The sequence below is a fragment of the Chanodichthys erythropterus genome, chromosome 5 (genome assembly GCF_024489055.1).
Source record: "Chanodichthys erythropterus isolate Z2021 chromosome 5, ASM2448905v1, whole genome shotgun sequence".
Lineage (NCBI taxonomy): Eukaryota > Metazoa > Chordata > Actinopteri > Cypriniformes > Xenocyprididae > Chanodichthys > Chanodichthys erythropterus.
In genome coordinates, this window is record NC_090225.1 from 11,689,680 (window position 1) to 11,963,748 (window position 274,069).

At 37.0% G+C, this 274,069-nt stretch overlaps 7 protein-coding genes and 1 long non-coding RNA gene across 22 annotated transcripts; 3 read left to right on the forward strand and 5 right to left on the reverse strand.

The window, feature by feature from the left end:
* Window positions 1–5,964: 5,964 nt before the first annotated feature.
* sdccag8 (SHH signaling and ciliogenesis regulator sdccag8) lies at window positions 5,965–51,247 on the reverse strand. 2 transcript variants are annotated; one of them, XM_067385190.1, is made up of 18 exons: window positions 51,060–51,247; window positions 50,574–50,714; window positions 50,305–50,393; window positions 49,639–49,755; window positions 49,342–49,467; window positions 49,032–49,121; window positions 48,872–48,936; window positions 48,291–48,482; window positions 46,655–46,793; window positions 46,370–46,522; window positions 44,756–44,890; window positions 43,842–43,958; window positions 43,567–43,709; window positions 27,920–28,047; window positions 26,089–26,197; window positions 21,583–21,714; window positions 8,346–8,472; window positions 5,965–8,176 (listed from the first exon to the last, which is right to left on the reverse strand). In XM_067385190.1, the coding sequence occupies exons 1-18, from the start codon at window positions 51,121–51,123 to the stop codon at window positions 8,168–8,170; spliced, it is 2,076 nt and encodes a 691-aa protein (XP_067241291.1). In that variant the 5' UTR covers window positions 51,124–51,247; the 3' UTR covers window positions 5,965–8,167. The 2 variants fall into 2 exon arrangements, with proteins under 2 accessions (XP_067241291.1, XP_067241290.1); XM_067385189.1 differs by lacking the exon at window positions 5,965–8,176 and having other exon boundaries at window positions 8,199–8,472.
* Window positions 51,248–51,606: 359 nt separating this feature from the next.
* cep170aa (centrosomal protein 170Aa) lies at window positions 51,607–101,272 on the forward strand. Of its 4 annotated transcripts, none has more exons than XM_067386076.1 (20): window positions 51,607–51,733; window positions 65,032–65,173; window positions 68,758–68,847; window positions 70,961–71,039; window positions 71,721–71,779; window positions 71,943–72,114; window positions 74,662–74,799; window positions 78,968–79,426; window positions 80,114–80,131; window positions 84,285–84,826; window positions 86,439–86,540; window positions 87,258–87,393; window positions 88,478–89,974; window positions 94,754–94,994; window positions 98,034–98,214; window positions 98,317–98,493; window positions 98,744–98,832; window positions 100,540–100,633; window positions 100,713–100,764; window positions 101,006–101,272. In XM_067386076.1, the coding sequence occupies exons 2-20, from the start codon at window positions 65,069–65,071 to the stop codon at window positions 101,257–101,259; spliced, it is 4,485 nt and encodes a 1,494-aa protein (XP_067242177.1). In that variant the 5' UTR covers window positions 51,607–51,733; window positions 65,032–65,068; the 3' UTR covers window positions 101,260–101,272. The 4 variants fall into 4 exon arrangements, with proteins under 4 accessions (XP_067242177.1, XP_067242178.1, XP_067242179.1 ...); XM_067386077.1 differs by having other exon boundaries at window positions 98,055–98,214; XM_067386078.1 differs by having other exon boundaries at window positions 98,055–98,214; window positions 98,317–98,484.
* Window positions 101,273–102,965: 1,693 nt separating this feature from the next.
* dync2li1 (dynein, cytoplasmic 2, light intermediate chain 1) lies at window positions 102,966–109,555 on the reverse strand. 2 transcript variants are annotated; one of them, XM_067386081.1, is made up of 13 exons: window positions 109,415–109,555; window positions 109,161–109,293; window positions 108,507–108,541; window positions 108,350–108,419; window positions 108,157–108,245; window positions 107,848–108,028; window positions 107,695–107,763; window positions 105,003–105,080; window positions 104,718–104,797; window positions 104,547–104,617; window positions 103,772–103,869; window positions 103,604–103,696; window positions 102,966–103,105 (listed from the first exon to the last, which is right to left on the reverse strand). In XM_067386081.1, exons 1-13 carry the CDS (start codon window positions 109,426–109,428, stop codon window positions 103,043–103,045), a joined length of 1,074 nt encoding a protein of 357 aa, XP_067242182.1. In that variant the 5' UTR covers window positions 109,429–109,555; the 3' UTR covers window positions 102,966–103,042. The 2 variants fall into 2 exon arrangements, with proteins under 2 accessions (XP_067242182.1, XP_067242181.1); XM_067386080.1 differs by having other exon boundaries at window positions 109,161–109,296.
* A 389-nt stretch (window positions 109,556–109,944) lies between these two features.
* Window positions 109,945–124,876, reverse strand: abcg5 (ATP-binding cassette, sub-family G (WHITE), member 5). 2 transcript variants are annotated; one of them, XM_067385192.1, is made up of 13 exons: window positions 124,674–124,876; window positions 121,319–121,440; window positions 120,421–120,557; window positions 118,389–118,487; window positions 118,048–118,180; window positions 117,307–117,446; window positions 116,179–116,308; window positions 115,509–115,722; window positions 115,000–115,205; window positions 114,211–114,349; window positions 113,867–114,052; window positions 113,597–113,709; window positions 109,945–110,448 (listed from the first exon to the last, which is right to left on the reverse strand). In XM_067385192.1, exons 1-13 carry the CDS (start codon window positions 124,826–124,828, stop codon window positions 110,273–110,275), a joined length of 1,950 nt encoding a protein of 649 aa, XP_067241293.1. In that variant the 5' UTR covers window positions 124,829–124,876; the 3' UTR covers window positions 109,945–110,272. The 2 variants fall into 2 exon arrangements, with proteins under 2 accessions (XP_067241293.1, XP_067241292.1); XM_067385191.1 differs by having other exon boundaries at window positions 109,946–110,457.
* A 151-nt stretch (window positions 124,877–125,027) lies between these two features.
* Window positions 125,028–170,291, forward strand: abcg8 (ATP-binding cassette, sub-family G (WHITE), member 8). 8 transcript variants are annotated; one of them, XR_010895198.1, is made up of 17 exons: window positions 125,028–125,166; window positions 125,602–125,703; window positions 127,876–128,023; window positions 128,119–128,357; window positions 128,465–128,597; window positions 131,282–131,551; window positions 131,632–131,794; window positions 131,905–132,003; window positions 132,080–132,279; window positions 132,353–132,429; window positions 134,083–134,350; window positions 134,439–134,566; window positions 134,642–134,692; window positions 136,668–136,783; window positions 156,789–160,825; window positions 160,934–161,216; window positions 161,468–161,600. XR_010895198.1 is itself a non-coding variant. In XM_067386085.1 (15 exons), the coding sequence occupies exons 1-15, from the start codon at window positions 125,101–125,103 to the stop codon at window positions 170,113–170,115; spliced, it is 2,178 nt and encodes a 725-aa protein (XP_067242186.1). In that variant the 5' UTR covers window positions 125,028–125,100; the 3' UTR covers window positions 170,116–170,291. The 8 variants fall into 8 exon arrangements, 6 of the variants coding, with proteins under 6 accessions (XP_067242186.1, XP_067242187.1, XP_067242188.1 ...); XR_010895197.1 differs by having other exon boundaries at window positions 156,789–161,216; XM_067386085.1 differs by lacking the exons at window positions 156,789–160,825; window positions 160,934–161,216; window positions 161,468–161,600 and adding an exon at window positions 169,998–170,291.
* Window positions 137,499–204,231, reverse strand: lrpprc (leucine-rich pentatricopeptide repeat containing). Its single transcript, XM_067386083.1, has 38 exons — window positions 204,020–204,231; window positions 202,221–202,429; window positions 202,000–202,122; window positions 201,795–201,916; window positions 200,562–200,620; window positions 200,338–200,424; window positions 200,137–200,263; window positions 199,411–199,555; window positions 198,956–199,113; window positions 198,731–198,836; window positions 197,392–197,499; window positions 191,902–192,020; window positions 191,735–191,828; window positions 189,177–189,246; window positions 186,862–186,889; window positions 186,713–186,770; window positions 185,508–185,614; window positions 184,625–184,702; window positions 184,398–184,460; window positions 184,197–184,310; window positions 183,437–183,567; window positions 181,648–181,733; window positions 175,003–175,210; window positions 165,631–165,755; window positions 164,621–164,727; window positions 156,447–156,515; window positions 156,268–156,358; window positions 156,048–156,190; window positions 155,644–155,809; window positions 154,518–154,644; window positions 151,136–151,224; window positions 150,812–151,013; window positions 146,154–146,284; window positions 145,527–145,642; window positions 143,057–143,131; window positions 142,830–142,914; window positions 140,258–140,400; window positions 137,499–137,982 (listed from the first exon to the last, which is right to left on the reverse strand). Exons 1-38 carry the CDS (start codon window positions 204,196–204,198, stop codon window positions 137,911–137,913), a joined length of 4,320 nt encoding a protein of 1,439 aa, XP_067242184.1. The 5' UTR covers window positions 204,199–204,231; the 3' UTR covers window positions 137,499–137,910.
* Window positions 204,232–235,188: 30,957 nt separating this feature from the next.
* On the reverse strand, window positions 235,189–241,370 carry LOC137020473 (uncharacterized). Of its 2 annotated transcripts, none has more exons than XR_010895200.1 (2): window positions 241,235–241,370; window positions 235,189–237,306 (listed from the first exon to the last, which is right to left on the reverse strand). It is a non-coding gene; the product is annotated as an uncharacterized lncRNA (long non-coding RNA). The 2 variants fall into 2 exon arrangements; XR_010895199.1 differs by having other exon boundaries at window positions 235,189–240,672; window positions 241,235–241,367.
* Window positions 241,314–268,773, forward strand: ppm1ba (protein phosphatase, Mg2+/Mn2+ dependent, 1Ba). The gene is made up of 6 exons (XM_067386091.1): window positions 241,314–241,692; window positions 260,922–261,791; window positions 261,893–262,010; window positions 264,514–264,625; window positions 264,881–264,938; window positions 268,500–268,773. Exons 2-6 carry the CDS (start codon window positions 260,937–260,939, stop codon window positions 268,527–268,529), a joined length of 1,173 nt encoding a protein of 390 aa, XP_067242192.1. The 5' UTR covers window positions 241,314–241,692; window positions 260,922–260,936; the 3' UTR covers window positions 268,530–268,773.
* The last annotated feature ends 5,296 nt before the right edge of the window (window positions 268,774–274,069 follow it).

Sequence of the window (274,069 nt, forward strand, 5' to 3'; positions counted from 1 at the left end):
AATTCACGCGCTTTGGGCAGAGACGGAAACAACGCACAATATAAATGATACAATATATATGGTAGGAAAAATGTCAAACAGCGATGGAACAATTAGTTTCATTCTTACCTTTATAGTTTGAAAAGTTTACTCAGAAAAACTTGATATTACAGTCAGCAATGTGTAATATGAGGACACGCAATGCTAGACAGGGTTGCCAGGTTTTCACAACAAAACCTCCCAAAACTAGCCCAATGACATTTCAGGGGGGGTCCCATGATAAAATCACATTCCGGGGGGGAAAATTCGCGTTTTTGGTGGGGCTCCCCTGGTAAAATTTGCATTCCAGGTACTAAATATCACGTTATTTTGGGTTAATTCAACCTGCGGACATAAAAAACAACCCGCGGCAACAGTGTAAAAGTTACCCAATTCTGCAGGAAAACTGATAACTGATGCTAGAAGACGTGTCACTCGTATTGTTTTGAAAGGGAGAATGGCGGAATAAGTCCCGCCTTCTAAATAATCACCGACTGGTAAAGTCATCGCGTCACTTCAGCGGCCGTTAGAATCACCGGTTTCTATAGAAACAGTCAGACGCTCGCCTCCGAAGAGATGCGCATTTAGGTCTGCGCATGCGCATTAGTTTGATCCAGCCTGGAAAATACCGTTTTTGAGAATTTTTGAAATGAGAATTTGATGTTTCCCCATTCAAAGATGCCCAAAGATGCATGATGCACAGGATGCCCGAGAGGCGTTTCAAAGATGGCCGCCGAGTGAAATAACTTGTCTTAAAGGGACTTTGCCTTTATGTAAAGAGGTCACGTGCAGCGTTTGTCCAGTCAGTAACACTGACACCGCGGTGGTTTAGAAATGTGCAGTGTTTAACGGCAGCTTATGAATACCCAGGATTAACTGTTAACCGGTTTAGAATGACCCAGGGTTAACTATTTCAATTGTGAAAAGCCCTTATAAGTAAAAAAAATATTTCTGGTTGCATTTTTCTGAGGATTTACTTGAATGAAGCTTGATAGGATAGTTAAGGGAACCAGGACAGTGATGAATGAGTTCAGATGGACAGTGTTCTTTAAATGAGATCAAAGGGAAATATAGAGTAATAATTTGATATATGCAGTACATATCTTGATAGTGTTCGGCAATAAAACAGTATGTGGTGTTTATTTTCTGAGTGTAAAGATGGCTTATGTGCATGTTGCTGTTGCATTTAATGTGTCCTTTTAATTTGGGCAGGAATGGCAAAAACTTAAATTTATATTTGCCTTGAAATGTGGCCCAGTGCAGCTTCTGTATGAGGTTGGAATGAGAATTTTCGTATTGAGGTGGGACATTAATAAAGAGGGAAGTGATATACTAGGAAGGACTGTCGCTAAAATGATAATGGTGTTAAAGGATTAGTTCACTTTTAAATGAAAATTAGCCCAAGATTTACTCTCCCTCAAGCCATCCTAGGTGTATATGACTTTCTGATGAACACAATGGGAGAAATATTAATAAATATCTTGACGCATTTAAAGCTTTATAATGGCAGTGAGTGAGGATCAACGAGTAGGAAGCTGAAGAAACTGCATCCATTATAAACGCACTCCACACGTTCATCAGAAACTCATATACACCAAGGACGGCTCGAGGGTGAGTAAAGCTTGGGGTAATTTTCATTTGAGAGTGACCTAATCCTTTAAAGGTGCGTATATGAAAAGTGAAGTAGAGTGAGGCGTCTGAACTGGAGTTTCTTGTATGTGTGTTAAGGTCTGATGTGGATTTGATGACGAGTGGTTAAGGACGATTCAGAAAGTTTGTCCACATTCCTCACAGAGCTTTCCGCCAAAATGCCTGCATTGATTGTGAGCGTTGTTCATTTTTCAGTGGTGTAATGTGTGATGCTGTAGCATGGTACTGTTGCTCTATTGCCAGATTTTTGTTGATTTAAAACTGTGATGTCCAACCCAATAATGATCTCTGATAGCACAGCTGTGGTACTGCAGGAAGATTCGCTGTTCGTGTCATTCTGTCTTCCAACTTAAAAGTTTTCCTTTAGATCATTCCTTGCCTATTCCCCCATTCCTTTTTCTTATTTTATTTATTTGTTGTTTGAGAGAAAGAGAAAGAAAAAGCGGTTAATGCCACTACCTGATAGAATTTAATAGGCTTGTACTGCTGACTGTTTAGTTTTTTTTGGTGTTCGGTTTTGTTTGTTTGCTTGTTTTATTACTTTTTTATTTATCACAGAATAACTTTTTGTGTCTTGTTTTACATTTTCTGGTTAGGTAACATTTACAATTTAAAATGATATTGAATAGGGAGATGAAAGCACTCGTTTTGTATTTTTTATTTTTTTCCTCTTTTATTTTTGCTTTTTTTAACTTTAGACAAACTGATTTGTGGTTGTACGACTCTTTATTTAATCATACTGTGATGCTGTTCATCCATCTTTAATATGCACTTGTGAGGGACCAAAGTGTTTTCCTCAAGACATGGAGAGGCAGAGAATGTTGTTGTTCATTGGGGCGGTACCTTGCATGTGAAATACATTCATTGGTAATACTTTATTTAAACAGCAGAAGGGCCTTTGGCTTTGGCCAAATCAATCACACACTTTTGTAACTCCATATTTTAACACTCGGCTTTGTATCTGCCTGTAGTAGCACTTTCATACCCATTGCTCTTTTTATAAAGCTCAGCATAAGAAAATAAGGTCCCTGCTTGGGGGGGGAAAGAATACAGGAAAATAAACAAAAGGAAAAAAAAAAAAGAAGAAAATACTTGAAAGCACAGATTCGCCCTCATAGACCTCATGCTCATAGATTTTACTTTTCTGAGTGATTGCGCTCTGTAATATGTAACAGCGTGGATGCAGATAGACATGAAATGCTGCCAGGAGACACAACCTTTGCCTGGTGACACAGACAGACTAATGTTTCCCAAGGTTTCCTAATGCTCTAGTGTTTTAGAAAAGCTGAGCTGTTCCGGTGTCACCACTTCAAGAGTTTCAGAGGACAATAAACCCAACCCAACCTAAAGTCATTATTCCCTGAATACTGAACTAGTGTGAGGAAGGGACCCATGGAGACATGGGCGGCACGGGCTCCATCCCTCCTAAGCGCACCTCAGTGTGCCACTGCTGCTACTGTTTGTACTGTCTACAACAGATTTTCTCTATATCGCGCTCCTGGTAGTGTATTATGAATGAGCATGAATTGTAAAGTATTTATTTAAAAACAAAAGACAAATCTTAAAAAAATGACAACAACAACAACAACAAAAAAAAAAAAACATTTTATGTCCATGTAGCTTTAGAGTTTGTGACATTTCTTGACCTTGCTAGCTCTGTCATTAGATCCATGTTAAGAACTAGTCATGTGGTTAAGAATTTTACATGGAAGGGATTAACAAAAAAATATTTTAAAAAAATAAAATAAAGAACTGTATTACCATCCTTCATCTTAAAAAAAAAAAAAAAAAAAAAAAAGTTTATTTCCTTAAATACAGTATAGGGCCCACACGGATGCGGGAAGCTTATCTGCAAGAAACTGTTTTTGTACACTGTACATCCTAGTATTTTTACACGTAAATGTATATGATAGGGATGCACATTATTTTCCTTCTTACAGACTGCTTAAATAAAGCACTGTCAATCTGCTTTGGGTTGAGTCGTATCTGTTTGACTTTTTTTTTCCAGACAAAGCATTCATGATTCCTTACACACCTCAAAACCTGTTGATGAACTTACAATCAACATTCAGATGTTAGGAAATCATTTATAGATATTTAATACAGTTTACAAAAAGTATTTAAAAAAAAAAACACACCATTAAATCTGTCCCTGTCATACAAAAACACATTAAATAATAATGGCCCCTGTTTTGGGGGAAAAAGTATAAAGGAAAATAAAATGAGAGGGGAAAACAAAACAGATAAAGGTGAATATGGTACATTTTTATGACGTTGGTTTTTATACGCATCACCCATAGGTATCACCACAGTTCTGATTTGAAATTTCTTCCAGTGAGTGGTGCTAAAAGTGTAGTGCTTTATTGTTTTTTTTAAAATAACGTACCACCAACACTCCACCTAAACCTATAGTGTTAACAAAAGCAAATGTGACATAAAAAGCATTCGTTTGAACTTGTTTTGATCTCTCATCTTCGAGCTCTTTTACCGCGACTCCTTTTTCCCTGGATTCGTACCCAAAGCTTAATTGTCCTAATTCAAACTCCGTACCAGCGGAGCTACGGAGCAGGCTTGTCTAAATTATATCCGTTTACAAATCGTACACTTTTGTAAAAAGCGTTTTTAAGTTGTAATAGTGTGCAAGGAGACGTAAAAACGTCTTTATTAATCCATAATCTGACTTTGTGATCGTAACTGTGTATGAAGATTAAAAGCGCTTGCTGTTTTACTGCCTCTAGTGTTCATTTCTGTTGGAAACTGCAGTGATATGTATGTATAGAGTACCTCAGAGATGACGTGTCGTTGTATGCAAAACCCAGAAGCGAGTTAGCATTTTAGGACTTCCGGTTCCATCGCCCTAAAGTCTATGGGGTTTTTGAATGGGTTTTTACTAAATCGCCTGAAATAAGGTCTGTGGTAACAAAGCCTCTGAATACTTTCACGTTTTGATCTATGACATAAAACACACCAGTTATAACCTGCTTGTGATTTTTTTAAACCTTTATCTTAAAAACGGTGGGACTAAAAGGGACTACTTCCTTTAGCGGGACTTTAGACGTTATCATTAAAAACGGGACATTTGGACAGAATTTCTCATAAAAAAAAAAGTGGATAAGTATTCATAACAGCACAGATCAAAATCAGCGAGCATGTTTATAAATAAAGTTGTTTTCTAAATAAAGTTTGAGGAAGCTTGGTGGTGACGTTGATCCTCGTCCATGGTGTGCTGTAGTCCGTTTATAGCCTACTGTTAGCCTTTTATATCTGAAGACTTTATTTAGGCTTCAAAATCTATAAATGTTGTGTTCACTTGTAAAGATTATCTTGATAGACAAAACATGTAAGTGTCATAACCCTTTGTTAAACACAGAGCTTATTTTCTGCAATTTTCCAAAAGTCTATGAGAAAAATGCATAGGCTTTCAATCGATGGAACCCGTGCGCCGCTAACTTCCGGGTTAGACTACAAAAACACATCATCCCTGAGGTACTCTATTGGTACGTATTCTTGTGAAAACGTTCCCACAGGTAGGCTACGCGTCTTTCCATGAGACCAGGTTGACAACTTCAACCACCCTGGTATCTTTGATGATAAAATAAAACATGCAATACAAGATTTAAAAAGGAATTATTAATTGTTCACAAATATCAGTAAATACGTAATAAAACGAATGAAATTGTGTAGCATGATACAGAGGCTCAGCGCTCTTAGTCATACAATCATGCGCCACATACCTTCATAAACTTATTTACTTTCTTAAAATAAGTAAACTTATAAGTCAAACTGAAGCACTTCACTCATTACTTTTAATTTTGTGGATATGTGGAATGTATCACGTAATGATTTAAGTAAACTTATGGGAACAGCAGTGATCACATGACCCCATGGAAACGGCCCTCACGTGGTCAACTTGTCCATTCTTTTCTCAACATGCATCTGGGGAGATATTCTTCGAGTTTTTCCGGCGGCAAGGGAGAAATATAGATGAAATATAGATTATATATATATATATATATATATATATATATATATGAAATAATAATAATAATGAAATGTGAAATATTTGTAGCAGTAATATTGCTGTGAATTACATGCTTTTCAATATTTGTTTTTGTAATTCAGTGTTATAAAGGTACATTAGTGTTAGTATTCTGAAGTATTAACTGTCCATACATTGCACAAAAGAATCTGTTGAGAATCTTGTTGGTAAATAGAATATATTTTTTGGAATATATTTTTTCTTTGTATCTGTCAAAATACTACAAGATTATCCTACAATATATGTGACATCAAATAAGGCTTAGCACAAAAGTAATCTAAATGTAATCCAAAAGTAGTCAGATTACATGACCAAAAATGTGTAATCTATGAGATTATATTACTGATTACAATTTCTGTCATGTAATTTGTAATCAGTAACTGATTACAATTCATAAGCAATCTACCCAGCTCTGACTATGATTGAGACTCAATAAAAAACACTGTACCACTGCTGACAACCACTAATCATCTCAACAGATGATGAAGAAGAACCACACTGTCTTCTGTCTACTGACACTTTCATTTATTTCCTATAATTCCTAATTAGCCTTGTATAATCATCTCTCGCAGTCTGAAGGCTTCAGTGTGGCGGTCAGCGAGGCAGCATGTGGGTGTTCTTAGACAAATGCTCAGAGGGAGAGTCTGAATTACTAACTCGTTCAAATAACAAAACAACAGCATGGTAGTATTAACAGAGCCGAAAGCGCCGGCGCTTTGCGGAGCATCACTCCATTTGCAATAATCTCCAACGAATGTCAGCATTCGGCGATTCGCTGTCTGTTGCTGACGTGCCTCTAGCAGCAATCTGGATGAGCATCTGTGGGTGCCTAGTCTAGCGTGATGTGCAGCCATGGCTACCAGCTGCTGTGGTGCTTGTGTGCACTTCTCTCTCTCTCTCTCTCTCTATGGGTGAATCTCGCAGAACCAATACAAAATCAAAAGATTCAAAAATATTACATCCAGCATAAATGAACTACTACATTTTTGGGCATTGTAACCTTTTTCAATGACAATTTCTACCTAAAATTCTCATTACCACAATGCATCCAGATAATTCACTTTTTTTTTTAAATTTCTCCTTATTCTCAATGATTATTCTTATCAGATTTCTGTAATACCGGTATTTTGCACTATATGGCGTTAAGAAAATTGTATTACAACATCTAGTTTAGATAATTCAGACGATGAGACGACACATGCTCTCATGCTCTCGTGAACACGCATCGGAGACTGATGCAGAAGAGAGGAAATTGTTGAATAAAGTTGTATTTTTGGCGCACAAAGTATTCTCGTCGCATCATAAAATTCAGGTTGAACCACTGTAGTCACATGAACTGTTTTAAATTTGTTTTTACTAACTTTCTTGGCATTGAAAGTGTAAATAAACTTGCTGTCAATGGAGGACTCACTGAGCCATCAGATTTTATCAAAAATATCTTAATTTGTGTCCTGAAGATGAACAAAAGTCTTACGGGTGTGGAATGACATGAGGGTGAGTAATAAATGAGACTTTTTGGGTGAACTAACCCCTTAAATCATCAACAATCGCTGTACTACCATCATGTATAAATACTTTACAAATAACATTAACTCTTTCCCGACTATTGACAGACTTTTCTGTAATTTATGACTCAACGCTTCCGTGTCATTGTGTTTTCACTATTATTTGGTAGGGGGCGCTGTTACACATCTTCTGAAAGAGTATAGAATCTCCAGATAAAAAAACAGGTGAAGCAGCAGAAACAAGCGATAAAAGCATTGCTTATGCACATCAATGTGATCTTCAGTCATCAAACAATATATAAATAAATAATTGCCTAAAGTTACGGAATGAAATGTCGACCCAGGAACAGGTATAGTACTGTTCAAGACAAGCTTTGTTGATGGACTCAATCTACTCATGTTTTGAACATCTTTCTGAATCTGATCCGGGCAAAGTCTACGACAAAAACACGATCTTCTCAGGGTTTTGTTAAAAATGTTGCTCTCTCTCTATAAGGTTTTAACCTTTTCTTTCACATGAGAACAACAACATAGAAGGACAACAAATGTGCTATTGAAGAATTTTTATGACATTTTCAAGGCTAACCTTATTTTAAGCTTTTACACTATTTTTATCTTCTATGCTGAGTTTAGTGTTTTCTCCACTGGCTTTAAGACAGATAGTGAAATAGGACAGATGACAAGATATTTTTTTTATTTATTTAAAAAAAAACAATAATGTACTTTAATCAACATTCATGAATATAAATTGGTAGTCCCTTTGACAGATGCTATTAGGCATAAAAAAAGAGAAAAATAAATAACAATATAATAAAACCAGAATTTATAAACAACAGTTATACAGCACATATGTTATACAATAAGTTAATAAGAAAAGACAAAAAGATTAAGAATTATGACAAAAGAAACTGATCAAGATATGAAATGGATTGATTTGAACCTGCATTTCCGTGGCTCAGCATGTCTGAAATATATAGCATACGATGTGTAAGTATTTTACAAATAATATGTAAAAGATATTTACAATAATGGGAACAATCCTTTTTTTTTTTGCATTATAGTAATGTGACTGTTGGTAGAGCAGTTAAAGCAGTTTCAAATAAGTTACAGGAAGTTCTGTAGCAGAGACTGACCTGGACTTGCAGGTTGTGCATGTCCTGCGCGAGCTGCTGGCGCTCCTGCATGAGCTGCTTCTGTCTGCTGAGGAGCTGCAGCACCTGCTGAGAGCTGGCCTGACAGTGATGGTCCAGCTGCTGCAGTCTGACAAAACACACACAGATGAAACAAACTCTTCCAGACTGAGCTACACAAAGGTTTTCTTGGCCTGGCTGTTTTTCAACAGCATGTTCTGAATTTTGGGATGTTTGCTGAGAGAAGTGCAGAATTGGTCAGCGATTTCACAGAAAATCTGTCAAAATCTTTTGTCTGTTAAGGGATCTTTTTTACAAAGTGAATATTTAACAGATTATCACTTACTTAAAAGGGACAATGCACCCAAAAATGAGAATTTGTATAATTTCTGGCATTGTTTATTACGCTGATTCAAACATATGACTTTTTTTCTTTGTAAAACATAAAAATAGAATGTCTAAGTTGATTTTCCATACATAAAATGTAAATACTGGAGCTAATAATGTTCCTAAAGTGCCATAAATCACTCATACATTTACATTTTCCAGGGAAATTAACCTATGAATGCCATACTCTGTCCACATTCAGCTAGGGGTAGGAGCAAGTACAGACCTAAGTCAGGTTAGACGGCATATATAATTTTACATGAAACGAAAACAATGGCATGCACTGTATAAAGTCCTAGATCACGTCATTTTCACAACTCACTATGGTTTTATGGAGTTTTGGAAAGTCTTTTAGAAAGATGTTTCATCAGCTGAAATTTACACACATAGTACACACTTTAGTATGTGTCCATGTGCTACTGTACAGGATTCAAACAAAAGTGAATATGGAGAACATGGGCCTCCAGCTTCTCTTGTTGATTAGTGCCAGAGCCATTTTTAAAGGCTTTCTTTTTGTCTGTCTGGTGAAACAGCATTTCTGCCTTTCACAATAATTGTCATTCACCTCTGATTCCTTAAATCCCATCCTATAATTTGGGAGTGTGAGCAGAATAGTTCTGCTGACTGCACTAGACAGCTTGTTCCTGTCCTCAGGCCTCAGTCTCTTCTGCTGTCTTGATCGCTGTTGTTCTTTTGTCTCCCTCGCCCTCATCCTTTTTCTTTCCTTTGATTTCTCTGCTGGCCTTCCTGGCGGGAGCTGGACAGGGCTGATCATAGGGCTGTGGTGGGCATCCTGTCCCATGCTCCGGCCCTGCTGTGTAGGGAGCTGGCGCCACTGCTGCCGCCCACCTCCAGAGTCTGGCAGCGCGCTGACACTGGCCCTAACCTCCTCCACACACTTCTTAGCTCCAAATGTTCTTCTGTATTAGTGCACTCATCCAAACCTTTATCTACAATTTTTGCTGTTCTTCAGGTCTTTCACAAAGAACCATTCATCTGCCATTGTTTACCAAAAGAAGAAATAAGAAATAGAAGAATAAGAAAAACTTAATAAGTGAGAGCCGCAAGAACATCTCCATTATTTGTAAACCTGTTTAAGCTCTGTTAGTGGACCATCTGCTTTTTTGACACAAGGTTTTCTTTTCTTCTCGAAATGCACGAGTTTATTGTTTGATACTGATTCAATATTAGTAAAAAAAACCCAATAATTTATATGTAGCTACTGTATAAAAACACACCGTAAACATTTAAAGCATGCATGTATTAACTATGTGCAGACATATGGCATGACTTACTGTATACATTTCTGTACTGTATATGACATACAAGTTGTATAATGTATATGACTTTGACATCTATGACTCAGATAAAGATTTTTGAAACAAAAAATACAGCAAGCTTATGGACCCAAATACATGACTTTAAAGTCCCCTTACCCCATACTGTAAGTCCCCATTTACCCCAAACTTTAAAAATGTTAATGTTAATAAATGTTAATATACAGTACACAAACTTTCAAAGTTTGTTTGAGGTCAATAATAAATATATATATATATATATATATATATATATATATATATATATATATATATATATATATATATATATATATATAATTTAAAGAAATTAACATTTTTATTCATCAAGGATGCATTAAATTGGTCAAAAGTGACAGTAAAGACACTTAAAAAAAATATTTAAGCAGCACAACGGTTTCAACACTGATAATAATAATAATAAATGTTTTTTGAGCACCAAATCAGCATATTAGAATGATTTCTGAAGGATCATGTGACACTGAAGACTGAAAATATTCAGCATTGCATCACAGGAATAAATTACATTTTTAAATATATTCAAATAGACAACAGTTACTGTAAATTGTAAAAATATTTCACAATATTACTCATTTTACTGTATTTTTGATAAGCCATGGTGAGCATAAGACACTTCTTTCAAAACATATTTTAAAAAATATAACGATTCCAAACGTTTTGTTATTAAACTCATACTAACACTAGCGTATGTGTCTAATAATATTGGAGTATTTTTCCAAGCAGTCAGCAATTAAACATTGTCATTATAAACAAGAATTAATGGAATGACTCTTAAAGGCACAATATGTAATTCTTAACCACTAGAGGTCGCTTATTCAAAACAAAGGCGTAGCTTGATGACGCTTTGATGTCAAGGAATCATGGGAGGTGCCGTCTTCACGTCTACTGCTGGTGGAAAAGAATCCGACGGGACTCGGGCTGAAATCCACTTCTTCCGGTCAAGCGTATGTAGGTGTCAAGCAGCGCTGTTTATCACATTAGATACATTTGTGTGTTGAAAGTTGTTATAATGCTACTCTGTGCATTCGCTCGGCGGCTGCTATGAGACACTTGTTGCACTCTGCAGTAAGCTAGATCAATATTAGGCATGGTAAAACATGGTACTCGCTGTAAATCAAGAAAACAAGATTTAAATAATAAGACGTACTGTGTTGAGCTATATAACATGATTAGTTTTCTGTCAATGAATGTATCTAAACAGTTGCTCAGCTGTCTAATAAAACATATAATATATTAAAGCGTCTTTGGTGTCCATGGTTTCTTAACGTGGGTAAGATGTCATTGATAGACCGCACGTGGACACGGTCCATGTCCTGATTAAAATGACTTATTTCTCTGGATTTAAACATTCTTGGAAACATTTGGGATAATGTAAGTACACAAGTCAACAAAATATATAACATTGTTCTAGTGGGTTTTGCATATTTTAATAAAAAAATCTTAAATATTGTGCCTTTAATACTTTTTCATGATTCAGCAAAATCAAATTATAAGCCTGACATAATGTCACTAAAATATTCCAGAGAAATTAATAATACATATTTCTTGTTGAATCTAAAATCAATGTTAGATGTTTATGCTGAGAGTGTCAGTATGTTGAAAGTCCAGTATAATCAGCTCTGTGGCCTCAGCCAGTATAATGTCAGGCATCCTGAAGCATTTAAGGCAGGTTGTGTAATTCAGCAGCTAATTCCCTCACCTCACACACAAGCCATCTGCAGCACCTTTGCACCTCTGGAGACAGACATGCTGCATTAACCTATTATACAATCACACCACCCCTTAATCAGCAAATGTCAAACGCCTCTCAATCTCCCCCATATTTATCTGCTTTACCATCCAATGCGCACGACCCGTGCACTTGTTCAGGGTCGTGTTAGTTTGTTTTTGACTCCCATAAACTGTCCCAAAGAAGAAAAAAAAAGAAGAGAGAAAACTCCCGTAGTCATCTCTGAAGCTGGACTCACAACGGGAGTCTGATTAAATTAGAAGGCTGTCCAGCAGCTAAGGCTGCAAATCCAATAACCTCCCTCCATTTACTGGCACGCAACTTAATTAGGTTTTTAATACAGCTTAGTGCATGGAGCTGGGCTGAGCTGGCCCGGCCTGGACACTGCTGCCTCTGCCCGCTACTGAGAGAGCTGGAGAAGGGTTTTAAGGGAGAGTAGAGCTTCCCCGCTGACCCTGGTGAAAGGACACCATCTGCTGGCTCCCAGGCTAACTGAAGCCAGCGCAACGCACAGACACGGCTAACCCGACCGCTGATGCGCTGAGAGAAAAGAGCGGTCAGGTAACTGTATTGGCCATTTGCATATTTATAAAATGCCAATTAGTTAAAAGAATCTGGGTTTTACATTTTAAAGCAAATATATATATATATATATATGTGCATAACACTGACTTACTGGGGGTAAAATGAAAAAGGTGAACGAGTAACACTTATAACTGTTCCTGCAAATAAAACAATAAGATGTTGCATTTTTAGAACAATTTGAAAAGCACAATCTTAAAGTTGAGGCTCTCAAATGGCTCAATCTGAGGACCACTAGTGGTCCATGAAGGATTTCAAGTGGTCTGTAATTTGAATGGTTTTAATATAAAAAGGCGTTATGAATAACTGTAACTGAAAAATTCCAAAAAATAATATACTAAACCTACACTATTGTTCAAAAGTTTGGGTTTGGTAAGAGTTTTAGTCACCAAAGCTGCATTTTTTTAAATAAAAAAAATACAGTAAGAACAGTAATATTCTGAAATATTATTATAATTTAAAATACAATTTTAAAATGCAATTTATAACTGGTGGCAAAGCTGAATTTTCAGCATCATTACTCCAGTCTTCAGTGTCACATGATCCTTCAGAAATCATTCTAATAGGCTGAGAAACCTCTATTATCATTTTTTTTCCCCAGGATTCTTTAATAGAATGCTCAAACAGCATTTTTTTGAAATAGAAATATTTTGTAACATTATAAATGTCTTTAATGCATCCTTGATGAATAAAATTATTAATTACTTGACAACATCGAAAAAATCTTACCAACCCCAAACTTTTGAACAAGTGTAATTTTATGTTAACTGCTTGTGTCACCATTATATTTATGAAGTGCTTTTATTGTAACATAAATCACTGTTATGCGTAAGTGTCACTGACTAAATAGCAGTCCAGTAGTTAGTTCCAATTAAATTAAAACTAAAAACAAAACTACAGTCTAGCTATGGGTTGGCGGCTCAAGATACAATTGGTTAAAGAAAACAAAAAACAATCAGACCTTCAAATGATAGGTAGAAATGTATATTCCATAAAGGAATATTCTGGTAATGTTTTTAGTTTTTTTTGTGAATGATCTGCAGGTGATGAGGCGCTCTGTGAGTTTGTATAATAAACGGTACGAGAGCGCGAGTGGCCTGCAGTGCTGCCACCTGTACAGCTGATGGACTGGACTGAAGTTCCTCTGCTCATGTGGCCTGCTGTGGCCTCAGGGTATGTGATTTTTGTGAGTGATGTTCGGTGCTTAGCATCTGTTTAGCGTTGGCCAAATGAATTGGCAAGAAGCAGTGAATATACTCTCAGCTCTTGCGAAAAGACAAAACAAATCACAACTGTCAAATTTTGTCTTTTTAAACCATAGCTGACATACAGAACCCCCAAAAATCCATATTATATATTATATATATATATATATATATATATATATATATATATATATATATATATATATATATATATATATATATATATATAAATTATTTAAAGTAAATTAATTCAATTTAAAATATAAGAAATACCCTGGCAGTCAAATTGTTTTAGACAAATTATTTAAATCTCATTTGTGAAAATGGTTACTGAACAGTGCAGCTACACAAATAAAAACCATTTATCTGTTTTAGGATAACAGCAACAATAGCAGTTACTTAGTTCAGCATATCAGAACAAATGAGGCAGGTTTAGTTCCTTCAATGCACAAACAAACCAATAGAAAAAGATCTCAACAAATGGAACGACAAATCACTAAATCCAGTGAATTTACGAGGCTCCCATCAGCAGCATGCTGCGGATAGTGTCGGGAAAGGGGTACGCGAGGCTTGGAGGAAGGATAAGCAGTATAGAATATATGCAATCTGTCTTGGCTTGCCTAGTTAAAACAGGCCTGTCAGCGGCAGCGAAGACGCAGTCCCTCACTCCTCCATAAACCCTCCTGCTCTGCCAGGGCCAAACACAGCTCCACTGACCGCAGGCCTTGGATCTCACAGCCCTAACCTGACAGACTCGCCAATGTCTATTGTTGCACATGATCTCGGCTCCCTCTGTCTGCGTTTTTATTTACAGAACTGAGGTTGGACTGTATGTAGATATAGCACTGGTTTTAAATATAAATGTTAAGCATTTATAGATAAATGTTTTTTTATAGATAAATAAACCAAATCAATCATTTTCATTTATAATCAGATTTTTTATAGCTAAAATTAAGGCTTTAGAATAAGGAACACAGACTGAAAATGAAGTGGTTATGATTACCATCTTTTCATCTTACTTATTTGGCTTGTGCAGCTCAAGATAGGATCAATGCTACAAGAATCTGCTGTTGAAAGATACAAAAAAAAATAAAAAAATACATTCAGCTATACAACATATGTGATGTCAGTTCTCTACAAACATCAAAATTTGTTACCACCATCAGCTTGTGCTTTCTTGCGAAAACTACATACAGAGCTTGTGAAAAGAGCTAAGTGAGCACTTTTTGATGTTATAAATGGGGTCTTAGCACTGGATAGGAAGCGCTTGGATGCACCACGAAGCGTTTTACAGTTCGCATGCCTTGGGATGTGCCCAGCACCCGCGTAAGCAGGAGCAGTAGAGCCACCGCTCCACAAGGCTCTGTCAGCAGGCCATGGAGCTGTTGCCCCCAGCAGTGTGGGCCAGCTGGCCGAGAAAGGGTAGAGGAAAGAGGAAAATTAGGGTGGAGAGGCTCCCTGCTGCCCCCTAGCTGCAAAACGAAGAGTGCAAATATGTATGATGTTACACCATGGCTTTTAAAAATAGAGCATGATTTGTTAAAACTGAATTGAATGTGTCAGAAGTATCTACTGAATGTTATCAGAGCAATCACTGATTAGAAACAGATCAATAATCACTGAGCCCAGAAAGTTATGAGTGCTTCTGAAAATGAAAGTGTCACTGTGGGATTAGTTTGAAGTTCTTACTGTACACTGCCGTTCAAAAGCTTGTAAGTTGGTAAGATTTTTTTTTTTTTAAGAAATGAATACTTTTATTCAGTAAGGACGCATTAGATTGATCAATAGTGACACTAAAGCAATTCATAATGTTAAAAACTATTTTTTATTTCAAATAAATGCTGAAAAATGTATCACAGTTCTCAAAAAATATTAAGCAGCACAACTGTTTTCAACATTAACAATTATAATTTCTTGGGCATCAAATCAGCATATTAGAATAATTTAGGAAGGATCATGTGACACTGAAGACTGGAGTAATGATGCTGAAAATTCAGCTTTGAAAAAAATTGTAATAATATTTCACAATATTACTATTTTACTGTATTTTTGAGCATAAGACATTTCTTCCAAAAGCATGAAAAAATCTTTCCGACCCCAAATTTTCTATTGTGTTTTTTGTACTGTATGATGATGATTATGATTATGATCAACAGGATAAAAGAGAGATTAAATAATATCCATCTCCTGATATACTCTGAAGAAAATGTTAGCAGAGTTTTCACAATAATGAACATTGTAAATCTTTTTTCAAACACTTCTGTTAGAGGGTTTCTACTACAGCTGCTTTGGCATTGTTCTCCTTTCTGACTGTCATAATCCATCTCTCTCAAATGAGAAAGCAAACCTAATATCTGCTATGGTCTCCACTATTGAAGTTTACCCTGCTAAACACAGAAATGTGAAAAGGGTCCATTGCACACCTCTGTGCAACCAAGCGGCACCATTTGGGGCTTCATTCATGTGTGTAAGCTTTGAGGTTTGAGTTGGATGTTGAAATTTAATACTTAGGTTAGAGGTTTTGAACAGTTGAACAGTTCTGTTTTAGAAAATACAGCTCAACAATATCAAACATAAATGACTAAAGAGAAGCTGGAAAGATATGCTCCATATACATTATTACAATATTTGGCCTATTGGGTCTGTCAGCAAAGTTCAGATTTATGGTTGTAATCTGTTGTGCTTAACTACCCCCTATTATATTAAATAATGCCACTTGAAGCACTATTATTATAAAAAAAGATTCTTGTTTGATTTGAAGAGGAGAAATAAATCTGACCTCTTTTCATGCAGACTGATTCAAAACATGCTAAAGGTACATCTGACCCAGAAAAGACAAAGATCAGCATACGGATGCTAAAGAAACAGTGACAAGCATCATCCACATCACACATGCCATCTCCTTAACTCCTTGCCAACTTCATTTGCAAGTGAAAAGTTTACTAAGCTTTTTTGCTTTCGGGAAAAGTGGCGCACACACACACACACACACACACACACACACACACACACACACACACAGTCTTAAAAGCGCGTCTGTGTGTGTAAGAGAATGATGGGGTGTGCAGCAGGGGTGGGTGGCAGGGAACCAGATGAAGCAGCCCTCGCCCGAGGCCCAGCCATCTCCCCGGCAGCAGCGCGGCTGTTCTCGGCCCCGGTGCAGGCGGACATTTGTTCCATTGCACCATCTCCTCCAGCCTTTTCAGCAGCGCTCCAGCTACCGCTACACATGGCTCTCCATCCACGCTCCCCTCCGCGCACATCCACACGCCACTACCATCTCTCTTTATGCCGCCATATGGCTGACAGAAGCCTGTAGATTTAGGCACACATCTGCGTATACGCTACAACACTCCTTTAAGGAACAGGAGCGTGTTTGCTTCTGTGTGTGTTGGTGAGAGGGAGTGATAATTGGTAAAGACGCTCATTGGCAGATGCGTGTTTGTGGGGCTGAGTGGAGATGAGAGAATCTTTGAGGAGCTTGTGTAAGCAGGGACTCGGAGCAGGTGAAATTTTGGACAAATAATCTGATATCAACTAAATGACCCAAAATGATTCTCTTTTAATCAACAAAAATACTTTTTTTTAATGTATAAGTGGATGTTTTTTTAGGTACTGTAACAAGTCTTTTTTTAATAACCTTCTAGTAAATAACTTTACTAGTTCCTAAACATAGTTTTGCGGTGTGACAAATAAATTCTAAAAAGCACAAAAAGTATGTCTCTCAAGTAATATGTTCATAAAAGCAGCAAGCATAATAATTATAAAAGAACATGCAAAATGCTGTTTAAAATCATTTAGCCTAAGTATGCCACGCCGCAGGACCTGCCATCTTACTAAAAGCTTTTCATGTTAAATGTCCTTTAATGCTCTCTGCAATTAATTTTGAATGTCATTATAGAAATGTCCATGATTTCCAAGCGTGAAAAAAAAAAAAAAAAGACTTCCATGGACACCCTGCCTATTTATATCATTTTTGTCACCCACAAATTGTGACAAATTTAAGCAGCAACAAGAATTTACAAAACTAAGAATTCACAATACATGATGTGCACCCTTTATGAATAATAATAACATTAATACTATATTTAATACTAAAGGCATACTTATCTATGGCTCAAATAGCTTATCAGGTACATTCATTCAATTAAAATGTAATTATAAGAACAGTATTTTTACATTATTTACAAAACCATTTTCTAATTACATTCTTCATCAATACACTCAAAAATAAAATTTTGCATGCTAATGATTATCTATGTATATATATATATATATATATATATATATATATATATATATATATATATATATATATATATATATATATATATATATATATATATATATATATAAACTCTGATTACTACATCCCAAAGTGGCTTTTACCACACTTCATCAACCATCTTACACAGCAGTGAAGCGATGCCCAGAATGCATTTATGAAATAAAAATAGGATTGATACGCATATGTATTATTGATGTTCTCCATAAAGCCGAGGCTATTACGCACAATCGTTGGCCAACACACAAGCCTTTCATATATCACTGGCCCTAATCTCTAGGCAGAAAATATGCGAATACCACGTGGAAAATAAATAAATAACTTGCAGGAGTGAAACATTGTGTGCCGAAAACCCCTGTGTTGCTTGGCGTTGGCTCGAATGGTAAAAATAAATCAAGCTGATTTTCCAAATGTTTCATGCGTGCCACGCTGTTGCAGCTCTTCGCAGCACAGATTGTGTGCCCGATCAAGAATATCTGAGGTGGGGCCCCGGCTATTTGCATGTACGCCGAAGCCATTTGCACCAACTTATTAACACGTACACCTTAACCCACGGGCGGTGGGGTGAAGTGCCCTACAGAGCAGAGACACCCGGGGCACTGAAGACGCGGGAGGGACCAGACCTCTCAGTCTCTTACTCAGAGCCGAAGGCTGAAGTTTGGCTCCAGCACCTTCTGTCTTACATACCAACAGCAGGAGAAATGTGTGTGTCAGCGTTGCAATAAACAAAGCATGTAAACAGCGAGAAAGGAACGGTGTGATCCGGTAAACTCTCACAAATTGATTTTTCTCTATTATGACCAGCACACAAAATTGTTTTATTTGCCTTCTTGCATAGTGAAACTTTATCTTCGTTTTGAATTCTTCTCAAAAGATTAGCTATAACATTAAATCCACTGAGGATGGTTCAAGAAAGGCACAACAAAAAAAGATTTAATTGCAAAAAAATCGTTTGACGATCTCTAGCTTGTACGCAAGTCAAATAAAAATGCTGTATATTCACTATGGTAAACATAACTATATATATTTCACACATATAGATTCTTTCTAATCGCTCCATCTCACCTCTGAGCTCGGTCTGTGAGCTCTTGTGAGAAATGTTGCGTAATTGCAAAGGTGACAAACCATTTTAACAGCTCCAGTTATGTGAGGAAAGCTCACTTACATGCCCACACTGCACAACTATCTAAAAACAACATGCTTTTCATTACGGGGCGGCAGTGGAAATGTAACTTTTCTTTGTATCTGCTTCTCTCTGGTTCGAGGAGGTGGATATTTGCTAATATGTAAAGTTGTGGAAGAAACAGAAGGATGTTGTGCTCCCAGCAGAAGCTCAGTTCAGGCTGGAGGTACTGTGGATACACCCACACTCACTCACTCGCCCACATGCTGGCTCGGGCGGTATGCCAGACGCCCCTCAACCCTACACTCAGTGGCCACATGTGCCCCTGCCTGAAACACGCACACACGCAGTATGAAGAAGTGTTATGAGTGCACTGCTCACATGTATTAGATATAAAAATCCAGTATCTGATTCCAGTTAATATTAAAGACATATTGAGAGGTTACAAAGCTGCATCCTGCAAATCCAATCAATGGCTTCATGAAGAGCCAGCCTTATTTCAGTCTGAAAAAAAAATTATTTCCCGATGAACAACATACATTACTGTTCAAAAGTTTGAGGTCAGTAAGATTTTTTTTTTAAAAAAAAGAAGTGAATACTTTTATTCAGCAAGGAACCATTAAATGGAGCAAAAGTGGCAGTAAGGACATTTATAATGTTACAAACGATTTCTGTTTTAAAACATTCTATTAATCAAGAAATCCTGAAAAAAATGCATCACGGTTTGCACAAAAATATTAAGCAGCACAACGGTTTTCAACATTAATAATAATAATAAAAATGTTATTTGAGGACCATCATGTTAGAATGATTTCTGAAGGATCATGTAACCGGAGTAATGACTGCTGTAAACTCAGCTTTGCCATCACAGGATCAAATTTGAAGAGTTCCATTGAAACAACCTCTCTGACTCTTTTAAATGAGCATTTTTTTTTACCATGCTCCTATGTTTAGGTTCAGTAATTCCAGTTTAATGGCAATGAAAAGGTTATTAGTCTGTTATTGAAATGGCTTATTTTCAAAAATGTCAATTCATTGGTATTTAACTTTTCTTTTTTTCCAACTCTTTGGACAACAAGACATAGTAAAATGTCCATTTCTGTCTGTTTTACAGCAGCAAAAGGAACACTGTTGTGTTCACTTGCTAATAGGGGTGTAATGGTACACAAAATTGATGGTTCGGTACATACCTCGGTTTTGAAGTCATGGTTCGGTACAGATTCGGTACAGAAGGGGGAAGAAAACTAAACATAAATTTTTGTTTTTTTTATTAAACAGTGGTTTACTGAACAAATTGTCTCTGTCTTTAAATAAATTAAATTATAACTAAAAGGATAAAAACAATTATCTAACAATCTGCTAATGCTGTAAACTATATAGGGAGCCCTTACTTGAACATTACTATAATATTAAAGGTTCAGAGCCAAAATATTAGACTAAATTCAATTGATATTTATTTTTAGATATAATAATCAACACACAAATAAAAAATTGCATGCAAACATGTAAGCTGCACATAAGGCAGTTTTTGCATTAACTTCTAATTATACAAATCTTTTTAATTAAATCTAATGATAAAATTATGTTTTTACTCCAATTCATTGTTGAAATATATTTATACACAGTGGCTATCATTTTCATAGCAGAATTATTTAAACATACATCACTAACAGGTTAAGAAAAATATAATGAATATATAGGCTAATATTTAGCAAAAGAGTTAATCTCTCTTGATAACAAGCTGTGGACACTTATTGGCTTTTTTGAGGTAAATGCTATGTGACATTGTTTACAAGCTGTTTTATTGATGTTTTTCTGCCGTTGAAACACTGATTGAGCGATTACACGAGATATTATACGTTTCAGTAAGTTGTACTGTATCTTCCAACATACCTTTGAATGTTCATTCTTGTTTATTCTGTAATTATATTTTAAATTATATATTTTAAATTGTAGTAATATTTCACAATATTACTGTTTTTACTGTATTTTTATCACATCCTTGGTGAAAAGAAAGCATTACAAAATCTTACCAACCCCAAACTTTTGAACAGTAGTGTATTTCAACTTGTTTTGTTCATTATTCTTTCACTAATTCATTGACCTTGATCTAGTTTTTGATTCTTTCTCATGCCTCCCATAAGTCTTTAAAGGGTTTGTTCAGACAGGCAGCAAAAATCTGATTTTTTTTTTAAATCGCCATATCCAACTAAAATCTGGTTTTGTTTTTTTGTAGTTAGAACAGCATAAACAAACATGAAATCCAATGTTAACAAACCTGAACAAAGAGATCAAATTTCACCATATGCAAAATGACAAAGCCAAACTGGATTTGTGTGCCGTGTGAACAAAGCCTGAATCTTAAAAAGTTTCTGAATTGAAATTTAATTGAAAACCTGTGAATCATGAGTAAAATTGTTTCACTGACACCCCAAAGATTCACACCCCTAACTGCTGTTGGTTTTAACTACGTCCCTCATTATGCAAATGTAGTGATGACATGGTGTTATAAACTACACAAGATCCAATAGGGACTGTACATGTGATACTAAAGCAAGCAAGACTTGAGGTCAGTGCTGCAGGTGTGCGTACCTCTGCTTCATACGCTGGTGCATCCTGCCATGCTGCACACACTGCTCCTCCATCTCCTCACAGCGACTTCGCAGTTTCTCAGCGCTCTCCTGCAGGTGCTCTCTCTCCAGAGACAACTGCTCTATCTCCGCTCTACACACACACAAACACATGCTTAAGTTTTAAAATCCACATTTTAATACTGTTAAATGAAGCTACTTTAACTCTAATAATACTTGAACTGACATTAGATCATTCAGACCACAAAAACAGAGTTTAAAAAGCAGCAGCTTACAGGGCATAAACAAAACAGCACACTTTACTAAAACAGATGGATCTAAATACACAGTATATCAGTACTATCAGTTATCAGCTGATATAAATATTATAATATGATAAATTTAGATTTCACTCCTATATTTAAATGCAGCATGTACAATGGCCTACCAGGAAGTGGCAGAAAACCATTTTCTTCGTTTGTTTGTTTTTCCACTTTTATCAAAAAGAGAGTAAAGAAAGTAAAGGAAAATATAGCCGCAAGCAGCAATCATTGAGGTCCAAGCACTAATGTATCTTATGATGTAGTTTTAAAAAGCAAAGTCCATCTTGATGCTTCGCTGAACGTAAAGGTTTAATGAAACGGGACACAGGTGTCAAAAGCAGCAATTGACTTTCAAAGGAAATCACTCCCTGTTACTGTTAGATTAAAAGAAAAGTAAAAAATACTCCTGGATAAAAATGTTTACTGTTGTAAGTCATATGATCATAACGTATGTTGAGTAAGTGTGGACTCATATTCAACATTTAAATTTAGATTAATCGCATGTCATAGGATGCCAGATGACATTTTCAAATGAATGCGAATCTCAAAATCTTATTTATCTGAAGCATTTATCTTAAGGCTATTTTCATTTTTCTAATTTATTTCTATAATACGTGTCATAGTTATACAAATGAACTAGATCAATGCATTTATTTCCATTCAAAGGAATGAAAAAAAGAAAGAAACAAAATAGGCTTAAAAGATGCTTATCCTGTGCCTCCTTCTAGTGGACAACATAATTATCACAGCCTTCATCTTTCATTTGAAATGGCTGCTAAGCATGTTCAGAATGACCTGTTCACCATATGACGTGCACACAAGTTATAGACATAATAGTCATAATGGGTCAGACCAGGCACATATAAAAAATGTATATGCTAAACAGTTTAAGTTAAGTCAAGATCAAAATTCATTTGATAACTTTATGCCAGAATGATGTGTGGTGAAGGTCTGACAAGCAGCCTAAGAGGAGTTTGAATTTATTTATTTTTTTTAACTAATTAGTATGGTGGATAAAGTTTTTAGATAATCATAAAATTCTGAATTATTTAATATTGTTCTGGCTTAATCCAAGGATTTAGAAGAAACAAGAAATTTGATTCTGTCACACACAGTTGCGGAGTAGCTAAAACATAAATTTGCTTATTATAGCGCCACCTTTAGGCTCATTTTACAAATATATCCATTTTTGTAATGGTAGGCCATTCATATTTGATGTTATTAGCCATTGAAATTTGATCGGCTGCTAGCGGCCATGTTTTTTTTTTTTTTAGTAACCGATTCATATTAGAGGATATGTTGGGATATCGTCCACCAAAGAAGATGCATACCAAATTTCAACTTAATGAATTGTACTGTTGCAAAGTTAGAATTGTTTTTAGTTTTAGCGCCCCCCACTGGCAGAATTCTACAAAACTTTGTGTGCATCCTCACAATGTTCTGTTGTCTGTGTGTCAAGTATGTCAAATCATAAAAATGGGCATTGCCTCACCAGTGAATTAATTTATATCTTTGCAATGCTTTGATGAATCAAAATTCTTTTAATAAGTTTTTGCCAGCACCTAGCTGCTGTCTGCCAATTTTGGTGAAGACCAGACCAACGGCCTAGGAGAAGTTTAAAAAAGGTTTTTAAGAAAATCCAAAATGCCGAAAAGATTTACATATTGTAGGGCTTGATTCAAGGATTCTGGGGGGGAAAAAAATTAGAAATTAGTTTGAAGCCCTCAGGGTTCCAAAGGTATGATCCAAAATGCAAACTGCCTTATTACAGTTTTATTATCTTATTTTTTTTATTTATTATTATTGTCAGACAGGTGTGTGTCTGTGTGCCTAAGTAGTGGTGCACGATTGGGACCATTCTGTCGAGTTTAGATCTCTGACGCCTATGCAGTTTTATGGCAGGAAAATAAGGAAGAAGAAAATCAGTAAACGCAAAAGGAGAAATAAGGAGGAAACCGGGTTGAGATCACTGAATGGGTCACATACAGATTTGAACTTGCTCTAATCACTTTGCAATGGCTCCAATGACAGTTTCTTAACAAGACCACTCTCTCATTGCACCAGAAACACCTGAGCACTCTGCCATCAGGTATAGCCCTGCCAAGTCAACTCCATTAGCACTGTAAACACCCCGTTCTCCAAAGTTACAGAGCCTACACGGAAGACATCAGCTTCCAAAAACATGTCTCTGATTTAATGTGTAAACTTGTTTCATGTGCTCATATAAGTTAACAGTAGACGTTCTAATGGGTCATACTTGATCAAACTGTTAAAGTAACAAATAATTAAATCCACCACCATGACTCGCTTGGATGTGCTGCATTAGACACAAGAGCAACCTTCACCTGAGTCTTATGCAGAATGAACCTTTTCGCCAGCGTGCTGCGTGCTCATCTGCCTTTAGGTTTAAAATACAACACTGAACAGAAGGCCACACTGTCACCGGACATAAAACAACAGGACAGGGAGATTGGTAGAGTGAAATGAAGTGTATGAGTGTATATATACACAGTCCATACACTGCTCTTATTAAATAACATATCATTTCAGTTTTTTATTTTAGTACATTAAAAAGCAATGACATTTTTACAAACCTGTCTGTATTAAATATATATATGCTACTAGATTACATTAACACTAGACTTTGCTGAGATTCTGTATGTCTGCAGTTGATGATTAACACTCGAAACATTTCCATAATAAGGTTCCATTAGTTAACATTATATCATATATATTCATGTTAACTAATGTTAACAAATGTAACCTTATTTGTAAAGTGTTACTGTTAAATTTTAACAGTATTACTTGGTGTTACTGACCAAATTAAATCTAAATTAAAGAGGCCAGTCACTATTTCTACATTTTTTTCTACATCTCACTTTCTTCTTAGATAGTAAAACAATTGTAACTTATTTCATGGTAATTTATTTATTGCTATTATTTTTTTGTAATAAATGCAATAACGTATAGTTGCAAGATGTATCACAAAATAATCCCTGACATGATGATCAAGACCCTGAGGCAATGCGAACATTATCCCTTATGTAATTTACTGTATGTCAACAGCCCATCCTTGTTTGTTTTAATCTTTTATACTCATTTCATTCACCTTGTTTGCAGAAGTTGTGCTTTTCTTCACCTTTTGTGCTTCTCTGTGGTTCACTTAAATAGTCCTGTAGTGTGACATTAATATTTAGAAGTACATATTCCATCAGGTCATAAAAATATGAGGTCAAAAGAATAAGAAAATGTTGTAAAGTAAAATATGTCACACTGCAAAACACTATCTGGCATTTGTCAACAGCAACTGTAAAACTACAGTATGATCACAAATATGCCAAGATGATTCGCCGCATCCATCTTCTTCAGAGGTCTTCTTGAGTTCAGCGTGCGGGCGGAAGGGGGAGGGCGAGCAGCAGTGGCCTGTACCTTCCCAAGCTGGGCTGACTGACCATGGCAGATTGCAAGCTGCGATGTGAGTAATGCGCTTTACACTGTTTTAACAGCTGACTACCCCAGAGGCCTGAGGTGAGAGGCACATGTGATGGGCAGAGAGCAAAGCCTGCACGGAGGACAGGCTGGCGTGTGCCAGGGTACAGTGACAGCTCCCTTACTGGGGCACAGACTAGAGCAGTATGGCACGGAAAGGATGCCACGCTCTGGATAACACACCACGAGTGGCTCTGCGCTGAAAGTCGGACTCCGCGAAGATACACAATTCACAAAGCATCAACAAGATCAAACAGTTGAGAAGACGATGTCAGGAAATCTGCATTTCAAACATGGAAACTGATTTTCACTGATTTCACTGCAAGGAATAGCACAGTTACAGTGAGCACTATGTTTAGTTCAGCTCTAGATATGCTAGACATGAGAGTCATGACCAAAGAAGTCAGCCTTAAAGGCAGCCAGAGTTCCCACATCTTTAGACCAGTGAATTTCCACTTATTTACCAATTTTTGATGATTGCTTTAGCCATTAATAAACTAGCAAATTTCTAGTCAATAAAATATTTCAAAGCTGAGCAATATAGAAAAAAAAAATGTAAGACTAACCATTTTAAAACTCAACAACTTGCCATTTTCATTACCATAGGAACCCTGGACACAAAATGGCCTGAACTTGACTGGGTTTGTTGAGTTTGTAATGAATGAAAAAAATAAATATGGTATACATGATCTTAAAGGACTGAACGTGCTACGTGCCTGCTGCTCTGGGCCAGTTCCTCCAGCTTTGCTCCAAGTGTCTGACACTCCTCCTTCAGTTTCCCAATCAGGCTGTTCTGAGCACTCAGCAGAGTGTCTGTTTCCCTGACTGTGAACAGATAAAGTATTGACTCATTAACAGAAAACACATACATGTGCTAAAATATATAACACAAGTAGAGGAAAACAAAACAACATCATAAATTATATTCTTCCTGGGTCCAAAGATTAAAAAAAAAAAAAAAAAAAGTATTGGGTTCAGTGTCATGTGTCAGAATCAGAAAGTGGTTATTTGATGGATGGACATACGATAATCTGCCACTAACAAACAGAAATCTTTGATTTGTCTTTGATATGTGCTAAACTTTTGTTCAAAACACAAGACTATAAAGAGCGACCTTTTCAATTATTCTTCCATTAAGATTTTCATTTTCATTGATGACTGGAATTTTTTATTATTATAATTATTTTTTTTTTTTTTTACTTAAAATGCTTTAATTTATTATATTAATTATTTTAATATAATAGATGTATCTATATATTGTAATTTATTTATATATTTTAATATTTATTTTTACATTTTAATTTAATATATTAATTATTTTAATTTTTATTTATAATAATATGCATATTAATTTATATTAGTGTTGTCATTTAATAGATTTTATATATATAGAAATACAATTTAATATGAACATTTTCCCCAACATGATTTCAGATGATCCAAAGAGCATCTTCAATGGAAGAACCTATGGGAAGAACATCTGACCATACAGAGTCACATGATTAATGTCACACATTTACTTATTTGAATAATAACCAAGAAATTGTGCAAAACCTGAAATATTTTTTATCCATTTTATGTCATAATTAATGTTTTATTTACGGATATTTAAAATTCAAAATTTTCAATGTGGTCTCAGATTTGGTCTGGGACCCCACTGTATATTCTGTGTATACATCTGAGCTACACAAAAGGAGACGGACAGAAAGCAGGAAAGTAACGACAACATGGATTGCGGTGTTCATTAAATTTAGTTTTCATCAAGTTCAAAAAGTTCAGAAGCTGTTGAAAGTTCACCAAAAGAATCCTACTGCGTTTATGCGCTTTGAAACTAGCTGGGCATGTGCAGGCCACAGAGACACCACACACAAAGCAGGATAAAAGAAACAAACTGGACTCTAAACAAACAGGGCAGTATTTAAAAAATAATAATAAAAAAAATGTTATCATCTAGAGGCGATTCTGTCTTAACTACTTATATCAATCCATTTAGAGATAGAGAGACAGGGAATGGGGGAAGCAGGACAAAAATAATTAGCTATCGAGAGTGGCCATTATTTGCTTAGAGAGGGAAGTGGTCTGTGGTATTAAAGGACTAATTCCATAAGCCCAGAGAGCTTCCTGCTGAGCCTCTGATGCCATTTCTCTTTAGACAACATGTGTGCCGTGCAGCCGCGCCAAAAAGAAGCCCTTTGTTTTCTCTGCGCTTTGTTCTGGCAATCAGCATGCCTCAAGTTTCTGGAAACACAGGTAAATAAACTAAACTCGCCCATCCAGATGGTGCAACAGATGTGAGAGCAGCACTCTGAAATCAGCAGACAGTGGGCAGCGCTGCCCGCCCCCCCATTTTTAAACGCTAACTAATACGTAGCGCTGAAGCTCTGGAGCGCTGAGCATCTGCTCCCTTCGGCCAGCCAAAGGTTACAGGTGTTCCTGATGCCGTCCCGCACAGTGTGGCTCACGCCTGGAGCGTGTGGGGGTGAGGCAGGCGGAAGGGCGGGTGAGGCGGTTGTTCTGGCAAGGGGCAGTGCACCGGTGAACACCCACCACTCCTCTCGTGCTGCGCTTCCATTTGCTGGAGCGTCTGTGTCAGCTCACGTTCGCGCCGCTGTGCCTGGAAGGTCAGAGCGGCCATGTCCTCGCCACAGCAGCGCTCTACCGCCTCCTTCTCCTGCCTGCAGAGTGAGAGAGAGAGAGAGAGAGAGAGAGAGAGACACACATGTAGATCAGTGATACACATGGTATTTCTGTGTCACTAGCATCACCAAACGGAACTGCAAAATGAATGTTTTCAAACAGGTTTCCTGATCACTCCCCTCTGTCACTGGTCAGACAATCAGACAGTCCCGCCCCAAATTCACAGCACTGGTTGAGCCAATACTGCTGTGCTGGGCTGGATAGGAATGCTCATATAGACAGAACAATGTTTTGAAAGAGCCACAGAGTCACAGTGTTCATTCAGTTTTGGGGGAAAATTACTAATAGTTGTCTCTGCATATTTACAAAGCACATTTACGCAGTAAGATTGTGAAATCTTATTGAAAAATTTCAAATGAAAACTTTTAAACTTAGAAAACTTATTATCAAAAAGCCGTGCTATGCAGAGCAATGTGCAAAAACATAACAGCACAATAAAAATGTTACAACACAATTAAATATTAGGTCACAAAATTTCACTAAACTAATAAATTAGGTTAGATTAGGTTAGTTCACCCAAAAATTCTGTCATCATTTACTCACTTTCATGTCGTTTCAAACCTGTATGACTTCATTTTTTCTGTACAACAATGTTTGAGAAATGTCTTGGGGTGCTATTTTAACGATCTAAGCACATGGTCTAAAGAGCATGGCGCAAGTGCGCTTAGAGTGTGTCCGAATCCAAGTTTAAGGACAGGCCCGACCAAAAGGGCAGGAAAAGTGGTAGGCGCACCCGGCACATGGTCTAAAAGGGTTATCCCTGTTCTGAGTAATGGGTGTGTTTTGGGTGTAATATGCAATAAATCAATCAGAGTCTCATCTCCCATTCCTTTTAAAAGCCAGTTGTGCGATTTACATGGCGGAATTTGCAAGCCGAAAAACTGAAAGCTTCTCTAGTGAGAAAATCTACCGGAAAAGCAGGATTCCACCAAAGCATTTTTATCTTTATGCACACAATAATAATCTTTTACATTGTAATCCTTTTATTTTTAATATTTGGCATGTTTGTTTGCTGCCGCTTGTCCCTGTGTGTGTAATAAGCAATAATATAGGCGCATGTTGCTAACGCGCTCTTTAAATAACAAAATAAATACCGCACCATTGACTTTAGACCAGGTTTCAGTTTGTTAATGGGGCAGTCCATTTCAGTTGCCTCAAAATAATAACGCGCCAACAATGCACCTGAACACACCTCGTTTTCAGACCAGCACACCCATGAGTGCAGGAATGGGCGCAAATGCATTTAAACAACGTGGCACAGGACGTGAAAATAGCAAAAAACACTTTTGATAGGGCCCTCTGTGTTTTTTGTCCATATAATTGTAGTCAGTGGTCACCAAAACTTTTTGGTTAAAGAAAGACATACAGGTTTGGAACGAACTGAGTAAATGTTATCAGGTCGTTACAAACCTGTATGCCTTTCTTTAAATAAATATTTGAGTGAACAATCCCTTTTAAACTATGTCTTTTGTGTCAAGGTTGATACTACTCTGAAAAATCTAAATCTAGGACCAGAACTATCATACTGAGGTCCAAAATTAACACTCATCAAGCACCAAATGAGAGTACAAGTTGGCTTAAATAAAAAGTTAGCCTACTGGCCATTTGGCCAGTATTAGAAAAGGCAACAAAATGCATGGAAAGATAATCTGAGGCTCGCTGGTACTTTATCTGCCTAATAATGATAGAAGTGTTAATATGTTAACGTGTTAATACAGTTTACACACAGAGTCCCCCTTCTCTGATCATGGAGCTCCTCTCCCTTTGTAATTACTGTAGGTGAACCCTTTTTTTCTCTGGAGGTTTATTTGCCAAACATTTGACAATATTCCTTGTATTAAGCCACTAAAATGTGTGTATAAATGTTTTTAAGAAGTAGCATTTTACATACAGTACAGAGTGGTGAATGTATGATGCTGCGAGTAACACAATGATCTTTTGCCACAAATATGCAAGGATAAAAGGTAATTCTATTGACTTAGTGGCAAATATATATTTTTTTAAATGGAAAAAAATATATTTTTAAAATCAAATTTACAGCACAGTTGCTAAGAAACATTTGGCTGATAAATTTACTCAGTTCACCTGGTATTGGCAGGTGTGGCAACAAGTTTATTTTGAATCTAACGTATAGACTATACATTATACTTCAACACATCACTGTGTCACACTACATCTTGTCACTTTACAATATTCACACCTGACATATCGCTTCATTTATTGCACCCTCCGTTATTTTACTGTTGATTTCATTCACCTGTGCTACGCAATTACTGAAACGCTCTGGCAATATTGTAATCCTTCCTACAGATATGCAAATAAAGCTTTGTTGACTCTGACTCAAACAGAGAAAAGTGAGAGAAACGTGCAACATACTACAGAATGATATCGGAGATCAAATATGAAATTGATCAACAGATCTACGTTAAAGCACCTCAAAGCTGGAAACAAAAGCAGGTTCTTTACTCAACCGCCAGGTTGAAAAGCGTTACGTTAATGATCAACATGAATAAAATAACTAGTCTACACTACAAAAGAGCAGACATAATGCAGGCCAAAGAAAGTAAGACGAGAAGGAAAAAAACACCCACAAAACTCAAGTCAAAGTGTGTTAATTAACAGTGAAGCCTGAAAACTTTTCTCGCACACTGGGTTTGGAATGTAGCTGGAGAAGTGACCGTCTCTGCAGGCCTGCTGTCGTCTGGAGTGTGAAGGCGCTCCGCCTGCGAGAGCTGTGTGAGAGAGAGCGAGCAGGGGGAGAGCGCTCGGCCCCCGCTGTGCTTGAACAGCGGCCTAAAACACCATCCACACCAGCGCTCAGCAGGGGCTCACAAAGGCCTCACAGCCAGCCATTTGTTACTGTGGCTTTCCAGGGGGCCCAGCCACTCACTGGGGTGCGGGGGTGTGGATGGAGTGGGGGGGGGTCGGGTGTTTGTCGACCAATTAGCATGAGAGAGACCGCCAGAAAGTTACCACGAGCACTTTAGGGAAAAAGTTGGCTGAGCGAGAGGCCTTCGAGCGAGATACTGTGGACACCAATGTGATCGAAACTTTATGTATCTAAAGACGAAGAATATTTAAAGTAGCATGTGGCTAGCAGAGGAACAGAGGTGTTATCATGCATTGATTGCTAAGTACACAAACAATATAATTTGACATTTTCACAGACCGAATTTTTATACACTCAAGTAGTATCAATGAAATAAATGCCTAATATGAAATATCAATAAAATGTCATATGTAGATTTAATAAGAAATTGTGTGCACCAAGAAAAGTATCAAACACAGCTATTGCTAAATTTAGAAATATATAGCGGCGCCAACACAATTATATTTCCAGAACTGAGTTTGCTGACTGAACTGAATGTGATGAGATAAAAATACTGTGTACCACAAAATAACAAACATAAATTAATCAAAATACATATGAGAAGTGTATTCCTTCAATGAATCACTAAAGCCTTCATTGAATTGTTCAGTGAACTGCAAGTCATTACTGTCAACTACGTACAACTCAAAATTAAGCAAGAACATATTTGAGTACTTTTCACCCAAAAATGAAAATTCTGTCATCATTTAATAACCCTTGTGTTGCTCTAAACCTTTATGACTTTCATCCTTCTGAAGATATTTTGAAGAATGTCAGTAACCAAACAGTTTTGGTCACCATTTACCTCCATATTATGAACAAAAATAAACAGACATTTCTTGAAATATCTTCTCCGGTGATTCTCTGAAGAAAGAAAGTCATACAGGTTCGGAACAACATGAAAGTGAGTAAATAATAAAAGCATTTTCATTGACAGAATTTTCGATTTTGAATAAATATATTACTTTAAGGTTTGTAAAACTTTTTTTAGTTCATCAGTGCTCACCAATGTCACATGTATTTGGGTGTGTGTGTGTGGGGGGGGGGGGTCATCATTTTAATATGCTGATTTATATTTTTTTTTGTAATTCCTTATTATTATCAGTTTATTATAATTATCAAAATATAGGCCACCAAAAAAAGCATTGTTTATATAATATGTATGTTTGGGTAAGAACCACTTCTGGATGCATTTTGAATGAATACCTTAATTGTTTCATTTGTGCCAACAAAAATCTGAAATGTCATCCGTTTCGAGTGTTTGCTCGGGTATGAACTGTTTCAAAGCCAGGTCAGACAGCTCTGACTCACCTCACACCCTCTCTAGCCACCCCACAATGGCAGGTCAGTGAGTGTTTGCTCACTGCTGGTAATGATGTGAGCGAGGCCTAATGTCCTCCGGTTAGGAGCCATAGCCGGGTTGGTCGGTCTGCCTGGTAGGGAGCAGCGTCGAGCCACGGAAAATAGTTTCCGTAGCTGGGTGCTGGTGGAGCGCGAGGGCCGAGGGCTGCCTAAGTGGGTACTATTCAAGCTGTTGCCCATTTGATTTGGACTACCACAGACCGCTCGAGCGCAGAGTTTGCAGCACCCTGTGGTGCTCCGTGATCCCACGCCAAAAATGACCAAATGCTACCGTTCCTAAAATGTGCGCAAATTGGAGTCAGCCGTTTGGCTTCATGAGCACTCAACAGTACACAAGGACACTTGCCACCGTTTGTATGTTAATATATGTGCGAGGAAAACTTTCAAAAGTAAAAAAAAGTACAGGTTGCACTGCGGGGTAAGAACGGAAATGGACAGAAGGCGCTAATCTGGCATTTTAACATTCATCCCGATTTTGTGATTAGTTAGACGGACTTCAAGATGACATACTCATCTCTCATAGGCAGTTGAAAAAGTACAATTCAATTTAAAAGGATATGAAATTATGCTCAAAAAGTTGCGTAAAAAAGTATGTTTTGCTATTAAGATATTGAAGAAAACTTTGCTGAAACACTAATACAGAAACTCACAAAGCTCAGATGTTTTATAGCATTTATTCAGCTGCACTCATTCAGTGTCAATCGCACTCCTATTTCCTGTCTCCCACTGACACACTCGCCCCCATCCCTCCAGGAGCGAATGAAACGGCCCAACCTGAGCCGCCTGTGTCTCGTCTGCAGTACTTGCACACTCTATATTTACACGACATCCAAACCGCTTCTATTAGCGTGCACGTCAGCCTCTCCATCGCTCGCCCTGTATCGCCCCCCCACCCTTCATTTATCCCCCCCCTCGCTGCTCCCTCCCACCCTTTTTCCTTTAACTAAACTGGCTCTGGCTCCCTCCATCTGGTCCCCTTTCCTTCAGCAGCCCCGCACCTGTTCACACCTCCTCTCCTGTTGGACCGCATTGAACATTTCCTCGGATGCCAGGGCTATTCTGGCACTCGCAACCTCTCTGTCATTCAATCCATCTGTCAGAAGTGAACTTTGTTTACCGCCAGCTTCTGCTTTCTTCTTCAAGAAGCGCAAAACCCCCTCAAGGTCAGAGGCAAAACGAATTGCAGACGCCACCAATTTACAAACAACCCCCTCCCTTTCTATAAGACACCCCTATCAACAAACCAACTAATCACGATAATCATTTTTTTCTTATGTATCCGTAGAGAATCTGTTGTGATTTGAAGACGCACACAGAGGAAGCTGAGATGTGTTCACATATGCTGAATAAATATCCATGTTTTCAGAGCAGGTTAAGAAATTGCAGATTTTAGATGTGTTTTTATGATAATGACCATGATTTAATTTGACAGGAATATTAAAAAAATGTAGGAATTTTGAACAGCTTTTTTGAAGAAAAAAATCATCCAAAGTTCATCCAAAAAAAAAAGAAAATGTCATATATGTTGTCATATACTTACCCTCATGTCATTCCAAACCAATCTGATTTTCTCATATCACTCTTTCTCATATGGAACTCAAAAGGAGAAGTTTAACAGAATGTACAAGCTGCTCTTTTCCATAAAATAAAAGTGAATGGTCACCAAAGCTGTTTTCAGTGAATAACAAAAATAACTGAGGACTCTGACTGAGTAAATGATGACAGAAGTTTCATTTTTTAGGCAAATATCCCTTTAAACGATCCTAGTATGAACTACACATAAGTTTAAAAATATTTAAGAGGCTTCTGTAATGTGCATTTTGGGAAAAACACAAACTGGACAGAAATGAAAGCATAAAGATGAGAAGGAGGAAGAGAACAAGACAGAGCGCTATCCCTGGGTGAAACAGCCTGCGACAGCGCTGTTGAGGCTCGCACTCTGAGCGCGTGACGCATTTCCACAGCTCGGGCTGACCTGGAGGGGCTTGTGCCAGACCCCCCACTGGTGTCACCTCACACAGGAGGCCCAACTAAACCATGCTGCCTTCATCATCCCTCCATCACACACCAAATACGCTCTCCAAAAGACGAACGTGCCCACAAAAAGCGCATGGCCAGCAAAGCGCATAACAAACAGCGCTTTTAACCCAATAGGGTGTCGGGCTGCCGGGTCTTAGGGTTGTGCCCGTCTCTTCCATCCCCGTTTCATGGCAGGTTTTTGTGGGAGGATGCCTGCTTTGTGATGGACTCCTTATGCCATCTGGAGAGTGGAGTAGATGGGGAGAGAGAAAGCCATGAGGATATGGGCCTTTCTACAGTATGTTTAAGCATGTTAATATAAATTTACTGATAATGAATTTGGACCTAACAAATGGCCTACACAAAATAATGCATTCTGGGTAAACAGAAGAAAGACACTTGATTAAACCTTCTCCAATAGTGAGAAGAAATTCAAATACAGCTGAGCCAGTGAGCCGAGCACACTAGAAAAATATGGCACCATTAATCAAAAATCAGCACTCTTGCCCCCACTACTGCAAATATGGAACCTATTGGAATAATAATAGATAGAAGTCTATTATTGAAATTGCACTTGTGGTGACCAAAAAAAGTGCCATGGAGACTTAGAAAAGAAGGAGAACAACCCAGCTTCCAGAAACAGTAAGTAGGGCACTTTCTCTGGGCAGAGTTGGCCCAAGTGAGAACAGTTGCACCCGACAGATTTGCTCCCACTTTGCCTGGGGACTGGCAACATTCTGTCCTGTACCATCATGACACAGAGCTGGGCCACGGCACTGGAGCAGCTCTCAAGACACACGGACATATAGTTTTAGTAGGACTGGGAGTTTCAAGTTGAACATTTACAATGAAATCAGTTCTGATCATGAATATAATGAAGGGCTGAAACTTTCTGACTATAATTTCACTGGTAAAAGTATTTGCTCTGACAAATAGTTTGATTTGCAAATCATGCTTTTTCACAGAAGGATAAAATGAAGAATGTATCAAATACACTACCATTCAAAAGCTTGGGTTTCTTATGCTCACCACAGCTTGTGAAATACTGCAATTTAATTTAACTGATTTTAATGTATATTACTATTATCAATGTTGAAAAAAGTTGTGCTGATAATATTTTAGTGGAAATACTGGAAATAAAACTGTGATAATGTTTTTCAGGTTTCTCTGATATATAAAGTAAAAAAAAAGAAAAAAAAAAGGCATTTATTTGAAATAGAAATCTTCTGTAACAAAGACTTTACTGCCACTTTTGGTCATTTTAATGTATTCCTGCTGAATAATAGTATTAATTTTGAGCCACAAACTTTTTAAAAGGTTTATTTGAAATATTGAATTCACAAAACACAATTCATATTCATGTTTACAAAAATATCCTCAATCCATGAAATGTAACTGGAGGGACAAATTCATTTTCTGGATTGTTACAAATGAAAATAACTCGATTATTTATTTTTTTAAGGAATGAATGCATGTGTTACCATAATTATGCTATATTGGGTATTATTATAAAAAAATTATAATTGACCATTACATTCTGAAACCACTTTAAATTTTCATCACTGCAATTATCACACACCAAAATAACAGTAACAGTAGTAGTGACGTCATAGCTGTTTAACAACATCCAGTGAAACATTTCTACTAAATATGAAGAATTCTTTAATTTAGCAACTTTACAATCAGTCATTGTAACTGTCAATGCTCATCTTTTAATGGAAAATGTGTCATGTTTGGACATATTTTCCCCTCTGTGCAAATTGCACAATGTTTCAAACATATGCATTCTGTTGGCAAACACAACTAGCTGTAGCCGCAGTATTCAAAATGAGAGTGTGTGTTCTCTTGTGTACACTACATTGTCCTCTTAGGGGCCTGTAAATAAATGACACATATGTAATTGCCTTGAACTTGGTTACACTGTTAAATAATGGAGCAAACTGCTGGCAATGAGTTGAGGGCTTGCTTGGTTGAGGGGCATAGCCTCTGGCATTGCATCTGGTCTTATAGGCCAGTGGAGAAACATAATGCATGGACAAGAAGGGGAGGGGAGAAATCACTGCTGATCGATGCAAATATTACACAAACACATAGAGTTTGGTATTCATATTCTACATGCTTTTCAATAAGTTCTTTTGTACTTTATTCTTCTATTCTAGAGTGAATCTTCAATTTTTAACTTACTGGCTTGTGCAATAAATTATGATATGATTTTCACTGAGAGATTAATTAATTTGTTCATAAAATATGTTAAATTAATTTTGGAAAAAATGGATAAGTAATTATGTTTTCCAATTGCAAAAAAGATCAGGTTTTAAGTATGAGTCAAACATACAATATAGCCAAATTTCAATCATAAAGTATCACTTGATTTCTGATGGATCAACTTCTAGACCATTTAAGCTTGTTACATGGGTATACCACGTGACCCAGGTGAACTAAGTCTAACACTGCAATGTCGTCTCTAAGACATTGAGAATAACAGAAGACAAAAGCCCTCTTGCCCTCTGCCGTGTGAAGTGGAGGAGGAGCCGGAGGCCAGCAGCCCTGCCGGCGAGGCGTGAAGACGTGGCAAGGTCTCATCCCAGGCCAACGGGCACACCACTGTCAACATCATGACACTCACTGGGCGGCTCGCCGGCACTCTCCCGCATGGCCGGCAGCGGTCCCAGCTGCCCCATCCGTTACTGTCTGATTAGTTCTGCTAAGCAGCCCCTCCCCTCCATGCCCCATCGCCATCTGCTCCCCCAACAAGATGGCTGCCGCCCAGCACCGTGCACACCGCCCCGCTACCTGCCAGTGCCCGTGCCCGCACTCACCCCAAAGCGCTAACACGGCTTCTCGTGGCTGGCGGCGGGCCTCATTTCGTTCGCTACTACTTCTGACAAGGGGTGGCGGGCTACGCTCTTTTATTTGCTGTCGGATGGTACATGTGCTTCCCGCCGACTTGGTTTGCAGCAGTTTGGTGGCACGGCAGACTTTGCTCACCGCGGCAGCCTCCCTCTGGCGTGGGGCTGCATCTGCTCACTCTTTTATTCATTTTCCGATTCTCCACCTTTCAGGGGATTGTCATCCTCCACGTGCTCACACTCGGCCGAGGGAAAGCAGGGAGGCGTGCAAAGTTTAATGGAATTCTGGGGTGGGATGAACAACTTTTTTAATGCCAACACTGCAGTTGGTCTCACGGTTCTTGTTGGTTAGTTTGTACAAGAACTTAGCGAGAGGACGAGTCAATGACAGACCCCAAAATCCAGACAAGTTCTGGGTCAATGGCATACAAGACTGTCCAAAAAAAAAAATTTAGTTAAAAAAACTTGCTAAGTTCTTAGAAATATACTCTTTTTTTATTAATGTTGGTTTCATGAATAAAAAAAAGTTTGTTTAATTAAAATGTGTTGTAACCATCAAATAAAAAGTACTCAGAATTTACTTACATAACATGTGAGTGTACAGATCTTATTCTTTTTCAAAATTAAATATAAATATATAAAGTTTTTAATGTTTTAAGGTATTTTCTAATAAAAAATAATGAATTATTAATTTTTAAAAAAGTAAATTTTTGGGGAGTCACACAACATGACACTTTACAAACTTGCCCTAAAAAGGCTAAAGTATCTGATATTTTAAGACACAGAAATTTCAATCTTTTTTTTTTTCTTTATTATGATATCAGAACAGTTGTATCACCCTCACATTTTTATCTTTATGCCCCTCAATAAAATCAAAATGAAAATGCTTATAATCGAAGAGGGGCATTCAAGCCCTTGTTTTTTTTTCTCACTCTCTTTTAAATGGTTTTTGAATGAATTAATAGAGAGGACAAAAAGCACCAAGTCACTGAAATTCTTACAAAACAAAAGTTAAAAAAAAGCAAAATGTCTGGAAATGTCCAGTCTTCCTCTGTGCTACAGCAATAGCACAGATGTCAATATAAGCCAGATTCCCTCACAGCTCACAATGAGGCCTAACTGATGTGGACACTCAAGCACCATCAAGCCTTTTGCTCAAATAATTCCACTTCACATACAAAGATAAGCCAAAAAGAAACAAGGCTGATAATTTCATATCCCCAAAAACTTCTAGCAGGCTTTTTTCTTGTAATTCTCTGTCTCTTGCAACAGCGCCGATTAACCAATCACTAGCCAATATGGTGGATGTAGCTTTGAGTATGAGGGTTTACTCTGCGTAGAGGGCCAGGTTCTCTGCTAAGCTCTCGACAGAGAAGTTGTGAATATTTCCTACTTTCAGATCCATACTTATGCCTGAAGGTTCTCCTTTACAAACCGCAACATGGTTCTTGTTGGATCAAAACTTCAAGCCCCGCTGCCAGCGTCGCCGCTTGCTTGCGAAATTTTGTGTTGCTGAAGAAGAGAGGGAATTTGGAACAAAGCGAGCCCCTGTGTCATGTTCCAAAACCACAGTGAACTCCAGCAAACACAGAAAAGCAAAGGGGAAAATCTGTTGCGGCTGGTAAAGCGGCATGGCAAAACAACACAACTTTTTTTTTATATCGTCGCACATTTTTCTCTCTTTATTTTCACACCCTATGGGGTCTGCCGAATGTTGGAAGAGGTGGGAGGGTGGGTGCATGAGAAGGAAGGAGTGGGGGAGGGACGACAAAAAGGCACGAGCGCACAAAAGCAAACAAACAAACCGAATAAAGCCTGGGCTCAAAGCCGTCAGAAGGCAGAGAACAGAGCGGCAGGATTATGATAGATCCTCTGCTGCCCAGCGCACAGCTGGCTGATGATCCAATACTGGAGCCGCCGGCCCTCCCCAGCATGTGCACGGGGGGCCTGGGGGCCAGAGCGAAAGAAAAAACTGAAAAAACTGAAAAAAACCAAAAGACAACTGCTTTGCCCATCCGTTTGGTGGGAGCTGTGATCATCCAAGCTATGAGACAAGTACGGGAAAAGTCAAAGTCTGGCTTCAGAGGGTCTGATTGTATGAGCACCCACCAAAGGAGAAGTGACACAGAGAGGGTGCCCACATGACCATCCCCTGGTCTGCTCAGTCACAGGGTCCCCCGCAGGTCGGTACATGTGTTTATGTACAAGCAAAGGTGGCGTAAGAGAGTCAAGACAATGATGGGAAAGAGAGGGATTAGCCTCAAGGAAAAGAAAAAGAATGCACAGATGTCTGCTGCATCTGTGCACAACGCCTGGCCCAAAGAACCTGCCCTGGCAGTCCACATCCACACCATGCATACAGTGGCTAAAAGACTCTCTGCTGCCAAAAGCAGGGCCTGTCAGCAGCTTAACCACTCTGATCTTTAGCAGGCCATTTTGTTGCCTCATCTAGAAGAAGCAGAGAGCGTTTAAAGGCCAGCATCCTGCCCGAGCTTTTTTTAATGCTAATTCGGCCTCATTTAATTGCCTCAAAATCTTACATTTCAATAATGTTCTGATCAAAAAACAGAATTGTGGACTGCACCCCTTGAAAGTGATCCGCCGTAATATATTCACACACAAATTTCTTCAATAATTTAACAACAAAAAGACAACCAAATCTCTGATTACACCATAATTAAAACTTAGATAAGCATCACATGGATGTTACAAGCAAATAATCTGTTCATCTCTGTCAGCCTCCACGGCAGTCAATAAAATGATAATAAAATCTAGTTCACAGTGCTTGTGTCAAGTACATAGAATTGTGTTTCATATATTAAAAAAATTAAGTAAAATACATATCCCATACATATGAGAATGTACACAACCTAATGACTATTTTTCAAACATGTTAAAATGTATTTATTTACATGCTGCATTATGTTTTCTTGTTTTCTTAAAACTAGACTTGCCAAGTCATGAAGAGGTTAGATTATACAATATTTTGCAAGACTTACAGACCTTCGCACAAAGCCTTAAGGGTCCTTTTATTTTATTTTTATTTTTTTGTGAATTTCTTGTCACATGACAGCAAATGGCTTTCTACTTGTTGGTTACACCAAAGGAAGTCTTTTTGACTGACTCAGAGAACAAAATTTGGTGAAGCATGTTCTTCTAAATACTATTAATATTGTAAATGAGTGAAAACTATTTTGCTACCACTACCACAATCTTTTATAGAAATAATAATACAAAATTATGTTTACATCATATAATGTAAAAACGTCAAACAATTTCAGACTTTTTTCATCATTGTGACCACAGGGTGGTTTTAGCTTGACATTTTTGAATTTATGTCCAACATATCAAAAATAAGTTTAATTGAAAAACTGAAAACATAATCACAGAAATTGCATTTTCCTTTTTTTTTGAATGAATTAATAGATCAAGACACAAAAAAAGTGCATAGCGTAGGCCAAACTACAGTGTCTACATGATAATAAATGTACATTAAAAACTTGTACTGAACTAACAATGCAGGACTACATTCATCTGCTGTGTAATAACATCAAATGCAAGAGTTTGTCTAGACCTGCTGTTGCAAATAATCTATACTCCATAAAAACCATCTGGATCGTTTTCATGCACAGTGGTACTTTTCCAAATGTAAACAAATGACTCGAATTATTCACTAATATTTCTGCAACAGCATGCATCTTTATGGTAATTTATAAACAATACATGACCGAGTCTTAATACTTAAGTACCGAATTCCCTTGTGAACAGATGCTGTCCCTCCTCTGCAGCTGTGCGGCTCTGTGGCAGATGCTTTAAAATCTCCACTTCCTCCAGAGGAATGGAGACCCCAGTGCCATTCAAACCCACTGAGCCTTCAGCACTGCCTACGCTTACCGCTGGGGTAGGACACATCCATGAAAACATGGAAATGGATGGCTTCATTGTGGGTCATCATTCAATGGGCATAGAAATGTCAAAAAGAACAAACAGGCAATGATTCCTAGTAGGAGCATATATACACCAGGTTCCAGGGGGTACTTCGGGGCAAGAATTCGATTTAGCTTTGTCTGTAAACCAATAAATATATATTGTGTGTGGGTAAGCTTGTCAGTGGATATAATATATATGCTAATATACAATATAATATAAACTAGTATCTTTCAAAATTTGGGGTCTGTGAATTTTCAGCATCATTACTCCAGTCTTCAGTGTCACATGATCCTTCAGAAATCATTCTAATATGATGATTTGCTGCTCAAGAAATATTTCATATTATTATCAATGTTGAAATCAATGCTGCTTAATATTTTTGTGGAGACTTCGATACATTTTTGAACAGCATTTATTTGAAATAGAAATCTTTTGTAACATTATACGTCTTTACTGTCACTTTCTATGAATTTAAGGCATCCTTTCTGAATAAAATAATAATTTCTTTAAAACAATTACTGCCCCCAAACTTTTGAATAGTTTTATATTATATATATCTCAATATGACATCTCTTTGGTTAATGGAGTACTATCCAGTCTCTGAATAAAATGCATGGTTATATATACAGTTATTTTCAGCATAATTTTACTTATTGTAAAATAGGTGACAACTTAATCCTTTTGACTGGTGACTTTAGACCCCTCCTCAGGTCAGCATGACATACCAACTGAGCCTGACCGCACCACTGCAATCACTAGTACAAGACCAGAGGACGGACAAATAAAGTTCAGTACTATTGCACCCAAACTCTGGAATTCTCTCCCCCGCTCACTCTGTTGTGTTAATCTCTGAATTTAAATCATTACTAGAAAAAACTCACCTGTTGTAATACCTGAATGTTATACCTCTTGATTTCATTAATTGATTGTTCTGCATTATTACTAATATTTCTCTGAATGTTATGTTATGTCTCTTAAGTCCTGTTTTGTAATTTTGTACTTGACTCTATTGTTCTGTATACTTCCATGTCCGTTATTGTTTCTCATCATTGTCTATGTGTATTATCTCTTCCTTGTTATGTACACTTTAAAGCATCCTTGAGCTCTGGAAAGGCGCTATATGAATAAAACTTATTATCATTATTAAAGAACAAATAAAGGCTCAATGTAAAAGTTGAAGATAAGTTGAAAATGTTATTCATGTTATGCTTTAAAGTTAAATACTATAAATGTCAGGATTCAAATGAGTAAACGGCAACATAAAATTATTGTAAAGTTGTATAGACAACTTCTTCATACATTCATACGTTCTTCGGAACTGACTTCATACATCTACTAAAATCATCTTATTGACACCTGTTAATTAAAAGTAACTGCAAAAATGGCAACAAAAAAAAAAATAGTTCTGAAAAAAGGATCTAGCATGATTGTTTGCAGATGTTGTTTGAAATTTTGTATCTAATGCAATGACAACATTTTTAAGTGACTAAAGTGTCCAAATTCTTTTTGGGGCCACTACATATAGAGCAATTAAAAAAAATTTAAAGATAAAGAATGTTCCTTTGGGCTTTGCTGGCAGTAACTCTAATTTATAGTAATGATCTGTAAACTGTTAAATTGCATCTAACGGGAATTTAAGTGTCTTTCTGTGCCAAAAACTTTCTCTCTCATATATAATAATAAGGGAGGGAGGTGTTAAATGTGATCTATTCTTCCTAATCTGGAGCTATAATCTATTTGCTTTCTAATAAGCTGGGATTAGTTGAACAAATGTTACTGAAAAACACTGTTTATTCCCTTATCACCTTCTCTGGTACAATTTTCATCAAAGTTTGAGGAGATTTTTACAAGACGCGCATAAAATTCAAAATTAGAAGTCCAAAGCTTGATCACATGAAAACAAGCATTCAACACAAAAGGTGGCGTTGATTCATAAGACAACATCTTTGCTGTAATATTTTCAGAAAAAAAAAGAAAATGGTGATAGCTCCACATAGAGGGTCTGCTTTTGATTTAATTAAATGGTGTGAATTTAATTTAACAACCAAAATATATTTATATTTATGTTTAACGCCAGCTCATTATCATGGATACGAATAAGAGTGAAATGTGTACATATGTGGAAAATGTATAAATGTATGAGATGCCACATATGCACTACTCACTCCATACTGAATTACACAAATAACGTCAGATTATTAATAAAGTTCTTAAGAGAAAACCTATCAGAAGTCTTAAGTGATTTCAGCTTTACTCCCCGCTAAATTGAGTGATGTAATCGACAGAGACAGTATGTGCCCCTCTCTCCGGCCCTGTTCTCCTGGTGCGTGGTGGACTGTGGCGGTGGCAGCCGGTGGCTAGTGGCGATTTAATAAAGTGCGGGTGCCCTCCTGCCGGCGTGCTGGCACTGCACTGGGGCCAGTGGACGGGCGCAGTGTTGTGGCATGTAATAGGATTAAGGGGGTTACCTGGTGAGGTGCAGTTGGCGCTGGGCGCGGCTTAGCCCCTCAGCCAGGCCGGCTGCCTCCGCCCGGGCTCGGCCCTCTGCCCTCTGGGCCTCCTCCAAACGCTGCCGGTAACCGCTCAGCTCCACACCCAACTTCTGTACTTCCTGAACCCCATGAGAGGAGAGAGAGACCAAGCGATTATTCACTTTGGCATTAAAACACTTCTATATCACTTTTAAAAATGACCAGTAACACTGTGAATTGCAAACTTTTTGATTAAAAAATGTTTCTCTTACCTGCTCAACCAGTTCTAGTTGGCGGCCCAGTTTAGAGCTGATGTCCCTCACCTCTCTCTCTGCCTCCTCTTTCTTTAGCTGGGCCTGGCTCAACAGAAAACGCAGCTCCGCACATACCTGACACAAGCATACATGCGACTTAATGCAAAATCCAAGGTAAGTTTCAATACTCCTGTCCTCTTTTCAGGAGAAAACAGTTAATTCACACATTCTATACTGATTAATTGAGGAGATGTTCGCTGTGTCTTTCTGTCGGCTCCATAAACTTCTACTAGAGCTTTTGCTGCATCAACTTCATTAACTTTGCTAATAATATAGTTCTACTGCCATCTAGTGCCTAGACATTTTCCATACAAAGATGACTGTACCAATTAACCTATATGAAGTAAGATAAAATATGGCATTAAAATAAATGTAGAACCTAAAAGCAAAATTGACACCATTTGCTTTCTTAATGTGAATCTTATTGTGAATGATTTATCAGGTGCAAGTTATTCTAAAGAACAAAAAGTCCTGTACTAAATTTTTTCCTTGTTAAATATCTTGTTTTACTTAAAAATAAATAACATTATGTAAGTGAAATTGAAAACTAACTCTCTCTGACTTTAACAAAAACATTCAGTGGCTCTTTTGCTTTCCCAAATTGCTTGGGATCAAATCTTAAGCTCAACGTATACTTCGGCTGTCCGCGTTCCATGACAGTCCACATGACATAATTTATCATCAGAAGGGTTTGCATACAACAGCGCATGTGTGAATTAAGTGCTTAAAAAAACAAAATCCACTTGATGACACAGACATGAAGTATACCCTGGCCTTTGGACTCCCTAAATAACACTATCACCATCAAATAATTTGAAATTCTATGCAATCTTTGATTGTTGTGGGGAAGGTTTTTTGACAGTGGGCTTTACCTTGCTGCTGTGCATTTCCTGTGCAGTGAGCTTTTTATAAGCTTCCTCCAACTGGCCGTTGAGTGAGTTCCGGTCTCTCTCTCCCCTCTCCTGCAGACCCTCCAATTCAGCCACTCTCTGAGACAGGCTGGTCACCTTACAGTTTGGAACAATAATATTATATTTGCATATTAGTGATATTAGCTATATTATAATATAATGGTTTAATATATAATACAATGACAATTTTTATACAAGTGTGGCTTGAGTCTCTAAAAAGTTTGGGACCACTGTATAGGACTATTTATACACTTAAAATGAGTATAGTGCTCAAAGCCCAGAGACCACACTAAAAATCCAAGTTTTGTAGACATATTTAAATCTAAAAATGAACAAAGTGTTAAGAATGTGAAAACTGTCAAACAAAAAAACAATTATAAAAGGCACTAGAGTTAATAAGTAAAGTTTAGATTCTGCACTATTTCTAGATCATTAATCAAATAAGTTAATTGATGACATTGATCATGTGACTCTTTGTGCAGACAGCCACATAATTGAAGCTCAAGATGCTCTTTGGATCATCTCAAATCATGCTGGAGAAAATGATCAACTGATTTTACACAAACATCTCGAGATGCTGCTGAGGTGGTGCGGTCCTTAAAGTAAAAGGGGCACAAACCAAATAATACAAGATTCTGAAATACAATTTTCAATGAAACTTTTCATTCAAATTGTTATGTAATTACTAATTACTAAATGTTATAACGTATTGAATTAGAAAAAAAAGAAAGTAGGCTTGTATTCCTCATTTGTAAGTCACTTTGGATAAAAACGTCTTTCAAATTAATAAGTAAATGTAAATATAAGAATGCAAAACAGTGGTCTCACTAGTGGTCTCAGATTTTTAGACCCCACTACAACAAAAAATAAACCATATTTTGAACAATTCGGGGGTTCTCTTCAGTTTGGGTTAAACATGAAGCTTTAAGCGTTCTCATAATTAGTAAACAATAGTGCAAAATAGAGTGGTGCAGAGTTGATGTCAAAATCCAGAAAATTAATTTGCCGCAGGTTCCCTCTGGATTTTCCTATGGGTTTTTATATTTATGAGTAAAATAAGGTCTGTGGTAAACATAACTTGATGATACTTGGATGTTTTGATTTACACACACCCATATTGGAAATTTAAATTTTGAAGCTGTTATGTTTATTTTTTAAAAATGTATGTTTTTAGTAAGTTACTAGATTAAGAACATTTGGGGTGTGAGTGTGTGCAATTTACACTGTAGAACAAAACATCCAAGCATCGTCAAGTTATGTTTAACTTAACACCTTATTTTACTTGTAAATTAAAAAAACTCATTATAAAACACCATAGGAAAATCTCAAGGGAACCAGTGGCGAATTAATCTTCTGGGTTCTAACGTCATACCTGCACCACTCTATATGATTGGGCACTGAATCTGTCAAAATTGTAGTTGTGTGCCACAGTTAACATGACACTAGAGGGCAGCATAAACTAGCTTTGTCAAACAATCCAATCTTTGTGAACATAGACAGTCATAATAGACATTTGAATATATCAGCATACATGTAAAGTAAGAAAATATTTCTTAATATGGTAAGGCAACTAACAGTCTGGGCAAGCTCTTCTTTCTCTTTCTTGCTCTCTGAACGCGCTGCCTCCCTGGCCTGAGAGATCTTCTCCTGTTCAGATGCCAGCTCTCTCTCCAGCCTCTCCCGCTGTCTAGTCAGCTCATTGTGGAAGTGCTCACACTGCACCAGAGCCTGCAGGTACACAGAGACAGACCGAAGGTCAAGGTCAATGAGTATATCTATCTCTGGTCTACACAGTACTCCATAAGCATTTATGATCATGCAAAGCAGTAAAACTCATATCCAAATCATTTTGGCACATACTCTTGTCTTCTCCAGGTTTGCCTCTTCTGCCATCTCCACTGCCTGTTTGACCTGCTGATAGGCTGCCCACTCTCTCTGCTGGGCCTCAGTCTGACTGGCCCTTAGAGAGCAGAGCACGGTCATCAGCTCATCCCGCTCTCTAACAAAGACACAAACACGGGCATCTCATCAGGATACCGAAAACAGGCATTGATCTGACATAATCAGGAAAGCAGCAGATTGGCTTTATGACCTGTCAAGACTTCTTTCAACCTTGCTGTGGGGAACAATAATTGACTGAATCAACAGAGATCAATAAAAGGTGGTCAAAGAAGCCTACCAGAGTTCATTAACCCAGATGCTTGGCTCCAAGGCAGTTACTACATCAACATTTCTCATGTAAAGTTATTCAGTATGGGTTTGAAAATCAAAATGTAAAACAGGTTTATAAAAAATATCAGACTGCAACTAACAAGTATTTAATTTTTTAATTAATCTGTAAATTATTATTATTTTTTTTAGAATACAACATATAAAATACTTAGAATTTTGTTCAAATAATTTGGGGTCAGTATGTTTCTTTAAAGAAATTAATACTTTTATTCAGCAAGGACCTATTAAGACCTATTAAGAATCAAAGGTGACAGTAAAGACATTTATAATGTTTCAAAAGATTTCTATTTCAAATAAATGCTTGAACTTTGAATTCTTAAAAAAAAAAAAAAATCAGTTTCCAAAAAAATATTTAGCAGCACAAATGTGACAATAAACATATTGTCACGATCACCGTCTGTTCCTGTCAGTTCCCGGACTACACTTCCCACAATCCTCCCTGCCAGTCACATGTTCACTCTACACCAATCACTTGTCGCCACATACAGCCATGCACACACTCCTCACTAATCACTACACCCAGCTGCAGCTTGTTACCTGGACTATAAAAAGGACTCTCACTCACACCATCCAATCGCGAAGTCTTGATTACTCCTGTATCATTTCTGAGCATTATTATTCCTATCTGCCTGTCTGTTACCATTACTGCCTGTTCCTGTTTCTTGACCCGTTGCTGCCTGTCCTGACCCTTGCCTGTTATACTGTTCTGTGAATGATATCCGCCTGTCCTCGATCTACTGCCTGTACTCTGATTACGACTCTGCCTGTTCCTTGCTGTTCCTGTTTACCCCGGATCGACCCAGCCTGTACGACCATGCTCACATTAAATAAAAGCTTGCAAATGGATCTTCGCCTGAGTCCCGCTTCGTTACACATATATTTCACTAATGATAATAATAAAAGATTCTTGAGCACTAAATCAGCATATTAGAATGATTTCTGAAGGATCATGTGACACTGAAGACTGGAGTAAAGATGCTGAGAATTCAGCTTTACCATCACAGGAATTACTTTTTAAAACATTAAAATAAAAAAATATATATTTTAATTAATTGCAATAATATTTTCAATATATTACTGTAATTACTGTATTTTCAATCAAATTTATGTAGCCTTGTTGAGCATGAGAGACATCTTTCAAAAACAAAATCTCACCAACTTTTTTAACATTCAAAAAACGAGCTAACGGATCTAACGGAATGACATAATTATTAAAGGTTTCAGACTCATACTTACATTGAAAACACTAAAAACATACACTTACTTAGTGAGTCTTTCAATGCTCTGTACATGGACATTGGAGTGCGTCTCTGCCAGGACTGCTTCATGCTGGGCACACTTCAGACACAGACCACCCACATGCTGACCACTGCCCGCCGCCACAGCCATCGCTTCTTTGTGCCTCAGTCGTTCTTTCGTTTCCTCATATTCCTTCTGAATGCTCGCCAAGTCTTTCCTACACAAACACATACAGATTGTTATATTATGCATATATGATGACTGATCATATGACTGTTTCTATTGGGGGACAGCATCAAAGTATAAATTATGTAGATGCACAATAAGTACAATATCTGTTGTTAAGAGCAAAAGACGCAATATGAAACACATTGACCTACACTCCGGCAATCTACTTTTTCAGCAAAAGGCATTTATAATTAGGGAAGTGCTTTCAAATCACAATGCATGCTAAAATTATATTTTATGTGACATTTTGGTTCCTTTTGGCAATGCAAATTAATAAAATGTGTAATTCAATAAGATTGTAAGAGTGTATTTTAGTGTGGTCTGATTCAGTGAGAGAGAAAATATTTCAGGCTTGGCCACTGATTGAAGCCCACTTACTTCAGGGAAACCACTTGAGCCTCCAGGGTCTCAGTTTGTGCTTGATAGAGACACTTCAGCTGCTCCTTAGAGAAAGAGGTGGAAATCACACTTTTGGTGCATATTCAGTCCGTTTATTCATGTCACATTTTCAGCTACATGAATGTTTAACCACAAATACCATTTCTTTCTTCCACTTGTGGTCCTCAGCTTGATTAATGGAGCCAAGTCTTTGCTTTGAAGTCTTTTCTGGTGTGTGCTCCATGTTTAACTGAAAATTATCAAATATAGGACACAGGACACAAAATAAAAATCACAGTATATGAGACATAGAGACAGAACTCAATGCATATATTTAAAAACAATACAAAAAGTCTATATTGTATCATGTGTATTCAGACTGCAAGCTATTTTCATAAATTGTGCCATTATAGTGTCACATTTGCCATTTCTATCAGCACAATAACGAAAAGCCTCAAGGAAAAGAGTACCGTGCTGTCTACAAATGTGTATTCTTTAAGAGTGTCTTCAACCGCCTTTGCTTTAAGCTCCTCATGTAGCTTCTCATTCTCCACGATTACCACTCTCACTCTCTGTTTCATTCCAAGGAGTTCATCCTTTCGAAAGGAAACAACACAACCACACAATTACAACTACCTTAAAGTTGAAGTGCAAAATAATTGCAATCACATAACCAGTTGAAGACTACTTGATTTATCTGGGGAAAGCCCCCATTATCAAGCCACAGGGTTCACTGATAATATCTCATGTTAATTAACAGGACTGACCTTGCAGAACTTGACCTCAGCCTCCAGGTGCTGAATGTACTCAGATTGATTGTGGATGATGGGAACCAAGTCATGAACACCAGGCAGACTACTACTGCCCTCATCTGTGATTTTTTGCTAGACATCACAATTAAATTGGTCCCATATTAGATTTTTAAGTACATTGAAATGTTAACATTGTGCAAGTTATAAATAAGAGCGATAAAAATAATGAACAAAAGCTGATGGTTCTTATTACACATTATAATTATTAAACATATTACAAACTAATATAATATAATATAATATAATATAATATAATATAATATAATATAATATAATATAATATAATACTATATAGCATGCAATGACAACATAAACATTTAAAATCATTAGTGGTTTACCCGCCAAACTCTTTTGACCGGAGATATTTAAAGTAGCCCCTGAGATTTTAAGTTAAAATTTCAATAATTTAACAACATATTCGCATGTTCACGGTTCTTTGGTGTCAGTTAATGGTCACATGAGAAATAAAATTTTAATGCATTTTTTTGCTAAGTTTTATTTTGATTGTTTTTTTAACTTAACATAATTATTTATTTTAATTTTACATTATTATGACTTAATTAATAATTAGCTTTTCACAAATCGAACCCTGAATTAAGCAATAAAAAATAACCAAAGTACCTTTCCTGCCAATTTCCTCTTAGAAGGAGAAGGTAATTGAACATTTGCATCTTTGGACTGCTTTTGAAGCAAGGAACGCAGCTGATTGACTGGGGAAAAAAACATGAACAAAAAAATTAATAAAGCAGTTGCACACAAAAATAAGGCTTCTCATCCAGAAGATCTCTGCATAAACTGGATTTTAATACACAACTAAAATCAGCAGGATGGCAAAAAAGTCATAATGATGATTTATCAGAAAAGCAATATTCTTCCAGCATGATCTGTACCTGCTTCACTCTGTTGAACTGGCATACAGAGGTTTTGCAGACTGAGCATCTCCTGCTGTTGCTTTGGTTCTGAAGACTCAGAGTCAGAGCTGTGGCTGGCCAACATGCTGGAGAGGTGCTGGATACTACGGTTGGCTCGCTCTTAAATATTTATATCACACAAATACATTCATTTCATAGCTTAAGAATACAGAAGAATATAACATGACTTAAGTAGTCTATAATGTATCACATGTGTAGTAACAAGCTTGAGTATTTGTGTATCTAATTGTGTTATTTTCTGTGGTTTACTAAGTTATATTACACAGAAACAAATAATCTTGTTGCCAGTGTTCAATACCCTGTCAGAGGGTCACTTAAAGTGTACATAATCTGGTTACGTTGCATAATTTGCCTTCTGTAGGATTATTTTCAATATAACAGCTTTGTGTAGAGCAACACTTGACTGAAACGCAGCATCATCTGTTCTATCTATACAGACATCACCTCTCAATGTCTTCTGTAATGCTCCTAATTCCTCCTCCTCGTCTGAGTCCAAGGACGGTTTCATTGTTGCCTGAAACGCGTAATAAAGCCAATATTTATTGGTTTAATAATGCCAATTTCTCAGGCTCAGTGTTACTGAAAGTGTAGACTAGTATCTTATCAATGAACGACGTCCAAAAAGACGTCAACGGTTGCATGTCAGAAGTGCTCTTCCGTAAACCACGCAAAGACAACCGGAACTTGTAGTTTTTAAAGACGTCTAATAGGATAGGTCAGTGTAGTAAAAAACTACAAGACGGGCATTTCCGTTACCCACGATGTAATCGTACTGATCGTTTACCGTCAAAAAATATTATTATTGTGAAAAATATATTTACGTCCAAAGTACATTCTAAATAAACAACAACAACAAAAAATAATCCATTAAATATTTTATACGTCAGTAATTGTACGAGGACACGCCCACCGGACTGTGTTGGAACTGCAAACGCTGTCCTACTTGCCTGATTCCAGGCTGCCGTATGTCGCCGCTATTTGTTAGGAATAACGTTATTGCTGCTGAGCAACTGAGGCAAATAGGAGACGTGGGGATACACACTGGGCTGGGCTACAAAAACCGTTTAGCTACTGCATTGAAGCCCGGGATAAAACTGACAGCAAAAAGAAGAGCAAGGGTGAGTGAGCATTCTTATAAAGAGCCATTCTTATATTTAGTGCACATAACAATACGGCATTTGTAATAAAGCTAGCGTATAAATCCATATGTTCGTGTTAAAAATTTTGCACGCGTTTCCTGTGATCTGATCTTATCGTGTGGTCAGGAGGATACCGTAAATGTAAGAGCAGGACACTGCTAGCCAGTTCTGTCATATTGAATGAATTCACTAGCACGAACACCGCATGTCGTTATGTGTGTTTTTGCATATGCTATGCGTCTTAAAGCTCGCGTTACTTCATTGATATTCGAATACACGGAGGTATTAATTTTTTGTATTAAATATAATCATGAGTTTGACTATGGTGCACGAAGAGGACACGAGCACTGGTCACCAGTTTGCCCAAACGCATGGCATCTTGCTTAGTATCGTAATATTTGTTCTTAAACGCAGCGAACCATCAAAAACAACAATAATTCAGTACTGTAAGTCTGATGTGTAAGAGATGTGTATGATTTACCGGGTGCTGCTGTACACTCTGAAGGGCACTGCGCAGAATCCTTTGTTTTGACAAAGGCTCTTGTTTTGTTCTGCTACATCTGGCCTACATATATTTTGATTACAGTGTTAATGACACTTTTTAATGCTGCAAAATGTTTATACCTTGTTATTGAATGTTTGCTACATATAGTTTTAGAGGAAAACTGTATAGTGTCAGAATAGCCAGTTTTTTTTAACAGTAAACTGTCCTATGTAATAGGAGTTGTTAGTAAATGATGTAAATTAATAGCTGAACAAGGGGTTTTGTGGTATTTGTTTCTTCCCCAGAGTTTGCTATAAGTATATTATTGAGACTAGAAACCTAAAAGAGTCTGTCTCTTAAAACCTTGTGAGTTGAGCTGCCTACTTTGCATTTTTGGGTATAATATTGACATATTCAGTCCATAAATGTGAGCATTTCAGTTGTTATTTGAATTCATAAGCGTATTAAATGAATAGCTGTTTTCCTTGCAGTCTCCATCTCTTGCTGCAGAACCAAAGTTGGATGCCTTTAGTTTGACCCTGCTTAACTGTTTTATTATCTAATATCTGTAGAGGAACAAAAGAAATAATTGATTTGACAAATTAGTCCTTTTTCTAAACTGCTGTAAGATTTTGCAACTGATTTATTGAATCATTTAGCTACCCATACTTAATTTCAATATCAAAAAATTAAACAGAAATTACACAAAATTAAGTTATGGGGAGGGTGTGTTTACTTTTACCCTTGTCGTCTTTTTAGTTTTTGGGTGTAACTGTTATTGCATTGCACATTTCCTCTAGTGTATTTTGATTGAATAATCTGTAACTCTCCCCTCAGTATTTCAATCTAGGCTATGAACCAGCTGTTTGTAGTCCAGATCCTGTTTTCAATCCATCTTTTTTGGGTTCCAAAATGCAAAGTTGTCACTGTAATGCCAGAGCAACATTAGTAGACTCTGTGGCAGGTCTTTTTTGTTGTTGTTGATGACTGCATAATTTCTTCTAGATATAATAAAACAAAGAAAACGCTGAAACAAAGAAAAACAGATACTTGAACAGAATTAATTTAATATTCTTATGATATGTTTTATGGCTCATAAGACATCAGGGTATGTCTGCTTCAGAGCTTAAATCCACTACAAGAGAAAATGCAACAACTATCCTAGACCCAGACCAAAACATATCACTGAGTCTAGGGCTTTCACAAGAAAATCTTTCTTTTGTGAACCCCGGGCCCCAAATCATTAATTATTTATAAGTCAGCATCACATCCTCAGTTGGATCATGTTGACTGACCAATCCAGTGAGCTTCCTGTTGTTAAACGGAAGTACCAACTGGATGTGGATTTACAAAGTACACAGAGAGAATCACATGCTCGCAGTCCATTCTATTATCAGAGAATTAGTATATAAGTGATGATTCTTAATAAACCTTACAAAATGACCATGCATTTGTATTTTTTAAATTTAATATCGTAAGCTTTTTGCTGGGACTCATGCTGTCAGCGCTACATTGTAAATCCATATAAATGGCTGTCTATGTGTGATGATCAGACTATTGTGTCATCTTCAGGCCAGTCTGGATCCTGTATGCCCACTGGCTGGCTTAATCCTGCTCTTTAGTTGTGACCTGTATTTGTGCTCCATTATTTGTTGTCCCCAGCTTATATCTGGTCTACTGATTGTAACTGGTAATTGAAGTGCGGTAGATGCCTGAAGGTGTATAGAGTAAACGTTTCTGAACACAGTTCAGTATACAGTAGACACAGTGGCAAAATGGGCTTTCAATAAAGTTTGTCTGCCTATGCATTAGAAAGGCAAAAAAAAAATTGTTTTATTGTTATATCTTTCTTTTTGCTGAATATGTAGGAAAACTTCAACACCCATATTGCACTGGGCACTAGTCTGCTATGGATATGCAAATACCACATTGCTTTAGTGGGAAATACTAAATGAATAATGGTGTTTATTGTTCCTGGGTGCAAGAATTCAAAGAGTAAACATCAGGAGTGAGTTATTCTCAGTTCCCGGTGAAGGATCCAGTGAATTGTAGGCAATGGCTAAAGGCTGGAAACAATTGGGGAGAAAATGCCACGATTGAAAATCTGAAAAACTTCTGTGTTTGTAGTCAACATTTCAAACTGGATGACTTTGAACACAGTGTTTTGAAGTGTTTCTGAAGGATCATGTGACACTGAAGACTGGAGTAATGGCTGCTGAAAATCAGCTTTGTCATCACAGGAATAAATTATATTTTAAAATAGAATTTTAATGTTATTTTAATGTTTTTTACTGTATTTTTGTTCAAATAAATGCAGCCTTTGTGAGCATAATATGTCTTTAAAATACATCAAAAACAAATCTTACTGACCATTTAAACAGTAGTTTAATTCACAAAATAAATATAATAATTCTAATTTGGCGTCTGAACATGCTGCAGAAATTCCCCTTAGTCAGAAATATTTATTAGTTGTCGATTTGCATAAGTAGGTCTGTTGGGTCAAGTATGTCATTATGTATGTTTATTACCACCCAACGGACACATTTTGTTGTTTCTGATAGGTCTAGTCACCAGTGTATTAGATTTGGATTAATGATGGATCTTTCTTCCTGCTGCCACACGCTGATGATGTAAATGAGATGTCTGCTTCTCATGGCCATATGGTACTTCTACAACATCCCCAAATTTGCTCTCTCAGCGTTTTACTGCTTTGGCCTCATTTCCTGCCCAGAGTGACCGTAGCTTTGAAAATTAATTTTATTTATATTTCATGTTAAAGTAACTGAACTCTACTTGTATTTTGTATAATGTATATGTAGTAGGACTGCCCGACGTGTGAACGACGCTCGGGACAGTAGACGGAAAGGTCACTAGCCCGATCGGGACAGTGCTGTAGGGTGTGCGATATATATCGTAATTGTTGATTTAACGATCTGATATTATCGATTATGTCCCTCACTTTACAAAAAAAAAAAAAAAAATACCCATTGAGTGCACGCATACACTACGTGACGCGCGTGCATATTTAGATGCACGCATTAACTGCGTGATTTAGTCTATTAAAATACATTTAGAATGCCCCCAGAATTCAAGATAAGGGGCAAAAATGCCCCTGTATATATTTCATATTTATATAATTTAATATAGTTAACCAATATTACACAAAGAGTGCGGTTTTTCTCCAAATCAGCATGATTAAGTTATAAATGTGATATTGATTTTATTCAGCCTAACGTTACAGTTTAATGAACAAGAACTTAATATCAAATGACTTACATTTTACACACCAAATCGTCTGTTTCGCTGTATTTCGGCAACGAAAATAGTTTCAAAGTCCACAGAATTGTTTTGTGTCTCTGAGCAACACTTCCTGAATGAATCAGCCGCTGGAATGAATCGGTTGACTCTGATTCGCTCATTAACAGTGATTCACTGCCACCTGCTGGCGGGTTTAATTTCGCATTTCATTTTTTTTTTTTTTTCTTAAAGGTACAATTTGTGATTTTTTTTTTCCGCTAGAGGTCGCTAGAAGCATATTCAAAACAAAGGCGTAGTTTGATGACGCCAAGTTTTAGAGCGGAAACTTGGGACATGTGGTCTCCATCTCAAAGGACGGTGCAAAAGAATAGGGATTGGAGTCTGGAAGAACTCATGTTCGTGGATGCGATTATTAACGTTACTGTAGTATGAAGCAGAGCAGGACCGAGTGTTGTGGGAGCTGAACGAGGAGCTGGAGCGATTGATCAACACACGCCTCACGAGCAGCGGGACTTTTATTATGACACAGTCGCCGGCGCCGCTTCCGCTTTTCCGGTCATGAGTTTACGGGAGCTGTCCTTGTCGACAGAACCAGCGGCAGATGGTAAACAGTAATTATGTTCCATAAATAAGTAACACAATCCACCATAAAACGTGCAAGAAGTAAATAAGGAACTGCTTGAAGCAAGCTAGTGGTTTGCTGGACGCTAGACACTACTTCCGCATTTGTCCACGGCACTATTGTCATGTGGTTTCTACGTCAGTAAAGGCGGTAACAAAGGTAACTGACGTCATTGACAGGCGACTGCACTGCCCCGTGTCACGGTTTAGAATGGGAATTTTCTCATGATTTACAAGTAGTTGAAAACATTAGAGACATTGTTTGTAATCAGCTGGACAAAATATATAACACTAGCCTAGTGGTTTTTGGATATTTTACTGCAAAAATTTTACATATTGTACCTTTAATTTCAAGTAACAGTATTTAACGTTTTATATTTTCAACATTAAAAACATTTTTATGCATCTGTAACTGCTCTTGACTGATTAACTTTAATAAAGTTTAATCTATAGTTATATATTTAGCTATACATTAGATTTCAATTTCTGTACCTGAAAATGTAGTTTAAACCTACATGAAAAACTTGAAAAGCACAATTTATTTCATTTATATTTTTGTTCTGTTGTATTTATTTGTGCTATTACTCGTAATTTGATTATTTGTTTTTATTTTATTACTTACTATTTATTTGTCTAACAATATTTAAAATATAAGTGAGTTAATCTAATAGCTTTTGGTGTCATAAACCTATTTATTGAGGTTAAATGTAACAAAGACAATGAAAACAACAATCCGACCGGGCCAGTAGAAAAAATCCTTAGCGTTGAGCCCAGACCAGGTGTCTGAAAAGGACAAAAAAATTGCAACGTCATTGAGGAGAGACTACAATGACAGCAAGAAACTAGGGCTGTGTGATTTTAATGCATTTCTTTCCTTCACAGTGGAGCTCTTTCGTTCCTCCCTAAATGCTGAAACTTAACATCCAAATCAGCTAAATCAGTGATCGTCGTAAACTGCAGTCTACTGTTGCTAAACTGCAGGACGTGCTCGATAATACAAAGAGTTATTAAAACTGCTTTAATCTGTGAAAGATATACTGTTCCTCAAGCGGTTTTGTGCGCATGCTTCCGGAGTGGAACACAGACAAGCGGAGTGTAATTTGGGCTTCAGGTTTGTGCTAAATGGTCTAATACACACAGAAATGTCAAAATGCCCGGCTTGGTGAGTATTCGCTTAAACACAGTCGGTTATGCCTTAAAGGGATGGTTCACCCAAAAATGAAAAATTTGTCATTATTTACTCACCCTCAAGTGGTTCCAAATCTGTATGGGTTTATTTCTTCTGTTGAACACAAAAGAAGATATTTTAAAGGTGCCATAGAACGTCTTTTCAAAAGATGTAATATAAGTCTAAGGTGTCCCCTGAATGTGTCTGTGAAGTTTCAGCTCAAAATACCCCATAGATTTTTTTTAATTAATTTTTTTAACTGCCTATTTTGGGGCATCATTAACTATGCACCAATTCAGGCTGCGCAGCCCCTTTAAGTCTCTCGCTCCCTGCCCTACCGAGCTCTCGACTATAAGTGCAGTTATACAGTGCAGTGCATAAACAAAGTTCACACAGCTAATATAACCCTCAAATGGATCTTTACAATATGTTCGTCATTCATGCTGCATGCATCGATTCCTGTGAGTATAGTATTTATTTGGATGTTTACATTTGATTCTGAATGAGTTTGAGGCTATATGCTCTGTGGCTAACGGGCTAAATTTACAAAGAATGAAGTTGTGTTTAGGAATTATACAGACTGCAAGTGTTTAAAAATGAAAATAGCGACGGCTCTTGTTTCAGCGAATACAGTAATAAACAATGGTAACTTTAACCACATTTAACAGTACATTAGCAACATGCTAACGAAACATTTAGAAAGACAATTTAAAAATATCACTAAAAATATCATGTCAGTTATTTTTGCTCCATCTGCCATTTTTCGCTATTGTCCTTGCTTGCTTACCTAGTCTGATGATTCAGCTGTGCACAGATCCAGACGTTCTGCCCTTGTGTAATGCCTTGAACATGGGCTGGCATATGCAAATTTTGGGGGCGTACATATTAATGATCCCGACTGTTACGTAACAGTCGGTGTTATGTTGAGATTCGCCTGTTTTCCAAAGGTCTTTTAAACAAATGAGATTTATATAAGAAGGAGGAAACAATGGAGTTTGAAACTAAACGTATGTCTTTTCTATGTACTGAACTCTTGTTATTTAACTATGCCGAGGTAAATTCAATTTTTGATTCTAGGGTACCTTTAAAGAATGTGAGTAACTAGAAAGTTGATGGCACCCACTGACTTCCATAGCAGAAAAAAAAAAAATACTATGGAAGTCAATGGCTACTGTCAACTGTCCCAACATTCTTTAAAATTTCTTATTTTGTGTCCATCAGAAGAAAGAAACTCATACAGGTTTGGAACAACATGAGGGTGTGCATTTTTGGGTGAACCATCCCATTAAGTAAACATAAACATTTGGGAAATAAATGGCATGTGTATCAGGATTGGATCTGTGCATTAGGTCTTAAAGTGACAGCAGCCTAATATACTTGCTGCCGTCGGTGTCCTTGATGTTAATCAAACAACAAAAGACAAAGAGAAAACTACTCACTGTTCTTTAGTAGATTTAGTAGGATTACTCTATATTTAATTAAACAGTGAAGACTATGCAGTGTTGTTTTAAATTTGGTTACTTTCTGTTGATAAAGATTCTGTTCTGTTTGTTCTGTTGTTGTTGTTTTAATTATTTATTTCAGAGGAATGCTATATTTGTTAAGGTTTGAAGCCTTCGATTTATCATTCAGTATTATTTATTTCGATGATCAGTATCAGGCATTGGTATCAGCCGATACTCCCTCCAGTGATTGGTGATCGGCCCCAAAAATCCTGATCGGAACATCCTTATTCATAAGAACAATGTAGTAGCATTTAAATAACACCATTGTGGAATATAGACCATCACGATAGTCCAACACCTGACATCTGTTTGATTAGTGAAGTTGACTATTTTTTTTTTCTAGATTTTTGAACATTCATATGTTTTTTAGTTTATTTGTGAGGGCGAAATATTTACTTATGCAGATTTCACTCATGTTCAAGTTGGTCACATGAATTCACTATGCTGACCAACAGAAAGCTGCTTGGTTTGAAAGTGACTTCTGTGTGAGCTGTACTTCTTATATTACTACACTATTGATAATGAACAATGACCTGAATTTTGGACTGAAATTTCGCTAATGTGACTGCACCTTTAGATAATTCTTGGAAAGTTATCATCAAAATCACCCATTTAAAGGAATTCTGCTAAAGGCACAATGCATTGTGTCGCATTTATCAACATCAGAAGGATATGCTCTGTGGAGAGAGTGCATGTACTGTAGTAAGGTGAATGGCACATGCATTGTTCACACACAAGACACTAAATCTATTCTCTTCCAGTACAAACATCAACTTGAATTATCTGAATGAAAGTCCACTGTTCATTCTGTCAAGCCCACTGGCTGTATTCTTCCCAAGCATTGAGGATGTCTGTGGATCGATTTACCTCCTAACATTAGCATATAGAGATGCACTTAAAATAGATTAGCGTATACTGTCTGGAGAGTCAGAAATGTAGTTAGATGCCTTGTTTGAGACAGAAGGCTCAGATGCCCTCAGGCTTATTGTTGGAGCATCTGTTTTTGGAAATTAGAATAAATTTTTTGATAATGCAAACCAAATTCTTTGTAAGAGAAACTGAATGAAGAAGATTTAATTTCTGAGTGTGGTAAGATAAAAGCAATGAACCGAGACAATAAAATGAACAGTTTGTGATGCCTCAGTGAATACTGATGGCAGCAGTGAGGACTTTGACTTTTTCACTCACTGTTTTAACAGTGTTGTTATAATTCAGTGTTTATTTTCCTTGCTACATCATATTACCTCCATTGACTTGTAACCTTAACTTGGCATTCACAGACACGAAGACATCACTGTATTGTGAAACGTTACATTTCTGAAAGAGCGACATTCATGTCACATTACATCAGCTGTACCTAAACCCTGTCTGTCATGAAGTGTTAATCTCACACAGTAAGTTTGAAAAGGATAGTTATCCCACTATGCAAATTCTCTCATCATTAACTCACCCTCATGTAGTTCCAAACCTGTATGACTTTCTTTCTATTGTGGAGCGCAAAAGATGCAAAATATTGCTATGCTGTTTTCCATATACCATATTTTTTTGGAAAATAAGTTGCACCGGGTCAGAATTGCACTGTTGAGAGAAAAAACACTGATAAGTCACATTTTCAGAAATAATGTAAATAGTACTTTCCCTCACTCCACAACAAATCCTTTAAATGTAAGGGTATTCAGTACAAATTTATTGAAAGCAAAGGAGATGCACTTTACAAATAACTTTGGCTCATGTAGGCTACCTCTCTCATTCTGCACAAATCCAAATGTGTGCACTTTGTTCATGGTTTGCATGCTTGCCATTAATTATGTGTCATTTATTGACTTGTTTGTCAATAAATGGCAGAATTTGAATTTTGGATGAACTGTTCCTTTAAGAGTGTCTGTTGGCTAGACTGGGCTGCAGGAGAGATGGGTCAGGCTAGTACTCATGGGTCATGATATGAGGTCAGGGGAATTAGGGAGGACACTTACACGGTTGTGTCATCATCTGGCTGGAGATCTCATTAGATGGGTGTAGACTTGCAGAAAGTCATGCGAGAGCTTCATACTTGAAAAACCCCAGTCTGAAAATGTTTTACTCTTGTGTGTAGTACAACAAAAACATCATAATCCATCACATTTTAGTTGTTCCAGTTGTTATTCCTTATTAAATGGTGGTTTCCAGCTTCGCTGCTTCTTTTATTCCAGAGTGAGTCAGTGCCTTATTCCTCTTAAAGATGACAGAGATTCAGAGATGAGCAGGAGGAAGCGTTAGCAACACTTCCTGTTCATTTCAAACTCACTCAGTCAACCCAAAACAATCCATCTCTTCAGACATTGAGGCGGGAGGATGCACTCACAGCCAGCATGGTGAAATCACCCTTTCACCCATTAAAAACACCATATGTCGCTCAGTTTGGAAGAAGGGGGGAGCTTTTGGGGGCACAGAGCTCGTTCAATAGAAAGTGATGTGTCTATTCGGCGACTCTTGAAATCTTAAGCATGCATGTGCCTCTAAGAAGGTGAAGCTCACTCTGAGTTAAGTCGGCAGATTTGCCTTCTCACTTTAAGCTTTTAAATGAAGTCTTTAAGTATTTTTATTCTCAAGATTGTCTCAGCAGCCATGCAGGGTTTGTGATGGGTTTGAAGATTGAGATTGGTTTGAATGCACGTGTTCATCAGAAGGTACTGACGACCAACATTCTCCAGCTTCCAAAGCTCTTTCATGTCTTATAAAAAGAAAAGTTTTATATCATGCCACATCAGAGTGCCACTGCCACGTTGTGCTTATTCCTGAATTCCGTGGGTAGTTGACGGGTATAAAGGCTTTCCTGTGGTTGCTCGATTAATGCTTGTGTTCCAGAAAGGAGAAAACCCAGCTGCTAGTGTTTCAGCTATTCCTTGCAAGCTCCCAAGATATAATCTAATCTATTGTAGGTTGTCCCAAACCTACAAGCAATATCACAACTCTGTTGCTGAATAAAAGCACAGACATGATTAGGTTTTGGAAATTTATTTTTTGGGCTTTTAAAAAGAAAATACTTTTTTTGTACTTGTGTAAATGACAAAAGATTACACAATGTAAATGACAAAAGAGTTATTATACAATAAATGTAAATACATTCTTATTTTCCCCTTTATTTTTATTATACAAAAAAAGTTATAAAAGGAAGAAATATAGACGAAAACATATAACGAAAGTACATATTTGTCAAAAAGTACAGAAAATACACAAAAGTAAATCATTCTCATTACAAACTTGAAAAAAAAAGAAAAACCCTAAACAATAATTTATTATTATTTATATTTTTGTAGTAAGTGTGTTTATATTATGTAAATTTAAAAAATTTTGGTTGCATCTACTTTCCATCCATAAGTGGACCTTTAGAATTTGTAAGTGGAGGTCAGCCTAATTGGATTTCAGTGAGTGGATATTGTGTTCCAGCTCCTCAAGTTTTATAATCATAGTGCACTCTCAGCAAATATGGGGCCCATTTATCAAAACGGCACACATTATTGATCAAGATGTTGTCATAGTGATTTGCTTTAAAAAAAAAAAAAGAAAAGGCTTTCACTATACCCAACGTGAAGTAGCTCTAGCTGCTTGTGAATGTTTTATGATATTAGTGGTGAGGGTCTTCCAGGTGACACAGACATGCTCTCAATAATAATTAAAGATGTCTCTGAGATCTACTGTTTTTCATCTGTCCATCTATGTTTGAGGTTGTACGTTGCTGTAAATAACTTACAGACTACACAAACAACAACCTCCATTATTTTTTTTTGTAGACATATACAGCAATGTCCATACCAGCGTGATGAATCCGATCTTCAACTAGATGAATCTGGATTCAATATTTTGACTGTTGCAATCCCAAATCTGACTTATGACCTGTAATGCTGCCTGAATCGTAATCATGCACTGTTCGTTGTTGGCCAGAGGAGAACTGGCCCACTGACTGAGCCTGGTTTCTCCCTAGGTTTTTTTTGTCCATTTTGTCACCTGTTGGAGTTTGGGTTCCTTGCCGCTGTCGCCTTTTGGCTTGCTTAGTTGGGGACACTTTATATTCAGCAATGTTTTTATCTGCCTGCATTGACACCATTGTATGCAAACTGAACTGAGCTGGACAATGACATTACTGTTTTCTCCAGAGCCGATGTATAGATTAATTAAAGGGTTAGTTCACCCAAAAATGAAAATTCTGTCATTTATTACTCACCCTCATGCCGTTCCACACCCGTAAGTCCTTCGTTGATCTACGGAACACAAATTAAGATATTTTAGTTGAAAACCGATGGCTCCGTGAGGCCTCCGTAGGGAGCAATGACATTTCCTCTCTCAAGATCCATAAAGGTACTAAAAATATATTTAAATCGGTTCATGCGAGTACAGTGGTTCAATATTAATATTATAAAGCGACGAGAATATTTTGGAGCGGCAAAAAAAAATGATGGCCGATTTCAAAACACTGCTTCAGGAAGCATTGGAGCACAAATGAATCAGTGTGTCGAAACTGCTGTTCGGAGCGCCAAAGTCAAATGATTTCAGCTGTTGGCAGTTTGACACGCGATCTGAATCATGATTCGATACACTGATTCATTTATGCTCCGATGCTTCCTGAAGCAGTGTTTTGAAATCGGCCATCACTAAATAAATCGTTATTTTGTTTTTTTTGGCACACCAAAAATATTCTCGTCACTTTATATTATATTAATATTGAACCACTGTACTCACATGAACTGATTTAAATATGTTTTTAGTACCTTTATGGATCTTGAGAGAGGAAATGTCATTGCTCCCTATGGAGGCCTCACGGAGCCATCGGATTTCAACTAAAATATCTTAATTTGTGTTCCGAAGATTAATGAAGGACTTATGGGTGTGGAACGGCATGAGGGTAAGTAATAAATGACAGAATTTTCATTTTTGGGTGAACTAACCCTTTAACTAAATTAATAAACAGTGATTTTTACAAAGGAATGAATCAATACTGAATTTATTTAAAGGGTTAGTTCACCCAAAAATGAAAATAATGTAATTTATTACTCACCCTCATGTCGTTCCACACCCGTAACGCCTTCATTCATCTTCGGAACATAAATTAAGATATTTTTGATTAAATCCGATGGCTCAGTGAGGCCTGCCTTCACAGCAATATCATTTCCTCTCTCAAGATCCATAAAGGTACTAAAAACATATTTTAAACAGTTCATGCGAGTTCAGTAGTTCTACCTTAATATTATAAAGCAATGAGAATATTTTTGTGCAACAAAAAAACAAAATAATGACTTTTCAACAATATAGTGATGGGCCGATTTCAAGTCAAGTGATTTCAGCAGTTTAGCCGTTTGATAGGAGATCCAAGTCACTGATTCGATTCGTAAGGGTCCGAAGCAGTGTTTTGAAATCAGCCCATCAAAAATATCTGTGTTCCGAAGATGAATGAAGGCCTTAAGGGTGTAGAACGACATGAGGATGAGTAATAAATTACATTATTTTCATTTTTGGGTGAACTAACCCTTTAAGCTGGACAATGACACCATTTTCTTCTAGAGATGCTGTGCAGCCAAAATTATTTGCCAGTTATCACTGTAAAGCTGCTTTGATGCAATCTGCATTGTAAAAAGCGCTATATAAATAAAGATGACTTGACTTGACTTGATATACCATTGAAATACTATGTTTTTGAACATATACCATGTTCTACCATGGTATACTTTGGAGTACCATGTATTTTGTCAAATAGAAGAGGTTCAAGAAGAGTATCACTGGGTTACCTAGAAGGGGCAAGTGGGTTTGTATGTCAGGAGGATACATTAAATTCCTCTCCCCAGACCATTTGCAGCTGTAGCCCGGAGCAGCTGAATGTGACCTCCTTTTCATAGAAAGGAAAAAAAATCCCAGAGCCCAGTAGGGTGTACAGCCAAGTTGCCTACATCACTTCCTGCCGCATCTGGCAATGATCATAGGCAGCGAGGGAGGAGGGAAGCGTCCCAGGCTTCTGTAGCTTCAGAAAAGAGTCAGCATGCAGCAGATTTCAGCGCGGTCTAACGGATCATTCTCTCTCCCTCCACCCACATTCCACTGTCGGTTCAAATTTAAACGTCTGTGTGGGACGGACATGATCTCTTTATAAAAGTCCACTGTTTTTTTTTTTTGTTTTGTAAAAGTTTAATAAATATTTGTATGGGGTGAGAAATGGAATGTTATTGATAGAAAGTTTTTCATAAATGTCCCTCTTTCTTTATCTGTCCATCAGGATGACGTAGGGACTGAGGCTGGAGAAGAGTGCAGAGATGAGCCTCACGTCCTGGTTCCTCGTGAGCAGCGGGGGTACGCGGCACCGGCTGCCCCGTGAGATGATCTTTGTGGGTCGTGATGACTGCGAGCTTATGCTACAGGTCAGGAAGAGTGTCTCTCAGTGTTAAAACTAAAACTATTAAACGGTTAGTTCACCCAAAAATTAAAATTCTGTCATTAATTACTCACAATCATGTTGTTCCACACGTATAAAACCTTCATTCATCTTCAAAGCATAAATTAAGATATTTTTGACGAAATCCGAGAGGTTTATGAGTCGTCCATAGACAGCAATTTAACCACCACTTTCAAGGTCCAGAAAGGTACTAAAGACATCATTAAAATAGTCCACATGACTGCAGTGGTTCAACCTTAATTTTATGAAGCAACAAGAATACTTTTTGTGCGCAAAAACAAAACAAAAACAAAAATAACAACTTTATTAAACAATATCCTCTCTTCATGTCATTCTCTTACGCTGTTTACGTTCAGTGCTCCCAGGTTAAATGTCAGAACACTGGCTCAATATTGACCGACACTGTTCAAACTTCTTTGGAATTAAATGTGAGTTGAGCGCTAATTGCATGAGTTGCTTCCTATGTTGAATGTACCAAATCTGTCCCTTATTAACTTTTTTGTTTGGATACTGCCTATGTAGCTTCCCTATGTAGGTATTAGACAACAAGGTTTTGGAGAGCTGTTACACTTCCGTTTGAAAGTCAGTACATTTTTTTCTGAAAGAAAAAGCCAGGATGCATTATATTGATCAAAAGTGACAGTAAAGACATTTAGAATGTTACAAAAGGTTTCTATTCTAAGCAAATGTTATTTTGAACTTTCTTTCATCAAAGAATCTTGAAAAAGTATCACTTTGCAACAAAAATATTAAAGGTGCCCTCGAATGAAAAATTGAATTTATCTTGGCATAGTTAAATAACAAGAGTTCAGTACATGGAAATGACATACAGTGAGTCTCAAACTCCATTGTTTCCTCCTTCTTATATAAATCTCATTTGTTTAAAAGACCTCCAAAGAACAGGCGAATCTCAACATAACACCGACTGTTACATAACACTCGGGGTGTACGCCCCCAATATTTGCATATGCCAGCCCATGTTCCCAACATTATGAAAGGCATTAGACAAAGGCAGCCATTTAACGTCTGGATCTGTGCACAGGTGAATCAACAGACTAGGTAAGCAAGAACAACAGCGAAAAATGGCAGATGGAGCAATAATAACTGACATGATCCATGATAACATGGTATTTTTAGTGATATTTGTAAATTGTCTTTCTAAATGTTTCGTTAGCATGTTGCTAATGTACTGTTAAATGTGGTTAAAGTTACCATCGTTTATTACTGTATATTTACGGAGACAAGAGCCATCGCTATTTTCATTATTAAACACTTGCAGTCTGTATAATTCATAAACACAACTTCATTCTTTATAAATCTTTCCAACAGTGTAGCATTAGCCGTTAGCCACGGAGCACCGCCTCAAATCCATTCAGAATCAATGTAAACAATATAACAGTATACAATACTCACATAATCTGCCGCATGCATGACGAACACTTTGTAAAGATCCATTTGAGGGTTATATTAGCTGTTTGAACTTTGTTTATGCACTGTTCAAGGCAAGCGTGAGCTCCGTGGGCGTGGAGCAGGAGAATTAAAGGGCCAGTAGCCCTGAATCGGCTTATTTATAATTATGCCCCAAAATAGGCAGTTAAAAAATGAATTAAAAAAATCTATGGGGTATATTGAGCTGAAACTTCACAGACACATTCAAGGGACACCTTAGACTTATATTACATCTTTTTTTTTTCTAGGGCACCTTTAAGCTGTACAACTGTTTTCAACATTGATAATGATAAGAAATGTTTCTTGAGTAAATCAGCATATTAGAATGATTTCTGAAAGATCATGTGACACTGAAGACTGGAGTAATGATGCTTAAAATTCTTTGCCATCACAGGAATAAATCACATTTTAAAATATTACTTTTTTTTAACTATATTTTTAATTAAATGAATGCAGCCTTCATGAGCACAAAAGACTTTCAGAAATATTTCAAAAATCTAATCGAACCTAAATTTTTGAATAGTAGTGTACTTCACAAGCTCTGTGTAATGATCATAGGAAGGATGGAGACAGATTAAGTCATACCCAGGAGGAAAGTTGTGTTCCAGCTAAGTGGCATGACTGTTACTATCTACCTCAGCATCAGTATACACGTGTTAGTCATGCTGCTTTATTAATAGAAAGTGGGGCAAACAGCTCAAGGGGTACTTTTAGATGTACTACAGTTTTGAACTACGAGATCATACACTGTAACGCCAAACATTGAGGGAGAGAGTGTCATTCGTGTCATTGGAGAGATGAGTAACCTCGTCCAACTCCAAAACAAACTTGACGTATCACAACACAAACTCTGCAAATGTAATATAAGCCACTTGAAGAAAAGCTGTGTACTGTGTAACTCATAGAATCATTAGCAACAAGGCGCTAAAACCCTCTCACAACACATTAATAATTGCATAGCAACTCTGAGGTGAAAAGGGCCTTCTGAGGTATTGAGGAAACATTTTGGTCAAAAGTCTTTAATGGAAATATCAATCTGAAACAATAACAAAAAGCCTTGTCTTAAATCCAGTTTCTGGTGCATAATGAAACAGGCTAGCTATAGACCAGCCTTTAAAATGGTGAGTATAGTAGACTGTAGATGAACAAACTGACTCAGGCGTTTAAACACTAGTCTCTGGTAGACATAAACAAGGCTTTGTTTAGTCAGGAAACCCCCATTTCCCTCTTTTGACCTTTCCATGTTAGGGTCAAGCATAAATCAAACTCGATCTGATCATGTGATTGCGTTACAATACGTTTAGTGGTCACATGGTTTGTCTCAAAATAGATTGGTAAAGTATTATATTTCTCTTTTAAAATAGATCACTGTGTTCATGTACACTCATTTTAGGTGTTTTATCATCAGCACATATAGGTTCGACTACTCATTAAACTTTTGTGTTTGCTTTTATTTGCATTTATTTGTTCACTTGTCATTATTATGTCTGCAAACAAGAGGTGTAGAGATTGGTCTTTCCTCTAGTGGATCATCGCATTATTTAAATGAAGATAAAGTGCCTTAAAATTAAACAATTCATTCTGACATTTAACATTAAACATTTACCACTTTGGTGAATTTTCATGGACAAAATCCAGTCATTTCAATTGGAATCCACTCGATAAAGAATTTCTCAAATGGGCGAAAGACTTCCCCACTAAGATTTTGCAACTTCTTCAAGATGGTCACGTGAATTTACTGTTTTGACCAACAGAAAACCGCTTGGTTTGAAAGTGAGATCTTTGTGGGCTGTGCTTCTTACATCTCTGTTATTGACAGTAGACAATGGAACTTTTTTTGTCCACAAAATTTCGCTAATGTGACCAACTTGAGGCTACAACCAATCTGCAATACTTGTGTAAGAGAATGTTTCTCATCAGATGTCTGGTATGTTGAAAACGTGAGATGTCACCTTCAAATTCTGTCATTGCTACAAGGTGAAATACTTATGTGACCACATATAAACTAGCTCCCAAAAATAACAAATCTATGAAGCGATAATGCTAAGTGCAAACTGTCTCAGGTTTGTAACTCCTGCTTTTACCTGTATGTGATTGCAGTCTCGCAGTGTAGACAAGCAGCACGCTGTTATCAACTATGAGTCCAGCAGTGACGAGCACAAAGTGAAGGATCTAGGAAGCTTAAATGGGGTGAGTAACAGCAAAAGTGAATGGAATGGTAAAAAACTGATAAAAATGGTACATATCTGATGAATGCCACTGACTTTAAAGAAACAAATTGTGAAAAGTTCTACATAAAACACAATAGTATAGTAAATTATAGTAAGTAAATTATATTAAATTAGAGTAAGTTCAATAATATTAAATAAATAAATATTTATTGAGGAATAAATAAAACCTTTTTCACAACTCTCTAGAATACTTGATTGGGATTGGTCAGTCATGCCATTCTGATGACCAGGCAGCCAGTTTTCTACATAAATGTGCTTTCTACATAATGAAATAATTTCAGTTTAAATGAATCACATCCATTTACTTTGCACTTAGTCAGTCAGTGTGTAACATGCAAGATAATGTACAGTCAACCAAACGTTATTGTGAAAAATAAAGGCTAGGTTCTTTAAAAGTTTTTAACTTCCATTTTATGTATATTCATCCTCTTGCTTAATCTCAATAGATTCATATTTCCTTGCTAATTTTAAATAAACTTAAACTTCCCTTTTCATACTTGAGTCTACTACTGTGTGGTAGTTCTAAAGCTTAGTAATATATTGAGGTGCAGCCTGCTTTTCCTGAGACTGTGCTATGTGTTTGTTTTAGATTATGTCTCTCTGTTTGAGGTCAGTAGAATCTCTGACTAAATCAGAACTCATGGGGCCACTCACACAAATTACAACCTCTTCCTGTTGAGTCATGCTTAAGAATTCCTCTTCCTGTCCTGTTTTGGCAGGAAATGACTATTCTAGTGTGTGCAGCACACAGAATTTTAGCAGATTCAGTACCATTTACACTTATGTTGATCCATTTTCAACAAAACCCTCACACAACAAGCCTAGACATTGCATAAAACTACCATATTCCTTTAGTTGAAGTTGGCACATGTTGAAAACTGCACAGAATGAAGGGAAATAACGTACAGTCAGCCAATGCACAAATTCCCCTACTGTGACCCCACATTCCAGCAAAATATCTTAAGGTCTTTGGATATTGAAGGAAGGACAGAGGAGATTGATTTAGCTTTTCAATGGAAATTTTAAACTTGAATGCTGTAGAAAGTGCTTTGTCAGTGCGATTACCTCCCCCTCTTTGTTGGGCTTTGCAGGAAGAGGGTGATATTTGAGACAGAGCAGACCTTACAGCACATTATAATCACCCTGAAGGTTTTCAAACTTTGTAAGGTGACTCTCAATGTAGTGAGATGTTTAGAGGGATCTGTAAAACATTTGTTCAGGGAACTTTTGAAGTCAAACTCATCAAATACACAAAAGCCTTGCTGCCTTAATGAATGGCAGGTTAATGGGGTGTAGTGTATGGTGATCTTTAGGTATAGGTACAGTCTTATGGGGATTTGGAGAGCAAGGAGATTTTGAGATTAAAGCATGTCATTATTACTCAATTTGTAAAATTTTTAAGTGGCTTTTGAAAAAAAAAGGCCAGATTGAGCTGTCTAATCCTTTGATAATTTGGAAAGTCTTTGTTTGTTTGTTTTTTTTTTTTTATTCCTGTATAAAATACCCAATGCAATATAATTTATTGTTTTGTGACTTTTAGTTTGTGTGTGTTACCTTTGAGATCATTTATAGTCTATATGCTTCTAAATACTTCTAAATGTTGACAATTTCCTCTTAGCATACGTATATCCGCATTTTAAAATTACAGTCTCTTCTGGGGCAAACACCAAAAATATTGATTCGCTCATCCTGCACTACACAGATTTTTGTCCAATCAAATGCTCTGTGAATGAGAACATCCTTCCCTCTAATACAATCTGCCTACTTCTTATAGTACAAACAATTAAAAAGCCTTTATTAAGGCTCCATAAAGGCTTTTTAAAAAAATTGTACTAAGTGCTTTGGACATTTGTTTCTAATGTTTTTAATTGACATGGTCTTTAAAAATTCAATATACAAAACAGTTCATATCCATTCTCCAAACCGGTTTTCCTATGTAGGGTACAGTACATATTGTGGACTACAAATTAACTTCTGTGTCTGTGATTTGAACTTTTTACATAAGTATTTCAACCAGTATCATTTGAAAAGCCCTCTAAAATGTAAAATTTATTTGTCTTTTTTATTTTCAGACATTTGTAAATGATGTCAGGATCCAGGAACAGATGTACATCACTTTAAAGATTGATGACAAACTGAGGTTTGGATATGATATCCTTCAATGCACTTGTCATCAGATATTTCCTTTGAAAGCTTTTAAGGTCTAGGGCCAGATTTACTAACAGCTTGCGCCAGCACAAACCCTCTTTTGGTGTTAAAAAAAAACTGACCTTATTGCATATGCATAAGAGTTTCCCTCTCAGACGCATTTAAATAATCATGCAGCGTAAGGTTTGGGGTAGTCAATTTACTGGTATTTGCACCATAGATGAGGCACAACAGAGAACAGAGAGCACATGGTAGAAGGAAGAAAACTTATTTGGAATGCCAGAGGAAAATATTATCTGAACAAACTGATTACCAAACCACGTTATTTTTAATTTGCGCTGCTATTGGTAGATTGTGTTGGTCGCAATGAAAATGAGCTGGCTTCGTCTGTGTTTTTTAATTTACTCATTGTATTTCTTAGTATTATCCTTATGTGATTTATTGCAATTTAGTTAGTTAATTCACTCATAATTAGGAAGTTTTGTGTGTATGTGCATGGCCAACAATGAAATGTAGACCTAGACGTAAATGGTTTCGTGGACTAGTATTTGCGGGTGATGCCCACATGTGAACATTGTCTAAAAGGGTGGCAAAAAGTTAATTTTGAACCCTTTTGTGTGAATGTGTATGGACATTCAGTATTTTTTAGCTATTTGTGATACCGTCTTCCTTAACCTGACTCACATACCAACCTGTTCACTGTGGTGCGAGGAGAGCTGCACGTGCCAGAGGAGGCTCTGAAGGTAAAACAACCACTACATCTTTATGCTGGTTCATCAATTTATAAAGATGTTGGCACTTGTATTATCAGAATTGCACGTGCTTGTTTTATGTAGTTCATTTTCCTGAAGTAATGTCAGATGACAGGTTTCTGGCCCTTACTGTGTTCTCCCTCCTTTCTGTCAGCATGAGAAGTTCACCAGCCAACTTCAACTGGGCAAGAAGCCCACCTGTGCAGAGCCCTTAAAAACACCCAAGTCTTCCCCAGACAAAGCCAAAGTGAACAAACCCACAGAGCCCATTGCTGAACCAGCAGTCAAACCTGCAGAGGCTAACAAAGGAGATGACAAGATTCCAGGTAAAAACCACCTTTGTGATGTCAGGGTGTAAGTTATGGATAATTATATTAGTGTCTGGAGCTTTTAGACAACTTTGTAGGTGATGCAAACCATGTTTCATCATTAAATAATGTGACTCTTTAAATGAGTAATACTGGACTAGCCACTGCTCTGCCCCATCTGACTAAACCATTGTCCCTTTTCACCAAAGCAAGGTGACATAAATGAGCTTGGTCTATTTTTATCAAGACACACTAGTAGCAGGTGCATCTGACCTTCTGTCATCTCATCTCAGGTCAAACACCAGGGCAGGATTCAGAAAAAAACCCATTAATTCTCCTCACACAGTAGCAACACAAACATGTGACACTTGTGAAAGACAAAACGGCCCTCTGGCTAAAAAGAAGATTGCATCTGATTTTTCCTTGTAATGGAAAATAGATAAAAGCTTGTCACATATGGAAAATTAAGGATAACATTGTCAACTCTTAATGGCTTGCACACATGCATTGATGGTCGCACCATTTGTGCTGTGGACATGAATGAGATACTAATATAATGTTATTTATTACTCACCCTCATGCCATTCCACACCCGTAGGACCTTCGTTAATCTTCGAATGCAAATTAAGATATTTTTGGTAAAATCCAATGACTCAGTGAGGCCTGCATAGCCAGCAATGAAACTTCCTCTCTCAAGATCCATAAATGTACTAAAAACATATTTAAATCAGTTCATGTGAGTATAGTGGTTCAATATTAATATTATAAAGCGATGGATATTTTTGTTGCGGCAAAAATACAAAATAACGACTTATGTAATGATGGCCAATTTGAAAACACTGCTTCAGGAAGCTTCTGAGCATTATGAATCTTTTGTGTCGAATCGGCAGTTCGGAACGCCAAAGTCATGTGATTTCAGCAGTTTGGCGGTTTGACACGTGTTTCAAATCATGATTCGACACAAAAGATTCATAACGCTCCGAAGCTTAATGAAGCAGTGTTTTGAAATCGTCCATCACTATATAAGTCGTTATTTTGTTTTTTTTGGCGCACCAAAAATATTCATTGCTTTATAATATTAATATTGAACAACTGTACTCGCATGAACTGATTTAAATATGTTTTTAGTACCTTTATGGTATTTGAGAGAGGAAATGCAGGCTATGCAGGCCTCACTGAGCCATCGGATTTCAACAAAAATATCTTAATTTGGTTTTACGGGTGTGGAACGGCATGAGGGTAAGTAATAAATGACGTTATTTTCATTTTTGGGTTAACTAACCCTTTAAATCATGCAGCTTGATGAGGAGAGGAGTTCTGATCATATCAGAGAGTCATATCTAGGTTTTAGCATATTAGAGAATATAATTGAGATGGGCTCTTTTGACCAGTAAGCAATCACCTAAAAACATGATAAAAAACCACTGATAAAACCTAAGCAACCACATAGCAAGACCTTGGTAACCACCCACAACATTCATAGTATTGATGGTGGCGAGTTTAGCGCCCTCTAGCACCACTCATTTTTCTTCAAAGTGTGTAAAAATATATTATAAAATGGATAGTTCTGGCCCTTGGTTATGATTGGCTGAGCAGCATTCAAAGCTGTTGTAAAATACTCTATAAACACGCATCTGTGACCTCATTACATCAGTATTATTGCGCTTCTGCTGCTCTGTGTGTTGTTTGGCGACTGTTCTTCTAAACTTTGCTGAAGAAATACATTGCTTTGCAGATGAATTATTATTTGTTATCAATAGATTAGTACATTTTTGTTGCTTTGTGTTTATTTATGAAACCTTGCCAGGTATATGTAGCATCATGCCCTTATTAGCTGTTCTAAAATCACTGTAAACCACAGCTTAATGGGTTTTATTTGAGACTTTAACCCATCTGAACACACATGTAGTTTATGTGTTACTCTATGTAATTAGAACTGTGGTTCAGCCCTGTCGTGAAGTGCTGGGTATTTAATAATAGAGAAGGGAACAGCGCTACGCCCATGCCTGTTTTCCAGCCATCAGTGTTTCAAGGGTGGGTAGCATTTATCATGCGCTCTTATCTCATTGCCACCTGGTTATTTCATCCTGCTAATTGTCAGGCTTGTTCAAAAGTCCCTTAACCCCTGCCTGTTAAAGTTGCATGATGCATCTGTGAATAGCACATGAATAAAACTACTTTTAGTTCTGTAGAGACTCTGCAGCACTGAATCAATATTATGAACAACAAAAGCATTCTTCCCAATTCCTTTGATTTAAGAGTGATCCTGTGCAAATGGAAGTGTTCTTCCCTCCACAGATCAGGAACAGACTTATTAGTTTCTACTTTATAACATTAAGGTTCAGATTTGTTAACTAATGTTAACAAATGAAACCTTACTGTAAAGTGTTACGTTATTCATTCATTCAAACATGTTGTGATCAGTGACATACTGTATGTAAACATACACGTGAATGTATATGTAATAAATTGTGTATAATGAGAATTGTGTACTGTATACTGTATGTACAATAATTCTTGTGTCTTCAAAGCAAAGTTGATATTTTCTTCTCTATAACGATATAGGCGATATAGCTGCCATGCACAGGGGAACCCCACTGTATGGACAGCCTTCCTGGTGGGGCGATGGGGATGCAGATGATGAAAATTCCTTTAAACAGGAGAATAAAACATCTGGAAAGAAGCAGGAGAACAGTGGGACAGGTAAGACATCCCTGAATCCTTTTAAACACTTCCTGTTTACACAAAATATCTTTTTAAATGGATTGTTTTACTGGAATAGTTTGTATTTGATTTTGCATATAGTTCAAATATCTAGTATTTGGCCGCATGTTTACCAAAGCGTTTTTAGCCACCTGAAAATGCCAGGCGCACTCCTGCGAATGCCTAGCTTTGGGCACTTGAGACAGCTTCAGCAGCGCATTGTTTTTTTGGGGGGGTTTTTTGTTGTTGTTTTTTTTTCTTCCCAGTTGAGCTTTGCTTGCTTTAATACAGAATATCTGCAAGAGTGTTACTAGTACCTCATTTCACAGATAGTTTGTTTCTGTATTGTTTCTATATACAAATGCAATGTAAAGTATTCTATATATGTTTCTATATACAAATACAATGTAAAGTAAAGCCCTCCTCCACTGTGATTGGATGGCTATGTAAAAAGTGACAGTGATGAGCGCTGTGTTTTACCCAAAGTTGAACATTCTTCACGCAGAGCGCTCAGAACTCATCTTGAAATAGACGCTCATGCTGTTTTAAAAACGCAGCGCTCCCGTTCAAAACAATTGGAAAAATACACTAGCCTTGGAGGAAAAAAAAAAACGCTTTGGTGGCCTTTATGTCTTGTTTTTTCATAAAAAAATTATAATTTTGTCAAATGTCACTTAAAAATGAATTAAATTTATAAAATTAGATTATTTAAAATATATTTTTTTAAATAATTTACGCTATTTTAAAAAGAAGTCTTATGCTTTCCAAAGCTACATATTTTTTAAATAGAAAATACGGTAACAACAGTAATATTGTGAAATATTATTAATATATTATTGTTATATATTTTAAAATGTTATTTATTCCTTTGATGGCAAAGCTGAATTTTCAGCATCATTTCTCCAGTCATCAGTGTCACATGATTCTTCAGAAATCATTCTAATGTGCTGATTTTCTGCTCAAGAAACATTTCTTATTATTATCAAATATTGAAAACAGTTGTGCTGCTTAATATTTTTGTGGAAACCATGATAGATTTTTTTCAGGATTCTGTGATGAATAGAAAGAACAAAAGAACAGCATTTATTTAAATTAAAATATATATGTCAATCTTTACATATACGTAAATGTCCAGAACATTTCTGATTAGTCCATATATGGACGAGAATAAGTCATCAACACAGTTTGAGCAGATGTAGACCAAAAAGGACGGTTGTCTTAAATGAAGCGTTTTAATGCTGTTTAATCCAAAAAGAGAGCATAAAACATGCTGCCGATTGAAACTGGCATGTTGTAGTGTGCTCTGATCCAGAGGTCTGAAATCACATTAACCTACTCCGTATAAGAGTAATGGGATTGTAGATTACTGAGGCTTTACCACAGCAGGACATCACACGTTTGCTATAGACACTAAACCAGACAAGTGCACTCAAAATACAGCAAGAAAAAAAACATTGTGCACTTCATCATCATACCATTTTGGTTTAGCTCGGCTTCGTCCAGCATGTAAACATGGCCAGAGGTAAAGACAGAGGTAACAGGTAAAGTGTTTTATCCATCAAATATTTGTTCATATATACTTAAACAGAGAGTTAGTCCATGTAACCCACTGTAGCTTGATTATAACTGCACATGTAAATGTACTGAATGAGTGCTACATGTCTAGATTATGAACAAGGTATAATAACAGTTATTAGACAAAGATGACCATAAACATGAGGTTTTTAGATTTATTTCTTTATCATGTGTACAGCATTTATCATTGACCCCAGAATACACCATCAAAGATCTTAAAGCACTTGTGCCCTTGAGCCCTCTTAATTTAATTCACTCAAAACAGCACCGTCTCTGTTCAAAGACACAAAATCTACTCCCAGAAGAAGCCTTGTTTCTTTCTGAGGGAATGTTGGGTAAATATATCTCGAAGGGGTAGTGTTGGCACACTGAATGGCATTGTTTGACAAAACCTTGCAGTCTTGTTCAGGCAATGAAGACAGACTCAGGTTCAGGAGACGGCAGAGTTGGCAGAGGCTCCAAATGAATCAGCATTATTTGTTTTAGACTTGATAAACCTCAGTGCTGTCACAGAGAGAGAGAGAGAGAGAGAGAGAGAGAGAGAGAGAGAATCATTCATGCAACAGTCCACCACATCAAAGTTCCAACACCTCCCAGGGCTATTTTAGGCGGCAGTCAAGGCTGGTTTTTCGAAGGCAGGGACTCACAAGCCAGCGTAGGAAAGGAAGAGGAAGAGAATGTAAAGGGAACCGTCTCCCTTAAGAAGTGAATAGGTTCATTTGTAGACAGGCCCAGCCCCCTCCATCTCCATTGTCACGGAGGCGTGTTTGCTTTCTCCTCTGTGACACCAGCGCCGTTCATCACAGAGGCAGCCACATATGCTAGATGTGTAAGTATTTTGAGTATTTAAGTTGTTGTGCTTTATTAAGCATAGTTAATTGTATGTTAACTTGCTAGAAAACCTTTTATAAGACCTTGTGCCTCTTTAAAAACGTTCTTTGGTTCAACTAAATAGATTTCACAGTAGGTAAGTAAAGTAGAATTCTAATTATATTCAGTGCTTTTCTGTTGACTGGCTAGTTTTCTGATTTACCAGAGATTTAATTGTTAAAGAGAGGATAAAGAGAAGCGTTTTTGCTTTTGGTTTAAAAGAGGAAGTGCAAAGTATTTTTAAAAATAGGAAGTTTCAGCTGCACTCTGATAGGTTGTATCAGTCAGAGGATTAACTAGACATAAATGTTGGGGTGTAATTGTGGAACTGATTCAGATGCATTTCTGATGACATCATATTTGGAAAATGTTGCTGTGCCTGTAAATGACTTGTGCACCTGTTGCTAACAGTAGAGTATTTTCTAAAGTACTAATATTTCTTTAAATTGAGCTTTGAAATCACACCTCAATGAAATGAATGAAAAATTGACCTGTAAATATATAAGTTTAAACCAGTGGTTCTCAAACTTTTTGCTCCTTGACTCATTTTAGGAATAATGTACTATTTAGTAAATTCCATTATTAACTTTTTTTTCTTCAGTGTCTACATTGGAGCTGTTTTTAGATGCTATGTCAAGTTAAAGGTAGTTTGCTCCATTCTTGAGGTTTTGAGCACATCCTGTGTGAATGACCCTTATTAAAATGTGTTGAAATCCTTTTTTTTTTTTTTTTTTAGTTTTAATGTAGAAAAATGCACTAAATGCTGCTTTGCACAAATAAATACAGGCAGACAGTACTTGCAATTTAAGTCAGAAATTAATACTTTTATTAGGCAAAGATGCATTATTAAATGCTGTTCTTTTGAACTTCCTATTTAACTTCCTCAAAGAATCTGGAAAAAAATATATTAAGCACTATTATATTGAACTGTTTTCAACATTGATAATAATAAGAAATGTTTCCTGAGCAGCAAATCAATTAGAAAGAATCATGTCACACTGAAAGACTGATGCTAAAAAATCAGCTTTATCATCACAGGAATAAATTACATTTTTAAATATATTAAAATAGAAAACAGTTATTTTAAATTGCAATACTATTTCACATTATTACTCTTTTTACTGGATGTTTGATCAAATAAATGCAGATGTGGTTAGCCTAAGAGAAAAACATTTTAAAAAAATCTTTAAAAAAACTGTAGTGTACAATTAATATTTTTTATTTTTTTATTTTTTAAATATTTTAAACACAAGAAGCTAAATATTTAATACTGTATATATAGGACTAAAGTACAGCTCAAAAATAAAACATATTTGAAAATTTTGCCTTGATGGGGATCTCCATCTCTGGCAACCCTTGGGTTGAGAACCTCTGATCTATATATCAGACACTGTCATTTTTTTCTTAAACCAGCTAATAGAATGAAAATTGGTAATATGGGATAGCATTTATCATACTGTTTGTCATTTCCATAATTTAGCACCATGTCTAGAGTGTCAGAGCATCTGTCCTCAGCCAATTAAGTTGTTATGGTGCCATTAGCCATCCCATTAATTCTTGTCATGTGACAGAAATTTAACAGTGGCTTTGTCCTGACAGTGATTCAAGTCCACAGCCTTGACATTTATAGCTAGCTGATCTGATTTGGTTCCCTTTGAGGCTGTGACCCTTAACTTATAGAAGATGCTTATTTTTCTTCTTCCTTTTTTCTGTGGCCCCACAGAGAGCAAAGAGACCAAGCGAGGTGATAAATCAAAGGAAAATGGTCTGGGCCCTGTAGGCGCTGAGCCCAGCTACTTTGAGATTCCCAGCAAGGAGGGACAAATGGCACAGAACAGCATCCATGAGATCCCAACAAAGGACACTGAGGGTGCTGCGGCTGCAAAATCAGCCACTGGCAATGCCACCTCTCAGGCCAACACATCATTCACCATTGAGTTTGACGATACTTCCCCAGGGAAGGTCACCATTAAAGATCATGTGTCTCGTCCACGACCTAAAAAATCACCTCACGTTGGTGGTAAAGACCTCACAACCCTGCAGGCAGCCATCATGGCATCTGAGAGCAAGGTGGCTGACTGGCTTGCCCAGAATGACCCTCCTCTAGTGAGGCGTGAGTCCACAGAAGAGGACAGTAAGAGCATCAAGAGTGATGTACCTGTTCACCTCAAGAGGCTTAAAGGTACGCCATTCATTGCATACATTTATTCACGTTTATAAATGTATTTAGTAACTTATTAAAGTGCCCCTATTATGCTTTTAAAAGTTCCTAATTTTGTTTTGGAGGTCTCTTACAATAGGTTTACATACATTCAAGGTCAAAAAAACTTACATTTTCTCTTAATATACATTGCACATCACCTAATTTCTCAAAGAGTCTGAAAACGGTTCATTCGAAGATACAGTCTCTCTTATCCCCTCCTTTCCGCGAGCCTACTCTGCTCTTATTGGTCTGACGGCCTAGTCTGTTGTGATTGGTCTACCGCTTATAGCGTGTGTCGGAAACGAAACTCCTATTACCATATCTGAATTTCAGCTCCGGCGGCTTCCACAGAGCTTGATACACAGTGATATGAACAATGGTATCGTTTTTTTTCATATCAATTCCAGTGTACGTGCAAAGTGAATTCGCAGGGCAGAAAACTGTGTCTTCTTTAGGCCTCAGCTACAGCTACAGTGTTTGAGAGCGGGTCAAAGTAGACATTGTTTGTAGGCAGTCAAAGAAGACTATAAACTGCCATTATTCAAAATGTAAGACATTATTCTACTAATTTCACTGTGCTTTTTTTTTCTTTTCACTATGAAATGTCATTGTGTGACAAGAGCTGCATAACAATTCTTTTAAAATGTTTACTTTTGTGTTCCACAGAAAAAATAACACATGGAGGTGTGTAAATAAAGACAATTTAAGGATTGTTACAGTTGTTAGTCATGTGATCCTAAAAGAAGTGTGTCTTCAGATGGTTTGTGATGATGCAGTGTTCAGGTAAAGACTGGCAGTTTTTATCTCCACCGAGGTATAGTGAGTGTGAAGGTTTTTAAAAGAGACCTTGTACCACTCTTTGATGGCACCGCTAGGCATCCGCAGGAAATTTCCTAATGAATTTAATGTCTCAAATCCATAAGGGAGATTTCAATGGTCAATTCTTAATTAAAATGAAATTAAACTTAAATTTTAAATTTATTAAAGGTGCCCTAGAATCAAAAGTTGAATTTACCTTGACATAGTTGAATAACAAGAGTTCAGTACATGAAAAAGACATACAGTGAGTTTCAAACTCCATTGCTTCGTCCTTCTTATGTAAATATCATTTGTTTAAAAGACCTCCGAAAAACAGGCGAATCTCAACATAACACTGACTGTTACGTAACAGTTGGGATCATTAATATGTACGCCCCCAATATTTGCATATGCCAAACCATGTTCAAGGCATTAAACAAGGGCAGCTAGTATTAACGTATGGATCTGTGCACAGCTGAATCATCAGACTAGGTAAGCAAGCAAGGACAATAGCGAAAAATGGCAGATGGAGCAATAATAACTGACATGAACCATGATAACATGATATTTTTAGTGATATGTTTGAATTGTCTTTATAAATGTTTCGTTAGCATGTTGCTAATGTACTGTTAAATGTGGTTAAAGTTACCATCGTTTCTTACTGTATTCACAGAGACAAGAGAGCCATCGCTATGTTCATTTTTGAACACTTATGTATAATTCATAAACACAACTTCATTCTTTATAAATCTCTCCAACAGTGTAGCATTAGCCGTTAGCCACGAAGCACAGCCTCAGATCCATTCAGAATCAAATGTAAACATCCAAATAAATACTATACTCACATGATCCGACGCATGCATGAAGTATGCATGACGAACATCTTGTAAAGATAAATTTGAGGGTTATATTAGCTGTGTGAACTTTGTTTATGCACTGTATTATCGTCGAGAGCTAGGGGGGCAGGGAGTGCGTGATTTAAAGGGGCCGCGCGCTGAATCGGTGCATATTTAATGATACCCCAAAATAGGCAGTTAAAAAAAAATTAATAAAAAAGAAATCTATGGGGTATTTTGAGCTTAAACTTCACAGACACATTCAGGGGACACCTTAGACTTATTTTACATCTTGTAAAATCTGGTTCTAGGGCACGTTTAATAATAAAATAATCAGATGGATTATTTGTACTCAGAACAGATGAGTATGTGACAGAGGAAGTACACAGTGCCTTATTTCAGGAGCCCTGAAGGGGCAAAAAATAGTTTCGACTTTTCTGTCAGCTTGAAGCTTCCTAAGATAATGCCTCTTTTTTCACTTCTGCCATTCTCTGTTTCAAAAATGTATGAGCAGTGCTGTGGAATCATGCAGTGATTAATTTTTGTGAGCATTCAATACAATTAAATGTACAGAATCATATAGATTAATGAAAGATGCCCATCGTGTGAGACATAACCATCTTATAGCCATCCACTGTTTTTCATTAGCTAGACTCCCAAATTTTTCTGAATTTCTCAAGGCTGTTAATGGGATGCAGTAATGATGACATCAGCAGATTGTACCGAACTCTCCAGCCGGTAGACAGGTTGTGTAGCGTCAGCTGCATTTCCCATTCCAGAGGATTATCTGCCACCTAGCACTTTTAAAACCCTTTTTTTCCTTGCACCCACTGACAGAGCTTAGCAAAGATTGCGGTTAGCGCTCCACTTTCTCCTTAAACTCTCCTTAGGGAGCCATTTTTCTAGCTGTAGCAGAACTGCATTTATTTACATTCTATTGATCAGTCTGTGTGGTGGTTTAGCTAGTCTTTGAGAATGAGATCTACATTTGTCCAAGACCTGATTTAAAACAAAATCATCATCTCCTTCTATGGGATGCTTCCCTCCGGTAGGACTTTTCTTTGTGAAAACTGCAGCATGTCGCTTTGGGACAGGAAAGCCCGCTCAGCTCTCCGTCGCTTGATTCTGTAATGAGATGGGTGCTAATTTATGAGGAGCGTTTGCTTTGCAGCCAAAGGGTGCATATGAATTTGACAGTGTATGAATCCACGTGTGAGCTCTAAGCAGGACTGATAATTGCTGAAGGCTGGTACACTATGCGGTTTTTCCAGTCTCAGGCGTGGTTTTTTTTTTTTTTAGTGTTTGCGGTTGTCTTTTGGGAACTGCATTGGTGCTGTTTGTTTTGTTGGGTGCGATCTGAGAACTGGTGACTTCAATTGCTGTTTCGATTGTCCGTCGGTGAGTTTGATTTTTGTTTTGATCATTTGAGGGCTTGTTTCTTGTTTGAGGTGGGAAAATAGTGTATTGGAATTTGGAGAACTGGAGATGGAAACTAAAAGATTACATGCATATTAAAATGAATGTAAAATATTATATAAATATTAAAATTCATGATCTCAGCAGAGTTAACATAGTTTTTCATTTAATATTATGGTTTTCAATTTCAGTTTATTTTAAGTTAGGTGCTGAAGTTGTTTTCATTTATAAAATGTTTTCATGTTTTCAACATACTCAGTTATACATTTTTATTTAGGTGTGTATAAGTTATTGTTTGCTCGCTTCTATTATTGTAGTGTTTCAGATTTATCTGCCCTTAAAAATCACTTGCAAATAGCAAACTATGGCTGATTGTTTTGCATATTGATCAGATGCCCCTTCCTGTCTAATTGGGCAGAATAAACGGTCTGAAGTCAGGCTTGAGAGGTCAATTAAATCAGACTGTACAGCATTAACTTAAAATATTTAAAATTCGTTTTTTTTTTTTGTATATATCTCTGTAAGTCTGTTCAGTTTTCCTTAGTATTGTTTTATGTTCTTTTGTTTTCATCTTTATGATCGTTTGTTAAAGGGTTAGTTCACGCAAAAATGAAAATTCTGTCATTAATTATTCACCCTCATGTCGTTCCAAACCCGTATGACCTTCGTTCATCTTCGGAACACGAATTAAGATATTTTTGATGAAATCCGAGAGCTCTCTGACTCCTCAATAGACAGCAATTTAACCACTTTCAAGTTTTGTTTTTTTTTTTTAGTTTTTTTTTGTTCACCAAGGCTGTATTTATTTGAACAGTAAAAAGTAATATTGTGAAATATTATTACAATTTAAAAGAACTGCTTTCTATTTGACTATATTTTAAAATGTAATTCATTCCTGTGATGGCAAAGCTGAATTTTCACATGATCCTTCAGAAGTCATTCTATTATGTTGATTTGGTGCTCAGTAAACATTTCTTATTAATATCAATGTTTAAAAAAATCAGTTTTGCTGCTTATTAATTTTTTGTGGAAACCGTGATACGATTTTTGATTAATGAAAAGTTCAAATGAACAGCATTTATTTTGTAACATTGTTAATGTTTTTATCATCACTTTATCTATTTTTTTTATGTGTCTTTGCTGAATAAAAGTAATAATTTCTTTTAAAAAAAAATCGTACTTACCCCAAACTTTTGAACGGTAGTGTACATTATACAGAGCTTGAACTAGAGGCAGTGAAACAATAATAAAAGTTAATTCCCATGTTTGTATAATTTAATACACATGTTTGTTTGGTGTTATGGGACTAGTTGGAGTAAATGCAGTCTGACTCATAGAGGGCTGGTGGGGCCAGCTCTCCGCGTTCAAAGAACATGCTGTGCAACACAGAAGAGCTGCTTTGTTTCACGGTTTGTGCATGAAAGGCCACTGTCGGAGTGGTGTAGTTGTTTCTCCCAGTCTCGCAGAGCAGAGGCTGTCACTTCTGACTGCATGCTGCTTCCTCAGCCGACGAAGCTGAAGAATAGACGACCCCCTCCTCCACCTCTTATTTCCTCGCCTTTTCTTTCCTGTGCTCTCACTGAGAGTAGGGCTTAGGTAGCGTCCAGAGATTTAACTGGTTTTGTAGCCCAGCTTTAACGCCCATCACAGCCTCAGGGTGAATCGTATGGGGGGTTTTGTGTTAGCTCTGGTTAGGTTTACATCTGAAGTTGCACGCTTGGTTGAAAGCACTGCCCTGTTCTGTGTTCGGATTTGCCGTAACCCTTCAAAACGATCTTCCGTTACAGGCAGTAAACACGAGGATGGCACGCAAAGCGATTCTGAGAACGGCCTGGGATTGCGCTTTGGCAGCAAACGCCACGCCGCGCTGGAGGAGCGCCTGAGAGCTGCAGGAGTTGGTCGGGTCAAAACAGAGGGGTCGTCTTCTGTGAGCCGCACAGCCTTCATGATTGAGTTCTATGACGAGGATAACCCACGCAAAAGGCGCTCCTACTCGTTTTCACAGACCGCACCGCTGCTCGGAGGCGTGGCAGGGGAAGGACTTTGCCCTGCGCCACCCTCACATCCTAAGGTCGTCGCCACAGCAGCGGACGGCAGCAAGGGCATGTCATCGTCCCTGGCGGCGGTCGCCCCCACGGCTGCTCGACTCCTGCTCAAGCAGAGATCGGAGGAGCCAAAGGTGGTGCAGAACCCTGCTGCTACTGGTCAACCCAGTCCCACAGATGAGGCTCAGAAACAAGACGACGACCAGAGCGACAAGGGCACGTATACCATTGAACTGGATAAAAGCAACCCTGAGGAAGAGGAAGCAAGGCGAATGATCGATAAGGTATGACAACTTCATTTTTAACCCTATTTAACCCTAACCCTGAAGATATCATCTGACACACAACCATATTGACGTGTTTTCATCAACACTTCAGTGCTTATCCATTGGTTGTGGAATGGTGGAGTTTCCCTGTCATTAAACCTCATCATTATTCACAAGACTCGTGCTGACAACAGTCACTTCCCTTTGAGGAAAAAATGGATGGCTATACTGAATGCAGAAGTTTAATACTAGGTTAGAGGTCAGATATAGTAGAATATCAATCGTTATACAATATTACAAGAACTGTAATGATTTCCAACATGTTTTGCTGAGCGCATTGTGAATGTTGTGTTTATCCTGAAAATCTGTCTCTGAACATCAAGCAGTTTGAGTGCATCTTGCTGTGAAGCTCTGTATAATGGCTTTATAATGGCTCTCATGTGGCCAACCAATCAACTCCTCCATTATTCACTTCATCTTCAGCGAGTTTTAAAGGTTTGCTTTTTAATGCACGTCTGGGTGCTATTACTTAAGGAGTGTTTATGAATGTTCATGCATTTAATTATAAGATACCATGGAAAACATAATGCGCAGTTTGTGGTTTTCAGCAATGAATGAGGGGTGAATAAAAAAATCTTAACATTTTTCAGCCTTCTGGTGATTTTCAATATATATCTCATTTTTTACACTATTGTTCAAAGGTTTGGAGTCATTAGGATTTTATAATGATGTCTCTTTTGCTCACCAAGACTACATTTATTTGATCAAATATACAAAGTAAAAACAGAAATATTGTGAGATATTATTACAATTTAAAATCACTTTTAATATATTCTTTAATATAATTTATTCCTGTGAAATTTCAGCATCATCACTCCAGTCTTCAATGTCACATGATCCTTCAGAAATCATTTTAATATGCTGATTGTTGCTGAAGAAACATTTCTTATTATTAATTTTAATGTTGAAAACAGTTGTGCTGCTAAATATTTTTGTGTGATAAATTTTCATTTTCAGGATTCTTTTATAGGAAGTTCAAAAGAACAGCATTTATTTGAAATAGAAATATTCTGTAACATTATAAATGTCTTTACTTCACTTTTGATCAATTAAATGCGTCCTTGCTGAATAAAAGAACATTTCTATCAAAAAGAATCTTACTGACCCCAAACTCTAGTAGTGTAAGTCTTTAGGAAACTTTAATTTTTAATTTTTTAAAATTAAAAGCAGATTAAATTCCTCCCATTATTGCTTAATTTTATATTGGCACAAGAATATTTAAAAATATATGATAAAATAAATTATTAAAATATATGGTGAATATTCAATATATGACCCAAGTAAATAGTCAGATAGATATTAGTTTTAAACTGAGTGACTGTCAATAAAGCTGACGTTAGTTTACTTTTAAACATCCTGTGTTGTAAAGGTGTCTCTATTAAACTGATATTAATACTTCCTGTTCGTTCCTTCCTAAGATGTTGTTCTGGCTCTGTTGCTATGGAGTTTGTGCAGCTGTGTTTATTTGACCTCTTTTCGCCACATTGGTGCTGCCATTGTGTCACAGCTCGCTGATGAGAGCAGCAGCTCTTGATTCTCCTACGTGTGTTTTTGTGTTTGTCATGTGTAGGTGTTTGGGGTGGAGAACTCTCAGGATCCTGGTTGTCCTGAGAAAAGGGAAGCAGGTGGAAAAGTGAAGGAAGGCAAGAAGCTCAGTTCCACTGCAACTGAGGTAAAGGCTGAAGTAAACATACAGTATGTCTACATATATTCTGTATGATAAACCATTGTTATCTTATTATGCATTTTGTGTCATTTACAGACAGCTCTCTTTTGTCGAAGTAACAATGACAGGTTTTTATAATTTGCAGCATGATGTTTGTTGAAATCAAACAGCAGATGTAACAGAAACTGCGTTTCACATTCTAGTTTGAATGATTCGGGTTGATGTTACTTGGAAAGGATTTTCAGAAATACTGACCCAGCGCTTTGTCAGTCACTCCCACCACTGACCACTTCCTTGTTAGGCAGAAAACTGGCCACTTGCTCACTGACCCAGTTCAGGAATGAGAAGTAGTAGTCTGCTGCCTTAAGGCAATATCCACACACACACACACACTCACACACAAGAGTAAGGCTACAAAAGAGTCCTTGTTTTGAATCCTTGTCGTGGATCCATGCCATGTTTACACCCAGTATTCACTCTAATATGAGCATAGACTCGAGTTTTCTGATTATTGTTGTATAACTATATAGTGGTGCTTACTCAGGCTAACATAATCAAATAAGTGTAGTTTGTTTAGAAAAGATATTATAAATGTAATGTCCCAATCACACAACCCAGGTCATCAGCTCTGGACTGTACCATAGCACTGTATGCAGGACTGTACCACAGACAACCATTGCAGGGATGAATCAAGTGATTAGAACATCTTTACTTCATTTTTAGAGACTTGTGGAGGATTCGGTTGCAGTCGGCAGTCCTCGCTGGGTTTCACAGTGGGCCAGTTTAGCTGCTAATCAAACACGAACAGACCCAGAGGGCTCTGGAGCCGAACCACCACCTTTTGTTCATCAAGAGCGAGGTAATTTAGTGAATTGTATATATCCAATATCAAAAAAATACTGCTAAATTAAAAAATCTGTAATATTACCCAATAACGTGTATGGTATTGATCATTTAAATTGTGTAATACACATCTTGCCATGGATTATCCTTTACATTATTCTATATATTCTATAATGTATATGTTCACTATTTTTCAAAAGTTTGGGGTAAATAAGAATTTTTGTAATGTTTTTGAAAGAAGTCTCTTATGTTGTTAAACTGCATTTATTTGATCAAAAAGACTGTAAAACAGTAATATTGTGAATTATTATTACAATTTAAAATAACTTTTCTATTTTTTCATATATTTAAAAAATTCCTGTGATAGCAAAGCTAAATTTTTTTATTATCTTATTCAAAAAAATTCCAATTATCAGCGTTGAAAAAAACTTGTGCTGCTTAATATCAAAGTCCCTTTAAGACAAGTCATTACACTCGGCGGCCATCTTTGAAATGCCTCTCGGGCATCCTGGGCATCTTGCAATCTCTTTGAATGGGGAAACATCAAATTCTCCAAAACTGTTCGCCAACCTTACGATTAAATTTCATATTTGAAATCACTAATGAAATCTAACAACAACCGGCTCATAAATTTAGTTTCTAAACGCTCGACTCATGACAAAAAAAATGTATTTTTCAGGCTAGATCAAACTAATGCGCATGCGCAGACCTAAATGCGCATCTCTTTGGAGGCGCTCGTCTGACTGTTTCTATAGAAACCAGTGATTCTAACGGCCGCTGAAGTGACGCGATGACTTTACCAGTCGGCGATTGGCTCTTATTTAGAAGGCGGGACTTATTCCGCCATATTGCGCTTTACACTTTCTCCCATTCAATACGAGTGACGCGTCTTGTGTTATTCTATAGTCTTTGTTAATATTGATACATTTTTTCATTTTTTCAGAGACTAAAAGAACAGTATTTGATCAATTTAATGCGTCCTTGCTTAATATAAAAATATTAATTTATTAAAAAAGAAAATCTTTCTGACCCCAAACTTTTGAACAGTAGTGGATATATGTTTGCATTACGATAATATGTATTTTCTTTTCCCACTTCAGATGGTGATGCTGGCATCTCTATCAAGAGCACCGGTTCCACCACTTCCAGCCAAGCTGAGCGCAAAAGAAGGACTCTTCCGCAGCTTCCAACTGAGGAGAAGATCAAGCGCTCTGAAATCGGTGAGAAGCAGGACACAGAACCCCAGGAAAAAGAAAGCCACAATGACCATAAAGGTGATGGCCAGAGCCTTACCACTCCGGACAACAAGGACATTGAGTCTAGCCAATCCAAGAGCATCCAGCAGGACGGGAAGACCGGAAAACATTCTTCTGCCCGCCCCCTGGGAAGTGGAGAGAGGAGAACATCAGAGGAGGGTCGCAGGAGGCGTTCCGAGGACAAGAGTAAAGGAAGTGACAGCGAGAGGTCTGGGAAACCGCTGGTGAGGCAGGGTAGTTTTACCATTGAGAAGCCCAGCGGTAACGTCCCCATAGAACTGATTCCTCGCATCAACCGACAGAACGGCGGGAGGGAGCGAAGCGACTCGGTGGGCAGCATGGATACGGCAACTCTTCTCAAAGACACTGAAGCTGTCATGGCATTCCTTGAGGCTAAACTCCGGGATGAGAAGAAGTTGGACCCCGTAACGCCACCTAGCTGTCCCCCAGCCTGCCCTTTATCCCCAGAGTCTGATATCGACACGGCCAGCACGGTCAGCCAGGCAGCAGCCGAGGCCGATCGTAAGGCGGTTCAGAAGCGACGATCCCTCAGCAGCCTTTATAGAGAGAAGAGCAACGTGAGCACCACATCAAAAACCACGACCAGTGCGAGAGAGCGTCTGGAGAGGAAGACCAAGACCAAGACTACAGAAAGCCGCTCAGATGTTCGCCGTTCAGTACAGACATCTTCCCGTGGCCGCCAACCATCCCAAGATCTCACTGATGACGACCAGACGTCCTCGTTACCCATCTCAGACATCCTGTCCTCGGACCAGGAGACGTATTCCAGCCGTTCACACACCAAAGGTTACTTCACCTCCACTGATGACCTCTTACAGTCCAAGCTTGATACCAGCAAATCCGCAAGGTCTGCAAAACCCAGCAAAACATTGCAAACTAGCACCGCGGCCCTCGTGAAGCAGGCTGGTCTTCCACAGCCCCGTCCCACGAGGGCATCTCTGTTGCGCAGGGCTCGGCTCGGAGATACGTCGGACACAGACCTGGCGGATGCGGACAGGGTTTCAGTGGCATCTGAGGTGTCCACCACCAGTTCCACTTCTAAACCACCATCGGGAAGAAAGGCGCAGTCACGCATTGACATGCTAGCGCAACCACGACGCACCAGACTCGGCTCGTTTTCAGCACGGAGCGATTCAGAGGCCACGGTCAGTCGGACCACGGCAACGCGCTTGTCGGCGGAGACGGCGCTTCGTCTGGGGCTGAGAAGCACAACTCAACAAGTAGCGGACGGCAAGCTAACTGCACGCATGAGGGCTAATAGTGTCTCAAAGCTAACGGACCCCAAGCCGAAGACGCCACCTGTCAGCAGCACCCCAACAGGTGAGGAGGAATGTAATAGTAATATTAATATACTCATGTAGCTGCTGCATGATTGGAAATGTTACAGAAATGTTTGTTAATTGTTAGTTGTTCCTGCTAGCTTAGCAGAAGCCAGTTGAATTGAGGTAATTTGTTTGGATGCCATATCTTCTTTTCATTTCAGATAAAGAAACAAATCAGAGTACTGAGTATGCAGTAGCGATGGAAGTCCGACAACTGACTACTCAATTAGTGAGGTTGACTAGTTTAGATTCAGATATATATTTATCTGTTTTTAGCAGCAGGGCTTTAATTAGCATGCTAATAGCATGCTGCATGCTTTAGTTTTGCGGGGGGTTTTAGGTTAGCTTGTCAAGTTTAAAAAAAAGTTCCTAAAAAACAGTAATAGTAAAGGCCCATTCACACCAAAGACTATAACCATAATAATAATTATAAGTATAAAGTTTTAATTTAAAGAGGACCTATTATGCCCCATTTTGCAAGAATATGAATAAGTCTCTGATGTCCCCAGAGTGTGTATGTGAAGTTTTAGCTCAAAATACCCCACAAATAATTTTTATAGCGTGTTAAAATTGCCGCTTTTTGAGGTTGAGCAAAAACACGCCATTTCAGTGTGTGCCCTTTAAATGCAAATGAGCTGCTGTGCTCGGCCTAAGAGGGCGGAGCTTCAAGAGCTCGTTCTCCCCTGTCAGGATTCAGTCAGGACGCAATATGTCAGAAAGTGTGAATATATGCTGCATGGAGATAGAACAGGTATAGTTTAGTTCAATTATGGTTATAACTTATATTGTCTTCTTGTTTTTATCCACTATATTAGTACAAGCCTGTTGTACCGGACCCCATTCGACTTTATCGATGAGTTTTATGATGTTTATTGTACTTCACACAAAAGATGAAGGGTCCATTATCAATCTAGAAAATCACTGTAAAAGCTTAATAAAACACAGTGCCAATGTGTATTAAAATATTATCCGTAAACTATCTCTCTCCCTTGCATTATCATCATATACATCATATACATAGTGAAGTACACAGAAACACTCGTTACAACTAACAGTAAACAAACATGCCTTTTCGGGTGGTGCTTAATAAACTGGTAAACGCTATATCCGTAAATCGACTCCGATGAACTGTAATAAAGTGCTCTCACCTTCATTACTGCCATATCCAGTATCACTCTGGAGGCTGTAAGCTGGATCACAAACAGTTTGTACTGATCTATACTTGAGTAACACATTTTTAGCACAACCTCTGTTTTGTATTCTCCCTTTGTATTGACATTTGTTCACAAACCAGTCCGGTGTGAATTGATTCGCGCAGACATAAACGAATATCTGTAGAGTTGAAGGGAGCATTTTCTTCAAAAACAAAATTAATCCACCTCGTCTTCAGCGGTTCAGATTTTGGGAGCTTGTTCTGTGACACTGCGTATGATTTATGGGGATTAAAAAAAAGTGGAGTGGTTGAATTTTTATCATTATAGGGTGGTTGTGTACACACACTGCCGACACACATTTATAGCCAAAGACCATGCAAAAGTGAATTTTGCATAATAAGCCCACAACACAACTATAATGTTACAGTTTTTTACAATCAGTAGGACACATTTCTCAATACACATTTTTTAAAACTCTTCACACAGTTCTCCTAAGCAACTTTCAATGTGGCACAGCAGTTAAATTCACATTCAAAACGCACAAAAACTACTAAAACACTTCATACATTGTCTCAAATCATCATTCTTTAAAGGGATAGTTCACCCAAAAATGAAAATTTGATGTTTATCTGCTTACCCCCAGGGCATCCAAGATGTAGATGACTTTTTTTCTTCAGTCGAACGCAAATTATGATTTTTAACTGCAACCGCTGCCGTCTGTCAGTCAAATAATAGCAGTGATTGGGAACTTGAACAATAAGAGTCGAAAAAACTTCCATAGACAAATCCAAATTAAACCCTGTGGCTCGTGATGTCCTAAGACACGAAACGATCGGTTTGTGCGAGAAACCGAACAGTATTTATATCATTTTTTACCTCTAATACACCACTATGTCCAACTTCGTTCAGCTTCTGGCTAGTGAGGTCTGGGCGAGACATCACTTCCATCTTCAGAACGCGTTTTTTGACCTCACTAACAGGAAGCTGAACGAAGTTGGACATAGTGGTGTATTAGAGGTAAAAATGATATAAATAATGTTCGGTTTCTCGCACAAACCGATCGTTTCGTGTCTTAGGACATTAATGTGTCGTCACGAGCCGCAGGTTTTAATTTTGATTTGTCTAAGCAAGTTTTATATACTGTTATAGTTGAAGTTCCCATCTACTGCTATTATTTGACTGACAGACGGCAGCGGTTGGAGTTAAAAATCATAATTTGCGTTCGACTGAAGAAAAAAAGTCACCTACATCTTGAATGCACTGGGGGTAAGCAGATAAACATCAAATTTTCATTTTTGGGTGAACTATCCCTTTAATAACACTAGCAAAGGTTTTCACTCAACAAGCACACTTTGTCAATCATAAAACACAGACCTAAAGAATACTAACAAAAATACTAAAATCAAATTTCTTTACAAAAAAAGAATTACACTCGCTGCTTGTAATCCACTGCAGTATAAGTGTTTCCCTTTTGAATGGGTGGTAATGACATTGAAAGACTAACACTTGTGTAGGTGTTCAGTTATATCTAATTACTTTGATAGTGCTTGATTTTTTTCAGATTCAAAATATATTTCAATAAGTTGTTATTGTAGAAATGTTGCAAATTTCTGTCTTGTTCATTTTTGTGTTGTGCTAGTGCTAGTTAAGTTCAACAGTCAAAGTGAGAAAAGAATTTATGCAAAGAGAAAGATGTTGTCATTGGATGCGTTTTGTGCCAAAACATTGATAAATGATCCACAGTTTAGCCCACATAGACTGCTGTTGTAATTAATGTGTGAAGAGTTTTGAAAAAGTGACCCAAGTATTGAGAAATGTGTCCTGGCAATTGTAAAAACTGTAATGACACAGATAAACAATAAAAACATTGACAGCCAGTGAGAATCCTTCCAATAAGGAGCTTGAGCATTTAAAGGAGCAGAAGATATTACTGCAACGTGTGCTTATAATAAACAGAATCTTACTGTTTATTGGTAATCGTTTAGCTTTTAAAATAGCTTTTAATGAAGGAACAGAATTTTCTGATGTGTATCCAAATGAAATGGATGTGTATCCAAATGAAATGGATTTTTGAAAATAAAAAAATATAGGACAGGACTTCAATCCATCAGTTGTTGATTGGATGGAGGCAGATCTGAATGTGAGCTTGAGGTATATTGTAAGAAAGATTACATGCATTTAGTAAATAGATGAATGAATAGGTTGAATTTCCATTTCATGCCGACTTTAAAAATGGTAATAGTATTTGAATGCAAGAAGAGTTTATTAAAATCATTAATAAGCTTTAACTGAGCTTAAAATGATATGTTTAGCATTCAGCAGAATTTAATAGTGCATTTTTGTGATGTTTCATGTGGACTGGATCGGTGTCACCACTAGTAATGTTTGTCTGTAATTGTCTGTCTCTGCATGCCTGTGATATTTATAAAGATCCCGTTTTACACAGAAACTCAACTTGAGCCTGAAAGTGTTCTCGCAGAGGAGGAGCCCATGGGTACTGTACCATCTCTGGGCTGTGTGTGTGCGTGTGTTGGGTTTTCATACAATGAAAACAGTAGAAACTGAAACTCAGCATGCTTTTAAATGCCGTTCTAGTCAATGTGCCATTTCATTTTTTTTTTAATTTATGCTTTTTTATCAAACTCAGCAGTGATGAAAAGGAGTTAAGCTCATTGGCTTTCCCTTTAAATAAACATTTAGAGAGAGATATCATGTCTTTAAACATGTAGGCCTTCTAATATTCAAGTGCTTAAAAGTAAAGTTGTTCTGTGGAAACTTTGAGTAATTAATGAATTCTGTTAATATTGAAATGATGTTTGTCCATTACTGCCACACAGTCAAAATCAGAGTAAAGTTGTCTCATGCTGATGCAAGCACTGAGCAATAAGAAATGAGGGTCAGCAGATGTTAAACACCTTCCCCCTGGTGGCGCAAAGTTAAAACAACATGACAGCAAACATAGCTTCATAGGCGCAAAGAAAACATTCATCATTGCAGATCATGAAGGACACTTCTTTTAAATTGCAATGCAATTCCAGATTTTTAACCACTAAAACATCAACTCAAATATCCTTTTCATCACTTGCTAGTGTCATATTTTAGAGATACAGTAGTTGGTCTGAAGAGCTTTGCTGTTTGCTTTTAACAAGTTTGATATCTGCAGGGGTAACTGCAATATTTAGCCTATTTTGTGTTGAGTGTTTTGTTTTAAACTCTTTATACATAATTTTGATAAATACACCTATCTTTGCTCCATCCCCATTTGGAACAAGGTTTTTATGGGAATCTTTATAGTGTATAATATTGTGTAAAGTACAAAAACAAACTTTAAATTGAAACAACAACAAGGTTGTTGTATAATGATATATAATATAATATAATTATAACAGAATGTTTTAGTTGGCATTTTAATAAACCTTGAGCTAGTGGGGAAGAAGATTGTTGCATCATGTAATAGAGATGCAAGAAGTTTGGAGACTGTGTGTGTGTGTGTAATACTGACAAATATACTGATACATTAACTGCTCTTAAATGTTTTTGAGGCCTTTTTGAAAAGTTGCTCAATTGCTCACTATTAATTGTATTTCTGCAAAAGTTTCAATCATATCTCTCTCTCTTTTCAGCTAATAACCGGTGGAGAAGGCTGCCTCCTGAATACGCCTCTACCTCTGAGGATGAGTTTGGCTCCAATCGGAACTCTCCCAAACACGTTCGCCTGCGGCCAGGCACCACCCTTCGCACCAGCAGGCTGGGTGGTCCCGCTCCGGTCGCGACCAGCCCTGGGGGTCTCCTTCTCAAGAACAGGATGAGAGAACAGGAGGAGTACATTCGAGATTGGACTGCTCACAGTGAGGAGATTGCCAGGTACTCATCAATTCTGTCCTTGTCATACGAACAAACACATTTTTGTCTAAAAAGTGTTTTTCTCAAATGCCTCATGGTTACTTTATAGAAAAATCATGTGATGTAGTCGTCTTTATGTAGAATTATGAAAATGAAAAATGAAAATTCTGTCATCATTTAATCACCCTCAAGTTATTTCAAATCTGTATGAATTTCTTTCTTCTGCTGAGCACAAAAGAAGATATTTTGAAGAATGGTGGTAACCAAACAGGCCCCATTGACTTCCAAAGTATTTTTATTTTTTTCCATACTATGGAAGTCAATGGGGCCCGTTAGCTGTTTGGTTACCGACATTCTTCAAAATATCTTCTTTTTTGTTCAGCAGAAGAAAGAAAGTCATACAGGTTTGAAACAATTTCAAACAGGTTTGATTTGATTGAAATATCTGAATTAAGTTGTCTGATATTACTGAGTGTTCTTGTGTTCATTGGAAAGGGCAGATATCGATACTTGAGACCATGATCAGCAATGCAGTGATTGGCTGGAGTCAAAACAGCAATGTTATGACAACATATAATTAAAAAAGGAAACAACATAAAATGACATAAAAGTTCTAATAGATAAATGAAATATGTAAATGTTTGTTACACAATTCCCATATATATATATATATATATATATATATATATATATATATATATATATATATATATATATATATATATATATATATATATATATATATATATATATATATATATATATATAATATCTCTTTTGAAATCCCTATGAATGGGCAAAATACACTGAGAACTAAAGCCACTGAAAAAGTGGCCAGTCACTGTTGTGCTCAGAGGTGGTGTTATATGCGGGCACATAGTCTGTTATCCTCATATAGCATTAGTCACAGCTGGAACTGCAACAAGAGAGACTGTCTTCAAATCCACTGCTGCAGGGCACATAATACATCCTGATCACAAGCTCTCTCTCTCTCTCTCTCTCTCTCTCTCTCTCTCAATTTCAAACAGCAAAAGTTTTCAATTACCAATGCCCTTCTTGTAGAAATACACTATTAGCCATGGTTAGTTTGAGTTAGCAAAATAAAGCAAGTAGTATAGTTCAGCTGATCATATGGTCTCAGCACGAGGTGACCCACTCAATATAAAACAGCTTTTATCTACAGACTTTTAGCTAAACAGCTTTTATTAGGCTCTTAATATGACTGGGGTCTTTATCTCCTGTGAGTGGACATGCTTTTAATAATTTTTCAGAAGCACTAGTCATACTGTTCTGTGTGTAAAATGCATAATGAGGAAAGAAATACTTTTTTTTTTTTTTTTTTAACAAAAAATTAAATGATACATTGCATTTTTAATAATCCACGTACTGTATGCCTCATCAGCCACATTTGTGATCTGTTCATGTAGCAATACTGCCACCTTATGGTTATTCTGAAACCTCTTTCAACATTTAAATACCATAGGAATTAAAGGGTTAGTTCACCCAAAAATGAAAATTACCCAAAAATGAAAATACTTACCTTCATGTCGTTTCACACCTGTAACACCTTCGTTAATCTTTGGAACACAAATTAAGATATTTTAGTTGAAATCCGATGGCTCCGTGAGGCCACCATAGGGAGCAATGTCACTTCCTCTGTCAAGATCCATAAAGGTACTAAAAACATATTTAAATCAGTTCATGTGAGTACAGTGGTTCAATATTAATATTATAAAGCAACGAGAATACTTTTGGTGTGGCAAGAAAACAAAATAACGACTTATTTAGTGATGACCGATTTCAAAACACTGCTTCAGAAAGCATCGGAGCATAAATAAATCAGTGTATCGAATCATGAATCGGATCGCGGGTCAAACCGCCAAACTGCTGAAATCACGTGACTTTGGCGCTCCGAACGGCAGATTCGACACACAGATTCACAATGCTCCGATGCTTTCTGAAGCATTGTTTTGAAATTTATTTAGCTTTTTTTGCCGCACCAAAAGTATTCTCGTCGCTTTATAATATTAATATTGAACCACTGTACTCACATGGACTGATTTAAATATGTTTTTAGTACATTAATGGATCTTGACAGAGGAAGTGACATTGTTTCCTATGGAGGCCTCACGGAGCCATCGGATTTTAACTAAAAATTTGTATTCCGAAGATTAACAAAGGTCTTACGGGTGTAAAACGACATGAGGGTAAGTAATAAATGACAGAATTTTCATTTTTGGGTGAACTAATCCTTTAACTATCCTTAATGCATAACGTTATGCTATTATATACACCACCGTTCAAAAGTGTGGGGTCGGTAAGATTTTTAAAAATGTTTTTTATTTTATTTTTTTTATAAAAAAGTCTCTTATTCTCACCAAGGCTGCATTTATTTAAGTCAAATACAGTAAAAACAGTAATATTGTGAAATATTTTTACAATTTAAAATTGTATTTTTTTAAAAATATATTCAATTAATTTATCCCTGTAATTTTCAGCATCATTACTCCAGTCTTCAGTGTCACATGATCCTTCAGAAATCATTCTAATATGCTGATTTGCTGCTCAAGAAACATTTCTTTTTACTGTCAATGTTGAAAACAGTTATGCTGCTTAATAATTTTGTGATAATTTTTTTGTGATAAATATAAATGTCAGCATGTATTTAGAACAGAATTTATTTGACATTTTATATATATATATATATATATATATATATATATATATATATATATATATATATATATATATATATATTTTACTGTCACTTTTGATCAATTTAATGCATCCTTGCTTACTAAAAGTATACATTTCTTTTAAAAAAAAAAATTGTAATGGCCCCAGACTTTTGAATGGTAGCATGTTATGTTATAATAATTATATTTGTATACAGTAAATGACGCATGTGATGCATGTCATTCATACAGTACATTCATTTGGTATGGGATCGCATATATGTGCATGTGCATGAATTGAGTAGGGACTACCTAATGTGAGTTTGCATGATGTGTCTGTATTTGTGCACCCCTAGTTTCTAGACACCCATCTGAAAGATTACAGGTTATTTCCCTGTGTGCGCAGGATCAGTCAGGACCTTGCCAAGGACCTGGCTATCCTGGCACGGGAGATCCATGACGTGGCAGGCGAAATTGACTCGGTCAGCTCCTCCGGCACCGCACCCAGCACCACTGTCAGCACAGCCGCGACCACGCCAGGCTCCGCCATCGACACCAGGGAGGAGGTACTGCCTTTCATTAAACTTCCAACAGTTTCAAAGAAGTCTATTTGGTTGCCAAGGTGCTTGTTCTTAATAAGTTTTGTCTTTATTTCTCCTTGTCTTTAGCTGGTAGAGAGAGTTTTTGACGAAAGTCTAAACTTCAGGAAGATTCCCCCTGTAGTTCACACCAAAGCCTCAGAGGTCAATGGCAGACCAGTGGAGCTTCGTCCCCGCGCCCCGGACAGCCTGGACCCTCAGGCGGCCCTGCGCAGACGTACCTGGAACCGGGATGAGGTGAGACCGGTATGAACCTCTTAACTTAAATGTACCTAATCTTGAATATGTTTGATGAAAGAATTCAGCACACTTCTGGGTGTATTTTTGTTACATGTGTGTTTGTGGCTCCAGTTGAGAACACCTTGCTCAGTATAGCATGGCGTGTTAGTGGTGATATGAAAACCGATATGATGTCATTAAGTTTAATTACCTCTGTGTTTTATTGTTGTTTGTTTGATAACTTATTAACAAGGTCCTGCTGGTTCTTCTTTTGTAGGCTGTGCTAGACAGTTTATTGCTGACGTCGGTTTCCCAACTGTCTTCCAAAATCCGACAGTCTGTAGATAAAACTGCTGGCAAAATAAGGTCAGTCATGGAATGAAATGTGTACAGTGTTGCTCATCAAACCAAATTATAGTATCATTCTATAATTGCTGAAAATGTTACAGAAATCAAATGCCTACGTTAAACCTTCCATACTATATTAAAGTCCCCCTGTGGGGAAAATCAAGTTTTTAATGTTGTTTATATGTCTGTGTGGTGTTTTTAATGTGCTTAAAGACAAATCTTGAGTATTTTCTCTGCAATGATCTAAAGACAGTTTCAAAAACATGGTTTGAAATCACTGGTGCCTCACAAACTACCTTGTAACCAATCACGTCAATGTGTGATCATCAATGAGTGGATCTCTGAGCTGGAGTGAGCAGAGGCGGGGCTAATTTGCATATTCATAGAACCACATATTCTAAATGAGGCAAGGATGTAGAGTTACATTCAAGCTATTTTAATTTATTTTTTTAATTCCTAGAATTTTTTTTCAAGGAAAAAAACATTAAAATATGACATTTTTGTGATGAAAGATGAGTTTTAAGGGATACAATTATTGACTGCATGGGGACTTTAAGCATTTAATTTGGGTTTTTATATATCTACACTAAATAATTGTAGATTTTTTTTTTTTTTACTTTCATTTTGCCAAAAGTACTATATTTTACAACCAAGTGTTTTGCTACTTGAAATTGTAAATATTATAAGATCTCATATATATATATATATATACACAGTACAGTTGGAACCACTAAGATTTTTAATGTTTTTAGAAGAAGTTTCGTCTGCTCACCAAGGCTACATTTATTTAATTAAAAATACAGTAAAAAACAGTAATATTGTGAAATATTATTATAATTTAAAATAACTGTGTACAATTTAAATATATTTGACAAAGTAATTTATTCCTGTGATGCAAAGCTGAATTTTCAGCATCATTACTCCAGTCTTCTTCAGTGTCACATGATCCTTCAGAAATCATTCTAATATGCTGATTTGCTGCTCAATAAACATTTATGATTATTTTCAATAATGAAAACAGTTGTGTACTTTTTTTTTCAGGATTCCTTGATGAATAGAAAGTTCAAAAGAACAGCATTTATCTGAAATACAAAGCTTCTGTAGCATTATACACTACCGTTCAAAAGTTTGGAGTCAGTAAGAATTTTTATTTTTTTGAAAAGAAATTAAAGAAAATGAATACTTTTATTCAGCAAGGATGCATTAAATCAATCAAAAGTGGCAGTAAAGACATTTATAATGTTACAAAAGATTAGATTTCAGATAAACACTGTTCTTTTGAACTTTCTATTCATCAAATAATCCTGAAAACAAATATTGTACACAAATATTTTGTACAATTGTAATTAATTTTGTACATTAAATGTTTCTTGAGCAGCAGATTAGAATGATTTCTGAAGGATCATGTGACACTGAAGACTGGAGTAATGATGCTGAAAATTCAGCTTTGCCATCACAGGAATAAATGACTTTGTGAAATATATTCAAATAGAAAACAGTTATTTTAAATTGTAATAATATTTCACAATATTACTGTTTTTACTTTATTTTTAATTAAATAAATGTAGCCTTGGTGAGCAGACGAAACTTCTTTTAAAAACATTAAAAATCTTAGTGGTTCCAAACTTTTGGACTGTACTATATATATATATATATACACGTGTATGTGTGTGTTTTTTACCTGTTGTAACATTTAAAACTTATTTCTTATTCACTATTTTAAAGGATATTGTTCAAAGACAAGGACAGGAACTGGGATGATATTGAGAGTAAACTCTGTTTGGACAATGAAGTTCCACTTCCCAAAACTACAAACAAGGTAAGTTCATTAATGTTGAATATCTTACAGCAACTGATGTTGATCTGTACTTTTTCTAATGATTCTTTGTGTCATTTAGGACATTTCATCTATACTAACAGAGCTGAAAAGGGTAGAAAAACAGCTTCAAGGTAAGACTTACATTTAGCTTCTTACATGTCTACACTAAATTCAACAGCTGCACAATGTAACTAAATTTAGCTTGCCTTAATCATCTAAACTGTCCACAAGCATTTCGTGCAGCACATTTCTATTTTTGACATGCTGTTTTTTTTTTGTAATTATTATATTAAATAATATGTATTTACATTACATCATTCAACTGATGATGAATAAATTCACACTTTCTGATGTATTTCTCTATCCCTGCAGTTATAAATGTCATGGTGGACCCTGATGGAACCCTTGACGCTCTGACCAGCCTCGGCCTGACCAGTCCGACCACCCCCAAACCCAGAACCAGCCCTGGCTCTCAGAGCATATGGGGGCCCCTGCCCAGTAACGGAGCCCCCCAGCCACCACCAACAACAACCATAACCAACCCCAGCCCAGAGAAACCTAGTGTGGGACTCAACTTCAACCGCACACACCCCACAGGAGAGGAGAGTGCCATCGCTAGCAAATAAAAAAAACAAAAAAAAAACTTTCTTTTAGTAAACTGGACTAACTACATACTGTAGCTTGTTCCTGAATGGATCTTTATAATGTAATGTATAATGTAATTATTCCTATGTGCCCTTCTACAGGATTCTGTATGAGGTCTGTTTGTTGTTTCACCCTGTAGTGTAACCTTTAGGATCACACCTGTGTATCTGGACTGACTGCTTGCCTCGGCTAAGCAAAACCGAACCAAAACACACACAGCTGCATGTGACAGGAAGCAAGTGGCCATCTAAGCCCAATGAACTGCCAGACGTATCCCTCATGAACGGACGAAAGCAACTCCAGTGCCTGTCTGCTCTCCTCTGAGCTTACCTTTCTGTGTTCTGCACATTGCAACAACCCAGTTTACCAAACTGAATACTATGCGCAAACTCAGCAATTGTATTTTCAAATTTGTCTATTTAGATAACTGTAATTTTTGGGAAATGTTTTAGATTTTTGTGCATTCAAGCTAATCTAAATTAGCTTAATAATAATACTGATGTTCTTTTTCTTTTTTTTTTAATTTAAAGAATTTGTATCATTGGAAGCTGAAATATCCATTGAAATTATTTGCATAATTTTGTAGTTTTTGATTACAAAAACATAGAGGGAACTTGCAGACAAATGCATGGCATGCACTAATGGACTGGTAAACTGCACCCTGGCTTAATCGTTTTTCGCCGTTATGCTCCCTCGATCAGCACTGTTGATCGCTGAATCAGCCTTATGACTGTAAGCGTGTGTGTGTACTAACATTCTGCATAGACGTACATCTCTGATACTTACTAGCCTTCTTTTCATGTTTCACGTCTCTGTGTGCGTTTACTGTTTACCCGTTTCTTTCCTTCTGCTGCTTATCTGTATTTTTAGGAGGATGTAGGAGTAAACCTGAACCACTTACCTGGCCTTTCTTTAGGAGCCCTGTAGGAAGAGTAATTCTGGTATATAGTGTAACTTTAGACATAGACGATAGTGCAGATAGGTACCGGTCAGAAAACATCCAGTGGGCTTTTTTGTGTTTTATACATGTATGATGTCACTAAGTGCCCAGTATTCTCATCTTACTCTTTCGGTTTTTAAGGATGAAAGACTTGATTCATTGTGCTACGGTTTCATTTTGCACATCAAAGGAGTAATGTGAAATGGAATGATTCAGAGCACAAAAAGGATTATGATACCACTATATCCCACTGTACTCACTACAAGATGCCTTTACAGTGGGACGCCCCTCTGACAGAAAACAATCTGCCACTGTATGAGCGGGTGGAGCAGCAGATAAAGTGCTTGGTACATAGATTTTTCCCTGTGTGGTTTACACATTGTGTATCATATCAGTGTTTTGTTTTTCCTCTCTTTTTTATTGTCTTTAATGTATGGTTTATTTATTTTTGTTTATTTCAATTCATTTGATTGTTATGGCACTTTTCTTCTTTTTTTTATTACATAATTTTGCATATTCTCAATAAAGGGGGGGGACAGCATATTAAATAAAAGTTTTTGTTTAATTCCGAAGCAGAGTGGTGTGTTGTGTCCAGTTTAAATAATTTAGTGAAAAAAAGAAATGGATATAGTTTCAAAATACATTCCAGTTATACTGAACTGCGGAAATGTGAACAACAAAAGGTTGAAATAGACAACGCAATTGGCGGCATATACAGCGTTGTAGCTATAATATATGGTACATAATGGAAACATTATTTTTAAGTCCATGTGGTCAAGTACAGTACGTTAATGCTGAACCTTTTGAGGTTTTTTGAATTAAATCTATGGATCCAAAGCCAAACTTTTCCAGGACTTTGCTTGTTCTCTCTTGTACTGCTCCAGCTCCTGAGAAAAGAGACAAGGAAAAATATGCTTATTGTTTTGCAATGTGGTCTCTCTGACTCATTAAATACATGTATATAGTTTGATGAAACATCAGCCACACACAGTCAAACCAAAACGTATTCAACCACCTTGAACTTTTCATTCATTATTACAGTTTATTCACTATAGTTTAAAAAAAATGGTAATAAAATATGACAAGATATGATATCAGATATCGCAGAGTTAAACTGTCAGAAAAAAATTATCCTAATTATGTCAGATAACACTTAAGCAAAACATGGTCAGGTCAAAGTGTCTGAATAATTTTTGGTTATCAATTTTACTAGTAGTCCACTGTATGAAGATTTGCGTATAATATGTCACAGTTTATTTTGCTATCCTCACATAAATGAACTAAAAGTATTAAAAAATGATAAACACGCAGGACTAGAGGTTACTAGAAGACAAATATCTGGAGGTTGTAGTGATCTTAAGGTGGCAATAAACATGTGTTTGTACTTGGTCTTTCTGGGCTCTGATAGAGTCTATTAGGGGCTCATTGTACTGGGGGTCTTTGGCAGGATCTTTCCGCTCTTTGCGTTCCTTGGTGTTCTGAAAAACAAAAAAGATTGGAGTCAGATAGATATTTAATATTAGTGTGTGTGAGGTTTTGTTTATAGCAAGTACCTCAGGTGGGAAAACCTTTTCAAAAACCTTCTTCCAAAGGTCTAAAGGGTTTTTGGCATGTAGGGTCCCAATATCAACCTCAGAGGAAACAGGGGGACCTAGAGGATGAGTGAATCCATGCAAATGAGAACTTATCTAGGTTTTAAGATACAATTTATATAAATTCATAAGTAAAACAGCATATTTCAGATTTAATCTTTAAAAGATTTCACTATTTAAATATGATGTCAAAAAAATTGCATGTATAACATGTATATATTAATAAATTATATATTCAACAATTTAAAATATTTCTTAATACAGTTTCAGTTAAAATATACTATAGTACATAGTATATACTATAAAGTTTGGAATCAGGATGATTTTTTTTTTCTCAAGCAAGGACATTGAAGGATAATTGATCAAAAGTGACAGTGGAGACATTTATTATATTTCAAAAATGAAATCTGTTCTTTTTAACCTTCTATTCATCAAAGAATCCATAAAAATATATCAACAAAAGCAGCCATATTGATAAAAAATAAGAAATGTCACTTTGCCCTCACAGGAATAAATTACATTTTAAAATATATTCAAATAGAAAACAGTTGTTGTAAATTGTAAAAATATTTCACAATATTACTGTTTTATTATTATTATTTTTCTTTCAAAAAAACATAAAAAAATCTAACTGACCCCAAACTTATGAATGCAAGTGTATATTAATTATCCTGATATAAGAAGCATAAAAACTTGTATGACTTTGACCAAAACAACAGTAAAATGCATATCTTACCGATCTGACTAAGGGAGTCTGATCCTGCTGGAATGGCCAGAGGTTTGCTGGGGTCTGTAGAGATTGACTTTCTAAAAGAATGGAAGATCATTTCTTTAAAAAAATAAAAAAATAACCTTCATGAATAAACAATATCTCAAAAAGTGCACAAGAATAATGAAAGGTTCATACGGTCTTTCAGTCCCAAATGCCAGCTGATTAACAAAACTCCTGCTTTTAGACATTGTGGCTTCTGACTTGCTGTTGGTGAACTATGGAGAGACAGAGACATTCAGATACAACACTGAAGACAAACACAGAAACAGAAAAGCTGAACAGTTGATTTAGTAAAGCTGGGTTATGCCACACAAGGGTAATGTCAGCTCAGATATCTAATGTCAGCTGAAAGATCACATTTCTGAAAGTTACAATCCATGCACATTTTTCAAACTGTCTTTAGTAAGAGTTCAGTCTTACGATTAATGACGCTCCATAGAAGTGGGCTAAGAAGCGTAGAGTCTTACAAATCACCTTCCTCTTCTCTGAATCAAAGTCCTAGAAAAAGACAGTTCAGCATGAATGAGACTGATGAATGTAACAGTAGAAAGACTGTAGAAAGAGTGATGGCTGAGAGACATTACAAAAAAGAAAGGCTTAGAGGAATATCACTGGAAAAAAATGGTTATGATCAGACAAGAGCTTTAGGGCCCGCATTAATATTAGAAAAGCTTTCCAGCACTGGAGAGACCTAAGCGGGAAGGCCTAAAAATGGATGCAGAGGTTGCATTGTTTCTGCTCCATACATCAGTAACACTGGTTTTGCTATGTTTCACAGAACTACAGGGAGTGCAGAATTATTAGGCAAGTTGATTTTCTGATCATATTTTTTTTCCAAGCACATTTTACCAATTCCAATTCCAATCCACATCAATCTTAATAACTACTATTAATATTGTTTTTAATCATTTATAAGTGATATATAATTGTTCATGAAGGCTGGAAATGAAAAATGCCCTATATTCAGGTGTGCAGAATAATTAGGCAGGTTTTCTTTTACAGATAAAATGAGCCAAAGAAGAGATTTAACTCAGACTGAAAAGTCAAAAATTATTAAATACTCATGAGAAGGACGTAATACTAATGTAATACTAGAAATTGCAAAGTTAAAGCATGACCATTGGACAGTGAAATGCTCATTGGGTCAGCGGGGTCATACAAAAACAGCCAGCACCACATCCTCTTGTACCACTGTTTGAAGAATTTATCTTCCAGAATCTGGCAGTAAGGTGTGGGAGTTCACTTTTAGTCCATCTCTTATCCTGAAATGTCCATCTTGCAGAGATGGACTAAATGATCTTCCAAAACTTACTGCCAGATTCTGGAAGATAAATTCTTCAAACAGTGGTACAAGAGGATGTGGTGCTGGTCCTTCAGGAGTCACTCTCAAGCTGTCTGTCTATAAGGCCTATAAAAACCCAGTCTTCATGTACTTTATAACACTTCAGCTTGTGATTCTTATTAAGAGCAGGTCGCTTTTTAGGATTCTTCACCTAACTTAAGTCTCTGAGATCCTGACACCTCACACTTCTGAAGACTCCAGGTAGGTTTCAGTACTGGGAAATGGTGGCGCTGGAGACTAAAGGGTTCCTGATGGTTTCACACTTAATTCTTCACCTTAATTCTTAATTATTTTGCAGTTAACGTGTCTTTTCTTCTCCAGCAGTTTTTGTATGACCCCGCTGACCCAATGAGCATTTCACTGTCCAATGGTCATGCTTTAAATTTGCAATTTCTAGTATTACATTAGTATTGCGTCCTTCTCATGAGTATTTAATAATTTTTGACTTTTCAGTCTGAGTTAAATCTCTTTTTTGGCTCATTTTATCTGTAAAAGAAAACCTGCCTAATAATTCTGCACACCTGAATATAGGGCATTCTTCATTTCCAGCCTTCATGAACAATTATATATCACTTATAAATGATTAAAAACAATATTAATAGTTGTTATTAAGATTGATGTGGATTGGAATTGGTAAAATGTGCTTGGAAAAAAAATATGATCAGAAAATCAACTTGCCTAATAATTCTGCACTCCCTGTAAGACATGCTGTTGTTGTAATGTTAGCTATAGTAACAGGACATTTTTGAGTGTCACGGAGCTGGTGTGCTGCTGACAACTAACAACAAAATCTGTACTGTATGTTTATTTTTTGTTCTTCCTTGTCATTTGTTCATCATCTTCGCTAAAAAAAAGGGTGTTAGGCCTGGTAGAGTTGCATTAGTAGTGTGTTGTTGCCATGTCTAAGTGCTAGCCTTTATACCAGAGAAGTTAAAACTTGCAAATTTATTTTATTGTTAAAAAAACAAAACAAGAAACATGTAGTTTCCTGTGTTAAAATGAAAATCTGAAATATTTTATGGAATATTTCAATAAATAAACAAGATTCAATATATAAAACTATTTTATTTTGATTATGTTTTAAAATGAATTAGTATTATAGTTCATATTTTCTGATTTTCATACTATTTGTATACATTTCATTATTTTACCTTTAAGTGCCAAATCAACCATTTGGTAGAGGCCGATATTTTAAAAATTATGGGATGTGTTGAAAAAAAATACAGTGAGTGTGGTAACTAGTGACATAATGAGATAAAAAAAAAAATGCAAACAAAACATTTTTCAAATGACTTTTTCTTGGTGGGGCAGTTAAAGGGTTAAGGTAAGGGGCACTGATAAAAATCACTACACACATACAGCCGACCAAATTAGAACACACTATGACCAATCAGAACACAATGAGCTTTTCGGAAGGAGGGGCTTCATAGAGACCGGAACTAAACAGGGGTGCATTTCCCAAAAGCATCATTAGCCAAATATAGTTCCATTGAATTGTGTTGGTAACGACTGAACTTTCGACGATTGTTGGCTTCAGGAAACCCCAGAGCGTTACTGACAGACTGGGAAGGAAGTGCTGCAACAATGTAAAATATGTGAAAATGATGTTTTTTGAACATTCAAACATGAAAACCTATTCTAGTAGACCCCAAAAACAAAATCAAGACTTTGTAAAAGGGCATAATATGACCTCTTTAGAAACAGTCAGCAGTATGCAGTAAGCTACTATTCTATTCTGAATCTGAACATTCCAAAGCAGTGAAGTTTTACCTGAAAGATGTCAAACTTGCTGCCAATTATGAGAAGAGGAACAGGGAATGGGCTGATGAGCTCTCGGTCCTGTTGAAGAGAGACTGTTTCATGTAATACACTGCAACATAAATGCACACACTCGATTTAGAGCAACTGTGTCATCTTCTCTACCGGATAGTCCTTGTGAAGGACTCGTGGGACTCGTTGTTTGCTTGATCTGGATTCTCCTGTCTTCTGGAGTACGGCACACACTTTTTCCACCTGACTTCGAGCTGATCCGAGCAGCTTTTCCATGGTCTCCCACAGAGCATTAGGTTTCGACAGATCCAGAACAAGTACTATAGATAAAGAACTGCAAAAATAATTGTATTTGCAAAACGTTTGCTGCCACATTTTTATTTCAGATCCAGGTATATGTCAGAATTTAAAAGGCACTCTCAGATTACCATCCGGAATGAACGTAGTGTCTGTGAGTCTAACCTGACATTGTCAGCCGTGATGGGAATCTGAATAAGGTCCGATAAGGAGATTCCCCCTCCCAATTCCCACAGATGAGCTATGTCTTTAGGCTGCAGAGAAGGAGAAAATAGATATCTACCCAAGGTTGCTTTTATACAAATAAAAAGGGAAATCAGTTCCTATAAAAATCAGAAGACAACACATTAACTCGTACAGTACTATGCCCTCTTGCTCGTCTCCCAAAAGTGTACTCCAGTGCAAGAGTAGGTTTAGCTGCCTCATCTCTGGTTTAAAGAGAAAAAAATATATATAAAAGGTGACATTAAGACTCTTAAAAACTTCAAATGTACAACATGACACCTCACACTTACCTGTCAAGAAACCGCAGTAATATTGTTGTTTTGCCCTGAAATATAAGGTCAAATGTTTTTGTCTTTGTGTGTTGTAGTTTTCTGACAAGAGACTAATATTTCTATGGTATTTAAATTATCAACATGACCAAAACTGCTGAAAAAACCTGTTGCACACAATCTACTACATGCCTTCTGAACTCTGACTCATAGTTCAGACTTTTTAGCAAGTAAAACGCCTTTTAGTATAATACTTGAGGTTGTGGTACACATCTTTTTGCTGTGAATTATTGTAAAGTTAACATACATATTAACATTAACTTATATATTGTTAATAGTATTACTTCAACATGAACATTTACTGTACTGAAGCAACTTAGGTTTTTTTTTCTCCTTGAGTGTGTGAGCTACATATTCTCACCATATAATACAACTGTATATGTGCCAATCAAATATGACACAATTTTTGTTTAGATTTGTATTAAATATTTTGTCTAAAGTTTCAATAAACTGTTCCATTTCGAAAAAAAAAAAAAAAAAAAAAAGATTTTCAAGACAAATATTTTATATGTCAGGCTTTACAGGGTTAATAGTTTACCTGTTTTCCATTAGAACATACATTCTCAAGACCATACACATTAAGTGAGAGTTTAAAGTGATATATTGTAAGCGTACCCCTGCTTTACTGCCCATGAAGAAGACTGTTCTCTGTGTGAGAGAGTGTGCGTCCTGTTCAGCATCCTCTTCATCAGTCCTGTTCTCCTTGCTGCGCACTTCTGCTGCAGCAACATCCCATAATGTGTCCGAACTACTAGACAAAATCATCTGCATGTTTAACGTTACTAATAAGGCGGTAGCTCGATTCTAGTAAGCTAGTAAACTGGAATGAGGAGAAAAATAATGTGTAAATAACCCAACCGGCAACTTACCTTATTTTAGGCATTATCACAAGTTATTTTAAACACAAGTTTTTAAAATTCTCTACATCGAAGAAGCAAGTTTAGATTCAGCATAGTCCTGTACTACTGACTTGTTTTGTCGACTGAAGAACGGGCGCTTGATTACTGTTGCGAGGGGTAACGTCACGGTTTGATGATGACAACACCTAGTGCACTATGGGAAATGAAGTTTTTCTCTAACTTTTTTTTGTACTGCTTTTCATTCTTATTTACTTGCATCTACATCTTACATCTAATTTCTAATTATGCCGTCAATATGATCTTGGTGTATGAAACATCCACAAATAATAACTTTAGTATCTTTTGCATAGAAATACTGATCAGAACAGGGACAGAACATGTGCATTTGATAAATAAAAGCAACCATTTATTTGACAAATTGAATGAATGTATGGCTTATATTAAAATAAGTAAACACTCAATGTACTTCTGATTTAAACACTATAAATTAACTGCCGCTTAAAAGATTAGGATATACAACATGCTTTAATTTTTTTATTAAACAATTATAATGTATAACAGAGCATTTACAGTCAGATTACAAATCACAATATATAGGGTAAATTCAGGGTGATTGGGACACTTTTTGCCATTGAGATGAATTGGAAAAAGTGTCCAAATAAACCTGAATTCACCCTACCACAAACAGTAATGTGAACATTGTGGAGAAAATAAATCTCTAACTGTAGAAACATAGAAACAGCTTTTACATTTGTTTTTTGAATATAATCGACATGTATGATCTTGAGAGATCCTTTATGTACAAAATGAAGAACATAACATTTTATACACATTAGCTCACAGGCAAAATAATACACACATAGAAGCTTAGCGTTTGATGAGGTGGTCTCGTATCTTGAAGCTGATGATGCCCAGTATCACGAGCGCAGGCAGGAAGGCGTAGAGCAGGAGGAAGTCTAGTGTGTAACGTGACAGAGCTCCAGGATAACCCTGATCTATGATCATATTTCCACTGTCGACCAGACAAGCTCCTGGCATACCAGCTAAAGGGGCTGAGAGACAAACGGTTAGTCAGAGGATTTCCATATGCACACCTTATTCATTATGTGTTAAAAATCCAATAAAACCAAAAGTTAAAGGGTTAGTTCACCCAAAAATGAAAATTCTGTCATGTATTACTCACCCTCATGTGGTTTCACACCCGTAAGACCTTTGTTCATCTTTGGAACATAAATTAAGATATTTTAGTTGAAATCCAATGGCTCCCTGAGGCCTCCATAGGGAGCAATGACATTTCCTCTCTCAAGATCCATAAAGGTACTAAAAACATATTTAAATCAGTTCATGTGAGTACAGTGGTTCAATATTAATATTATAAAGCGACGAAAATATTTTTGGAGTGCCAAAAAAATGAAAAAACGATTTATTTACTGATGGCCGATTTCAAAACACTGCTTCATGAAGAATCTGAGCATAAATGAATCAGTGTATCGAATCATGATTCAGATCGCGTGCCAAACTGCCAACAGCTGAAATCACGTGACTTTGGTGCTCTGAACAGCAGATTCGACACACTGATTCATCTGTGCTCCGATGCTTCATGAAGCAGTGTTTTGAAATCGGTCATCACTATATAAGTCATTATTTAGTTTTTTTTTTGGCGCTCCAAAAATATTCTCGTCATTTTATAATATTAATATTGAACCACTGTACTCACATAAACTGATTTAAATATGTTTTTAGTACCTTTATGGATCTTGAGAGAGGAAGTGTCCATTGCTCCCTATGGAGGCCTCATGGAGCCATCGGATTTCAACTAAAATATCTTAATTTGTGTTCTGAAGATTAACAAAGGTTTTACGGGTGTGGAACGGCATGAGGGTGAGTAATCAATGACAGAATTTTCATTTTTGGGTGAACCCTTTAAATTAATCCATGTCTATCCATGTTAGTCTAGGTTATCTGTATGATTTAGACAAAAATTAGCAAACTACCGTTCAAAGATTTGTGCTCAGTACTTTTTTTACTTTAATGGAAAATTATTTATCCATGCACATAATTTTTAAACTTCATGTGCCCTCATAATCTTAAATCTTTAATCAAAAACATTAACTTTTTTCTTGTTTTGAGAAGTGGTTTCACTCAGCTATACATTACAACAGGCAAGAAAATACCATTTCTGATTCATTGATCAAAAGTTACATTAAAAACATTTATAATTTTACAAAAGTTTTCTATTTTAAATTACAGTTTTTTTCGATTGCTAAACGACAGTGGGCACAACTGGAGTCACATGTGCAAAACTCTAACTACAGTCTGCACAGCAGCAGTTCATGTGGACCAAACCCTAGTTCGTTTTTCATTGCTTGAACACAGTTTTCAAAACTCTACACACTTATCCCATGACTTTAACCACAACCTGCACAACCCTGTGGATTTACAGCACTTTGTTCAAATGCTAACACACTGCTGTCAAAACTGTGAACCACACATTCAAAACAGAATAGATTTCAGCCTTGTGCCTTTCAAACATTGCAATTTCAGCTGAAAGCAGGTGTCTTGTTTTAGACTTGTTAGTGAACACACACACACACACACATATATATGTAACTCATTACTGTAATTCCCTAAATTACTACAGACTATTGAAGCAAACTGTTAATTTTCATTTACCTTAAAGAATTAGGTTCTAAAAATTTTAATAAATCATGTGAAAGAATGTCACTCTTTCCTTTGAATAAAATACTACTTTGTATGAAGTCACTGAAATTGTTCAAACTGTAAAGATGAAAAGTTTGTATTTTCTGTGTTGGTGTTTGATGCTAGTGTTTTTACTCTCAGTGTGTTCTGAGTGACAGTGTGTGTTATCTCAGTGAGGGTTGTGTTAGTGTTTGGCTGCACTGAGCCTGTTTTGAGCCATGTGTTAACTGTTTAGCTCAGGTGACTGTTGGTAGTGCAGACTGTAGTTAGAGTTTTGCACATGTAGCTCCAGTTGTGCTCACTGTCGTTTAGCAATCGAAAAAACTGAAAATTTTTAGAACACAATTCTTTAAGGTAAATGAAAATTAGCAGTTTGCTTCAATAGTCTGTAGTAATTTACGGAATTACAGTAATGAGTTACATATATATATGTGTGTGTGTGTGTTCACTAACAAGTCTAAAACAAGACACCTGCTTAGCCTTTCAGCTGAAATTGCAGTGTTTGAAAGGCACAAGGCTGAAATCTATTCTGTTTTGAATGTGTGGTTCACAGTTTTGACAGCAGTGTGTTAGCATTTGAACAAAGTGCTGTAAATCCACAGGGTTGTGCAGGTTGTGGTTAAAGTCATGGGATAAGTGTGTAGAGTTTTGAAAACTGTGTTCAAGCAATGAAAAACAAACTAGAGTTTGGTCCACATGAACTGCTGCTGTGCAGACTGTAGAGAGTTTTGCACATGTGACTCCAGTTGTGCCCACTGTCGTTTAGCAATCGAAAAAAACTGTAACGTTGTTCTTTTGAACTTTCTATCAAAGAACCCTGAGAAAAATGCATAATGGTTACCACAAAAATATTAAGAACTGTTTTAAACCTTGATAAAAATAAGAAATGTTTCTTGAGCAGCAAATGATTTCTGAAGGATCACGCGAAACTGAAGACTGGAGTAATGATGCTGAAAATTACAGAAATAAATTACATTTTAAAATACTTTGAAATAGAAAACATCTATTTTAAAGTGTAATAATAATATTTCACAATATTACTGTTTTTACTGTATTTTTACCAAATAAATGCTGCCTTGGTGAGTTTAAGTCTTTCCTGTAGCTCAGTGGTTAGAGCATGGCACTAGAAATGCCAAGGTCATGGGTTCGATCCCAGGGATTGCACATACTCAGATACAAATGTATAGTATAATGCAATGTAAGTCGCTTTGGATAAAAGCGTCTGCCAAATGCATAAATGTAAATGTAAGTGTTAAGAGACTTCTTTTCGGAAACAGTACCAAATCTTACTGACCTAAAACTTTTGAGTAATAGTCTAAGCTTTTAAAATGTACAAGGAACAATTAAAGGAACACACCCTTTGATATGTCGCACATCAACTTCCTGGTTAAATAGGAAATTCATTAACACAGGAAATGAAAAATGTGTTTGTCAAGCCATTTCATAGGGTCCATTTTGAGAATGCATGAGATTGAAGAAGATTTTTCTTACTGCAGGTGAAGTTTAGGCCATAGAATTCAGTGACGATAAGGAGCTCACAGCCGTACTTCTGGAAAGTTAGATAACTCAGCCACTGGAATACTACAGGCATTTGTTTAAAACCCCTGAAAGAATAATACAACTTTTTTCTTTTTTTTTTTCAGAACAAACTGCACATTTGCATTATAATATCTAACTGGTTAGAGTAGATTTAAATCAGTTTTGAGCAATTGGCACACAAAAAAAAACATTGGCAAGTGGGTATCAAAATAATTTCTTCACCTCAGAAATCCAGAGCCCACCATGATTCCAGCTATATTGAGTAGAGCGACCCCACTGTTGACCATATTGGGGTCTTGAACGACACCCAACAAGACCAGCGTTAAGAGTTCACCTACGATGTGAGGCACCATGACCACTGCTGAAAAACACAGGAAGCGCAGGGGATCCGGATTCATGCCAACAATCCTAAAACACCAAACCACACACAAACAGCATGTCACGGTCCATAAACCAGACAATATTATTTGATCCTGAGGATATTCCCCTGGGTTTGAACCCTAGTTACCCTGACCTGAGCTCTGGTGAACTCAAGTAGCTTTACACAAACACACACCCATGCTTACCAATAAAGGAAAGAGGTGAAGATGAACACACTGATAATACTGAAGGGCAAGATATGCATGATGTAAGCCAGAAACATCTGCCATTTCTGGTACAAACCATCTTTACTCTCCTGGTCAGCAATGGCCCTTAAAGCAGGAACTGTTCTCAATCAAGAAAAAAAGTGATAGACGACATTAGATTATTATCTACACTTATCTACAACTTTCTATTTATTTAAACTGCATGAATGAAAAGTGAAAATACAGTAGCAGACACGTCTTGTGTTAGATATAAGCTATCTAAAGAGCTCTGTGTTTAAGGTCAAGCAATATTCATGCTGGAGTAATTTGTGAGGCAATACACCTCCTGTGTGTTTCTCTCTTATCTGGTGACCTACAGTGAGATGTGATCTCTTATCACTCATAAACTGTTATATAAAGGACAGGGTTTACATTTCCCTAAAGCATCGACTTAATTGGTCTAACTGCTGCATCATCGTTACAATCAATTCTACCCTATAATCTGTGATTTGGAAATATATAAGAACTGTTTATGCACTCATTTGTTTGATATGTGCATAATCTTTAATAATTATATTTCTTGCTGCCTCATTGAAACACAATGCCATAAATGTTTTTTTCTCATTTCTATAATATAATTTTCTGATTTTTCTATAATATCGCACATGCTTTCCTTTTTTGTATTATGTGTGAGGGGTAATTATTTCACACAAAAGATGTAAACTACTCTCAAGATAATGTGTCTTCTGGCTCCAGAGATATTTTGAGGCCTGTGGATGAGATACTCACATAGAGCCACAGCATTCAGCATGCCAGTATATGGTGATGCACCCATGGCTTGGTATATTAGGCCGATTCTGTCCTGCACGGCACCTTTTGTTACATCCTTACCCAGCTTCATGAGAAAAAAAGCAATAAAGAGGCCGTAGATGAGATTCTGAGAGAGGCGCATGAGAATGCCCATCCTATCACGAGAGACATTGCGCACAGTCCGCCTGTGTGTGTAAAAGAGAGAGAAATGCATGAAAAATGACCTAAATATGTGCTTCATGTGGTGACATCTAAATTAGCTGCTTTTATTTAATTTAAAAAAAAAATACTCTTTAATATTAAAGATAATATTACTATAATATTACTTGATAAATATTAGGTTACAACAACCAAAATCATTTTAATGGTCATTGCTCTTTAAGATATTGGCACACTTTCACTTTTTACAGGTCCCTTCATTAAAACTTTTCATGATTTAACCAACCAAAAATAGTCATTCTTAGTCAGTTTTGTGGCTGCTGTTTTACCTCAGAAGGACATTCAGTTTGGACAGGCAGTTGGGGGACTCCTTGTTTTTGAAGGGGATCATGGGTTTGTCTGGTCTTTGGCAGCTTTGCTCAATCCTTTCCAGCATGCTTTTGTAGATCTCTGAGTCCTGGTAGGCTGATGTGATGTCGTGCATGCGGCTGTAGGTGGCGGCTTCCCTCTCGCTGCAGCGTGTATCCACAGAAGTCAGATCAACTGTCAATTACAAAGGATGCTTTAATAAAAGCAGAACACTTTACTGGTATATTACACTTTGAGCAGTAAAGATAAATGTTTTTTTTCGGTAACACTTTAGTTTAGGGTCCAATTAAGTTAACTAGTTGCTTATTAGCATGCATATTACTAGGATATTGGCTGTTTATTACTACTTATAAATAGCATATATTAATTCCATATTCTGCATGACCATATTGTACATCTCTACCCAATTCCTAAAATTAACAACTACTTCCTTACTATTAATAAGCAGTAATTAAGAGTTTATTGAGGCAAAAGCCATAGTTAATAGTTAGTTAATTGTGTGAATTGAACTCTAATCTAAAGTGTGACCGTTTTTTCATACCAGTACATCTTAAAAACAGGATAATTCACTTAAATCCAAGCTAAAGGCTAAAGAAAAAAAATAAGATCTTGTGTCATCTAAAGTCCTACCATAAATATCAAAGGGGTTGCAGTACTCAGGGCACTCATATCCGCAGCTGCTGAAGAAATCCACCATCTCTTCAGGCTGTCCACAGAACACCAGTTCCCCTCGGCTCATGATTGCTATTCGGTTAAAGATCTGTACATATTTCAGTTATCTTTCAGTCATTTGACTTTGCATAATCTAAACTATCACAATACATGCCACAATCACTGTGTTGAATGTAAAATATACTAAATACACCGCTTTATTGTCATATGAACCATACAGCTTGATAACTGAGGTACTTGATATACTGAGGTACTTGGTAATGGTATACTGTCTGAGGCGTTCATCATATACCTAACAATTTATGTAACGGAACATGTTCAGTTAAAGGTGCTTTAAGCGATGTCACGCATTTTTAGGCCAAAACATTTTTTGTCACATACAGCAAACATCTCCTCACTATCCGCTAGCTGCCTGTCCCCTGAACACACTGTAAGAAAACGTGGTCTCTGTAGTCGCCAAGGTAAAAAAAAAACTACCGGGTGCACCCTGGACCACGAAACATAATAAACATGCTCCAGCCAATAACCGACAAGAATGATTTTAAATGCGCGTTCATGACTGTTTCAGGAAGCACGGAGGGGAGGGGGAGGAGGAGGAGGAGGAGGGAGGGTCTAGCTAGCCTCTGTTTTGTTTGACAACGTCAACAGGAAGTTACTCCACCCAGAATCGCTTAGAGCACCTTTAATAGAATAATGAGTAATTTATTTAAAGCAACTTTTAATAGTATTTAACAACATATGGCATTCATTATTTTTATGGTTTTATTTTTGCTCTTGTAGCTGGTTACTGTTTAACTGTTTTACATGTGAAGCACTGTATTTTATGTATGAAAGGTGCTAATACAAATAAAATGTATTATTTTATTATTGTTATTTTTTATGAGTTCATGCTGAGTTATCAACCAGTTCGGTCTGTTTTTTTCAGAGGAGACATTTTAAATGTCAGCTCAAAGTTAGCTTTGTTGACTTTAAGGATTAAACTAGCATATACAGTAGAATGGCCATCATGGCCCCAAAAAGGGCAGTAAGTATTAGCCACTGCATTGCAGATCCTTCCAGTGTTTAAACAGTAAAAAGTCTACTCACTCTGAATAGTTCTGAACGGGGCTGGTGGATGGTGACTATGACTATTCGATCTCTTTTGGCCAGCTCAGCCAGCAGCACCACTATTTGATTAGCCGTCATGCTGTCCAGTCCTGTGGTTGGCTCATCCAGGAGAATCACCTCTGCCATGACAAATCGCAAAAGAAATAAAACAAATGAGAAACTTTCCACAAAGTCCACTCTCTGTCTTTTGAGAGACAACTTTGAGTGTCTTATTAATTCGAGTAATTAAAGCAATTAATAGATTTGGCTTTGTCTAAAGTTGGAGTCAAATTAATTGGCTGATGAATTAATTTACTGCTTGATTGGAGAAGGCAGCAGATGAAAGCCCCTTATAATTGCTGGTTTGTGTTCAGTTTGGAGTGGCCTTAACTAATCCATAGTCCACGGTCCCAGGAGACCCCTGAGGTCCAAAGAGCCAGATAAAGGATCCAGAGGGACCCTCATAGACCTCAGCTTAATATTAAAAATGTGATAACCCTGTCTGCCACTTTTAATATTCTACTTCAGTCCCTTTCACTCATTTGTACATTACTCAATAATCCTTCGAGGGACTTTGGGTCACCATGCTGGTCGCTCTGCATTTAAATAACACTTAGTCTTTAATAACATTTAGCTACTGCAACACATGTGAGGGGTGCATCATCTCAGGAAATCTACACACACTATACAGTGTTTGTACATCATAACTAAACAAACATTACGCTAGCATTCAGCACTCACTTGGGTCCTGAAGCAGCTGGCTGGCAATGGAAACCCTCCTTCTCTCTCCACCAGAAATGCCTGGAAAAATGCGGCCTCCAATCACACTGTGAGCCACATGTCCCAAACTCAACTCCGCCATGACCGCGGTAACCTATGGCAGGTCAGAGTGGTATAAGGTTATTAAAAATGTATGAATGATAATGTTATGATAATGCTCCACAAAAATATGTATTTGTTCATTTAATTTTATTTAATTATCAATTTTGAGTTTTTCCAAATATAAACAGTTGTTAAAAAATGGAGTCTGTGGTGATGTGATGTTGCGTTTGTTTTGACATCTGTGAAAGGAATGAGCTCACCTTCTTGCGTATGGCCTCAGCAGGGTGTTTTCTCAAAGCAAGTTGAGCAGTGTATGTCAGAGTCTCCTCCACAGTCAGGTAGCTCAAGAGATTGTCACTCTGAGAGAGAGAGAGAGAAAGAGAGAGAGAGAGAGAGAGAGAGAGAGAAAACATTCTATTTAAGCATTCAAAATAAGGTTATATTTCCAAATAAAGAATACTATCAATACTTTGGCGAATATAAAGGGATAGTTCAAGATTTTATAAATTTTTATAACTTTTCCAGGTCTAGAAATCATAATTTTATAATGAATACAATAATTATATGCAAACAAATTTATATAAATTTTTTAAAGCTCCTTAATAGAGTGCTGCAGGGATGATGTCAAAACCCTGAAGACTAATTTGCCACTGGTTGCCTCGAGATTTTCCTATATAGGGTATTATAATGGTGTTTTTCAATATATTTTCAATATATGAGTTAAAAAAAAAACAATTTACTAATTTGTTCCCTCGATTTATAAATCATGCGCATGAACGAATTAGTAAATCGTGCGTACGATATAGCCTACTATTTTTTTCCTGCATGTCATGTCCGAGTAAAACATAATCACAAATTAGAAATCGTACCTTTACTAGTAATAGAAGTATAAAATCTGAAGAACATTCGGTTATTGGAATTACAGAATTTCATTATTTTGATTATTTATAACCATTTAATTTATTATTTTAATATATTGCCAATCATAATTTCTGTAAATAAAAAGTTTGAAAATGAGCAGAAAATATTGTCTTTGACAACTGGGGGCCTTGAAGTCAAAAAGGCTGAGAACCACAATTTTAAATCCTTATGACTTTTCATACATGGAGCACAAAATTGTGTGAAAAAGAGCAGCTTGGTCATTCTGTTAAAAACCTCAATTTCTAAACCTTCTAAGAAAGAAATTCCTGAATGAAATGAGAGCGAGTAATTATTAGCAAGTTTTCATTTTTGGGTGAATTGTCCTTTAAACAGCTCCCATGTTTATCCAATCAGAGCTGACATCTAGTGTTTAGTAAGGTATGCATTAACAGTGGTGTGTATCAGCTATAATATGCATCCTACAGTTAATTCTGGATGTATTAATAGCTGACATTATCGACACATACAACATTTCACAATTTGTAAACTTTGCTCCTGAGTTGGCGAGTGCTCTTAAATATCACAGTTTTAAGTTCTTATCTGTATTTGTAGTTTAAGTCTTGTATTTATTGAGTATTAGGCTTATTACTCTAAAGATTAGTCAAAAAGTTGTTGAGTTTGTGCATCATGTCTATATATCTGTAATTGTTGTACTGTAAAGTTCACCGGAAAAATTACTGCTGTAATTAGCTATCGTGATCAAAGACTTCCCTGATTTTTGAACTTAACTAAACTTTCAAGATGTAATTTAAGAAAACTGCACATTTCAGGTTGACTAAACTTAATATTTTAAGGCAGCATAAATACTTTTTTTTTTTTTTTTTTTTACAGTGCTGTTGAAAGCAGAGTTTAAAGGTATGTGTTTCCTGAAATAAACTACTATTTGGCCAAAAAGTTTGAAATTCTTAAAAGTACTTTCTTCATAACTTCACTTTTAGCCAATATCTGTAAATTTAGCCCCTGAGACATATTTAATTACTGGATTAGATTATAGCTTCCTTGCGTCATACATTTAATCTGTAAAAATTACCTGTAATAATGGAAGTCTTGCCACAAGTTATTTAATTTACTGAAAGATATGCATGAGTAGCTTCAAAGAATATTACAATGAACTCATGTGTAACGGCTAAATTCAGAGTTCCCTCCAGATGAACTTTACTGCAAACTTTACTGTATATGTTTAAGTTTGGTTGTGGCAGACATGACCTCTAGATACCTAGTCAATGGCTTTTTTATCTATATCTACATCTTCTACAGTTGACTAAAGGTCAGTCACATGTAGCCTGTGACATTTAGATTGACACGCACACAAATACATTTTTTGTCACAATGTTTAATGTTGGAAATTATATTACCAAAAACAAATCTCACCTGAAGAACATAAGAGAAACAGTCTTGAAACTGCTCGGTTTTTAGCTTTCTTCCATTTACAAAAATCTCTCCCAGAAGGTTTCCAGAATTCCCAATTCGTCCTGCTATAGCATCTAACAGAGTGGTCTTTCCAGAGCCTTGAGAAAAAGGGCAACAAGTTTATTACTTTAAGATATGATCATTCAAAGAAATCATCTTTGTAGCCTTACGTAATGTACATTTACATAATAAGTTGCCTTGTTCATTCTGTTGCTTATCGTTTGTTCAATGTAGTGTCTTAATGCATACAGTAACATTACTAGCAAGATCTATCAGAATATGATTTTTTAATAACACTTTACAATAAGGTTCATTAGTTAAACATTAGTTAATTCATTAACTAACATGAACTAACCATGAGCAATACATTTGTTTCTATATTTACTAATCTTCGTTTAACGTTAATGATAATCCAGTTGTTCATTGTTTGTTCATGTTAGTTCAGTGCATTAACTAATGTTAACAAGATTTTAATAATGTATTAGTAAATGCTGACATTAACATTAACAAAGATTAATAAATGCTGTAGAAGTGCAATTCATTATTAGTTCATGTTAACTAATGTAATTAACTAATGTACCTTATTGTTACCGATTTTGTTAATGACATTTTTTTAAATCTGTCACTGGTTATTTTGTTAGTGGTCATGCACTTAAACCGTTTAAATAAATAAACAGAAAAATCTACATTCCTTAAAATGTCACATTGACCATTACATTATCATTGTAAATAACACAAATTAACTCATACTGTAACTGAGTATTTATTTCACAATACCATATTGTGGGCTCTGTAATTACAATACGTTACAATTTTTAGCATTGCAGTCATTTTGTCTCCCAGGTTTTCAATCACTTACCTGAGTTTCCCAGAATTCCCATTATCTGCCCACTGTCCACATGAAATGACACTTCATTCAGTATTTGTCTTGTCCATTTTTTTCTAAAACTTGAAAGGTCCCACCAGGGTCCTACACGTTCACTGAAACACACACCAAATAAATGTTTATGAAATGAACAAGAAGTAATTTTCAGTTTGTCAGTATTTTTTTGAAAGTGCAGGATGGAAATTATTAAAGAAAAACACAGAAGTGAAGATGATACACTCTAAAATCATAGGTTAACAACAACATAGTTTGGGTAGTTCTTGAACAAACACAGTACTGAGTAAACACAGGACCAAACACATTCTGGGTTAATCTGTCTGAGCATTTTTAGAGTGAATATGTACACTTTAACGAAAGACTAAAAGCCTAACACAGTTGTATAATTGTTGCCATACAAAATCAGATGACGAAATTACTATGGCATTTAAACGATGCGTGCTTAAAGATTATAATATGTTCATAATGTTGATATATCTGGCCTATGATTGGATTTTTACACAGAAAAGTAATATATGTGTAGCAGAAATCTGTCAATAAGCACATGTTCTGTAAGTGATTCATCAACAGAATAATGCTGCACATTTAAAGCGGAACTCAGTAAGATTTGCGAAGCTCCCCTTACAGGTTCCTTCAGTGAATCACACTGTCGTAAATACTCCAAGCGCAGCTCTGGACTACAACGACTACAACACTCACCAGCGCAGTAGTTTTGCAAATTAGTACAAGAAATCTTGATGGAGGTGGGTAATTTTCGAAATTGTCTTATAAAGTCATAATATATACATTGTTTTTGAATTACCGTAACGCATTTTGTCACTCTCGCGTGAATATGAACATGAGGCAAGATTGTGTCGGGTCGGCGCAGCTCAACTTGCGAGTGCTGTTTTCTGGCGTAGACGTGCCAGAGGGGGTTAGTGCTCGCCTCAAACACACCACTAGTCAATTAACCATCGTAAGGACTTTGGGCACACATTTAACGACTAGCTAAAACATTCTATGACTGTGCTCAACATACAAGCGATTGTGTCGCCGGCTTTAGAAAACTATTTCTGAAGGTAAAAAAGTTACTTAATTCTGCTTTAAGAAATGTAGATTTTTTTTTATTTTTATTTAGGTTTCTGCATCAATTTTGGCACATCATTCATTTAAAAAAAGAGTGATGAATAAATATAGTCCTATATTTGTCTATTTAACATTTTTTATATATTACTATCGGACATCTTAAACAACAAGCTTCTATATTTTAACATGTCCTTTAAAATTCACTGAAAAGATCTTAAATGTATTTTTATGATAAATCACATCAGAAAATTCTTCCCTGTTATATTCATTTTGATGAATTAAGTGAATTAAAATTATCAAAAAGTATATATTGTGTATCATATACACTGAAAAAAATGATTTTTTGATGCTGTTCACTTTATTTAAACAACTTATTTTGATTCAACACCATTGTATTAGGTTTCTGGTTCAAATTCAATTGCTTCATGTTAAATTAAGTTGAAACAATTACTTTTTGACTTAACTTGATGTTTTCATATTAGAATAACATGTTTCAATCAAGTAAACCCAACCAGGACTCAATCAAACAGGATTTTCACTTCCCATCATGCTTTGCAAAGGGGATGAACTAGGAGTGTAAATGCTGAAATAAAGTGTTATTTTAAGCAGTTTTTAGGAAGATGAGAAAATGGAAAGACTTTTTATTGTTTACTGTTCTATTATGTTAGTATTTAAAAGTTTCTGTTAATTAATAGTTTTAGGGTTACCATTGTGGTGAATTGTTGCACTTGTGCTTGGGTTGAGGACCTGCTAACAAAATTTCAAATTACTTTAATAAGAAAGTAATCACTGTGGTAGTGCTCTGGGTTGCATTTCCCAAAAGCATTGTAAGCCTATGTTGATTGTAAAACCATTGCCACCAATGGACTTATGATCAATTTAGGCTTTACAATGTTTTTGGTTAAGGCAATTTAGTATGAATCCAGTATCACATCTAGATTTCTAACACAGAACATCACAAAATTAAACAAGAAGAATTAATTGTAAAAATCAATGTATATGAAAACAATTTATTTTTTATTATTTATTTATTGCTTTTTATTTATTTTATTTTAAATGAACACAATTGATTCTAGTTAATTTAACATGGTTGATTCTATTGGATTTTACTTGTCTCAATCATGTGGAACCACTGTCCATGATTGAATTGAGTAAGTTGGACATAACTATTTTACATAGATTCTTCCTTAGTCAGTTGTTTTGTCACAACTCAAGGATATTGCATAGAGTAAAAATAAACCTTTAATGTTAATAGAAACTAAGTTGGTTGTGTGGAACCACTGTCCATGATTGAATTGAGTAAGCTGGACATAACTATTTTACATAGATTCTTCCTTAGTCAGTTGTTTTGTCACAACTCAAGGATTTTGCATAGAGTAAAAATAAACCTTTAATGTTAATAGAAACTAAGATGGTTGTGTGGAACCACTGTCCATAATTGACTTGAGTTAGTTTAAAGTGTAATTTTTTTGAGTGTATCATGTACAAAACATTTTTAAGCATTTTAGTAACCAATAAGGTTACATTTTATTTCGATGTTTCACTTTAGACATTCAACTAACTATAAGTAACTTTGCAACTATGTCAACTAACTCTCATAAAAGTATTTGTAGACTGTAGTAAACTGTTAGGTTAGGGTTTTTGGGTAAATGGAATAAGTTGACATGTAGTTGCAAAGTTACTTATAGTCAGAAGAATGTCTGTTGAGGGAGTAATAAAGTGTTAGAAGATATTAATCAGGCAGTCTACTGATAATCTAATGAGAGTTAGTTGACATGTAGTTGCAAAGTTACTTATAGTAAAGTACTTATTTGAGTAATTACATTGTAACTACGGCACTGTAAAATAAAGTGTAACCAAAAAGTGTTACCATAAATAATATTAAATAATATTGTGATTCTTTCAAGGTTTCAAGTTTTAATGGAGGGGTTCAAAAATACTGTTTATTTTGTATTTTATAAGTGTATAAGTGAGTATTCTAAAACATTGACATTTGACATGATCTTAAGTGATTATCATTTATTAAAATAGATGTTTGGTCATATACATGAGTCAGGTGCAGTGGTGGGTTTAACAGCCAGACTCAACATATTTGCTCCTGAGCAAATTCAGAAACAAACGCATGTGTTCATCAAGGTTCATCAAACACTTAATAACAGATTTACCAATAAACTGGTCCTAAATAATGGTTGAGGATTCAATGCTAACTTGCATTGACAATCATCGATTTCACCGGTTTCATTTCATATCAATGAGATATTCCTACCTCACAGTATAGGACACTTTTTTGACGCTCAGGCAGCATGACGGATCTGTGCGGTCTGGGTTTGGACGGGCCGTCCCCATCTCTGACATCACCTTAAAAGATCCATTCAACCCATTCTTCTGTAAAATGTCCTGCATGGAATAAGATTGACTCATTGTCTTTCATTAATTTCAAACTAGCCTGAATATCAATGTGACAGTCAGGTCCACGTCTTCAGCTGTCTGAACTCTCCAGCTTGTATTTCACTGATTAAGCTGGAACCATAAACAGCAACTCTTATCAGTAGAACTTTGCTCCATTTGCTATATAGAGCAGCTTCTCTCGGCCATCTGTCCTCAGATTTTTCCAGGACAACAAGAGGAGCAGGTACTTCTCTAAGCAGGACACCAGACCAGAGGGGCACAGACCCCTTTTCACCACATCCACCATGTCAGACCAGAGTGTTTTCCATTCAGCCGACAACTTCAGCTCTATAGACAATGAACAGAGGAGGGTGAGTTTATAATGAACTATGAATATACTAACAGTCGCTACAGAAAACGTAACCTATATCCAGAGGATCTTGTTCACATTGTTTAGCGTTGTCTTCAAATTCACATTCATAACAAGTGCATAGATTTCTATGCTACTGATTTATTTAGTCGAGTTCATTGCTGTACAAATCGCACTATTACATAAATGAACCCTGAACCATGCAGACAACTCAGTCCAATTCTCTTATCTGCTGGCATTTTATAGATCTGATAAATAGAATGTGCCATTAATCAGTTTATGATCAGTGGATTCTTAATTAAACCCGATAAACTTTAAACCAAAAGTACTGACTCAAAGAACTAACAGTAATAGGTTGTTTAAATATAAATGAATGATAATCAAATTGTGAAAGGCATTTGCACTGTGCATTCACTGCATGTTTCAAAACACACAGGGTCGAGACACTCTTTTCTCATCTGCAGAGGAGGACAGCAGTCTGTATTTTACTTACAGCGGAGGTCGAAATGAAATAGAAGTTCGCAATCTGAACTATGAGGTTAGAAATCTTTTCGGTTTTATTTATATTTACAAAAAATTACTCCTCAAATTACAACTTTCTTCCTGTTTTTCTTCTGCTAAAGTACTTGGATACTGAAAGAAGGTCTTCATCCATTTTAGATTTTTTTCAAAAAGTAGATGCAGTGGGCCCAAAAATAATTTAGACATATGAGATATTTAAAATGTATGCATAACAATTTATATATACACTACTTGGGGGCGGTAAAAACTTATGCTCACCGAGTCTGAATTATTTGTTGAAAAATACAGTAACAACAGTAATACTGTGAATTATTATTACAAATTAAATTAAATGTTTTCTATTTGAATATATTTTAAAATTTAATTTATTCCTATGATGCCAAAGCTGAATTTTCAGCATCATTACTCCTGTATTCAGTGTCACGTGATCCTTCAGAAATTATTTTAATACTGATTTTTTGCTTAAGAAATGTTTCTTATTATTATCAATGTTGAAAATAGTTGTGTTACTTAATATTTTTGTGGCAACGAAACCTGATAAATTTTTTTCAGGATTCTTTTATAGAAAGTTCAAAAGAACAGCATTTATTTGAAATAGAAATAGTTTGTAACATTATAAATGATGTTACTGTCACTTTTGAACAGTTTAATGCATCCTTGCTGAATAAAAGTATTAATTTTTTTAAAGGTGCCGTAGAATTGAAAATTGAATTTATATTGGCATAGTTAAATAACAAGAGTTCAGTACATGGAAATGACATACAGTGAGTCTCAAACTCCATTGTTTCCTCCTTCTTATATAAATCTCATTTGTTTAAAAGACCTCCGAAGAACAGGCGAATCTCAACATAACACCGACTGTTACGTAACAGTTGGGATCATTAATATGTACGCCCCAATATTTGCATATCAGTCCATGTTTAAGGCATTAGACAAGGGCAGGACGTCTGGATGTGCACAGCTGAATCATCAGACTAGGTAAGCAAGCAAGGACAATAGTGAAAAATGGCAGATGGAGCAATAATAACTGACATGATCCATGATATTTTTAGTGATAATTGTAATTTGTCTTTCTAAATGTTTCGTTAGCATGTTGCTAATGTACTGATAAATGTGGTTAAAGTTACCATCGTTTATTACTGTATTCACGGAGACAAGACTGTCATTATTTTCATTTTTTTTAAACACTTGAGGTCTGTATAATTCATAAACACAACTTCATTCTTTATAAATCTCTCCAACAGTGTGTAATGTTAGCTTTAGCCACGGAGCACTATCAAACTCATTCAGAATCAAATGTAAACATCCAAATAAATACCATACTTACGCGATTAGACATGCTGCATGATGAACACTTTGTAAAGATCCATTTTGGGGGTTATATTAGCTGTGTGAACTTTGTTTATGCTGTTTAAGGCAAGCGCGAGCTCTTGGGGCGTGGAGCACGAGAATTTAAAGGGGACGCGCGCTGAATCAGCGCATATTTGATTATGCCCCAAAATAGGCAGTTAAAAAAATGAATAAAAAAAATCTATGGGGTATTTTGAGGTGAAACTTCACAGTCACATTCAGAGGACACCTTAGACTTATATTACATATTTTGAAAAGGCGTTCTACGGCACCTTTATCTTAGTGACCCCAAACTTTTAAATACAGTAGATATATAACTATCAAATTAAGTGGCAAAAAACACTTTTCAAGACATTTTACATTAATGATATATTGTTGAAAAAAGACATTTTAAAAAATATATATCATTTTCTGGTTGTCAAATGTTAGTATTAATGTTTATAGTTACTATAATGGTTACACTTTATCCACTAAAATTCAGATGGCTGAAGAATGGCTCGGAATCAGAAACTAAAGTTAGTTGCCACTTTGTATTTACCTCTTTGCTCGATTTAACAGGGGGTCTGGCAATTATTGTTTGGAAAAAAAAAAAAAAAAAAATATATATATATATATATATATATATATATATATATATATATATATATATATATATAATCTGTTAACCAAAAATACAGTACTAATTTTTTATTTCAACCAAATACAATATTTTAACAAAGCTCAATTTTTCTGTCCACTAAGGGGCCCTCGGTCTGAAAAAATTTGAAGACCCCAAATCTAATATAACCATCCAAACATTTTTAAGGGCCCAAATAATTTCATTTATATTTGCGCACAGGTGGACACAGCAGCACAGATACCCTGGTATGAGAGGCTTTCAGAGTTTAAGATGCCCTGGGAGACGCACAGCAACAAGCAAACGGTTATAAAGGATCTAAACTTGCGTGTGCACAGTGGCCAGATGCTTGCTATCATTGGCAGCTCGGGTACGTCAAAATTTATATGTGCAGAATTCTTCAAAAGCACTTTAAGTGAATAAAATCATCATAAAACGCCAAAAAGAAACAAGTGTTTGTTGCAGGCTGTGGGAAGACCTCCTTACTGGACATCATAACATGTCGAGATGAGGGTGGCTCCATGATTTCAGGAGAGATTCTGATTAACGGGAAACCTTCCACACGTTCCCTGGTGAAGAAAAGCATCGCTCATGTGCGGCAGGATGACCGTTTGTTACCGCATCTCACAGTACGAGAGACTTTGGCTTTTGTGGCAAAACTGCGGCTGCCTGCGCACTTCACACAGGAACAGAGAGATCAACGGGTGAGATCATCTCATACAATAAATGTTTATATAATCACCCAGTTAAAGGTTATGCGTGACTGTCAGCATCTCATCTCATCTGTTGGGGGTGTGCTTGACCTTTACAGGTGGATGAAGTCATCGCGGAGCTGCGTCTGAGGCAGTGTGCCCAGACGCGCGTGGGGAACGAGTATGTGCGGGGAGTGTCAGGTGGCGAGAGGAGGAGGGTCAGCATCGCTGTACAGCTACTCTGGAATCCAGGTGAGTCTTGACACACCAACATACTGTAGGTATGAAATGGACAGTCATGCTTAAAGTCAACAGGAAATCAAATGTGACCCTATTTACATTTACATTTATGCATTCAGCAGAAGCTTTTATCCTAAGTGACTTTGCATTTAAGGTAGCCTATACACACTTTATAAGTTCATCAAACCCATGACCTTGGCGTTGCTAGTGCCACTGCCATGCTATGAATTCTATTTATTTCATTAAAACATATTCTTAATATTACTGTTGATGATTCATGATCATTATTATAGATAAAAAATAATCTTAATTTAGCAATATGCTGTTGTTTTGAATATCAGCATGTCTGTGATTTGGATTTAGAAAAGAGGCGAATCGAATCTTCAGATTAACGTGCGATTATGAGCGAGATATTTCTGAAACAGTTAAATAAACAAGAAGCTAATATCAAGTAACTTACATTTTGGACATAGGCCTTTGCTTCTGTCTTTGCTTCGCCAAATGGCCGAAACGTCACGTCTTTCACGTGCTGTTGGAATTTTCCTAGTTAAAAAATTGGATATGAACGCTCTCTCAAGTCAAAATTTGAATGCAGTGAGTTCGTAATCACGACTTCAGAAGTGGGAAGTACGACATTTCCGATAGCACGTGAAGGCAGCAAGAGTGTGTTTGAACGAATCGGTTGAATGAACTATTCTGACTCGCCAGTGTTTTTCAACGAAAAGGATGAGTAAATTAATTAATTCTAAAATCTTGTCTGGAAACCTAAATACCATAAAAAATAAAAGACTAAAAAAGACTACGAAAAAGCTAAATTAAATTAATAAACTAAAAAAAAAAAAAAAAAAAAAAAAAAAACGAATCAAAACAAATCTGCGAACACCATTTCATGCAAATTTTAAAGATAGTCAGAAAAAATAGTGACTTTAATAGTCAGTATACCAGAACTATTATATTTAACTACAAATGAAAAAAAAAAGTAAAAAAACTTACTTGAAACACAATAAACTGAATTAAAGTAAAATATGAAAGTACAGTAGTTGCCAAGACAGCATTACACATTTTCATTTTAACTTGATGTACTTAAAATAAAAATGAATTAAAACTATATAAAGTATTTCAAAACAAAGCAATAAAAATGACAAAAACACAGAATAAATTTAAAAAAACTTTGACTAAAATTAAAATGAAATTAGAAAATATAAAAAATAAAAAATAATTATTAAAAACTGTGTTACTGTATTATTATATAAATTATTAAAAATTGCACTCAAAGAAAGATTTATTGATGCTGTTCACTTTATTTAAACAACTTATTTTGATTCAACACCAATGTATTAGGTTTCTGGTTTTGCTTCATGTTAAACTGACACGATTACTTTTTGACTTAACTTGATGTTTCCATATTAAAATAACATGTTTCAATCAAGTAAACTCATCCAGGACTCAATCAAACAGGACTTTCACTTCCCATCATGCTTTGCTAAGGGGCTGATCTGGGAGAGTAAATGTTGAAATAAAGTGTTATTTTTAAGCAGTTTTTAGCAACATGAGAAAATGGAGAGACTTTTTAATGTTTACTGTTGGTATTTAAAGGTGCCCTAGAACGTTCTTTCACATGATGTAATATAAGTCTAAGGTGTCCCCTGAATGTGTCTGTGAAGTTTCAGCTCAAAATACCCCATAGATTTTTTTTAATACATTTTTTTAACTGCCTCTTTTGGGGCATTATTAACTATGCACCGATTCAGCGCGCGGCCCCTTTAAATCTCGCGCTTCCCGCCCCCCGAGCTCTCGACTATAATACAGTGCATAAACAAAGTTAACACAGCTAATATAATCCTCAAAATGGATCTTTACAAAATGTTCGTCATGCATGCTGCATGCATGGATCGGATCATGTGAGTATAGTATTTATTTGGATGTTTACATTTGATTCTGAATGAGTTTGAGGCTGTGCTTCGTGGAGCAAGTGTTTAAAAATGAAAATAGCGACGGCTCTTGTCTCCACGAATACAGTAAGAAACGATGGTAACTTTAACCACATTTAACAGTACATTAGCAACATGCTAACAAAACATTTAGAAAGACAATTCACAAATATCACTAAAAATATCATGTTATCATGGATCATGTGAGTTATTATCGCTCCATCTGCCATTTTTCGCTGTTGTCCTTGGTTGCTTACCTAGTCTGCTGTGCACAGATCCAGACGTTAATACTGCCTTTCCTTGTGTAATGCCTTGAACATGGGCTGGCATATGCAAATATTGGGGGTGTACATATTAATGATCCCGACTGTTACGTAACAGTTGGTGTTATGTTGAGATTCGACTGTTCTTCTGAGGTCTTTTAAACAAATCAAATTTACATAAGAAGGATGAAACAATGGAGTTTGAGACTCACTGTATGTCATTTCCATGTACTGAACTCTTGTTATTCAAATATGCCAAGGTAAATTCAATTTTCCATTCAATGGCACCTTTAAAAGTTTCTGTTATGTTAATAGTTTTGGGGTTATCATTGTGGTGAAGTGTAGAACATGTGCTTGGGTTGAGGACCTGCTGACAACAATTAAAGTTGTTTTAATAATAAAAACAACTATTTTAAACATGCCATAGTTGGAATAAAGTCATCTTCTGGTTAACACATGACTATAACAGTCCATGACTTTGTTTAAATTTTATGTTTGTCAGGTATTCTCATCCTAGATGAGCCTACTTCAGGTCTGGACAGCTTCACAGCCCATAATTTGGTCATTACATTGTACCGTCTGGCTCGAGGGAACCGCCTGGTGTTGCTGTCAGTCCATCAGCCTCGCTCGGATATCTTTCAGCTCTTCGACCTGGTGGTGCTCCTGTCTTCTGGTTCAGCCGTGTACTGTGGTCAGGCCAAGGACATGGTACCTTACTTCACTGCTCTTGGGTACCCGTGTCCACGGTACTGCAACCCCTCTGACTACTACGGTGAGTGGGACGGAGAACCGATGTTTATAGTTGATCATGTGGTTTGGTTGTTGTATCTGAACTGTGAACCTCTCTTACAGTGGACTTGATAAGCATTGATAGGCGCAGTCCTGAAAAAGAAGCACAATGTTTGGAGAAAGCCAGGACATTAGCAGCCCAGTTTGTAGAGAAGGTAAAGAGCACAGAGGATTTCATGTGGAAATCAGAAGATTGTGGTCCTCCAGCACTGGACACCCCTCAAAGGTAAATTTGGATATTCATATAGTTTTTATTATAAGCATTTATAACAACCTCACATACAGTATCAATGAAAATGAAAAGCACAGGAGCTGATAATACAGTTTCTACACCAGCAGTGTTCCTCCTGTCTCAAAGAAGGAATCAGTGATCACAGTTTCCAAACAGAAGGATCGCCTGCCGGGTAAAGTGCAACAGTTCACAATCCTAATCAGGTGAATAAACTGGAAAACACTTTTTATTGTAAAATGTTTAGCTCAAAGTGTCTCCTAAAAGCTTTGTTTTTTTAAGGCGGCAGGTATTTAATGACTACCGGAACCTGGTGACGCTTGTGGTTCATGGTTTGGAAGCCTTGCTGATGTCACTGCTCGTCGGTTTCCTTTACTTCGGAGCTGGGGATGAGGGTCTTTCTATCCAAGATACAGTGGCTTTGCTGTACATGATAGGAGCTCTGACACCCTTTGCTGTGGTGCTGGACGTCATCGCAAAGTGTGGGTAAATTATGGAAGATTTTTGTTTTAGTGTCTTCTGAAGTCCAGTGGCATAATAAGTTGTTTTTCACAGGTCATTCAGAAAGAGCCATGCTTTATCATGAACTGGAAGATGGCATGTACTCAGTCACCTCATACTTTTTTGCCAAGGTAAATAAGCGGCATTATGAAAGAGCTTCAGGAATGACAGAAGTGTTCATGTGTAGACCTTTGGGACAGCAAAGCATCACAACAAAATCACTTTTGTTGAATATAATATACAAATTTCACATTGTTATGAATTCAGGACAGAATTTAGAGTCAAAACTGATTAGTTTTTTGGCTTGGGTTTTGTAAAATGTATTACAAAAATGCATGAATGAACAATGGCAATTCACAGTGTGGTTAGTTATATACAACATTTTGTTCTAATTAGTAATATACAACTATATTAAAATTGCTTTAATAAACCAGAAGTTAATATGGAGCAACTTACATTTTTGACACAAAAACAACATTTCTAATTTTTTCGTTTTTTTTTTTTTTAATCTAATATTTATATTTAATTTTATTTCAGCTTTATTTTAATTACTGAAAAAAAGTATTGTTTTTTTGTTTTGGTTAACAATAACAACATCGTTGTTTAGTCCTTCAGTGAACCAGTGTGTGAACAAATGGGTTGAGTGAATAATTCAAATGATTCACTCGTCACTTACTGGTATAATTACGTAATTTCTCGAATTTGATTGGCCGTGCTGTATTCACTATTTATATAATTCTGCTTTTCTGTGTTTATGCATTGCAGACAGACTGTCAGTTTGTCCATTAGAAGTAGTGGGGATTTTCCACGAATTACATAATTATACCAGTAGGTGGCGACAAGTCATGAGTGAGTCATTTGAATTATTCACTCAACTCATTCGTTCACACACTGATTCAGTGAGGGACTTAACTGTGTTTTTATTGTTGACCAAAACTAAAAAAAACTATTTAAAAAATTGGTTTCAGTAATTTAAATTAAGCTGAAATAAAATTAAATATAAATATTAGATTAAAAAAAAAGCTAAAATGAAAATTATAAATGTTTTTGTGTTGCTCTATATTAACTTCTGGTTTATTAAAGTAATTTCCACACTGTAAAAAAAGTTGCTGCCTTAAATATTTAAGTTCAATCAACTTGGCGTTTCAACTTAAATTATATTAAACTTACTTAAATTTTTGTTTAGTTGAATCTTGTATAATTCATTAAAAACTTATTTTGATGAGTTAAATGTAATAACATATGTTGTCATGACTTACTGATCATATTATTTTTTACAGATATTCTATGTCATGTACCAGTCTTGAATTTAAAGTCGGCATGAAATGGAAGTTGCGATAGTCTTTTCTTCCAAATTGTGCTGTATATATGAATGAAAACAGCTTCTGGAATGAGAAAAAAATGAAGGGCGGGACTTGATTTCTTATTTCGGGAATTGATTGGATCTAAATGAAAGATTATAAGGGCATATGAATTTTAAAAATAATGATGTGCATAGATATATCATTTATAATAAACACTGCAACATTCTGTAAAAAAATAACAAGAGATCATTTTGATTTCATGTCGACTTTAATAATTGTACTTATTTGTATATAAGCCTAAATGTTTCTAATAAGACAGTTAGCAATTGAAACTCTTGAAAAGCAGTTACATCTGAGCTACTTAACAATTCAAACAGAAGTGAGTGACATGACAGTTGAATATCAGCTCCTGTTTGGCCGGTGGACTTTGTCAGCTCTTGACGTTAAATGAGATACTTCAAGCTCCAGTGTCTCTTTCAGGTCCTCGGTGAGCTGCCAGAGCACTGTGCCTTCACGCTGGTATACGGTGTGCCCATCTACTGGTTGGCTGGGCTCAACAGCGCTCCCGACCGCTTCCTTCTCAACTTCCTGTTGGCGTGGCTGATGGTGTATTGCAGTCGCTGCATGGCCCTATTTGTGGCGGCAGCCCTTCCAACATTGCAGACCTCATCTTTCATGGGCAACGCTCTCTTCACCGTCTTCTACTTGACTGGTGGCTTTGTCATAAGTCTGGAAAACATGTGGCTGGGTAAAAACATCACAGAGTTAACAGAATGGACACAAGCAACAAGTCTGCTAGTATTCCTTGTATTAATACTGATTTTCCTTACCAACAGTGGCGTCTTGGTTTTCTTACATATCCTTCATGCGTTGGGGTTTTGAGGGAATGCTGCAGGTTCAGTTCCGCGGGACCAGACTCCCGATCTCTATTGGAAACCTCACTGTAGAATTTGATGGTATTAAGGTGAGTAACACTGACTTTACTGAACAACTATATAGTAATTATGGATACTACTAAGGTGTTCCACTTTGTTTTCAGGTTGTGGAGATGATGAACATGAACCAGTATCCGCTGTATTCCTGCTACCTGGTGCTTATTGCTGTTGCTTTGGTTTTCATACTGCTCTATTATCTGTCACTCAGATTCATTAAACAGAAATCCAGTCAGGATTGGTGAGGAGGATAGATCAAATCAGCAGCATAAAATCTGGTCCACATTGCAGCTTGTTCCTGCTAAGACACCAATCTTATAACTACAGATCTTATAAAACAACTCTAATTGTCACCAAAATGAATATGTTATGCCAGATATGTTGAAGATTCAAAGTATGGAATCTCATTGTTTTACTCTTTACAGACAGTTTATTCAATGTACTGATGCATTTCATCTATTGAGTTCATTCACAACAGAATAACCTCCGGTTTTCATTTGTTTTAGTGGAGTTTGAGGGCTTCTGAGCTCACAGTGGGTGATTGAGGCTGAAACTACGTCAACTTATGTTGAGTTTCGTTGTACTATCATTAACTGCCGCTGGGTGGCAGTAACATACTATGTTTTTTCACTCTTTAAAGTTTACTTAATTATTAATTTTTTAGGTAAACCACTAGACATCACGTCATAGATACCTTTCAACAAATTTACTGTAACATGTCACAATTTAGATTTAATTTATGTATTACTTTTTTTGTAAAGCATAATCGTTTGTATGTATAATGTTATTATTGAACAGTGTACTACAGGAGCTTTGAAAGCTTTGTTAAATGTTTATAAAACAAAATCTTGTTTTAAAATGATTTTAATATGGACACTGCACAGGTGCAATATACAGATGCTAAGATTTAGGCCTTAGAATTTGCTACTCTGAATGAATTTGTGTTTGATTCCACATGCCTGTTGTTATATTTTAATGCAGCGTGATGTTGAACACATTTGAATGTTTCAGAGATAAAAATAACTGCAAGAGAAATAAAAAAAAAAAATATGAAAAGAAAAACTACAGATGTGATGTTTCAAACATTACTTGACAATTAAGTAAATAACCTAATGTCAAAGTCAGTGTCACAGGAACAAATTTATTTGGCCAAAAGTTTCTTAAAAATTAAGAGCAAGATATTTTATCAGACTTGTTAATCTGTTTCAGTCACGTGACATTCCCGCTCATCCCCCATATTTGTGAATGGAAGTCTATTTCTGCAACATAAGAAAATAAAATGCTTTGGTAAATAATCATAAGCATGACATAAAAAGTAATTATTGCCACATCTGTCGAAACAATGTCATACTAGATCATAGTTACTTACGACATAAACAGTTGAAATAATAATAAAGCATGATTTTTTTTTTTCTTACGTGGCAGAAATAATCTTCCATATTAATGACCATCAATAGGGAAGAGCACTTAATCCACAATCCAATAGTTTTATGGTTTACCGCACTTTGACATTCTTCTAGTTATTTCCACCTAGCGGCTAATGAATCGAAAGTCTCGCGCATTCACAGGAAATATCTGACTTCCGCATTGAAAAATAAGGTGAATATGGAGATGAATTGTGTATTAAGTATATTTGGCAGTGTCTGTGTCAACGAGAGATCTGTAAAAATGTTTTTTTTATGACCTGGCATAGATCAAATCTAGCGGTCAACGTTTTTTCTTAGTATCTACTGCACGAGCAGCATAGTCACGTGAGTGAAAGATTGAACAGCAAACAATATTGTCATATTACCTATATAGTATCTCTTAGTGTGGGGATACATGAAATTTGAAGTAGGCTAGTCTTAAAATATCTGACAGGGAAAAGTACTGTTTGTTAAAGTGGAGGAAACTAAAACGGGCCACGTTTGTATGACTTCAGTGGGAGTTTCTGTGAAGACAAAAATGATAAGCTAGATCCACTTGAAGTAGTATATTTCCAAACTGTTTTGATATCATCATTTATATATTATTTTAAAATGTAATGATGCAATAGTGAGCTTGCTAAGAGCTCTTGAAAGATAATGTCATCCCTCTAAGGCATCTCATCATCTTTTACTCTGCCATCTGAATTTGGCTTGAATAAATCCTCAGGTCTTCTCCACCTCTCCTGAACTTCCTGACCGAGGAGAAAACAGCCATCCACCTCCCTTTGAGACAGACAACTGCAGGAGAATGAGATCCACTGCAATACGACACATCAAAAAACAGTAAAACATGCAGGAATTTTACATAACATTATATAGTTTAAATATAAATTCATATTTTTAAGACATGATGTACTAAATTGATCAAAAGTGACAGTAAATACATTTTAAAAGAATGAATTGGGATTGGGAATGTTGGAATACAGAGTGCTTGACAAATTAATTGGTTTATGTTTAATATCTAAACTTTTTTGTTTTAATGTTGTCTATATTAGAAAATTGTCTTCAATTTTCATGCTCCAACATATAACTGGTATTCAGTGACTTTTGCAGCGACAATATTGTCATGAGAGAGAGGTCAGAGGTCAAACTCACTAGTAAAGACACTAGAACAGAAGAGCTGGTCCTCCGGTGGTCACACTGAGATCTTTTTAGACTTCAGCTGACTGCCACTTGATGGCAGCGATGTTCTGTTTGTTTCCTTCTACACTTTTGTTCAATTTGGCAAGAGATTACAGTTGTGCTTTGGTAAATATCCATAAACTGCTTCTCTTTGTTCTAGTCTGAATATTTATTCAAATATGTAGAAGATTTTACCGCTCATCAAAGCGTGCACCAAAAAGGCTCTATCAAAAATCTTTTGAAAGGTTTTGTAAGTCACACCAGAAATGCACTTGTTTTAAAAGCTAAGATAATGTAGGCTTATTTTTGCACTTGTGCTAAATCCTGATAAATGTATGTTCTGAAGGAAAAAACAAAACAGGATGCATGTCAGCTGATCCATGAGTGTTCAAATGAGATGTTTATTATACTGTACAGCTCTGTATATATTTCTACATAACTAAGCATATGGATAATGAACTGCTAAAGAAATTTACTGAGCATTTTACAAATCAATGTTGTCATTTAATGCAACACATTTCCATTTTTAGAAGTCAATACTTGCATTAGTTGAAAACAGCTCATTATGTGACTCTCTGAAGAACAAACAAACTATTGAAAGAACCACTAAAGTTTCAGGTTCACATTTATTTGCATAAATATTTATGTACACAACTATATCATGACATCACAATGAAGGGCAAAAACAAACAATCACAGTATAACACAAAAGCTGTGCACATCTGTTGTTCATAAAAAAAAAAAAAAAATAATAAAAAAAAAATGGGATGAAATGAGGGAAGGTGTTTTTAGTCGTCAGCCGGCCCTACGGATTCTAAGCGCTGCTTCTTCAGTTTGTCTGCGTAGAAACGAAACGACTCCTGCAGGACACAAAACAAAGCATTTTTCATATATTTTTACTCAGTAAAAGGCAAAACAAGCCAAAATTCTCCAATTCTCTGTTGTGTTGTTTTCCTGTGTGTAGTTGTGTTTCCTGCCCTCTAGGGCAAACTAATAACAACCACACGGTCCAAACAAATCCAACGCTCTTGTTTCATCTTACAAACCATATTAATTCACAAAATAACATATTTACTCGCTCCCCCTCCCGTAATTAAGTAGCAACGGCTCTCTATTTTTGGAAGGTGAGTGCTTTTAGAAGATTACCATTTCTCCAACAATGTGTATTCCCTTATTAATGGGGTAATTAAAGTCGATAAATAACAGCTGCTGTGTACGAGAAATGAGGCCAGATGTGAACGGCACCTCAAATCTCTCCTTATCGCCTCTCTCCGGAGGCTCTTTGTACTGTGGTATTAGCAGCGGCCGCGGGAGCGAAGGAGGCAGCCGAGTTGAATGGAGCGGGATGGAGTGCTACCTGAGATTGCTTTGTGAGAACTTAAAAGGTGCACTGAGAGCGCAGTGGTGTGGTGAGTTTTGTAGATGGCTGGCAGTCTCTTATAAAGCTGTTCAAAAACACCGGAGCGCGGTTCTGACAGGTAGTAAATAATACACAAGTGTGTGAGGTTGACTGAAGCGGCTCTTGCACTACTGTAAAAGTAGGGGGATTTCAGGTTATCACTGTGACTTGAAACTGGACCCTAATCAATTAGCGCTTGAGCAACTTCAAATGGTTATTATATAAAAAAATCTTGACATCTAGTTTTGCTCAAAAATCACAACTGCCCACACAGCATGTGTGATTCATGAAGAAGCTCATGTCATGAAGAGGGCAATTTGTTGCATAATACCACTTAAGTAAACATCTATATTACTATGCAAAAAGTTTTAGTCAGTAAGATTTTTTGCATACCATGGCTGCGTTTATTTGATCAAAAATACAGTAAAAACTGTGAAATGTTTTCTATTTCAATATATTTTGTGATGCAAAATTTTCAGCATCATTACTCCAGCCTTCAGTGTCACGTGATCCTTCAGAAATCATTCTAATAAGCGGATTTGCTGCTCAGGAAACATTTCTTATTATTGCCGTTGTTAAAAACTGCTGCTTATTATTTTCATGGAAACCATGACATTTTTATTCAGGACTCTTTGATGAATATAAAGTGTAAATGAACAGCATTTATTTGAAATAGAATTCTTTTATAACATTACACATGTTTTTACTGTAAATTTTTTAAATCAATTTAGTGAATCCTCTCTAAATAAAAGTATTAACTTACAACATAATGACCACAAACTTTGGACAAAGTGTATATTATCTTGTGCTCATTTACTTAAAAAAAAAAAAAAAAAAAAAAAAAAAAAAATTATATATATATATATATATATTTTTTTTTTGAATTGATGAATTTGAAAATGAATTTTTTTTATTCATGCCTTAAAATAGCCTGAATGTAACTACAACCTTGCTATAATATATAAACGCGGATCTATGAATATGCTAATCAGCCCCGCCTCCACTCACTCGCACAAGCTCAGAGATCCACTTGGTCAACTTACTGAGGCAAACGCTGCACAACAATGGTATCGTTTTTTACAACATCGGTCACATAACAGTAATTTGATTAGCGTTTTGCTCAACTACATTATCAAACAGCTGCTAATAATGTGTTTCTAATGTCAAACCATGTTACCGTTCGCCATCTGAATCAGACAGCTGCCTTTTAAAAATCAGTATCCTTAAAAACGCTTTGAACAACTCAGAACTTCAGTGGAGAAAGGCATATAGTTCATCATAACAATTGTAATATACATCATACACCCACTATATTGCTAAATCTACCCGATTTTCATATCAACAGAAAAAAAAAAAAAACCCGGATATATTCTCTTGAGACTCCTCTGCTTCAAAGGGGTCATGATTAATGATAAGCTATAGCATGCCGCCACGTTGACATGATTGATTACAAGGTAGTTTGTGACATCACAAACACCAGCGATTTCAAACCGCGTTTTTGACACTGTCTTCAGATCAAACCATGTGCAAATTCATATTAAAAACACCACATAGACATATAAACAACACTGATTTTCACCACAAGGGGATGTTCAATTTTTAAAACATTTAAAAAATGTTTTTTAAACATTTCAAATCGACTTGGTTTAAATAATTCTTGTATTTAAGAGAGAAAAAAAATGCCCTAAAATTACATATTCAATATGTATTAAGTGTTAATGCATGTGGATGATTACCGGGGGCTCTTGGAAGGGAAGAGTTTCTCCAGCTTCCCTGTATAGTAGCGCCAGTCTTTTGAGCGTTAACTCATCAGCCGTCACCCCCTCAGCCTGCATGCGTTCATACAGAGCCTTCGCTGAGCTGAGGTCCTTATCCAAACCTGTTAAGGGTGAGGCAGAAAAACAGCTATGTTAAACAACCAATTTTTCATTCTGCTCATATCAGGCCTCATGAAATAGTGATGCTGCTGAGGTCTCTAAGTACTGAAACATGTCAAAGTTCTCACGGTAGGATGGCTAAAGTAGCCCCTCATTAGGGAACATGTGTTTGTATTAGCGAACGTGCCTCCTGTGAGTCAGTCAATGTGTTCCGCTTGCTGCATTTTTAATTGGTAGACTATTAACTGGCTAGCTTTGCTGTGTGCCAAAACAGTGGGGTGACTCAAACAGGCCAGTGAGATGAGCACAGACCTAATGCCATTGTCCACCAGATGAAGCATGTAGCTTTTAACAGTGATCATGTTAAAAATAAAACACTACTCAATGAGAGGCAGAACAACATGTGCTGCTCCAAGTGAGTACAGACACAGTAGTACTAATTTGTTTCTTAAAGTGTTAGTTCACCCAAAAATGAAAATGATGTCATTAATTACTCACCCTCATGTCGTTCCACATCCGTAAGACCTTCGTTCATCTTCAGAACACAAATGAAGATATTTTTGATGAAATCCGGGAGGCATCTGACTCCTCCATAGACAGCAATTTATCCACTACTTTCAAGGCCCAGAAAGGAACTAAAGACATTGTTAAAATAGTCCACATGACTGCAGTGGTTCAACCTTAATGTTATGAAGTGATGAGAATATTATATGATGTGAAAATAATGACTTTATTTAACAATATCCTCCTCTTCTGTGTCATTCTCCTACACGGTTTATGTTCAGCGTCAGAACGGTGACTCATTATTGGCCGGCTCCTGCGTCAGCATCACATGCATGCGTCGTGCTGCTCACGTGAACAGCGTCAGCCAATAATGAGTCGCCGTTCTGACATTGAACCTGGAAACGCTAAATGTAAACAGCGTATGAGAGAATGACAAAGAACAGAAGATATTGTTGAATAAAGTTATATTTGTTTTGTTATTTTGCACACAATAAGTATTCTTGTCGCTTCATAAAATGAAGGTTGAACCACTGTAGTCATGTGGACTTTTTTAACGATGTCTTTAGTACCTTTCAGGGCTTTGAAAGTGTTAATTATCTTGCTGTCTATGGACAAGTCATATACCTCTCAGATTTCATCAAAAATATCTTAATTTGTGTTCTGAAGATGAACGAAGGTCTTACGGGTCTGGAACTACATAATGGTGAGTAATTAATGATAGAATTTTCATTTTTGGGTAAACTAACCCTTTAAGTTGTGGTCGCATTTACTTTTGTTCATTTTCACAGGCGAAATTCAGTTATTTCATGACTGGTTCAAATTAGTCACACGGATTTGCCGTGTTAACGAACAGAAAGCTGTTTGGTTTTAAAATGATTTCTGTGCTTCATACATTGACATTCGCTATAGACAACAGACCACTTTGCCCATTAAATTTCACTAATGTGACTGCCTATTTAGATGACATCTGTACAAGAACATACATATATACATAGATAGAAGGATAGATAGAAGGATAGATAGAAGGATAGATAGAAGGATAGATAGAAGGATAGATAGATAGATAGATAGATAGATAGATAGATAGATAGATAGATAGATAGATAGATAGATAGATAGATAGATAGATAGATAGAAGGATAGATAGATAGGATAGATAGATAGATAGATAGGATAGATAGAAGGATAGACAGATAGAACGATAGATAGAACGATAGATAGAACGATAGATAGAACGATAGATAGAACGATAGATAGAACGATAGATAGATAGATAGAACGATAGATAGATAGAACGATAGATAGATAGATAGAACGATAGATAGATAGAACGATATAGATAGATAGATAGATAGATAGATAGATAGACAGACAGACAGACAGACAGACAGACAGACAGATAGACAGACACTACCGCGTCAGCAAGATTTTATTCTTACTAAGGCTGCATTTAATTGATCAAAAAAAAAGAAAAAAGATATATTATGAAATATTACAATTGAACAACTGTTTTCTGTTCTAATATTTTAAAATGCAATTTATTTCTATGTTGACAGATTCATTTTCTGCATCATTACTCCAGTCTTCAGTGTCACATGATCCTTCAGAAATCATTCTAATATGCTGATCTGCTGCTTAAGAAACGTTTCATCTTATCAGCTGAAAACAGTTCTAAATATTTTTGTGGAAACGGGAACTTTTTTTCAGGACTCTTTGATGAACAGAAAGTTCAAAAGAACATTTATTTGAATATTATGTAACATTATAAATGTGTTTACTGTTATTTTTGATCAATTTAATGTGCTCCTGCTTAATGAAAGTATCAAGTTCTTTAAAAAAAAAAAAAAAAAATCTTACTGACCCCATACTTTTGAACAGCAGTGTATATCAAACTGGAAATTAGTTTTGATACAAATGGTGGTCTTACTGTAACATTTAATCAGGTGTGAATAGATATTCTCCTTCTCTGTGAAGTCAGGAATCAGCTCAGTCAGAGTCTTGATTTTATCAGCCTATACAGGAAGGAAAATAGAGTGCATCTTTATTCACAATCTGTGTGACACCGATATTGTGCTTAATTTTGTGGAATAACTATGTGCATACATTTCATGAACGTTTAGAGCATGAAGGCTAGAACAAACTGGGTTTGTTTACCTGTCCCGGCTGCTGAGCCGCTCGTAGCATGTATGTGAACATTACGTCCTTCTGCTCGTTGACAGCCGCACAACGCTAAAGCAAAGAAGCACAAGAGACCTTAAAAACTCTCAACACAAACATTTACCGCATATGATTAGGTGTGTGTTTACATGCACGCACAGCATCTGCCCTTGAGCAAAACATAACCCTGGGTATAAAAACAACTGCTCGCATTTCCTGTATGCACACAGCATGCAGTTAAAAGAAGGCATGGAGGTGTGTGTAACAGCATGATGGGAGTATGTGTTTTTGAATGTATCCATCTTTCATTACATCCTTTAGCACTCAGTGCAGCGCTCTATAGTTGAGGGTTAATTATACAGCTAATAAGGGAGTCAGGCAAATAACCACTTATTTCTTTATGAAAATTAAAATGTACAGTGTCTGCCCAATTTAAAGTACAATTATCTACACTTAGCCGTATAAAGGCTTTGAATTGCATCGGCGTGCTCCTGGGCTTTCAAGCACCGGTGTGCAATTTTCACACTATTTAATCAGGACAATATAACACAAGTTAAATGAAGGCACAGTGAATTCTGGAAGGGTAAACTGTGCTGTACAGAAACTGTAGGTCTTGAGAAGACTCCACAACCTTGAGCAGCTTTGTCACAAAGGAGGAAGTTAGCAGGTACGAAGAAATCAGGCCTTTTTAATTTGCTATTCAAGTTACATGCATTTGTGGCATAATAGCAATTTTATAAATCATGTTATAGACATTTACGATGTCTCAAACGAGAATTGTGAAGCCTGTATTATAAAGCACTTAAATGTGCTGCATGTGTTATTTGAGCTGTAAAGTTCTCAAAAATTTCCAGTCCGTCCATTTTTTCCATTTCCAATTGTTGCAGAGAGTTGAAAACTGGATTACATAGTTTTAGTTAGTTATAGGTTAAAACAAGGTTTGAAGGGACAGTTCACAAAAAAATTAAAACTGTCATTTACTCACCCAAAACTGTAAAACTTTTTTTTTTCATAAGTTAAACAAATAAAGATATTTATGAATCCTGAGAGATTTCTTTTCTTCCATTGAAACTATGACCTTTTTGAAGCTTGAAAGCTTTGGTTACATAAAGACATTGTAACACTAATGGATATTTAAATATGGGTAACAGCAATTTCACCATACTTGCTTGATGCACGAGAACAAACCTCACGCAGTTTGTTCTCGCACATCAAGCGAGCACGTTTTAGCTTCCATTTACCATATTTGTTGAGCTCAATGTGCTGTATGTGTGTGGATCAATCTTTTTATGTTAATGAAAGCCCAAATTAAATCTGTTCATCATTTAAGACTTGGATTAAACCTTTTTTTTTTTTCTTTATGACCTCTTTTTAAAACATGAAACTTCTTCCTGGAATGGATTTTCAATGGAGGGTCAGAAATCTCTCAGATTTCATTAAAAAATATCTTAATTTGTGCTTCCAAGATGAACAAAATTCTTATGGGTTTGGAATGACATGAATGTGATTTTTGGATAAACTATGATTTTAAGCCTTGTCAAAACATTAAAATACACTTCAACCACATTTAAGCCTAGCCCCCTTTACTTCCATTGCAGACTCTTTACTCTAACCACAATTTTTCCCTTTGTTGTAAATAATTTTCTGTCACCCTCAAGATTATACCACAAACTCTGATATAGTAAAGATTCATTTGTATTTAACCCAGTTAATGTCTGAGATGCTTTGAAAAAGTCTGAATCATCCTGTCTTGTGTGTGTCGGTATGTGTCTTTTGAAACTGCTGGACTGCCCTGCGCTTTCTCTGGGTTCAGCGACAATGAGGTCACATTACAAGCCAATCGTGAAGGCTGTGCGTTTCTCTTGCATCTGCTGAATTAAAAGCCAAGGGGACTGGGAGGCTTTTAACAGGCTGCTATATTAAAATGAACGGAGGCTGAGGTGAGCAGAGTGCCTTCACGACAATCAGAGCAATTAAAACTGCAGCCCAGCAGCTTCACTCCTGAGAGTTACTCTCTGATGCGATTCACAACACCTACATCACGACGAACAAGACCGAACCGAACATGCTGATCTAAGACAAAAAAAAAAAAAAATCATCTTTTGATATTTAGCATTCCATCTCAGGGACACTGTGAAGCTAAGCTTCCTGTTATTTCGACATCTCTAAGGATTTTACTCACTCCTGGGTTTAGTGGTACCTTAATGCAGCCATTTTGTTCCTCAACTCACTAAAGTGCTTTTTGAAAAAGGGAGGAAAGATCTTGTACAAGAGGATCTAAGCAAGTAAAAACGACTGAATGATTAAAATATGAGACAGCAAGAGGTCAAAAAGAGCAGCGTTCACTTGAGTTGGAATTGTGGTTAGCAACAGGGTCAGCTAGTTTCAATACCAACTCAAATTAGATTCAGCAATTTAGCAAGGTCACAGAGTCCTTATGCACATCTTGGTTTGTGAGAGACGGTACCTGCTGGAGGAACTTTGCCTCTTCTGTCCTGCCCATGTCCAAGTAAATCAGGAAGAGGTCTGTAGCGGCTCTGTAGGAGGCAAAGTGATTGCAAAGCCTTTCTGCCATGGCACTCACTGGACATAAAGAGAGATGTCAATCAATCACATGCTTACACGGTGATTACTATGTTACAACACATCAGTGGGTGCTCTAATGTTTCTCCAAACCAGAAACTCACAAACAAGAGCTAGAAGTCAGTTTAGAAGTACTCAAATAACTCACTGTGTATCAGTAGTTCTCAACCTTTTTCTACAGCCTGTGATCCAATCAATTCCTAAATGACCAAAACTGGTCCTGCTCCTCATTTTTTTCTCATTCAAATCATTTCAATCGGATATATCAAAATAGGGGAGAAAACTTGCTTGCAATTTCCATTTCATGATTTTAACTAGGGGTATCAAAAAAAAAAAAAAAAAAATTAAATAATGAAAACTATAGAGATTTTGAGAAGAACTGTATGTTCTTCAATAAAAACTGTTGTTGATGGGACAGATTAAAACAGGAATTATAAACACTTTTTTGGAAGTTGAGGTCCCCTGGTTGAGAACCACTGATATAGATGAAGAGGTGGTGTGTGGGTCTCACATTTATCTAGTGCAGCGTCATTGTTCGCTTCTAGAACTTTGCGGAAGACAAAAGAAATACTGGTGTTCTGATTCTCTGTGTTCTGTGGGTAAACGGACTCCAACAGCTCCACCGCACTGTCAATGTCCCCACTGCAGAGGGAAAAAGGAGAGTTCATAGTGTTAGAGATTTAAACAAACCCCTTTATAGACCAAGAAACACCCCATCAGGTTTCTTAGGGACTTTATATATTAAATAATTTTATGTGTAATATAATATATATATATATATATATATATATATAATATATATATATATATATATTATATGCAGTTTACAACCACAGAGACTGCATGTGAGATTTAACAGCGCTGACACCCATCGTTCATAGCTTAAAGGGTTAGTTCACCCAAAAATGAAAATTCTGTCATTTATTACTTACCCTCATGCCATTCCACACCCATAAGACCTTCGTTAATCTTCGGAACACAAATTAAGATATTTTTGTTGAAATCCGATAGCTCCGTGAGGCCTCTATAGGGAGCAATGACACTTCCTCTCTCAAGATCCATAAAGGCACTAAAAACATATTTAAATCAGTTCATGTGAGTACAGTGGTTCAATATTAATATTATAAAGCGACGAGAATATTTTTGATGCGCCAAAAAACAAAAACAAAATAACGACTTATTTAGTGATGGCCAATTTTAAAACATTGCTTCATGAAGCATCGGAGCAAAAATGAATCAGTGTGTCGAATCATGATTCAGATCGCGTGTTAAACTGCCAAATGGCTGAAATCACGTGACTTTGGCGCTCCGAACAGCAGATTCGACATACTGATTCATTATGCTCTGAATCTTCCCGAAGCAGTGTTTTGAAATCGGCCATCACTAAATAAGTCGTTTTTTAGGTTTTTTTTGGCGCACCAAAACTATTCTCGTCGCTTTATAATTGCTCCCTATGGAGGCCTCACTGAGCCATCGGATTTCAACAAAAATCTTAATTTGTGTTCCGAAGATTAACAAAGGTCTTACGGGTGTGGAACAACATGAGGGTAAGTAATAAATGAGAGAATTTTCATTTTTGGGTGAACTAGCCCTTTAAATACTTTTTTTATGAACACTGTAAAGAGCTTCTCCATGTTGACCACCAATGGGCGGCAACCATGTCATAAATTCATCATCTTCCAGCCACTTTTGTTGGAGTGAACCGGCCGGAGGCAATTACTAAACTGGATCCACATGTCCATCACACCAATATACATATTTTGTGATATAATTAATATAAGCCCTTATAATTAATACCTAAGTATATAAACATATTATTAATTATAAGTATTTAAATATACGTATAATAAGTATATTCAAATTTTTGGTCAAAACTATCTAAAAAATTTTAATGTAGGAATAAAACTGAATTATTTTTAATGCAATTTAAGGCTCTAATTTTCACAAAATTCACTTAATGACTTTTCAATCCCCCACAGAAACTTTTTAAATATATACCTTTGGTCCTAACTCCAAGTATTTAATTCATACTCAACTAGTTTTAGGATTATTCTTCCTGAATGAACAAGAAAACATACTTTTACAGTTCAAACTAAAAGGCAGGCAGAAAAAAGCAAGCCATGGGAAAATTTCCATTCCATTTCCGCCTCCCCTCCATCCCCCAACTTTCATTTACAGAACAGTAAGTGCATAAAACTTTCATTGACCACATTAATATTCCCAGCCCAGCCATCGATTGTCATTCTTCGCCATTCCCAAAGTCTTGAGACATTGTAGGACAGCGGAAGAGCAAAGCGTTCCTCACGGCTGATTGGGCAGCTTCCCCGTTCACACAGCTTCATCCTGTCGGGGTGAACTCTGACCCCCGGGCGGACATAAGCAACAGTGACACGTTTGCTGTATGCAGCTGAGCCAAGCTGACTGGTTAAGAGGCAAGATAGGGGCTCCGGAAGCCGGGCACCACATTAGTATGGCCCATTGTGAATTATTCACACTACACAGTCATAGCCATCACAGCAGATTTGAGCCTTTAATAATAATGGGGGAAGAGGGGTGAAGAGGATGGAGGAAAGGTAAGATGAAAGAACAGGAATATGAAATTGAGGTGGAAGAAAAGGCCATATGAGCGGGCGGTCCTTTGTTACACAACAAACCTTTGATGACACCAATTTAGTCAAGGTCAAACCACTAAAAGGTCACATTTCATGGTATTTACAGAAACAAGGGTGCTTTATTGTTCTTTTCATGCATTTGTTTTCACAAAAATAACTAAGAAAAGTTTGTGTGGGTAGAATCTAATCTCACCCGCCAGACAGTCTGCTAGTGTTCCCTTTGTTAGAAACATTGAGCATGTAGTTCAAAGTTTCTCAGATAACAATACAATGCAATCAATTTTTTGTCATAGTCAATCACAGTCTTAACCTCTATGTCATCTGTGTTCCTCCAGCTGCAAGGTGTGTGGTGCCAGTTTTTGCTGCATTTAGTTTTACGAACATGTGCATCCAGTTTAAAAACATCTGAACGAATGCTCATCTCAAGTACTGTAAGCCTTGCTTTAATAGCCAAGCCAACGAATAAGGAGATCTTTGAGTCTTGTAGCTACATACAGATTTTGGTGCATGGCATTGCTGCTGTGATGACAGGGTGTTGTAGGTGGTTGCCTCCACAAGTGTATCAATATATCAATATATTCTGGTCATTAGATGTGGTTCATGTCCCAATTTACAGGGTTCCAACACCTTTTGACCAATGAATTGCAATCGTTTTTCAATTGACTAGTCAAGTTGTTTAGAATTACTGGATGAGAATTTAAAAAAAAATCCTAAAATTTTTTGGTACCTTGAAAACTGTCCATGTCTTTTAAAGATTTTGTTTACTTGCATGTGCTTTCTGTGAAAATCAGCCTGAATTTAAAACCTCCCAGATATTTTTTAGCTTTTCTATGGTATTTTATATTACAATAATATTTCACAATATTACAGTTTTTACTGTATTTTTGGTTGACTAAATGCAGCCTTGGTGAGCATAAAAGGCTTCTTTCCAAAACATTAAAACATTTTTTTACAGATCCCACACTTTTTAACAGTAGAGTAAAAGCCCGTTCACACAATGAACAATAACTATAACGATAACACTAATGCACGACATCATTCTGTTTCTTCTAAGTGTGATGTAATTTTGTCATCTGCCATTTTGAATACTCAAGCGCTTTAAAGCAGAATGGATTCTGATTGGTTGTCGATATTTTTATTAATCATCAACTATTCTTTTATATTTAGAACAAGTTTTAGAACAATATCTTTATGGTTACCTTTATAGTTATCATTCTTGGTGTGAACGGGCCTTGAAGGGTTAGTTCGCCCAAAAATGGAATTTATGTAATTTATTACTCACCCTCATGTCGTTCTACACCCATAAGACCTTCGTGACTTTGGCAGTTTGATACCTGAACCAAACCACTGATTCGAAACAAAAGATTTGTAAAGCTTCGAAGCAGTGTTTTGAAATCAGCCAGCACTAGATATTGTTATTATTCGTCGCTTCATAATATTAAGGTTGAACCACTGTACTCACATGAACTATTTTAGGGTGTGTTCACACTTGTAGTTGGGTTCGTTTGGTTCATTTGGTCCGGACCAAAAAAGAAAAAAAAAAACACATTTAGTCCTGGTCCGATTAGCGTTCAGATTGGCAATTTTATCACCGAACCAAAAGATGCTGAACCTAAAGGCATTGGGATACATTCACAACCTGATTGGTCAGATTTTATGACGTATTGCCTATTTTGAGACGGAACTTACCAAACAATGCTGTGTGCTGAGGTAAATGCGGTCGTTGTGTGTGCGTAGCCTGCATGTGATGGTATTTTGGCCAGCTGGGAACTCGTTAAGAGCTTATAAAATGTGTAAAGTAGTCAAAACAGCGGCGGGAATTCAGCCGTCACACACACAAGCGATCTGCTGCGTGGAGACACGCGTCTGATGCCAGTGATGGGCAAACTCGCGACAATGACGAGAAAAACTGATATGAGGATTCTGTCCTTTTTAGGGTCTCATCTTCCTGTTTTTGGTTCGTTTACATGTCTTTGGTCTATGTTGCATTCATATATCATTAGAACCGCACCAGAGTTCGTTTGGAAGCGGACCGAGACCTTTTCAGCGGTCTCGGCCCCTTTGTTTGGTGCGCACCAGGGTTCGGATGGCAGCGTTCACACAAGCTCAAATGAACCGCACTAACAGCAATGGCATCAGGGTTTGTTTTAATCAAACCAAACATGCCAAGTGTGAATGCACCCTTAAATATGTTTTTAGTAGGTTTCTGGGCATCTGGAAGTGTTAATTATCTTGCTGGCAATGGAGGCCTCACTGAGCCATCGAATTTAATCAAAAATATCTTAATTTGTGTTCTGAAGATGAACAAAGGTCTTACTGGTGTAGAACAACATGAGAGTGAGTAATTAATGACAGGATTTTCATTTTTGGGTGAACTAACACTTTAAAGATTATGAATATTTCAACATATTTCACCATGTGAGGTATTCCATCCATGTCCAGATTACAAACAGTGAAGAACAAGTTGTGATCACTTGAGGTAACTTCTAAACACCTTTATGATCAATAATAGTGATGCTTGCCTTAGCAAAACAAAACAAAACAAAAAAAACCTTACTTTTTAATATGAGCGAGAGCAGTATTGTTGACAAATAACATGCTGGACAGCTTGACGGAGCCTAAAGTCTTCACCAAGGCCTCCACTCCCTGGATGTCCTGTGTGTTTCCCTCACTAGCGAGACCCTGAACCAGTCGAGTGATGGCCAACTGACTGGGCACCTGGTCAGCCTGTAACATGCCCTTAAAAATCTCCATGGCATCTGTGAGCAGGGACAGATCATGTGGCCAGGTTTAATAAAACAAAGCCCAGGAAAAAACCTAGACAATCCACAGTATTCATCACGAATTGCTGAACAGAGAACAAATCAACTTTTGTACTCACCTTTCATCTGGCATCTCTTCACTTGAGAGATGATGAGTAGGTTGTTGGCAATGTCACTTAAACTGAACCTAGGAATATGATCAGCAGCACTGAGAAGACAAAAGGAAGATGGGGACTGGTTGAACAACTGTAATTTGTGAAATAGCTAAGTGTTTTGTAGGATCAGCTGTATTTATGAATAATACACAATGTTGTTGTAAGCATGTTGATGCTGAGAGCCATTTCTTCACTGGTCAGCCTAAAATTGTGTGCATGCAAGTGTGTGAGACTGAACAAATCCAACAAATCTCGATCCACTCTCCCCGTTCATGTTCCCCTCCTCCGTCACTTAAACCTCAATCAAAGTCTTCTTTTTTTATTACCCTCACTGGCCAGATTAATCCAGCCGTCCAATTGAGCATCAGCCGCCGCTCCTTATCTCCACGGCGACCGGCCAACAGCCGCTCACACAGCAGATTGGCCCAGCGACCATAGTCAGAGTTACTCTTATCAATCCTAAGAAAATCCATGTGTCCTTCTCCTTACTCTCGTCTAGTCCTCTTAAGTGCTGGACAATCCCATCCCTCGCTTCTCTGCTCCATTCCAAATCCCCTTAATCTGTCCTTAAAGCACCCCGCTAGGCCAAGACCAATGTCCTGCCAAACATCTGCTTGGAGTCCACCACACACATATGCACACCTTCTAAGCAATAAACACACTACGTATGATTTCTGAAGGATCATGTGACATTAAAGACTGGAGTAATGAAGTGATGGCTGCTGAACATTCAGCTTTGAATTTTTCAATTTTTAAAATATATTAAAACAGAAAAGTCATATTTCAAAAATGTTCCAACTATGTCACTTATGAGTTCTTATTTTAGTTAAGATCCCAAATTCAGTATCTCAGAAAATTAGAATATTGTAAAAAGGTACAATATTGAAGACACCTGGTGCCACACTCTAATCAGCTAATTAACTCAAAACACCTGCAAAGGCCTTTAAATGGTCTCTCAGTCTAGTTCTGTAGGCTACACAATCATGGGGAAGACTGCTGACTTGACAGTTGTCCAAAAGACGACCATTGACACCTTGCACAATGAGGGCAAGACACAAAAGGTCATTGCAAAACAGGCTGGCTGTTCACAGTGCTCTGTGTCTAAGCACATTAATAGAGATGCAAAGAGAGGGAAAAGATGTGGTAGAAAAAAAAAAGTGTACAAGCAATAGGGATAACCGCACCCTGGAGAGGATCGTGAAACAAAACCCATTCAAAAATGTGGGGGAGATTAAAAAAAGAGTGGACTGCAGTTGGAGTCAGTGCTTCAAGAACCACTACGCACAGACGTATGCAAGACATGGGTTTCAGCTGTCGTATTTCTTGTCAAGCCACTCTTGAACAACAGACAGCGTCAGAAGCGTCTCGCCTGGGCTAAAGACAAAAAGGACTGGACTGCTGCTGAGTGGTCCAAAGTTATGTTCTCTGATGAAAGTAAATTTTGCATTTCCTTTGGAAATCAGGGTCCCAGAGTCTGGAGGAAGAGAGGAGAGGCACACAATCCACGTTGCATGAGGTCCAGTGTAAAGTTTCCACAGTCAGTGATGGTTTGAGGTGCCATGTCATCTGCTGGTGTTGGTCCACTGTGTTTTCTGAAGTCCAAGGTCAACGCAGACGTATACCAGGAAGTTTTAGAGCACTTCATGCTTTCTGCTGCTGACCAACTTTATGGAGATGCAGATTTCATTTTCCAACAGGACTTGGCAGCTGCACACAGTGCCAAAGCTACCAGTACCTGGTTTAAGGACCATGGTATCCCTGTTCTTAACTGGCCAGCAAACTCGCCTGACCTTAACCTCATAGAAAATCTATGGGGTATTGTGAAGAGGAAGATATTGCGATATGCCAGACCCAACGATGCAGAAGAGCTGAAGGCCACTATCAGAGCAACCTGGGCTCTCATAACACCTGAGCAGTGCCACAGACTGATCAACTCCATGCCATGCCGCATTGCTGCAGTAATTCAGGCAAAATGAGCCCCAACTAAGTATTGAGTGCTGTACATGCTCATACTTTTCATGTTCATACTTTTCAGTTAGCCAAGATTTCTAAAAATCCTTTTTTTGTATTGGTCTTAAGTAATATTCAAATTTTCTGATACACTGATTTTGGGATTTTCCTTAGTTGTCAGTTATAATCAAGGATCAGATATAAATCATTAAAAGAAATAAACATCTGAAATATATCAGTCTGTGTGTAATGAATGAATATAATACACAAGTTTCACTTTTTGAATGGAATTAGTGAAATAAATGAACTTTTTGATGATATTCTAATTATATGACCAACACCTGTATGTTAGGCTGCTGTCACTTTAAGATCTTACACACGGATCCATTATTCTGTTACACGTGCTTTCTTTCTCAACTGTTTATGTTCACTTAAAACATAACTCACTGTGTTTACATGAATACTTGCCAAAACCAGCATTTTGACCTTATTTTGTGTGTATTTCAACTCAATTTAGTACAGAGAGGTGGCTTTATGTGCGCGCACTTTGGGTGTGAGCAAAAAATCTGCAAGAATGAGTAAAATTATGTACAATACGCACAGTCCCGCATTTGGCGGGTGTTAATGTCAAGCCCTGTTTACATGACAACTTGTAATTGAAGATAGACATTTATCTTTGGGTAGGCAGAATATTATTACTCCGGAATATTATACATTATCTGTATCGCAAAAGCTTCTTAAGTATTGAGGTTTCAAGTACTTTTGCAACATCAAATGCTTTAGTGTAATATAGTGGGAGATAATGTTATGTGCATGCAATACAAGTTCATGAATAGGGTCAGTCAAAACACACTGCTATGGCTATGGTGTGCATAGCCTGGTACAAAGATGTTTCTGAATGCTTCTTGAAATCACACATTAGATTATAGGGGAGATGGATTTCTTTCATGAGGACATAACATCAGATGTATAATGCAACCCAGTAAACCTTCAGAGCTTTATGGATAATTTATGGATAAATCAAAGATCACCAGCGCAAACACTAATACAACACAAAGATCTATTACTAATCTGCAAAGGACTGTCATTTTTGCATCCTGACAAGCTCTTCTGAGAACCCAGAGATAATCTGGTAACGTTGAAAGGGCTTAAACGATAAGATTGCTCGCTTTGCATGTGTGTACATGTGTGTATATGTGTGTGTTTGACTAGAAGGAGCTTATCATCATTATTAATCAGTTTCAACTCAAGAAGATTTTCTTATTCTGCAAAAACGGGTACAATGGCTAGGGTCTGTGACCTTAAAACCTGTAATTTTGCAACCTGCAATTTGAACATCTTTGCCATGCAAATTTAAAGATATTGGATGCGATGCGACCCCCATAGACAGACTTACATGTTCTTGACAGCGATGGCATCCTCTATGTCACCTTTGGCCAGGAGGGCTTTGATGAGGGTATCATATGCAGCAGGGCCGAGCACGATTCTCCTGCTATCTGCTTCCTTCAGGATGGCATAGGCCTCTAAGGATCAGAAACAAGAGTACACATAATCATCTAGGTCAGATGATTAAGAAAATCTGGAGACTGAAGCAATATAAACATGTAAAGATACAGTGACCGATTACGTGATAGATGACGTACTCAGATCACCAGAGATAATTCGACTTCATAACTCACAAATTGCGAGTTTATATCTTGCAATTCTGAATTCATAACTCAGAACAGTGAGTTTAGATCTTGTAATTCTGAGAAAAAAGTGAAAATTGCAAAATTATTTCTCAGAATTGCGACTATTTCTGAGAAACGAGAGTTTAGATCTTAGAATTATGAGTTTATTTCACAGAATTATGAGTTTATTTCACAGAATTGGGAGTTTATATCTTGCAATTTGGACTTTATAACTTGCAATTGCGAGTTTATATCACAATTCTGAGAAAAAAAGTAAGAATAGTGAAATAAAAAGGTGCAATCACCTTTTTTTATTTTTTATTCAGTGGCGGAAACAAGCTTCCATACATATGAGATAAGGTAAAACAGTGGAAACTATTAGAACTTGGCAAGGCGATTTACAGGCAAACAGAACAAAGCAATAACCTGTTTAGAGACAGGTATTGTTACCAAAATAAACAGTTTTGTGAACAGTCAATGCACAGCAAATACGATGCAATACAAACTAAGTTGATTTGTGTTTTATTACTTTTTGCTTGCAAACTGTTTTCGGTTCAAGGTTCATTTTTTGTGGCTTCAAGGTACTACGACACCTTCCTTTGCATATAAAATAGCCTGCCCTTCTTTCCTTTACTTACGAATATGACATAAAAACGCATAGATGAATGACATACGTTTCACCAGGAAATCTGTCCCAGAAATTCTAAAATATAAATAATTGTAGGCTTACCATAGTCATTTAGGGCTAAGCAAAAACAGATTTTGGAAGATGGTTTTATGATGTACACACTCATTATTTAAAATGTTAATTTTGAACAAAAAAGTTACAAAGTGTAGCTATAAAGAACAAACCTTGAACTTTGCCCCTCTTGCAAAGAGACAGGACTTTGAGTTTGTAGTCCTCAACTGTGGCCTCTTTAGAGGGTGAAGCAGTGACCTTTTTTCGAGGAGAAGCCGTGAGTCCAGATTCTTCCTCTAAGAATGTCTCAGGATGACCTTTAACCTCCTCAAACCACACCTACACATAAAACAGCCATATCAATGCACCATAATGCTTCCCTTAATTCTGGATATTAATTCAAGTTTAATTTAGTCAAGGTTTCCACCCCCTACAGTAATTATCAGCGAAACAGGATAATAAGAGCTGAATGTATCTGACCAAAGAAAAAGGTCCAAACGCTGTAGGGCACTGGCTTTTTAACTGCTTTTGTTCCAGGACTCAGATTTTACATTGGGCATTGAGTGTGTTCTTTTACCTCAGGCACCTCAAACGGCACCTCCTGGTTATTGCTTTTGAGGATATCAGCAAGCAAACGCAGTGTTCTTTCTCTTGGAGCCAAATTCTCCTCTTGCATTTTCATCCAGGTTGCCTCAGCCTTACGCCAGTCATTGGTTTCCTCTGACAAGAAAAAAAGAAAACAGTGTCATAATGCTCATCCTCTGTTTGGAATCTCGGGTCCAACACACAATACTTACTGCAGAGGCGGAGCAAATAGTGGTACATGTCATCTCTGTCACACTCAAACAGCTTGACCGTCATGTCCACCATGTTCTGAAGGGGCTCCATCTGGGGAAGAAAGATTCAAACAGTGATACACACTCTATTGATCTATAGCAAATCAGTTTCTCAGAGAAAACGGCAGGGAAACACTGACCTGTTGGGCTGAGATACATTTTTCTGCAAACCACTGCAGACGGGTCGCTCGTGCCCTTAGACCAGGAGTCTGCTCATGGTAAAGAAAATGTATGAGATCGCAAATTAAACAATCTCAGATCACAAACACACACACACACACTCTCAGATGTCTAAATTCTCATTGCCTCTCCTCTTGGAGGATATTGTACCAGCAGCATCCAAACGGAATTACTCTCCTACAAATCAGCCTCCAGGCTAAGTTCAAAATCTCTCCAGCCTTCCTCAAGCCTAATCTGCTTAGCAAATAAGACCAAAATTAAACCGCTACACAGTCATAGTCTTTTTTTTTTTTCCTTTGCAGGAGCGGCCCCTGGGCCTGATGCATAAAGCCCCGTGGGGCAAATCTTCCCTTAAGTAAATCCAGGATGATGAGCACCCCCACCCTACAATCTTCCTATATAGGAGAGCAAATCAACACACACTCACATCAAATTGACCCAAACACACACACACACACTTTCTCTCTCTCTCTCTCTCTCTCACTGCACAGCCAATACCCAAAAGAACATCTAGGTCAGATGATTAAGAAAATCTGGAGTCTGAAGCAATATAAACATGTAAAGACATACAGTGACAGATGACGTACTGCAGTGAAATATATTCTTTACATAACACAGGCACATGGACACTAAAATATTAATATATTAAATATAAACTATAAAATTTGAAAAAAGGAAATCAAGATATTAGCCATACTTAATATAAATATAAAGCAAGCTAATAATCAGCTTTTTAAACAATTTTCTGTCATTTCTAGCTCAGTAAGACTGATAATTTTCTATATCCTGTAGCCAGAAGTACATTTTTTGCCAAAAAAAAAAATATATTGTATCGCACATATCAAAGTGTATCATATTTATAGCCTTCACAAAGTTAAAGTAAACAAAAACTCCCAATTTATTCAGACCTTTGAGCAAAAACACCTATTATCATGCTGAAGATGTCATCATTCTCTCAAACACAGGTCACACACTCAGAAACACTCACACACAATGTGACCATCATTTTAATTACACCAAAACCTTAACCAGCATTTCGCTTAATTACCACCATTATTAATAATCTGACAATTATAGACAGCACAATCTCCTGACCAGCACTCCATCACTGCACTTAAAGTTTCTATTAGAGAGTGGAGTAGAGCTCTGTGTCTGCTAATGCTACTTAGATATCAGTGTTTTTAATTATCCAGCTCTGGATGGAAGAGAGGCCATGTGGAAAACGCTCCACAGAATGAGAGGGGCTTTTGACCCGTCAAGCACAAGGATGCTCAACGAGCCACCATTAAACACCAACTTTTAGAGAGTTTATAGTGGAGGAACTTCAGAGCTATAAAACTATTGTAGCTACCAGGTGTAGAAAGATATCGCTGAGGGCTTTGTTTTCAGTGACTGATGGCAAATATCTAGAGAAGATCTAGACCAGCACTTCTCAAAGTCCGGACTCCGGTCCGGATCCGGACCCGGAGGGAATTCAATCCAGACCCGCCTCCATTTCGTATTTCAACAGCAGTAACTGTGTGTAAGGGATTAAAAATCTGGATTTCTTACTTTGAAAAACGCATGTCAAAATCATTTGTTTAGTGTTTTATGTCTTTTTGGAGATGGTCCAAAATTAAAGCGAAGGCGAGATATTTAAAGTTTTCCTCCGTGATTCGGTTGCCATGACATCCAGTGAGCATATACTTTTGATGTAATTGGATATGAGTCGCGCGACGCAGCGAGCGTTTGAATGGGTGTGGAGCAGTGGTTCTCAACCTGCGGCCCGTCACGAATGTAAATGCTGCCCGCGATATGCCGAGCACAATAATAATAATAAACAAAAATTGCATACAATTTATTTTTGTTTTAAAATTTAAATTAAAGTGAATTAAATAAATATAAATGAGCTATAATGCTTTATTTGTCATATAAAATAATTTTGGTGAGCATTTATTATTTTCAGACATCAGGCAACGTAGGCTAATGACGCAATCACTCAGCTAACGAAACACAAGTGCGCGCTTAGGAAGAATTCAAACAGTAGTTAGGCTAATTTTGTAAATTTAAGCCTCAAAATTATCAAATTTGCTATTAAAGGAGAAAAGCTAAATGTGGAAGATAAAATGAAGGAACACATGCAAACAAGAAGAGTCGCAGCATCAGCAGCAAAGGTAAGAAGAATGGAAGAATCAGTTTGCTGTTAGGCCTAATGAGCGAGATGGGCAGCCTTCCTGTTTGCTCTGTAGTAAAGTACTTGACAAGCAAAACCTACAATTTCAGAAGACTGAACTGTGAATTCGATGTGTTTGTTTGATGTATTTTAAATCAGTAAAATAACCGCATCAGCGCACCCGCGGCTGAATGAGCCCAACTCTGCGCGCGCTCGCGGATCCGATGCTGCGCTAGGTATTGCGACATGACAGAAAGCTTGATATCGTCAGAGATTGTAATTAGCCTACAGTGCGCTCAGTGTTGCTTGTAAAAAGAGCTGAGTAACATTTGCTTATTAAGGCGTTTATGTGATTGTTTGGTGACTGTTGAAGAGAGTCATACAGTCATACAGAATTAAATAGCAACTTAAAGTGATTGTATATACAGTTTGTGTGTTCATTGAGCATTACTGATTATTATTGTAAAGCTAATGTCAGTAAGTTAGTTTTTATTTGTTATTTATTGTGTGCAACATCTTAGTATAATAATAGTATTATCTGCTAATACCATAACATTAAATCTGATTGGTTTGCATTGGTGACGTCATATGCAAATTATATGCGGACCGTGAGACCTGCACTTGGACCATTGTGCGGACCACTGGGAAAAAAGTTTGAGAACCACTGATCTAGACTATCAACACTAGGACCCTATAGTTTAAATGATTTACAATATTTACTCAATTTAAAAATGAAATCAAAACTTTCCAAAAGGACAAAATGAAGAGTTTATATTGAGCACAAATTGGCTAAAAATGTATACATTGCCAACGGTGCCTTATCATTTTCTTGTAAAATACCGCATGATGTGGTACAATAGCAGCCAATCAGAACAAACTTTGTTTAATATTTATATGAAGCTGGCATTTGGACCAATCAGATTTTACATCTTGTCACAGCTGCTTAGACAAAAATTTAGATATGCAAAGAAAAAGACGCCTCTAGATAAATGTCAATATGAGAAAATACCAGAGTGGTTATTGTATGGTTGTTATAGTGTTGTTAACTAAAACCATTTTTTTAAAAAAGTTTCAGTAACTCAAAGCTGAAAAAAATTAGAAACTGAAAAAAAAAAGTCGAAGTACTAAAATAAATCAAAATTAAAATAAATTAAAGCTATAAAAAAAATATTACAGTTTTTCTCAATCGATTTGGTACATTTCTCCAAACTCAGGTAACAGCTCTCAAAACAGTTAACACAGTGATCAGTACACTTTGTAATTGTCCTAAACATATAGTAAATTCTCCTTCATTTAATACAAATCACAAATCAAAAGCATATTTTTTTCAAAACACTGTGCACAAAAATCCCAAATTTTATCACAGCAGTTCATACAGCCAACCAAATCTTTAATATATCAGGAAAAACATTTGTAACTTTTTCATTGTTCTTCACAAAGATCACAAGCATTTTTGTACCATTTTCAAAACACAACAAACAAAACTCTGTGAATTGTAAAATAGTCAGTTGCACACCTTGTGTCTTCAATTAACACCAAATTGTTATCTGATGAGTTAGTAATCCACTCAACACAGAAAAAGCCAATTTTCTAATTGTTCACACAGCTGTTTTACGTAATTACAACAACTACAAAAGGGGAAGAGAAGAAGAACAAAGAAGACAAATGAGGAGATACAGTAAGACAAAAAAAAAGAAGTATGAGCAGTGGAAACAGAAGAGGTTTAAGAGTGAGAGGTGGTGGCCAGGGTAGAGGGAGAAGAGGAAGAGGAAGAGGAGATAGAGAAAGAGGAGAAAGAGAAAGAGAAAGAAGAGATGAAGATGTAGGAGGAAGAGCTGAAGATGTAGGAGGAAGAGCGAGAAGAGCTGAGGATGTAGGAAGAGGAGAAGAGATTGAAGAGATGGATAGATTGGAGGGCAATGGTATAGTGGAAAGAGAAAATATAAGAAGAGGTGGACAGGGAGGAAGAGGAGGGCAAAGAGGAAGAGGAGGCCAAGGTGTACGAGGAGGGAGGAGAGGTAGAATGAGGGTAGGGTACACACGTGTTTCAAATGAAATCAGAGCCACACTTATTGACCATGTCATAAATCATGGTCTCTCACTGAGAGAAGCTGGCCAGAGAGTTCAGCCCAATATAAACAGATCCACAGTGGCTTCAATTATCCGTACATTTCAGAGGGAAAACCGGTAAGTAACTATATCATTCTACTTTTACAATGAGAGTCCATGTAGTCTTGTTTGACATAGGTCTAGATCTCTACAGTAAATGTTCCTGCTTGTCCAAACCTTTTTCAGAATTGAAGTTAGAGAACATTCAGGTGGACGAACAAGACTTTTTTCAGTTGAACAAGAGCATGCCATTGTTGACATGGTGGTCCAGAACAACACCCTCCGCCTCAAAGAAATTCAGCAAAGAATAACACAGGACAATCAACTGTTCCACAATATCCACCAATGCAGTCTCTCCACAATTGACCGTGTTCTAAGAAGAAATGCTATCCGAATGAAGCAAGTATACAAAGTGCCCTTTGAGAGGAACTCTGTTAGAGTGAAGGAGTTGCGATTCCAGTTTGTTCAAGTATGTGCAACCCAATTACTGCAATTTTACTGTCAACTCAAAGATATATTTTTCCTGAATTTTAAGTATGTGTCCATAAACTATTCCATGCTACTATATGTGAAAAGATTTAGGCATATCTATGTATACTGCTGCTTCAAAGTGTGAACTCAAACTTCAGCAACAATTTCACAGTAGTATTGACTGCAATCAATCCCATTACTGTAAAACACAAATTTACTATATTTTACCTTGTGTTCTTTTTACTCTAGAGAATCTTGGAGTTGGATAGCAGCGCAACTCATTATGAGTACCTGTATATTGATGAAGCAGGCTTCAATCTTCAAAAAAAAAGGAGAAGAGGGAGAAATGTGATTGGCCATCGTGCTACAGTCAATGTCCCTGGACAACGAGGAGGCAACATCACTCTCTGTGCAGCAATTTCTACAACTGGTGTTGTGGCACACAATGCTGTCTTGGGACCATACAACACAGCAAGGCTCCTACATTTTTTAAACCTCCTCAATGAAATCCTCTTTCCGCAGGGTGATCAGGAGCAAATGGTGCGGAATTTTGTAGTTGTTTGGGACAATGTCCAATTCCACCATTCAGCACTAGTGCGAGAGTGGTTTGAGAATCACCCACAATTCAGGATGGTGTTTCTTCCACCATATTCTCCTTTCCTGAATCCAATTGAGGAATTCTTCTCCTCTTGGAGATGGAAAGTACATGATCGCAACCCTTACAACCAAGTAAGTCTTCTTCAAGCGATGGAAGAAGCCTGTGGAGATACTGGGGCACAAGCATGTCAAGGATGGATACAGCATTCAAGACGTTTTTTCCCACGATGCATGACTCGTGAAAATATTTTCTGTGATGTTGATGAAATTCTCTGGCCAGATGTAATTGAGAGGCATGATCAATAAAATAATTGATTCAATGAATGCAGTACATTTATCACTTTATTTTTTATATACCTAGGCACTTATTTGCATAATATATATATATATATATTTGTGTGTGTGGGGTGACAACTTATTGTTATACACCTGAACTCCTCATTAAAGAACTTAATGAAAAACATGTATTTTCATTTATTTCTTTGTGTATCTTCAGCTGAATTTGTTATAAAATTAACAGAGAACACACTTTTAGTTTTGATGTTAATATTGAATTTTAATAAATGCATTACTAGAATAAAATGCTGTGTTTCATTGTGCAGTGAATACTTAACGGTTTCGCCAGCATAAGAGTGTGTTTAGTTTGCTGTGTTAACTGTTTTGAGAGCTGTTACCTGAGTTTGGAGAAATGTACCAAATCGATAGAGAAAAACTGTAAAAAGACAAACAAAAACAAATACAAGTCCAAAGGCAAAGCACATAAAACTACTAAAACTAACGAAAAAGAAAATGGAAAATATAAAAATAAAAGCTAATTTAAAATTCTAATAAATAATATAATAGTATTTAATTAAATTAAATTAAAAATCAATACCTGCTAATACTTCACCTAGACAATCTATCGGTCTATCAATACTACAAATCGGTCCAGCTAAGAACATGAAAAAACATATCAGTGTGTGCAAACTGACTTTTCTTTAAATATTCAAGCATTTTTGTGTGTATTAGTAAAAAAAAAAAAGACAAGGGCCATCTAAATTGTGCCTTGTTTGAGTCACGCAACATGAATGATTTTAAACTCATTTGACATCAGCCTAAGATGATATAAGAACGGTATTGGATTAGCATGTTTCCGTAAAAAAAATGCTTTAAGAGGGATTTTATCTTGTATCCTAAAAAACTAACCTCTCAAAACAATGAAAGCTGCAAGTCAAATCTGCTTGAGATCGCCATATCCTGAGGTGACCATCGATAGCTTATCGGCTAAAGTAATGTCCCAGAGGAATCGTTATGATCCGGTGTATATATGACAAATAGAGCCAAATGACATGCTTTAGATTTGCGGACACTCTGATCATTGTCTGGAGAAGGGATATTTTCTTAGTTAAAAGCCCCCGACTGATGGATACGTAATATCCAAAGCTCAGGCTTATTTTTCTCATACAGACAATGATACAACAGAATTAGCACAGCTAAGGGTTTGTGGATGACAGACGCAGAGATGAGGATAAAGAGAATGCTGCATAAGGTTGGAAAAATAAAACGACACGGAAAGGTAAAACAGCCTCATACAAAGAGTATGCATGATAAACCAGCAGGAAGTGGCTTGACTAGTCCTGACATTCCACCACACTCCCACGTGGCAGCACTGAGGGAGTTGAGTGGCGTCGTATTAGAGCGGTTGGCTAATTGAACATCTAAATGGCTTTGTCAGAGCTGTTTCGCAGTGGAAGTGTAGACTCCCGAGACGCTGTCTTCTGAAAGAACAAGACAGAACACAGCCTAAAGATATCCCCAAAGACCCATCCTGGACGAAGCGCTCAAAACACATCAAGCGTCTCAAAATCAGTTACGTCCCGGACAGAGCGTTCGCTGAAATGCCTGACATGAGAACAGAGATGCACAGTCTCTCCAGACAATTAAAGGCATCTACACATGCTGAAAACTTCACAGTACTGAGACAAGATGAGAAGTTTTGCTGCTAGTCGTACTTTGAGCCAATGCTCTTCTCCTTCAATAAAGACCGGGACAGTGTGAGCACTATAGCTTACTTTTTCTCCCCCACATGTGCACAAATTTTTCCTTTCAAAATTAAACCTTTTTAAAGGTTCAGCTAGGTAAAATTATCTAGGTGTTGGGCATAGATTATGTTTTGATTGGAAGAATTTGTTGAAAATTACAAACCAATTACAATGTATTCCACCATTTTCCTGCTATTACTGCAAAATTTGTCAGAAAATAAAACATATTTCCTGAAAAAATGGGTGAAGAGATGTGTGAATACAAAAAAATAATATACAATATTATATATTTAAAAATAATTTAACAAAATTAAATAGTAAATGTAAAAATATACACTTAAAAACAAATGTAAAATGATAAATTAAATATAAATTAGTATGAAAGAGACATCTCAGTTTTGCTCATCTTACTTTGCTGTCAACTTTTCTCATCATTTTCTGCTTTCAAATGAGAATGGTTTTATCATGCCAAAGCCTTGTAATGACAATTAATAATAATAATAAAAGCAATTGGCATGAGTGCATTGATTCAATATAGCAACAAAAACAATATCACAATACATCCCAGTAAGCCGTTTCCAAAACGAGTGGTCTTTGTAGTTGTCGTTTTCTCCTTCAGTCACACAAACTCTCATCCTCTGAAAAAACATTGTACCTATTGTCTTGCATGAATGGCATTAGTATGGCTTTGAAGCCAATCTAATTTAAAAGTGGAAATATCAGTGTGGCAGTAATTAAAGCTGTTAATAGCTGTGTGGTTTGAACACAATAACAGTAGTCCCACCTCGATGATTTTGCGTGCCTCCTTGTAGCGGCCCGTTTGCAGGAACGCAAAGTAAAGGTCGTAGAGCATCATCATCTCACCCCGCTCCTGACTCAAAAACTCCATGACTGTTAAATGAGAGAGAGAGAGAGATGGGAAGGTGAAGAAACTATCACATCTGAGTACTCTTATTAAAGCTAATCTATCAACCGTAAGCATAGTAAATGTCTTCAAAAGAGTGATTTCAGCAGTCAAACATTTCATTTAATCACACTACATCAGTCAGATCTAAGTGTATGTGAAAAATAGAAGCTTCCCACATTCAGTATATGTGAATTACAAGTAAAGTGCTGAGTATGTTTGTGTATCTAGTCTTGGTACTGTAGATTTAGTTGTTAAAATTTTGGCAATATTTTTTTTTTAGATTTATTATTTGGTAGTGCAGCTTTGTAAAATATTCAATAACTAACTACCATTCTTACATCTCTCTAATATTGACAGTATTGCTTGAATGCAGTCAGATTTAACAGATGCCTTGTGAAAATTGCCCATTTCAGATCTCTCTATTGGCACTCACTGACATACAGATCTGGACTCATTGCTTGCCACTTCAGAATAGTCCAGAGAAGCCACAGCAACACAAAGAGGGTGAACTCATGCAGGTATATGTACGTTTACGTCTATGAATGAGTTTGCCATGGCACATGCAGAGTGCTGGGTCATCGGGGCCGTAAAGTGGCCCTCCACCGTAGAGGTCTCACTACCTTAACACTTCAAATCCACTCACCCCCAACACACAAAGCACTTAACCCATCCACTAACCCCGACAAAGACAGAGACTATTGAAACCACCATCATCTAGGTTGTCCAAACTGCCCTTTAGTGGGTGGCACTCTTGAAAATACAGAACACACACTTTCTACATATGACCATCTGAACAGACAGCAGACAGACACACACAGACAAACTACTTGTGACTAACAAGTGACAGAGAAATTAATGGGCTGTATGTGTAAGTGGGTGTTACACACCTTTCTGTAAAAGCACGGCATCTCCTTTTTCCACCAGGCTGCAGATGAGGTCATGGATTTTGGGCATTTGGTTGTATTGTTTATGACACTCCACGACAGCATCGAATGCACCCGCAAAGTTCCCACTGCAGAAGAACATGACATATTACACCAAAACAGTACTAAGCATGCGTAATTATTATATTATATTATATTATATAAAATTACACATATTAAATAAACATATATATTTTTAAATAAATATTCAATGGTCATGTGCAACAAAGGTCTTTAACTTCCTGCAACTTCCTATGGTTCCCGCCTTCCTCTACAGCCACTACTGCCCTCACCCCCAACCGGGCCGCTTGGCAGAATATGGCAACAAAATTAGATCTGCTCTCTCCCCTCTCTCACATCTTCCTCCCAGTCTCTACCCCTTTCTAACAAAGAGCTCAGTGCCGGGGCTGACAGAGGCCTGACAGAGGAATAAAGCAAAGGAACAGACGAGAAAAACACCACTCCAATCACTCTATTGTGACTGCTGTGGCAGCCATCGAGTGATTGGGTAATTACCACGCCAATCACACAGAGGTCAAAGCAGAGAGGGCAGCGGCAGGAGGGGCGGGTGTGGAGGGAAAGTGAACCGGTGGGGTTTTAACAGGTGTAATTTCAGTAGTGTTTTCAACCCCGGAGATTATACAGTCAGGGAAGGAATATGTGCCTTAGAGAGAGATGACCTTGGAAGGTGGGTTGAATGGAAGCAGGAGAGGGGGTGCATGAGTGAGATGGACAAAAAACAGGGCAGTGATTGAGCCGGAACGTGACGCCAGCTCTTAGGCAATCGCACTTAATTGGAATGAAGAGCGACAATATTATTCATCAAGCGGGAGTCAAGAGCCAATTCGAATACACGCTGGATGATTGCGCAATGCACTTGAGCGAGAGAGTGAGAGAGAGGATTTGGACAGTGTTTCATTTGTGAGAAACCAAGCTATCTCACAGTCAATGCTGCAATTCAAATTTTTAAATTTGTTTTGCAATTTTTGTTGCAAATTACTGATTGTGAATCACTCGCTTATGGCATTTCTTATTCAATACAAAATAAATAAATAATAAATATTTTTTATTATTAGATAAACACATCTGTAAACAAGTAAAGCTGGAGTGCACTTTTCAAAACTGATCAACATGCTACTTGATATTTTTTTATATAATAAAAAGACATTCATAAAGTGCTGCTTTTGAGGACACTGCATATGTAAGAGATAATCCATGGCTAGCTGTGCAATAAACGATTTTAATGCATGAAGTGGAGACTTCTCATTTATGCCATTTTCATTTGCAAGCATTGACAACTTAAAGCTGTTATTTATGTTTGCAGTTGCAATTGTGGGGGTTTTGTCAGTTATGGCTCATTAGATCTAGCATTCTGCCTGCTTTAAATCAGACACAGAGATGAAGTAGTGCAGTAAGATTACATATATTTGAGTAAATTAATTCTATTATATTTTTTAATGTATATTTTTTATATAATTATATAAATAGAATATATTTATATAATTATATAAATAGAATATATTTATATATATATAGGGTTAGGTATGGGCTGCAACGATTAATAATTTTATTATTATTTTTGTGTTTACGTAATATATGTGTGTGTTCAGTGTGTAATAATTATGTATATGTAAATACACACACATTCATGTATATATTTAAGAAAAAATGTTATATTTATATATTAAATATTTATGTCTATATGCAATATAAAATGTATATATAAATATATATATATTTATAATACATGCATTCTAAACTTTATACCTGTATGTGTGTGCATTTATATACACATAATTATTATACACGCGATTAATCGTTGCAGCCCATAAATATAAATATAAAAATATATAAACATATATGTATGTAAATATATATATATAAATATAAATGTATATATAAATATATATATATATAAATATAAATGTATATATAAATATATATATATAAATATAAAATGTATATATAAATATAAATATATAAAATGCAAATAAATGCTATAGAGAAAAATGAGGTGTGTGTGAAATAATCGTCTCTTCAGTGTCTCTCTAAGCTATGAGTTTAATTACTTCAAAAACAGCAATATTAACCCTTCGTTGTCAAGACATAAATGTAGCGATTCAGTAGCAAAGCTATATTATTAAAAGTCACGTGTCAGCATTAAGTATCTGTGCTCCTGAAAGTTTCCGTGTGCGCAGCATGATCTTCCATCTATGTGTGCAAGTGATGTGTGTGTGTGTGTGTGTGTGTGTGTGTGCGTCAATGAAAACAGCACAGAATGGTGCACCTTCTAGCAAATTAGAGTAGAGTATTATTCAGACAAACCACGGTGTAAATAGGGAAAATGTAAAGTCACATCATCATGACAAAAACAGACACAAAGCCGGGTTATTTTTTTTCATTTTGACAAGCTGACTGTACATTAACCTGTGTATTGCATGTCTACTTATCAAATAAATAATAATCAGTTGAATTATTTCAAACTGTGAGAAAAAAAACTGATTATACAGTACAGTTTTGCAGTCATTTAACAAACATAAGTGACCACTTTAACTTATTAACTGTAAATAGTTCTGACTTTAGATTAGGTCATGGAAAATGGGAAAATGTCATTAAGTGCTTTAAATACTATTCTGCTTTTTAATACTATTCAGTATTAAGCCAGTACATTTTTATTTTAAACCGGTAAATCAGTATTAAGTGTTCCTTAAAAAAAAAAAAAATATATATATATATATATATATATATATATATATATATATATCTGTGATGAGTAGGTTTTAGTGGTATAGTTAGTGTAAGGAGTTAGAGTAATATACAGTTTGCAGAGTATAAAAATCATTACGCCTATGGAGAGTTCCCATAATCAACACATGCCAACAGGTATGTGTGTGCTTAATGTATTTGGAAACATTTTAAGGAACACTGAATATGAAAGCAATTAATGTCTAAGAAAGGTTGGTTTAAAGCACTTAATTAACATTTTCTCATTTTCCGTGACCTAATCTAAAGTGAGAACTATTTACTCCCAATTACCAATTAAAAAATCCTTTACTACGAGCTAATTAAACAATAACAACAGTGTTAATTACAGTGGCAATGAATAAAGACCTCACTATTAACAATGTAGAGGGTACAATATATTAATAGACACTACAATATATTAAATTATATACAATATTATATTATATTATATTATATTATATTATATTATATTATATTATATTATATTATATTATAATTTCAATTTAAAATGTCTAAACTCAGCAGAACTTCTAAATGGTTCTGTTTACCAACAAGGCCTGATGGAAGCAGAAATTCCTTGAACTACATTTATTTACAATGCCACTTGAATATGATTTGACACAGATGTTACGCTTCCCAGCCCCCCAAAGCATAGCCGGCATAAAACCAAAAGACTTCTTCACAATTCCCATCAATATGAGATGAGTCGCCCACAACGGCAATTACCCCACCCCTCCCTCAAAACCCAACCCCCCTTCTCCATCCTCGCCTAACTAAGTCCCCCAAAAAAGAATTAACCATGTTGAAGGCTTCATAATTTCCCCGGATACAATTTAGCTGTCAGTGGCGCTCAGGCTTACTGCAACATGTTCCTCTTAATGTCACTAACTTTGCATGTCAAGCACTTTCCAGCCAATTAAGTTGAAGGAGAATAAAAAAGCGAATGCGAGTGCTTTGCGCGAGGAACCTGAAGGATTAGACAAGAAAGCTAATTTCATCCACCCCTCTTCTGAACCTCCTCTTCTCGTGACACTCTCCCTACATCCCTGACTCCCATCTCTTTTGTTACCAAGATTGGCACCCATGTTATCACCCTTTCCACTTTCAAAAGAGAACGACTGCTTTTATATTTCCTTTTTCCTTTACATTGAAGTGTGTGTGCTTGTGTTGCTAGTTAGGGAGGGTTAATGCTCAGTGGTTTGACTCAAATACACTGATCAAACAAAACAGGATACGGCAATGATTTCTGAAAGTAAACGGTCCCAATTAAAACTTTTCAAAAACTGCCCATCCTCAATATTTATGCAAGTGACACAGTTTATAACAAACATCCGATAGCCTTCGACATCCTCTCCCTCTTTATGGAGTTCCTGTCCCTCAAAGACATCCCTTCCACAAAAAAAGTTCTGGCAATTCCCTTTGTTAGGCTCATTAGAGATGGAGGATACGGATTGGGAGCGGCGGCTGCTGTTGTCGTGGAGACGGGCTGACGGCTGTCAGAGTTAATCCCATAGAGAAGTGTTCATTAAGTCATTACAGTTGACATGCTGACGAGACACTGACACACACCGCTTTGTCCTCTTTAGCGCAGCCCAGACCAAAGAGGAGACAGAGATGAGTGGAGAGAGATGGATGAGGGCAGAACGAAGAGAACATTCTATCATTCTAGAGATGATAAAAGAGTCGTCTACAGAAGGGGTGTGAGGCATTTTAGGTCAAGTCCTGATTGGACAAAATGTCACCTTAATGCATTTTTTTTGTTGGTGTATTCATGGTGTGTATGCACAACACATGCTTTTCTGAAGCTAATAAAGTCCTGATTCAACTTCATGCTGCTTTACTCACCAAAATTTGGATAAAACAAAAGGAATTTAATAGTAAAATCATTTACCAACCCATCCTTTTGACTACATCCAAATACAAAATTAAGCAGATATTAATCAAACAACAATACTGACAAAAAAAAAAAAAAAAAGCACTAACTGCTAACTACCTTTCATAAGTAATCTTAACTGAACAATTGCAGAGGGAAAAAAATATTGTAAAAAAATAAAATAAAAATAAATCAAGCATTAAAGAATAAGTCAAAACACCATCATTGCTAAATTAGTACTAATATACCATATATCTTATAATCATGTTTATCGACCAAGAAGTATTCTAAATATGATAAATACAATCCAGAGTTGTTACTGTTAAAACTAAACTAAAATAAAAAATAGTTTTCAGTAACTGAAATAAAATATATTACATGAAAAGCATAAACAATATTTATATCTGTCTTCTTACAGATATATACAAACACAATTTTTGGTCAAGATCTTGTATTGACAATGCAAGAGGTGGGCACTCTGTAAAGTCTACTCCAGCACATCCCAAAGACTTTCAGGGAAATTAAGGTCTGGACTCAAAGGTGCCAATTCATGTGAGAAAATTATTCTTCATGCTCTCTAAATCATCCTTTCACAATTTTAACCCTGGTGAATCTTGACTTTGTCATCCTGAAATATGGCCATGATGTGTCTTCCTACATCATTGTTTAAGAAATGAAAAGCTACACACTCCATCAATTATGGTTAGAAGAACTATTCCCAAACATATAACATGCTAGAAACATAATCATAGCATAGATGATCTAATCATAGACTATTGAGTATTTCCCCATTTAAATCCAAACAGCACCTTTTTTTTGGCCGGGCAGGTTATATACACACACAAGCAGGATTCAAATGATATCACACACCTCAGAACTCCACACACATTTATGAAGTTCTATATCATTCGCCCTTTGCATTTTTATTAGGGCCGACCCTGACCCTGATATATCGCATGCGATTGTCACGCACATTTCGTCAGTAAAGCCGGTTCCCTGATTGCCGCTAAGTTCACTGACAAGCCACGCAATATCGCGTTCATTATCGAAGGTGATTCATCTGCGATATGAACGCGATATTGCGTGGATTGTCAGTGAACTACGGCTCTGTCTATTAAATGGCCCTCCATTTGAAAGCAGGTGATGGTGATTTAGCGGTAATCAGGGAACCGGCTTTACTGACGAAATGCGCGTGACAATCGCATGCGATATATCGGTCAGCCCTAATTTCTTTATATTTTAGCTAATTTCACGACACTTCAAGCCACCACGAACCATAGAGTAACATTTTACCATGTTTAAATCCATTCTGCAGAATGTAGCCATTTTACCACTTCACAAGCATGAATACATTTAATATTTTCCTAGAAATCATTATCAAATATGTCAAATTAAATAAAAATAATAAATAAAAGGATCTAATCAGGGCCTGGGCCTTTCATCTGGGTCATTATTCTTTTTGTCTCCAACCGAAATATTCAGAGTAGCTTGTATACAATATGACCAGACAGGTACTACAGAGTTCCTCACGAAGGCCGTATCCAAACAGGCCTGGCTGCTGTGAACTCTGAGATGGCTCTCCTCCACTGGGATGTGTGGCTGCCAGTCAGAGCATGTGTGTGTGTGTGTGTGTGACATGACGTGAACGTTCATGGTTTATCAGAGTCTCTGCTGAGAGTCGCTCTGATCTCTCCGTATCTGCTCCTTAATGAACCTGAGCTAAATTGGAAACCTTATCGCACACAAGGCAGCAATTAAAGCATGCACGTGCCAGTGTGGTTGCGGCACTCAAGTGACAGAAAAACAAACAGTCTCTGAGGGGCACAGAGGAAGCCTGAATGTGTATGTGTGTGTTGACTATAGAGCTATCAGTGAAGGTGTATTGCCAACCTCAATATTCCACAGTGGGGTGGGGGAAAGGCACTTACGCAGTGCACCGCATGGCCCAGGAAAATCCAGTAATTAGCACAGGGTGCATAATTAACATGCAAATTAGTTGATCTGCTTAAAAGCCGCTCTTACAAATAGACCTGAACGAATGGAGGGCGGAACAGAGGGGCCCAACTTGTGGAAGTTAATTCCTTTTCCCCTCATGCTGCATTTTGCTATAAGGTAATGACAGATTATATGAAATGAACAGTGAGACGACAAGCTTAGGGAGGAGCGGAACTCTGCCCTTTACAATCTAACATTGTTATTAATGTTTGTTTTCAGATTACATTCATGTTGTTACCAAACTCGCTACTTCGAGAGGTCATACCATAATTTTTGGACTGAGACCTAATAAATATTAGTAAAGGTTTCTTCAGAATTTAGTTATACATCACTTGCCCTATGTTTTCTGACTTCTGAGTACATGACATCTTTGAATGTGAAATGAATTACAGCATATTTACAGGCTACGGTTTCTATGCTTGGGTATCGAGTATCGATTGGAAACGGGACTAGCTTTGCGATTTTCCCGGAATCGTTCAAAAGTTTAAATTTCGATTCCTAGTTTCGATTCACAGTCCCCCGACTGGAAGAAGAAACCGCTGAATGCCAACGAAGAAGCGTCCACCGGAACTGTTGGCATAACCGAGCGAGTCGAACATGGTTAGTGTGCGTCGGCGGTCCAAAGTGTGGCTTCACTTTTCGAAACATTTGTGGCAAGAATGTTTCGTGCATAGGAAGGTGCACGTCGAACATGATAAAGCACCTCCGAGTTCATGAAGTAGAAATAAATGTGTGCCCCGTCTTTGACGCGCTGTGCTGACCGTCCTCCGCTGCCTTTATACTAGGGATGGGCATTTCAAGCAAAAATAATATTTGAAAATCGCTGGGAATTATTCGATTATTATTCGAAAAATCGCAGCCCTCCCCCGCACCCACGCATCAACACACAAACAGTGGGAGAGAGACCATTCACGCTTTCAATCTGTATGATATTGATAAACTGTTTAATTCATTGGAGAATATGCTGTCTTAACTCAAGCCATATAATGATTGTAATGTGCTAAAACATATTAATATGTTCGTTAATATAAGTGAAAGTAAAATCTGCATGGCCATTCATAACAGTGCGAAGCAGAGCGAGCGCTTTCAATTAATTCCTACGTTGAGCTTCCGGAGGAATAAACTGAAAACGCTCGCTCTCCGCCAGTGTGGACTATCAGTGTCGCTCGCTCACGGCGTTCGCCTCGCTTTTGTCCAGTCCGGCACCTTTTTGTGGACACGCACCATGAATGACTGAGGGGATTTTACTTTCACTTTCAAATTAGCGCCAATTCGGGAGCGGTGACAAGTTATGATGACGATGATGTTCCTGAACACCGGCAACACCGACTATCGCAGCAAGCTTACCTCAAGCCATATTGATTTTAGTCTGCCCAAACTCGTTATATCATTGTGAGCAGCCTGAATGGCGGCACGTGTGTCGTGTGAACACTGATTTTAACGTCTCTGTTATATGCCACGCTTGTCTATGTTCTGCTGTTAACAGCTTTTTAGGTGCGTTATTGGCAGCGCGCGCGCCTCCCTCTGGTTACATGAACGTGTCACCATTGGAAACATGAGGATTTTTTTAAAACGACAATCGCACAACCTATTCGATATTCTATAATTAAATCGACTAATCGAATATTCGAAAATCGTGACACATCCCTACTTTATACTGTACCTGCTGCTAATCTGGACTGGGTTTTACATGTTGTTTCTTATTGTTTATTTGCTATTCTGCACCAGGTTAGCCCATCAGTGGTAACATGGTAACATGTTCAAGTACCTGCAGCATCATACACTCATGTGTAAATGTGTTTTCATGACGTTTTCAAAAATAAAGCTCTCTTGAGGAAAGTGTACCCCTGTGAAAATATATTCATAATTTATAATATTTATATTCAAGTTCATAGATTTGATATTTATATTGTAGTTGAAAACAGCCAAATTCAAAACGTTCAAATTCAAACGATACCCAACCCTAGCGGTTTCACTGTTGAGGCCAGTAGTTTGTGCAGCCCTATTTTTTTGATAATAGATTCTGAATTAATTGAAGTCTGAATTACATTGTTACAGGTTCACAAAACAATCTGCACTGAAATGTGCTGTGAAAACTGTTAAGGTTAAACTTGACCTTGTCAATGGTTTCAACATCTGCATATACCTTTTGCATTCCCGGGTCAGTTATGACCCAGTGGAACTTAAGCTTATTAAACATTAATTATTTAATCATTTTCAATTAAAACCACATTGTGTCTGATCAATTTCTCTTAGCAACATGTGAATATGCAAATATTTAAATGTTTTTTATAGTTACCATGTTATTACCATGTTTTTACTACATTAACCGCTAACTTGTTAATTAAAAAATTGATAGTGTTGACATTTCCAAAGGATTTTTTTTGTGTTTGTGTTGTTGTTTTTTTAAAATAAAGTTGGTTTCACTTTATTTTGTGGTGTCCTTACACAAATACGGCTTGGTTTAGTTGCTTGTAATAATGTCCTGTATAATTTACTCTTATTACTATACTATAAAGTGTTACCACAATTTTGTGCCTCTTCTGCTTCAATACTGACCCAAATGCAAAAGGAGGGTTAAACAGCAGCCTTGTTAAAAATAAATGTCAGGCATTCTGTTCCAATGCTGGGATCCTTCAGAAAATGTGCAGAGCTGTAGGTGCTACACATACAAGAACAGCATCAACGTTTGGCAAGATTCTCAGTATATTGAGTTTACTTACCTCTCCAGATAGCAAGTAATGAGGGGTGAGCAGAGGTTATTGGATGGTTTGGCCAGGCCCAAAGTGAAGATGGTCTCCTGGAGGCGTCGAATAGTGTCGGCTTCTCCTTTCATTGCAGCTGTGTTCATCGTTAGGGTGAGCAAACTGATCGTGCTGTCCCTTAATAACACATCTTTTTCCTTCATCTCCTTCAGCATGTCTATCGCCTCTGCATGATGCCACAAGAGAGAGAAAGATAGATTAGCAAAAATATCAGACATTTTGACTAGTTAATCAACAATCGAACTTTGCACATCACTGCTTGAAACTTCTACACAATGCAACTAGTGATATATGGTATGCAACCACTATATTTAGTGGCTGCTTGGTACTCAGGGCGCAGTTTACTAAACTGCAAGTTCATACAAAGGTTTAACCATCTCGTTGACTGTTTCATAGACTTGTGAAGATTATTTGTATATCTGTGCGCTTTGCCGTCCCCTGATGGGCAAGCGCCAGACGAGAGAGTGCGAAAGAGAGCGAGAGAGGGGAAGAGGTGATAAAAGCCCCCTTAGATAATTTCATGTGGGGAAAACAAACCGCTATTAAAACAACATTTTACACCCAGCGGGGATGCAAATGCTGCCGTATAATGCCAATTCGCCGCTAATTACTACTTGCATTTCTAAACGAGACTACAATTACAGAGGCCCCCACAATAGTAGGCTTTTTTTTCACGGTTCCCTGCAAAAGCATGCCGGGAAATTATAGGTGTGCGGCGAGTGCCCGGCGTGAACTCGGCGGGCTCTGGTCGTGGATACGCTGCAGCTCCGCTTCCGTAATGGAGGCTTTTTACTGGGCGATGCTCCCATCTGGCAGAGGGGCGAGGGTCCACCTCCACAGCTGCTCTGTCACCAAGCCAGATAATTAAGATGTGTTTACGCGCTGTTTAGAGGCTAGCTAATGGGCTGATACCGATAGGGCCTGTTTGCACTGGCGATACTAATCATCTAGAACCGAGAGGGAGCGAAAGAGAGAGAATGAGGATACCATCATCACAGCTGTGTGAATATGAGTCTGTGTTGGCCACAGGCAGTCAGACAAACTTCCAAATTCCCATGACTCAAAGCAGCACTGCTGTTCATCCCCATTTTTTCACAGTACTTAAAGATATAGTGAAAGTTTCTGTGCCATTAGCGAATTGCAAAAATAATGACAGTTTCTTGAACACATCTTCCATTTGTTAATAAACAGATAGTCCTGCCAAAACTCACTTTATTGGTTGAGCAATTGTCGGGATACTCAAACAGAGCAATGTTTTAATTCCACCGCACAGTATTTACACTTCTTGGGAAACTACAAATTAAATTACAATTTAATCTGCATGAATTTTATCTGCTTTTATTCTAGGAGTAATTTTTTTTCCCAACTGCATCACCAAAAATAATTGCAATATTGACTGTGTCCAAACAAGTTTCTTAAACACTGCCCATCTGCCACTGGTCAAACAGATAGAGTCAATGTTGCTACGTCAGGCTGCAATTCTACTTTTAATTTTATTTTGTTAATACACTTTTATTCACTTTTATTATCTGAAGTGTGACAATAAAAGACACATATCTTATATCGTTTTACAAAAGAATCCTAAAAAAGTACTGATAATGTTCATTGAGCAGAAAATCAGCATATTAGAATGATTTTTGAAGGATCATGTGACACTGTCTGCTGAAAATTCAGTTTCGCCATTACAGGATTACTATAAAATATTAAAAATAGTAATATATTCTAAAATATCTAGATTTTTAGTAATATTATCTAAAATATTTAAAATTAAAACAGTTAATGACTGTTTTAATGATGAAAACAGTTGTTTAAATGTATTTTTGATCATATAAACGCAGCCTTGAGACTTTGTTAAAAAACAACAGTGTAATGAAGTCACAGAGAGCGCAGAGGGAAAACAACCTACAAATGCCTACTTAAATTTGCATACTGTTTTCAGTAGGAAAAATAATTTAGGGAAAAAAAAAAACTCTCTCCTTTACCCAACGAGTATTCCTACAGTGTTTTGACAATAACAAGGACCTCAAGTATGGAGAGTAACAGCATGCATATGGAAATATATGATGTAAGTCGACCTACAACAGCACAGTTCACTTCAGTCTCCACACACGTGCACACACACTCAAACAGACAGCCAGCTTGTTTTAGCCTACAAATTCCAATCTGTCACTTCATCACCCTGCAATTTTTGTCCTGTTGTTATGCAAATCCAACGCAGCGCTCCATACTGTCAGAAAAAGTGATGAGCCAAAAGGAACAGTGAAGCGGGGAACAGGAGGTTCAGCAGGGTCATGCTGAGTTTTTAAGAGGCTGCTTTTGTATGATAAAGCTCCGTTCACTTATCTACTCAGTCACGCTGTTATTAGGGCACAGATCTCATCCTTTACTGCTTTTTTAATTTTTGAGGATTGTTTTATCAAGATCCCAGCAGTCAGCCCATTTAAATAGAGGCTTGTCATTTAAGAAGCGCTCTTGTCTAAAAAGTGCCACATGTTATGTGTTAACAGCTGGATATGAATTGAAGCAATGGAGGTTAAGTGGATCGCCGGAGGGCGTCGTGACAGCGATACCCACGAGGGGATTAGAACTAACAACCTCTTGATTCTTGGGCCGTCGCTCTAAGCACTCAACCATGTACTTTCCTTATAGCCCAGGGCTTTAACAAGCATTGTTGTACAGCAGCTCACTGATGGAGGACAACGTTTAAGCCATATAAAAGGAGGCTATGTGCTAAAGCTGGATGAAAGTCATGCAGAGAGGGATGCCTTTGCCTTAATGTACCTCCCAGAGTTCAACTGAAGTACTCGCCAATTAAATATACTTTTTTGGGGGTCTTCTATTCATTTTTTCTATAGAAAAAAATTGACTCTTACATTCAAAATGAACCTTTCTAGACAGACCTAAAATGAGCACAGAGGTTAAGCAATAATGTGAGTCAGTCTTGAGTCAGGGTAATTACTTCTTTATGAAAAAGAAAAAAATAATTAATTACTGAAATATTATATTACCTATAATCCATGGGCAAAATCCACCCAACAAAGGAATGACCACCCACTCCCATATCCAAATAAATATATATATATATATATATATATATATATATATATATATATATATATATATATATATTATATTATATTATATATATATATATATATATATATATATATATATTATATATATATATATATATATATATATATATATATATATATATATATATCCACATACAAATTTAGTAATTTATCATACAAAAATATAAAAATATCATTAATGTGATCATAAAATATCATGAAAAATGAAATTGATGTCATAAATTACTCACCCTCATGTCATTAAAAACCCAAAGACCATTGTTTATCCTCGAAACACATATTGAGATATTTTTGATGAAATTCAAGGTTTCTTTTTATTATGCCCGATAGAAAGCAACCAATAAAAATCAACCTTAATGTTATAAAGCGACGAGAATACTTTTTGTGTGCAAAAACAAAACAATGACTTTATTCAACAATTCCTTCTCTACCCTGTCAGACTCATACACAGTTTCATCAAAAATATCCTAATTTGTGTTCCAAAGATGAACGAAGGTCTTACGGGTTTGGAATGACATGAGGGTGAGTAATTAATGAAATAATTTTCATTTTTGGATGAACCAACCCCTTAAGTAGACTTTATTTCACTATGCAAGAGTATTTCATTTAAGCATAAAAGTATTTTTAGTACACATCTTTTCTTAAAGGTGCCATCGAACTTTTTTTTTTTTTTTTACAAGATGTAATATAAGTCTAAGGTGTCCCCTGAATGTGTCTGTGAATTTTCAGCTCAAAATACCCCATAGATTTTTTTTTTATTAATTTTTTTAACTGCCTATTTTGGGGCATCATTAAATATGAGCCGATTTATGCTGCGCGGCCCCTTTAGTTCTCGTGCTCTCCGCCCACGGAGCTCGTGCTTGCCTTAAACAGTGCACAAACAAAGTTTAATATAAGTATTGTATTTAATTGGATGTTTACATTTTATTCTGAATGAGTTTGAGGCTGTGCTCCGTGGCTAACAGCTAATGCAACACTGTTGGAGGGATTTATAAAGAATGAAGTTGTGTTTATGCATTATACAGACTGCAAGTGTTTAATAATGAAAATAACGACGGCTCTTGTCTCTGTGAATACAGTAAGAAACAATGGTAACTAACCACATTTAACAGTACATTAGCAACATGCTAACGAAACATTTAGAAAGACAATTTACAAATATCACAAAAAATATCATGATATCATGGATCATGTCAGTTATTATTGCTCCATCTGCCATTTTTCGCTATTGTTCTTGCTTGCTTACCTAGTCTGATGATTCAGCTGTGCACAGATCCAGACGTTAATACTGGCTGCCCTTGTGTAATGCCTTTCATAATGTTGGGATCATGGGCTGGCATATGCAAATATTGGGGGCGTACACCCCGACTGTTACGTAACAGTCGGTGATATGTTGAGATCCGCCTGTTCTTCTGAGGTCTTTTAACAAATGATTTATATAAGGAGGAAACAATGGAGTTCACCGTATGTCATTTCCATGTACTGAACTCTTGTTATTCAACTATACCAAGATAAATTCAATTTTTAATTCTAGGACACATTTAAGTTTTAGAATTGATGTAGTGTCATGATTCATCTCAGAGCTGGCTAATAATAATAATGATAATACTTTGTCCTGCGAAGGGAAATGTGTTATGGGCATACATATGAAGCTGTGTAACAAGACAACACATTAATAACAATCACACGGTCATGTCATGCACGCTAGAATTCAACAATTTTATGGAAACGTCAACAAGACGGAAGTGGTTCTCTGGGTAGATTCTGGGTTAAAGAACTTTAAGTCTTGTTTATCAGAGTTTAAGATGAGATTTCTGAAGAAGTAATCAGTCACTGTTGCACTATATTGGAATCAATCATGAGTGCCGAGTCCATCAAGCACTTGAGAAGCTTGTAATGAGAGCTCAATGTGTATGATGTGAGAGAAACTTTAAATGAAAACGCTGCCAATGTATAGTGTTTCAAAACAATTACTTATCCTGCCTTAAAAGGTAGCTGCCTATATAAGCAGTAAGCATAGAACCTAAGAAATAGCATGAAATTATGAGCAGAATAGGGTGGAAATGTCACAGCTCAATGTGACAATGCACATGCGCTAAATCACTGCTCTGAGGTGCGTAAACTTTTGCACATTTACAAGGACTTGTTGATGATTGTGTCCTGAGGCTACGGATGAACGAGCAAGACAGACTTCTGAGTTGCAAATGAAGCCCTTAGACCACTCTCTGGTCATACGGATCACAGTTCACACATCGCTGGACCACAAACAGCAACCGAGCTGAACCGAGTTTCAGCCATATAAGAAAGCTCTGTGATGGCAGACAGCTCAAATTCTTCCTATCTGACAGAACCACTAATCAAACCCAATCAGCTGTTGGTGGTAAATGGGCCCGAATGGACGACTAGCAGCGGAGCATCCCGGCCTACTGTCTGATACCACACACACTGAGGTAAACAAATATCACACAGCCCATTAGTCCTCCGGCTCATTCTGTGGCCTTCTGCCAGCCCGTGAACCGGCAACAGCGTTTTACGAACTCCGTAACAAATGTGAGGACACGAGGGGGAAAAAAGACACAGGGAGGAACAACAGGCAGGGAAAAGGTTTCAAACAAAAACAAGGCCATTAAAAGCCGGGGCAGCCGGTGCGCTACGGTGCCAAGAGTCATGATCTTCAAGCGGATCGGGTTGCGGCGGTGATGCGGGCAAGCTGGGGCGCTGAGGTGTGTTAATGTGAATGACAAGCTCCGAGCGCACACCGGCGGGCTAATGGCCACCGGCTCGCTCTGATGGACACACATATACATACACACACACACACACACACTTCCCTCATCACACACTTTCGCCTGAATTCACATGCAAATGTGCGTGTGTGTGAAATACTCAAGCACTTTCCCCGACATGATATGCCATTAGTATCAGGACGGATTTCGGTAATTCTGTTAAAGTGCAGCCGGTCCTGTAATTTTCCCTCGCTCGGTGACAGGATGAGTCCGAGCGAGAGGGAGGGGGCAGCCAAAGAGTGACACACATCGTGAAAAGAGAGACGGAGCGTATATTTTCACCATCACTGTGTGCACAAAGCAAAGAGGAAACACTTTTATTGTAATTGCGTCTTACATGAGCATGGAGAAATCCACCGTGGAATTCAGATAATGGCTGATTAATGTCCCCTTGTGGATAGACAGGTGTCTCGGACCTCACTCTTGCACGCAGAAGCACTCGCGCCAAGTATGATTCTGAGCGGCGCCTTTACGAATCTAATTAAGCAAGTGGCAAGCTTTTGATAGCAACGTGATAAGTAATACAAAATTCTCATTTGTACCTTGACATCCTAAGTGGTTTAAAATGTGAGGCAAGGCACACCTAATGTGACGGCCCACATTATTTGTGTCAAACTAAACTAAATTATTTCATTAATCCGAGATATTGAAAATAAGAGGACATCTGCAATTATTTCAATAGGGACCAAAGCTTTCACATGGACGTAGACGCGGCCACTAACCTTCCAGCTTGCCATGTTTGGATAGCACTCGGACCAAGGCCACATACTTCTGAGCATCCAGTGCTACCTCGGAGTCCTTGCGAGCTCTGAAAAGCCAAAGAAGACAGTAAACATAGGCTGACAAATGTGAATTTTCAAGTCCTTTTCTTTGTGCTGCGAATGTTTTAAATTCAAAGCGATAGTTCACTTTAAAAATTAAATTGTCATTATTTGCTCACCTCATCATGCTGTTCCAAAATGCATATGACTATTTCATTCATGGAAGAAAAAAGGTGATATATTTCAGAGCATCCTGGCCACTTTAAAGTAAATCAGGATTGTGCTTTTAAGCTCCAAAATGAACAAAAAGCACCATAAATGTGGTTAAATTGACTGATATAAAATATGCTATAGCTGTTCTGTAAAAAAAAAAAAAAAAAAAACCTCACTGATCATCTTGACATTCACTATAGCTCTACTTGGCAACTTAATGAGAGCTTATTAGGGACATAAATGTAAACAAATTTTTCTATGGAGCCAGATCTTAATAAATCGGTCGATGCAGTTGACCAAACTGGTCTGAATGAACACTACGAATCTAAATGATTCCGCTCAGGTTCAACTGACTCAATGATCTAGTTGCAGCAGTTCAAGTTGGAATGAAACAGAGATCCTGTTTACACCTGGTATTAAAATGCATTTCGTCAGTCAGATTGCAGGTAGACATAGCAGTTTACAACTGGTGTTTTAATCCATCTTTTTTGTCCACTTTCAACCACTTCTGTCTTGATTTCTTAAATGACCCTATGAAAGCAATCCGGTCAAATGCATTTTGATCGAAAGTGGACAAGCTCACAACTTTTCAGAACGTTTACACCTGTATTTAACGTTGTCCACTTGTGATCTGATCGATCAAAACCTTAATACCAGGTGTAAACAGGGCCAGAAATTAGGATTGTCTTTTCTTCCCTATTGTGATGTAAATCTGAGTGATACAGATTCTCAAAAGAGAAAAAAAAGAAGAGAGGGACTAGGGAATGTCCATAGGGATCGTAGAAAGTGGGCGTGAAAACTAAATTGAAGATTGCTTCATGCGAGTGACAGGTTGCTGGAGGGGAGGTATTATAGTCCCTTTCTCGCACCAGTGCACACATCAGAGAAGAGATGTCATTGTGAAAGGGAGGGGATGTTAATAAAGAGCATTTTTAATTTTTTTTTTTTTTTTTTTTATAATTATGTAAATAGATTAATCAACCCTGTAAAGGATGAAGCGGCTTGGAGAATGGATAGCTGGATTGATAAATCATCTATAATAAACAATGTAATATTCCATGAAACAATAAGAATTTTGAATTTTTTGGAGACTTTAACAGCTCATTGAATGGGAGAATTATCAGTGAACAACAATGTAAATTAAAGGATTATCAGGAAAATTTTATTTGAAATTTATTTCCTCACCCCCATGTCATCCAAGATGTTCATGTCTTTCTTTCTTCAGTCGAAAAGAAATTAAGGTTTTTGATGAAAACATTTCAAAATTATTCTCCTTATAGTGGACTTCAATGGCCTCCAAACGGTTGAAGGTCAAAATTACAGTTTCAGTGCAGCTTCAAAGAGCTTTAAACGATACCAGACGATGAATAAGGGTCTTATCTAGCAAAACGATCTGCCTTTTTCGAAAAAAAAAAAATATATGTATTTGTAATAACTGTATATGCTTTATAAACACAAATGATCGCCTTGCATGTGCTTCCGCTTTCGGAATAGTTCACCAAAGATGTTTGTATGATAATGTGTACATCAAACTTACAATTCCATCTTTAGTTTTAGGGCTTCCTCAGCATTGTCATGGCGACAGCACAGGCTGATGAGCATGGCATATGCAGCAGGAGTCATATCCGCTTCATACTCATATTTAAGCTCCAGAGCTTGATCCAGTTTCTGACGAGAGAGACAAAGTTGTGGGAAATAAATAAATAAAATACACACACACATTTTATATATATATATATATATATATATATATATATATATATATATATATATAATATTATATTATATTATATTATATTATATTATATTATATTATATTATATTATATTATATTATATATATATATATATATATATATATATATATATATATATATACACACACATACACAAACTGATAAATGGTTTTGTCTGGTGACAGACCGGCATACACATTTTTTGCAAAAGTAAGCCATTTCCTGTGAAAGTGCAAGACTTCCAATTCATTAGCCGTTTATAGGTATATAACAAGAAGAAAAAAAGTGCACTAAACAGTAAAGCTATTTGCGCTACAAACCAGTGTGTTTATGATTAAGATAATAAATTTGCAATATCAAGCAGCATATGGACTGTTTTGTACAGTTAAAATAACTGGCTAACACAGGAAGTTAAAAATGAAAAAAACCCACTCTTACATAAAAAATAAGGCACATAATTGGTTAATTTTATATAAGTTGACCACTATAAATGACTATAAAAACCAGTCAGACCAGAACACTAACAAATCCCTTATGTATTTATGAGGAGAACAGCCCTCACCTCCTCTGTGCACAGGATAGCTATCATTTTTTTGAGGGTGGAACTGGCGGGCTTGCCCTCGGCTTTCAGCTCTGCCAGGGTCTTCTCCAAGAACGAATATCTCCCCTCCAAACCCTGACACAAACATGAGGATATTTGACTGACACAGCTCACCTGATGCATTGAACACATGTTGGTTAAAAAAAAAAAAAAAAAACTTACTCTAAGCAGAGGCACATCAGTCGCCAATCCATTTTCCTTTTTATCCACAAGAGCAAGGACATCCTGAAAGAAAAATTATGACCTGTTCTATTAACGGTACCATAACTATAAACCTGAATAAAACAATCAAAACCAGATTTGTAAAGTTTTTGAAGAAAATATTAGTGGTGTTTGCCCTTGCAATATTTGAAACATTATACTTCAAAACACCACTTATTATAAAATACCTTGACGAGCTCTGGAACATGGTAGGACTCCAAAATATTCCTGATTCCTCTGAAGATATTCAGTGAGATGTTGATATTCTAAGAAAAGCCAAGAACTTATTGACACCAAATAAACACTCATCAAAATAAATAAAGAATTAACTAAATTGGCACAGGACAGCAACGTTATTTTAAAATGACCTTTAGCTTTGCTTCAGTGCTTCCATATGTATGCATGCATGTTATTCTTCTGACCACTAAAGTCTTTTATATGCTAAATTTAATAGTAAATAATCAAAAGTGTAGATGTGGAATTAAACATTTCATGTTTGGTTTAGTTTTTAAAAGAAGTATCTTTTGCTAACCAAGGCTGAATTTATTTAATTAAAACATAAATTGTGAAATATTATTGTAATTTCAAATAACTGCTTTTTATTTAAATATATTTTAGAATGCATTTAATTCATGGCAAGTTACATTTTTAGCAGCCATTACTCCAGTCTTCAGCGTTCTGATATTTGCTCAAGAAGCATTTCTTATTATCAGTGTTAAAAACAGATGTGATGCTTAATTTGTGTGGAAACCATGATTGATTTTTTTTTTTTTTTTTTTTCCGAATTCTTTGATGAACAAAGTTAAAAAGAACAGCATTTATTTTAAACAAATCTTTCATAATGTTATAAAATGTCTTAGCTGTCACTTTTGATTGGTTTAATGCAACTGTACCAGGAAAAAAAAAAGAAAAAATTATTGACCCCAAAATTTTGAATGCTAGTGTACATATTATATTTTTTGTCTGATTATGAGGCATTATGAATGGCTCCCCCCGGGGTCCTAGACAGACTTGATTTAACAGGCAGAACAAACTGTTAATGACACTATGTTTGTGTGTTTGCAACTGTACCATGTTCTTGAGCAGGCTGAAGTACTCCCTAAGCTTCTCTTCTTTGGATTGCACCTCCCCCTCGTTCATTGAATCAACCAGGTTGTAAAGGAAGTAGGCCACATTTTCTGCAAAAGGAGAAAGGAGCCAATTTGACACTTCTTGCTTTTCATAAATAAACTAATAGTCAAATAAAATCACAAAAAGAGCTTCTGTAGGACCATAACAACAAAAATATTGCAATCCAGCAAATAAGCTCTTAAACTGTACTGTGTATTGTGCTGGCACAGGCAGCTTTGCTCCAGACTTGACTGAAGTCTGTTTTAACAAGTGGCTGGCAGCTGACAGCCTCGCGTACACGTTTGCGTTGTGCATGGTGATGGGATGAGACAGAGAGACCGTCTCCATCGCTCCCACCTGCTCGGACACCAGCACGGAGGCCTGCTCCAGTGCAGCGAGACGACAGACGCTCGCAGAAGCTCTGTTAACTCAGCACAGAGTCAGCAGGCAGAGAGCACTCACACAAACATGCACACAGCTACTTTTCAGACTGATTCACACACACACACTTATTGCAAAGTACAGCTATCAGGATAAACTCCATCACTGCCAGAAACGCTAAAGACGCACACACACGATACTATCAGTGAAACCAGCTCAGAGGACATATAGGCATAGAGATTTACTAGTGCAGTGTTTCCCAACCTCTTGGTCTTATACTATATATCGATGCAGCACCAGGACTGGTATTATACTGGCTATTAGCGAGGATTATCATGAATGTTATGGCTATTTAAAATATGAGTAAATAAAAAAATGTGAGAGAAAGTCATTTATGCAGCATATAAACAGATAATTTTATTATGCCATGTTCTACTTTAAGCTACTGTAAATACAATTTTTAAATGTTAAATTAATTAATGTTAAATGTTAACATTTAAATATACATGAATAAGATTAATAAGATTTTGAAGAATATGGATAACAAAACAGTTGATGGATCCCATTAACTTCCATAGTATAGAAAAAATCCTATTGAAGTCAATAGGGCCCATCTGTTTGGTTACCCATATTCTTTAAAATATCTTCTTTTGTGTTCAGCAGAAGAAAGAAATTCATACAGGTTTGAAACAACTTGAGGGTGAGTAAATGATGACAGAATTTTAGAGTGAACCGTCCCTTTAAGGGGTGTAAAAAAACACAAACAGTACAAACAAGCAACATACCAGAAGTTTCAGGGTCAGCATGATTGAATCGGGCATCTTTATAGAGAAGCTCTGTGATCTGCAACAGCACATGAAGAGGTTACTTCAACAAAGGTTCTATTAATTTGTTTTCCATCATCTTTCTCAAAATCTATTAGTTTCACTCTTACCTTTGCCATGATCTCCACATCATGAAACCTGTAGGGGGCAGTAGAGGATCAGAGATGACACACATTCAGACATGGATAAAAACATTTCAAGTGCAACTTTGAAACAGAATATTTCAAATCTAACATCTGCCAGACAGGGATTTCAAGGTCAAGTATACAATTGGTGTGACAGGGCTTTATTTGACCAGTGAGAACATAAAGCAGGGGTCCCACACCTTTTGACCAATCAATCTTTACGACTTCTGTCCATGATTGTTTCAGCAGTTACCCATTTTAACTGCATAAGGCAAACAGTTATATAGAGACTGCACTTGAGTCAAAATATTTATAGCCAAGCATAACTAGAAAATAATGATATAGATTTTAAATAAAGAAACTGTATAAATAGGCAAAAAAAAAAGAAGCTGAAATGCCATAGAACGCCCATGCCAAATACTGAAAAGGTGGCAGATAAAAAATAAAAAAAAGATTTTACAGAAAATACTTTTAGGGACCAAATGCAAAGACAAAACGTTTTCGATTCACATCGTCAGTGTAACAACAGAACAGCACACGTGATTCTATTTATATAAAAAAAAAAGATTTACCGTTTTACATCCAATAAATTTACTTTTTTGTAATTGTACTTTTTTTCCACTGTCTGCTATACTTATGAATATTAGTATACATATAGTTATGTTATTGAAATATATGTAATTTTTAAATAGTTTTTTTTTTTTTTTTGATGTTTATGTATTTTTATATGTAACATTGAGTTTACTTTATTGGATGTAATACGGTAAAAAAAAAATATTTAAATAAAATCAGGTGTGCTATTGTCTGTTATGACACTGATGATGTGAATAAAACAGATTTGGCCTCTAAATAAAGTTTTTTTTTGTAAGAAATCTATTATGTGTGATATATTTTTCATGTTTTTGAAATGTCTCTTAGGCTCACCAAGGCTGCATTTATATGATCAATTATTACAATTTAAAATAACTTTTGTATTTTATTTCATTTACTGTGAAGGCAAAGCTGAATTTTCAGCATCATTATTAAAGTCTTCAGTGTCACACAATCCTTCAGAAATCATTCTAATATGCTGATTTGCTGCTCAAAAAAACATTTCCCATTATGTTGAAAATAGTTGTGCTGAATATTTTTGTGGAAACTGTGATGCATTTTTTTTTCAGTATTCTTGGATGAATAGAACAGCATTAAAAGAACATTCATTTGAAACTGAAATTTTCTGTAACATTTTAAATGTCATATTTTCTGTAACATTCTAAATGTCTTCACTGTTACTTTTGATCAATTTAATGCATCCTTGATAGATAAAAGTATACATTTCTTTATTAAAAAAAAATAAAAAATAATAATAATAATTAAATCTTACTGACCCCAAATTTTCAATGGTAGTATACATTTCAAGATCATAATATGTTTTGTTTTGAATACATAACATTATACTCATCATAATTTAATATCATTATAATATATTTATAGTATATCCCAACTCTTTCTAGAGCCTCAGTGGTCACATATATGTAAATGCACATACATTATTAAATCAAGATGCAGTGCTGGTAGGGAATGTTGACGGCAGGAAAGCATAGAGACAAGGAAGGAAAAAGATTCAACATTGTTTAATGATTAAATTATCTAGTGACCTTGACTATTACAAGAGCAGGTCGCTAAGGAGAAAGGGCCCCGACAACCCCCTCTACCCTTCTGACAACCCCAATTACAAACCTGACATCCATCGCTGCCGGCAACCTCCCTGCTCCTCTTTCACATCTAAATGCTTTGCTAAATACAGAGGACAGCAGCATCTGCTGCCCTACGGCCTCTGTGTTCAAATCTGAGTTAAAAACTGAGCTGGTCCTTAACTATTGTGCATGATGGGATTGATTTTAGATCTAAGCTGAGTGAGTGCACTAAGTGATACCATGAGAAAATGATGTGATAAATAAAATACCATGACAGGTTTATGAGTACGTGTTAGCAATGAGGTGATCGTCCAAGGGAATTAGCCAAAAAACAAACGCTGACAGCCATGTTGACGGGTAAAATGCCAATGAGAGCACTTGCATTTCGCCATCAGTGGCAGTCAGGATAGTTAGTAGTCCTTCAGCATCGGACAGAGAGGCATCAGAAGCAAAACAACAAAAAGGACAAACTCTATTTGCATTCTTCCCATGCTGTAATTGGGCTAGAGACGACTGCGTCCATATGCATGAGATGACGAATGAATGTCTGTCTAGCCAGAAGGCAGAACATTTTACTTCGGGGCACACACACACACGCTGGGTTTTTTTTTTTTTGTTACTTACCCTCTGAATCCAGAGATCAGACTGGATCTGAAAGCACTGAGGTCAATGGCTGGCAGAGCAGGTGAAGACACTGCAAGAGTGAGAATATGAGTGAACGTCATGAAAACAGAAACATTTCACCTCATTTATAATTATGTTTTTAAACATTGTAAGTAAAGCTATATTTTAAACTGCAATGCATGATGATTCATTATGGATTTGGACCCTACAGAAATTGTAAAACAACACGGCATAGTCTGCATGTATAAATTAAATATAACTAATCTGTGTTAAAACTACAAAAGTGATTTTTCTCTTTGTCTTTTGTTGTTTAACATTTATGACACAGAAAGCAGAATGGGCTTCTGTCATTTTAAGAGCGAATGCACGACACGGATCTAAAATACTGTTATACATACGGTTTTCTTTTTCAGTCGTTTCATTCACCTAAGCCATAATCATTTGTGTTTACAAAGATAGGCAATCTTTTAAGTGCATTTTAACAATTTTTTTGCATGTATGTGTCTGTTTAGGCACAAATAGACGCGGAAGAGAACAGCATGCGGTGTTCACATGCATTTGTGTGTGTGTGTGTGTGTGTGCATAAAACAGCCGCATGTGCAGAACTGAGTTCCGTTTCGCATCTCTGTGCGCTCAAATGGTTTAAAAATCGTTTGAATGTTTAAACTGACATGACCTAAAACACGTTGAAATGATAAACTTTCAATGTATGATGGTCAAACTTTGCAATTAATCAGAGAATCAACCTGCGCTTTGAACCGAGGTTAAACAGATTAATGATCCCTATACTATACATTGCACATCCTGCGATGTGACTACCGTTATTGCGCACATCTGGATTTCGATGCGAAAACGATATATATCGTGCAGCCCTAATATCAGTGTATGTGTGTGTATATGGGTCAATGACGTGACAGGTCATTTTTTTTGTCCAAAGGCCTTCATAATAATAATAAAAAAAAAAAAATAATTAAAAAAAACATTTTTTATTCAGGCATGATTTTATAACATCAAATATCAACATAGTTGATGGTATTAAAATTATATGTAGAAGTCGTTGCTTTGTTATGAGAAAGAATGTCCTGAATTTCATTGATGTCATTTGGAGTAACCAATATAAAGGGACCATTTTGGAACAAGTCATGTGGTCAATATCATGTGACAGGTTTGACATCATTCAGACACCTACAAAGGACCACATGGTCATGAAGCAAAGTAACTAACTCTCTTTTAACTACTTAAAAAAAATTGTGTTTTCACTTGCTCAGACGCATGTCCCGAAACATCAGGTCATTCAGTACAACCGCTATAAAACGTGGAAAATGTTGTATTATTATAAAAACTTAAATATAAATATAAAATGATTGATTGTCCTTTTGCTAGCTAGCTTGCTAGATATCAGCCTGTTAGCATTGTTTGAAAACACTGTTATTCGGTATAACCAAAGGTGTAATTTGGTAAAACTGAAATTTTTGTTAAACTGAATGACTTTATCTTGTAATAAATGGCAAAAGCAGTGTGAACTGATTATAAAAAAAACAAACAATTTTATTGTTAACACTTAAAAACATCAAAATTTATTATATCTCCATTATATTTGACACTTTTAAAAACCTTATTCGTCAATGACCTATATATATTGTAATATTATATATTGGTTCCGGACCCCGATTTGGTTCCATCCGGACTGCGAGACAACAGCTGCACCATTTGTACATTGCGTGAGCAGCATATCAAAACAATAGAGCTGTACACACCAAAAGCACTCAGTAATGAACTTTTGGCGCTATATCCTTTAATATTTTTATCAAATGCACTTCTTTTAAGCCCTTTCTGTGTGAATTGCTTCTCTCCTCCACTAAAGATGTAAAGCGCCACATTACTGATAAAAAGAGATCTTCATTCAGATGATGCAGATATTTTACAAGATTAGTGCAGACATGGTGGTGAATGGCAAAGAGATTGATACTTTCATTAAAACATGACTCCAGCCATTCAACTACACCAACCTTGTGAGAAATTAGTGATGTGGCGCTTTTACATAAGAACGTTTTTGTCAACATTTAGAATTATTATTTCAGCATGTTAAGAACATTTCATAATAAACAATGTTCTAATTGGAAAAATTATTTAGAGGCGTCATCATTTCTGACACAGATGGGCAAGTACTACAGCGCTCCACATATCTGTCCACATATAAATGAATAACTACTCCAAGAAAGAAATGTCCAAACCTCTGCTGGGAAGGAAATATAGAGACTGAACCTCTTGGAACTTTAACTGAACACTTCTGACTTAAAAGGCCTAATGGGGACGCAGCTGCTTGGTAGAGAGTGTGCATGTTTGAGTGTCTATGTATCCAAGTCCTGATGGGCAGCAATTAGTCTCCAAGTGATGAAAGCTATCATACATAGTACATCTAAAATAAAATCTCTACAGAGTTGTGTCTGTGAGAGAACATATGTGTGTGTGTGTGTGCATGTATAGATGTGAGGAAAATGTACAGAGAGTGGTTGAGAGAAAAGGAGAGGTCAATTTTCATAGAAGCTAATGCTTACTCAGAGAGAGCAGTCCTGCGAAGTTTCCACGTGCTGCTTCGGTTCGTAATTCTGCCGCAATCATGCTATCTGTGTCCATGTCAATACCGGCCTCCTGCAATTATCAACCCAAGTTAGAGTGTTTCAGAACAGTCACAACAAACCATACGCATATCCAGTATAATTACCTTAAAAGAAGTGCGGGCACTGTTCACTGATGGGAAAGACGGCAGGATATAGTTACTAAAAGTATCAACGTCTGCCGGGACGTCTAGATCTTGCATGCCTCTCAGAGCTTCCATAATACCTGAAAGGAAACAAAAAGGGATTTATTCAAACATGTGCACCTTAAAATGTAATTCAAGGACATAAAGGAGTTGCTTCTGCACCAAAGTAAGTTCAAGCATGGATAGTCTCAGCTTCAGACGTCACGCCCACAGACCAGAGGCCAAACCCCCTCATGGAAAAAGAAAGCCGTTGTGTTTACAGCTGATCAATATCAACTAAATGCTGGATTTTCAAAGTATGTGAATTTCAGGGCATAAACTCTTTAAAATACATCCAAAAGTTTTACACGCCAGCCTGCTATTGTAAGGACATCAACTTCACATTTTCATGCCCCTAAATATGAAGCTGATCAAAATGCACTGTAATTGGTTGCTTTAAATGTCAGTCAGACGTCCTCTAGGGCAATCCTTGGCCAACGAAAGCTGCTATGGAGTCCAGACCTTCTGCCGTCAGTCAGTTATGGCCATGCGTGACTAAAGGATGGATGACTGCATGTCTATGGAGCCAAATATGGCCCCTTAATTCTCAATAATACCTAAAAAGTGACAAATAGGACATCCTATGGTCTTTTCAGGCATATAATAAGCCAAGTACAAAAAGAAGTAAAGCCTGTTTTACCCCCATTCAATATGATTATACAACAATATTAATAATATTTTTGGTATTATTATCAAAAAAATTATAATTTTAATAATTTGTATTGTTTTGTCTATTCTTTTAATTGTGTATTATTCTATTGTGCAGAACATTGGTCAACCCAGGTTTTGTTTAATGGTGCTATATAAATATAATTGACATTCACATTGATTAATGAACGATTCTCTTTAAAAATTTGGGATGATGGTTTTTGCATGTTTTGTCAGATTCAGCATTTCTTCCTCAGAGCAATTCATGTGGGTCATACTTCTCAGGTCAGAAAGTATGGATGAAAAAAGTCCCATTATGGTCTTGTGGACCAAGATTATTGTTTGTTCAGTCCAACCATAAACATGTCCCAAATACAACAAATTCAAGCGACGGCACTGGGTGTATGTAAAGGGTTAAATATTTGAAATATGATTTCTAAGGAAATGAGCAAGATTCTTTCCTATTATGTGGGAGAAAAATAAGCACAAGCTATCTTTTCATAAGGACAGGACTAATGCCATACTGGTTCTTGGATTTGTTTTTTCTAAAACCAGCAACATGATTTAAAGCCCAAGGCTGTTTACAATTCACTCAACCAGATTTTAAACAGAAAGTAATAAAAAAAAAAAAGAAAAGAAAAAAAAAAAGAAAAGAAATAAAATACTTGGATAATTAGAATTTCATCACATTTGTCTTCCTATGGCATGGCCTGGAGGAACACCCCCTTAATGCAGAGGATTCAGGCCTGTACCCGGCTCTCCAGCAGGGCCCTTCACTCCTGCCTAAAGCACCACATGCATATGGAATAGTCTCTCGACCTACTCGGGCAAACGTTTGTGTGTGTGGGAACACGTGAACCAGCGATTTCTGTTCTGTTTACTCTTCACCTTGGTCCTTAGCACTCTGTATCGCAATGCTCAGGGGACACCTACACACCTGAATAAAAGATAAGAGCTGCTTTTATCTGCCATTAAAACCTGCATCTGGCGCCAGGAGCGGACGACCACCGGTGCGCAAGAGCATTAGCCAGGTAAAGCACCTGGAGGCTCCATCCATCCACCCATCTATCCCATCTCTCCATTTCATTCTCATCTGTGCATTTTTTTTTCTCCATTCATCCTTTCTTGCAATTCAGTAGCTCTTTGCTTTCAAGCAAACAAACAGTCAACCAGACACACTCTTCTCAATGGACCCTGAGAGCCATCTGTCTATTCATTCTTTCATTTTTATGAGAGGAGCACACCTGTTTTGCTGTTAAATAATCCAACAATCCATTTGTCAGCCATAAAAGTTGCCTCAGACAGCGCAGGCCGATAGGTTGCATGTGAATGGGGATGGAAAATGGATAGCCAGTCACATCTCTTGCCGATTCAAGACTTCTCTCAATTCAGAAAGTGTGTGAGAAGGCTTTTATGGAACAAATCTGGTTCGATGAATTCTCGGGCGACCTCCAGATTTCTGTTTGCTACATCACTGGGTTTGATGATTGAACTGTAAGTGTAAGAAGTAACCGAGTCTGCGCTCTCTTACTAAAGGGGAACTAAAAGGAGAGGTCAGGGTTCAAACTGTCAACAGAAGCTGAATCTCCAAACAAGCTCAATTTTAAAATTAAATGGATTTTAGAAAAGCAATAAAATTTTAAAAAGCAAAATAGTATATCTTGCTACAAGCAAAACTGGGAGTCTGCTTGGGTCTGTTGAAACAGAAAGCACATGTACATTACTGCTCAAAAGTTTGAGGTCAGTAAGATTTTTCACTAATTCAGCAACATTTATAAAGTTACAAAAGATTTCAATTTCAAATAAATGTTGTCTTTTGAGTTGTCCGAGTCCTCCATAAACAACAATTTAACCACAACTTTGGTCCAGAAAAGTACTAAAGACAAATGAGCAAGATTCTTTCCTATTATGTGGGAGAAAAATAAGCACAAGCTATCTTTTCATAAGGACAGGACTAATGCCATACTGGTTCTTGGATTTGTTTTATCTAAAACCAGCAACATGATTTAAAGCCCAAGGCTGTTTACAATTCACTCAACCAGATTTTAAATGAAATGGATTTTAGAAAAGCAATAAAATTATTTTTTGTTTTTTTTCAGTGATTTAATTAAAAGGGTTTATTCTCATGAATAATGCGGAGAAAAGCATAGATGCATACTCTCCAGCCACGGCAGCCAATCACCACTCCGAATTAACATACCTCACTTTTCATGATGTTGGTTCAACTTTGCTTTTTAAACCGGAAGAACGAAATGGCTCCAATAAACAAAAAAAAAATAAAAATAAAAATAAAAAAAGCGCTTTTTCCTTAATAATAAACAATGAGTGCTATTGTTGTTTTCATTGATGTGCAACCTGTATATATCTGTTAACATCTCAAATGTTTCAGGGTTTCATGACCCTTTAAAAGAACCCAGCATCCAATGCAAGTGAATAACAAAAAAAAAAGAAAAAAAAGAAAGAGATTTTCCAAAATGTCACTAGTGCAAAAAGCATTTAAGATGCAGATGTAAAAGAGCCTGTTGTGTGCTACATGAGGGGCTGAGGCATTATTCTCGCGCCATGTCACAACCAATGAGCTGCATTGCATCTTGAAACTGACAAGCACAGCTCGCTCACGGCTGCCAAGACAAAGCTAGCATATGCTTTTTCAAACTCGTCTGCCCAAATCCACACCTCATCAAAATGCAAACTTTTCCCCATCTCCACACTCATGAATGGGTGGACGGAAAACCGGTGGGTGGAAAAGGGGGTGGGCGTCTGCCCGCTGGTGACACCTGTGGACAGAATGTGACATGGCGCTAAATATTTCATGGCCGTGCACAGTGGCGCACGTAATTGAAAGTGAATTCCCTCAGAGCGCTCGCATTTACATGAGAACCAGTCACTACAAATTCTGTCATGTAACCTTCACATAGTGCAGACTTCAACACTGAGCAAAAAAAAAAAAAAACTGTACAGGAACATAAAGGTGAGAGAGATCCTGCATGTTTCATGAAGGTTATTAGTTTTAAAAAAAAAAAATGTTTTTATACTCGCTGTTGCAGTTGCAGCAATATTTATCTGGACATGCTCTTTAGGTAAGAACTAGTGATGGGCATTTTTAGCAATTTTTCATTTCGATCATCGATAGGCTTCAAAAACGGTTAATCGAGTACTGGGGGGGAGGGGAGCGTGGCCATCATGGAGATAATGAAAAATCTGAAGACTGTTAGGAAAATGAATGTTAAAAATAAAAATATGACATGAAAACCTGTTTATGAAAACATGAAAATTATGATTATGATTAGAACCGTGTTAGATTGATTATGATGCAGCAATGTTATTAATAAGGAAGCATCTAAAAGGAATAGCTGCCCGAGGTGAGTGACGCCAATAAACTGAAGCCCGTTCTATGACACATGACATATTAATCAGATAACTTAGATACATAATATAGACGTAACATTACAACTTGTATCTGCACAAAAGGATGCAAATGCCAGTGAACTTTAAGTTATGCGCTATAGCGAGAAAGAGATAGAGAGAGCGCCGTGATGCGCTTTCACGACAGCTCGCTGAATAACGGGTAAGGACAGAATTTACAGTAGATTTCTATAAAGTTCTCATTATAATGCCATGTTTATGGCAGATCTGTGCTTTATTTTAAAGGTGCCCTCGAATGAAAAATTTTATTTATCTTGGCATAGTCAAATAAGAGTTCAGTACATGGAAATGACATACAGTGAGTCTCAAACTTTATTATTATTATTATAACATCAGTATTTTAATTTTTTTTTTAAAAGAAATATCTAAAAGCAATATGACCGTCTTAAATAACTCAATATCGGGCATTGCATTTGAGCATGAAACTAAACACTGATATGCATCCAGCATCTTAATAAATGTTGATATCCCGACCCAACGCATCCTATAGTAGATTAATCAGATGTAGCTATTACAGCTTTAATCTGCAAAAGTTTTGTGAATGCAAATTTGAGTTTGACCAAAAGTGTAACTTTGATTGTGCTTTAAAAAGTGTCACTAATATTTCAGCAATATTTTGGATTCAATTTGCACTTTCTGATTCAATTTCCAAAATGTTATTTTACAGTATGAAAATCACTGATGATAATTGCTAAATTAATTATATAGATTTTAAAGGATATTTGCAGCACAAGATAAAAGCTTGGCGCTGCATAGCATGCATTGAACCGTATTTTCATACATCTTGTCAAAGTGAAACTAGACATCACTACGTGAGTTCGAGGCCATTCTCTCTTTTCTCACATTTTTTGCCGCATGCTGTGGAAAGCTAAACAATCAGAGCTCAGGGCACTGCCCTAAGTGCTGCTATAACCAATCAGGAGAAAAAAGAAAAAATACATTTCAATCATTGTTTACATGATCAATTGTCGCTGTCATGGTCGTGTTGCACATCCCTATTAAGAACATTTGTTTGTAACTGTGGAACAGATGGAAGTATGGAGAAAAAAAAATATTTAACCGAATTACTAAATTAACAGACTTTTTATTGAGCTGTCAAAGACAACAATTATTTTGTACACCAATTATACAAAAATGTATACAAATAACCCGGCCTACTTTAACTCAGACTTTTCACAATGCAATTCAATCGCAATGGATAAAACCAAATCCTGCGTGGAAATTTTTGTCCTTGTTGATATTAATCAGAAACACATTAGTCAGATTATGGAAGTAAAATTGGTTGCAACATGCACAATAATGACCATTTAAGAATGAGGCTGGAAGCTCAGGACTCACCAGGAATGTTCTTGTCTCTCTGGTGGTGAGTAAACAGTGGCCAGAAGTAGTGAGGTCTGAGAGGCAAGCCTTCCTCCTTCATCCTCCTCATGAGCTCAACAGCCATACCTTAAAATAATGAAGAACAGTATATTCACATAAATTGAGCTGTGCCATTATTAAATATACGGATGGGTCAATAGTTATTTTTGCTTTAAAAGGGATAGTTCAACCAAAAATGAAAATTATCCCATGATTTACTCACCCTCAAGCCATCCTAGGTGTACATGACTGACCATCTTCTTTCAGACAAACACAATCAGAGAAATATTTAAAAATATCCTTAGTCCTCCAAGGTTTATAATGGTTGTGAATGGCTGCCCAGATTTTGAAGTGTTGCTTTTTTGACATTGAATGCGTACGGCTGTCGCACGAAAGCTCGTTATTTTACTTTATAGAGTTTTAACTAAGGATATTTGTCTTACACCAATGCATCGATTCATTTCAGGCCTTTATTAACCCCATGTAGTCGTATAGATTCATTTTTTCATGGATGGATGCATTTTTTTGTCTTCAAAATCTGGGCAGCCATTCACAACCATTATAAACCTTGGAGGACTAAGGATATTTTTAAATTAATCTCTGATTGTGTTTGTCTAAAAGAAGATAATCATATACACTAGGGCTGCACGATTAATCGCATGCTATCCTCACGCGCATTTCCTCAGTAAAGCCGGTTCCCTGATTACCGCTAAATCGCCATCACCTGTTTTTAAACGGAGCGCCTTTTAATAGACAGAGCCGTAGTTCACAGACAAGCCACGCAATATCGCGTTCATTATCGCAGGCGATTCATCTGCGATATGAACGCGATATTGCGTGGCTTTTCAGTGATCTACGGCTCTGTCTATTAAATGCCGCTTCATTTGAAAGCAGGTGATGGCGATTTAGCGGTAATCAGGGAACCGGCTTTACTGAGGAAATGCGCGTGAGAATAGCATGCGATTAATCGTGCAGCCCTAATATACACCTAAGATGGCTTGAGGGTGAGTAAATCATGGGATAATTTTCATTTTGGGGTGAACTATCCCTTATAAATAAGGTTATAATACCAACATTTTTGATTATTATTGAAATTTCATAATACTTGTCACCAGTTTTAATACCACAAAAACTAATATAAGCCTAATTAAAAAAAAAAAAAAAAACTCAAGACCTTATTGTAAAGTGTTACCAAGTATGTTAAAACAAAAACAGACAAATAAGCTTGAATAGATCAAGCTTGAATTAAAAGCCTGGAGTATTAAAAGACAATAACCAAGGATTAAGTAGTCTTTTAAATCTACTTCATTGTACTCACTTGTCTTCTTGGCTTCCAGGGCACACTGAAGGGTGAACTGCAGTGGCGACGAGTGCAGACCTGAATCTTTAAGATCTTTGCAAAACCCAGCCACTTTGTCCACAGACTGCAAGGCACAGACAAACAAATTAACAACACAACAACAAGTCTAAATTTCTAACAAATGTTCAACATACAGTTAGGTAACACTTCACTCATAAAAATGTTTAGATTCGGGCCCCTTACTTTGTCCATATTGACACAGTGGCGAAGAAAGAAGTTTCCCAAGTCTGGGGAGTCATTGGTCTGTGACTCTACCAAGAGGCCGGTGAAGCTCTTCAGCACAGAAAACGCTGTCTCTTCATGTCCGTGGGTAATCAGACTCAAGCAGAGGTTCATAGCGTCTGAGGAAATTGAAACAAACGAGTGCATCAGTATCAAAATCAAAAATATAATCAATCATTAATAACTCTCCCAAAATCCCATAACCATCTCAATGCATCAATATTGTATGCATCCCATTTCTCTAATTGGCTGGGTTCATATTTATAACACTTAAAATAGAATTCTGCTATGAATACATATGGGACCATTATGGCTCACTATGGGCCACTATGGTAAGTGCTGAAGGCAAAATTCAAAGCTACCGATTCCATATTCCCTTCTCTTCCATGACACGAAACTGCTGTCAGCGGACATACCTGGCACATATCCCCTCTCGTGACGCATGCGCTCCACAATCTCAGGCACATACTGCTGATGGCCGGCCTTAGTCAGACTGAAAACCACCTGCATCAAATCTCTGTCCATCAGATGGATATCTGTATTCTCCATCGTCTCTAGAGTCTAGAGGATACATAAGATACAAAGATATGAAATAACTAAATTATTAGCTAAACACAATACAAATTTAGTGAAAATCTCGATTATGTTATGGCTCTTATAAATGATAAAAAATAAAAGATGTGAAAAGTACACACAACCACTCAAAAGTTTGGGGTCACTTTTTTTTTCTTTTTTCTTAGAAATTATTTTATTCAGCAAGGACACATTAAATTGATCAATAATGACAGTTTATTTATACAGTATTTATAATGTTGAACAAGATTTTGGTTTCAAATAAAAGCTGTTCTTTTTAACCTTCTATTCATCAGAGTGCAAAAAAAGACAAATTTTCAACAATAATATCTGAATCAAAATAATATCTGAATGATTAAAAAAAATCTTAGACCACAAACTTTTGAATGGTAGCGCATATTCAATATTATATTATAATAAAAATATGTAAATAAAAAAATGCATTACAAGCTACATAATTTTAAGCAATGACCAGACAATACATGATTTCAATAATTTGAAAATAAATTATTAATTAATAAATTAATAATTTTTTTAATCAGTCCAGTTCATCTCCCTCAATTACAGACCTGTTTAATTTTGGCAATATCGCCTTTCTCAGCATACACATTGAGGAGAGACAGGTACGTGTCTGGGCCAGGCTCAATCCCCGCCCCTTTCATCACTGATAGGATGCCTTCAGCACTGTCCAGGTCCCTGCACAAACAAGTCAGTCAACACATGTGTGCCAAACAAACCGAAAACGCAAGTCAATGGCACTCTCCACTCACCCTGCCCGGGCATGGCCTGTCACTAGGGAGTTGAACACAGCCTCTGTGATGGGCAGGTCTTTGCTCTTCATAAAGCCCAGGATTGTACTGCAAGAAGTTGTGATACAAGCATGGTTTCTTTTAACATTTTTTTATTGTGACAGCCAAGTAAATACTATTTTTTATTTATTTATTTTTTTACAAGATTCACACCATTAAGAAAAACTCATTTGCTGAAAGCTCACCTAGCACCTTCAATGTCACCATCCTCACAGTATGCTGCAATGAGTCTCTGATAGGTCACCTAGACAGTCACAAAATATTACAAATACAAATAAACATGGTATCCAATGAAATTCCCTAGCTAGCATCAGTGACTGACAAAATTAATTTTTTGCACCTTGTGTCAGTTTCAAAGTCTTGAAGTGAATTTTTAGTAAATATTTAAAATAATTGTTAATTTCATACAAGTATTTAAATTGCAATGTAATGGTAGTTAGGGATGTCCCGAGCTGATCTCAAAGAATGGTATCAGAGGCTGATTAAGCATTTTTTAACTGATCTGCCGTCAGACTGTCTGAGACGTCATTCCCATAATGTGTTGCTATGGCTTGCTTGACTGACAGATTGGCAATGACACTGCAAGTTTGCTTTCTAACCTTATCTTGACTTTTCCTTTTTGTTGCAGTTATTCTGCTTATTGTACATATAAAAAAAAAAAAAAAGAAATTTTTATATTGGAATTACTGCTTAGTGATAAATGCCCCTATTTTACATTTGAGCCCCTCCCCTTGAGGAACTCTCTGTACATCCCTGTATACATTGGATTGATTTTAATAACTTTAATGTACTTGAAGTGTGCACAAAGCACTAGGAAAATACCAGTATCAGATAGGACTCTGTATCAGCAGGTACTCGATATCAAATTCTCGGATAGGATCGGGGGCACAAAAAACTTGATCGAGAGGTCCCTAATGGAAGAAGCGAAGGATCTTTTCTTTTTTATTGTGACTACCATCTAAATTAAACAGATTATCAAAAAAGAAAAAACAATGTAGGGCGGGGACTTGGTTTGGTCCATCTGTTGTTGACTGGATCGAGGCAGATCTAAATGTGAGCTTGAGGTTGATTGTAATAAAGGGGAGTAAGCGGACTAAAATGATTGGAAAAGTCCAGCATATGTCACCAAAGAGAAATCTGTCGTTTCACCAGAAGATTGAATTTGATTAAAAATTAAAGGTCAAAACATTTATAAAAAAAAAAAAACAAACAATGGATGATTCATTCATATCATTCAGATAAATAACATGCATTTAGAAAACAGGTAAAGTGAATTTTCATTTCATGCCGACTTTGATTTGTTTGGCTAATACATGTGCAGCAGCAGTAATACTAAATGTTTCCCTCTCACCATTTCTGGTTAACTAAAATAAATATTTACCCCAAATATTGTTTCTTATAATTAAAATTATACTCACTCTGTTTGGCTGAACATTAGCAGCTTCCATTTTAGCAAGGAAGTCGGTTGGAGAGAATTTGAACTCATTCTGCAGGTACGTCTTGAGCAGTGCATTGTAATGGCTCACATCATAGGTGACGCCTGCAGAGAACAGCAATATGAAATTCCAAATCATAGGTTTAGGATGTACAAACAGTAACTTTTCAAGGGTCTTTATCTCTTACCAAGTTCTTGAAGCTTATCCCAGATCCGTTGTGCCAGCTCTGTGCGCTCAGTCAGGGGAACCTCAGGAAGCAGTGAGCCACAGCTTCTCAGTAACAACAGGGCTTGATTTCCACTTGGATATCCTATTTGGAGTGAATTTAGAGAGATGACATGCAGAACAAGTAGAGAATTATATATGGAAATGGATCCAGGAAAGATCCTCAAGCAAAGAGACAAGTACCTGTTCTGCACATATCATGGAAGATGCGAAGCAGCAGTGTTTTGGTGACCCTGCCTGTCCTTCGGACTGAGCTGTCTAATTTCGCCAGAGCCCAGTCAAACTGCTGAGCCTGCTTGGAGCGAACTGCCACACTAGGCTCATCCTTCACCGGGTCCCTCTGCTCTGGGACAACACCATACTGACGACAACTCACACAAGGCAAGGCCAATCTGTATGAGAACAAAATGCAGAAGAAGTGTCTGAAATAAGTGCACATCCATAGCATCATGACAAGAAATTAATATTTTAAGGTGCTTACTACAAAAAAATTAACAATGAAATAAACAAATTGAACAATTTATGAAAAATTTACACAATGATTTCTGAAGAAATCCTGCTCTTGTTTCATGTATAAGTAGGTGTGGGATAAGTATCGTATATAATAATATCGGAATTGTTCTTTTACCGATGTGCGAGCTGACACTATCAAGACGTAGCCTGAGAACAAGCAAACAAACAAAACCACAGCAGAACTGTTGTGGGTCACTGAACAACATAACGGTGTTTTGTTACTGAATGTCATTCAGTTACTAGTCAGTCATCAGTCACTTTGAATTAATTGTTTGAATTAGGGACATTTTTAGTTCCATATTTAATTATATATATATATATATATATATATATATATATATATATATATATATATATATAAATAATTACATATATATATAATTTTTATTTATTTTTTTTAAATCATTCATTTTCAATATTGAAAAAAAATGCATAGTATTATTTATGCAATTGTAATTGCAGTGTAAATACATTCATGCCACCTCTGAGCCACATTAAACAATTCACCTAAATTCCACTTCAGATGCAAAGATGGATTTTGTTGATACTGGCTTTTTTATGCAAGTATTGGACATGAAAGATGACATTTAATTAAGGTAAAATTAAGGTGTCCTTAGTTAAAAATGTCTCCGGAACACAATTTACAGTAGGAGAACAAATATGTCAATGCTGAGCCATGGTACCAGTAGAAAAACATACTCACTAAAAAAGCAAAATAAATAATATTTTTACCCCTGGAACTTATTTAACTTTATGTGGATTTAAGAAAAACGACTTATGATTAAGTACAAAACTTTATGTAGATTGAAGTTAACTAACATATATGATGAGGGTTACAGTTTAGCTATTTAGGTCATTGTGGCCCTAAATTAAGTAACTGTCATGCAAGAAAATGACAAATTAAATGTTGGCCAATAAAATGTGTAGTATTCTCAGATGGCTTAAAATGACCTTGACATGTTGACCCTTGACTTTTGGCCCATGCTAACATACAGTTCACAGTAACACTAGTATCAGCCTAAAATAACGTTAGTTAACGTTAGCATGTTACTATTGTTACATGGACATATACATTAAATGTTAATATGATTAATGACTATGTAATTAGACCAATCCTTTATGAAATACTGATTCCAAATAAGACTGTTTAAAAAAAATAATAATAACTGATTGATAAATTCTAAGTATTATAAAGAAGCTGAAAAAAAGTGTAATGCTACATTCATATATTCTGCAGTGATATTCATGGACACACTGCAGGTTATGAGCTTATGCAAGGAAGCCATATTTCTCTAAAACAACATCATTATATGACCAAACGGCTAAATTTAGACGGGTTTGTAAATATTTAGTTAAATAACCCGCATCATAAATGCGTTATAACCATTCAGTACAGTTAGAGGAGTGTTCACCTCTCAATGACAACTGCAAGATCTAAACACGCATGGCACAGTCATGTTGCGTTATACCTGTTAACATTTAACCTTCCCGGGACTGTCTGACGCACACAAAACCCTATATGTGGAGTTGCGACCGCTCCGCTGTAAAGACGACCAGCTACCGGTGCATGTCTGCTGTTTCCTATGCCTTGAAGCAATGAAGCCGATGAATATTTGAGGAACCGGGCTGATCTTAAGAGCGCAGCCATGTTTAGCCTGCAGAGAGAAGAGCGAAGGACATCCGCACCACGTGACAGGCCAGAGAGCAACGAGCGAGACCATTTTATTCATAGGGGGGATTCAGAACCCCACACGCTTCATTCTTCAAATAGCCTAATTTACCCAGAGGTAGTTGTTCATTAGATCACTTTCTTGACGAAACTAGCTGTGTTGTTTGATTTCTTCAAGAAAATAAACTTGGTATCAATGTCTTATGAATAAGAAAAGTCCCTAAAAATGAATAAATAGTTGTCCTTGGGATGTAGACGTGCTTAAAATAATCTGAACTAAAACAATATCAGTTGAGTTTTCCCTCTTATAAAAGTTATCAAAAACATTTAGTGTAAGTTCAATAATTATATTAATAATAAAATGGAAATTGATTTTTATATAGCTAAACACTTTAGATGGATATAGGCTACAATTTAAGTGTTATGTTTGTTTATAGCCTATATTTTTTGGTTTCTTTATCTGTTTGTTTGCACAGTATTATTTTATTCATATTTATAGCCTATACTATAATAGTATTTGTTAATATTTGGAATTAGCTTTCATTTTTATTTAAAAAATTTTAAATTGTAGTTTTTATTTCAGTAATTTTGTTTTGTGCTTTTCTCATTTTTATTTTTATTTTTAATATTTCTATATAGCTTTAATTTTTTTTTTTTTTTTTTTTTACGTTTTAGTTGTAGTAATTTTAGTCCTTGAGTTTAAGTTAACTTAAAAATATGTTGCCAAAGCAACATTTCTAATTTTTGGTTACATTTTTTAGGTTTCATATTTTCATCTGATATTTTATTTCAAATACTGAAAATGATTTTTAATAGTTTTAGTTTTAGTTTAAAGGTTCCCTAGAATTAAAAAATGGATTTATATTGGCATAGTTAAATAACAAGAGTTCAGTACATGGAAATGACATACAGTGAGTTTCAAACTCCATTGTTTCCTCCTTCTTATATAAATCTCATTTGTTTAAAAGACCTCCGAAGAACAGACGAATCTCAACATAATACCGACTGTTACGTAACAGTCGGGATCATTAATATGTACGCCCCCAAAATTTGCATATGCCTGCCCATGTTCCCAACATTATGAAAGGCATTTGACAAGGGCAGCCAGTATTAACGTCTGGATCTGTGCACAGCCGAATCATCAGACTAGGTAAGCAAGCAAGAACAACAGCGAAAAATGGCAGATGGAGCAATAATAACTGACATGATTCATGATATCATGATATTTTTAGTGATATTTGTGAATTGTCTTTCTAAATGTTTCGTAAGCATGTTGCTAATGTAGGCTACTGTTGGTTTACTGTTGGTTACCATCGTTTATTATTGTATTCACGGAGACAAGAGCCGTCGTTATTTTTATTTTTAACCCTTTCGATCGTGAGTTTAAAATATTCTAACTGTCCCCCCAGAGTGAGTTTTTTTAAGGCGACCGTTATTTTAGAACGTTCGCATTTAATGTTTCCATAGCAACGCGTCTTGCGTGTCACGAGCGCTGAGCGCAGCAACAATAACACTGTATGACAGATGGATCGCTATTATTTAGTTTTTCCTTTTTTATTTAAAATATTCGCAAAATTGCTTACCATGTCATCAACTATCTGATATTCCGATTCTCAAATATGTGTAAGTGAGTGTGTTTTGTCGTTTTAAAACCTTTATAAATGATCTTTATCTTGATCTATAATGCGAGATGGGTGCCGCCATCTTAGTTTGCCCCGCAGTTCACAGAGTCCTGTCAGTCGGATTTACAGCAGGTTAATTCATCAGTTTCTCCCGAAATATAAGCAAGTAAGTGGCTGTTGAACTGGAAGAATAATAGAGTAAACTTTATAGTTACTTAGGCCCATTATGTGTGTCTGATATGAATAAATGTCGCCAAATTATATTTGTTATTGCTGCTTCCACTGATGTCGGACATCAATGTGTAAATTATAAACGCTTAATGTATTGTTTTAATGGTGCTTATGCATATTTAAATGTCTGAAACCTTAAAATAAAAATTATGTGGCTGAAAACACTGCATAGCTGTGATATATGACAAGAGCGCGCGCGTCTGTCTCACAGCCAGGGCGCGAAAGCACAGTTTGAATCTGGCAGTTATGTGACGTCGCTGAACGTTCGAAATCCCATATGTGGTACCGTACGCTCAGGGGCACTGAAATAAAAATCCCATATGTGGGACCGTACCGCTCAAAGGGTTAAACACTTGCAGTCTGTATAATGCATAAACACAACTTCATTCTTTATAAATCTCTCCAACAGTGTGTAATGTTAGCTTTAGCCATGAAGCACAGCCTCAAACTCATTCAGAATCAAATGTAAACATCCAAATAAATACTATACTTACATGATCCGATGTATGCAAGCAGCATGCATGACGAACATCTTGTAAAGATCCATTTGAGGGTTATATTAGCTGTGTGAACTTTGTACCTGCACTGTATTATAGAGTCGCGAGCTCGATGGGCAGGGAGCACGAGATTTAAAGGGGCCGCAGCCTGAATCGGTGCATAGTTAATGATGCCCCAAAATAGGCAGTTAAAAAAAATAATTTAAAAAAATCTATGGGGTATTTTGAGCTGAAACTTCACAGACACATTCAGGGGACACCTTAGACTTATATTACATCTTGTAAAAAAACTTTGATGGCACCTTTAAAATAACAACCCTGGTTACACAACATGTCGACATACAAGATTATAATTAAGCAAAAAACAAGCGCCAAAAAAACTGCTTTGCCTTCAATATTCTGAAAACTAGCGTGTCACACACAATTGCATTTTTTCCCCCAAAATTTGCAATTTATTCCTGATCTTGTTTTATGACTGTACTCATTCCAGATTATATTGTCCTCATAGGTAAAACTTAATTTAAATTTCAGTAATGTGTGTGTTGGATTAATTTTGCCATGTGTTTTAGTTAGACACAATGTTTACAAGCATACTGAAGCGGGAAGCTGATTGGTGGCAGCTTGAGGTCAGTTTTGAAAAAGGTCAGCTAGGTGGGGTGTTGTCAAGCACGGACTAATGCCCACTGGGCCACTCAGTCTCGTGCCGGGCATCAGGGGCCAGGGGGCCCCAATTTGTCAGACGTGTGCCATGCCAAACTCATTTCCATGGCTGACACACACTGCAAGCCACCCGCACAGCAGTACACAATACACAGCTGACAGGTGACAGTGAACAGGCATTGCCTGCCAGGCATGTTGTTTCACCCATTTGAGAGTCCATCCCTGCCTGGATCTCACTCTGTCAACCCCTGTCTGCTGAGCCCACCCGCAGTGGGGTGATGTTCGGGTAGGGACGATGCTGAGTTGCTTTGGCATGGCATGGTGAGCAGCAAGAATAATGCTAATGTGTGTCAAAAACTAAACAGTGGAGCTTGGTTAATAAATAAATGGATAAAGCAAATGGGTGTATAAAGTAGACAGGCAACGGGAATATATCTTTTAAAGCTTTTAAACTGAACTTTAGACATCCCCATATGAGGACCCTAATACTTTCATTTTGCTTTCAGCAGCCACCACACACATATTTCCACTTTACCTTGTATATTTCAAAACTGAATTGTGTTTATAGTATGAGCTTGTTATATATAGCTGATATGCTGTGGATGTATGACTCTGCTTGCCTGTGATTGCACATTCCAGACAGTCAGTTAACACAGTAGCTGACGAAAAATTAATAAATCAATACAGTATTCACTTCATGTTACAATGAGGATGTAAGCTTATTTTCTGTGAATGTGTGGGCACTGGGCACTTCCAATTTATTAGCAATTCATGTTATATTTCATCTGCAACAACAATGTGAACTTTTATAAAGATCCGTTTGGCTTTTAAATGCATCATTGTGCAAAAATACGAGGAGAGTTATCCGCATTAAAGAGCCCCACAACTGGCAGATCAACGTGCTACACCTTTTTTCCTCCAATACGGTAGGAAAATTAAATCAAATGAAATGTGGAGGATGTTAACTGTGACAAGATGTTTGGCAGGCCAGTTTACGGTGACAGGATGCACATAATTATGCGACAGAGCATCCATTAAAGATGCAATTTTATGATGTGATAGTATGCCCTAATAAAGCTTGTCTACTCTTCTGCTACACACTCAAAAGTATGTACTTTTTCTACACAAAAAGAGCACATACTTTTAGGGCGTAGTATAGGTACACAAACTGGGATGCAGCACTAGTGACTTAGAAGTGAGTCATTAAATCATTCACTCATCCGATTCATTCAAAAACACAGATTCATTCGGGAACGAAACAAGTGACTTATGAGTATAATGTAAACGACTAGGAGACAACAGATAGTTGTCATTACCTGACCTGCATTAATACAAAGGCAGTTAATATAAAGATTTTTAATATAAAGTATTTTAATAGTATTTTCACATAGTGGAAACATTTCGACGGAGCCATGCTCACTTACTAGACCGTCTCATTCTAGTGTTTAATGCTGAGGAGGACTCTAGCCTAGGACTGGACTGGAAGGACACAGCCTCACAAGGATGCAGCCTTCCATTTGAGAAGCACCCCAAGAGACTTATGAGTAAGTTACTGAATCATTCACTCAGCTAATTTGTTCAAAAACTCTGATACATTCAGGAACAAAACAAGTGACTTATAAGTGGCTCACTGAATCATTCATCCAAACGATTCTTTCTAAAATGCTGATTCGTTCAGGAACTAAACTGTGGGTTTCTTGGAGATGCACAACAGTAGTCCTGCTTTTGGCTTTGTTTGGAAGTTGGATCTATGTTCATTTTTAAGCAAATACACATAAAATAACTTACAGTGCTGCATCTAAAAAGTAAGTTACTCAATATTAATTTCTTGTCATATATAGCTTAACATAAAGGCCACGTATCTCAAAGTATGTTTGTCTAACTGAAGCCCTGGGTATACTTTGTTTTTTACGCGTAAGCTTGTGTACGCACACAGTCGAATGCACAGCTTTGGAAAGTATACTTCATTTGACTCATACACATACACAGTTGTTTGACGCATGCACAGTTTTGAGGAATATCTCGCCACGAGTTCCACGTAAACAAACCTTGTATTCTTTAATGCTAAAATCGTACAAATGAGGGTACTTTCTAACCTCAAATTATTATTACTGTTATACTTTGTTCTCAAATCGTTAATGTTAACAACATCAGCATTACTATGACTATGTGTATTTAGTGTGTATTAGCGTTACCTGTAGATTTCAATTTCTGTAGCCACTCCGAAGTCTTTTGCTTTTGACTATGGGTGAATCTCCAGCTGTCACTGATGATTGTCATTTGAACCTTTCTGGATTACAATCCGCCATCAAAATGATAAGTTTAATTATTTCAGCTGCTGTGAGAACAGACTATAAATGATCCGCTACCAGCAGCATCCTCACATGAACCGACTAGCCTGGACTCCTTCCTTTTTTTGTTTACGGACATGACGTAATGACGCACAGAGGAACTGCTGCATGCTCAAATTTCCCGTGGAAATCCACCATGTTGCTCTCTTATTATAAAACATTATTACAAGCTTATAGACCTTATTTACCAGAGAAACAAGAGCGCCATCATCTTTATAAAATTGTCTTTGAACTTCCGTTTTGCGGTAGCTCTGTACATTTCTATGGCATCGCTGTCAAAGAATAATTGGTTAAGTGGATTTACTTGTTGTAGAGTTAATGAAAGTTATCATGAGCATTGTTATGTTTAAAGCAGATGTCTTAACAAATGTCAGTAGATCAGGAATATTTTAAAACGAACAGTTCATTCATAAATGTAATATTGCTGTGGAAATACAAACCGGAAGTCAAAAAACAACAAGCGCAACCCTGAAAAGGGGCGGGGCTACATAAGGTCTATTACCTTTGTGAATCGAGCTAAGATAATGAGATAGTTTTGAACACTGGCTGGTTATGTACTTGCTCAAAAATTTATTTTGAATAATTTTTAACCAAAAAAGTTACGGACTGCAGCTTTAAGAAGGGGTCTTGCGTCATTGGTCGTGCACGCTGACCCTCGCGTACGCGTATAAAGTGAAGTACTTCTTTGGGCTTTAGCCGTTAAAGAATTAATCGCCGACCCTCACCTGCAATGTCAGCGAGCATGTGCCACTCCCAGAGACCCGTGCCGTCAGTTTACTTCTTATTCCGAAGGGAGCCCTTGCTTTTCGTTGGCATGAGAGCTAAAAGTGGTGAGCTCAGGGGAAGAAATATCTCAAGGTCACTGAATTATAGACGAGGAGAGATGAGGTGAGCTGAGAGGAAAGGCCTGCTCCTTTCCCCCTTTCTGTTGGCTGAATGAATTCAAGAAGGTTCTGTTCTGTTTTTCTGCAGCATGAATGCATCTGTGTTGGTGATTTATTATTCATCAAAACTATCAATTATTAATTGATTATTTTCCCTCTTTTACAAAAGATTTTTGCTGATCTTTCTTCCTCCTACCCATAATTGAAAATGGTGCCCCACATATCGTTCTCATTTTCTTATCCAAAATCTTTTTTTTTTTTTGCAGAAAAATGCAATTTTACTTTTTTCGGCAACCATCTAGAAAACTTTAGACAATTCTTTATCCAAGATAAAGAATCGTGGATTGTTTATGACTTAATAATGTCTTGTCAGGTTGCCCAACAAGGCAAGGCACCAGTATCTTGTCACCTGTAGGTTATGTCCAGAGGCCTCTGCCATTCCTTATTTCTCAATATGACAGGAAGACATGTCAAAAGCAATAGGTAACTTCACAGTTGACTTACCTATTAACCAGCCCAAGATTATGACCCCAGAAGCTCATTTATGAAAATTTGTTAATATTTTTATGTACAAAGTCAAAAATTTTATCAAAAACACATTTTTAAACATCTTATTTTGGACTTTTGGGGGGATTCTGCCTCAAAATGCATCCCTTACCCATTTATGGTGTGATGTTACATCCAAAACAACACATATGATCTTTAACCACAGTTCAGTTTGGATATCGTCTTTAGATTATGTTTTTATTTATGACAAAAAAGTTCTTCTGGAATATTTCTTATACTGAGGAGATTATCTTTTTTTGAAAAAAAAAAAAAAAAGAATAAAAAAGAATGTCAATTATTTACAAATCAAAGGCTCAGAGACTTGACTGTGCTGAGCTACAGAGAACAGAGAGAGCTGAAGTGTTGAGGAAAGAGAGAAAACAGGCCTTCCCTGAGGATTTGTCCATTTCTGTGTGGATCAGAGAGTGTGAATGTGATGGCAGTTGCAGGGCTCTCTGGTGTGAAGAGTGTTGTTTCTCTGAGATCCTTGTGAACTTGAATGTCACACATGAGGATAGAAGGCAGAACCTTGGCAGGAAACGACACCGCAAACACATGGAAATCTCGAGGGGCTGAGAGACATAGAGGCAGCAGAACATGTGCACGCAGCCTCACAGTTCCAAGCTGATGTTTTCTCACATTGTAAGTGCTGACCCAAAATCTCAACCACAGCTTTAATTCAATCCTGTTTCAAAAAAAAAAAAAAATGCAATAAATACTACAACATTCATTTCCATAAGAAAAAGTATATGTGGTGTTTGGGTTTTTTGTAGTTTAACATAAATTCATGTTTCATGCGACTGTTGACACAATTTGTTATGGAACACCACACTATTAACAAGCAACCAATACCATAAAATCTTTCGATTTTTTAATATATATTTTTAATTATTATATTACATTATATTATATATATTATCAAGTTTATGCTATTTTAAACATTTTAAATGTACATTTTACATATTGGTTGATAAACTATGTACAAGATACACAGTTTTTGAAAGAAGGCTGCAGTTATTTGATGAAAAATACAGTAAAAAACAGTAATATTGTGAAGTAATAACTGTTTTCTATTTTAATATGTTTTAAAAATGTGATTTATTCCTGTGATGGCAAAGCTGAATTTTCAGCATCAGTACTGATACCAGTCTTCAGCGTATGTCACATGATCCTTTAGAAATCATTCTAATATGCTGATTTGGTGCTCAAGACAGTTTTTTATTCTTTAGGATCCACTGATGAATAGAAAGTTCAGAAGAACAGCATTTATTTGAAATAGATTATACATTAAATGTCTTTACTGTCCCATTTGAGCAATTGAATCAAAGCTAATCATAGTGTTAATTTCTTTTCTTTTCTTAAAAAAAAATCTTACTGACCCCAAGTTTTTGAACATTAGTGAATATATATATATATATATATATATATATATATATATATATATATATATATATATATATATATATATATATATATATATATATATAAATGCCCCTGTTGCCTTCTCCCTTTGCAAGACTGGAAATTACTCACAAACTTGCATCCTCCCTTTTTTCTGTGTGCAAGTGTACATCTGTATACAAAACACTGATAGTAATCTGACTGATAAGACTGCATTGTGGTATTTGCCATCATCCATGTATCATTACTTCTATCATTATGTTTTTATTGTCATCTAGGGCCTTTCATGCATCATCACTTCCCTCTCCGCTCCTCATGACTCCAGTCCTGTCTGATTCCATCTCTGTTTCAGTGTGCGGCGTCCAGCTTCATCCCGCCACTGACCTGTTCAAGCGTGACAGTAAAGGAGAAATCATATATTTGCACACTCTCACATGAGACTGCCTGGCTGATCTCATGACAGTCTAGGATCCTGTGACTTTGGTGTAGGAGAGCTGTGCCTGAGCCAGGCGGGAATGATGTGATACACTACTCTAATGATGCCTCGGGCCGAGGAATAATCACCTGAGAATTATACATGCCTCTGTGATCAGTGACAGGACTGTTTCTGCTGCATTTCCTGTGTTTGGGCACTGATTGGGTAAGGGGCTTGACAGCACATACACACACACCTAACATTTTATCCCCATCCCATGTGATGCAATGAAGTGTGCAAACCTTACTGGAGGCTGTCACCCTAAATGAGATGCTCATAGCTTGGAAAAGTAAACTGTAAGATGATAAATGAGGCTTGTTGCATTACATATAGTGTTTACATTTCATGTTCTTTTTTTCTGTTTGTACATGGTTTGTTTTGTGAAAAACTCTGACAGACAACACTTCTTATGTGTGGCTATTCTAATAACTGTCACTTTGTTGCAGTGTACACACAAAAAGTTGTCAAAATAGCTCAAATATTTTAATTTATTTATTTTATTATCAATTTTGGGTTACACCAGGATCTTTATAGTTAACTAAAACTAAACACATTTTTGTTACTTAATTAAAATAAATGATCTTTGATGGAAAAAAAAATAAAATCTAAAAATCTTAAACTTTATTTATTTCAGTTGCCAAGGCAACTTTTCTCATTTTCATTTTGTTTAACTTGGAAAGAAGAGTACTTGATAAGTAGAGATAACTAAATAACTAAAAAAAAAAAATAATAATAATAACACTGAAATAAAACTATATGGACATACATTATATATATATATATATATATATAGTTACACTGGTGTACGTGCTGAAGAGAAGATACTTAAACGGATTTCCACACACAGGGTATTTACTGAAGAACGCAGGAGAATACACACTTTACACACATTAACCATCAAACATAACATTAAGAACGGACAAGGAGTGAAGGGAGTGAGTCCAATATAAAGGCAGTGCAGATGAGAGAGTACAGGTGATGATGATCTGTGATGATGGGGAGATGACGAGGGAAGTGAGTGCAGGTGTGGAGAACAGGAGGATCATGGGAAATGGAGTCCAGGGGAACAAGGGATCTGTGACAGTACCTCCCCCTCCCGGTAGGCGCGTCCTCGCGCCGTAAATAGAATAACAGGGAGGGGGGGGCGGGCGCCCTGGAGACCTCATGCAGGTGCCGGGGGATGAGTGGACTGGAGTGGAGGTCTCCAGGGCGGATCCATGAGCCATGGCGGGTCAGGAGCCTTGGCAGGCCACGGCGGGTCAGGAGCCTTGGCAGGCCACGGCGGGTCAGGAGCCTTGGCAGGCCACGGCGGGTCAGGAGCCTTGGCAGGCCACTTCAGAGGCCCACCCACATGTGTGGCGCCCACATGTCCCCCACCCACGGGTACTTGGCCCCCCCCCCCAAAAAAATACTTGGAGAGGTTAAGGATCGTATAGAGGAGTCCAAGGAATAAAGTCAATGTGTGGGTGGAGGAGCATGGAGCTGGTTTGGCGGCGGAGGCTGGAGAACTTGGCTCGGCGGCGGAGGCTGGAGAACTTGGCTCGGCGGCGGAGGCTGGAGAACTTGGCTCGGCGGCGGAGGCTGGAGAGCGGCGGGCTCGGCGGCGGAGGCTGGAGAGCGGCGGGCTGGGCGGCGGAGGCTGGAGAGCGGCGGGCTGGGCGGCGGAGGCTGGAGAGCGGCGGGCTCGGCGGCGGAGGCTGGAGAGCGGCGGGCTCGGCGGCGGAGGCTGGAGAGCGGCGGGCTCGGCGGCGGAGGCTGGAGAACTTGGCTCGGCGGCGGAGGCTGGAGAGCGGCGGGCTCGGCGGCGGAGGCTGGAGAGCGGCGGGCTCGGCGGCGGAGGCTGGAGAGCGGCGGGCTCGGCGGCGGAGGCTGGAGAGCGGCGGGCTCGGCGGCGGAGGCTGGAGAGCGGCGGAGCTCGGCGGCGGAGGCTGGAGAGCGGCGGGCTCGGCGGCGGAGGCTGGAGCGGCGGGCTCGGCGGCGGAGGCTGGAGCGGCGGGCTCGGCGGCGGCGGCTGGAGCGGCGGGCTCGGCGGCGGCGGCTGGAGCGGCGGGCTCGGCGGCGGCGGCTGGAGCTGAGGGCTCGTAGGCGGCGGCTGGAGCTGAGGGCTCGTAGGCGGCGGCTGGAGCTGAGGGCTCGTAGGCGGCGGCTGGAGCTGAGGGCTCGTTAAAAAAGTCAATAAGCCAGTCCAGATCTGGCGGCTCGAGCTGAGGGCTCGTTAAAAAAGTCAATAAGCCAGTCCAGATCTGGCGGCTCGAGCTGAGGGCTCGTTAAAAAAGTCAATAAGCCAGTCCAGATCTGGCGGCTCGAGCTGAGGGCTCGTTAAAAAAGTCAATAAGCCAGTCCAGATCTGGCGGCTCGAGCTGAGGGCTCGTTAAAAAAGTCAATAAGCCAGTCCAGATCTGGCGGCTCGCACAGGGTAGGAGCCCTCTGGAGAGACAGGAGCGGGCTCTGGAGAGACAGGAGCGGGCTCTGGAGAGACAGGAGCGGGCTCTGGAGAGACAGGAGCGGGCTCTGGAGAGACAGGAGCGGGCTCTGGAGAGACAGGAGCGGGCTCTGGAGAGACAGGAGCGGGCTCTGGAGAGACACGGGAGGGCTCTGGAGAGACAGGAGCGGGCTCTGGAGAGACAGGAGCGGGCTCTGGAGAGACAGGAGCGGGCTCTGGAGAGACAGGAGCGGGCTCTGGAGAGACAGGAGCGGGCTCTGGAGAGACAGGAGCGGGCTCTGGAGAGACAGGAGCGGGCTCTGGAGAGACAGGAGCGGGCTCTGGAGAGACAGGAGCGGGCTCTGGAGAGACAGGAGCGGGCTCTGGAGAGACAGGAGCGGGCTCTGGAGAGACTGGAGCGGGCTCTGGAGAGACTGGAGCGGGCTCTGGAGAGACTGGAGCGGGCTCTGGAGAGACTGGAGCGGGCTCTGGAGAGACTGGAGCGGGCTCTGGAGAGACTGGAGCGGGCTCTGGAGAGACTGGAGCGGGCTCTGGAGACTGGAGAGACTGGCTCGCAGGAGACTGGAGAGACTGGCTCGCAGGAGACTGGAGAGACTGGCTCGCAGGAGACTGGAGAGACTGGCTCGCAGGAGACAGGAGAGCGCTCGCCCTTCTTCCTCTTCCTCCTCTTAGGTTTACCGGACCCAGCGGAGATTTGTGGGCCCGGTAGGACACAGGGGGAACCTTCGCTGGAGGGGTATGCGGAGGAGGACGGAGGCTGACTGACTGGCCCGGCCAACCGTGCTTCTGGATGGCCTGGAGACAAACACACATCCTGAACCTGTTCCACGAAAAATTTGGACTTATTCAAAAACAAAATTAAATTGATAGTTTCGCTTAAGGAGAGACGAAAATCAGGTTCGTTTAAACGGACAGTGTTGTCGTCCAGACCATCCAGAAACAGGGCGATCAAACGTGCTTCAGGCCAGTCAGACAAAAAAGCAAGCTCAGCGAACTCCTCCACATACCTCTCCAGCGAACGACCCACCTGTAAGAGTCCAATGAGCCGCTCACCAGCTGTCCAGGATGAGAGAGGCATGGGAGAAGTTGGAGCCCGGGGGAAGAAGGAAGCTTCCATCTTTTTTCTTTTCCTTTTTTTTTTTCTCTGTGGAAAATCCGGTAGTTTAAGGGTCCGTTCTTCTGTTACACTGGTGTACGTGCTGAAGAGAAGATACTTAAACGGATTTCCACACACAGGGTATTTACTGAAGAACGCAGGAGAATACACACTTTACACACATTAACCATCAAACATAACATTAAGAACGGACAAGGAGTGAAGGGAGTGAGTCCAATATAAAGGCAGTGCAGATGAGAGAGTACAGGTGATGATGATCTGTGATGATGGGGAGATGACGAGGGAAGTGAGTGCAGGTGTGGAGAACAGGAGGATCATGGGAAATGGAGTCCAGGGGAACAAGGGATCTGTGACATATATATATATATATATATATATATATATATATATATATATATATATATATATATATATATATATATATAATTAAGAAAAAACAACAAAATTACAAAAATTTAAAGCAAAATGAAACTAGAAAATCTAAAAATAAAAACCATTTCAACATATTAATACATTATTATAAAATTATTAGTATCTCAATGATACTAACAACATTAGAAAAACACAATGATTTTTAAGGTTCACATCAGAAGTAACAACTGCACTATTAATTTTTTACAGGCTTCATTTTATTTAAAGGGACAGTTCACCCAAAAATTTAAATTCTGTTTATTCAACCTGTTGTTCCAAACCTGCATGACTTATTTTCTTGAAATAAATGTGTCTATGCAATTACAAAGAATAAGAAGTTTAAAAAAGGACGCAAAACAGCATAAAAGTACCACAAAAAAGTGAAGATGTGTGTATATTTCAAGGTTTCTGATGCCATAAAATAGTTTTCTGTGAGAAACAGAACAAAAATGAAATCATTATTCCAAGGTTTGTTCATACCAGTTCATGTGAGATGAGTCATTCTTTTTGAGTTGGATCTTTTCAAGGAATCATTTGATCCAGTTTTCAAGTTTGACTGAATAATCAGGCTCCATATTTAGTTTAGGGGTGTTTAAATAAAAAAAAATAAAATAAAAAGTTTGCACCTTTAAAGGTGGGGTAAGCCATGTTTCAAAAACACTGTTGGACATTGTTGATATCTGAAATCAACCCAAACAAACCTACCCCTCTCTTCATTGCTCCGCCTCCAAAACTCACCCTCCAATTTTAAAGTCCACGTGAACCGGAAGTCGCAAACGACTTTTCTCCAGTGTTGTGACGTATTTCCAAGTGAACTGAATGACTTACCCCACCTTTAACTAGCCAAGTGACTCATCTTACCCCACTCTCCCCTACTGTATATTTCTCCTCATCTTATGTGTTGTGGAAGCAAATCCTTGAATCCCATGCAGTTTAACAAACATTCAGCTCCACCACATCCTTCAGCTGTCCTCATAGCACCTCACATTTCACACCCTGCATTAACATAATGCTGTAATGGAGTTGATTACTAAGAAGCAATTATGAGCGAGGCATTAGAGGATGCAAGTGCTCAGTCAAGCATTGCAACAGCGTGTCAACAGCCAGGGAAACCCTGAGAGCGACATTAACCAGAAGCCTCCCAAAAAATGCACGGCTGCCCTTCAGCGTATCTTTATGGAGTTGTCAACATGCGATGTCACGGCATCTTAATTGACATCTCAACCTGCAACACCTCAAGAGGGATTTCAACAGGTGTCAATCATAAGAATGAATTGCCTTGCACTGTAACAGCTGAATTCAAATATTTGAGGAAATGCAACACACTTTCATAGAAATTTGTAACTATTTTAAGTTTTAGCGGAATGGTTATGAATTTGTACGATCTCATTTGCACCTTTTCGTATGATTCTGGTCACACCTCACTGAAGTTAAGGTTTAGGGCTGGACCTTCATGTTTAATTTTTTTTAATGGTATGTTTTCATACAAATCAAATCATATGAAATCGCCAACTTCAAAATTAGTTTAGAGCAGCAGTATATATTAAAATGTAGCGTAAGGATTCGGCAGACATGTCTCGGTCTCTGAGTCCTTCCTAGCTCTACAGCACTCTGGAGAAGGTTTTCGTCCAGGATATCCCTGTACTTGGCAGCATTCATCTTTCCCTCGATTGCAACCAGTTGCAGTCCTGTCCCTGCAGTTGAAAAACACCACCACAGCATGATGCTGCCACCACCATGCTTCATCAGACCAGAGAATCTTATTTCTCACCATCTTAGCAAACTCCATGCGGGCTTTCGTGTGTCTTGCACTGAGGAGAGGCTTCCGTCGGGCCACTCTGCCATAAAGCCCCGACTGGTGGAGGCAGTGATGGTTGACTTTCTACAACTTTCTCCCATCTCCCGACTGCATCTCTGGAGCTCAGCCACAGTGATCTTTGGGTTCTTCTTTACCTCTCTCACCAAGGCTCTTCTCCCCCGATAGCTCAGTTTGGTCGGACGGCCAGCTTTAGGAAGGGTTCTGGTCATCCCAAACGTCTTCCATTTAAGGATTATGGAGGCCACTATGCTCTTAGGAACCTTAAGTGCAGCAGAAATTTTTTTGTAACCTTGGCCAGATCTGTGCCTTGTCACAATTATGTCTATGAGCTCTTCAGGCAGTTCCTTTGACCTCATGATTCTCATTTGCTCTGACATGCACTGTGAGCTGTATGGTCTTATATAGACAGGTGTGTGACTTTCCTAATCAAGTCCAATCAGTATAATCAAACACAGCTGGACTCAAATGAAGGTGTAAAAGCATCTCAAGGATGATCAGAAGAAATGGACAGCACCTGAGTTAAATATATGAGTGTCACAGCAAAGGGTCTGAATACTTAGGACCATGTGATATTTCAGTTTTTCTTTTTTAATAAATCTGCAAATATGTCAACAATTCTGTGTTTTTCTGTCAATATGGGGTGCTGTGTGTATATTAATGAGAAAAAAAATGAACTTAAATGATTTTAGCATGGCTGCAATATAACAAGGAGTGGAAAATTTAAGGGTGTCTGAATACTTTCCGTACCCACTGTATATGCAATAGTGCTGTTGTGTTTGTTTTATGTTTGTTTGAGAATAGACATTAGTTTTTTTCCTCACTGGAATTCCTACACAACTTGCAATATTCTAAAACATAATTTGGAAGCAATAAATATTACATTAAGCAATTCTATGGCATTCTGTGCATTTGTCGTGTGTACTGAAGTCTGTCAATCATCATTAGAGCGCCACCCTCAGACTAATTAATGCAAGAATTAGAATTTTGCCAAAAGTGTGTCTGATGTGTTCAGCGATTGGAATATAAAAATTATAAAAATGGTTATCATAAACTAGCGCTAAGACCCTGAATCTGCCCTACCTAAATGTATGGCCAGGAACTGCTACTGAGTTGCGAAACTGTGCCTCCAAATTAAAGTTAAACTAAACACCATCATGGTAACATGCATGAAATTTTAAAAATGCAATAAACATTAATTTAACAACATTAGATGTAACGCAAAACCCTAATGTACACAACTGATTAGAAAAAAATGAGAAAAACTAAGAAGAAACATTTATTTCAGTTATTTCAACAAAAATATATCAAATGTGAAGTGTCACGCAGGGAATTGTGGGAATGTCAATTTACGTTTTTTCACTGTAAATTTTACAATGAATTGTTATTTTTCACTTTCAAAAACTGTGAATTTAACGGTATTTTACCGTAAAATTACATTAAATGTACCGTTAGATCTATTACAGTTATTCACTGTATATAGTACGGAAACTTTTTGTAAACCAATTAACAGTTTTTCACCGCAGAATTTATACAGTCTTTTACTGTTAAAATCATGGTAATTTTTTACAGTGTAATTCAAAACTCAATTGTTTTTGTTGACAATTTTGGTTTATGTGCTGAATCATTCATGTGCCCCGTAGCAGCACCAGACTTACAGACTGGTGACATGAAGTGCCATAAAGTAGACAAATAAAAATTATAAAAATGGTTATCATAAACTAGCGCTAAGACCCTGAATCTGCCCTACCTAAATGTATGGCCAGGAGCCGCTACTGAGTTGCGAAACTGTGCCTCCAAATTAAAGTTAAGGTGTTCTCAAAAACTTGTGTCGGATCATCTAATGTGATATTCTCAAAGAGCAAACTTTTTAAGTAAAGTTCAAGATTTGTTATTAAAATGAAAATTTATATACCTTTCACTTAATCGTTTCAGGTGAATTAGCTCAATTTTAAAATATGTAATAAAATAAAATAAATAAAAACATTAAAATAAAAAAAATCTGCATAATAAATAAAAAAATCTATTATTAATAATTAAAGTAATTAATCCTATAATAATTAATTTTATGGAATGGAATAGTATGTTATAATGTGGTCAAGCAATGAACACTTGTTACACTCCTATACTGCTGAGATTAGATAAAATATTTGCATTCAAACTTGAAAATAAAAGGCTCAAAAATGCAGAAAAAAAGCTAAAAGCTCTATTAATTCTTAATAAAACATGACATGTCCCATGAGCTGTGCTTTGACAAAGCATCCATAATTCCGTTATTATTATAAATTATACTTTTAAAACTTAAATTTGGCTTTTGAAGCTGCAGAAGTTTAATAAATATATATTTGATTATTTCAAGTAATGTTTACACTGTAAAAAAAATCCCGTTGTTTCTACGGAAAAATACCGGCAGCTGTGGTTACCAGAACAATACTGTAAAAATGACATCAAACCGTAAACATACTTGCGGAGTTACATGTGAATTTTACATTTTAAATATGTATATTTAACATTGGATTTCAGTACACTGTAAAAAAAATCCCAGTAAAATTTACGGTAAAATAACATATTTCATTAACTGATATAATGTTAATTTACCAACCTAATGAAGTACTAATATCTGTTTTGTATCTTTATAATACACTGACAGTCACCAAACACAGTGGTGATGAGAGTCACATGATGAATCAAAGTTCATCACAAGCTGAGGAGAACAATACTAATATATAGAAGGTGCACACAGTGTCATTCACACACACACTAAACACCATCATGGTAACATGCATGAAATTTTAAAAATGCAATAAACATTAATTTAACAACATAAGATGTAACACAAAACCCTAATGTACATAACTGATTAGAAAAAAATGAGAAAAACTAAGAAGAAACATTTATTTCAGTTATTTCAACAAAAATATATCAAATGTGAAGTGTCACGCAGGGAATTGTGGGAATGTCAATTTACGGTTTTTCACTGTAAATTTTACAATGAATTGTTATTTTTCACTTCCAAAAACTGTGCATTTAACAGTATTTTACCGTAAAATTACATTAAATGTACCGTTAGATCTATTACAGTTATTCACTGTATATAGTACGGAAACTTTCTGTAAACCAATTAACAGTTTTTCACCGCAGAATTTTTACAGTCTTTTACTGTTAAAATCACGGTAATTTTTTACAGTGTAATTCAAAACTCAATTGTTTTTGTTGACAATTTTGGTTTATGTGCTGATGTGCCCCGTAGCAGCACCAGACTTACAGACTGGTGACATGAAGTGCCATAAAGTAGACACCAGGTGCTGAAAACTGAGACAGACGTGCTGACCTTTGTCCTTTGGCTGTGTGGTCTTCATCACCTTTGCTTCTTTCCATGTCCACCTCGTCAAAGCCTGTTCCTGAGAGGTTTAGCCCAACTCTTTTGCCTTTTGACCCAAGCAGCCTTAAGCCATATGACATTTTGGAAATGTCTCTTTGTATTTCCTTTCTGATCCCCCCGCCCCCTTTTTTTTTTGCATGGTGTATAAAGGGGGGTTTAGAAAATCCGTCTTGCCTCCATCTCAGTAATGACAACACCAGGAGTAGGTGCGGAGACTTCAATCTGACCTGACCTTTTCCTCTCTACTTTACAGCCTGAAGCAACACGTCTTCCGTCCTCAGTCATTAGAAATGATGCCCTTTCCAATTTCATCACTTTCTCGTCTGCTGTCCATGGCTGTCATGAGATAAATGCAGGTTACACAGACCATTCATTTACAATTTATTCAAGAGCAAGTAATTTCACACTTAGTCTATATTAAGTGATATATTCATTTGCCAACATTAAAAAATGTATTTTCTATTTTTAAAGCTACTTCTTGGTTGATAATAAATTTGAATTTGAACTCTATTTTCCAAAAAAAAAAAAAAAAAAGAAATTCATTAATATTGATATTAAAGTGCCCCTATTATGCTTTTTCATATATTACCTTCAATGCAGAGTGTAATAGCTGTTTGTCAATGTAAAAGGTCTGCAAGGTTTCAAAGATCAAAGTGCATGATAAATGTAGTTACTGTGTCCCAAAAGGAAAAAAAAAAGATTCTGAACTGCCTGTAACAAGTCGTCAGTAATTCCAGTCACTTCCTGCACTAACTATAGGTTTGTAATACATTTGCATAATGCCAGCCCAAATGGTCTTCATTGGCTGTCAGCGAACAGTCTACTTCGTTCTAACAGTCTACCCTCAAACACTGTAGTTGTAGCTGAAAAGTGGTGATGCTGCAATGTTTGCAGTGTTTTTGACCTTGGATGCATGTAAACCTATTGTAGGAGACCTACAAAACAAAATTAGGAGCCTTTAAAATAGCATAATAGAGGCACTTTAAATTCTGCATCAGTGGCTGTTGATATAACCTAAGAAATAAACATTAATCAAAATCAGTTGCCTGTTTGGATGATCTCAAGACATAATTTAAGGAATATTAGGTTACACTTTATTTCAATGGTCCACTTTAGACATTCAGTAACTTTAAGACAGTATTGGCTACACTCTTCTCCACTCCCCAAATAAAACATTATCCCTTTCCTTTAGTGTTTTTTGAGTAAAGAAAACATTGTACTTATTCAAAGAACCAGTTCTTTATTTACCCTTGCATTGCAAACAAGCAGTCAAGTAGGAGAGGAGCTCTCAGAAAAGTCCCACCTTACGCAAAAGTGATTGTGAACGCTTTTTACAAGCTAAAACCAGAGATTGTATATTATAAGGAGATGAGAGGGTCTGTATCTCTTACCATTGGAGAAAGCATAACGGCTAACTTAACAGCTCTCAGCCTATTGTGTAATGGCAGTGACATCAGTGCCCGCCATTCAAAACTGGAGAGTTAGCATTAGCATTAGCCGTTACGCTTTTTTGGCTAAAGGTTGCAGGCTTGCCTTCCAGTGGCTTTGCTAAAACTATTCTATAGTCTTTGGTAAAGGTAGATCAATAGTAATGATTTATGAAAAAAAAAAAAAGATAAAAATGACGAAATATGGAGGTACAAGCAAAGCCGTTAGCCAAAAAAGCGTAACGGCTAATGTTAACGCTCCGCCTCTGGCGGTACACAGAGAAGGAGACCAGAGGCTGTTTTTTGAATGGATGTCAATGGATGAGAGGCTTCATTATGCTGATTAAACAGCTTTTGTGGGGAAATAGCTAATTATAATCTTCAGCATATTTTACACAATACTTTCATTGGGAACTAAATTTTAGCTTGATAAAAATGTATTTTTTTAAGACTGATGTCACTGCCATTACATGATAGGCTGAGAGGTGCCGCATGTGATTAAATTAGCCGTTACGCTTTCTCCAATGGTAAGAGATACAGACCCTCTTATCTCCCTATAATATACAATCTCTGGCACAAGCTTCTGCCCGACAGCAACAATATTATACAATTTATTAATTTATAAAGTAACTGTCGTACAGAGTTTTAGCATTACAATGAAATAATAATAATAATAATGAAAGAAAAAAAAACTCAAGTGCCCTATGCTCGCACATTGGAAGTGCGATTGGGGACTTGCCTAGGATGCCTACTTCGGCCCTGACTAGATGTCAACCAACTCTCATTAGAGTATTAGACTGTAGTAGACTGTTAGTGTTCGGGTTCATAAAGTAAGTTGCCATGTAGTTGCAAAATTACTTATAGTCAGTAAAATTTCTTATGGCAGACCATCAAAATAAAATGTTAGCAGACAGTCTACTAATACTCTAATGAGAGTTAGTTGACATGTAGTTGCAAAGTTACTTGCAAAGTTACAAAGTTAAACCTCACTCCTCTGATCTCAAGAGATGCTTTAGCAACTGATGCTATAGGTTGCAGCCTTTAGCCTCCTTGTTAGAGCGTCCAACTCCCACACCGGAGACCCAGGTACGAGGCCCGAGCAGGACCTGTGTAGAGGGGTTACATAGAGTCAGTAGAATGTCTAAAATGGACAATCGAAATAAAGTGTTACCGAATATGAAATCAAAAAATGAAATGCCACTATCAACCTTTTTTCAGGGTTTATATGGATGGCGAGTTATTATACTGACAAGCAGTAAAAAGGGCAAAAAGCTGCAACAGTATCTTAAATGTTATCTATTCCTTTATAAACAAAGTCCCAAGGAACAATAGGGGCCACAAGAGGGTGACATTTGAGAGATTTTTTTAACAGAATGTATTTAGTAAACACATTAAATACATGTATTTTGTATGTTTTATCTTCTCAGTGTCTTACTGCTGTCTGCTTAGGTTGTGGAAATATTTTAAATCTCAGTTTAATAGTCAAAACACAATAATCCCTCACAGGATGCCAGGGCACCTAAAACACCCCTTTTCATCCTCTCTTGCAGTTAGTTTGAGATCCTCTCCATCATTGGCGTCAGTGTGTAATGTCAGCCGTGTCGTGTCGGATTACCGGGCTGAGCTCTGAGAGGATGCCGGATGGCCTTGCGCTCTGCTGAAGACACCCCTAACGGAATAGGTTCCCCCTGCTCCCTGGCACTTATCAGTAAGAGTATGTGTGTCCCGAGGGAGAGAGATTACTGTCATGATGCTGCTACCTTCCTGCACATCACCAACACGACCCTCTGGGCCTTTTGACTGGGGTGTGAGAGGATCATGTTTTTTTTTTATTATTATTTTTATTTCTTTACTTGTGTGTGTTATCTAAGGTTACTCTAACTATGAGTGATAGTCAGAACCTTAAAGGTCTTGATGGAGAAAAATGCTAGAACCAGAGTGTGTAGTTACAGCATCTAACGGCAGGGGGTAATGGAGCCATTTTCACAGTTTCAAATTCACTGTACAAAATACGGCACGAGTGTTTCGGGTATTACTGGATGACTTGGTAACTTTATATTTTACAACTTATAACTGTATATGTTATTGAGTGATAGAATGTTAATATACTAATCTACTTAAACAACCCAAATATGGTATATTTGTTAAAATATGGACTCCATTGTCTGTGAACACACACTTTGATTGACAGGTGCAGCTCAAATTTTTCTTATTGCCAAAACAAATAATATTACCAAAGGCAGTCAGAGTTTATATTTCAGAAAACCTAACTCATTGATACCATTCATTTAAAATCACGTACAGCACATTTAAATCATTATGTCATCTATGACTGTAGAAATAACCTAGTAGATATTGATATGCTGTCAGAACAAATGAATCTGATTTCATCTCAAATAAATTTGGTATTTGGAAACCAACTAATATTTGTGTACAGTGTGAACAAGGTCATGGTCAGCTTCTCCAGATGCTTTCATCTTAGTATCTTGACTCCTGTCTGCTCCTGTATGTCAGAAGTAATGTACTCATATTCAGTTTCTCATCCCTCTCATTTCTTGTCCCCCTTCTCTGTACTATATCTCTCCCTCAGCCCTTCATTTCCGCATTCCTCATATCGTTCTTGTGGCAAGAATCACATTAGATTCAGGGCCTGACTGGCTTTGTTGATCCAAACTGCCAATCTGTCACGGTCTCTCCTCACTCCATCAACCTCTCCTAAGGGAGGTCTCAAACCTTATCAGCCCTCATCTTTTTCATTCCTTCCATCTGTACTTTTATATTTGTCACAAAGATCTCTTGACCCCTGAGCTGAGTGACTTGGCCACGACAGTGGACAGCTGTCTGCTAAGCCACCTGCCCTTTGGTGCTCTGTCTGTCTCTGTATCTGTCTGTGCACTGGCCTGCAGTTCATCCGTCCGCTATCCATCCATCCGTTGCAGGACTTCTCTGTTTGCGTAGCCCCTGGCTACTTGGAGGATTGGGGCATGGGTTTATGATGGGCGGTTGTCAGTCAGGGCAGGGAGGGGGAGTCGCAGTAGCCGTCACGGGCTTTCAAGATCATATGCTGGGTGTCACCTTCTCCCTGCCCTTGAGCAACGCAAAACCTTCAGTCACTTGCTCCCAAACGTACAAGTACTCTTTAAAGAGCATTTTCAGCTCTGTCGGAGAGGTTGAGAGAGCTTACTACTTTCATTACACTCGTAGATACATGCACATGCTCCAAGGTTGAAATCAAAAATGTTTTACAAGCTGATGCCACATGAAAGAACTTTTTATTTCTAGTTCTTTAGAAAACCACGTTTTGGTGTCCTTTGGTGATCCATACTATTTTATGTTCTTCCATGGAGCAAAAAATACAGATTATTTCTTATGGATGGACAGTTTTTATAGTCGTACTCTTACTGTGACAGCAGAACTGGAAAAATGACCAATGTTAATGAAGTAGTGACAAATCTTTTCTTACGTATTGTGACATACATGTGAGTGTAAGGAATTATCGAATAAGAAAAATGTAGGGCGGGGACTTTTAAGAATCAGTTGTTGATTGGATTTTGAGATGTGACTGTTAGGTGAACATTATTTTTATCATGTTCCTGGATCAATATCTTTGTTGACATCAGAGTTATTCACCTATATGATTATGGTTAAGGTTAGGGTTAGTGGTAGGGATAGGGTTAGAAGTACATTTTCGGACAGGAATGTTTTCCAGGATCAGCAAAATATGTTGATCTAGAAACATGTCTTACTTGGCAAAATCATGGTGACCTTGGGGGTTACACCCCAAAATGGAGTCAGATGAATGCATGCTTGCAGGGGCAGAGTTTAGGTGGACTAAAGGTGGTGTCACATTCTGCAAAGCATCACAGGTAAAAAAGGTCCATTATCTATTGTTAATATTGTAAAGATGTTACAAGGGACTTGTGCTGTTTATTACTTGATAGAGCGGTGAAAGTGCTGAGTAAGTTCATCAGCATGCATTGTGCAGATGAGGCCGCTAGCGCTGTTTTAGCAGACTTTTTATTTGCCAGAGTATTTTCATTTCAAGCTTCCCATGAGTTTCATAAAAAAAAAAAAAATAATAAAAAAAAATCGGTAGCACTTTTCGCAGTTCTATTTCACATGTACATAAACTATGTATTTTTATAGCAATACCAACTGGGTACTAACCCTAAACCTACCCCTTACCTTAACCCATGTAGTTACCTTATGTTACCAGTACTTTCTTTGGTAAGTACACTGTATGTACATTGTAATTACATGTATTGTAAAATAAAGTGTAACCAAAAAATCTGTAACAGACCGGCATGAAAAACTTTTAAAAATCCAGCATTTTATCCTGATAAGCACTCATTTTGGTGGCTTTCTTCTTCCATGAGGAGAATTGGCATCACAGCAGCTTTATTTCCAGGCGGATGGTTTTTACACTCTGACCAGCTTTGCATCTCATTGGTTATCATTTCTTTACATATTAAACACAGTATACATTAGTAAACCCAACAGTTTATTCTAAAACTTAATGAAATGTCAAAATGAGAAACAATAGCCTATTTCGATCTATATTTTGTGGAGGACATGTGAAGGAAAAGTGGTGCTTGAAAAACCCAACCCACAATGTGATGACAGAAAATTATACGGAAGAGGATTAGGGCCAAGCAATAATAAAAAAATAAAACCATCTCAAGATTAAAGTTGTTCAATTTCGAGAAAAAACTCGTTAAATTTTGAGAAAAATGTCAAGATAAAATGTTGAGAATAAACTCATTAAATTACGAGAAAAAACTTGTTAAATTTAAAGAAAAAAGTCGAGATAAAATGTTGAGAATAAACTTGTTAAATTACTAGAAGAAAACTCATTAATCGAGATAAAATGTTGAGAATAAACTCATTAAATTAAATTATGAGAAAAAAGTCGTTAAATTACGAGAACAAATTCGTTAAATTAGGAATTTGTTCTCATAATTTAATGACTTTTTTCTTGTAATTTAATGACTTTATTCTCAACATTTTATCTCGACTTTGTTCTCGAAATTTAAGGAGTTTTTTTCTCGTAATTTAACGAGTTTATTCTCAACATTTTATTTCGACTTTTTTCTCGAAGTTTTTTCTCGAAATTTAACAAATTTAATCTCGAGATGGTTTTATTTTTTTATTATTGCTTGGCCCTAATCCTCTTCCATAAAATTATGGCAGAATGTTCATTTTTGAGTAAAATTCTTTTAGCATTGGAGATTCTTTTAATCTCAGAACAACTATAAGCAAACTCAATAACCCTATACATTAAAAAAGTATTTTATATTTTTATAAGAATTTATATTTTTAACAATGCAAATTAAGAGTATATGACACTCAGAATGTTTACAGTATGTATATTTTAAAGGTCAGATCACTTTTAACTTTATTCTGCTTTGCTGCATTGCTGTCAAGCACACTGAGTTTGCTGAAGTGCCTTTAACTGCTTTGACTAAAACAACACATACACACACACATCAATACACACACAGAATGACTGGGTAAAGCATGTCATGCTCACAATACAGACAGTCTGAGTGTCTCAGGGGACGCACAACTTCCTTGCATGCGACGTCTAGGGACAGAGGGTCACTGGTGAATATCCATCTCACACACCAGCAATCATGGCATCGATCTCTCTCAACCACCCTTTGACCTTGGTTTCAAAACACACACTTTACCTCATGCGTACCATCCCTCTGCCCCCACCTCCCAAAAACTTTAGAAACACCATCCAGTTTTGTGCTTTAATCTGCAATAGTATGCCATTGAAATAGGCAGTTCTTCACACGCATACTTGCAAAGGCTTGCGGATCATGTTGTGAAGTGTGTGTGGGTTGAAGGCTGTGAATTCTGGGGTGGATTCCTCCGAGACTGAGGGGAGATGGAGAGGTCTTCACCAGACGCATAGCTGTCCACTCACGTTAGTGCTAGTGAGCTCCTAACTAGATGAATAAGTCAAGAAGAGGCAGACTGGCCTCATGTTAAATGTAAAAGGGCTAACAGATCGAGCCACCAGCTCACCAGTGTTAGGCATTTAGGTTTGTGTACACATGGGTAGAAGCAGTTTGAAATACACCACATATATGTCTACATTCTATAGACATGAATCAAAATGCATTGAGGACAAGCACATCATTCACATTTAATGCATGTGTAGGTTGTATAAAACACTTGTCTGCTCAGGCCATGCACTGTAAAAAAAATGATTGTAATTTTAACTGTAAAAGACTGTACAGTGAAAACTTGTTTAAGGATTAGTTCAGCCAAAAATGAAAATTCTGTCATTATTGACCCTTTGCCAGGAGTTTGACTGAAAGGTGATCTAACCAATCATAACGCCGAATCCGCCATTTTGTCCTACAAAGCAGTCAGGGAGTTAGCAGATTAACGTAGGTGGACCTGAACTTGAAAAATGGTGTGTACATCTTTCCGTGATTGAAACAATGTCCCTTATGATGTTCATTCATGTTTATTTGATGCTATAAATGAACTAGTAGAGATTTTTAACTGAGGCGATACAGTGATCTGTCACGACACATTAAAGAGCCACAAAATGGTATTTATTAAATTTATTTAAAAATGTTTTTGTTTCATATCAAAAGTAACCTGATCTGCTCTGCGTTGTCAGTGTCGTCTTTGCTCCGCAATGTTTTTTCACCGCGTGGGAACATGATGTGTGGCGAGAGATCAGCATGGCTTGTCGGACATAGCAACAGTAACTAAAGGGGGCGGGTCTTTGCGAACGGTCAATTACTCACCCTCACATCGTTTCACACTCGTAAGACCTTCGTTCATCTTCGGAGCACAAATTAAAATATTTTTGATGAAATCTGAGAGGTATATGAATCGTCCATAGACAGCAATATAATCAACACTTTCAAGGTCCAGAAAGGTACTAAAGACATCGCTAAAACTGTCGACGTGACTGCAGTGGTTCAACCTTAATTTTATGAAGAGATGAGAATATTTTTTGTGCGCAAAAAAACAAAATAAAAATAACGACTTTATTCAACAACATCTTCTCTTCTGTGTCATTCTCATATGCTGTTTACATCCAGTGCTTCCAGGATCTACGTCAGAACGCCGGCTCAGTATTGGCTGATGCTGTATACGTGAGCAGCACGACGTATAAATTTGTTTTGTTTTTGCACACAAAAAGTATTCTCATCGCTTCACAACATTATGGTTGAACCACTGTAGACCTTGAATGTGTTAATTTAATTTCGTTCTATTACGGATTTCATCAAAAAATATCTTAATTTGTGTTCTGAAGATGAACGAAGGTCTTACGGGTGTAGAACGACATGAGGGTGAGTAATTAATGACAGAAATTACATTTTTGGGTAAACTAACCCTTTAAAGCATAGCAGTGTCCTACTGGATTTGCTAGTTTAAAATGTAATTAATTTTTGTAAATTACAGTTTTAAATTGTTCTGTAAAGGTATTTCTGTAAATATGTTTACATGTTTATTGTATATTTACAGAATTAATCTGCCAACCACAACTGTCAGTTTTTATGTGAAAACGACAGGATATTTTACAGTGTGCATTATGGTGTGTTTGCTAATTGTTAGCTCGGTGGGACTAGGAACAGCTCTGCTGTATGCGGTCTAGAGTGCTCCCAGCCTGAGGACCCTAGAGAGTGCCCTCCAACCTCCCTGTCAGCTACTGTTAGATCACACATCCATGGTCACAGACTGAGGCAGCGTGCACACACTAACCCAAACACTCTCACTCACTAATACACACATTGGTAGTCCTATAATGGGCCCTTTGTACAGACAGTGCACAGTTAGTGAAATCATAAATCTAGCGGGGTTTTTTGATATTTTAATTTCTTATTGCATCATAACATGGACATAACAACCTTATATGTCCTGTATACAGAATTTAAAATTTTTAACATTTATTTTACACTATACTTCTGTGTTATAGCTATTAAATTACAAAAAATAATAACAGTTTAGTAAGTGTTTTTAAAAGAGTGTTTTATTATCAATGTTAAAAACAGTTGTGCTGCTTAATATTTTTGTGAAAACCATGATAACCCCCCTCAAAAAAAAAAAAAAAAATCTTTGAATAGAAAGAACTGCAGATATAAATCTTTTGTAACCTGATAAATGTTTTTATTGTCACTTTTGATCAGTTGAATGCATACTTGAATAAAAGTACTATTTTTAAGAGAAAATAAGTTACTGTTTAGACTGCACTCAACAGAAAATATTATTTACAACTTTCATTATCCCTAAACAATCAGTTTCTTTAATGCTAGAATAAATTTAAGTGAGCAAGATAAAATCAGACACTCTTCTTATGATACTTGGTAGCCTCTTTTGTCCTGCTACATATTTAAATGACATCATCAATAATGGACAGTAAATATCAGTGACAGCTCCGCATGGACCAGAGGGAACATCTCAACTGTGTCCCATGCTGCACTGATATAGGCTCTCACACACATTTTGCGGGTCAGTCTGCGATTTGCATCACTAATTTAAATACGAGCCTCATTAACCCAGTTTGCCTCATTAGCTAAATGCTCGCTAAACAAGTTTTAGTCTATGCAAAGTGGTTAAGGATTATCATGACATTTTTGGTCAAATTACAGCTAAATTATGATCAACTAACAACAACTGGCACCTTCGATTATTAAAGCAGTTTGTATTATGAATATGACATTTAAATGTATTTTTGCGCAATGTAAATGGTAACTAAAAATCAGTTTTTATTTGTATCTAATAATCAGGGATTAGAAAAGCTCTAACCATCTAGAACACAGACCACAGTACATTTCCTCCGCTCTGACAATAAGCATTCAGTACAAACTAAGTCCACTCTGAACAGTCCCCACTGCAATTCATTCAGTAAACAAATCTGGCTTGTTCTGCAGTGGAGATCAATGAGCATTAAATGGCAGGCAGAGGCAGAAGTGGCCCGGTGCGATGCTCCTGAAAGAGGCAGAATTCAATCATTAAATGATTTCTTCTGGCTGAACTGCTTCCGAGAAACACTCTGAGGAATGTGATACAAGGATGAAGGGTTCATGATGTTGTTCTGGGGGTCACTTTGAAGAAGCTGCAGATATATTTTTACAGTATGTAGGCTACACATGCAGTCATTTGGAAATGTGAAAGAAGTATACAGTAGTTCACTGCTAAACTTTTGTTACCAACCAAGAACCGCAGAAATTACTCTTTGTGCGCATGGAATATTATTTCCAAAGAATGCTTAATTAACCTTTCTCTTAGAAATTCTATAAACACAAAAAGATTCTAGAACATTTGGGTGCATTTTAGGTAGGCCAACAAAATAGGGCTGGAAACTGAATTCATTATATGTGAGGTTTCCATTAGTGCAATCCTGTTATCAAAAATTGGGACTTGTCAAACTGAAAAGACAACCTTTATTATATTTAAAACTTTCAGGGGCTTCTGTAGACAACAATACATTATTGTTAAATAGAACAGAAAATGGAAAGAGATTATTTTACGAAATTTTAATTTTTTGTTTTATAATGTAAATCATGTGGTAACAGGGTTGTGCACAAAAGTTTGTGCACAGCTTTCAGGTCGCATCGCTTCAGGTCTCTTGTATGTTCTTCGTTAAATAAAGAGCTGTTTTACTCACGATTAGGGTGACCACCTGTCCCGCTTTGCGTTGTACCGCACAGCATTTTGACTCAATGTCCCGCACGTCGCATATTGAGAAAATGTCCCGCATTTTCATCAGTCTGTTGGTTTTCACTTATAATATTAAGAGAACGTGCATGCGTTCTTTTGCCTTTTAACAAAGCATTTTATTTATTCTTTTTGCTGCGTAGTTTTTCACCTACCAGCGCATCGACAGAAGTAACATCCCATCAGCCCTTTTTTAAATCCTATCCAGTGGTTGAAAAGAAAGGAGTAAACACGGTCACTAGTTGGTTGTGACGGCTGTCAATCCAAATGTGAAGCGGAGTTGGACTTGGTCAGAACTGTTTCAAAAATAGGGTGACCAGACCGGTTTTTGGTGTCCCCGTTTTACATATTGCTTAAAACAACCCGCATACATTGCAAAAAAAGGCCGACGAGCGTAGTCTACAGCAGGAGAAATTGTGTAGTGTTCATGTTCTCCAACAGAGGCGGCTGTGCAGCTACACTTGGTCGCGCGCGCGCCTCTAGTTCATGAGGAACGTGATCTGGATCTGGACCAGAGCAAAGCGCCATTATCGTCAAATATCAAAATAAACATCGTTATCAGTTTCAAGGTTAGTATTAACTATTCTGTTTGTATGTTTTATAACTGGGCCTCACAGGGTGCGAGATTTTTTTGCACAATTTTAAACGTCCACATAAGTTCCGTCACAACGCAGCAATTTCCACACACTCTTAGCTACATCACGTGGTGAAGGTACGCTCTGATATGAATATAAAATAAAATGTGCTTAAAATGGGTCTAAAATGCAAAATAATAGTAAAAAATATATTTATTTCTGTATACAGTAGCTAAAACAGCTTGTGAAAATTAAAATATTAAATTCTGTAATATTAAAAAATATTTGTTAAATGCTGTTAAATAGGCTATTTATCTTCTTATTGGCCTATTTATGTTGTTTTATTTTTGTAATGTAATGTGCTTTTGTAAAGTCATACTAATGTTATAACAGGCATATTGTTATGAACTGCTTCTACAGTGGTTACTATTAATAGTGTAAAAGTATTTTTTGGTGAATTGAATTAAAACCAGAGCAAAAATCCTAATAATAATTATTAATGTAATAATAGCCTATAAAGGAACCCACAACAATTAAAAACAAAAACATTCAAAAATGTATTGTCCTTGTTTTTTAAATAGATAATAACAAATTTGACCACTCAAACAGGAAATGTCCCCAGTTTCCCTTTCAGAAATCTGGTCACCTAATTCAAAAATAGTTATCTGCATGATGCCTGATGCCTTTAAGGTCGGTTAAATTTTATTTCAAATGACTTGTAAAATAAAGACATACATTGTGATGTAATGGTGTTTTCTGAAAGGGACTAAAGAACAAAGTATTTTTTTATAAGCTGAAAGGTATAATACAAATGTTTTTATTATGTTAGATAGGCATTATATAACAGCTTCAGGTTGTGTTTTAGTGTTGGTAACATGTCCCACACAAACTTAGCAATCGTCCCACATTTGGTTTGTTTGATGGTGGTCACCCTACTCACGATATACCTTCAAATGAGCGAGCAAAGATGCACATAACCAATGTCCATCGCATATGCAGATTGATAGTTACATTTTTTTCTTCTCACTAACATTTAGATATTTAAATCGAATAAAACGCCCACAATAAAAAGAACTAGGTCAGCTGATAAGGCCTACCTTAAAAGTCCATATCGCCGTCAGTTCGTACTGCCATTTTCCTGCTTGTTCTTGTTTTATGTTTGAAAATGGTTTATCTAAGTTGTCTAATAGTTATCCAACAAAACACGGTCTCAAAACATTTGTGTAACGGCCCGGGACAGGTACAGTCTGTCAGTCTCAATCTCGTTGGATTACTAAGAACCGCTAGATGGTGCTATAAGCTTCTGAAAATAAAAAAACAACAAAAACAAAACCACCTCACACCTATCGTGGCCTGTGGCATGTCTGCGCCTTCAGTCTTTTTGTGTCATGACAAAAACATTGTAGATCTTTCTAGTGGTTTTGGTCTGGTTGATTCATGGGTATCTTTCAAATTTAAAGTATGAAAATATGAACAATAAGTACAGCAAATCATAAAATGTACATATATATATATATATATATATATATATATATATATCAGTAGTGACCAAAAGTGATGTCCAGTCATCCCTCTTCATCCTTTATTCAAATATTATTAAAAGTTTGTTAAAGATTTTGTATATTGCGTAGTTGTGCTTGGACTCAGTAGTTTTATTTGTAAAAAGAAATTATAAACACATGCAAAAACAAGAGAGAACCAATGAAATATTAATAACTGATTAGGTTATAGTCAATGTATATATATATATATATATATATATATATATATATATATATATATATATATATACCATAACCAAGTTTTGTGTTTTGTTCTTCCCTCATATTTAAAATATACATATTTTTTTTAAGTAGGCTACATAAAATATTTCCCTCACATTTTGATGGTTCGAACTGGTATGGTTGATGGATCAAACTTGTAGGGTCATTTAATAAAGCAAATGTCCCCTCTGAACATCACATTTGGCCACTACTGTATAGGCCTATATTGATATGATAGGCATTGTTGTCATGTGTGGAGTTTTGTAGGGCTAGTCTTGATCAGACAGCCAGTCTCTCTGCAGCTGGGGTGGTTCTCACTGTCTCTCCCCCACCTGGCTCTTATCCTGTGCTGTTTGCCATGCATCAAAAAGGGTCTTAACGTTACTGAAAGACAGTGAGAGAAAAAAAATAGGCCTCTTAGAGACAGCTGTTTATTTACAGACGGTGACAGTGTGGCATGTTTTGCATTTGCATATGGGTACCCAGAGAAAAAATGTGTCCTGTAATTGGTTTCGTGGTCTGTTAACATATGAGAAATGGATGTCCAGACAGATATGTCCTCATTCCTTCGGGATACAGAAAAAGCAAAGAGGATGTGTTGACCTGAGGCATATTATTTCCTAATAAAAATTTTAATTTCTCCCATGCACACACATATATTGACCCTGATGCAGACAGCGGGACTTGTAGAGAAAAAAAAATCTTTGTAGCAGGACACATCTGGTGAGGTCATGAGTGTGTTAACAGTCTGTTGTTATCATTTGTCACATTTTATTATATTGTGTTTGTTGCAGTCAACAAGCTTACAATGATCTTTAGCCATTTACAAAGTTGTCAGTTTTTTGATTTCCACCCACTCAGACTCTCAGTGAACCCAAGGACCCCACTAATATTAATATAATTAAATATATTATTGAATTATATTTCATAATAACGTGAACAAACCATGTCAACACATTACACATTTAGAAATATAAAAGTTGTTGAAGTATAAAACAAAAACAATGATGAATGATAATAATAATAACAATAATGCTCATCAAAAATTCAATACTTTTTTTCATTTTTATCCTGCTATTTTCAGTAGTAGTTTATATGCACTCAGATCACATGACCAGTGACCTCTCTTCAAAAATCTTAGTACTATCATTTGACTCTGTCTTGAGTGGAACATAGTTAAGCCTGTAGTCAGAGGTTAAACTGCACACACATTTTAGTATTTACCATATTTCCAAGTTCTATACAATAATTGTCAAATAGAGCACTTACCTCTGACATCATTTGTATAGCCACTGAATAAAAATATGTGCTAAAGTCATATGCCGCTTCTGCTTCTTGACCTTTTATTGGTATCTACAATCAACCGTCTTGATCTCCAGGTTATGACATTTATCTGCATTTTTCAGAGAAATTCACAAGAAAAAAGCTCATTCACAACAATTCTTTGCAAATGTGACAATAATTACATGGCCAATCCTTTAGCGTTATTCATTAATTTATCAGAATCATTCTTTATATGTGCATAAGTGGTTAGATTAATTTCAAAATAATTTAACCAGAATGTGAAATATATATAAGCAAAAATCATAAAATGATAGAAGTTGAAGAATGTATTTTTAATAATATTTTTAATATACACAATTTTACAAATGTAAGCAATGTTTTCTTCATATTTTAATGTAGTGAATTATTGAAAATGAGAATTAGATTATCATTTACTCATCTTGTCTTTCCAAACCAGTTTGAGTTTCTTTCTTTGTGGAATATAGGAATTGTAATCTTTGGGTGTTCTATTCCTAGTGAAAGTAATACAAATAACAGTGACTTAGTAAACCATATGTCAGTATCTCTGGAGTGATTTGAGGTTGTATTTTTCTAAAAGCTGTTGGAGATCTAAGCATAGGATTGAAGCACTTGGTCACAATTAAAGACTAAATCATTTCTGGAGTTGGTTTTCCTCCCCAGCTAACAAAAAATGTATTCTGTTAACACGTCACGTCAAATATTGCATATTTGAAAAGGTTTGCGTACAGATGACAGCGTTGTCAAATCGAAAAAATGCTGTATTATGCATGCCGGACCAGTAGTTGGCGATGTAATTTTGTAAAGAAACACTACACGCCTGTGCACATGTGCATTCTTTTACAGAGCGGTGAATTCAAACAACCAAGATGTTGAAAGCACCAAGGAATTTTGTCTGGAAGGACGATTGGCTTGGTTTATTACTACAAGTGACCCTGGACTATAAAGTGGCAAATGTCAGGAAAACGTGGACTGGGAGAAACTAAGCTTTTCGAAACTCCGAATCAATTGAACCAAATGCTTTGCAAAATGATTCACTTTTCGAAGCGCTCAAAACTGGTTACAGGTGCTGGTCAATACTTTACTGTGTAAATACAACAAAAACTACTAATGCAATTTCAGAGAGGCTAGCAATAGCAATCTAGCTTCGAAAGCATAAGATCCCACCCTCCCTTTAGAGTGCTCTTCAAAGCCACGCCTCCTCCAAAACACATGCCAAAGCAGAGTCTGCAAAGCAGCACGAGAGACGGTGTTGAATTACTTCATGTCTCAAAGCACATAACATTACAATAATAATGAACGTAAACAACTTAGAGCTCTGACTTGTCCAATCTGAATGCTGCAGATTAATTTCGCCGTTGATAGTGTTGCCATATAAGGTCTGAGGACGTGAAAACCTCAGAGTAGAACATCACAGGTTGCCATCTCTTAATTATGGTAATTACACTCGCTGTTTTGGTTCAGGAGGAACTGAAGTGGCTGCTGTTTGTTTACAGCATCTGGTGACTGTGTCTACAGCATCGCCTTATGGAACACGCTAATGATATGTGATGTCTGCGGGAGCAAGGTGTGTGCAGGTATTGAAATACATAGGTTGACAGGCAGGTAGGACATCCTACAAATGCAATAATTGGACGAACACAGAAGATGTACATTTTTTTTTTTTAAATATTTAGACCAGTTCTATTATTGATTTCTATCAGGATGTGAGGAGTTTTAATCAGTATAACAAAAAGGTTGCCTACCCAACCTTTAAATATGAAGTGTCTGTAGCCTATAATATGTGCTCTTTTATTAATTTGTTTAATTGTTTTGTGTGTTTTGTGGAGGGTGTGGCTAGTCAGGCCAGTAAGAGAAAATCAACTATATTCTTCTTTTTTGTTATAAATGTGTCATTATAAACTTTATAAAACCGAGATCAGGTAAAAATCAAAATCATATAGGCACTGGTTCAGTGATTCACTGAAATTGTCCCCTAATGGCAAACTATTGAAATTTATTAACTTTTCAAAACAATTATGATGTAACAAAGTCTTGTTTACTGAATTTGATAGTTTGATGCGTGCTCAGAACCACTTATTCGAAACAAAAGATTTGCAAATGTTTCGAAAACGCAGTGGCTTTTCGAAAAGAAGTGGCAGTACATAAGAACAAGTGAAGGTATGCTAACGATTAAAATATAGATGTGCCAACACACGGAAGAAACTTGCGCAGTGCAAGTGGCTCTCTCGCACTGTATGATGTGACAGACAACTACTCATCCAGACTGGTCAGTAACATGTTTACCCACGACGCAAAGCAGGGGTCAGCGATTTCTCCCGAGGGGGACCCACCGCCATTTGTTTAGGGTCCCCAATAACGTAAACCCACCCCTGAGTCCGGTTCCCTTCACACCGTGCAGGTTTTCCAAAAATTATGTTGTGAGTCCTGAAAATTTATGCGTGCGAGTTCGGTTATAGAATACAGTTGTCACTCTCGTAAATACCCAAACTATGTGTGAACCGTATAAGACTCAGTTATAGGACTGACAATTGTATTCTGCTGCTGTGTGAACATTGCCTTAGAGAGAAAGTTCTGAGAATGTTCCCTGTTAGCTGTTTCCATAGCCACTAGGCTAACAGCTACCATTTATCCAGTTTCTGAATAACAAGATTGTCATGTTCAGACAATCCTAGTCTCCATGGTGATAAAAACCACTCTGTAGTCTGGTTTATCAGCACTTACTAGGTGCAGGTTTTGTATTTGGCCGAATGTTTACTGTAGCTAAGTTGATGGGTTAGGCCTATCTGACAACAGTGCCTATCATTATCCTCCTATATATAAACTAATGGTTGACTGATGAGATATTTTATGTCATCAGTGTGGAGTTCATCAGCTGACTGTCTCCAATAATCTAATCATTCTACTTTGGTCCTGCTTTGATCTAATCAGTGATGTCATCAAAGAGGCAATAAGTATGTGCACTGATGACTGATGAGGTATTACAGAGCACAGAACACATCTTTATGATGACATAAAGAAGTCACTTAAGTTCAAATTGACAGAAAATTCTTCTCCCTTTTTCCCATCGCATATCAAGTCTGAGAAGTGTTTATTTATTTATTTATTTATTTTTAAAAAAAGTGGAAATTAAGTGCCTAACAGGTATTTATTAGTGTGAATAATGAGTGTTTGGGGTAGGTGTAGAGGAGGGCTTAAAGTAATAATGTTCCAATAAGGCAGCATTCATTTATGATTTTTATAAATACAATCATATACACTGAAAATGTTGTTACTTGTTATTATCGTATACTTTAGAATTATTGTATACACTTAGTGCAAATAGCATAAAAGTAGTGCAAAGAAAACACTGCTTCTACTATGGCTGGGTGTTTGTTTTGGCGATTTATTTTGTGGTATGCAGCTTTAGAAATCAGAGGGAAATGCAAGGAGGGACCAATATTGCAGATTTCCTGGCAACCTTGAGAGATGGAATTGATTAGCATTAGTTTGCAGCAGTGGCTCTACGAGCATCAAATGGTTCATGTCCAATTCAAAGACATCCTGAAATCTCAATTCTCTTTGCAGCAACTTGAGACATTTCTTCATATTTTCCAACTCTTCACTGCAGATAGCTGTATATGGTTATTTAATTTGAACCAGAAAAGTTTTAGTGTCATCCAATTATATTAAAAATATGATCTGAAATTATTAATGTAAATGCAGAATAACCAATTCTAAAGTTGTTACAGAGCTATCAAACTATCTTCTGGGTAAGATGACCCCTGGGAACCAAATTCTGTAACCAATACTAATAATCAATAATTGATGAGGATACCTGTGAAGAAACAGAGGAGGTGCAAGATTATCTGCAGGAGGGGCTGTAGAAATGATGTAGAAATTTGAAGTCAGCAATCACCAGTTCAATGGTCATATAAAAGATAAACTAGTTTGCAACTATAAGTGATATCTGAGTTTTAAAATCCATAAAGTAACAACAATTGCATCTATAGAATACCATGTAACTAATAACAAAATTATAAGTCTTCAAATGCCCCTTAGTAAAAAGCCCTTAAAACATTTCTCTAGATTACAAGTACATGATTATATTCTAAGCCCTGTCTGCAAAACCAGACCATAAAGTTGTAGGCTAAGTTTTAGCTACTTAAGTGAAAAAAGTATAATTAAAGTGTTATTATTTAAAGAATGCTAAAGTGTAGGCTACTTCTTTTTCACTAGGGTAACATGAACTTTTTAAGACACACACACATATATATATATATATATATATATATATATATATATATATATATATATATATATATATATATATATATATATATATATATATAATATTATTATTATTATTATTATTAACCAAGATACAGAACATAATGGAAGATTCATGATATCTGATCCAAAACAAAGGGGTTTTATACTCACCCTCTATTCAGCATAATGATGTCAATCATAGAGGCGATGGCCCCTCCCATCCCACAGAACCCAAGCGCGCGGCCGTCAATGGCACTGAGTAGTGCACGTCACCTGTCTCTAACATGTAGCTAGAAACGCTAACACGGCTCGAAATTCAACTCAGATGAACAACACTCTGGTCGCACTTGTTTTCTCGTTGAGCCGAAGTGAAACTGCATATCAAAGATGTTCGTAACAGCTCGTAATCCAAGCCGAGAGACGTTGAGGGCAGAACTGACCGTGTGAATTTAACCGCATTAGCTAGCCAGCTAGCTGGGTTTACCTTTAGCTGCTCTAGTCGAGACGAGCTAATATCACCAACGTTCAAAATATCGATGTTTAGCGAGTGTGTTCTCGATCATAAAGGCACATTTGACGGCCGCCTGGAACGTGGCGTCTTCTGGAGAGGACATTTCAATCAGAGAAACGTAAGTCACACTACATTTGTCAGACTAACTAGCAAGCTAGCGCTATTTACCGGGATGGACGTGTTTTGTAACTGCTGCACCAAGGGCCAGTCTGTGAGCACGTACTTCTGCCTGCTCCAGGAATTTGACCTTTTAATGGCTGTGTCGCAAAACCTAGTAAATTGCCAGTCTAGGCAGCATTTTTGGGTATCGTATGTTTTCGATTTTAACGTTAAGACGCTTATGGTGTCCCAGATGCTGTCAACGTGGGTAGCTCAATAGGTTTTGACACAGCCCACAACAACAGTCATGGCATTTAATTACTCATGATTATTTTTAACGTTATAAGATGTAAATACAGGCTTTTTAAGTTATTCCTCCCCCAATCAGTACACAAAACAAGGCCATGTCAGCTGGTTATGTGTCAGAAATTAACTAGAAGGCCTTATTTTAAACATATACGGTGTGTCATACTTGTAAAATGCTTTCTTTAATATAAATTGAATGAACATACACTCATGATGTGATATGCATGACTAGATCTAGAACAGAATTTTTTATCGGAATTTATATGCAGTTTTTTTTTAATTTATTGTAGCTTTTGCCCTCAGGTTTTGAATTTTGATAGCATTTTTCAAACCCTGATTAAGTTTTGACCCTGAGTGTGATTGAAAATAGCTGATGGAAAGTTGGCACAAATAATCAAAAGTAAAATGAATAAGACTCTTTTCCAACAGTGCGTAGCCAGCCATTGAACTGCTTGTTCTGTGGCAATGGAAATCACTTGTGATGAAGGGTTGGTGTAAACTGTAACTGTATTATTGTACAGCTATATTTATATTTAAGTATATCCAAATTTACCCACGTACATACAGTATACTACGTAGTGTAAACTTTTTTTAAAATCTGCATTTGAAGTGTCCAGCGCTGTGCAGTGCACAGCCTCAAGTACGTGTCAAAACAAACTCCACAGACGTCAGTAGCTGTTTCCATCCACCTTTTTTTATGTGCATTTTGGGATATCGCATAAAACGCTGAATGGAAACAAGATGCGCATTTTATAAAAAAACGTATGCGATATGAAAACATGCACAATGCATGCACAATGGAAACACTTTTACCCAATAAATTCCTTGATGTGCATCAAAAAAGACATGTGACTTTGCGATGGTACGGCATAACTGAACCAACCAGCAGACGATCTCGTTGTTTTGGTCATTCTGTAATGCCTGAGAAAAGTCTGTCGTTAAAGTGGTTCAGTATAATTCCCTCCCAGAAGCGCCTCACAGGATTGCGTTCACAAACACCTGGCATTTAAATGCAAGAGAACATGACAGCGTTTATTGGGTTTCATCTGTGCGCTTTGAGGCGCAAGTAATTTATTATATACAAAAATTATTATATACAGTGGCTACTTCTACTGCTGCAACTTCCATTTTTCTTAGTGGTATTTAGCTTCAGTTTATCAGGAAGTGATGATTTTGTTCTCCGACTCACTGGATGGAAACAGTGCTTTATTCACAAATGTTTTATGCAATATTCCAAATTTGCACTCAAGTTAAATTCGCAACTTTGGATGGAAACATAGCTAGTGATAGTTTTTATTTCGCCTCTAGAGGCTGCTCCTTGTATAAGTCACTTTGGATAAAATCGTCTGCCAAATGAATAAATGTAAATGTAAATAATATACTGTATAATGACAACAGTCCCTTCTCAGCCACTCAAGCAACAGACAGAACCCGGAAAAGGGTTTAAAGGGATATTTCACCCAAAAATGTAAATTCTTAAAAAAAATAAAGTCGTTAATTACTCAATCTCATGTTGTTCCAAACCCTTAAGACTTCTGTTCATCTTCGGAACACAGGTGAAGATCTTTTTGATGAAATCTGAGAGCTTTCGGTCCCTTCATGGATAGCTAAGCAACTGACGCTTCAAAATGTTCATAAAGTGATTGGGAAACTAATCCATATTAATTGAGCAGTTTAGTCCAAATTTTCTGAAGAGACACGATTGCTTTATATGATGTACAGATTGAATTTAGGCTTATATTCACATATAAACATTCATAAACACACAGCAGTTGTGGTAAACGGAAGCTCATGCAAGTTTGCTTGATGTGCGCGAGAACCAATGAGGTTCATTCTCATGTGTTATGCAGCACGTTTCAGCTTACGCAAGAGGTTTGTTCTCACGTGTCAGTCAGGTTCAATTGAGCTTCTATTCATGTTCGCTGATCAAACTATATCTATAGTTTAGTTGGCATCCAGTATGTTCAAGATATGTGCAACACCTGGGTAATATCTTAATAATTGCACAATACTGTCAAGCTTCTGGTCAGCAAGAATGCAGAAAAAAAAAAAAACAGAAACTTGCAGACACTATTTCTGAAAGGATTTTGTAATCATCTCACTTAAATTTATCCTTAACTAGGTATGAGTGAAAAATATAAGTGAAGTGAATCAGCATTTAATTTCTTGTATGATTTTAGTCAGCAGTCTTTTCATTGTAAAACTTAGACTGATGAGCTTCATTCCATTTTTGTCAAAGTAAAATTCCTTTCATGTTTATCCAAGCAGTAAAGTTTGTTTTTCACTGGGATTTTGGACTTATGCCTGGTGTGTACTGATGGTTTCATCAAAAGGCTTTTAAGGTCTTTGTATTCCACGTTAGTTTATAGGCTATGCAGCTTGCCACCCATGTATCACGCAAAGGTCTCCTCCTGCTTCATTCCCTAATGGCACCTTACACAGACATTGGCATGGGCGCAGATGATGCGAGGACCTAAAATAACTCTGAAAGTTTATGGAGTGCTTGGCCACTGATAATAGGCATGGTTTGTGAGAGGTTTGTTGGTTGATGGTAGGCTTGCCTTGGTCGGGTTTCTCAAGTAATAGGTATGATCATCACTGCTGCTAAGATATCGTTACCTCTTAAAATGGAATAAATTTTATGTAGCTGAAAATGAACATTCCAGGATCTGTTTGATATTTGTTTTCCTCAGGGAAATTATTGGGTAACTAAGGCAACTGGGATAAGGCAACTAAGGCAACTTTTTCTCAGCGCTAAAGCCATGCCCCCATGAATGTAGACTATATCTACGGCTATATGATTTAGTCCAGAAACGAACTTGTATCTGAATGCAGATATGAGCGCTTGGCCAACACACTGCCAATGTGTGGCCCAATTAAAGTTTCTAGAAATGTCTACATTAATGTACTTCCATAGAGTATCGAACCTTAACCTTAAACACTGGCATTTGAGCACTTAATCATAAAAGTCTAGAGCCGAGAGCTTGATAGTATTCATTTTTGAAGGCGATTAGAACAACAGATATGATATCACTAAGCTTTGATAGTAGTTTACTTGAGATCAAATAGGTTGTGTTAATGTACCATTGTTTGCTTGATCTATCCTTCTTGAAAGCCTTTGCACAGTAGCTAATCAAGTACTGCATGCTTCTCATGAGTGGATTAACAAATTGAGTTAGCTTGTTAACCCCACTATCTGGAATCCCTCTGAACCTTGAGGCGACCTGCTGATGTTTGCAAACTCTTTGATTAATGATAGGAAGATTACATTAGAAGTCATGTTGCACTCCTTGGATCCATATCTAACGTGACCTTGTACCAAAAAACCACATTGATTTACATTTTGCCTTTTGATTCTGATCCATACTGGCTGATCTTACTTCTACTCTACAGGTTTAACTACAAGGAGTCTCTGGAAATGTAGGCTTGAGAGATGGGGTCTGGTTAATGAATGTAGGCTGATATAACAAAGGCAGTAGCTAACTGAGCTGCTAAATTTTAATTCCTTAGACTTTTCCATTATGCGTGCAGTTACATTTAAAAGTCTGTGAACAAATTAATGGTTATGTTTGTTTGTAGTCTACAAGTTATCCTAGAACAGCCTTTTCTTATTTTTGGACCAGAAATGCCATATTTGTGAGAATTGTTCTTTTTTTTTTTTTTTAAACTTGTTTGTTATTATTATCAAAATCAGTGGGTTATACCATTATTGGATATACCATTGTTTAATTGCATTCTTCTGGTGCTTTGAAAACGTTCTCATTGAAATGGTGAGATGAGGTCCATTCACACCAAAAACTAACCGTAATTATAACGATAACTATATTAGTGCCAATAATAACTGTTTAATGTTTAATTTGAGTTTGCGGTGCAGTTATGTTGCTGCTTTAAATTCAGTCGAGCTGAAAAAGTTAAATGGATTCTGGTTAGTTGTCAAAGTTTTTATCATTTATTAGCCTAAAAGTGATTCCAACTATATTGTTCCTCTGTTATCATCATAGCTGTATTGTGGACTTCCCTATTCTCATTGAATTAGAATGATTATTAAAGGGGTCATGACTCATGACATTATAAATCAAATTTTCATAGATTTTTTTGCCATGCTAGTGGTCTTTGTACCATTGAAACTTCCTGCAAGTTTTAGAGTTTAAAACGTCATCTTCAATGTAAACAAAGCATTTTATTATTCAAGCACTAAAAACATGGATATTAGGGGACTTGTAATGTCACACAGGCAAATGCATTTGCATATGTCTGCCTCCAGAGCAAGACATTGACGAGTAGTTATACTTAGGCCCAATCCCAATTCTATTTTATACCCCTTCCCCTTACCCCTACGCCTACCCCTTCCCCTTGCCCCTTGAAACAGAGTGTCAAGGGGTAGGGCTGAAAATATTCTCCTAAGAAATGGGACACCACTACTAGACCGTTACACGTCATCATAAGTCGTCGCTAGCTCCTACGTCATAGATGCGCCGATGTTTATCACTCTTCTAAAGGCCAATTCACACCGCACCGACAACACTCGTCTGTTGGAGTTTGTTGGATCGGTGTGACACCCCTGTTGGTGTCTGTTGGAGTCGGTTTTCACTCGACTGAACATGTTTAATCGCCGTTTGTCGGGTCGTTGAATGTCTGCGCGGTGTGAACAGTTTTCCAACAGACGGTAACAAACTCTGACGTAATCTGACCTGTCCACAAACTTATGGGTTATGGGTCTCGTTAATAAAAAGGGTAACGCTAAAAAAGCCTTAAGATGCCATCGATAGCTGTAGTGATCTCTGTTGCTTGGGCGACAGCTATTTTTTTGCATTTGTCTTCAGTTCTTCGCATAAGACAAAGGAGACGAGCCTGCGTGTTTCCTCAGGAATCCCTGGTTGATACAGAACATACAATACTGATGAATAAGCACGCAAACTGAATGCACTTTTTGTTTATATCATATAACGTAACGTATTTATGGACGTAACCACAACAAAACAATACATTAATCAGGCATGCGGCAAAAAAACATGTTAGCTGCCACCGGATTTGAATTATGTTGTCAAATCAACGTGGGTTTCAATAAAATATAAAAAAATATGTTGTGGAACTATCATAAAGTAAAAAACATTAGCGAACTGTTTTCATAGCGATTTTAACAAATCTTTTTTCGGAGAACATAACCGTATACATGAACACAAGATTAAAGGCAACATAAAACAAGTGATTATTTATTACTAAAATACTGTTTACCGTAAAAAAATACTTACATTTATGGGTCTCTCTGCTCGCTTGGTCGGCCATGTTGGAAATTTATGATACCCCTTCGTCTGAAGTGTGGTCCCGAAAAATCTTAGTTTGAAGGGCTACCTGGCCCTTCCCCCTACCCCTTCCCCTCCAACCAAATGAGAATTGGGACACCCCTACCCCTTCACGTGAATGCGCGAAACAAAGGGGAAGGGGTAAGGGGTAGAATTGGGATTGGGCCTTAATCACACCATACGCCTACTGGCGTTCAGTCGCTTAACAGCCGACACTTGCCTACACCGGATGTCGAAAGCAGCAAATAGAACCCATTAAAATCACTGACGCTGTCTACACTGGATACAGTATACAGACACCCAGTTAACCCTTGGTCATTCTAAACTCCAGGTAAATGGAATCCTGGGTTATCTTTATTCACGTTTCACACTGCTCATACTATGCCTAGAGTTAAAGTCCTTGTTTGAATATTCGCGGTGTCAGTGTTACTGACTGGACAAACGCAGCATGTGACCTGTTTATATAAAGGCTCTAGCATTGAGAGTCCTTATAAGCGTGTGCAAGTTTTCTCCGAATGAACTTTGAGCTATGAAGGTAAGAATGTCTCTTATTCACTCCAATTGTCGCATTTTCCATCGCCATTTGACATTTTTCTTGTCATACACAGAAACAACTGTTTATATACATTGCGCGGTGCCCAAAGCATGTTTTATAATATACAGTGGGTACGGAAAGTATTCAGACCCCCTTAAATCTTTCACTCTTTGTTATATTGCAGCCATTTGCTAAAATCATTAAGTTCATTTTTTTTTCCTCATTAATGTACACACAGCACCCCATATTGACAGAAAAACACAGAATTGTTGACATTTTTGCAGATTTATTAAAAAAGAAAAACTGAAATATCACATGGTCCTAAGTATTCAGACCCTTTGCTCAGTATTTAGTAAAAGCACCCTTTTGATCTAATACAGCCATGAGTCTTTTTGGGAAAGATGCAACAAGTTTTTCACACCTGGATTTGGGGATCCTCTGCCATTCCTCCTTGCAGATCCTCTCCAGTTCTGTCAGGTTGGATGGTAAACATTGGTGGACAGCCATTTTTAGGTCTCTCCAGAGATGCTCAATTGGGTTTAAGTCAGGGCTCTGGCTGGGCCATTCAAGAACAGTCACAGAGTTGTTGTGAAGCCACTCCTTTGTTATTTTAGCTGTGTGCTTAGGGTCATTGTCTTGTTGGAAAGTAAACCTTCGGCCCAGTCTGAGGTCCTGAGCACTCTGGAGAAGGTTTTCGTCCAGGATATCCCTGTACTTGGCCGCATTCATCTTTCCCTTGATTGCAACCAGTCGTCCTGTCCCTGCAGCTGAAAAACACCCCCACAGCATGATGATGCTGCCACCACCATGCTTCACTGTTAGGACTGTATTGGACAGGTGATGAGCAGTGCGTGGTTTTCTCCACACATACAGCTTAGAATTAAGGCCAAAAAGTTCTATCTTGGTCTCATCAGAGCAGAGAATCTTATTTCTCACCATCTTGGCAAACTCCATGGGCTTTCGCGTGTCTTGCACTGAGGAGAGGCTTCCGTTGGGCCACTCTGCCATAAAGCCCCGACTGGTGCAGGGCTGCAGTGATGGTTGACTTTCTACAACTTTCTCCCATCTCCTGACTGCATCTCTGGAGCTTAGCCACAGTGATCTTTGGGTTCTTCTTTACCTCTCTCACCAAGGCTCTTCTCCCCCGATAGCTCAGTTTGGCCGGACGGCCAGCTCTAGGAAGGGTTCTGGTCATCCCAAATGTCTTCCATTTAAGGATTATGGAGGCCACTGTGCTCTTAGGATCCTTAAGTGCAGCAGATTTTTTTTTGTAACCTTGGCCAGATCTGTGCCTTGCCACAATTCTGTCTCTGAGCTCTTCAGGCAGTTCCTTTGACCTCATGATTCTCATTTGCTCTGACATGCACTGTGAGCTGTATGGTCTTATATAGACAGGTGTGTGGCTTTCCTAATCAAATCCAATCAGTATAATCAAACACAGCTGGACTCAAATGAAGGTGTAGAACCATCTCAAGGATGATCAGAAGAAATTGACAGCACCTGAGTTAAATATGAGTGTCACAGCAAAGGGTCTGAATACTTAGGACCATGTGATTTATTTCAGTTTTACTTTTTTAATAAATCTGCAAAAATTTCAACAATTCTGTGTTTTTCTGTTAATATGGGGTGCTGTGTGTACATTAATGAGGAAAAAAAATGAACTTAAATGATTTTAGCAAATGGCTGCAATATAACAAAGAGTGAAAAATTTAAGGGGGTCTGAATACTTTCCGTACCCACTGTGTGTGTGTGTGTGTATATATATATATATATATATATATATAATATGCGATTGGTTGTCAGTTGCTGAGCGTCTAGTCATAACATTCTAACACTGCGTCATTTCACACTGTACAAGTTTGGCACCACAATGCGGAGTTAACATCGCAAAAGTGGTGCTAACCCTGCTCCGGAGCAGGGTTTCACAACCCCGGGTAAAAAGTGGTGCTAACCCCACATCTAAATTACAAGTGTGAAATGCTCCTTGACTTGGGGTTAAAAGCGGTGTTTAGAATGACGATAAGTGTTAAGCACAGTGTGAAAAGCCCTGTAGAAGAGTAAATAGAAGCATAAAGGAACGTTCGCTTTGACACGTCTTGTTTAAACGGCTTGGTAGTGGCTCTACAGAGACTTCAGAAGGATACCAGCATCAGGAACAAGTGTATGGTTTATTTTTAATGGGTTTGCGTTGGAGGATTATTCTTGCTCTGAGAATCTGACTGCCTATTATTTTGTAAACGAGGCACAGAGTAATACAGAGTTCCAAAGAAACTTTTGTTGACAGATGATGAATGACGGTTTTATATGGATAAAATTTTCAAAACACATTCGTGTTCAAAACGACTCGTGTGTAATAGCAAGTGGGCGTTGATACTGTTTCCTATGCAATGATGTTAGACATTCATAACATTGGCTGTTTACTGACAATCCTTACAAGAGCTGCCCTCAAGGAACATTTAAAATAATAAAAATATCCATATCATGACCCCTTTAAAACTTTATAGTTATAATTATTTTTATAGTTATCATCCTTGGTGTGAACTGCCCTTTAGCCTGATAGTTTTGGAAGCCTTTAAAGCCTTAAAAGTTTTGACAGTGTTTTTAAAATGGGGACCTTGGTCCAAATGTTATTTGTAAAAAAAAAAAAAATAAATAAATAAAAGCCAATTCAGTCCATTTCAAAAGCCAAAAAAACGCTGAGTCAAAGGATCGTCATTTTGTCATTGGTTGCAGGCACTTGTCTTGTTAGAGTCTTAAAATACATCTCAGAATACACCTCTGCTTGTTTGTGAATCAACTGTAATGATGCAGCTGCTCTTGTATTGATGTAATAAGTTTGTTTGTGCTTAGGGCTCTATAAACAAGGCAACACAAGGCCAGTGCAGCAGTTTACAACTCACTGCCCGTTTAGGGGCTGTGACATTTGATACACTGGCCTTTAAAGTTTCACATGCAAGGAGCACATGGTGTGCGTGAAGCCTAGCAATGGATATGTTCCCACGTTATTGTAATTGTCTCACAACTTTGTTCATTTCCAAACACTGCACTTTGCCAGCTGTTCCTAGTTTCCGTTCAATTAATAAAATTCAATGCTAGTTTTGTTTGTCGGCTATCTCACTGCACTTGCAATTCCAAGGGACTGGTCACAGGAAAGATGCACTGAAGTGCCTTGTTGAAGCTCTCTGTTACCATAGAAACCACTCTTAGCTGCCACTCCAGGCACTGTTGGCATGGAAACGGAACATATGACAGTGGTCCAATGGTTACATCATTGCAGTGCCATAGATCTCAGGAGTGTGTTGAACTGTTCTCTTCACTTTATTGGAATGTGGAAATCTTGAATGAGCAACCTGTCATCTGGACGTGTAACTCTTGAATGCAGGCCAACGTTAGGTCAGGTAAGGATCTTTTTATGGTCATAAACTGACTCACCATGTTAGCGAACGGAGCTGGTAATGTGGGATATTAATAGAATTCCTAGAGTCTGGCTGGCTAGGACTGCTTTAGATTCGTTCCTGCTTGATAAGAGGCGGTTATGAAAATGTATTCTGGGTGACAGCCTGAACTGCCTGGTCAGTGCTAGCTTTTTTTTTTTTTTTTAATCATTGGCCACAATGCCTTTTTCCAGTCTGTAATGAAGATGATATGATTCATAATGATGAAGGGGACGTGGGTGATGGATGAAAGTCACTGTTGGGCACAGGTGGTCTGAAATAGAGAGTCGATGAGGACCAGGTTGTTTTTCCTTTTGTTGGGTCCCAACATTGAAATACTCTTCAAAGGTCTAGCCCACTTCCTGTCTCTACAGGATGCGTTTTATTTGTTTGTTTTAGTGTTTTGGCACAATGTGCCCTCTGGATCCGCACACATTCATAGGCAATGAGTTATTATCATCTGGGCTCTTTTAGTTTACTGTGATGCTAAACAGAGCACATGATCAAAGCATGGCTAATGTGGAGTCAAGGCACAGGTGCTGGAAGATGTTTTCAATTAAACACTATCATTTATACAAGTGCATAAGAAAGTGGGCTTCTTTATTTATTTTTTAAATTACTCTTATGTAATATTTTATGGGTTAATCCATCTCAAGTGGTCCAAAGGAGATTGTTTGACTATTTTTGTTTTTTTGAGTGATTACCTCTGTGAATTGGTATTGCAAAACCACCAGTTTATTTTTATTTTACTTGTTTTAACCACAGCAAATGTCTTTGTCATCATGGCCCACAACTAATTTTGGTTATACAGGGCTGTGCGAAAACCTCAATATCTCAGCTCAGGAAGGTTGTAGTTTTTTGGAACAAAAACTGATCCTTAGAGCACATTTCAAGGTACATGTACTGTACATACAGAAAAAAAAACAACATTTTATGCATAAATTTTACACTCTTGTTTCTTAGACTTATCATTTAATGCCAAATGTAATGATCAAGATTTCTCAGGGGTTCCACATTTACGGTCACTTTTTTTAGTGGGTAACCAGTTAAGCAAGCACACTTGTAGAACAATTCAGGTTTAAGACTTCCATTAATTTGAGAGTGCAAGAAAGCGGCTTATTTATTTCCCTTAATTTTGGGTTGAATGACCATATTAGAGATACATGTGCGCTCTCATGGTGAAGATGGTCCTAGCTTCGGCTTCCCATTGATGAAAACTTGAGAGGTTGAGCCTTAGCTGAAGGATCTGGGTAAAAGGATGGGGGTTTGTATGCAATCCTATCTGAGTTTATTTATAGTGTTGTAGGCGTGAGGTGTGGCCAGCTCAGACATGCTGTTATGTGACATCATTGCATACTTGCAGCTTGCTGAGCAATAGCGGGGTCTCTTTGGTACAAACCAGTATCCCCTATGTTTGTCATCTAGACCCTTTTACACTTTGATCATGTGATAATCCTCTTAACTGGATCCAGAATTACATTTCGCAACACTGTGAAATAATGGTGAGTAGAAGAATTCATCAACATGTTCCCAGTGAGACCACAAATTAGCACATAAACCCCTTAAATGTGAAATCTTTATTTTTTGTACACATGAACACACTTTCACTGAATGATTTCCTGGAATCACCAACAGCAGCAGTTGGATGAACGGTTCCACCAAAATATTTTGAGGAAACTGTGGGAAAATCATTTGCGTGCCTAATTGCTTGAAATGTTTCTGTGGTTAGTTAGCTCGATTCTCCTTTGGCAGCTGTAGGACTTTTGCAGTCTTTACTGTCCTGATAAATGGAGATTTTACCAACGTCTACACGTTTTATATTGCGACTGGGATGACAGTGAATTGATTTTTAATTTACAATTCACCAGTTTTCTTATTTGTAAATATACATTTTTAATCTAGGAAACTTAATCTAGGGCAAAAAAATCTTTGAATTTATCTGATATTCTCTCACATATTAATTATAAGGGTCATTGAAGAATAAGGTTTTTAAAAGTGTAAAAAAACGATGGAGATATAATTTAATTATAATTTAATTTTTATTGAGTCTTAACAATGAAATTATGTGGTTTTTATAATCATTTAACACTGTTTTTGTAAAAAAATAGTTAAATATAGTTAAAAGAGAGTTAGTTACTTTGCTTCATGACCATGTGGTCCTTCGCAGGTGTCTGAATGATGTCACATCCTGTCACATGATATTGACCGGATGACTTGATCCAAAATGGTCCCTTTTATATTGGTTACTCCGAATGACATCAATGAAATTCATTTTCTCATAACAAAGCAATGACTTCTACACGTAATTTTAATACCATTTTGCACTATGTTGATGTTATATGATGTTATAAAATAATACCAGAATAAAAAAAATAAATACATTTATTACATTAAGATATTTTAATCACAAATGAAATGGCTGTATTGGCCTTTGGATGGTTAATCCGACTTACCTTTTGACACTTCAAATCTTTAAAATACCTTTCATATGTTGCAAAATATAATTAAAACCTTTTGGATTCAATAAAAGAGATCTAGTTGTGCTACCTTAAATACTTTGGATGTCATATCTTTGTTTTTTTTATTTTTTATTTTTTTGGACAAAAAAATGACCCATCATGTCATTGACCCATACATTTAAATTATGTATTCATTGTTAATCAGTTTATCCTGATGTTTTGCATTGTGACACATTAACATTGCAGTCTTTAAAAACAAACAAACAAAAAAAAAAAACGCGTCTTTCTCTAATTATTAATTGAGAGCTGTACTCCACAACAGAATCTATTCTTGTATGTTTGTAATGTTCTTACTGGGGCCAAAGCAGCTTACATCTGCTCTGAAAGTTGTAATCTGTATGTTCACAGGGGCAGCCTGTTTACCATTATACAGTCACTCTGTAAAATATTTTGATCAATAAGTCATGACAACATATGTTTTTACATTAACTCATCAGTATAAGTTGAGCAATTTTCATCTTTTTTTATAAGTTATACAAGATTCAAATAATTTAAGTCAGTTTAATATAATTTAAGTTGAAATGACTTAGCCAAGTTGATTGTAATTAAGGCCGCAACTGAACTTACATTTTATTTTATACTGCAGTGTTTCATGCCCTTTTTTACCACACCAAAATATAGTTTTTGCTTATTAAATTAAATTGAAAGTGAGTTGAATATGATGAGATGATAAAAATACTTAAATACAAACATGCAGTGCCACCAGTGTAGTCTGATTAAAATGGACTCTATAAAAATGAACTCTTCTTGAAATAAACTCATGAAGTCAAGGATTACTGGCTTGAATCAGTCTTACGAATCATTGAATGAACTCTGTGTACTGAATGTACTGCAAGCCCTTGCTTTGTCATTCCAGACTTAAATTAAACCAAGAGCTGTTACTTTGTTACGTGTTAAAGCTTGTGAGGTTTAAATCAATGAAAATACTTCTTATTCATTAGACAACATGTTGTTAAAGCTTTAACTATAAAATATTCTTTGCCTTGTTGGAAAAATAATACTTGCATGTTAGTTTGATTTAGTTTGGACCTGAATAGCTTATGCAGTAGTCAAATTTTCACAGTAAACTATTTGTCCCCATTTCGAATGGACTTGGAATTGTTATACATTTGTGTACTCATGTAATGTTTGCTGAGAATTGAAGCTGTAACCTGTGGACAAAAAGAGCTGTCGTGTGACTGATCTGGCAGGGTGGCTGACCTCCTTTCACCGTTGGCTGACTGTGAGCTCTGAGTTCCAGAACACTGCTAGCACTGTTGGATTAAACCTGTGATACAGAGGTCACCACGGCATGAGTAAATAGGGTCACTTTCACTCTACCCTGTAAATGGATCCTTGAGTTTGTCTCAATTTCACTGAATCTGACCAGTTTTTTAGTATGTGTGTTTTTGCATGGCTACATAGGTTCTGGATTGAGCTCTCATATAGATGTTACTCACCAAAGTAACTAGCTGCCTCATCTCCTCTAAAGACGATGGGAATTCTATTTTGATTTAAACATCAGATTTTGGATGCCCACTGTCTAGTGTGATTCATCTGTAAAGTAGAAATAGTCCAGACAGCTACATGTCACAGCTTGACTTTTGAGTCTTAAGAGGTAGTTTATCTGAGGAGAGCAAATCGTATTTTCCTGCTGGGTGAGAAGTTTAATCTCTACAATCACTTCAGTGGCAGTTACACTACTGGTGTTATGAACGAATAAGGCGATCACAGAAGAATGTTAACATGCAAGCAGTATGTCTATAAATCATTAGAAAGGTCTAATGATTTATTATCAAATATTATATTATTATGATAAAAATCTGTCTCAATAATTTCTTTATTTTTGTCAGAAAGTATACAAAATCAAAAATGGACTACATGTATTTAATATGAACTACGTGCCTCTTATGCATCCACTGTGGAAAAAAAAAAAAAAAAACCCTGTACACTTATGTATGTTAGAGAAAAACATATTGATTATATGTTTCCGTCAAAGTTCTTTAGAGAGGAATTATTTTTCCTATTTTTACCCTGAATAGGATTGAGTGAGCTTTACTTGGCGCTAAACATGTCTTTTTCATACTGGACGCCGGAGGGCGCCCTTGAGCAGATACTCCAAGTACTCCAAACATATGCAATATAACAAACGCTATTCCAGGAAATCCCCAATGGGCATCATGCTATGGTTGTGACTGAATAAAAATAAGGTAGAAACGCTTTGATTGATTTAAACATGAATAAAATAAACAGGCGACTACAACAATATATGGTTTATATGTTTTCTTCAAACCTTCTTGGGATATTTCCGTAATGATAAAGTATATAATCCAATGCTAGTCAAAATGCTATTTCAAACAGTCAACTGTACGTCAGTTCGTTTGGAGTAAAAACACATTAAATGTTGTCTTCTATTAGAAAAGAAGTTCATATATATATATATATATATGACAATCGCAAAGGCTGCGATTTTTAATTATATAAATATCTACACAGCGTGTTAGTGAAGAGCTGCTCTGTGATCAGTAGTAAATGACGCTCCATCTGAGAGCACTGCATTAGAAAAAAAAAGTAAAATATTATATATACAGTATATATATATATATATATATATATATATATATAAATATTTGACTTTTTTTTTTTTCTAATGCAGTGCTCTCAGATGGAGCGTCATTTACTACTGATCACAGAGCAGCTCTTCACTAACACGCTGTGTAGATATTTATATAATTAAAAATCGCAGCCTTTGCGATTGTCATAATCGCATAAAAGCCAAATCGCGATTTCGATTCAATTACGATTAATCGTACAGCCCTAGCGTGGACGGCATCTGAATTAGGCCTGTAGCGATAATTACTATATCGACTTATTATGCATGATGTAAAAATGAAATTTCACAAACATTTTAGCCTATCGTGCTTCCTGTTTCATCTCATCTGCTCTTTGAAGTCCTGTCCCTGTGTCGCTAGAGACTGTACTGTGAAGACGCCTGTGGGTGTTCCTAGTGTTGTCGCTCTGATGTTATTGGTAGACTGCACTGCACGTCTAGCCATAGCTTTAGAAAATGCAGTCACAAATTAAAAGTAGCATTATGCTGTTGCAGAGTGTTATATAAACTACAGCAGTGCTCAGTGTATTAAATCATTAACCAGATTAGTGATCGATCAATCAACAAATTAAACTCAGTAGTACTGCCAAAAATGACTAAAACTTCATTTGAATTTGATAATCGTTTATTCTTGTCCCTAATAATCAACTGCTCACTGCATCATAAAATTAAAAACACAACCATCAATGTGTTTCTCTGTCCTGTCTTGGCTCCACTCAAGATGGTGATGTGCGAGCTCCACTTCCAGTCTTCACTCCTGTTGTTTGTAGCTTGTGAAATTCGCTGCTCATTTGCACAAAGTTAAACTTTTCTTAACTTTACCGTGTGACTCTGGCAGTCTGAACGGGGCTTGAGACGCAGGCATGGTTCAGGCAGCTCCTCCACACACACTCGCACTCACACACCCACAGAGCGCAGGCAGCGGCAGGGGAACTGAGCATGTGCGATTACTTGCGTCTGTCTTTCAAGTCATATTTGTGAGGGGAAAAATTCTGTTTGGCATCAGTTGTCAGATAAAAAAAGGATATCTTTGTCGCAGTATCCTTTCAACATTTAAGGGGATTTCCCATGACTGGTCTCAGCCTTGTTCAATTGCATTTGCTCCATATGTCGGCACACTAACCACTAGGCTATCGGCGTCGACGTATTATAAACTGTTTAATGACTTGCTCATAAAGACAGTCCCTTGCCACCATCTACTGGCTTAACAATGCAACTGCACTGACTTACAGCCTGTCTAGTGTGTGCAGAAACATGCGCTAGTGCTGATACTTCTGAAATATCAGCACTTTTGTAAAGCCTCTTGTCCAATCAGATTTGAGAATTTAGAACTAGCTGTTATAAATATAATAGCCTAACATGTTTATTTATATAGAAAAATAGTAATATGGCGATCTTGAGAAATATCACTGCAAGGGAAATTCCTTCAACAGCCCTAGTCTGGATGTTTGTTAAAAGTATAACAAGCAAAGCTGTTTCCAACTTTTTTAAAGAACTTAAATCACGTTCAGTCTCTTGTACTTTACTTGTGGACAAGTGTGAGCATCAGCAGTGAAGGCCCCTCTATACAAATACATTTCGAACAAAATCAGGCCAAAATGAAGTTCGTTTTGTGTTCTTTTTGGAAGTTTGAAATGGCTTGCCAAAGCGAACTTTCAGGAAAAGTTCGCTCCAGCTGCAAAACACCTTCATACTACCACCAGTGATAACGTAACAGGAGGTGTGCGCTGAGGCTCCGCCTTCACTCGCGTGGGACGCGTCTTTGACTCATGTGTTTGAGTTCGTCGAGGTAAGAGTTCCGTGGGTGAAAACATGAGTTGCATCCCAAATGACGCACTATACACTATGCACTAGGGATGGGCATTTCAAGCAAAAATAATATTCGAAAATCGCACCCCTCCCCCGCACCCACGCATCAACACACAAACAGTGGGAGAGAGACCATTCACGCTTTCAATCTGTATGATATTGATAAACTGTTTAATTCATTGGAGAATATGCTGTCTTAACTCAAGCCATATAATGATTGTAATGTGCTAAAACATATTAATATGTTCGTTAATATAAGTGAAAGTAAAATCTGCATGGCCATTCATAACAGTGCGAAGCAGAGCGAGCGCTTTCAATTAATTCCTACGTTGAGCTTCCGGAGGAATAAACTGAAAACGCTCGCTCTCCGCCAGTGTGGACTATCAGTGTCGCTCGCTCGTGGCGTTCGCCTCGCTTTTGTCCAGTCTGGCTCCTTTTTGTGGACACGCACCATGAATGACTGAGGGGATTTTACTTTCACTTTCAAATTAGCGCCAATTCGGGAGCGGTGACAAGTTATGATGACGATGATGTTCCTGAACACCGGCAACACCGACTATCGCAGCAAGCTTACCTCAAGCCATATTGATTTTAGTCTGCCCAAACTCGTTATATCATTGTGAGCAGCCTGAATGACGGCACGTGTGTCGTGTGAACACTGATTTTAACGTCTCAGTTATATGCCACGCTTGTCTATGTTCTGCTGTTAACAGCTTTTTAGGTGCGTTATTGGCAGCGCGCGCGCCTCCCTCTGGTTACATGAACGTGTCACCATTGGAAACATGAGGATTTTTTTAAGACGACAATCGCACAACCTATTCGATATTCTATAATCGACTAATCGAATATTCGAAAATCGTGACACATCCCTACTATGCACTTATACACTATGTACTTGTGCACTATGCACTCATCCATGTAGTGCGTGAATTGTATAAGGTTATTTTGTCATTTAACAACGGAGTCTGATCCTCCCTTCTCCTCCATTATGTAATGAAAGCTGTGACAGTTAAGTGCATGAAGTGTCCAACATTCCACACTTCGTTTTTTTTCCCGTTAATTTAGTGCATCATCCGGGTATTTAAAGTGCACTTTTTCTTTTTGGAATTTTCAGTGTGAACGCACTACTGCACTATTTGTACTTAAAAACGTCATAGAATAGTGCACAAGTACGCGAATTGGGACGCACAAATGAACACACTGGATAGCTGCTTTATAGTACAAAATGAAGTTGTGCTTGTAAAAAATGTAGGCACTAACACTTTTTCATGTTTTTGATACTGTAAAGCTGCTTGATTTTAAACAATCTATTGAATAAAGTGCTTTATGAAGACGTGACGTGACTGGAGTGCTAATTTGCAGAGCTTGTGCTAACATGCTAATGTTATTATGATCGGACGCTTTTCTTACATTTTCTATAATAAATGCTTGGTGTTTTTTCATGTTTGTTGTGTTTATTTTGTTACTGAGAAGAAAGTGCACGGCATACATTTACATATTCATCTAAAAGTCGATCACAGCAGTGTGGGCGGCGTCAGATGTTTGATTACAGTATATCGCTGGTCACGCATTTCGAACCTCATTTTACCCCTAAACGAAGAACGAAAAAGAACTTCGTTTGAAGTATAAGTTCCTTAAGTTCCTGGCTGCAATTCACTTAATGGCCGCCAGTGTCGCTAATAACAAGGGTTTCTGAATTCTATACATAACCCCTTTAAATATTGTTTGAAATGTTCTGATTCTTTGTTTTTTCCCCCTAGATATTATTTTCACTTTTCAGTTTAAAACAATCTTTTGTCTTTTAAACCTATTTTTGTAATGTAATTCAATAACGTGATACTTTGAATTTGATCAACTTTTTACTGTATATGCATGTTTATGTGCAGTCAGTGCAGACAAAACAATGGAATGTTGTTGACTATTTGTCAGGGTTATTTTGTGGCTCCCAGTCTTTCTCTCTCATCACATACAGTTCAGTCAGCTAAAAATGTGTAAGGCATAATGTACAGTCAGCCGGTCATTATCAAAAAATAAACCCTCATCGGGTGGTCAGGAAGCTAATGTGAAGCTGTGGGGTTTACTTTTTACCATTTTGCAATAATGTCCAGATGAGATGACTACATTATCCACCTTACTACACTTCTACGGAGCAAATAAATGCACAAGAAATATTGTACAGTGTGTAAAATGGGTCAAATATACAGTTTAACTCTATACAAAAATATTTGAGTGAAGCAGCACTGCTCTTACAGAGCCGTGTAATATGTATTTTTCGGTGGCTAACACTTGAATAGCAGTTCAGGTTACACTGCTATAGCAGTAAAGCAGCCCTGCATAGGCAATTGGATTATCTGGGCTGCAGTTTGTTGATTTTCAGAAGCTACGCCCACTCTGTGGCTTCAGGGCCAAGAATCTCTACATGTTTATTTCACTCAAAGTTTGTTGTTAATAGAAATCCGTCTATTGAGCACTAAGACTAAACCTTCCACATTTGTGTTCAATCAGCAGTGGGTGTTTTTGGACCGTATGTGCTGGGTTTTTTCTCTTCTAATTTTAATCTTCATGTCTGAAGCAGCTCTATTGGTGTGGCGTTACAGTGTTGATGCAGTGTGAGGGGATGCTTAATGTTAGCTTATGCATTTAAGCTGTAGATATCATATGTTTCTTTTGTCCTGCGCTTCCCATGTCTTTTTCATACTGTCTTCAGTGTTTGCTGTCTACCTACTCAATGGATGTTTCTCTGTCTCTGCAGACTGTGGCCTGAGCCATGGGGGCGTTCCTGGATAAGCCCAAAACTGAGAAGCATAATGCTCATGGAGAGGGGAACGGCCTGCGTTTTGGCCTCAGCAGCATGCAGGGATGGAGGGTGGAGATGGAGGATGCGCACACCGCAGCTGTAGGTCTGCCGCACGGTCTGGACGACTGGTCCTTCTTTGCAGTCTACGACGGTCATGCTGGTTCACGTGTTGCTAACTACTGCTCTAAACACCTGTTGGAACATATCGTCGCCGCGGGGTCGGCAGATGAACTGCGGAAGGCCGGCGCTCCGGCTCCTGAGACTCCAGCCATAGACGCGGTCAAGAGGGGTATCCGTGCTGGCTTCTTGAGGATCGACGAGCACATGCGCAGTTTCACAGACCTGCGGAACGGCATGGATCGCAGCGGCTCCACAGCGGTGGCTGTGCTACTCTCTCCGGAACATCTTTACTTCATTAATTGCGGGGACTCTCGTGCCCTTCTTTGCCGCAACGCGCACGTCTGCTTCTCCACGCTGGACCATAAGCCCTGCGACCCACGGGAGAAGGAGCGTATACAGAATGCAGGTGGCTCTGTGATGATCCAGAGGGTTAACGGATCGCTGGCTGTATCCCGAGCACTGGGTGACTATGACTACAAGTGTGTAGAGGGCAAGGGTCCCACAGAGCAGCTTGTGTCTCCAGAGCCTGAAGTATTCGAGATTGCTCGGTCAGATGCGGAGGATGAATTTGTGGTGCTGGCATGTGATGGTATCTGGGATGTGATGAGCAACGAGGAGCTTTGTGCCTTTGTGCGATCGAGGCTGGAGGTGACGGACGACCTGGAGAGAGTGTGCAATGAGGTCGTGGATACTTGTCTACACAAGGTACAGTTCTCTCACTTGTGTGACAGCTTCTTATGTAGCATGAATGTTTTATTCTCAAGTGAGATTATTTTCTTTTTTCTTCTTTCTTCTTTCTCCTTCAGGGAAGTCGAGATAATATGAGTGTTGTATTAGTCTGTTTGCCAAATGCACCCCAGGTGTCAGAGGAGGCGGTAAAGAGAGATGCCGAGTTGGACAAGTACCTTGAATCACGTGTGGAAGGTGAGAAACAGAAGAGCTCATTGGTTCCTCAACACGATACCTATTTTGTCCACTGCAGTTTGAGAGCATTCATACATCTCATCATACGTCTTCCACCAGTGGAGCCATATTCACGAACAAATAGCTCAATATCCAGTGCTTCCCACACATAGACTTTACTTAGGTGGGCCGCCCACGTATAATAATGGCCGCCCAAGTATATTTGGAGACACATTTTTGCTTTTATTATTATTTTTATCCTCTTTTATATCCACGATAATGAAACCATCCGCGATCCAATAACTAGTCATTTCGTACCTGCTCGTTATGTGTGCATCAGAACTGTTTACTTCTGCTAACATTCCCACGTGCGCTGCATTCGTTCTACAAGCTCGCACAACAGCGCTTCAGACTGCTTCAAAGTGATTCTCAATCAATGAAAAGCTCAGATTTATGCCAAGCCATTGCTAATGAACTCAAGTTGATGAATTATTACAAAGTCTACTTCATGGCCTTTATATAAAATGTTTTAGACGATTGTAAGAATCTGAAGGATCATCCTGCAATAGTACAGACATTTCAAAATAAGAGTCCCGGTGTATTTCTGGCTTGTTTATAATTAAAAGTCACACGCTAAGTTTTTTTCTTTTTCTTTTGGGCATTATTGGTATTTTGGTTACACAATAAATTGTATTTAATTTGATTTCCATTTAATTCATAATAAATTATTGTAGTCTTCTCCACAGGAAGAAAAGACTAAGAACATTATTTGACACATATATTATAAATTTTACTAGTAAAATCTGTGTCCCATTCATTGAGACAGACACTATATGACAGCAAGAACATAGGAAAAGGTGAACCATTTAAATGCTGTAATTTTGCATAATTTACAATGCATAATAATGCATAATATTAATATGTAATTAAATGTCATATGCTATGTAATTAAAATTAATTTCAATAAATAAAAATACTGTTAAAAATCACACATTATTTGTCTGTCACATGTAGTAGACCATTTTTGTGCCGTGGGTAATGGGAGGATTTTTCGCCCGGCTACATTTCAAACCTGTGGGAAGCACTGATATCAATATGAAACATGTTTGAAACACTGCCCTCTATAATTTATAGCATAACAGAAGAGCAAAATGTACCAAAATATAGCCAAATAAATCTGAATTGAATCAAGAGCTTGTGAAACTGAATCAAATTGGTAATTCTATATTGAAATTCCTAAATTATATACAGTGAAGGTTGTTGTCTTGCCAAGAGCAGTCGGTGCTTTTCTCTGAGTTAGTTTTGAGGAAAGGTCAAGCATTTTTGTTTGCAGATGCCACTTGCTTTGAGATATTTTGCGTTTCCAAATATTTGAGGCCACTGTATAACAGTCCAGATTAATTCATTTCAGAATATATGCATTTTATTAAAGAGAAATGTCCTCTTCCCCCACACTTTTTCACTTGTGATCTTGAACATACTATCCTGTCTCCACCCCCTTTCATCTTCCTCTTTTTCTAGTTTAATATCTCTGATAGCCTGACCCCATTTCTTTTTACTTTTTTCTTTTCCACTGGACTTTCTTTCTGTATTGGACATTGGACATATTCTTGCACGTGGTTGTTAGTTTTGTAGGGTTTTGGAGGTTATGTAAACTCTTGGCTTTGAGTTTTGGGCAAAGGTTGGGGTAACGTTGTTGTAATGTTTGGCTGGGTGCTGAGAGGGCCTGAGGGAGTCGTGCTCTGGTGAGGAATGTGCTGGCTGAACATCTAACTGGCAACAGGCCTAGAGCCGCCCAGAGCAGCCCAACTGGGCCACAGGCTTTCCTTCTAGAGTCTCACTCTTGTCTCTCAGTGTCTCTGTTGTTTCTTTCCTTATTTCTTTTTTTTCTATGTCCTTCTCTCATTTCTCTTTTTCCAAAAAATCAAAACAAAAAATGGATAGCACCAATGCTCTACACTAGTATCCATAATGCATTGCTCATTTCTCTGTACACTTCGTTCTCTGTTTATTTATTAGGCAAATAACAAACTGAAACAACTAAATAGTCTTTATTCACACATAAAATTATATATTTTATTCTTGTTTTGTATGGCATCCATTGGCCTTGATAACAGCTTTGATTTTATGTACTTTTCCACAGTCTCTGTTGTTATTGACTTCCAAATAGTTTCTAGTTGTTACTAAAGACTTGCTTTTGATTAAACTTTTGTGCGATCTATTTTTGAATCCATTAAATCCCAACAATGATTATATTTTAGCATTCGAAACACTACTGTGACTAAAGATCTTACACATACTGGTGTGTATTGACCATTACAGAAACATAAAAAAAAAAAGATTTTGGTAATCACCAATACTGTTCGTTTAGAGCAGTTGTGGCACAAACCTTACACTGGATGGTGTTCTAATAAATTGTACATGAAGTCCTATATATTCATTGTAGTGTTCCATTGACTGGAACAGTCAAATAAATATTTAGCAAGCTTTAACCTGTGGTTTATCCTTTCTGTTTCTTAATCAGAGCTCATAGAGAAATCAGGGGAAGAAGGTGTGCCTGAGCTGGTGCATGTCATGAGCACCCTGTCCCAAGAAAGCATCCCTAATCTCCCACCAGGGGGCGGCCTTGCCAGCAAGTAAGTAAATATCACGGTTACAAACCACACAGAGGTTCACACCTGCACAAACACGTTTACAGGACACAGAGTTATGTGCCTAATGTTAAAGGATTTGGAGTGCTAACACAACATTTGCAGGATCAATAAGTAGGCTTGACCCAGAATACAGCTTGACTCTTGCTCTATAACTTGTATACCCTGTCTGTACCCAAATTTTTTTTGCATTTTATTTTTCTAATACGTCGTCTGCTTTTTATTTTTATTTTTTTGCAGGCACAGTGTTATTGAAGCGGTGTATAACCGGTTGAACCCCCAAAGAGAAGAGGATGGTGTGAGTATGAATAGAGTCTGGCTTTTTAAAGGTCTAGAACCTCCCGGTGTGTTCACAGCTGTACATTTAGCCCCTGGTCTTACCATTAAAAAGGTAGACGAGTAGAAATGTTACCTTCCCCCTTGACCTTTGGATTCATCTCATCATGAGACGTTGCCTTGTTCTGCACCTCCCTCACTGGACCCATTTTTACCTGGTCTTAACAACCTTCAACCAAAAGTTCACTCAGTGTTACTAACTCTCCTCAGAGTATTTGCTCTCTCCTTCCCACTCGCCTGTTCGCAATTTATTTACTGCAGAGTGTAAAACATCCTGCTCAATTCACAGCTGTAATGAGCTCATTCAAATGATCCTCTGGCCCAAAGCACAGCGGTTGAGATCACCATATCACAAACACTCCTTACATCCCATCAAGGAGATGAACTGAGAATTATAAGCTTGTAAGCATGATGAATCAGACATGATTAGTAACCTAATAAGTATGTTATTTTAATAGCTTATAAATAGGTTTGCTAATATGCCATTATGAACTCTTCAGCCATGTCTCATGATGATGATGATGATGTCACTACACTAACGTGTCATCTGGCGAAGCTGCACTGGAAATTGCATGTTGTAAAGCCTGCAGTTGTATATCTGTCTTGTTGTTTGTGTGTGTGTGAGGCAAACACCTCCAGGAGAATGTGTTTTAGTATGTATTTAGTGTGACACATTCTCAAGTATTGGTCTGGACACTATTGGTGTTTTGATCCAAGTGTGTTTCTCCTACTGGACATCCAAAATACATGGTGTGTGTGTGTGTGTGAGAGAGAGAGAGAGAGAGAGAGAGAGAGAGAGCGATAGATGGATGGATGGAGTTCTCTATGCTCTTGGACTCTCATTAGGGTTGTCATGATACCAAAATTTTAGTAGTTGATAACAATGCCTGTCAGATTTCAGGATTCTTGATAGATTTTCGATACCACAGAAACAACTAATCTATTGAACACAATTACCATTCAAAAGTTTTTTTTTTTTTTTTTTTTAAAGTGTGACAGTAAAGACATTTTATAATGTTACAAATAATTTGTTTAAAATAAATGCTATTCTTTTGAACTTGCTGTTCACCAAAGAGTCCAGAAAAAATGTCCCAGTTTCCCCCCCCAAAAAAAGAAAGTTAAGTGGAACTGTTTTCAACATTGATAATAATCAGAAATGTTCTTTAGGATCAAATCAGAATTTTAGAATGAATTTTAGACTGAAATAAAGGCTGCTGAAAATTCAGCTTTCCTTGACAGGAGTAATTTTTAAAATAAACTATTTTAAATTGTAATAATATTTCAGAATATTTTTTTTTCTATATTTTTCATCAAATAGTTTAAGCCTTGAGCATCAGTGACTTTTGCAAAAACATTAAAAATATCGGTAACACTTTACAGTTTGGTTCATTAGTTAAACGTTAGTTCATGTATTAACTAACATGAACTAACCATGAGCAATACATTTGTTACTGTATTTACTAATCTTCGTTAACATTAGTTAATGAAAATAGATGTTTATTGTTTGTTCATGTTAGTTCAAAGTGCATTAACTAATGTTAACAAGATTTTAATAATGTATTAGTAAATGTTGAAATTAAGTGTTACCAAAATATCTTACCAACCCCAAACTTTTGTTTTCAAGTACAGTTCAAAAGTATTTTTCAAGTAATTATTCAAGTTAACATTAATAAAGCTGATTATTAACAAAACAATGTTCCTGTCAGTACTGTTTTGATTAATTTTATTATAATAGAAATCAGCAGTACTATTAGACAGCATTTACATAGGTTTTAAATTTTAGTATCAATTTGGTACTTTTGACATCCCTAGGCCTCATCAGCTAGAGATGTTTTGTTAGCTTGTTGTGAGGAGTAGTCTAGTTCCTTGTGTTTCTCAGTAATAATGTTTTTCACAGCCAGATGAACATTTAGCAATCATATTCTTGATCAAATGGATGTAGTTTACACACACAAACATAAAGTATTCATATCCAGAGCACACCTAGTTTGAGGCACATTAAGAGGTAATACACATTAACAGAACTAATGATGTATATGTTCACCCTTTGATTAATGCAGCCCACCTGTTTCATTTGGTAAGTTGATTACTAATTGATACTAATGATTTCTGCAGAAAGAGCAACTTTCTGCAGAAGAGTTTGTTTGAAAATTGTGACAGAACCTCACTCCACCCCACTGATTTTATGAATGCATTGATGGTTGAGGTGGGAATTTTCCATTTATTTTATTGCTGGTTTGCTGATATCTGTGTTAGTTGTATGCAGTTTGCAGTGTGACCAAACTCTCAAAGTAGTACGATATTGCACTTTACCTGTTAAATATTCAAGCCCTGTAGATAATCCACTTAGTGTTTTACATTACCAAAGCAAAAGTGTTCCTGTCAATGAATGCAGATGACTTGTTTAACTTGGATTTCATTTCAAGTCCTGCACATGTATGATCTGTGGCATGAAATGGCTTACCTAGATGTGTTCTTGAAAAGTAATAATTTAAGAGAACAGAAATATCATTCACTAATCTCTAATCGGCCATTATACAAGGGTCTGGATCAATTTTTCCACAGTCTTTCACGTTGATGCTTTGCACATGCATCCTTTTCTCTGTGATGCAGATGTGTATCTTTGGCTTCTGAGAAGAGCTGAAAATATCACAGTAGAGGAAGAAACATCAAAATAAAATCTGATTATCCCAGTAATTTATTTTTTGCCTCATGTCTGTGCCTTGTACAACACAGTTAATTCTTTGATCTTGCAGTGTAGAAATGATTAGATCACAGGTTTCCCACTCATACAAATTAAATATTAGACAAGGAAACAAGAACTTGGCAATTCTAGTTTCAAGGTTCAGTATTGACAGTAAAGTTTGTAGTGGAATATGGGAGACCAGGGCCAAGTCGCCCTTCGCCAGGAGTTTGATTGACAGGCAATCTTACCAATCATAAAACAGAATCCAATATTTTGTCCGACAAACAAACAAGACAGAAGTTAGTAGACTTGAGTTTGAAAAATTGTGTGTATTGACGTCTTTCCGCGGTTAAAACGGCATACCTTCTGGTGTTCATGTTTATTTTGTGCTGTAACTAGTAGGATGACATGATTTGTTCCTGTGCCGCTTGAACTGAGGTGCTACAGCGATCTGTCACGAGACTCACGACACATTAAATAGCCCAAAAAAATGTATTTGAATTTCTTAAATAATGACGATTTGAAAGCTGAGACTTTGTTTCATACCAAAAGTAACCTGCTCTGTCTGTCGCCGCGTTTTCTGTGTCCTCTTTGCTCTACGATGTATTTTTCATTTAATTGTATAATTGTATTTTATTTAACTATCCCAATCACTGTTACATTTGATGGTTACATTCTAACTTCCTGTATTAGATTCAATATTATGATGTAGCCTTTCTCATTACTTTTAGTAAATGTTTTCATAACCGAAGATTGCAGGTATATTTGGTTGATTCTGGTAATGCTGATTTGATGCCTTTGCCAACTGATGTTTTTTTCCGTGTGGTTTCTCTGCAGAGCGGCGCTGACCTTGAGGACCCGTGGTAGTCGTCCCACCTGAGGGAAGAGCCCCTTTTCTACACAAGACATCAGTTTCTTTTGTTCCAGTGAAACCAAGAGATTCAACGGACAGTCTTTCAAGAGTCACAACACAACGGAAACACAGTACAACCAAAAGCATTACAAACACTTTTTTTCTAATACATGAGGGAAAGAATGGAGTTCCAGTTTTAAAAAAAAAAAACAAAAATAACAAAATACACATCATACAATAAAAAACTTTTTCTCACTTTTTTTGTGGTGGCTGTGGGTGTTAATTTTGAAACCAAGGATGTTTTGCGGGATGGACCCATGTACGTGCTGTGGTGCCTTTTCCAGTCGGCTGCAAATTCGAGTGAGGTTTGCTAATGCCAGATGCCCTAAGTCCAGGATACAATTGATAAACTTGGCTACGTGAGACCACTGCAGCCCCTGGTATGGGGTTATGGATCATCACTGGGTTTAATTGAGGATATATTTGACTGATGAATGTGTGTGGAACATGTTTTAAAGAATTGCTTCATTACTACATAACCTGCGTGGAAAGGATTAAAGCTTGTTGGCTTTTTGCACCTTCCCTTCCCTCCTCATGAGCGCTGACTGACCTGTAGGTAGAACCTCGGACTTGACTCTGCTTCATTTTGCAGGTTATCATTTGATTGGTTGTCAAAAGCTTTTTAATCCTGCTGTTTCAGAGAATATAGAATATATAGAGGTAAATATATATAAATTCATATATATTTTTTATTTTTCCCAAGTTTGATGTCTTTGTCGCTTATTGTGTGAAGCAATAGAGTTATGTTGGTGGCAGCCGATGAGCATGCCACGTTGTGTGAAATACTTTAGACACACTGAGATCGTTCATGTACTTGTGTAACCCAGAAACTGTGGGTGATGTTGGATAAAAGGGATTGTAACTGCCCACCAAAGCCACGCAGCTTTTCTCAGCTCCCCCTTTGTATTATATCTCAGTCTTGTCTCCTTATCAGCCCTCACTTTAGAATGCAGATGTGAACTTACAGCAACCTGCCTTTTTTCTTCTTTTTTCCTTCAAAGTATATTGTAAAGTGGTGTTTTTTTGTTTTTTTGTTTTTTTTTGGTTAGCTGAACATGAAAATACTAGCTTTGTGATGAATTCACAGATTATTTTCTGTTTCATCATACAAGTGTAATGTTGTTTTTGCTCATATATTTTCAGCAGTCCATGGACAACAGTACTCATTGGCCTCAGAACTTGAAAGGTGATATTGAGCAGAACAATAAAGCTTCAGGAAAAAGCAGTCTTGCTCCTTATGTTTAATCACAATGGGAAAGGCCTAATGGCTGAGACGCAACACTTTGAGTTAGCAGTAAGCAGTAGTTCCATGTTCCAAGAGACTGGCATGGAATAGCAACCAATTGCAGGTTTCTTTTTTTGTGTGTGTGCGCTTTAGGGGTCGATAGCTCAATAATAGGCTTGTATGGAAAGAAATTATTTCAAATATTGGTGTTCTCAGTGAAAGGTTGTACATAAAACAAAAAGGGAAAATATGTTTAGATGTTGTGATCTGTAATTCTGAGTTATGATTGAACAAAGATGAATATACAGTGTTGATCTATTTAACATAATACTAAGTGCCACAAACAAAGCTGAGGATATTTCAAAGATTTGATGTATTTTACCCCAGCAATCTTTAGCGAATCTAGTGTTTACTCATTGTATCAACTTTGCCAGGTGATCTGAAAAAAAAAAAATGTTGTGTTAGTTTATCAGATTGAGAACGTTCTTTCAAATTTTGTGTATTGCCACCTGAGGCTGAGGCTAAAGATATATTATGGCTAATAATAATGAGTGCTATGCTATCTAGTGTTTAATGAAAGCCTGTTTTAAACATTGCAGAACAAGTTTATTTGTGTTTTATTTAGATCAAGATTTAAGGTAAAGATGAAAAAAATCTGCTGTACCTGTAACAATGAATGAATTGTGTAGCTGAAGAGTGAAGGCTGATTCACACCAACACGAATGCGGTCCGATTTTTGCATTCAAATTGTCTGTTCAGACCAATGTGACAAAAAGTTAAATGAATAAAATGTGTAAAATTCAGATAGGCATGTAAAATCACTGTCTGTGGCGCTTATAGAAAAGCCGGTACTTGATAATCTTTTCAAATGAACACAACTTTTATGAATTTTGAAGCCTAAATAGAATCACCACAAGTAAAACATATCAATAAACGAACTATACCACTATCGCATGGATTCAATATCACAAAGTTTCCGACAACTCTTATGGAATTTTGTCCAAAATCGGCTCAGATTATCTTTGTACTGAGCTGCACAGAAATGACTGAACAGTTTTTTGATATTTGCTACTGTTACCTTTTTCAAATTGACTGTTGCTGTGTTTGTTGTCCTTTGTTAAATAGCTTAGCATGCTAATTGGTTATCATGCTAAATTTTGTCTATTCTTTCTAATGTGTCCCTGACAACGTCCCATTTAGATGCTTGTTAACAACTGCCTATTTCAAGACCAGTAAAAGGTTTTAACTGATGTATTTCATAGAATAAAATGTGAAATATATTGAGCTTGTGTTAACTATAGACCTTATTTCAGTCTTTTAACTAAATACCCATTCAAAAAAACAAACAAACAAAAAAAAAACATTGGTTTTGGAACCGGAAGTGCTAAAATGCTAACTTGTTTCTGGGTTTTGGCCTACAAAAATATACCATCCCTGCAGCACTCTATGGTATTTATCAAACAAAACCAAATACAAGAGAGCCGCTTCCTCTGCTATTCATTATCACTTGGCAAAATAGGCACCACCAAGTCCGCTCTGGATATGTGATCAAAAGTGCAAATCTTTTTGGTAGGTCAGTTTTCTTGGCAGTGGAAAAGAGAGAACACTTTTCCGTAAAAAAAAAAAAAAAAAAAACTGTCGCACTGACAGAATGCAAATGTTTGTGCCAGTTTAAAGACACATTAACATCTGTCTATTCAAATATTCAATATCATCGCACCGAATATTCGTCTGGGTATGATCAGGCCTTGATAATCTGCATAAACCTCAATAAAATATTATAATCAAGTTGCCGTTTACAATCTAATAGTTAAATAGTTACATTACAAGTTGGACAGGATTCTTATTTTGTTAATTCTCATAGAGATCTGATTTGAGGGAAAATCTGTCAGCTGAGAAACTAGCATGGTTTATAAGGTTAAAGATTTGTCACATGGTGAAAAAAAGCTTCTCTTATTCTCATTTTAACTTAGTATTATTTATATACCATTGTAGTATTTATTAATATTTAAATATTTTAGCTTTTCTAAAATATATTTTCAGTTTTTATTTTTAATTTAAAGTTCTAGTTATTTTATGTTTGTCATTTTTACTCATTTTAGTACTTTGAGACGAGTCAACTAACGACTAATCTAATTTTTTTTAAAAGGTGCCCTCGAATGAAAAATTTAATTTATCTTGGCATAGTCAAATAACAAGAGTTCAGTACATGGAAATGACATACAGTGAGTCTCAAACTCCATTGTTTCCTCCTTCCTCCATTATGAAAGGCATTAGACAAGGGCAAAACGTCTGGATCTGCACAGGTGAATCAACAGACTAGGTAAGTAAGCAAGAACAACAGAAAAAAATGGCAGATGGAGCAATAATAACTGACATGATCCATGATAACAGGGTATTCTTAGTGATATGTGTGAATTGCCTTTCTAAATTTTCGTTAGCATGTTGCTAATACTGTTAAATGTGGTTAAAGTTACCATCGTTTTTTACTGTATTCATGGAGACAAGAGCCGTCGCTATTTTCATTTTAAACACTTGCAGTCTGTATAATGCATAAACACAACTTCATTCTTTATAAATCTCTCCAACAGTGTAGCATTAGCCGTTAGCCACAGAGCATAGCCTCAAACTCATTCAGAATCAAATGTAAACAATATAACAGTATACAACACTCACATAATCCGATGCATGCATGCCGCATGGATGACGAACACTTTGTAAAGATCCATTTGAGGGTTATATTAGCTGTGTAAACTTTGTTTATGCACTGTTCAAGGCAAGCGCGAGCTCCGTGGGCGTGGAGCAGGAGAATTAAAGGGCCAGTGGCCCTGAATCGGCTCATTTATAATGATGCCCCAAAATAGGCAGTTAAAAAAATGAATTAAAAAAAATCTATGGGGTATTTTGAGCTGAAACTTCACAGACATATTCAGGGGACACCTAGGACTTATATTACATCTTTTTTTAAAAACGTTCTAGGGCACCTTTAATATCTTAATGACATCTTATTTGACATCTTTTTTTTTTTTTAGTATATTTAGTTTTAGGTTATAACAACACTGATTATTACAATATTTTGTGTTATGTAGCTTATTTTGTATTCGAAGTTGCCCCAAAACATGAAAATTAGGCAACAAATGATGTACTGCTTTTTATGGATTTTGCATCAAAATCTATATATTTTTTGGTAATTATTATTATTAGATATTAATTAATTAGTTTTTAATAGTACACTGCGTTCCAAATTATTATGCAAGTGACATATCAGTAAGATTTCAGTAGAATAAACATTCAGATTTGAGTTTTTCTAAGAAAATGTTTGTTTGTTTATTTATCCATATCTTTTTAGATAACTGGTATCAATCTCAGACAAAATAATTTGCCAGGTCTATGGAAACCCTACTTAGAGGTTGTTTCACATTATTAAGCAAGTCACAGTTCTCATGCCATATGGGGAGGAAGAAAGATCTTTCTGAAGATGAAAAGCATGAAATGGTGCAATGTTGTGCAAAAGGCATGAAAACAACTAATATTGTGTGAAACTGAATGGAGATTATCAAATTATCATAAGATTTGTGAGTGATTTAGAGCACAGCAGAACTCGGTCAGATAAAGACCTATTAATGAAAGTTCCTGTCAAAAAAATTAATTGTATTAAAAGGGCAGCTATAAAAAAAGCCAGTGTTGAGCAGCAAACAGGTATTTGAAGCTGCTGGTGTCTCTGGAGTCTCAAGAAGCTCTCCATGCAGGCTGGCAGTTGTGCGTAAAAATGCATTTCAGCCACTCCAAACCAAACCTCACAAAGAGAAACATTTACAGTGGGTTTAGAAATACATGAAGACTCATTTTTATTCACTGACTAATGCCGTACTACAATGGATGATCTAAATGGATGGATTTCTGGATGGTTGGTGAATGGCTCCACGCTCCAAAAAGACTGCGATGTCAGCAAGGAGTTAGAGACTGATGATTTGGGCTGGAATATTGGGAAGTGAGATGGAAGGTCCCTTTAGGGTCTATGAGGGTATTAAAATGACTTTTGCAAGATATGTGAAGTTCATAACTGGCCATTTTCAGCTATGATATAAAAAGGAGGATAGTTCCTTCTGAAATACAATGCACTGTGCACTATCCCATGCTGCAAGAAAACACCACAGCAATAAAACTGTTTGAAAATGTATTTCTACACCCACTGTAAATGTTTCTCTTTGTTAGGTTTGGTTAGTGGTGTCTAAAATGCATCTTTACGCACAGCTGCCAGCCTGCATG

What these genes read in the sequence shown, in the direction of transcription:
- sdccag8 (XM_067385189.1), bottom strand. Translation starts at nt 51,123, where the DNA reads ATGAAACCGTCCTTGGACTCAGACGAGGAGGAGGAATTAGGAGCATTA. An exon ending in CGCCAACTGCACCTCACCAG is followed by an intron (nt 28,048 to 43,566) that starts GTAACCCCCTTA and finishes CTCACTCTGCAG; the next exon opens with GCAGGAGAAGGAGGCGGTAG. An exon ending in AGCGCAGCACGAGAGGAGTG is followed by an intron (nt 26,198 to 27,919) that starts GTGGGTGTTCAC and finishes ATCTGTTCACAG; the next exon opens with TCAGGGAAACAGACACTCTG.
- abcg8 (XM_067386085.1), top strand. Translation starts at nt 125,101, where the DNA reads ATGTCAGACCAGAGTGTTTTCCATTCAGCCGACAACTTCAGCTCTATA. An exon ending in AGGAACAGAGAGATCAACGG is followed by an intron (nt 128,358 to 128,464) that starts GTGAGATCATCT and finishes TGACCTTTACAG; the next exon opens with GTGGATGAAGTCATCGCGGA. An exon ending in TAGAATTTGATGGTATTAAG is followed by an intron (nt 134,567 to 134,641) that starts GTGAGTAACACT and finishes CTTTGTTTTCAG; the next exon opens with GTTGTGGAGATGATGAACAT.
- ppm1ba (XM_067386091.1), top strand. Translation starts at nt 260,937, where the DNA reads ATGGGGGCGTTCCTGGATAAGCCCAAAACTGAGAAGCATAATGCTCAT. An exon ending in TGGATACTTGTCTACACAAG is followed by an intron (nt 261,792 to 261,892) that starts GTACAGTTCTCT and finishes TTTCTCCTTCAG; the next exon opens with GGAAGTCGAGATAATATGAG. An exon ending in GGGGGCGGCCTTGCCAGCAA is followed by an intron (nt 264,626 to 264,880) that starts GTAAGTAAATAT and finishes ATTTTTTTGCAG; the next exon opens with GCACAGTGTTATTGAAGCGG.
- dync2li1 (XM_067386080.1), bottom strand. An exon ending in TTACTGCGGTTTCTTGACAG is followed by an intron (nt 108,420 to 108,506) that starts GTAAGTGTGAGG and finishes TCTTTAAACCAG; the next exon opens with AGATGAGGCAGCTAAACCTA. An exon ending in ATCACGGCTGACAATGTCAG is followed by an intron (nt 108,029 to 108,156) that starts GTTAGACTCACA and finishes TTATTTTTGCAG; the next exon opens with TTCTTTATCTATAGTACTTG.
- lrpprc (XM_067386083.1), bottom strand. Translation starts at nt 204,198, where the DNA reads ATGGCTGCGCTCTTAAGATCAGCCCGGTTCCTCAAATATTCATCGGCT. An exon ending in GCCATCGCTGTCAAGAACAT is followed by an intron (nt 151,225 to 154,517) that starts GTAAGTCTGTCT and finishes TTGTCTTCTCAG; the next exon opens with TGCTGCTGATCATATTCCTA. An exon ending in AGGCAAAGTTCCTCCAGCAG is followed by an intron (nt 143,132 to 145,526) that starts GTACCGTCTCTC and finishes TCTTTGCTTTAG; the next exon opens with CGTTGTGCGGCTGTCAACGA.
- abcg5 (XM_067385191.1), bottom strand. Translation starts at nt 124,828, where the DNA reads ATGAGTCAATCTTATTCCATGCAGGACATTTTACAGAAGAATGGGTTG. An exon ending in AAAGTGTCCTATACTGTGAG is followed by an intron (nt 121,441 to 124,673) that starts GTAGGAATATCT and finishes TGTGTGTTTCAG; the next exon opens with TGAACGTGTAGGACCCTGGT. An exon ending in CCCGTTCAGAACTATTCAGA is followed by an intron (nt 116,309 to 117,306) that starts GTGAGTAGACTT and finishes AAATATGTACAG; the next exon opens with ATCTTTAACCGAATAGCAAT.
- cep170aa (XM_067386076.1), top strand. Translation starts at nt 65,069, where the DNA reads ATGAGCCTCACGTCCTGGTTCCTCGTGAGCAGCGGGGGTACGCGGCAC. An exon ending in AAAACTGCTGGCAAAATAAG is followed by an intron (nt 98,833 to 100,539) that starts GTCAGTCATGGA and finishes ACTATTTTAAAG; the next exon opens with GATATTGTTCAAAGACAAGG. An exon ending in TTCCCAAAACTACAAACAAG is followed by an intron (nt 100,634 to 100,712) that starts GTAAGTTCATTA and finishes TGTGTCATTTAG; the next exon opens with GACATTTCATCTATACTAAC.